This window comes from Phyllobates terribilis, unplaced genomic scaffold (genome assembly GCF_046119375.1).
Source record: "Phyllobates terribilis strain yellow unplaced genomic scaffold, ASM4611937v1 Scaffold_682__1_contigs__length_827410, whole genome shotgun sequence".
Lineage (NCBI taxonomy): Eukaryota > Metazoa > Chordata > Amphibia > Anura > Dendrobatidae > Phyllobates > Phyllobates terribilis.
The window spans coordinates 194,358-470,041 of record NW_027363442.1 but is presented as its reverse complement, the minus strand read 5'-3'; the positions used below and the strand labels follow the sequence as shown (position 1 = coordinate 470,041).

Genomic DNA, 275,684 nt, shown 5'->3' with positions numbered 1-275,684 from the left:
ACTCCTTCCCGGTACACCACAAACTTGTTCTGGTTGTATCAACTTATCAATTATCATTTTAAGCCGGCATGCAATAAATTTGGCTAATACTTTATAATCCATGTTGAGGAGGGTGATAGGCCTCCAATTTGCAAGGTCCTCACGAGCCCCTTTCTTTTTAAAGATCAAGGACACTATTCCCCTCCTCCATCCCTTGGGCAACCGTTTACACTTAAAAACCTCCTTAAAAAGTGCTAAAAGATCATCCTTTAAAATATCCCAGAAAGTCAGATAAAATTCGACGGGGAGACCGTCTGCTCCCGGAGCTTTGCCCTTTGAAAAACTTTTAAAAATGTTAAAAAGTTCCTCTAAGCTAAAATCCCGTATTAAAAACTCCTGATCTGACTGATTCAACTTAAAATCTAGGACATTAAGAGCATCTTGTAAAAAGGAATCATCCACACTTTTCTCACTAAAAAGGAGTCGGTAAAAATCAAAAGCCACGTTCTTCATGCCCTGTATAGTGGATTCTTCACCTAAACAAGTAATCGCATCTTTCCTCTCCATTGCTTTTTTAAAAAAGAAGCGTGTACATTTTTCATCTTCTTCTAACTGCTTTACCTTTGAATTAAAAATAACCTCTCTCCCCTTCTGCTCCAAAAGTGTATGTATTTCTGCTTTTAGGCTGACAATGTCTTCCTCCACCTCCAACCCAATCTCTTTAAATTTATAAAGTGTCTGCAGCCTAGTATTTAGATTTGAGAAAAATTGTTTTTTCTGTCTTGATTTCTTCCTCCCTGCCGTGATAAAAAAAAGCCTAATTTTATTTTTAATCTTTTCCCACCAAGACAACATTTTTATATAAGGAGGCCTATGTTGTCTCCATTCCTGGTAGGCTGTACAAAAATCCGACCTTATCTGAGGATCCTCCAGCAGATGTGTCCCCAAACGCCACAGTCCTTTGTTTATTCTCTGCTCTCCTTGGTATTCTAACTGTAATTTTAACATTTTGTGATCGGAAAATAAATTAGACATTAGATCAAACATCACCGGCTTAAAATCCACAGATAAAAACATAAAATCGATCCTAGAGGCCACTCCCCGACCGGACCATGTAAATCCAGGGTCCGTCGGTGAAAGAGACCTCCAGGCATCGCATAGCTTAAAATCAGTTTGAAAATTTTTTAGCAGAAAACATGACTTATCCAACTTACGGAGAGGGTCCCCTCCTACTCGTTGTTCGCCGACACTAAGGCAGTTGAAATCCCCACCTATCAGGAGGGGAGAAGACCCAACACAAAATACAGGCAAAATTTCAAACAATTGGATGCGCTCTTGCTTGTCGGGAGGAGCATACACATTAATTATGCGAAAACTAAAATTATTAATATGCAAATGTACTAACATTGCCCTGCCTGGTGTAATCTCTGTAACAGAGGAAAACACGATGTTATTACCACGACAGAGCAAACCCACTCCAGCAGACCTATTCACATTTGAGCCGGACCACACTGACGGTCCCGACTTCCAATCCTTTTTAAGCTCGTCATAATTAATTGAGTGTTGTAGTCCACATTCCTGCAATAAACACACATCAAAGTCTAAAGTCTCTAAATATTGAAAAAGAGCAGCCCTGCGAACAGGGCTCTTTAAAGATCTCACATTCAGTGAGAGGCATTTTATGGACGGCATTAAAGTCAAGGTGGGAGGGAGTCATCCAGAATCATCTTGACCTGTTCAGGACTATGATCCAACAGTGCCTCCAAGATCCCTGACTCCGGGGAAAAGGAAATGTTCATTGGATCCGAGGCAGTGACCGGGTATCCAGCTCCTGCTCCCTGCAGCCACAAATCACCGACACCCAAGGAAACATCCGGTGAATCCGGACAGACATCCGCACGCATCTTTTTCCCGCTGGGTTCAGGTAGGTCACTAGTGCAATCTTCTCCCACTACTGCCTCATGGTCTCTCTTCTCGAGGTCGTCACCTAGGGAAAAACACACTGCGTCCTGCTGGCTCGACACTTGAATAGCATCTGGGGCCTTCGCAGCAGGGCCCACCAGTGCCAACATACTGGGGGCACCCTGCTCCAGCACACCAGAAACACACACATCTTCAGGGGCCATCGACACAGAGACACCCTCCCGAACAGAAGAGCATCCCTGCTCCGGTCCCTGGACGGACCGCCCATAGTCCCCTTTTTGCGGGGGCTTCTTCTTTGCCACCTCCACTACAGAGGGGCCAGTAGAGCTTAGCTCAGTCCTGTCAAGGGGATCCTCCCCGACGGACACTGAGGGGCGAGCTAGAGATTGTCTTCGCCGGGGACCCCCAGTTGCCTCTGCATATGTCCGTACCTTGGTTCTCTGGGGGCAACTCCGGAATACATGTCCATCCTCCCCGCACAGATTACACTGTTTCTTGTGAGGACAGTCTTTCGTCAAGTGTCCATACTGGCTGCAATTATTACAACGGGCAGCCCTCCTCTCCTGGCAAGCGTCTTGGGTATGCCCCATTGTGCCACAATTCCTACAATACAAGGGCATACCTTGATAGAAGAGGTATCCTCGGCTCTTCCCGATTGTGAAGGTGGAGGGAGGGTGCTGTGTTCCTCCGACTCCCGTTGGATCCTTCTTTAATCGTGCCAGGAACCTCCGCTTCCCACACCAAAAATTAACTGCATTTTTAATTTTTCCTAAAAAGGACACGTCATCGCAATAGCGACGCAAGAAAGTCAAAATATCCAGCACTTCCACAAAAGGGTTAGGGAAGTGAACCACAATCTGGACTTCTTCATAAACAAATAATAAGGAAAAAATCAAACCTTCCATTTCGTCCATGTGGCTATTTTCGTTCACTTTCTGGACCAGTTGTTGGCAGCACCCTTGACTCCTAAAAGTGATGGTGTAGGTACCTTTCGATTCGTTGTCCTGGAAGCAGAAGATGTCCTCTCTACTAAATCCCAGAAGTCCAAGAAGGATGATGTTGCAAACATACTGGATGTTTTTCTCACAGCGAAACTTCTCCAAAACGTCAATTCGCACTGTATTTCTCATCCGGGGTTCACCCGATGCATATGACAGCACAGCCGGCATCTCTTCCAAAAAAAGTACGCCAACTACGGAAAGAAAAAAAAGGCATATGCCTTTTTAGGGGATCACTTCCCGTTGCTCCCGGACTAAGCCTCTCTCCCTATAGCAGCAGGGGGGTGAAGTCCCTCCGAAGAGGAACGATCCCCCCAGGCCGAGAGAGAGGGTACCGGAAGCACCCAGATAGACAACAACCAAACAGACAAGCTGTAAGATCGAAGCCAAAAGGCCGAGAAGCGATAATCAGAATTGGTTTCAAACTACGGAGCCACCCAAGGATCCTGAAAAGTCCATTTGTGGAGATGAGCTCCTGGACTCCCGTTAAGAAGACATGTTGTCAACCTCTAGATCCCTTACATGCCTGCACTTTTCGGCTTGCTGCTGCTGCAATCCACGCGTTTTAGATCTGCATAACTCCACCTCTTTAAACACAGCACCTTCACCCCCTGCTGTTCCCACCCGCCTCAACACCGTTGGAAGGGAGGAGAACCAATTAAGGCGGGGGGTGGGGTGGAACGAGCAGCTGTCTACCCTTAGCAGGAGGGCTCCTGATTACATACCTCTCCTGCTGCTGCTGCTGCTGGCTGTCCAGCAGCAGACTGAAGGTGGCTGCTGCTGTGCACAGGTATATAAAGGCTCAGAGCCTATTATGACACGCGCAGCCAGCGTTCCATTGCCACATTCCATCTACTGCAGGCAGGATACCTGGCTGGCTGAATGTCGCTGAGAAGCTCACAGAGACCGCCATAAGCAACAGTTTAACAGAATGCCACAGACTAATCAACCAAACTTTTTGGGTTGGGTTCTCTTTTATAGTCTGCAGGCATTAAATGAAAGAAGTCAGTGTTCCAGCAGAAGGAGACAACGTTTCAGAAAAGGCATTGTAGCAAACCAAAAAAGAAATTTTAAGCGCAGCAGAGTAACCAGCGCACATACCTGTTAGCTCAGGTGAGTTTAAAAGGCTGCTGTTGATAACAAGGGCATTTGCTAAATAGATGGTGTGTGTGCAACAATATACTGAAAGGTCAATTATATTGTGCAGCTTATCTCACCACCTGTAGTTATTTAGGTGAAAGCTCCAAAATGCTTGCCTAATATGTCTGTTTATCCAAAAGGAAGTAAAAAGGGAGAGCTAGAAAGATAGCATTGCATCACATTACATGGCAATGCAATGCACAGTTGCGGAGGTTGAACCAAAATGAGCTTGTAATCTGGCTTCTGCAACTTTGAACATGAAAAATCCAATGAGGAGAAGAAAAGCAAAGCCAAAGAGTCCATCCCCAAATCCGACAAACAAGCAAAATGAACAAAAAACATTGAATTCAATTCTTTCTGATTTTAGAAACTGCATTAAAGAAGGGGTGCACCGGTCCTGGAGATACTGCAATACCAGGTCAATGCGTGGAGTGGACAGAGCAAGCTCTTTTTCCATCTCCCTGTTCTAAAAATCCATTTAATATATGGTCCCCAGATAGGGGACGTATCAGATATTAAACTGATAAGAACAGATACTACACTTGATCTTAGCCAAAAGGCCGAGAAGCGATAACCAGAATTGGTTTCAAACTACGGAGCCACCCAAGGATCCTGAAAAGTCCATTTGTGGAGATGAGCTCCTGGACTCCCGTTAAGAAGACATGTTGTCAACCTCTAGATCCCTTACATGCCTGCACTTTTCGGCTTGCTGCTGCTGCAATCCACGCGTTTTAGATCTGCATAACTCCACCTCTTTAAACACAGCACCTTCACCCCCTGCTGTTCCCACCCGCCTCAACACCGTTGGAAGGGAGGAGAACCAATTAAGGCGGGGGGTGGGGTGGAACGAGCAGCTGTCTACCCTTAGCAGGAGGGCTCCTGATTACATACCTCTCCTGCTGCTGCTGCTGCTGGCTGTCCAGCAGCAGACTGAAGGTGGCTGCTGCTGTGCACAGGTATATAAAGGCTTAGAGCCTATTATGACACGCGCAGCCAGCGTTCCATTGCCACATTCCATCTACTGCAGGCAGGATACCTGGCTGGCTGAATGTCGCTGAGAAGCTCACAGAGACCGCCATAAGCAACAGTTTAACAGAATGCCACAGACTAATCAACCAAACTTTTTGGGTTGGGTTCTCTTTTATAGTCTGCAGGCATTAAATGAAAGAAGTCAGTGTTCCAGCAGAAGGAGACAACGTTTCAGAAAAGGCATTGTAGCAAACCAAAAAAGAAATTTTAAGCGCAGCAGAGTAACCAGCGCACATACCTGTTAGCTCAGGTGAGTTTAAAAGGCTGCTGTTGATAACAAGGGCATTTGCTAAATAGATGGTGTGTGTGCAACAATATACTGAAAGGTCAATTATATTGTGCAGCTTATCTCACCACCTGTAGTTATTTAGGTGAAAGCTCCAAAATGCTTGCCTAATATGTCTGTTTATCCAAAAGGAAGTAAAAAGGGAGAGCTAGAAAGATAGCATTGCATCACATTACATGGCAATGCAATGCACAGTTGCTGAAGTTGAACCAAAATGAGCTTGTAATCTGGCTTCTGCAACTTTGAACATGAAAAATCCAATGAGGAGAAGAAAAGCAAAGCCAAAGAGTCCATCCCCAAATCCGACAAACAAGCAAAATGAACAAAAAACATTGAATTCAATTCTTTCTGATTTTAGAAACTGCATTAAAGAAGGGGTGCACCGGTCCTGGAGATACTGCAATACCAGGTCAATGCGTGGAGTGGACAGAGCAAGCTCTTTTTCCATCTCCCTGTTCTAAAAATCCATTTAATATATGGTCCCCAGATAGGGGACGTATCAGATATTAAACTGATAAGAACAGATTTTTTTTTTTTTTTTTTTCCTCAGATTAAGACCCACATTAATTTATGCATCATAGCGCATATTCACATAACGGGTTCTCAAATCATCATTCGGAAAAACAAAAACAAAATCCCAAAAAACACAACCCTGCAATTAACTGTTACTTACTGTAAGAAGTCCAATGTGAAAAGTTCCAGAGTGCTTCTGCTGCTGTCTCACCATACTTCTTTTTATCCAATAAATAGGCATAAAACAGTCTAGCAAGAAAAATCTTTCTGCATTCCATGGGGGAAAAAACAATCTTTTTAAAAATCACCAAATTCCGAACGTCCCATAAAACCTCTTTATATATGACAAAAATAATCCAGCTTGCCCGCTTCCTTTGCGAGTACTTAAAATCTTGACCTATTAAAATCCTTTCAAAATCGAAACAATGAAAACCAACTAAAGCAACAAACATACGTGACAACAAGGTAAAAACTTTTTTAGCAAAAAAACAGTCCCAAAAAATATGCTGTATTGTTTCCACCTTATTGCAACCTTCCCTAGGACATAGTTCTTGAACCTTTATCCCCCGGTCATTCAAAAAAGCCCTTGTTGGCAAGCATCCATGCAACGCCATCCAGGTTACATCCTTCTGTCTGTTGCTGATTCCACGCATGAAAAAAAGCTTCCACACCTGTCCAGACTGTGCATTATTACAAAACGGCACATCACATAACATCTCCTTCTTCTTAATACCTGAGACAATCAGTTTTTTGTCCGGTCTAACCATGGAGCTTATCCCATTTTGATCATAGAAGGACCTAAGCACCACATAAAAAAACGGTATCACAAACGAAACTGGTTTTCTTAAATCCTTCTCACACCAGCTCCATTTCTGGAAAAGCCGTCCTGCTAAATATTTGCACATGTCCGCAGTCCTGTTATTGCACTGGGATAATTTATAAATGTTCAAAAAATAATGCATTCTTAAAAATAAGTCAATGTTAGGAAAATCACAACCCCCATTTTCCACAGAACACATAACCATTCCTCTTCTTAGTTTCTCCATTTTGGATCCCCAAAAAAACACAAACAGTTTCCTTGTCACTCTCTTTGTCCAAAGCACAGCAGGTGGGAAAATCAAAGCAGTGTACAGCAGAAGCGGGAGAATCACAGACTTGATTACCAGCACTTTCCCTCTCAGCGACAGGTTCCTTAGTTTCCAAAAGTTCAACTTCTGATCCATTTTGTCTTCTAGAATCTTCAGGCTGCTTTTCCCTTTCAGTTCCTTCTCAAAGATGACACCAAGAACCTCAATTTCCTCCCTACTCTCCACTCCTGCCACGTTAACCTCAACCTGCCTCCCAAAGTTACAAAGCTGGCACTTTCCCCAATTCACCGCCATACCAGCCACACAACAAAAAATCCTTACGTGCAAATTCACTCTATTGAGATCCGCCTGTGAACCACAAGTAAAAACAATATCATCCATATAACTTAAAGACTTGACTGGACCCCCGGATCCCCCAGGAATAAAAACACCAGCCACACACTTGTCAACTTGCACACTTTTTAAAAGGGCCTCCACCACACAGATAAAAAGAATTGGTGACAGGGGACAACCCTGCCTAACTCCCGATAAAATATTAAAACTGGAACTCACATGCCCATTAACTAAAATCTGGCTACTGACCCCACAATAAAAACTCTTAATGACCATCAATAATTTATCCGGAACACCAAGGTGACTTAAAGCAGAGAACAAAAATCTATGTGATATTTTATCAAAGGCTTTCTCCAGGTCCACCGACTGTAACAAAAGAGCATTCTTATTCAAATTAGCCTGATAAATTCAGTCTCTTAGAAGCAGCAAATTATCTGAAATTTTCCTACCAGACACTGCACATGCCTGATACTCCCCCACCATATCACCTATCACATCTGCCAGTCTACCAGCCACAATTTTAGAAATAATTTTGTAATCACTGTTTAACAATGTTATGGGCCTCCAATTTTTAATATCCCTCATGTCCCCTTTCTTATGAATCAGCGTAACAATCCCCCTACGCATAGAAACCGATAAAATCCCATGAGTAAAACCATATTGCACCACCCGTGAAAACTCCACACCTATAATATCCCAAAATCTAACATAAAATTCAGCAGGAAGACCATCACAGCCTGGCGTCTTGCCTTTCGCCAAGCCATCCACTGCCCGTCTAATTTCATCTTTCCCAACCTCCTCACTTAAAAACCCAATTTTCTCCTCAGGAATATTATTAGTTAATACTTTGCAATAATCATTAATTTCCGCATCACTGGCTCTACTATCGTTAGAGAAGAGTGTTTCATAAAAGGAAAGAATACTGCCAATCATCTCATCCCCAGATACCTCCCCTGCAGGAGAAAAAACAGACTTAAAAACCCCTTTAGGTTTAAAACATTTTTTAAAAAAGTATCTCGAACATTGCTCATTTTCCTCCATGTGCTTTATTTTTGCCTTAAACATAATAGTCTTCCCTTTTTCAATAAGTATCTTCTTCAGTTCGTCCTTCAAATCTGCAATCTCTTTATCCACCTCCATCCCCGCTCTCTTAAACTTATGGAGTACTTCCAATTTTGAAATAACAGCAGCATCATGATCCCTTTTGGCTTTCGCTCTCCTAAAACACACCCCTTTAAAATAACATGCAAATTTCTCCTTAGCCCAGTCCCACCACTCTAGCAAATCTTTAAAAAGGTGCTGTTCAGACACACAAGACAAAAACACTTTATTAAAACCAACCTTAACACTCTCCTCTTCCAGCAGGCTTACGTTCAGCTTCCAGAGTCCCTTTCCAAAAGCCAGGGACTCAGCTATACACAGATCTACCACTATCATCTTGTGGTCAGAAAAAGTCGTCATCACGTGGTTGCACTTGGCCACCTTAATCCCTTCAGACATAAAAACATAGTGAATTCGGGAAACACTACGTCCACTATCTGATATGTATGTGAACTTATCACTTGGCCCAACCATCAGACCAGCATCCGTGTAGCGTAAATCCTGCACAATCTGATTTAAAATATTAGACGTAACATCAGTCCTACCTTCCGTAGAGCTCTTACGATCTTTTGCGGATCTGACACAATTAAAATCTCCAGCCACTATAGTGAAGTCTCTGCCTGGTAAAAACAACTTTAGAGACTCCAAAAACCCAACTCTTGCTTGTTTATCAGCAGGGGCATAAACATTAAAAACCCGTACCCGCTGACCTAAAAAATCCACTAATAAAAACAAACATCTCCCAGGTATGATTACTTTAAACTCTGAAACCTTTAGACTGGAATTACACAGTAAAATGCCCACCCCTTCATTCCTGTTTTCTGAGCATGGGGACCAAAAAGATTGCCCCTTATTCCACTCACTCTCATGCGGGGCAGATTTAATTACACATTCCTGCAGACAGACAATATCTGCATTCACACTCTCAATGTACTCCAGTATCCCTGCTCTCCTACAAGCAGAACCAATCCCTCGTACATTCAGAGAAGCAACACACAACGCCATCATAACAACAGGAAAAAATCTCCACCATACCCGATCCATCATGAACCAGGAGAAAACCCACTCCTGCCACCCACTTTTCTACGTATATCAGGCGACTCAGAACTCGAGTCCCTGTTAGAATAACCTGGTCTTAGGGAGACTGGATCTTCCTGCCCCCCAGACCAACACCCCTCCACCTTACTTCTTTTAATCACGGAGGCATAACTCTCCTCCTTGCCATCATCTTCCTCCTCATTTTCACTCCAATCACTGTTAACCCTATCACGCTGCTGAGGGGTTATAGTTCCATCCGAATCAGAATCCTCCTCCTCCAAAACCTCCATTTCCTCACCCCCATCTCTTCCCAAAACAGGATTCACTGACTCCGCCATATTAGACAAATCCATCCCATCACCCGGGCCATGCACATCAGCTACTTTGTTTATTACTTCCAGCCCCTCCCTCAAACCAACTTTCTTCTGGCTCCGCCCCTTTTCCTCCATCTTGGGCACCGCATGGTCTCTTCCCCTACCACCATCTTGTTTTTGGCTTTCCCCCTCTGAGTCTGAGCCTTCGCCCTCCTCCCCACTTTCCTGCCGAGTCTTCTTCTGCCTCTCTTCAGCGTCCACCTGTGACCTAGGAATCTGAGCCCACAATCTACATTTCCTTGCAAGGTGATCTGCATGTCCACACAAATCACACACCTTATTCATTGGGCAACCACTTGCAACATGCCCAGATTTCCCACAACCTCTACAAACATCACCTTGCACTGGACAATCCTTCTGAACATGTCCAAACTCATGACACTTCCTACAATATTCCATCTGTCCATTATAAAAACAAAATCCCCTTTCTCCTCCGATAGAAAACTGTGCAGGAATGCTCTTGGCACCCCCAATAGCTCTATCATCCGGTCTCAGTTTTACAACATATCTCCTCTTGCCATTTAGATAATTGTATTTGTTCTTCATTCTTCCCAAAAATTTAACCTCACTACAATACCGAGCTAAAAAATTGGAAACAGTCTCATCCGGAACTTTAGGGTTATACATGTGCACAACCACATACTTATATGTCTGCTGGAACAGAGGTTCCAGTGCAATAAACTCTAGGCATTTCAATTCCTTTTCTTCCTTCATTCGTACCAACTCCATGTAGACTCTCTGGCAAATACTCAAAGAAACAAAAGTGATATCATAAATTCCTTGTTTCTGAAAATCCTGCAGTGCCAATACATCCGTTACCTTCAAGCCATTAATGTTCTTCAAGACATCAACGCAAACTTGGTCCAAACCGATTTCTCCTTCATGACCTGCAGCCACCTTCAGACGGACCGAGTCCTCTAATCCACGTGTTTTCTCCACCATTTTTACAGCAGATAAACACAATCGCCGCTCAATCGCACACTAGGGCCCCACAAGGGGGAACCCCAGTCACAACTGCCCTCCAAACAACACCAGCAGCAGAAAACCACCACTGATCTTGCCAAAAGGCCGAGAAGCGATAACCAGAATTGGTTTCAAACTACGGAGCCACCCAAGGATCCTGAAAAGTCCATTTGTGGAGATGAGCTCCTGGACTCCCGTTAAGAAGACATGTTGTCAACCTCTAGATCCCTTACATGCCTGCACTTTTCGGCTTGCTGCTGCTGCAATCCACGCGTTTTAGATCTGCATAACTCCACCTCTTTAAACACAGCACCTTCACCCCCTGCTGTTCCCACCCGCCTCAACACCGTTGGAAGGGAGGAGAACCAATTAAGGCGGGGGGTGGGGTGGAACGAGCAGCTGTCTACCCTTAGCAGGAGGGCTCCTGATTACATACCTCTCCTGCTGCTGCTGCTGCTGGCTGTCCAGCAGCAGACTGAAGGTGGCTGCTGCTGTGCACAGGTATATAAAGGCTCAGAGCCTATTATGACACGCGCAGCCAGCGTTCCATTGCCACATTCCATCTACTGCAGGCAGGATACCTGGCTGGCTGAATGTCGCTGAGAAGCTCACAGAGACCGCCATAAGCAACAGTTTAACAGAATGCCACAGACTAATCAACCAAACTTTTTGGGTTGGGTTCTCTTTTATAGTCTGCAGGCATTAAATGAAAGAAGTCAGTGTTCCAGCAGAAGGAGACAACGTTTCAGAAAAGGCATTGTAGCAAACCAAAAAAGAAATTTTAAGCGCAGCAGAGTAACCAGCGCACATACCTGTTAGCTCAGGTGAGTTTAAAAGGCTGCTGTTGATAACAAGGGCATTTGCTAAATAGATGGTGTGTGTGCAACAATATACTGAAAGGTCAATTATATTGTGCAGCTTATCTCACCACCTGTAGTTATTTAGGTGAAAGCTCCAAAATGCTTGCCTAATATGTCTGTTTATCCAAAAGGAAGTAAAAAGGGAGAGCTAGAAAGATAGCATTGCATCACATTACATGGCAATGCAATGCACAGTTGCTGAAGTTGAACCAAAATGAGCTTGTAATCTGGCTTCTGCAACTTTGAACATGAAAAATCCAATGAGGAGAAGAAAAGCAAAGCCAAAGAGTCCATCCCCAAATCCGACAAACAAGCAAAATGAACAAAAAACATTGAATTCAATTCTTTCTGATTTTAGAAACTGCATTAAAGAAGGGGTGCACCGGTCCTGGAGATACTGCAATACCAGGTCAATGCGTGGAGTGGACAGAGCAAGCTCTTTTTCCATCTCCCTGTTCTAAAAATCCATTTAATATATGGTCCCCAGATAGGGGACGTATCAGATATTAAACTGATAAGAACAGATACTACACTTGATCTTAGCCAAAAGGCCGAGAAGCGATAACCAGAATTGGTTTCAAACTACGGAGCCACCCAAGGATCCTGAAAAGTCCATTTGTGGAGATGAGCTCCTGGACTCCCGTTAAGAAGACATGTTGTCAACCTCTAGATCCCTTACATGCCTGCACTTTTCGGCTTGCTGCTGCTGCAATCCACGCGTTTTAGATCTGCATAACTCCACCTCTTTAAACACAGCACCTTCACCCCCTGCTGTTCCCACCCGCCTCAACACCGTTGGAAGGGAGGAGAACCAATTAAGGCGGGGGGTGGGGTGGAACGAGCAGCTGTCTACCCTTAGCAGGAGGGCTCCTGATTACATACCTCTCCTGCTGCTGCTGCTGCTGGCTGTCCAGCAGCAGACTGAAGGTGGCTGCTGCTGTGCACAGGTATATAAAGGCTCAGAGCCTATTATGACACGCGCAGCCAGCGTTCCATTGCCACATTCCATCTACTGCAGGCAGGATACCTGGCTGGCTGAATGTCGCTGAGAAGCTCACAGAGACCGCCATAAGCAACAGTTTAACAGAATGCCACAGACTAATCAACCAAACTTTTTGGGTTGGGTTCTCTTTTATAGTCTGCAGGCATTAAATGAAAGAAGTCAGTGTTCCAGCAGAAGGAGACAACGTTTCAGAAAAGGCATTGTAGCAAACCAAAAAAGAAATTTTAAGCGCAGCAGAGTAACCAGCGCACATACCTGTTAGCTCAGGTGAGTTTAAAAGGCTGCTGTTGATAACAAGGGCATTTGCTAAATAGATGGTGTGTGTGCAACAATATACTGAAAGGTCAATTATATTGTGCAGCTTATCTCACCACCTGTAGTTATTTAGGTGAAAGCTCCAAAATGCTTGCCTAATATGTCTGTTTATCCAAAAGGAAGTAAAAAGGGAGAGCTAGAAAGATAGCATTGCATCACATTACATGGCAATGCAATGCACAGTTGCTGAAGTTGAACCAAAATGAGCTTGTAATCTGGCTTCTGCAACTTTGAACATGAAAAATCCAATGAGGAGAAGAAAAGCAAAGCCAAAGAGTCCATCCCCAAATCCGACAAACAAGCAAAATGAACAAAAAACATTGAATTCAATTCTTTCTGATTTTAGAAACTGCATTAAAGAAGGGGTGCACCGGTCCTGGAGATACTGCAATACCAGGTCAATGCGTGGAGTGGACAGAGCAAGCTCTTTTTCCATCTCCCTGTTCTAAAAATCCATTTAATATATGGTCCCCAGATAGGGGACGTATCAGATATTAAACTGATAAGAACAGATACTACACTTGATCTTAGCCAAAAGGCCGAGAAGCGATAACCAGAATTAGTTTCAAACTACGGAGCCACCCAAGGATCCTGAAAAGTCCATTTGTGGAGATGAGCTCCTGGGCTCCCGTTAAGAAGACATGTTGTCAACCTCTAGATCCCTTACATGCCTGCACTTTTCGGCTTGCTGCTGCTGCAATCCACGCGTTTTAGATCTGCATAACTCCACCTCTTTAAACACAGCACCTTCACCCCCTGCTGTTCCCACCCGCCTCAACACCGTTGGAAGGGAGGAGAACCAATTAAGGCGGGGGGTGGGGTGGAACGAGCAGCTGTCTACCCTTAGCAGGAGGGCTCCTGATTACATACCTCTCCTGCTGCTGCTGCTGCTGGCTGTCCAGCAGCAGACTGAAGGTGGCTGCTGCTGTGCACAGGTATATAAAGGCTCAGAGCCTATTATGACACGCGCAGCCAGCGTTCCATTGCCACATTCCATCTACTGCAGGCAGGATACCTGGCTGGCTGAATGTCGCTGAGAAGCTCACAGAGACCGCCATAAGCAACAGTTTAACAGAATGCCACAGACTAATCAACCAAACTTTTTGGGTTGGGTTCTCTTTTATAGTCTGCAGGCATTAAATGAAAGAAGTCAGTGTTCCAGCAGAAGGAGACAACGTTTCAGAAAAAGCATTGTAGCAAACCAAAAAAGAAATTTTAAGCGCAGCAGAGTAACCAGCGCACATACCTGTTAGCTCAGGTGAGTTTAAAAGGCTGCTGTTGATAACAAGGGCATTTGCTAAATAGATGGTGTGTGTGCAACAATATACTGAAAGGTCAATTATATTGTGCAGCTTATCTCACCACCTGTAGTTATTTAGGTGAAAGCTCCAAAATGCTTGCCTAATATGTCTGTTTATCCAAAAGGAAGTAAAAAGGGAGAGCTAGAAAGATAGCATTGCATCACATTACATGGCAATGCAATGCACAGTTGCTGAAGTTGAACCAAAATGAGCTTGCAATCTGGCTTCTGCAACTTTGAACATGAAAAATCCAATGAGGAGAAGAAAAGCAAAGCCAAAGAGTCCATCCCCAAATCCGACAAACAAGCAAAATGAACAAAAAACATTGAATTCAATTCTTTCTGATTTTTGAAACTGCATTAAAGAAGGGGTGCACCGGTCCTGGAGATACTGCAATACCAGGTCAATGCGTGGAGTGGACAGAGCAAGCTCTTTTTCCATCTCCCTGTTCTAAAAATCCATTTAATATATGGTCCCCAGATAGGGGACGTATCAGATATTAAACTGATAAGAACAGATACTACACTTGATCTTAGCCAAAAGGCCGAGAAGCGATAACCAGAATTGGTTTCAAACTACGGAGCCACCCAAGGATCCTGAAAAGTCCATTTGTGGAGATGAGCTCCTGGACTCCCGTTAAGAAGACATGTTGTCAACCTCTAGATCCCTTACATGCCTGCACTTTTCGGCTTGCTGCTGCTGCAATCCACGCGTTTTAGATCTGCATAACTCCACCTCTTTAAACACAGCACCTTCACCCCCTGCTGTTCCCACCCGCCTCAACACCGTTGGAAGGGAGGAGAACCAATTAAGGCAGGGGGTGGGGTGGAACGAGCAGCTGTCTACCCTTAGCAGGAGGGCTCCTGATTACATACCTCTCCTGCTGCTGCTGCTGCTGGCTGTCCAGCAGCAGACTGAAGGTGGCTGCTGCTGTGCACAGGTATATAAAGGCTCAGAGCCTATTATGACACGCGCAGCCAGCGTTCCATTGCCACATTCCATCTACTGCAGGCAGGATACCTGGCTGGCTGAATGTCGCTGAGAAGCTCACAGAGACCGCCATAAGCAACAGTTTAACAGAATGCCACAGACTAATCAACCAAACTTTTTGGGTTGGGTTCTCTTTTATAGTCTGCAGGCATTAAATGAAAGAAGTCAGTGTTCCAGCAGAAGGAGACAACGTTTCAGAAAAGGCATTGTAGCAAACCAAAAAAGAAATTTTAAGCGCAGCAGAGTAACCAGCGCACATACCTGTTAGCTCAGGTGAGTTTAAAAGGCTGCTGTTGATAACAAGGGCATTTGCTAAATAGATGGTGTGTGTGCAACAATATACTGAAAGGTCAATTATATTGTGCAGCTTATCTCACCACCTGTAGTTATTTAGGTGAAAGCTCCAAAATGCTTGCCTAATATGTCTGTTTATCCAAAAGGAAGTAAAAAGGGAGAGCTAGAAAGATAGCATTGCATCACATTACATGGCAATGCTATGCACAGTTGCTGAAGTTGAACCAAAATGAGCTTGTAATCTGGCTTCTGCAACTTTGAACATGAAAAATCCAATGAGGAGAAGAAAAGCAAAGCCAAAGAGTCCATCCCCAAATCCGACAAACAAGCAAAATGAACAAAAAACATTGAATTCAATTCTTTCTGATTTTAGAAACTGCATTAAAGAAGGGGTGCACCGGTCCTGGAGATACTGCAATACCAGGTCAATGCGTGGAGTGGACAGAGCAAGCTCTTTTTCCATCTCCCTGTTCTAAAAATCCATTTAATATATGGTCCCCAGATAGGGGACGTATCAGATATTAAACTGATAAGAACAGATACTACACTTGATCTTAGCCAAAAGGCCGAGAAGCGATAACCAGAATTGGTTTCAAACTACGGAGCCACCCAAGGATCCTGAAAAGTCCATTTGTGGAGATGAGCTCCTGGACTCCCGTTAAGAAGACATGTTGTCAACCTCTAGATCCCTTACATGCCTGCACTTTTCGGCTTGCTGCTGCTGCAATCCACGCGTTTTAGATCTGCATAACTCCACCTCTTTAAACACAGCACCTTCACCCCCTGCTGTTCCCACCCGCCTCAACACCGTTGGAAGGGAGGAGAACCAATTAAGGCGGGGGGTGGGGTGGAACGAGCAGCTGTCTACCCTTAGCAGGAGGGCTCCTGATTACATACCTCTCCTGCTGCTGCTGCTGCTGGCTGTCCAGCAGCAGACTGAAGGTGGCTGCTGCTGTGCACAGGTATATAAAGGCTCAGAGCCTATTATGACACGCGCAGCCAGCGTTCCATTGCCACATTCCATCTACTGCAGGCAGGATACCTGGCTGGCTGAATGTCGCTGAGAAGCTCACAGAGACCGCCATAAGCAACAGTTTAACAGAATGCCACAGACTAATCAACCAAACTTTTTGGGTTGGGTTCTCTTTTATAGTCTGCAGGCATTAAATGAAAGAAGTCAGTGTTCCAGCAGAAGGAGACAACGTTTCAGAAAAGGCATTGTAGCAAACCAAAAAAGAAATTTTAAGCGCAGCAGAGTAACCAGCGCACATACCTGTTAGCTCAGGTGAGTTTAAAAGGCTGCTGTTGATAACAAGGGCATTTGCTAAATAGATGGTGTGTGTGCAACAATATACTGAAAGGTCAATTATATTGTGCAGCTTATCTCACCACCTGTAGTTATTTAGGTGAAAGCTCCAAAATGCTTGCCTAATATGTCTGTTTATCCAAAAGGAAGTAAAAAGGGAGAGCTAGAAAGATAGCATTGCATCACATTACATGGCAATGCAATGCACAGTTGCTGAAGTTGAACCAAAATGAGCTTGTAATCTGGCTTCTGCAACTTTGAACATGAAAAATCCAATGAGGAGAAGAAAAGCAAAGCCAAAGAGTCCATCCCCAAATCCGACAAACAAGCAAAATGAACAAAAAACATTGAATTCAATTCTTTCTGATTTTAGAAACTGCATTAAAGAAGGGGTGCACCGGTCCTGGAGATACTGCAATACCAGGTCAATGCGTGGAGTGGACAGAGCAAGCTCTTTTTCCATCTCCCTGTTCTAAAAATCCATTTAATATATGGTCCCCAGATAGGGGACGTATCAGATATTAAACTGATAAGAACAGATACTACACTTGATCTTAGCCAAAAGGCCGAGAAGCGATAACCAGAATTGGTTTCAAACTACGGAGCCACCCAAGGATCCTGAAAAGTCCATTTGTGGAGATGAGCTCCTGGACTCCCGTTAAGAAGACATGTTGTCAACCTCTAGATCCCTTACATGCCTGCACTTTTCGGCTTGCTGCTGCTGCAATCCACGCGTTTTAGATCTGCATAACTCCACCTCTTTAAACACAGCACCTTCACCCCCTGCTGTTCCCACCCGCCTCAACACCGTTGGAAGGGAGGAGAACCAATTAAGGCGGGGGGTGGGGTGGAACGAGCAGCTGTCTACCCTTAGCAGGAGGGCTCCTGATTACATACCTCTCCTGCTGCTGCTGCTGCTGGCTGTCCAGCAGCAGACTGAAGGTGGCTGCTGCTGTGCACAGGTATATAAAGGCTCAGAGCCTATTATGACACGCGCAGCCAGCGTTCCATTGCCACATTCCATCTACTGCAGGCAGGATACCTGGCTGGCTGAATGTCGCTGAGAAGCTCACAGAGACCGCCATAAGCAACAGTTTAACAGAATGCCACAGACTAATCAACCAAACTTTTTGGGTTGGGTTCTCTTTTATAGTCTGCAGGCATTAAATGAAAGAAGTCAGTGTTCCAGCAGAAGGAGACAACGTTTCAGAAAAGGCATTGTAGCAAACCAAAAAAGAAATTTTAAGCGCAGCAGAGTAACCAGCGCACATACCTGTTAGCTCAGGTGAGTTTAAAAGGCTGCTGTTGATAACAAGGGCATTTGCTAAATAGATGGTGTGTGTGCAACAATATACTGAAAAGTCAATTATATTGTGCAGCTTATCTCACCACCTGTAGTTATTTAGGTGAAAGCTCCAAAATGCTTGCCTAATATGTCTGTTTATCCAAAAGGAAGTAAAAAGGGAGAGCTAGAAAGATAGCATTGCATCACATTACATGGCAATGCAATGCACAGTTGCTGAAGTTGAACCAAAATGAGCTTGTAATCTGGCTTCTGCAACTTTGAACATGAAAAATCCGATGAGGAGAAGAAAAGCAAAGCCAAAGAGTCCATCCCCAAATCCGACAAACAAGCAAAATGAACAAAAAACATTGAATTCAATTCTTTCTGATTTTAGAAACTGCATTAAAGAAGGGGTGCACCGGTCCTGGAGATACTGCAATACCAGGTCAATGCGTGGAGTGGACAGAGCAAGCTCTTTTTCCATCTCCCTGTTCTAAAAATCCATTTAATATATGGTCCCCAGATAGGGGACGTATCAGATATTAAACTGATAAGAACAGATACTACACTTGATCTTAGCCAAAAGGCCGAGAAGCGATAACCAGAATTGGTTTCAAACTACGGAGCCACCCAAGGATCCTGAAAAGTCCATTTGTGGAGATGAGCTCCTGGACTCCCGTTAAGAAGACATGTTGTCAACCTCTAGATCCCTTACATGCCTGCACTTTTCGGCTTGCTGCTGCTGCAATCCACGCGTTTTAGATCTGCATAACTCCACCTCTTTAAACACAGCACCTTCACCCCCTGCTGTTCCCACCCGCCTCAACACCGTTGGAAGGGAGGAGAACCAATTAAGGCGGGGGGTGGGGTGGAACGAGCAGCTGTCTACCCTTAGCAGGAGGGCTCCTGATTACATACCTCTCCTGCTGCTGCTGCTGCTGGCTGTCCAGCAGCAGACTGAAGGTGGCTGCTGCTGTGCACAGGTATATAAAGGCTCAGAGCCTATTATGACACGCGCAGCCAGCGTTCCATTGCCACATTCCATCTACTGCAGGCAGGATACCTGGCTGGCTGAATGTCGCTGAGAAGCTCACAGAGACCGCCATAAGCAACAGTTTAACAGAATGCCACAGACTAATCAACCAAACTTTTTGGGTTGGGTTCTCTTTTATAGTCTGCAGGCATTAAATGAAAGAAGTCAGTGTTCCAGCAGAAGGAGACGACGTTTCAGAAAAGGCATTGTAGCAAACCAAAAAAGAAATTTTAAGCGCAGCAGAGTAACCAGCGCACATACCTGTTAGCTCAGGTGAGTTTAAAAGGCTGCTGTTGATAACAAGGGCATTTGCTAAATAGATGGTGTGTGTGCAACAATATACTGAAAGGTCAATTATATTGTGCAGCTTATCTCACCACCTGTAGTTATTTAGGTGAAAGCTCCAAAATGCTTGCCTAATATGTCTGTTTATCCAAAAGGAAGTAAAAAGGGAGAGCTAGAAAGATAGCATTGCATCACATTACATGGCAATGCAATGCACAGTTGCTGAAGTTGAACCAAAATGAGCTTGTAATCTGGCTTCTGCAACTTTGAACATGAAAAATCCAATGAGGAGAAGAAAAGCAAAGCCAAAGAGTCCATCCCCAAATCCGACAAACAAGCAAAATGAACAAAAAACATTGAATTCAATTCTTTCTGATTTTAGAAACTGCATTAAAGAAGGGGTGCACCGGTCCTGGAGATACTGCAATACCAGGTCAATGCGTGGAGTGGACAGAGCAAGCTCTTTTTCCATCTCCCTGTTCTAAAAATCCATTTAATATATGGTCCCCAGATAGGGGACGTATCAGATATTAAACTGATAAGATCAGATACTACACTTGATCTTAGCCAAAAGGCCGAGAAGCGATAACCAGAATTGGTTTCAAACTACGGAGCCACCCAAGGATCCTGAAAAGTCCATTTGTGGAGATGAGCTCCTGGACTCCCGTTAAGAAGACATGTTGTCAACCTCTAGATCCCTTACATGCCTGCACTTTTCGGCTTGCTGCTGCTGCAATCCACGCGTTTTAGATCTGCATAACTCCAGCTCTTTAAACACAGCACCTTCACCCCCTGCTGTTCCCACCCGCCTCAACACCGTTGGAAGGGAGGAGAACCAATTAAGGCGGGGGGTGGGGTGGAACGAGCAGCTGTCTACCCTTAGCAGGAGGGCTCCTGATTACATACCTCTCCTGCTGCTGCTGCTGCTGGCTGTCCAGCAGCAGACTGAAGGTGGCTGCTGCTGTGCACAGGTATATAAAGGCTCAGAGCCTATTATGACACGCGCAGCCAGCGTTCCATTGCCACATTCCATCTACTGCAGGCAGGATACCTGGCTGGCTGAATGTCGCTGAGAAGCTCACAGAGACCGCCATAAGCAACAGTTTAACAGAATGCCACAGACTAATCAACCAAACTTTTTGGGTTGGGTTCTCTTTTATAGTCTGCAGGCATTAAATGAAAGAAGTCAGTGTTCCAGCAGAAGGAGACAACGTTTCAGAAAAGGCATTGTAGCAAACCAAAAAAGAAATTTTAAGCGCAGCAGAGTAACCAGCGCACATACCTGTTAGCTCAGGTGAGTTTAAAAGGCTGCTGTTGATAACAAGGGCATTTGCTAAATAGATGGTGTGTGTGCAACAATATACTGAAAGGTCAATTATATTGTGCAGCTTATCTCACCACCTGTAGTTATTTAGGTGAAAGCTCCAAAATGCTTGCCTAATATGTCTGTTTATCCAAAAGGAAGTAAAAAGGGAGAGCTAGAAAGATAGCATTGCATCACATTACATGGCAATGCAATGCACAGTTGCTGAAGTTGAACCAAAATGAGCTTGTAATCTGGCTTCTGCAACTTTGAACATGAAAAATCCAATGAGGAGAAGAAAAGCAAAGCCAAAGAGTCCATCCCCAAATCCGACAAACAAGCAAAATGAACAAAAAACATTGAATTCAATTCTTTCTGATTTTAGAAACTGCATTAAAGAAGGGGTGCACCGGTCCTGGAGATACTGCAATACCAGGTCAATGCGTGGAGTGGACAGAGCAAGCTCTTTTTCCATCTCCCTGTTCTAAAAATCCATTTAATATATGGTCCCCAGATAGGGGACGTATCAGATATTAAACTGATAAGAACAGATACTACACTTGATCTTAGCCAAAAGGCCGAGAAGCGATAACCAGAATTGGTTTCAAACTACGGAGCCACCCAAGGATCCTGAAAAGTCCATTTGTGGAGATGAGCTCCTGGACTCCCGTTAAGAAGACATGTTGTCAACCTCTAGATCCCTTACATGCCTGCACTTTTCGGCTTGCTGCTGCTGCAATCCACGCGTTTTAGATCTGCATAACTCCACCTCTTTAAACACAGCACCTTCACCCCCTGCTGTTCCCACCCGCCTCAACACCGTTGGAAGGGAGGAGAACCAATTAAGGCGGGGGGTGGGGTGGAACGAGCAGCTGTCTACCCTTAGCAGGAGGGCTCCTGATTACATACCTCTCCTGCTGCTGCTGCTGCTGGCTGTCCAGCAGCAGACTGAAGGTGGCTGCTGCTGTGCACAGGTATATAAAGGCTCAGAGCCTATTATGACACGCGCAGCCAGCGTTCCATTGCCACATTCCATCTACTGCAGGCAGGATACCTGGCTGGCTGAATGTCGCTGAGAAGCTCACAGAGACCGCCATAAGCAACAGTTTAACAGAATGCCACAGACTAATCAACCAAACTTTTTGGGTTGGGTTCTCTTTTATAGTCTGCAGGCATTAAATGAAAGAAGTCAGTGTTCCAGCAGAAGGAGACAACGTTTCAGAAAAGGCATTGTAGCAAACCAAAAAAGAAATTTTAAGCGCAGCAGAGTAACCAGCGCACATACCTGTTAGCTCAGGTGAGTTTAAAAGGCTGCTGTTGATAACAAGGGCATTTGCTAAATAGATGGTGTGTGTGCAACAATATACTGAAAGGTCAATTATATTGTGCAGCTTATCTCACCACCTGTAGTTATTTAGGTGAAAGCTCCAAAATGCTTGCCTAATATGTCTGTTTATCCAAAAGGAAGTAAAAAGGGAGAGCTAGAAAGATAGCATTGCATCACATTACATGGCAATGCAATGCACAGTTGCTGAAGTTGAACCAAAATGAGCTTGTAATCTGGCTTCTGCAACTTTGAACATGAAAAATCCAATGAGGAGAAGAAAAGCAAAGCCAAAGAGTCCATCCCCAAATCCGACAAACAAGCAAAATGAACAAAAAACATTGAATTCAATTCTTTCTGATTTTAGAAACTGCATTAAAGAAGGGGTGCACCGGTCCTGGAGATACTGCAATACCAGGTCAATGCGTGGAGTGGACAGAGCAAGCTCTTTTTCCATCTCCCTGTTCTAAAAATCCATTTAATATATGGTCCCCAGATAGGGGACGTATCAGATATTAAACTGATAAGAACAGATACTACACTTGATCTTAGCCAAAAGGCCGAGAAGCGATAACCAGAATTGGTTTCAAACTACGGAGCCACCCAAGGATCCTGAAAAGTCCATTTGTGGAGATGAGCTCCTGGACTCCCGTTAAGAAGACATGTTGTCAACCTCTAGATCCCTTACATGCCTGCACTTTTTGGCTTGCTGCTGCTGCAATCCACGCGTTTTAGATCTGCATAACTCCACCTCTTTAAACACAGCACCTTCACCCCCTGCTGTTCCCACCCGCCTCAACACCGTTGGAAGGGAGGAGAACCAATTAAGGCGGGGGGTGGGGTGGAACGAGCAGCTGTCTACCCTTAGCAGGAGGGCTCCTGATTACATACCTCTCCTGCTGCTGCTGCTGCTGGCTGTCCAGCAGCAGACTGAAGGTGGCTGCTGCTGTGCACAGGTATATAAAGGCTCAGAGCCTATTATGACATGCGCAGCCAGCGTTCCATTGCCACATTCCATCTACTGCAGGCAGGATACCTGGCTGGCTGAATGTCGCTGAGAAGCTCACAGAGACCGCCATAAGCAACAGTTTAACAGAATGCCACAGACTAATCAACCAAACTTTTTGGGTTGGGTTCTCTTTTATAGTCTGCAGGCATTAAATGAAAGAAGTCAGTGTTCCAGCAGAAGGAGACAACGTTTCAGAAAAGGCATTGTAGCAAACCAAAAAAGAAATTTTAAGCGCAGCAGAGTAACCAGCGCACATACCTGTTAGCTCAGGTGAGTTTAAAAGGCTGCTGTTGATAACAAGGGCATTTGCTAAATAGATGGTGTGTGTGCAACAATATACTGAAAGGTCAATTATATTGTGCAGCTTATCTCACCACCTGTAGTTATTTAGGTGAAAGCTCCAAAATGCTTGCCTAATATGTCTGTTTATCCAAAAGGAAGTAAAAAGGGAGAGCTAGAAAGATAGCATTGCATCACATTACATGGCAATGCAATGCACAGTTGCTGAAGTTGAACCAAAATGAGCTTGTAATCTGGCTTCTGCAACTTTGAACATGAAAAATCCAATGAGGAGAAGAAAAGCAAAGCCAAAGAGTCCATCCCCAAATCCGACAAACAAGCAAAATGAACAAAAAACATTGAATTCAATTCTTTCTGATTTTAGAAACTGCATTAAAGAAGGGGTGCACCGGTCCTGGAGATACTGCAATACCAGGTCAATGCGTGGAGTGGACAGAGCAAGCTCTTTTTCCATCTCCCTGTTCTAAAAATCCATTTAATATATGGTTCCCAGATAGGGGACGTATCAGATATTAAACTGATAAGAACAGATACTACACTTGATCTTAGCCAAAAGGCCGAGAAGCGATAACCAGAATTGGTTTCAAACTACGGAGCCACCCAAGGATCCTGAAAAGTCCATTTGTGGAGATGAGCTCCTGGACTCCCGTTAAGAAGACATGTTGTCAACCTCTAGATCCCTTACATGCCTGCACTTTTCGGCTTGCTGCTGCTGCAATCCACGCGTTTTAGATCTGCATAACTCCACCTCTTTAAACACAGCACCTTCACCCCCTGCTGTTCCCACCCGCCTCAACACCGTTGGAAGGGAGGAGAACCAATTAAGGCGGGGGGTGGGGTGGAACGAGCAGCTGTCTACCCTTAGCAGGAGGGCTCCTGATTACATACCTCTCCTGCTGCTGCTGCTGCTGGCTGTCCAGCAGCAGACTGAAGGTGGCTGCTGCTGTGCACAGGTATATAAAGGCTCAGAGCCTATTATGACACGCGCAGCCAGCGTTCCATTGCCACATTCCATCTACTGCAGGCAGGATACCTGGCTGGCTGAATGTCGCTGAGAAGCTCACAGAGACCGCCATAAGCAACAGTTTAACAGAATGCCACAGACTAATCAACCAAACTTTTTGGGTTGGGTTCTCTTTTATAGTCTGCAGGCATTAAATGAAAGAAGTCAGTGTTCCAGCAGAAGGAGACAACGTTTCAGAAAAGGCATTGTAGCAAACCAAAAAAGAAATTTTAAGCGCAGCAGAGTAACCAGCGCACATACCTGTTAGCTCAGGTGAGTTTAAAAGGCTGCTGTTGATAACAAGGGCATTTGCTAAATAGATGGTGTGTGTGCAACAATATACTGAAAGGTCAATTATATTGTGCAGCTTATCTCACCACCTGTAGTTATTTAGGTGAAAGCTCCAAAATGCTTGCCTAATATGTCTGTTTATCCAAAAGGAAGTAAAAAGGGAGAGCTAGAAAGATAGCATTGCATCACATTACATGGCAATGCAATGCACAGTTGCGGAGGTTGAACCAAAATGAGCTTGTAATCTGGCTTCTGCAACTTTGAACATGAAAAATCCAATGAGGAGAAGAAAAGCAAAGCCAAAGAGTCCATCCCCAAATCCGACAAACAAGCAAAATGAACAAAAAACATTGAATTCAATTCTTTCTGATTTTAGAAACTACATTAAAGAAGGGGTGCACCGGTCCTGGAGATACTGCAATACCAGGTCAATGCGTGGAGTGGACAGAGCAAGCTCTTTTTCCATCTCCCTGTTCTAAAAATCCATTTAATATATGGTCCCCAGATAGGGGACGTATCAGATATTAAACTGATAAGAACAGATTTTTTTCTTTTTCATTTTGTTCTTATATTTCAGTTGTTATTTCTCTTCTAATATTTCTCTTGCCTTATAATCTGTTCATGCTACAAGGTTCCACAGATGAAAGTTCCATAGACTCTTGGCTCTTTTTTTCCCAATTCTCTTCAGATCTAACAGGTAATAAATATATATTTCACTTAGTGCTAATTTTATGCATTCACTTTCACTTATAAAATCTCTTTTAAAAAGCAATATGTTTCGGACTTTCCATAGCGCATTCTTTATTCCATTTATCATTATCCAAATGACTCTTTCTTTTTCTTTTGATTGACATGTAAAATTTCCATATAAAACTTCTTCGTGATTTAAAAACTTAAGACCAGTAACAAACTTTAAGAGACTTCCAACTTCTTTCCAGACATTTTGGGCATAAAAACAGTTCCAAAAGGTGTGTAAAACTGTTTCCTCTCTAACACAGCCTGTTCTAGGGCATCTTGCAGTATTGCACAATCCCCTTCTGTGTTGAAAAAATCTAACAGGAACACATTCTTGCACTATTGCCCATGCCAAGTCTTTATATTCATTTGTTAGATAAGGTGCATAAGTCATTCTCCAAATTCTTCCACTTTTAGTGTATGTAAAGTTTGCCACTGCTGTCATCGTTTCTTTTCTCTTTGTCTCTAGAGCCAGTCTTCTTGAATTTGACAGCATCTCCACATCTACTTCAGGTAAGTTATAAAGTCTAATTGTTTTTTCTAGTAAGACATATTGTTTTGGCGGTGTAATTAGGACAGGAGAATTTGGGGGCAATGTTATCCACTTTCTTTTCCTAAAGATATCTCCAGCTGCATATCTTAAGTAGAAAGACCAATGAGTTCTTAGATTGGTCATTTTGAAGCAAAAACTAAAGAACTTTAGGTACAAAATTTTTTTGATATTTGGGATATTCTTTCCACCATATTTATGCTGCTTGTACATTGTCTCTCTTCGAACCTTCTCCATTTTTGATCCCCACAGAAAAAGAAAAATTTGTCTCTGGAGAAACTTTACTGTGTTCTCATTCGGGGGGTACACCATACTTAAAAACAACATTATCGGCAACAACAAAGACTTAATGATCAAGTTTTTACCTTCCATTGATAATTTTCTGAGTTTCCATAAACTTATCTTCTTTTGCATTTTCTCCTTCACCAACTGCCAACTTTCTTCTCCATCATTCTTTTTTGTAAACACAACACCTAAAATTTTGATCTTATCACTTCTTATTTTAAGTTGAGGAATCTGCGCATCTGACCAATCACCGAATCCAAGACATTCGCTCTTCTCCAAGTTCAGTTTGAAGGCAGATGCTAAACAGAAAAAATCAGTAGTTCTTACTGCTCTTCTCAGCGATTGTTCTGAGTCGCACAGGATCGTGATGTCATCCATGTACCCCAGTGACTTAGTACTTAGTCCATTTCCACCTGGTATGGGTACACCTTTCACCATCTTATCTTTCCTCAACATTGCCAGTAGAGGCTCGATTGCGCAGATAAAGAGCAGAGGCGAAAGTGGGCATCCTTGTTTGACGCCCGACTTTAGAACAACTTCTGAAGATAAAAAACCATTAATTAAAATCCTGCTAAAACTTCCATCATATAAAAGTGCAATGTGCTTAATAAAAACATCCGGGAATTTCATTTTCTTTAACACAGAATACAGGTACTTATGAGAGACTCTGTCGTACGCTTTCTGGAAATCAAGGGACAGAAGAGCTAGCTTTTGCTTCCTCTCTTGCTGATACCAAATTGCGTCCCGTATAATATTCAAGTTTTCTGCAATTGTACGACCAGGCACACCACATACCTGATCAGGATGCACGACCTTCTCTATCACCTTCTTCATTCTGTTCACCATGATTTTTGCCATAATTTTATAATCTACGTTGAGTAACGTGATTGGTCTCCAGTTCTCTAGATTAGTCTTATCTCCTTTTTTAAAAAGCAGGGTGACCACACCACTTCTCCAAGATTCAGGCAATTTGTCACATAAAAAGACAGCTTTAAAAATCTCAAACAGGTCGTCTTTTAAAATCTCCCAAAAAGTAAGATAAAATTCAATTTGTAGTCCGTCAGTACCCGGTGTTTTTCCTCTAGAAAAGCTTTTGATTGCACTTAGCAGTTCTTCTTCACAGATATCTTCAATCAACAACTCTTGATCTTGCTTTTCAAGGTGATTCTGCAATGAATTAAGAGCATCAGGTAAAAAATCAGCGTCAATTTTCTTTTCGCTAAAAAGATTTTGATAAAAAGTTTGCGCTTTGTCCAACAGTCCATCTTTAGTTGTTTCACCATCAAGTTCTTTAATTAATTCTTTGGGTTCTAAAGATTTTTTGAAAAAGAACCTGGAACATGTTTCATTTTTTTCCATATGTTCTACCTTGGCGTTGAAAATTATTTCTTTGCCTTTCTGTTCAATTGCTTTTTTAATGTCTTCTTTGACTTGTAAAATAACATCCTCCATATCTATCCCTGCATTTCTGAGTTTGTAACCTGTTTGCAGTTTTGTATTCAGGTCTTTAAACCATTTCTGATTCTGTCTGGCCTTCCTTTTGCCAGCTAAGAGAAAAAAATGTCTAATTTGAGACTTCACATACTCCCACCATTCTAGAATTCTTTTGTAATAATGTTTTTTCCCCTGTAGTTTTTTATAAAATTTCAAAAATTCCTCTTTTATACTTTCATCTTCCAGCAGCAGAGTGTTCAACTTCCAGACACCTCGCCCTTTCTCTAGACTGGGCAATTCCAAGTGAGTAATTAACGTTTTGTGGTCAGAAAAGATGTTACCTGTTAGATCCACTTTATTCACTTTAAAACTCTGTGATGTCAGAACAAAGTCAATTCTTGATTTTAGAAGATTGTTCTCCCAAGTGTATCCTGGTTCAGAGGTATTCTTTACTCTCCAGACATCATTCAGGCAAGTATCGTCGATTAGATTTTTTAACTGCATCTCAGTTTTGTCTTTCCTTCTAGTACCTGATGTCCTATTTTCATCAGACCGGATACAATTGAAGTCACCGCCAACCACAGTTGGTGTAGGACCAGGTATAAAGAGTTTGATGATATCTAATAAACTGGATCTTTCCTCTTTAATCGGAGATGCATAAACATTAATCAGCTTGAACTCGGATCCACAGTAACTCACATTAACAACTAGTGCACGTCCAGGTTCAACTTCAGTGAACGAGGTAACCTTAAAGTCTTTGTTTTTAAACAGGACGCCAACACCAGTAGCACGCGATCCATTTTCACCGGACCAGATGGAAGGTCCGTTCGCCCAATCTTCCCTTAGTTTGTTATAGTTAGGGTCATGGTCAATGCCGCATTCTTGAAGTAAAAAAATATCAGCATCTAAAGTCATCAGGTAAGAAAATAAAGCAGCTCTCTTGACAGAGCCCTTTAAACTCCTCACATTTAGTGAGGTAATTTTGAGTGTAGCCATAAATCATTTAAACAGAGCTTGAGTCCGTATCTGACATGAATCCGACCGGGGTAGAGGGACCCGCAGAAACGTCCGTGTCTGAGAATTCCTCGATGTTCACCGGATCAGATGGGTTTACAGGTTTAGGAACTGAGATGATCGGTTTAGGTGAGTAATTAGGGAGGACTATTTTCAAACGCCCAGCAGGTCTTTTGCTGGCGCTCTCTCCCTTAAACAAACTCGACTTCTCCTTTTTCCTTTTCCTCAAAACCTCCACGTCAATGTTAATCTCCTCCTCCTCCTCACCACCAGCCTCCTTAGAAGACTCCTCTCCCATCTCCACTTCAGACTCAGCTGGATTCTCCTCCACCACATGACCATCTGGACTCTCCGACCAATCCTTGAGAACAATGCTATCCCCAGGCGGGTCCCCAGCAGTGTCCTTGGGCGGATCCCCAGAAGGGTTCCCGGGAGGGTCCTTGGATTTGTCTGTTTGTTCTTCAGGACTGGACCGCTTCGGAGGGGCTCCCCCCCGAGCTGCATCTGCATAGCTGAAGGTCTTTTTTCTCAACGGACAATCCCGAAAAGAGTGCCCAGGGATACGGCAGATATTACAGATCATCTGATTTGGGCAGTTCAGAGTGACATGTCCTTTTTGATAGCACTTCTTGCAAAGAGCGTTCTCCTCCTTGCAGCTCTCAAAGGAATGCCCAAAGTCCATACATTTTCTGCAGAAGATAGGCATCCCTGGATAGAAGAGTCTTCCTCTCTCTCTGCCAATCAGGAAGCTCTGAGGCGGATGAATGAGTCCACCAATTCCCAAACCTTCTCTCAGCTTCACGATGAACTTGTATTTTCCGGTCCACAACCTCTCAGAGTTCATGATTTTGTGAGAAAAGTGGACCTCAGAGCAATAGTTATGCAGAAACGCAGCCACATCCTTTTCAGAGACATGCGGATTGCTCATATGAACCCCCACAGACTTCTCTTCTGCCAGGCAGAGGGTCACAAAACACAGTCCTTTAAGATCTTCCTCCTGAAGTCTCAGCTTGATCTGATGGTAAAAATTCTGAGATGCCACTTCAGAGGTCAGGGTAAGCACAAAGCGTCCAGGAGCATCTTGAAGTGCCAGAATGTTCTCCCTTTTCACCTGCAGGATCTCAAGCAGGACCTTCCTCACGAAGAAAGACAGGGAGAACTTGTCACGGGCTCGCTCTTCAACTTCAATCTTGAAAGAGTTCTTGATCTTCAAGTCGCCAGCTCCAGCAGAACGGAGAGTAGCCGATGTCGCCATCGCCATATTCAGATAAGTCGATCGCCTTCTTGGTTCTCTTCAGCACGCACACCCCCTATAGCAGCAGGAGGCTTAAGACAGTAGAACTGCCGATGCCTCAAGGCCGAGGATGCGATAGGCTTTGGAGTCTTCCAGCAACAACACTTGGTCGTAGCCAAAAGGCCGAGAAGCGATAACCAGAATTGGTTTCAAACTACGGAGCCACCCAAGGATCCTAAAAAGTCCATTTGTGGAGATGAGCTCCTGGACTCCCGTTAAGAAGACATGTTGTCAACCTCTAGATCCCTTACATGCCTGCACTTTTCGGCTTGCTGCTGCTGCAATCCACGCGTTTTAGATCTGCATAACTCCACCTCTTTAAACACAGCACCTTCACCCCCTGCTGTTCCCACCCGCCTCAACACCGTTGGAAGGGAGGAGAACCAATTAAGGCGGGGGGTGGGGTGGAACGAGCAGCTGTCTACCCTTAGCAGGAGGGCTCCTGATTACATACCTCTCCTGCTGCTGCTGCTGCTGGCTGTCCAGCAGCAGACTGAAGGTGGCTGCTGCTGTGCACAGGTATATAAAGGCTCAGAGCCTATTATGACACGCGCAGCCAGCGTTCCATTGCCACATTCCATCTACTGCAGGCAGGATACCTGGCTGGCTGAATGTCGCTGAGAAGCTCACAGAGACCGCCATAAGCAACAGTTTAACAGAATGCCACAGACTAATCAACCAAACTTTTTGGGTTGGGTTCTCTTTTATAGTCTGCAGGCATTAAATGAAAGAAGTCAGTGTTCCAGCAGAAGGAGACAACGTTTCAGAAAAGGCATTGTAGCAAACCAAAAAAGAAATTTTAAGCGCAGCAGAGTAACCAGCGCACATACCTGTTAGCTCAGGTGAGTTTAAAAGGCTGCTGTTGATAACAAGGGCATTTGCTAAATAGATGGTGTGTGTGCAACAATATACTGAAAGGTCAATTATATTGTGCAGCTTATCTCACCACCTGTAGTTATTTAGGTGAAAGCTCCAAAATGCTTGCCTAATATGTCTGTTTATCCAAAAGGAAGTAAAAAGGGAGAGCTAGAAAGATAGCATTGCATCACATTACATGGCAATGCAATGCACAGTTGCTGAAGTTGAACCAAAATGAGCTTGTAATCTGGCTTCTGCAACTTTGAACATGAAAAATCCAATGAGGAGAAGAAAAGCAAAGCCAAAGAGTCCATCCCCAAATCCGACAAACAAGCAAAATGAACAAAAAACATTGAATTCAATTCTTTCTGATTTTAGAAACTGCATTAAAGAAGGGGTGCACCGGTCCTGGAGATACTGCAATACCAGGTCAATGCGTGGAGTGGACAGAGCAAGCTCTTTTTCCATCTCCCTGTTCTAAAAATCCATTTAATATATGGTCCCCAGATAGGGGACGTATCAGATATTAAACTGATAAGAACAGATACTACACTTGATCTTAGCCAAAAGGCCGAGAAGCGATAACCAGAATTGGTTTCAAACTACGGAGCCACCCAAGGATCCTGAAAAGTCCATTTGTGGATATGAGCTCCTGGACTCCCGTTAAGAAGACATGTTGTCAACCTCTAGATCCCTTACATGCCTGCACTTTTCGGCTTGCTGCTGCTGCAATCCACGCGTTTTAGATCTGCATAACTCCACCTCTTTAAACACAGCACCTTCACCCCCTGCTGTTCCCACCCGCCTCAACACCGTTGGAAGGGAGGAGAACCAATTAAGGCGGGGGGTGGGGTGGAACGAGCAGCTGTCTACCCTTAGCAGGAGGGCTCCTGATTACATACCTCTCCTGCTGCTGCTGCTGCTGGCTGTCCAGCAGCAGACTGAAGGTGGCTGCTGCTGTGCACAGGTATATAAAGGCTCAGAGCCTATTATGACACGCGCAGCCAGCGTTCCATTGCCACATTCCATCTACTGCAGGCAGGATACCTGGCTGGCTGAATGTCGCTGAGAAGCTCACAGAGACCGCCATAAGCAACAGTTTAACAGAATGCCACAGACTAATCAACCAAACTTTTTGGGTTGGGTTCTCTTTTATAGTCTGCAGGCATTAAATGAAAGAAGTCAGTGTTCCAGCAGAAGGAGACAACGTTTCAGAAAAGGCATTGTAGCAAACCAAAAAAGAAATTTTAAGCGCAGCAGAGTAACCAGCGCACATACCTGTTAGCTCAGGTGAGTTTAAAAGGCTGCTGTTGATAACAAGGGCATTTGCTAAATAGATGGTGTGTGTGCAACAATATACTGAAAGGTCAATTATATTGTGCAGCTTATCTCACCACCTGTAGTTATTTAGGTGAAAGCTCCAAAATGCTTGCCTAATATGTCTGTTTATCCAAAAGGAAGTAAAAAGGGAGAGCTAGAAAGATAGCATTGCATCACATTACATGGCAATGCAATGCACAGTTGCTGAAGTTGAACCAAAATGAGCTTGTAATCTGGCTTCTGCAACTTTGAACATGAAAAATCCAATGAGGAGAAGAAAAGCAAAGCCAAAGAGTCCATCCCCAAATCCGACAAACAAGCAAAATGAACAAAAAACATTGAATTCAATTCTTTCTGATTTTAGAAACTGCATTAAAGAAGGGGTGCACCGGTCCTGGAGATACTGCAATACCAGGTCAATGCGTGGAGTGGACAGAGCAAGCTCTTTTTCCATCTCCCTGTTCTAAAAATCCATTTAATATATGGTCCCCAGATAGGGGACGTATCAGATATTAAACTGATAAGAACAGATACTACACTTGATCTTAGCCAAAAGGCCGAGAAGCGATAACCAGAATTGGTTTCAAACTACGGAGCCACCCAAGGATCCTGAAAAGTCCATTTGTGGAGATGAGCTCCTGGACTCCCGTTAAGAAGACATGTTGTCAACCTCTAGATCCCTTACATGCCTGCACTTTTCGGCTTGCTGCTGCTGCAATCCACGCGTTTTAGATCTGCATAACTCCACCTCTTTAAACACAGCACCTTCACCCCCTGCTGTTCCCACCCGCCTCAACACCGTTGGAAGGGAGGAGAACCAATTAAGGCGGGGGGTGGGGTGGAACGAGCAGCTGTCTACCCTTAGCAGGAGGGCTCCTGATTACATACCTCTCCTGCTGCTGCTGCTGCTGGCTGTCCAGCAGCAGACTGAAGGTGGCTGCTGCTGTGCACAGGTATATAAAGGCTCAGAGCCTATTATGACACGCGCAGCCAGCGTTCCATTGCCACATTCCATCTACTGCAGGCAGGATACCTGGCTGGCTGAATGTCGCTGAGAAGCTCACAGAGACCGCCATAAGCAACAGTTTAACAGAATGCCACAGACTAATCAACCAAACTTTTTGGGTTGGGTTCTCTTTTATAGTCTGCAGGCATTAAATGAAAGAAGTCAGTGTTCCAGCAGAAGGAGACAACGTTTCAGAAAAGGCATTGTAGCAAACCAAAAAAGAAATTTTAAGCGCAGCAGAGTAACCAGCGCACATACCTGTTAGCTCAGGTGAGTTTAAAAGGCTGCTGTTGATAACAAGGGCATTTGCTAAATAGATGGTGTGTGTGCAACAGTATACTGAAAGGTCAATTATATTGTGCAGCTTATCTCACCACCTGTAGTTATTTAGGTGAAAGCTCCAAAATGCTTGCCTAATATGTCTGTTTATCCAAAAGGAAGTAAAAAGGGAGAGCTAGAAAGATAGCATTGCATCACATTACATGGCAATGCAATGCACAGTTGCTGAAGTTGAACCAAAATGAGCTTGTAATCTGGCTTCTGCAACTTTGAACATGAAAAATCCAATGAGGAGAAGAAAAGCAAAGCCAAAGAGTCCATCCCCAAATCCGACAAACAAGCAAAATGAACAAAAAACTTTGAATTCAATTCTTTCTGATTTTAGAAACTGCATTAAAGAAGGGGTGCACCGGTCCTGGAGATACTGCAATACCAGGTCAATGCGTGGAGTGGACAGAGCAAGCTCTTTTTCCATCTCCCTGTTCTAAAAATCCATTTAATATATGGTCCCCAGATAGGGGACGTATCAGATATTAAACTGATAAGAACAGATACTACACTTGATCTTAGCCAAAAGGCCGAGAAGCGATAACCAGAATTGGTTTCAAACTACGGAGCCACCCAAGGATCCTGAAAAGTCCATTTGTGGAGATGAGCTCCTGGACTCCCGTTAAGAAGACATGTTGTCAACCTCTAGATCCCTTACATGCCTGCACTTTTCGGCTTGCTGCTGCTGCAATCCACGCGTTTTAGATCTGCATAACTCCACCTCTTTAAACACAGCACCTTCACCCCCTGCTGTTCCCACCCGCCTCAACACCGTTGGAAGGGAGGAGAACCAATTAAGGCGGGGGGTGGGGTGGAACGAGCAGCTGTCTACCCTTAGCAGGAGGGCTCCTGATTACATACCTCTCCTGCTGCTGCTGCTGCTGGCTGTCCAGCAGCAGACTGAAGGTGGCTGCTGCTGTGCACAGGTATATAAAGGCTCAGAGCCTATTATGACATGCGCAGCCAGCGTTCCATTGCCACATTCCATCTACTGCAGGCAGGATACCTGGCTGGCTGAATGTCGCTGAGAAGCTCACAGAGACCGCCATAAGCAACAGTTTAACAGAATGCCACAGACTAATCAACCAAACTTTTTGGGTTGGGTTCTCTTTTATAGTCTGCAGGCATTAAATGAAAGAAGTCAGTGTTCCAGCAGAAGGAGACAACGTTTCAGAAAAGGCATTGTAGCAAACCAAAAAAGAAATTTTAAGCGCAGCAGAGTAACCAGCGCACATACTTTTTAGCTTAGGTGAGTTTAAAAGGCTGCTGTTGATAACAAGGGCATTTGCTAAATAGATGGTGTGTGTGCAACAATATACTGAAAGGTCAATTATATTGTGCAGCTTATCTCACCACCTGTAGTTATTTAGGTGAAAGCTCCAAAATGCTTGCCTAATATGTCTGTTTATCCAAAAGGAAGTAAAAAGGGAGAGCTAGAAAGATAGCATTGCATCACATTACATGGCAATGCAATGCACAGTTGCTGAAGTTGAACCAAAATGAGCTTGTAATCTGGCTTCTGCAACTTTGAACATGAAAAATCCAATGAGGAGAAGAAAAGCAAAGCCAAAGAGTCCATCCCCAAATCCGACAAACAAGCAAAATGAACAAAAAACATTGAATTCCATTCTTTCTGATTTTAGAAACTGCATTAAAGAAGGGGTGCACCGGTCCTGGAGATACTGCAATACCAGGTCAATGCGTGGAGTGGACAGAGCAAGCTCTTTTTCCATCTCCCTGTTCTAAAAATCCATTTAATATATGGTCCCCAGATAGGGGACGTATCAGATATTAAACTGATAAGAACAGATACTACACTTGATCTTAGCCAAAAGGCCGAGAAGCGATAACCAGAATTGGTTTCAAACTACGGAGCCACCCAAGGATCCTGAAAAGTCCATTTGTGGAGATGAGCTCCTGGACTCCCGTTAAGAAGACATGTTGTCAACCTCTAGATCCCTTACATGCCTGCACTTTTCGGCTTGCTGCTGCTGCAATCCACGCGTTTTAGATCTGCATAACTCTACCTCTTTAAACACAGCACCTTCACCCCCTGCTGTTCCCACCCGCCTCAACACCGTTGGAAGGGAGGAGAACCAATTAAGGCGGGGGGTGGGGTGGAACGAGCAGCTGTCTACCCTTAGCAGGAGGGCTCCTGATTACATACCTCTCCTGCTGCTGCTGCTGCTGGCTGTCCAGCAGCAGACTGAAGGTGGCTGCTGCTGTGCACAGGTATATAAAGGCTCAGAGCCTATTATGACACGCGCAGCCAGCGTTCCATTGCCACATTCCATCTACTGCAGGCAGGATACCTGGCTGGCTGAATGTCGCTGAGAAGCTCACAGAGACCGCCATAAGCAACAGTTTAACAGAATGCCACAGACTAATCAACCAAACTTTTTGGGTTGGGTTCTCTTTTATAGTCTGCAGGCATTAAATGAAAGAAGTCAGTGTTCCAGCAGAAGGAGACAACGTTTCAGAAAAGGCATTGTAGCAAACCAAAAAAGAAATTTTAAGCGCAGCAGAGTAACCAGCGCACATACCTGTTAGCTCAGGTGAGTTTAAAAGGCTGCTGTTGATAACAAGGGCATTTGCTAAATAGATGGTGTGTGTGCAACAATATACTGAAAGGTCAATTATATTGTGCAGCTTATCTCACCACCTGTAGTTATTTAGGTGAAAGCTCCAAAATGCTTGCCTAATATGTCTGTTTATCCAAAAGGAAGTAAAAAGGGAGAGCTAGAAAGATAGCATTGCATCACATTACATGGCAATGCAATGCACAGTTGCTGAAGTTGAACCAAAATGAGCTTGTAATCTGGCTTCTGCAACTTTGAACATGAAAAATCCAATGAGGAGAAGAAAAGCAAAGCCAAAGAGTCCATCCCCAAATCCGACAAACAAGCAAAATGAACAAAAAACATTGAATTCAATTCTTTCTGATTTTAGAAACTGCATTAAAGAAGGGGTGCACCGGTCCTGGAGATACTGCAATACCAGGTCAATGCGTGGAGTGGACAGAGCAAGCTCTTTTTCCATCTCCCTGTTCTAAAAATCCATTTAATATATGGTCCCCAGATAGGGGACGTATCAGATATTAAACTGATAAGAACAGATACTACACTTGATCTTAGCCAAAAGGCCGAGAAGCGATAACCAGAATTGGTTTCAAACTACGGAGCCACCCAAGGATCCTGAAAAGTCCATTTGTGGAGATGAGCTCCTGGACTCCCGTTAAGAAGACATGTTGTCAACCTCTAGATCCCTTACATGCCTGCACTTTTCGGCTTGCTGCTGCTGCAATCCACGCGTTTTAGATCTGCATAACTCCACCTCTTTAAACACAGCACCTTCACCCCCTGCTGTTCCCACCCGCCTCAACACCGTTGGAAGGGAGGAGAACCAATTAAGGCGGGGGGTGGGGTGGAACGAGCAGCTGTCTACCCTTAGCAGGAGGGCTCCTGATTACATACCTCTCCTGCTGCTGCTGCTGCTGGCTGTCCAGCAGCAGACTGAAGGTGGCTGCTGCTGTGCACAGGTATATAAAGGCTCAGAGCCTATTATGACACGCGCAGCCAGCGTTCCATTGCCACATTCCATCTACTGCAGGCAGGATACCTGGCTGGCTGAATGTCGCTGAGAAGCTCACAGAGACCGCCATAAGCAACAGTTTAACAGAATGCCACAGACTAATCAACCAAACTTTTTGGGTTGGGTTCTCTTTTATAGTCTGCAGGCATTAAATGAAAGAAGTCAGTGTTCCAGCAGAAGGAGACAACGTTTCAGAAAAGGCATTGTAGCAAACCAAAAAAGAAATTTTAAGCGCAGCAGAGTAACCAGCGCACATACCTGTTAGCTCAGGTGAGTTTAAAAGGCTGCTGTTGATAACAAGGGCATTTGCTAAATAGATGGTGTGTGTGCAACAATATACTGAAAGGTCAATTATATTGTGCAGCTTATCTCACCACCTGTAGTTATTTAGGTGAAAGCTCCAAAATGCTTGCCTAATATGTCTGTTTATCCAAAAGGAAGTAAAAAGGGAGAGCTAGAAAGATAGCATTGCATCACATTACATGGCAATGCAATGCACAGTTGCTGAAGTTGAACCAAAATGAGCTTGTAATCTGGCTTCTGCAACTTTGAACATGAAAAATCCAATGAGGAGAAGAAAAGCAAAGCCAAAGAGTCCATCCCCAAATCCGACAAACAAGCAAAATGAACAAAAAACATTGAATTCAATTCTTTCTGATTTTAGAAACTGCATTAAAGAAGGGGTGCACCGGTCCTGGAGATACTGCAATACCAGGTCAATGCGTGGAGTGGACAGAGCAAGCTCTTTTTCCATCTCCCTGTTCTAAAAATCCATTTAATATATGGTCCCCAGATAGGGGACGTATCAGATATTAAACTGATAAGAACAGATACTACACTTGATCTTAGCCAAAAGGCCGAGAAGCGATAACCAGAATTGGTTTCAAACTACGGAGCCACCCAAGGATCCTGAAAAGTCCATTTGTGGAGATGAGCTCCTGGACTCCCGTTAAGAAGACATGTTGTCAACCTCTAGATCCCTTACATGCCTGCACTTTTCGGCTTGCTGCTGCTGCAATCCACGCGTTTTAGATCTGCATAACTCCACCTCTTTAAACACAGCACCTTCACCCCCTGCTGTTCCCACCCGCCTCAACACCGTTGGAAGGGAGGAGAACCAATTAAGGCGGGGGGTGGGGTGGAACGAGCAGCTGTCTACCCTTAGCAGGAGGGCTCCTGATTACATACCTCTCCTGCTGCTGCTGCTGCTGGCTGTCCAGCAGCAGACTGAAGGTGGCTGCTGCTGTGCACAGGTATATAAAGGCTCAGAGCCTATTATGACACGCGCAGCCAGCGTTCCATTTCCACATTCCATCTACTGCAGGCAGGATACCTGGCTGGCTGAATGTCGCTGAGAAGCTCACAGAGACCGCCATAAGCAACAGTTTAACAGAATGCCACAGACTAATCAACCAAACTTTTTGGGTTGGGTTCTCTTTTATAGTCTGCAGGCATTAAATGAAAGAAGTCAGTGTTCCAGCAGAAGGAGACAACGTTTCAGAAAAGGCATTGTAGCAAACCAAAAAAGAAATTTTAAGCGCAGCAGAGTAACCAGCGCACATACCTGTTAGCTCAGGTGAGTTTAAAAGGCTGCTGTTGATAACAAGGGCATTTGCTAAATAGATGGTGTGTGTGCAACAATATACTGAAAGGTTAATTATATTGTGCAGCTTATCTCACCACCTGTAGTTATTTAGGTGAAAGCTCCAAAATGCTTGCCTAATATGTCTGTTTATCCAAAAGGAAGTAAAAAGGGAGAGCTAGAAAGATAGCATTGCATCACATTACATGGCAATGCAATGCACAGTTGCTGAAGTTGAACCAAAATGAGCTTGTAATCTGGCTTCTGCAACTTTGAACATGAAAAATCCAATGAGGAGAAGAAAAGCAAAGCCAAAGAGTCCATCCCCAAATCCGACAAACAAGCAAAATGAACAAAAAACATTGAATTCAATTCTTTCTGATTTTAGAAACTGCATTAAAGAAGGGGTGCACCGGTCCTGGAGATACTGCAATACCAGGTCAATGCGTGGAGTGGACAGAGCAAGCTCTTTTTCCATCTCCCTGTTCTAAAAATCCATTTAATATATGGTCCCCAGATAGGGGACGTATCAGATATTAAACTGATAAGAACAGATACTACACTTGATCTTAGCCAAAAGGCCGAGAAGCGATAACCAGAATTGGTTTCAAACTACGGAGCCACCCAAGGATCCTGAAAAGTCCATTTGTGGAGATGAGCTCCTGGACTCCCGTTAAGAAGACATGTTGTCAACCTCTAGATCCCTTACATGCCTGCACTTTTCGGCTTGCTGCTGCTGCAATCCACGCGTTTTAGATCTGCATAACTCCACCTCTTTAAACACAGCACCTTCACCCCCTGCTGTTCCCACCCGCCTCAACACCGTTGGAAGGGAGGAGAACCAATTAAGGCGGGGGGTGGGGTGGAACGAGCAGCTGTCTACCCTTAGCAGGAGGGCTCCTGATTACATACCTCTCCTGCTGCTGCTGCTGCTGGCTGTCCAGCAGCAGACTGAAGGTGGCTGCTGCTGTGCACAGGTATATAAAGGCTCAGAGCCTATTACGACACGCGCAGCCAGCGTTCCATTGCCACATTCCATCTACTGCAGGCAGGATACCTGGCTGGCTGAATGTCGCTGAGAAGCTCACAGAGACCGCCATAAGCAACAGTTTAACAGAATGCCACAGACTAATCAACCAAACTTTTTGGGTTGGGTTCTCTTTTATAGTCTGCAGGCATTAAATGAAAGAAGTCAGTGTTCCAGCAGAAGGAGACAACGTTTCAGAAAAGGCATTGTAGCAAACCAAAAAAGAAATTTTAAGCGCAGCAGAGTAACCAGCGCACATACCTGTTAGCTCAGGTGAGTTTAAAAGGCTGCTGTTGATAACAAGGGCATTTGCTAAATAGATGGTGTGTGTGCAACAATATACTGAAAGGTCAATTATATTGTGCAGCTTATCTCACCACCTGTAGTTATTTAGGTGAAAGCTCCAAAATGCTTGCCTAATATGTCTGTTTATCCAAAAGGAAGTAAAAAGGGAGAGCTAGAAAGATAGTGTAGCACCCTGAGGATTCGGCTGCTACAGGGGTATTGCACCTCAACCCAGAGGTGTGATATTCCACTCCCGGGCAAGGATGGAGTGTGGATCTGAGCTCGGTAGGCTGCATGCACTACACACATCCCATTTCCGAGGAGCAGACCGACGGTACTCCCACTTAGAAATGTGCAGGTACGACCGAGTCTGTTCCTGGCTGGAGTGGGAGGGGGGTGGAACATCCCATGTAGTGTAGGGGCAGATAGGGGGTGCAGTCTGGGTAGAGATAGGAGCTCATTGGGTGCTGGTCACCTGAGCTCACACATAGAGGGTGTATATAAGGTGGGCACCAACTAAGAACAGGGTCAGATGCAGAGAACAAGTCAGGAGCAGAGGAGAAGAAGGACCCAGAGTGAGAGAGGAGAAGAGAGAGAAAGACCCAGAGGGGGAAACAGCAGAGAGGACCCAAGAACCCAAATTAAAGCACCGGGTGAGGAGTCGGCATCAGGGTACCGGAACCCAAGCTGGTGGGGGTAAAAACATTCCCCAGCCAGAGACCGGAGACCGTGGGCAGCGTTTGCCACGGTCACCCACCACATCCACCCCGAAGGCACACCACATGAAGGGTCAGGGAACCCAGGGCCAAGGGTGTCCCAACAGAAGGCCCGAGGGAGCTGGACCTAGGTGGATCACTGGTGGGGACGGCCAGAGAACGGGACAGAAGGAGAGCTCAGGGCCACGCTCCGGACTTGTTTGGGGGTTGGCTGGATCCAGGACCTGGTGGACGCAGCACGGCTCGGGTGGTCACTCGAAGCTGGAGTGACCAGTACAACATCTGCAGTAAGTAAACACCCTTAACTGCACAACCCGACTCTGTCTTCATTGCCGTCTGCACTGCACCACCACAACCCCCATCCTCTGCACCTGTCCCCTCTGAGGCTATACCCCTCCCGTTGGGGGTTATCCCACCAAGCTGCGCACCCACCATCAGCCTCAGCGGACCCTGCTGCAGCGGCGGCCACAGTGACCGCATCACAACGGGTGGCGTAGTCGACACAAAAGAACTCTTAATAACATCTGTAGGACTGCCACATAACACTGAGTTTGACGCCCTGGGCACGGGCCGGGTCACAGCCGCTCGGAGACTACAACCCCCCATCTGTTCCGGTGCCGGGTATTCCCCTCAAAAAGGAATATGTCCCAGGGGGCGCGTCAATAGCATTGCATCACATTACATGGCAATGCAATGCACAGTTGCTGAAGTTGAACCAAAATGAGCTTGTAATCTGGCTTCTGCAACTTTGAACATGAAAAATCCAATGAGGAGAAGAAAAGCAAAGCCAAAGAGTCCATCCCCAAATCCGACAAACAAGCAAAATGAACAAAAAACATTGAATTCAATTCTTTCTGATTTTAGAAACTGCATTAAAGAAGGGGTGCACCGGTCCTGGAGATACTGCAATACCAGGTCAATGCGTGGAGTGGACAGAGCAAGCTCTTTTTCCATCTCCCTGTTCTAAAAATCCATTTAATATATGGTCCCCAGATAGGGGACGTATCAGATATTAAACTGATAAGAACAGATACTACACTTGATCTTAGCCAAAAGGCCGAGAAGCGATAACCAGAATTGGTTTCAAACTACGGAGCCACCCAAGGATCCTGAAAAGTCCATTTGTGGAGATGAGCTCCTGGACTCCCGTTAAGAAGACATGTTGTCAACCTCTAGATCCCTTACATGCCTGCACTTTTCGGCTTGCTGCTGCTGCAATCCACGCGTTTTAGATCTGCATAACTCCACCTCTTTAAACACAGCACCTTCACCCCCTGCTGTTCCCACCCGCCTCAACACCGTTGGAAGGGAGGAGAACCAATTAAGGCGGGGGGTGGGGTGGAACGAGCAGCTGTCTACCCTTAGCAGGAGGGCTCCTGATTACATACCTCTCCTGCTGCTGCTGCTGCTGGCTGTCCAGCAGCAGACTGAAGGTGGCTGCTGCTGTGCACAGGTATATAAAGGCTCAGAGCCTATTATGACACGCGCAGCCAGCGTTCCATTGCCACATTCCATCTACTGCAGGCAGGATACCTGGCTGGCTGAATGTCGCTGAGAAGCTCACAGAGACCGCCATAAGCAACAGTTTAACAGAATGCCACAGACTAATCAACCAAACTTTTTGGGTTGGGGTCTCTTTTATAGTCTGCAGGCATTAAATGAAAGAAGTCAGTGTTCCAGCAGAAGGAGACAACGTTTCAGAAAAGGCATTGTAGCAAACCAAAAAAGAAATTTTAAGCGCAGCAGAGTAACCAGCGCACATACCTGTTAGCTCAGGTGAGTTTAAAAGGCTGCTGTTGATAACAAGGGCATTTGCTAAATAGATGGTGTGTGTGCAACAATATACTGAAAGGTCAATTATATTGTGCAGCTTATCTCACCACCTGTAGTTATTTAGGTGAAAGCTCCAAAATGCTTGCCTAATATGTCTGTTTATCCAAAAGGAAGTAAAAAGGGAGAGCTAGAAAGATAGCATTGCATCACATTACATGGCAATGCAATGCACAGTTGCTGAAGTTGAACCAAAATGAGCTTGTAATCTGGCTTCTGCAACTTTGAACATGAAAAATCCAATGAGGAGAAGAAAAGCAAAGCCAAAGAGTCCATCCCCAAATCCGACAAACAAGCAAAATGAACAAAAAACATTGAATTCAATTCTTTCTGATTTTAGAAACTGCATTAAAGAAGGGGTGCACCGGTCCTGGAGATACTGCAATACCAGGTCAATGCGTGGAGTGGACAGAGCAAGCTCTTTTTCCATCTCCCTGTTCTAAAAATCCATTTAATATATGGTCCCCAGATAGGGGACGTATCAGATATTAAACTGATAAGAACAGATTTTTTTTTTTTTTTTTTTTTTTCTCCTCAGACGAGGAAATTCCACAGTCTATGAAAACCAGACAAAGGAAAATTCCATCAAAACAGCTGCGTCAAATCCAATACGCAATTTGCTGTCCCCATCATCATCGGAAATATTTATTTCATATTTCAAAACAACAATAACAAAAATCAAGAGGTACTAACAATATATCTCCACTTTTTAACTTTCCATATTCCCTCTGCATCCACTTCCCCTCTCCTCTTTTTGTCCCATAGGAAACACACATACATCTTCCCCAAAATCACCTTCACACTATCCTTTACAGCAATTTCCTTCCTTTTAAACACATACACATTCCTCACATCCCATAACACTTCCTTTATACATGCAAGCATCAACCACAAGACTCTTTCCTTCGTCCCATCACATATTCCCAAACCAAACATAAACAACTCAAAAGACAACAAATTCACACCACACAATTCTTTACACAAAGGCCCCATTCTCCCAATCACATCTCTAGCATACTGGCAATTCCAAAAAACATGCAACACACTTTCCCTTCCACCACAGCCATTTCTTGGACACATTTCACTCCTCACCAAACCTCTATTCCTCTGAAACTCTCTCACAGGTAATACTCCATGTAAAGACTGCCACACAACTTCACTCTGTTTGTTGGTCATACCACTCATCCGCACTTTCTTCCAAACCTTCTGCACATCACCACCCCTAACCATATTTATTCCACATTCTACCTCTCTACATTCAATCATCCTATACACAGCCTTCTTATTCTCCAGCAATCTCACATCTGCATCACACAGTTCATACCTCACCAAAAACTTATAAACCCACACATACCATACAGGCACCTCAAAAGCAATCGGACATCGCAAATCCCTTTCTTGCCACTTTAAACGAAACAAATACGCTCCAAATAAATACCTACACATAGATGAAAACTTTCCATCCGCCCTAATCACTTTCAAAACAAACACAACGATATTCACACCAAAAAACACGTCCAAATTCGGAAAACCCAAACCACCTTTTTCCACTCTTTTAACCAAAATTTCTCTCCTAGCTCTCTCCATTTTCGAGTTCCACAAAAAAACAAATAAAATTCTATTCAAGCTTCTCATACACATATATCCTGGTGGAAATACTACCGCAATATATAAAAATATTGGCAACACCACACTCTTAACAATTAAAATCTTCCCAAAAAAGGATAAACTCCTCAATTTCCAAAAATTCAACTTCTGCTCAACTTTTCCTTTCGCATCATCCCAACTTTCTTTCCCATCCAAACTCTCTGAAAACTTCACACCCAAAACTTTAATAGGTCCATTCACTACATTCACACCTACATCCCTACTTAAACTTCCGCCTCCAAAACCCTTACACTCACTCTTTTCCCAATTCACTTTAAACGCAGATGCACCACAAAAAATAGACACTAACAACTTCACCCGCCTCACCGAACATTCAGAATCACATAATACACACACGTCATCCATATAACCACTCACTTTCCATTCTTTTCCTCCACCTCCCGGCACTTGCACACCACGAATTACCTTATCTTTCCTCAGCATACACAACAATGGCTCAATTGCACAAATAAATGCTACAGGGGACAAAGGACACCCCTGTCGCACACCCGAAAACACATTCACTTTCCTACCCACATACCCATTCATTAAAACACAGCTATAAACACCCGCATACAAACTTCTCACTCGCCCAACAAAATCAGCCGGAAAACCCATTTTTAACAACACTCTGAACAAAAAACCATGCGACAACCTATCATAAGCCTTTTCAAAATCCAAACTTAACAAAAATACACTCTTCTTACGACCCATGCAATCCCATAGACAATCTCTTAACATACACACACACTCATGAATCCGCCTCCCAGGTACCGCACAACACTGCTCATCCCCAATCACACTCTCTATCACATCACGCATCCTATTAGCCATAAGTTTTGCATAGATTTTATAATCACAATTAAGTAACGTTATTGGCCTCCAATTCCTCAGACTTTTCAAATCCCCTTTCTTAGGAATTAACACAACCATACCTGCACGCATACTCTCAGCCACCTCCATGTTTCCCCACATATACTTACATACATCCACAAAGTCCTTACCAATCACACCCCACATCACACGATAAAATTCTACTGGGAGGCCATCCTCCCCCGGCGTCTTATTCAAAGCCATACTACACATAACCTTCCATACCTCATCACCAGTCACCTCACCCATCACTCTCTCTCTTTCTGCTTCACTCAACTTACTCTCTAACACACTCAAAACATCATTCTCCAAACATTCATCCCTCTGTTTCACTGCATACAGATCCTCATAAAACTTAGCCACCTCTTCACACATATCCTCTCCACTCACCTCACTTCCATCTGCTCCATACACCACGCTCATACTCTGTTTCTTTCCAAAAACTTTTTTAAAGAAAAACCGAGAACATTTCTCATCCTTCTCCATCTTATCAATCTTTGCCCTAAACACTATGCTTCTCCCTCTCTCCAACAAAAACTCACTAATCTCCTTTTTTACCTCTAAAATATCCTCCTCCACCTCAACTCCTCCTTCCCTTAACTTATACAAAACGCTCAACCGCGCGTTCAGTTTAACAAAACTCTCTCTTTTAATTGCTGCATACTTGTATCCTAAATTTTTAAAGAACATTTTTGTTTGTTTCTTCACCCAGTCCCACCACTCACAAACATTCCCAAACTCATTTTTATGCTTACACCATTCTTCATACCGCCTTTCATACTCCTTTCTCACATCTTCATTCTCTAACAGTTTAACATTTAACTTCCACAATCCTCTCCCAAACACTCCATCAACTTTTATATCCAACTCACACAACATACACACATGATCTGAAAAAAGAACGTTTTCCTGCCTATAATTAACAGAAACCATATTTTTAGAAATAAAACAATAATCCAATCTGGATTGTACCCTACCACTCTCAGAAAAGAAAGTGTTCAACAAAGGATTCATGTTACACACGCGCTGCATATCACACAACCCAAAATCATTCACTAACTCCAATAATGCTTTCCCAGACACATCCACATTCACTCTCCCCACATCACAGTTCATATCACCCACAATTACCACAGGTATTCTTCCTGGAACAAAAAGCTTAATTTTTTCAAATAAATTTTTGCGCTCATTTTTTTCAACTGGCGCATAAACATTAATAACACAAAACTTTACATTCTTGTATACAAAATTAGCAAGGATACATCTCCCCACCTCAATAACCAAATAATCACTCAAAACAACCTCCCTTCCTTTAACCAAAATACCCACACCATCATTCTTATTACATGCACTCCCCGACCACACAGACGCTCCATAAGACCATTCATCCCCTTTCACACCATCCACTACCCCACATTCTTGTAAACAAAAAATAGATGCATTTTGCATAGCTAAAAACTCAAAAATAGCAGCTCTTCTTACTTTACTTTTAAACACTCTTACGTTTTGGGACACTATGGTAAATCCCATAATACTTCTACTCCTTCACCAATTACACAAAGAAATAGCCTTTGGCCTAAACCAAAGCTCACAAGAGGACAAAAAGAAAAAACATTTACAATATTATATGGTGACACTATCCAGCACCACCACTATCCTCCTCCGCCATCAGAACAGAACAGCTGGTTTCCGACCCGCTGGCTTCACCAGCCACACTCCTCATTCTGGCAGTTCTGATCTTCCTCTGAGGCTCACTAAAAACTGCATCATCACTGCCCCCACCATCCTCCCTACGACTCTTCTTTGCACCCCTATCATCCTCCGAAGAAAAATCTTCAATGTTTTCAGGACCCGAAGGGTGTTCAGGACTGTCGGGTTCCGAGATTTGCACTTCACATCCTGTTGCGTCCATTGCCTCTCCAAAAGTCATCATCTCAGGCAGCTCTGCTTCCACCACTTTCCTAGATATTCTCGCAGACACTGCCTTTTTCTCCACCTTTGCCACTTCCCTCCAGAACTCCTTTTCTTCCCTCCGCTTCTTCCTCATTTCTTCAGCAGAAGAAGAACATGGTCTCAGGGACACCTCCTCTGGCGCCGTAGAGGGAGAGGCTCTACCAGTTTCCCGCCTCCTTCCCTCTCTCTCCTCCCTCTCCAATCTTTCCAGCACTTTCAGTGCGCTTGCCATCTGCCTCCTCTCCAGCTCCTCCTCCTTCTGTTCTTTATCAGAACGTCTAGGTGCACTCATAGGACAGTCCTTATACATGTGATCACTACTCCCACAGACATCACAGGACTTGGCCTCTGGACACTGGTTGGCCATATGCCCCTCCTTTCTGCAATTTCGGCAACACTGCCCTTTAAGGCATGTTACCATGGTATGTCCGAAAGAAAAGCATCTACGGCAAAACATGGGCTGGCCTGGGTAAAAGTGGAAACCTCTATGGCCTGCAACGGAAAAATTTGATGGAGGGTGTCTAAAGCCCCCCACACTGTCAGGATCCCTTTTCAATTTCACACGGAATTTATACTGACAGTTAAAGATTCCTAGACAATTGACTTGCTTCACTCCCTTCCGCACATATTCACAGTAGCGAGAGAGGAAGCACTCCAGCAGCTCAGGGTCTGTAAAAGGGTTATAGACAGTCACAGTCACCTCCTTTTCTTGCAGACCAAACAAAGGTTCCCATCTAACTCCTTCCAAGCAGGGGTCACTAGAGTGACCACGGAGCCATTCAAAGACATTAAGGCAAACATCCTGGTCCATAAAGGTAACGTCATAATTACCTTGACGTGAAAATTCGTTGACACTGAAGATCTCAGAACGTCTTGCTCCAGCTTTGCCTTCAACGATGTCTTGGACAATGAAAACCACGTTGTTCTTGTTCTGGTCAGATGGATCCACGGACAAACGGATGGTGTTCTTCACAAAAGACATCTTGGATTCTGTCGGTATGGAATACCACAGGAAAAAGCAGAAAATCCTCCACAAAAGGGTCCGGATTCCTCCAGGAGACTCGCACCAATCAAGGTACAGTCATACGATCTTAGCCAAAAGGCCGAGAAGCGATAACCAGAATTGGTTTCAAACTACGGAGCCACCCAAGGATCCTGAAAAGTCCATTTGTGGAGATGAGCTCCTGGACTCCCGTTAAGAAGACATGTTGTCAACCTCTAGATCCCTTACATGCCTGCACTTTTCGGCTTGCTGCTGCTGCAATCCACGCGTTTTAGATCTGCATAACTCCACCTCTTTAAACACAGCACCTTCACCCCCTGCTGTTCCCACCCGCCTCAACACCGTTGGAAGGGAGGAGAACCAATTAAGGCGGGGGGTGGGGTGGAACGAGCAGCTGTCTACCCTTAGCAGGAGGGCTCCTGATTACATACCTCTCCTGCTGCTGCTGCTGCTGGCTGTCCAGCAGCAGACTGAAGGTGGCTGCTGCTGTGCACAGGTATATAAAGGCTCAGAGCCTATTATGACACGCGCAGCCAGCGTTCCATTGCCACATTCCATCTACTGCAGGCAGGATACCTGGCTGGCTGAATGTCGCTGAGAAGCTCACAGAGACCGCCATAAGCAACAGTTTAACAGAATGCCACAGACTAATCAACCAAACTTTTTGGGTTGGGTTCTCTTTTATAGTCTGCAGGCATTAAATGAAAGAAGTCAGTGTTCCAGCAGAAGGAGACAACGTTTCAGAAAAGGCATTGTAGCAAACCAAAAAAGAAATTTTAAGCGCAGCAGAGTAACCAGTGCACATACCTGTTAGCTCAGGTGAGTTTAAAAGGCTGCTGTTGATAACAAGGGCATTTGCTAAATAGATGGTGTGTGTGCAACAATATACTGAAAGGTCAATTATATTGTGCAGCTTATCTCACCACCTGTAGTTATTTAGGTGAAAGCTCCAAAATGCTTGCCTAATATGTCTGTTTATCCAAAAGGAAGTAAAAAGGGAGAGCTAGAAAGATAGCATTGCATCACATTACATGGCAATGCAATGCACAGTTGCTGAAGTTGAACCAAAATGAGCTTGTAATCTGGCTTCTGCAACTTTGAACATGAAAAATCCAATGAGGAGAAGAAAAGCAAAGCCAAAGAGTCCATCCCCAAATCCGACAAACAAGCAAAATGAACAAAAAACATTGAATTCAATTCTTTCTGATTTTAGAAACTGCATTAAAGAAGGGGTGCACCGGTCCTGGAGATACTGCAATACCAGGTCAATGCGTGGAGTGGACAGAGCAAGCTCTTTTTCCATCTCCCTGTTCTAAAAATCCATTTAATATATGGTCCCCAGATAGGGGACGTATCAGATATTAAACTGATAAGAACAGATACTACACTTGATCTTAGCCAAAAGGCCGAGAAGCGATAACCAGAATTGGTTTCAAACTACGGAGCCACCCAAGGATCCTGAAAAGTCCATTTGTGGAGATGAGCTCCTGGACTCCCGTTAAGAAGACATGTTGTCAACCTCTAGATCCCTTACATGCCTGCACTTTTCGGCTTGCTGCTGCTGCAATCCACGCGTTTTAGATCTGCATAACTCCACCTCTTTAAACACAGCACCTTCACCCCCTGCTGTTCCCACCCGCCTCAACACCGTTGGAAGGGAGGAGAACCAATTAAGGCGGGGGGTGGGGTGGAACGAGCAGCTGTCTACCCTTAGCAGGAGGGCTCCTGATTACATACCTCTCCTGCTGCTGCTGCTGCTGGCTGTCCAGCAGCAAACTGAAGGTGGCTGCTGCTGTGCACAGGTATATAAAGGCTCAGAGCCTATTATGACACGCGCAGCCAGCGTTCCATTGCCACATTCCATCTACTGCAGGCAGGATACCTGGCTGGCTGAATGTCGCTGAGAAGCTCACAGAGACCGCCATAAGCAACAGTTTAACAGAATGCCACAGACTAATCAACCAAACTTTTTGGGTTGGGTTCTCTTTTATAGTCTGCAGGCATTAAATGAAAGAAGTCAGTGTTCCAGCAGAAGGAGACAACGTTTCAGAAAAGGCATTGTAGCAAACCAAAAAAGAAATTTTAAGCGCAGCAGAGTAACCAGCGCACATACCTGTTAGCTCAGGTGAGTTTAAAAGGCTGCTGTTGATAACAAGGGCATTTGCTAAATAGATGGTGTGTGTGCAACAATATACTGAAAGGTCAATTATATTGTGCAGCTTATCTCACCACCTGTAGTTATTTAGGTGAAAGCTCCAAAATGCTTGCCTAATATGTCTGTTTATCCAAAAGGAAGTAAAAAGGGAGAGCTAGAAAGATAGCATTGCATCACATTACATGGCAATGCAATGCACAGTTGCTGAAGTTGAACCAAAATGAGCTTGTAATCTGGCTTCTGCAACTTTGAACATGAAAAATCCAATGAGGAGAAGAAAAGCAAAGCCAAAGAGTCCATCCCCAAATCCGACAAACAAGCAAAATGAACAAAAAACATTGAATTCAATTCTTTCTGATTTTAGAAACTGCATTAAAGAAGGGGTGCACCGGTCCTGGAGATACTGCAATACCAGGTCAATGCGTGGAGTGGACAGAGCAAGCTCTTTTTCCATCTCCCTGTTCTAAAAATCCATTTAATATATGGTCCCCAGATAGGGGACGTATCAGATATTAAACTGATAAGAACAGATACTACACTTGATCTTAGCCAAAAGGCCGAGAAGCGATAACCAGAATTGGTTTCAAACTACGGAGCCACCCAAGGATCCTGAAAAGTCCATATGTGGAGATGAGCTCCTGGACTCCCGTTAAGAAGACATGTTGTCAACCTCTAGATCCCTTACATGCCTGCACTTTTCGGCTTGCTGCTGCTGCAATCCACGCGTTTTAGATCTGCATAACTCCACCTCTTTAAACACAGCACCTTCACCCCCTGCTGTTCCCACCCGCCTCAACACCGTTGGAAGGGAGGAGAACCAATTAAGGCGGGGGGTGGGGTGGAACGAGCAGCTGTCTACCCTTAGCAGGAGGGCTCCTGATTACATACCTCTCCTGCTGCTGCTGCTGCTGGCTGTCCAGCAGCAGACTGAAGGTGGCTGCTGCTGTGCACAGGTATATAAAGGCTCAGAGCCTATTATGACACGCGCAGCCAGCGTTCCATTGCCACATTCCATCTACTGCAGGCAGGATACCTGGCTGGCTGAATGTCGCTGAGAAGCTCACAGAGACCGCCATAAGCAACAGTTTAACAGAATGCCACAGACTAATCAACCAAACTTTTTGGGTTGGGTTCTCTTTTATAGTCTGCAGGCATTAAATGAAAGAAGTCAGTGTTCCAGCAGAAGGAGACAACGTTTCAGAAAAGGCATTGTAGCAAACCAAAAAAGAAATTTTAAGCGCAGCAGAGTAACCAGCGCACATACCTGTTAGCTCAGGTGAGTTTAAAAGGCTGCTGTTGATAACAAGGGCATTTGCTAAATAGATGGTGTGTGTGCAACAATATACTGAAAGGTCAATTATATTGTGCAGCTTATCTCACCACCTGTAGTTATTTAGGTGAAAGCTCCAAAATGCTTGCCTAATATGTCTGTTAATCCAAAAGGAAGTAAAAAGGGAGAGCTAGAAAGATAGCATTGCATCACATTACATGGCAATGCAATGCACAGTTGCTGAAGTTGAACCAAAATGAGCTTGTAATCTGGCTTCTGCAACTTTGAACATGAAAAATCCAATGAGGAGAAGAAAAGCAAAGCCAAAGAGTCCATCCCCAAATCCGACAAACAAGCAAAATGAACAAAAAACATTGAATTCAATTCTTTCTGATTTTAGAAACTGCATTAAAGAAGGGGTGCACCGGTCCTGGAGATACTGCAATACCAGGTCAATGCGTGGAGTGGACAGAGCAAGCTCTTTTTCCATCTCCCTGTTCTAAAAATCCATTTAATATATGGTCCCCAGATAGGGGACGTATCAGATATTAAACTGATAAGAACAGATACTACACTTGATCTTAGCCAAAAGGCCGAGAAGCGATAACCAGAATTGGTTTCAAACTACGGAGCCACCCAAGGATCCTGAAAAGTCCATTTGTGGAGATGAGCTCCTGGACTCCCGTTAAGAAGACATGTTGTCAACCTCTAGATCCCTTACATGCCTGCACTTTTCGGCTTGCTGCTGCTGCAATCCACGCGTTTTAGATCTGCATAACTCCACCTCTTTAAACACAGCACCTTCACCCCCTGCTGTTCCCACCCGCCTCAACACCGTTGGAAGGGAGGAGAACCAATTAAGGCGGGGGGTGGGGTGGAACGAGCAGCTGTCTACCCTTAGCAGGAGGGCTCCTGATTACATACCTCTCCTGCTGCTGCTGGCTGTCCAGCAGCAGACTGAAGGTGGCTGCTGCTGTGCACAGGTATATAAAGGCTCAGAGCCTATTATGACACGCGCAGCCAGCGTTCCATTGCCACATTCCATCTACTGCAGGCAGGATACCTGGCTGGCTGAATGTCGCTGAGAAGCTCACAGAGACCGCCATAAGCAACAGTTTAACAGAATGCCACAGACTAATCAACCAAACTTTTTGGGTTGGGTTCTCTTTTATAGTCTGCAGGCATTAAATGAAAGAAGTCAGTGTTCCAGCAGAAGGAGACAACGTTTCAGAAAAGGCATTGTAGCAAACCAAAAAAGAAATTTTAAGCGCAGCAGAGTAACCAGCGCACATACCTGTTAGCTCAGGTGAGTTTAAAAGGCTGCTGTTGATAACAAGGGCATTTGCTAAATAGATGGTGTGTGTGCAACAATATACTGAAAGGTCAATTATATTGTGCAGCTTATCTCACCACCTGTAGTTATTTAGGTGAAAGCTCCAAAATGCTTGCCTAATATGTCTGTTTATCCAAATGGAAGTAAAAAGGGAGAGCTAGAAAGATAGCATTGCATCACATTACATGGCAATGCAATGCACAGTTGCTGAAGTTGAACCAAAATGAGCTTGTAATCTGGCTTCTGCAACTTTGAACATGAAAAATCCAATGAGGAGAAGAAAAGCAAAGCCAAAGAGTCCATCCACAAATCCGACAAACAAGCAAAATGAACAAAAAACATTGAATTCAATTCTTTCTGATTTTAGAAACTGCATTAAAGAAGGGGTGCACCGGTCCTGGAGATACTGCAATACCAGGTCAATGCGTGGAGTGGACAGAGCAAGCTCTTTTTCCATCTCCCTGTTCTAAAAATCCATTTAATATATGGTCCCCAGATAGGGGACGTATCAGATATTAAACTGATAAGAACAGATACTACACTTGATCTTAGCCAAAAGGCCGAGAAGCGATAACCAGAATTGGTTTCAAACTACGGAGCCACCCAAGGATCCTGAAAAGTCCATTTGTGGAGATGAGCTCCTGGACTCCCGTTAAGAAGACATGTTGTCAACCTCTAGATCCCTTACATGCCTGCACTTTTCGGCTTGCTGCTGCTGCAATCCACGCGTTTTAGATCTGCATAACTCCACCTCTTTAAACACAGCACCTTCACCCCCTGCTGTTCCCACCCGCCTCAACACCGTTGGAAGGGAGGAGAACCAATTAAGGCGGGGGGTGGGGTGGAACGAGCAGCTGTCTACCCTTAGCAGGAGGGCTCCTGATTACATACCTCTCCTGCTGCTGCTGCTGCTGGCTGTCCAGCAGCAGACTGAAGGTGGCTGCTGCTGTGCACAGGTATATAAAGGCTCAGAGCCTATTATGACACGCGCAGCCAGCGTTCCATTGCCACATTCCATCTACTGCAGGCAGGATACCTGGCTGGCTGAATGTCGCTGAGAAGCTCACAGAGACCGCCATAAGCAACAGTTTAACAGAATGCCACAGACTAATCAACCAAACTTTTTGGGTTGGGTTCTCTTTTATAGTCTGCAGGCATTAAATGAAAGAAGTCAGTGTTCCAGCAGAAGGAGACAACGTTTCAGAAAAGGCATTGTAGCAAACCAAAAAAGAAATTTTAAGCGCAGCAGAGTAACCAGCGCACATACCTGTTAGCTCAGGTGAGTTTAAAAGGCTGCTGTTGATAACAAGGGCATTTGCTAAATAGATGGTGTGTGTGCAACAATATACTGAAAGGTCAATTATATTGTGCAGCTTATCTCACCACCTGTAGTTATTTAGGTGAAAGCTCCAAAATGCTTGCCTAATATGTCTGTTTATCCAAAAGGAAGTAAAAAGGGAGAGCTAGAAAGATAGCATTGCATCACATTACATGGCAATGCAATGCACAGTTGCTGAAGTTGAACCAAAATGAGCTTGTAATCTGGCTTCTGCAACTTTGAACATGAAAAATCCAATGAGGAGAAGAAAAGCAAAGCCAAAGAGTCCATCCCCAAATCCGACAAACAAGCAAAATGAACAAAAAACATTGAATTCAATTCTTTCTGATTTTAGAAACTGCATTAAAGAAGGGGTGCACCGGTCCTGGAGATACTGCAATACCAGGTCAATGCGTGGAGTGGACAGAGCAAGCTCTTTTTCCATCTCCCTGTTCTAAAAATCCATTTAATATATGGTCCCCAGATAGGGGACGTATCAGATATTAAACTGATAAGAACAGATACTACACTTGATCTTAGCCAAAAGGCCGAGAAGCGATAACCAGAATTGGTTTCAAACTACGGAGCCACCCAAGGATCCTGAAAAGTCCATTTGTGGAGATGAGCTCCTGGACTCCCGTTAAGAAGACATGTTGTCAACCTCTAGATCCCTTACATGCCTGCACTTTTCGGCTTGCTGCTGCTGCAATCCACGCGTTTTAGATCTGCATAACTCCACCTCTTTAAACACAGCACCTTCACCCCCTGCTGTTCCCACCCGCCTCAACACCGTTGGAAGGGAGGAGAACCAATTAAGGCGGGGGGTGGGGTGGAACGAGCAGCTGTCTACCCTTAGCAGGAGGGCTCCTGATTACATACCTCTCCTGCTGCTGCTGCTGCTGGCTGTCCAGCAGCAGACTGAAGGTGGCTGCTGCTGTGCACAGGTATATAAAGGCTCAGAGCCTATTATGACACGCGCAGCCAGCGTTCCATTGCCACATTCCATCTACTGCAGGCAGGATACCTGGCTGGCTGAATGTCGCTGAGAAGCTCACAGAGACCGCCATAAGCAACAGTTTAACAGAATGCCACAGACTAATCAACCAAACTTTTTGGGTTGGGTTCTCTTTTATAGTCTGCAGGCATTAAATGAAAGAAGTCAGTGTTCCAGCAGAAGGAGACAACGTTTCAGAAAAGGCATTGTAGCAAACCAAAAAAGAAATTTTAAGCGCAGCAGAGTAACCAGCGCACATACCTGTTAGCTCAGGTGAGTTTAAAAGGCTGCTGTTGATAACAAGGGCATTTGCTAAATAGATGGTGTGTGTGCAACAATATACTGAAAGGTCAATTATATTGTGCAGCTTATCTCACCACCTGTAGTTATTTAGGTGAAAGCTCCAAAATGCTTGCCTAATATGTCTGTTTATCCAAAAGGAAGTAAAAAGGGAGAGCTAGAAAGATAGCATTGCATCACATTACATGGCAATGCAATGCACAGTTGCTGAAGTTGAACCAAAATGAGCTTGTAATCTGGCTTCTGCAACTTTGAACATGAAAAATCCAATGAGGAGAAGAAAAGCAAAGCCAAAGAGTCCATCCCCAAATCCGACAAACAAGCAAAATGAACAAAAAACATTGAATTCAATTCTTTCTGATTTTAGAAACTGCATTAAAGAAGGGGTGCACCGGTCCTGGAGATACTGCAATACCAGGTCAATGCGTGGAGTGGACAGAGCAAGCTCTTTTTCCATCTCCCTGTTCTAAAAATCCATTTAATATATGGTCCCCAGATAGGGGACGTATCAGATATTAAACTGATAAGAACAGATACTACACTTGATCTTAGCCAAAAGGCCGAGAAGCGATAACCAGAATTGGTTTCAAACTACGGAGCCACCCAAGGATCCTGAAAAGTCCATTTGTGGAGATGAGCTCCTGGACTCCCGTTAAGAAGACATGTTGTCAACCTCTAGATCCCTTACATGCCTGCACTTTTCGGCTTGCTGCTGCTGCAATCCACGCGTTTTAGATCTGCATAACTCCACCTCTTTAAACACAGCACCTTCACCCCCTGCTGTTCCCACCCGCCTCAACACCGTTGGAAGGGAGGAGAACCAATTAAGGCGGGGGGTGGGGTGGAACGAGCAGCTGTCTACCCTTAGCAGGAGGGCTCCTGATTACATACCTCTCCTGCTGCTGCTGCTGCTGGCTGTCCAGCAGCAGACTGAAGGTGGCTGCTGCTGTGCACAGGTATATAAAGGCTCAGAGCCTATTATGACACGCGCAGCCAGCGTTCCATTGCCACATTCCATCTACTGCAGGCAGGATACCTGGCTGGCTGAATGTCGCTGAGAAGCTCACAGAGACCGCCATAAGCAACAGTTTAACAGAATGCCACAGACTAATCAACCAAACTTTTTGGGTTGGGTTCTCTTTTATAGTCTGCAGGCATTAAATGAAAGAAGTCAGTGTTCCAGCAGAAGGAGACGTTTCAGAAAAGGCATTGTAGCAAACCAAAAAAGAAATTTTAAGCGCAGCAGAGTAACCAGCGCACATACCTGTTAGCTCAGGTGAGTTTAAAAGGCTGCTGTTGATAACAAGGGCATTTGCTAAATAGATGGTGTGTGTGCAACAATATACTGAAAGGTCAATTATATTGTGCAGCTTATCTCACCACCTGTAGTTATTTAGGTGAAAGCTCCAAAATGCTTGCCTAATATGTCTGTTTATCCAAAAGGAAGTAAAAAGGGAGAGCTAGAAAGATAGCATTGCATCACATTACATGGCAATGCAATGCACAGTTGCTGAAGTTGAACCAAAATGAGCTTGTAATCTGGCTTCTGCAACTTTGAACATGAAAAATCCAATGAGGAGAAGAAAAGCAAAGCCAAAGAGTCCATCCCCAAATCCGACAAACAAGCAAAATGAACAAAAAACATTGAATTCAATTCTTTCTGATTTTAGAAACTGCATTAAAGAAGGGGTGCACCGGTCCTGGAGATACTGCAATACCAGGTCAATGCGTGGAGTGGACAGAGCAAGCTCTTTTTCCATCTCCCTGTTCTAAAAATCCATTTAATATATGGTCCCCAGATAGGGGACGTATCAGATATTAAACTGATAAGAACAGATACTACACTTGATCTTAGCCAAAAGGCCGAGAAGCGATAACCAGAAATGGTTTCAAACTACGGAGCCACCCAAGGATCCTGAAAAGTCCATTTGTGGAGATGAGCTCCTGGACTCCCGTTAAGAAGACATGTTGTCAACCTCTAGATCCCTTACATGCCTGCACTTTTCGGCTTGCTGCTGCTGCAATCCACGCATTTTAGATCTGCATAACTCCACCTCTTTAAACACAGCACCTTCACCCCCTGCTGTTCCCACCCGCCTCAACACCGTTGGAAGGGAGGAGAACCAATTAAGGCGGGGGGTGGGGTGGAACGAGCAGCTGTCTACCCTTAGCAGGAGGGCTCCTGATTACATACCTCTCCTGCTGCTGCTGCTGCTGGCTGTCCAGCAGCAGACTGAAGGTGGCTGCTGCTGTGCACAGGTATATAAAGGCTCAGAGCCTATTATGACACGCGCAGCCAGCGTTCCATTGCCACATTCCATCTACTGCAGGCAGGATACCTGGCTGGCTGAATGTCGCTGAGAAGCTCACAGAGACCGCCATAAGCAACAGTTTAACAGAATGCCACAGACTAATCAACCAAACTTTTTGGGTTGGGTTCTCTTTTATAGTCTGCAGGCATTAAATGAAAGAAGTCAGTGTTCCAGCAGAAGGAGACAACGTTTCAGAAAAGGCATTGTAGCAAACCAAAAAAGAAATTTTAAGCGCAGCAGAGTAACCAGCGCACATACCTGTTAGCTCAGGTGAGTTTAAAAGGCTGCTGTTGATAACAAGGGCATTTGCTAAATAGATGGTGTGTGTGCAACAATATACTGAAAGGTCAATTATATTGTGCAGCTTATCTCACCACCTGTAGTTATTTAGGTGAAAGCTCCAAAATGCTTGCCTAATATGTCTGTTTATCCAAAAGGAAGTAAAAAGGGAGAGCTAGAAAGATAGCATTGCATCACATTACATGGCAATGCAATGCACAGTTGCTGAAGTTGAACCAAAATGAGCTTGTAATCTGGCTTCTGCAACTTTGAACATGAAAAATCCAATGAGGAGAAGAAAAGCAAAGCCAAAGAGTCCATCCCCAAATCCGACAAACAAGCAAAATGAACAAAAAACATTGAATTCAATTCTTTCTGATTTTAGAAACTGCATTAAAGAAGGGGTGCACCGGTCCTGGAGATACTGCAATACCAGGTCAATGCGTGGAGTGGACAGAGCAAGCTCTTTTTCCATCTCCCTGTTCTAAAAATCCATTTAATATATGGTCCCCAGATAGGGGACGTATCAGATATTAAACTGATAAGAACAGATACTACACTTGATCTTAGCCAAAAGGCCGAGAAGCGATAACCAGAAATGGTTTCAAACTACGGAGCCACCCAAGGATCCTGAAAAGTCCATTTGTGGAGATGAGCTCCTGGACTCCCGTTAAGAAGACATGTTGTCAACCTCTAGATCCCTTACATGCCTGCACTTTTCGGCTTGCTGCTGCTGCAATCCACGCATTTTAGATCTGCATAACTCCACCTCTTTAAACACAGCACCTTCACCCCCTGCTGTTCCCACCCGCCTCAACACCGTTGGAAGGGAGGAGAACCAATTAAGGCGGGGGGTGGGGTGGAACGAGCAGCTGTCTACCCTTAGCAGGAGGGCTCCTGATTACATACCTCTCCTGCTGCTGCTGCTGCTGGCTGTCCAGCAGCAGACTGAAGGTGGCTGCTGCTGTGCACAGGTATATAAAGGCTCAGAGCCTATTATGACACGCGCAGCCAGCGTTCCATTGCCACATTCCATCTACTGCAGGCAGGATACCTGGCTGGCTGAATGTCGCTGAGAAGCTCACAGAGACCGCCATAAGCAACAGTTTAACAGAATGCCACAGACTAATCAACCAAACTTTTTGGGTTGGGTTCTCTTTTATAGTCTGCAGGCATTAAATGAAAGAAGTCAGTGTTCCAGCAGAAGGAGACAACGTTTCAGAAAAGGCATTGTAGCAAACCAAAAAAGAAATTTTAAGCGCAGCAGAGTAACCAGCGCACATACCTGTTAGCTCAGGTGAGTTTAAAAGGCTGCTGTTGATAACAAGGGCATTTGCTAAATAGATGGTGTGTGTGCAACAATATACTGAAAGGTCAATTATATTGTGCAGCTTATCTCACCACCTGTAGTTATTTAGGTGAAAGCTCCAAAATGCTTGCCTAATATGTCTGTTTATCCAAAAGGAAGTAAAAAGGGAGAGCTAGAAAGATAGCATTGCATCACATTACATGGCAATGCAATGCACAGTTGCTGAAGTTGAACCAAAATGAGCTTGTAATCTGGCTTCTGCAACTTTGAACATGAAAAATCCAATGAGGAGAAGAAAAGCAAAGCCAAAGAGTATATCCCCAAATCCGACAAACAAGCAAAATGAACAAAAAACATTGAATTCAATTCTTTCTGATTTTAGAAACTGCATTAAAGAAGGGGTGCACCGGTCCTGGAGATACTGCAATACCAGGTCAATGCGTGGAGTGGACAGAGCAAGCTCTTTTTCCATCTCCCTGTTCTAAAAATCCATTTAATATATGGTCCCCAGATAGGGGACGTATCAGATATTAAACTGATAAGAACAGATACTACACTTGATCTTAGCCAAAAGGCCGAGAAGCGATAACCAGAATTGGTTTCAAACTACGGAGCCACCCAAGGATCCTGAAAAGTCCATTTGTGGAGATGAGCTCCTGGACTCCCGTTAAGAAGACATGTTGTCAACCTCTAGATCCCTTACATGCCTGCACTTTTCGGCTTGCTGCTGCTGCAATCCACGCGTTTTAGATCTGCATAACTCCACCTCTTTAAACACAGCACCTTCACCCCCTGCTGTTCCCACCCGCCTCAACACCGTTGGAAGGGAGGAGAACCAATTAAGGCGGGGGGTGGGGTGGAACGAGCAGCTGTCTACCCTTAGCAGGAGGGCTCCTGATTACATACCTCTCCTGCTGCTGCTGCTGGCTGTCCAGCAGCAGACTGAAGGTGGCTGCTGCTGTGCACAGGTATATAAAGGCTCAGAGCCTATTATGACACGCGCAACCAGCGTTCCATTGCCACATTCCATCTACTGCAGGCAGGATACCTGGCTGGCTGAATGTCGCTGAGAAGCTCACAGAGACCGCCATAAGCAACAGTTTAACAGAATGCCACAGACTAATCAACCAAACTTTTTGGGTTAGGTTCTCTTTTATAGTCTGCAGGCATTAAATGAAAGAAGTCAGTGTTCCAGCAGAAGGAGACAACGTTTCAGAAAAGGCATTGTAGCAAACCAAAAAAGAAATTTTAAGCGCAGCAGAGTAACCAGCGCACATACCTGTTAGCTCAGGTGAGTTTAAAAGGCTGCTGTTGATAACAAGGGCATTTGCTAAATAGATGGTGTGTGTGCAACAATATACTGAAAGGTCAATTATATTGTGCAGCTTATCTCACCACCTGTAGTTATTTAGGTGAAAGCTCCAAAATGCTTGCCTAATATGTCTGTTTATCCAAAAGGAAGTAAAAAGGGAGAGCTAGAAAGATAGCATTGCATCACATTACATGGCAATGCAATGCACAGTTGCTGAAGTTGAACCAAAATGAGCTTGTAATCTGGCTTCTGCAACTTTGAACATGAAAAATCCAATGAGGAGAAGAAAAGCAAAGCCAAAGAGTCCATCCCCAAATCCGACAAACAAGCAAAATGAACAAAAAACATTGAATTCAATTCTTTCTGATTTTAGAAACTGCATTAAAGAAGGGGTGCACCGGTCCTGGAGATACTGCAATACCAGGTCAATGCGTGGAGTGGACAGAGCAAGCTCTTTTTCCATCTCCCTGTTCTAAAAATCCATTTAATATATGGTCCCCAGATAGGGGACGTATCAGATATTAAACTGATAAGAACAGATACTACACTTGATCTTAGCCAAAAGGCCGAGAAGCGATAACCAGAATTGGTTTCAAACTACGGAGCCACCCAAGGATCCTGAAAAGTCCATTTGTGGAGATGAGCTCCTGGACTCCCGTTAAGAAGACATGTTGTCAACCTCTAGATCCCTTACATGCCTGCACTTTTCGGCTTGCTGCTGCTGCAATCCACGCGTTTTAGATCTGCATAACTCCACCTCTTTAAACACAGCACCTTCACCCCCTGCTGTTCCCACCCGCCTCAACACCGTTGGAAGGGAGGAGAACCAATTAAGGCGGGGGGTGGGGTGGAACGAGCAGCTGTCTACCCTTAGCAGGAGGGCTCCTGATTACATACCTCTCCTGCTGCTGCTGCTGGCTGTCCAGCAGCAGACTGAAGGTGGCTGCTGCTGTGCACAGGTATATAAAGGCTCAGAGCCTATTATGACACGCGCAGCCAGCGTTCCATTGCCACATTCCATCTACTGCAGGCAGGATACCTGGCTGGCTGAATGTCGCTGAGAAGCTCACAGAGACCGCCATAAGCAACAGTTTAACAGAATGCCACAGACTAATCAACCAAACTTTTTGGGTTGGGTTCTCTTTTATAGTCTGCAGGCATTAAATGAAAGAAGTCAGTGTTCCAGCAGAAGGAGACAACGTTTCAGAAAAGGCATTGTAGCAAACCAAAAAAGAAATTTTAAGCGCAGCAGAGTAACCAGCGCACATACCTGTTAGCTCAGGTGAGTTTAAAAGGCTGCTGTTGATAACAAGGGCATTTGCTAAATAGATGGTGTGTGTGCAACAATATACTGAAAGGTCAATTATATTGTGCAGCTTATCTCACCACCTGTAGTTATTTAGGTGAAAGCTCCAAAATGCTTGCCTAATATGTCTGTTTATCCAAAAGGAAGTAAAAAGGGAGAGCTAGAAAGATAGCATTGCATCACATTACATGGCAATGCAATGCACAGTTGCTGAAGTTGAACCAAAATGAGCTTGTAATCTGGCTTCTGCAACTTTGAACATGAAAAATCCAATGAGGAGAAGAAAAGCAAAGCCAAAGAGTCCATCCCCAAATCCGACAAACAAGCAAAATGAACAAAAAACATTGAATTCAATTCTTTCTGATTTTAGAAACTGCATTAAAGAAGGGGTGCACCGGTCCTGGAGATACTGCAATACCAGGTCAATGCGTGGAGTGGACAGAGCAAGCTCTTTTTCCATCTCCCTGTTCTAAAAATCCATTTAATATATGGTCCCCAGATAGGGGACGTATCAGATATTAAACTGATAAGAACAGATACTACACTTGATCTTAGCCAAAAGGCCGAGAAGCGATAACCAGAATTGGTTTCAAACTACGGAGCCACCCAAGGATCCTGAAAAGTCCATTTGTGGAGATGAGCTCCTGGACTCCCGTTAAGAAGACATGTTGTCAACCTCTAGATCCCTTACATGCCTGCACTTTTCGGCTTGCTGCTGCTGCAATCCACGCGTTTTAGATCTGCATAACTCCACCTCTTTAAACACAGCACCTTCACCCCCTGCTGTTCCCACCCGCCTCAACACCGTTGGAAGGGAGGAGAACCAATTAAGGCGGGGGGTGGGGTGGAACGAGCAGCTGTCTACCCTTAGCAGGAGGGCTCCTGATTACATACCTCTCCTGCTGCTGCTGCTGCTGGCTGTCCAGCAGCAGACTGAAGGTGGCTGCTGCTGTGCACAGGTATATAAAGGCTCAGAGCCTATTATGACACGCGCAGCCAGCGTTCCATTGCCACATTCCATCTACTGCAGGCAGGATACCTGGCTGGCTGAATGTCGCTGAGAAGCTCACAGAGACCGCCATAAGCAACAGTTTAACAGAATGCCACAGACTAATCAACCAAACTTTTTGGGTTGGGTTCTCTTTTATAGTCTGCAGGCATTAAATGAAAGAAGTCAGTGTTCCAGCAGAAGGAGACAACGTTTCAGAAAAGGCATTGTAGCAAACCAAAAAAGAAATTTTAAGCGCAGCAGAGTAACCAGCGCACATACCTGTTAGCTCAGGTGAGTTTAAAAGGCTGCTGTTGATAACAAGGGCATTTGCTAAATAGATGGTGTGTGTGCAACAATATACTGAAAGGTCAATTATATTGTGCAGCTTATCTCACCACCTGTAGTTATTTAGGTGAAAGCTCCAAAATGCTTGCCTAATATGTCTGTTTATCCAAAAGGAAGTAAAAAGGGAGAGCTAGAAAGATAGCATTGCATCACATTACATGGCAATGCAATGCACAGTTGCTGAAGTTGAACCAAAATGAGCTTGTAATCTGGCTTCTGCAACTTTGAACATGAAAAATCCAATGAGGAGAAGAAAAGCAAAGCCAAAGAGTCCATCCCCAAATCCGACAAACAAGCAAAATGAACAAAAAACATTGAATTCAATTCTTTCTGATTTTAGAAACTGCATTAAAGAAGGGGTGCACCGGTCCTGGAGATACTGCAATACCAGGTCAATGCGTGGAGTGGACAGAGCAAGCTCTTTTTCCATCTCCCTGTTCTAAAAATCCATTTAATATATGGTCCCCAGATAGGGGACGTATCAGATATTAAACTGATAAGAACACATACTACACTTGATCTTAGCCAAAAGGCCGAGAAGCGATAACCAGAAATGGTTTCAAACTACGGAGCCACCCAAGGATCCTGAAAAGTCCATTTGTGGAGATGAGCTCCTGGACTCCCGTTAAGAAGACATGTTGTCAACCTCTAGATCCCTTACATGCCTGCACTTTTCGGCTTGCTGCTGCTGCAATCCACGCGTTTTAGATCTGCATAACTCCACCTCTTTAAACACAGCACCTTCACCCCCTGCTGTTCCCACCCGCCTCAACACCGTTGGAAGGGAGGAGAACCAATTAAGGCGGGGGGTGGGGTGGAACGAGCAGCTGTCTACCCTTAGCAGGAGGGCTCCTGATTACATACCTCTCCTGCTGCTGCTGCTGCTGGCTGTCCAGCAGCAGACTGAAGGTGGCTGCTGCTGTGCACAGGTATATAAAGGCTCAGAGCCTATTATGACACGCGCAGCCAGCGTTCCATTGCCACATTCCATCTACTGCAGGCAGGATACCTGGCTGGCTGAATGTCGCTGAGAAGCTCACAGAGACCGCCATAAGCAACAGTTTAACAGAATGCCACAGACTAATCAACCAAAATTTTTGGGTTGGGGTCTCTTTTATAGTCTGCAGGCATTAAATGAAAGAAGTCAGTGTTCCAGCAGAAGGAGACAACGTTTCAGAAAAGGCATTGTAGCAAACCAAAAAAGAAATTTTAAGCGCAGCAGAGTAACCAGCGCACATACCTGTTAGCTCAGGTGAGTTTAAAAGGCTGCTGTTGATAACAAGGGCATTTGCTAAATAGATGGTGTGTGTGCAACAATATACTGAAAGGTCAATTATATTGTGCAGCTTATCTCACCACCTGTAGTTATTTAGGTGAAAGCTCCAAAATGCTTGCCTAATATGTCTGTTTATCCAAAAGGAAGTAAAAAGGGAGAGCTAGAAAGATAGCATTGCATCACATTACATGGCAATGCAATGCACAGTTGCTGAAGTTGAACCAAAATGAGCTTGTAATCTGGCTTCTGCAACTTTGAACATGAAAAATCCAATGAGGAGAAGAAAAGCAAAGCCAAAGAGTCCATCCCAAAATCCGACAAACAAGCAAAATGAACAAAAAACATTGAATTCAATTCTTTCTGATTTTAGAAACTGCATTAAAGAAGGGGTGCACCGGTCCTGGAGATACTGCAATACCAGGTCAATGCGTGGAGTGGACAGAGCAAGCTCTTTTTCCATCTCCCTGTTCTAAAAATCCATTTAATATATGGTCCCCAGATAGGGGACGTATCAGATATTAAACTGATAAGAACAGATACTACACTTGATCTTAGCCAAAAGGCTGAGAAGCGATAACCAGAATTGGTTTCAAACTACGGAGCCACCCAAGGATCCTGAAAAGTCCATTTGTGGAGATGAGCTCCTGGACTCCCGTTAAGAAGACATGTTGTCAACCTCTAGATCCCTTACATGCCTGCACTTTTCGGCTTGCTGCTGCTGCAATCCACGCGTTTTAGATCTGCATAACTCCACCTCTTTAAACACAGCACCTTCACCCCCTGCTGTTCCCACCCGCCTCAACACCGTTGGAAGGGAGGAGAACCAATTAAGGCGGGGGGTGGGGTGGAACGAGCAGCTGTCTACCCTTAGCAGGAGGGCTCCTGATTACATACCTCTCCTGCTGCTGCTGCTGCTGGCTGTCCAGCAGCAGACTGAAGGTGGCTGCTGCTGTGCACAGGTATATAAAGGCTCAGAGCCTATTATGACACGCGCAGCCAGCGTTCCATTGCCACATTCCATCTACTGCAGGCAGGATACCTGGCTGGCTGAATGTCGCTGAGAAGCTCACAGAGACCGCCATAAGCAACAGTTTAACAGAATGCCACAGACTAATCAACCAAACTTTTTGGGTTGGGTTCTCTTTTATAGTCTGCAGGCATTAAATGAAAGAAGTCAGTGTTCCAGCAGAAGGAGACAACGTTTCAGAAAAGGCATTGTAGCAAACCAAAAAAGAAATTTTAAGCGCAGCAGAGTAACCAGCGCACATACCTGTTAGCTCAGGTGAGTTTAAAAGGCTGCTGTTGATAACAAGGGCATTTGCTAAATAGATGGTGTGTGTGCAACAATATACTGAAAGGTCAATTATATTGTGCAGCTTATCTCACCACCTGTAGTTATTTAGGTGAAAGCTCCAAAATGCTTGCCTAATATGTCTGTTTCTCCAAAAGGAAGTAAAAAGGGAGAGCTAGAAAGATAGCATTGCATCACATTACATGGCAATGCAATGCACAGTTGCTGAAGTTGAACCAAAATGAGCTTGTAATCTGGCTTCTGCAACTTTGAACATGAAAAATCCAATGAGGAGAAGAAAAGCAAAGCCAAAGAGTCCATCCCCAAATCCGACAAACAAGCAAAATGAACAAAAAACATTGAATTCAATTCATTCTGATTTTAGAAACTGCATTAAAGAAGGGGTGCACCGGTCCTGGAGATACTGCAATACCAGGTCAATGCGTGGAGTGGACAGAGCAAGCTCTTTTTCCATCTCCCTGTTCTAAAAATCCATTTAATATATGGTCCCCAGATAGGGGACGTATCAGATATTAAACTGATAAGAACAGATACTACACTTGATCTTAGCCAAAAGGCCGAGAAGCGATAACCAGAATTGGTTTCAAACTACGGAGCCACCCAAGGATCCTGAAAAGTCCATTTGTGGAGATGAGCTCCTGGACTCCCGTTAAGAAGACATGTTGTCAACCTCTAGATCCCTTACATGCCTGCACTTTTCGGCTTGCTGCTGCTGCAATCCACGCGTTTTAGATCTGCATAACTCCACCTCTTTAAACACAGCACCTTCACCCCCTGCTGTTCCCACCCGCCTCAACACCGTTGGAAGGGAGGAGAACCAATTAAGGCGGGGGGTGGGGTGGAACGAGCAGCTGTCTACCCTTAGCAGGAGGGCTCCTGATTACATACCTCTCCTGCTGCTGCTGCTGCTGGCTGTCCAGCAGCAGACTGAAGGTGGCTGCTGCTGTGCACAGGTATATAAAGGCTCAGAGCCTATTATGACACGCGCAGCCAGCGTTCCATTGCCACATTCCATCTACTGCAGGCAGGATACCTGGCTGGCTGAATGTCGCTGAGAAGCTCACAGAGACCGCCATAAGCAACAGTTTAACAGAATACCACAGACTAATCAACCAAACTTTTTGGGTTGGGTTCTCTTTTATAGTCTGCAGGCATTAAATGAAAGAAGTCAGTGTTCCAGCAGAAGGAGACAACGTTTCAGAAAAGGCATTGTAGCAAACCAAAAAAGAAATTTTAAGCGCAGCAGAGTAACCAGCGCACATACCTGTTAGCTCAGGTGAGTTTAAAAGGCTGCTGTTGATAACAAGGGCATTTGCTAAATAGATGGTGTGTGTGCAACAATATACTGAAAGGTCAATTATATTGTGCAGCTTATCTCACCACCTGTAGTTATTTAGGTGAAAGCTCCAAAATGCTTGCCTAATATGTCTGTTTATCCAAAAGGAAGTAAAAAGGGAGAGCTAGAAAGATAGCATTGCATCACATTACATGGCAATGCAATGCACAGTTGCTGAAGTTGAACCAAAATGAGCTTGTAATCTGGCTTCTGCAACTTTGAACATGAAAAATCCAATGAGGAGAAGAAAAGCAAAGCCAAAGAGTCCATCCCCAAATCCGACAAACAAGCAAAATGAACAAAAAACATTGAATTCAATTCTTTCTGATTTTAGAAACTGCATTAAAGAAGGGGTGCACCGGTCCTGGAGATACTGCAATACCAGGTCAATGCGTGGAGTGGACAGAGCAAGCTCTTTTTCCATCTCCCTGTTCTAAAAATCCATTTAATATATGGTCCCCAGATAGGGGACGTATCAGATATTAAACTGATAAGAACAGATACTACACTTGATCTTAGCCAAAAGGCCGAGAAGCGATAACCAGAATTGGTTTCAAACTACGGAGCCACCCAAGGATCCTGAAAAGTCCATTTGTGGAGATGAGCTCCTGGACTCCCGTTAAGAAGACATGTTGTCAACCTCTAGATCCCTTACATGCCTGCACTTTTCGGCTTGCTGCTGCTGCAATCCACGCGTTTTAGATCTGCATAACTCCACCTCTTTAAACACAGCACCTTCACCCCCTGCTGTTCCCACCCGCCTCAACACCGTTGGAAGGGAGGAGAACCAATTAAGGCGGGGGGTGGGGTGGAACGAGCAGCTGTCTACCCTTAGCAGGAGGGCTCCTGATTACATACCTCTCCTGCTGCTGCTGCTGCTGGCTGTCCAGCAGCAGACTGAAGGTGGCTGCTGCTGTGCACAGGTATATAAAGGCTCAGAGCCTATTATGACACGCGCAGCCAGCGTTCCATTGCCACATTCCATCTACTGCAGGCAGGATACCTGGCTGGCTGAATGTCGCTGAGAAGCTCACAGAGACCGCCATAAGCAACAGTTTAACAGAATGCCACAGACTAATCAACCAAACTTTTTGGGTTGGGTTCTCTTTTATAGTCTGCAGGCATTAAATGAAAGAAGTCAGTGTTCCAGCAGAAGGAGACAACGTTTCAGAAAAGGCATTGTAGCAAACCAAAAAAGAAATTTTATGCGCAGCAGAGTAACCAGCGCACATACCTGTTAGCTCAGGTGAGTTTAAAAGGCTGCTGTTGATAACAAGGGCATTTGCTAAATAGATGGTGTGTGTGCAACAATATACTGAAAGGTCAATTATATTGTGCAGCTTATCTCACCACCTGTAGTTATTTAGGTGAAAGCTCCAAAATGCTTGCCTAATATGTCTGTTTATCCAAAAGGAAGTAAAAAGGGAGAGCTAGAAAGATAGCATTGCATCACATTACATGGCAATGCAATGCACAGTTGCTGAAGTTGAACCAAAATGAGCTTGTAATCTGGCTTCTGCAACTTTGAACATGAAAAATCCAATGAGGAGAAGAAAAGCAAAGCCAAAGAGTCCATCCCCAAATCCGACAAACAAGCAAAATGAACAAAAAACATTGAATTCAATTCTTTCTGATTTTAGAAACTGCATTAAAGAAGGGGTGCACCGGTCCTGGAGATACTGCAATACCAGGTCAATGCGTGGAGTGGACAGAGCAAGCTCTTTTTCCATCTCCCTGTTCTAAAAATCCATTTAATATATGGTCCCCAGATAGGGGACGTATCAGATATTAAACTGATAAGAACAGATACTACACTTGATCTTAGCCAAAGGCCGAGAAGCGATAACCAGAATTGGTTTCAAACTACGGAGCCACCCAAGGATCCTGAAAAGTCCATTTGTGGAGATGAGCTCCTGGACTCCCGTTAAGAAGACATGTTGTCAACCTCTAGATCCCTTACATGCCTGCACTTTTCGGCTTGCTGCTGCTGCAATCCACGCGTTTTAGATCTGCATAACTCCACCTCTTTAAACACAGCACCTTCACCCCCTGCTGTTCCCACCCGCCTCAACACCGTTGGAAGGGAGGAGAACCAATTAAGGCGGGGGGTGGGGTGGAACGAGCAGCTGTCTACCCTTAGCAGGAGGGCTCCTGATTACATACCTCTCCTGCTGCTGCTGCTGCTGGCTGTCCAGCAGCAGACTGAAGGTGGCTGCTGCTGTGCACAGGTATATAAAGGCTCAGAGCCTATTATGACACGCGCAGCCAGCGTTCCATTGCCACATTCCATCTACTGCAGGCAGGATACCTGGCTGGCTGAATGTCGCTGAGAAGCTCACAGAGACCGCCATAAGCAACAGTTTAACAGAATGCCACAGACTAATCAACCAAACTTTTTGGGTTGGGTTCTCTTTTATAGTCTGCAGGCATTAAATGAAAGAAGTCAGTGTTCCAGCAGAAGGAGACAACGTTTCAGAAAAGGCATTGTAGCAAACCAAAAAAGAAATTTTAAGCGCAGCAGAGTAACCAGCGCACATACCTGTTAGCTCAGGTGAGTTTAAAAGGCTGCTGTTGATAAGAAGGGCATTTGCTAAATAGATGGTGTGTGTGCAACAATATACTGAAAGGTCAATTATATTGTGCAGCTTATCTCACCACCTGTAGTTATTTAGGTGAAAGCTCCAAAATGCTTGCCTAATATGTCTGTTTATCCAAAAGGAAGTAAAAAGGGAGAGCTAGAAAGATAGCATTGCATCACATTACATGGCAATGCAATGCACAGTTGCTGAAGTTGAACCAAAATGAGCTTGTAATCTGGCTTCTGCAACTTTGAACATGAAAAATCCAATGAGGAGAAGAAAAGCAAAGCCAAAGAGTCCATCCCCAAATCCGACAAACAAGCAAAATGAACAAAAAACATTGAATTCAATTCTTTCTGATTTTAGAAACTGCATTAAAGAAGGGGTGCACCGGTCCTGGAGATACTGCAATACCAGGTCAATGCGTGGAGTGGACAGAGCAAGCTCTTTTTCCATCTCCCTGTTCTAAAAATCCATTTAATATATGGTCCCCAGATAGGGGACGTATCAGATATTAAACTGATAAGAACAGATACTACACTTGATCTTAGCCAAAAGGCCGAGAAGCGATAACCAGAATTGGTTTCAAACTACGGAGCCACCCAAGGATCCTGAAAAGTCCATTTGTGGAGATGAGCTCCTGGACTCCCGTTAAGAAGACATGTTGTCAACCTCTAGATCCCTTACATGCCTGCACTTTTCGGCTTGCTGCTGCTGCAATCCACGCGTTTTAGATCTGCATAACTCCACCTCTTTAAACACAGCACCTTCACCCCCTGCTGTTCCCACCCGCCTCAACACCGTTGGAAGGGAGGAGAACCAATTAAGGCGGGGGGTGGGGTGGAACGAGCAGCTGTCTACCCTTAGCAGGAGGGCTCCTGATTACATACCTCTCCTGCTGCTGCTGCTGCTGGCTGTCCAGCAGCAGACTGAAGGTGGCTGCTGCTGTGCACAGGTATATAAAGGCTCAGAGCCTATTATGACACGCGCAGCCAGCGTTCCATTGCCACATTCCATCTACTGCAGGCAGGATACCTGGCTGGCTGAATGTCGCTGAGAAGCTCACAGAGACCGCCATAAGCAACAGTTTAACAGAATGCCACAGACTAATCAACCAAACTTTTTGGGTTGGGTTCTCTTTTATAGTCTGCAGGCATTAAATGAAAGAAGTCAGTGTTCCAGCAGAAGGAGACAACGTTTCAGAAAAGGCATTGTAGCAAACCAAAAAAGAAATTTTAAGCGCAGCAGAGTAACCAGCGCACATACCTGTTAGCTCAGGTGAGTTTAAAAGGCTGCTGTTGATAACAAGGGCATTTGCTAAATAGATGGTGTGTGTGCAACAATATACTGAAAGGTCAATTATATTGTGCAGCTTATCTCACCACCTGTAGTTATTTAGGTGAAAGCTCCAAAATGCTTGCCTAATATGTCTGTTTATCCAAAAGGAAGTAAAAAGGGAGAGCTAGAAAGATAGCATTGCATCACATTACATGGCAATGCAATGCACAGTTGCTGAAGTTGAACCAAAATGAGCTTGTAATCTGGCTTCTGCAACTTTGAACATGAAAAATCCAATGAGGAGAAGAAAAGCAAAGCCAAAGAGTCCATCCCCAAATCCGACAAACAAGCAAAATGAACAAAAAACATTGAATTCAATTCTTTCTGATTTTAGAAACTGCATTAAAGAAGGGGTGCACCGGTCCTGGAGATACTGCAATACCAGGTCAATGCGTGGAGTGGACAGAGCAAGCTCTTTTTCCATCTCCCTGTTCTAAAAATCCATTTAATATATGGTCCCCAGATAGGGGACGTATCAGATATTAAACTGATAAGAACAGATAAGGTTTCAACGCAATTTTATTGATTCAAAAGTATATTTACAAAGGTTTTAAAAAAGAACATTTATAACATTACAATAAAATGATAAAACATGATAATAATCAATTCAAGTTTTTTGTATAAAACACAATTTACCATCATAAAACCATTGTAACAATTAAGAAAATCATAATTACAGATGTACTTGGGTTTATTTAATTACCACTAATTGTGTTCCATAATTGTACACACCACATAGAAGCCGCTTCTTTTGCTCCATACAGTTTTTTATCTCTGAGATAGTAAATATACATTTCACTTAAAGCAATTTTTATACAGTCTGTTGAATCAATATGATCATGTTTGAAGAGTAAAATATTTCTAACTTTCCACATGGCATTTTTAAAACAATTAATAATAATCCAGGCAACTCGGAATTGTTTAAAATTTGGACACTTAAAAAGACCATAAAAGACATAAAAGTGATTAAAATCTTTCAGGCCACATGCCCATTTTAAAAGTGGGCCTACCTTTCTCCAAACCTCCTGTGCAAAATGACAATTCCAAAAGAGATGCAATACAGACTCACTTTCCCCGCATATATCTCTTGGACATTTGCCTCTCGCCACCAGCCCCCGCCTATGTTGAAACTCACGGGTAGGGAGGCACTGGTGGACGATAGCCCAGGCAAGGTCCTTGTGTACATTTGCAAGATATTTCCCGTACACATTTCGCCACACCGTTTTGGACCTTGCCTGTGAAAAATTGGAGACAGGAATTGTGTCCTCAGAGTGTCTGCAAGCAATAGATACCTTCCTTTGGTCCCCCAATATATCAGGCTCCATTTCCTGGAGACCTAAAAGTCTGACCGTTTTCTCAAGTATCACATACTGTTTAGGTGGGCACAGGAGCACAGGAGAACTTAAAGGTAGGCTAAACCACCTTTTAAAAATCATTCCTGCTGCATATTTTAAAAAATAACTAAAAATGCCATCAGATTTAAAAACCTTAAAACAGAAGCAGAAATACTTTATATGGAAAAAGGTAAAAAAATTGGGTACATCTTTACCTCCATTAGATTTACATTTGTACATCAGATCTCTTTTTAACTTTTCCATTTTTGAACCCCATAAAAACATAAAAACAATTCTTGTTACTTTCTTGATTTGTAAATTGGAAGGGGGAAACACCATTGCAACATACAACATAATGGGAATTAAAACGGCTTTAATAATTAAAATTTTACCTTCCATACTAAGGTTCCTTAAATTCCACAATGAGATCTTTTTTTCTATTTTATCCATTGCAGAGTCCCAGTTAGGGTCCCCCTCATTGGCTTGGTTAAAAATAATTCCTAAAATTTTTATGTGATTTTTCTGTATCACTATCCCAGGGGTCAAAGAGGAGTCCCATCCACCCACATTAAAACAGTCACATTTATCTATATTTAATTTAAAACCTGAGGCTTCACAGAAAAATTGTGTGTTTCTCAATACCCTCCTCAGAGATGTGGAATCTGGACATAGTATGGTAACATCATCCATGTAACTTAGGGCTTTAAGTTGCATACCCCTACTCCCAGGAATAGGTACCCCTTTAATTACTTTATCTTTTCTCAGTATGGTTAATAGTGGTTCCATAACACAGATAAAGAGCAGTGGTGAGAGAGGGCACCCTTGTTTCACCCCTGATAATAGAGGAACCCCCTTCGTTAAAAACCCATTTACAGAAATTTGACTAAAACAAGAATGATATAAAAGCATAATGCGGGTTAAAATTTTCTCTGGAAACGCCATTTTTTTAAGAACCATAAAAAGAAATTCATGCGATACCCTGTCAAAAGCTTTTTCAAAGTCTAAGGATAAAATATCAAGGTTTTGACTTCTCTCTTTTGAATACCATATGGTATCCCTAATTATGTTGAGGGACTCAGCTATGGTTCTTCTGGGAACACCACATACCTGGTTAGGGTGAATTAATTTGGCTATAAAGGGTTTTAAACGGACTGCAATAAGTTTAGCTAAAATTTTATAATCAAGGTTTAAAAGCGTAATAGGCCGCCAGTTTTTAAGTTGGCTCCTATCCCCTTTTTTATATATTAAAGATACCAGACCTCTCCTCCAAGATGGGGGTAATTTATTAGTATTAAAAGCTTCTTTAAACAATAAAAACATATCGTTCTTTAAAATTCCCCAAAAAGTCAGATAAAACTCAATCGGTAGACCGTCTTCCCCAGGGGCTTTCCCACTGGAGAAACTTTTAAAAATCTGTAAAAGTTCCTCACTGGTGAGATCCCTAGATAAAACACCCTGGTCTAAAATATCTAACTTAAAATCAAGGGAATTAATAGCATACTCTAAAAAGGATGGATCTATAACTTTAGTGTTAAAAAGAAGTTGATAAAAATTAAAAGCTTTTCCTAACATACCCTTAATATCATTTTCACCTTCAAGATTTAGGATTGCGTCCCTCCTCCCCATTACCTTTTTGAAGAAGAATCGGGAGCATTTCTCTCCTTCCTCCAGGTGCTGTACATGGGAGTTAAAAATTATTTGTTTTCCTTTTTCATTAAGAGCATTTTTTATTTCAGACTTAAGATTTGCAATATCATCATCCACATCAATACCAACTTCTTTTAGTTTAAAGAGTACTTGTAGTCTCATATTAACCCCTTAAGCCCCGCGGGTGGTTTGCACGTTAATGACCGGGCCAATTTTTACAATTCTGACCACTGTCACTTTATGAGGTAATTACTCTCGAACGCTTCAACGGATCCCCCTGATTCTGAGATTGTTTTTTCGTGACATATTGTACTTCATGATTGTGGAAAAATTTCTTCGATATCACTTGCGTTTATTTGTGAAAAAAACGGAAATTTGGCGAAAATTTTGAAAATTTTGCAATTTTCAAAATTTGAATTTTTAAGCCCTGAAATCAGAGCGATATGTCACACAAAAGAGTTAATAAATAACATTTCCCACATGTCTACTTTACATCAGCACAATTTTGGAACCAAAATTTTTTTTTTGTTAGGGAGCTATAAGGGTTAAAAGTTGACCAGCGATTTCTCATTTTTCCAACAAAATTTACAAAACCATTTTTTTAGGGACCACATCACATTTGAAGTCACTTTGAGAGGTCTTTATGACAGAAAATACCCAAAAGTGACACCATTCTAAAAACTGCACCCCTCAAGGTGCTCAAAACCACATTCAAGAACTTTATTAACCCTTCAGGTGCTTCACAGGAATTTTTTGAATGTGGAAGAAAAAAATGAACATTTAACTTTTTTCACAAAAATGTTAATTTAGACCCAATTTTTTTTATTTTCACAGGGGTAACAAGAAAAAATGGACCCCAAAATTTGTTGTGCAATTTCCCCTGGGCACGCAGATACCCAATATTTGGGGAAAAAATACTGTTTGGGCGCACGGCAGGGCTCGGAAGGGAAGGAGCGCTATTTGACTTTTTGATTGTAAAATTTGCTTGAATAATTAGCGGACGCCATGTTGTGTTTGGAGAGCCCATGTGTGCCCAAACTTTGGAGCTCCCCCACAAGTGACCCCATTTTGGAAACTAGACCCCCCAAGGCACCTTTCTAGATGCATAGTGAGCACTTGGAACCCCCAGGTGCTTCACAAATTGATTCGTAACAATGAAAAAGTGAAAAAAAAAAACACTTTTTCATTTTTATGAATCAATTTGTGAAGCACCTGAGTGTTCCAAGTGCTCACAATGCATCTAGATAGGTGCCTTGTGGGGTCTAGTTTCCAAAATGGGGTCACTTGTGGGGGAGCTCCAATGTTTGGGCACACAGCGGCTCTCCAAACGCAACATGGTGTCGCTAACAATTTGAGCCGATTTTCCGTTAAATTTGTTAGAGGACACCATGTTGCATTTAGAGAGTCCCTGTGTGCCCAAACATTGGAGCTCCCCCACAAGTGACCCCATTTTGGAAACTAGACCCCCCAAGGCACCTATCTAGATGCATAGTGAGCACTTGGAACCCCCAGGTGCTTCACAAATTGATTCGTAACAATGAAAAAGTGAAAAAAAAAACACTTTTTCATTTGTATGAATCAATTTGTGAAGCACCTGAGGGTTCCAAGTGCTCACTATGCATCTAGATAGGTGCCTTGGGTGGTCTAGTTTCCAAAATGGGGTCACTTGTGGGGGAGCTCCAATATTTGGGCACACAGCGGCTCTCTAAATGCAACATGGTGTCCGCTAACAAATTTAACGCAAAATTGGCTCAAATTGTTAGCGACACCATGTTGCGTTTGGAGAGCTGCTGTGTGCCCAAACATTGGAGCTCCCCCACAAGTGACCCCATTTTGGAAACTAGACCCCCCAAGGCACCTTTCTAGATGCATAGTGAGCACTTGGAACCCCCAGGTGCTTCACAAATTGATTCGTAATAATGAAAAAGTGAAAAAAAAAACACTTTTTCATTTTTACGAATCAATTTGTGAAGCACCTAGGGGTTCCAAGTGCTCACTATGCATCTAGATAGGTGCCTTGGGGGGTCTAGTTTCCAAAATGGGGTCACTTGTGGGGGAGCTCCAATGTTTGGGCACACAGGGACTCTCTAAATGCAACATGATATCCGCTAACAATTTGAGCCGACAATTTGTTAGCGGATATCATGTTGCATTTTGATAAAGCATTGTTTTTTGCTTGTTTTTTTTTTTTTTTTTTTACCGTGTTCACTGAAGGGGTTAACTAGTGGGACAGTTTTATAGGTCAGGTTGTTCCGGACGCGGCGATACCAAATATGTGTACTTTTATTGTTTTTTTTTTATTTTTTTTATAATAATATTTATTGATGGGTACATTATATTTTTATTTTTGGTGTATTATTTTTTTTATTTTTTTTATAATATTTTTGCACATTTTTTTTTTTTTTTTTTTCCACTTTCACACAGTTTATACACTTTATTACTTTGTCCCACTCTGGGACTTTCACTTTTTTTTTTCTGATCGCCTGCATGGCACAGGAATGGAGCACCATCCCTATGCCATGAAGGCTGTCAGAAGTGCACAGTGTGAAGATTGCTTGGAGATGCACTGCGCATGTCCAAGCAATCTTCCTGCTCTCTGGTGACCCGGATGTTGTCATGACGACATCGGGTCGTCATGGCAACACCCGGGAAGCCTTTGCAGACTGCGCTGGAAGCCGGAAGAGGAGGTGAGTATCGCCGATCACCTCCCCTTGCCCCCGCAATGCCGCGATCGACTTCGATCGCAGCATCGCGGGGGTTAATGTGCTGGGAGCGGTGCGTGACCGCTCCCTGCACATAGTACCGGGTGTCAGCTGTGACAATCAGCTGACACCCGGCGGCGATCGCACCCGCACAGCCTGTGTGCGGGCGCGATCGCGATGACGTACTAATACGGGTCTGGCTCTTAAGTCCCAGGGCACAGACGCGTATTAGTACGTCAGATGTTATTAAGGGGTTAAAAACATAAAACCACTGCTTTTTCTTTTTTGCTTTCATTTTCCCTGCCTTAATAAAAAATAATTTAATCTTAGGTTTAATGCTCTCCCACCAATCCAGCATCGAGGCGCGGGGGTCTCTCTTTGATTGCCAGCACTGGTAGGCCTGCACAAACCTCTTTTGAATATCAATATCCTCTAGGAGAGTTGTATTTAATCTCCATGGGCCTCTTGAGGTATTTTGTTCCCCTGCTAACTCTAAAAACACAGATAAAACTTTATGATCAGAGAATAAATTAGATAAAAGAAAACATTTACAAGGTTTAAAGGCAGTAGAAGCAAATATGAAATCAATTCTAGAAGAAACTCTTCCATTGGACCATGTAACACCTGGATCCGCCGGCAAGAGTTCCTTCCAGCAGTCCTGTAATCTAAAATCATCAATTAAACTTTTCAACAAATAGGAGGTACGGTCTTTACGATTCACATCCCCACCCTGCCGGGATTCCCCGTCACGTAAACAATTAAAATCTCCTCCCACTAGCAGGGGGGTTGACCCAACACAAAATAATGGCAATATTTCAAGTAAATCCGCCCTTTCCTGCTTCCCAGGAGGAGCGTACACATTTAATAAACGTAAAGAAAGTCCATTAAAAACAAGATGTATTAAAATAGCTCTGCCAGGTATAATTTCAGTCACAGATTGAATGATGGTAGAATGTCCACGGCAAAGTAGTCCAACTCCGGCAGCACGACAGTCATTAGCACCGGACCACACAGAAGCGCCCAGTTTCCAGTCTTCTTTTAAGTCCTTATAATTTAAATTACTCTGTATACCACATTCTTGTAGAAAGCAGAAATCAAAGTCCAATGTCTCTAAATAAGAAAATAAAGCAGCCCTACGTGTAGGGCTCTTTAGGGACCTCACATTTAGTGAGGAGATTTTAAGAGGAACAGACATTAAGAAGAATCAGGATCTGAAGATGGGAAGAAGTCAATACACGGCACCTCCTCCTCCGCATCTCCAGGGGTCAGGATTTGTTTAATATTACCGGGATCTGAAGCAGGCAAAAAGGCATCATCCACTTTTGGCTCCTCATCTGGACCTCGACATCCGTGTTTTCTTTGGATATCAGGTTGCTTTACGTCCTCCCGTTGCCTTTTCAGAGGCTGGGAGCTGTCCATCTTTTCCAAGTCCTGTGCATCTGCAGTCCTCATGGCGGTCTGGTCTATGGAACGGGTGTCATCCCTCTGGGTCGTCTTGTCCTCTGGTCTGGTCACGGAACTACTGCGACTTCTGGTTCGAGGACCAGGGCTCGACTGGGTCTTAGCCGGGTCCTTTTTACTTTGCGCCCTAGAGGTCTCTCTTTCCGACACACTGGTTGATCGATTAAGGAGTGTACCCTTTTTGCCCTTACCCAAGATCACCGATGATGGTGTGGCGAATCTGGGTGCTTGCTTAATCGGGGTACTAGAGGTCTCCTCAGTTCCACATAATGCCGGTGGTGCATTCATGCTGGATGAGGACCCTTCCTCTTGACTCTGAGATACGGCAACATCTAGAGCCAGAACATCGATCAATTCCACAGAGAGCGAACCCTCGGTTAATCTTATGGAACCCCTACGACCGTCCTTCTGTGGAACTACCAGCGGGCCCTCTGGCGGAGCCGTTGAAGGATTTGGTCCGGACCCGTCAGCGTGCGCCAACCCAGGTCCAGGGGCAGGTGTAGTAATACTCCCTCCGAAGTATTCTTGGATAGTCAGTTGACCTGACTTAAACATGTCATATGTTTTTGACTTTTTGCTCGGACAATTCCTGAAGGCGTGACCTGCCTTCCCACATAGGTTACATACGATCTCAGAGTCACACGTAGCGGAGGTGTGCCCACTCTTACCGCACTTGTTGCAAAAGACTACATGAGCCCTTGTACAATTTTCTCGTGTATGCCCATATTCATGACAATTCCGGCATTGAAGGGGCATTCCTGGGTAGCGTAGGAATCCCCTGACATTACCAATGGCAAAATTAGCAGGCGGGTGGTGAAGACCACCAATGCCGCTCTGATCTGGATGGAACTTCACCAGGTATTTCCTCTTCCCATTCCAGAAGCGCTGGGAGTTGAGGATATCATGTGAGAAGCGCACTGACTTGCAGTAACGCTTCAAAAAGGTTTCGATATCGCCCTCAGAGACGAATGGGCTGTACATGAAGATCACCAAGGGTACTTCCTCTTCACCGTACAGGAAGTCAAAGCTCAGCCCGTTCAGTCTCTCATCGTCCTTGTCCGCAACCATCAGTGCTGCATGGATATTATCACAGCATGATTTAGCCATAAAGGAAATGGTATATCGCCCACGGAATTCCTGATCGTAAAGACACAGGATCTTATCTCGCTCCAGGTGGAAGAACCCAAAAAGAATCTCATGCACGATGTACTGCAGATTCTTCTCATGGCGCTGGCACTCATCCACCATGATTCTAATGGACTGTCGCAGTGGAGTCTCCCCCACCGCAAATCCAAAAGAAAAAGGCATTTTCGGCCCTCAGGGACTAAGCCCTCCCCCAATAGTAACAAGGGAATGAATCCCACAAAAGCAGGAACAAACCCAAGACCGAGGGAGGGGTACCCCAAGAACTTACACAGCCCACTAAGCGATAAAGCTCAGCAAAGGAAAACGCCCTTATTTCCTCGGGTCGCCCCGAAGACAAGACGCGATCGCTTCCCGTTGTCCGGGGACTAAGCCGACCTGCCAATAGCTGCAAGGGGGTGAAGCTCCCTCCGTTAAGAGAGAGCGATCCCCCAAGGCCAACAAGTCGGGTACCCCAGGCACCTCCTAGCCGAGACCAAGGCAGCAACCGTTAGATCACTGCACCTGATCCTAGCCAAAAGGCCGAGAAGCGATAACCAGAATTGGTTTCGAACTACGGAGCCACCCAAGGATCCTGAAGAGTCCATTTGTGGAGATGAGCTCCTGGACTCCCGTTAAGAAGACATGTTGTCAACCTCTAGATCCCTTACATGCCTGCACTTTTCGGCTTGCTGCTGCTGCAATCCACGCGTTTTAGATCTGCATAACTCCACCTCTTTAAACACAGCACCCTCACCCCCTGCTGTTCCCACCCGCCTCAACACCGTTGGAAGGGAGGAGAACCAATTAAGGCGGGGGGTGGGGTGGAACGAGCAGCTGTCTACCCTTAGCAGGAGGGCTGCTGATTACTTACCTCTCCTGCTGCTGCTGGCTGTCCAGCAGCAGACTGAAGGTGGCTGCTGCTGTGCGCAGGTATATAAAGGCTCAGAGCCTATTATGACACGCGCAGCCAGCGTTCCATTGCCACATTCCATCTACTGCAGGCAGGATACCTGGCTGGCTGAATGTCGCTGAGAAGCTCACAGAGACCGCCATAAGCAACAGTTTAACAGAATGCCACAGACTAATCAACCAAACTTTTTGGGTTGGGTTCTCTTTTATAGTCTGCAGGCATTAATTGAAAGAAGTCAGTGTTCCAGCAGAGGGAGACAACGTTTCAGAAAAGGCATTGTAGCAAACCAAAAAAGAAATTTTAAGCGCAGCAGAGTAACCAGCGCACATACCTGTTAGCTCAGGTGAGTTTAAAAGGCTGCTGTTGATAACAAGGGCATTTGCTAAATAGATGGTGTGTGTGCAACAATATACTGAAAGGTCAATTATATTGTGCAGCTTATCTCACCACCTGTAGTTATTTAGGTGAAAGCTCCAAAATGCTTGCCTAATATGTCTGTTTATCCAAAAGGAAGTAAAGAGGGAGAGCTAGAAAGATAGCATTGCGTTACATTACATGGCAATGCAATGCACAGTTGCTGAAGTTGAACCAAAATGAGCTTGTCATCTGGCTTCTGCAACTTTGAACATGAAAAATCCAATGAGGAGAAGAAAAGCAAAGCCAAAGAGTCCATCCCAAAATCCGACAAACAAGCAAAATGAACAAAAAACATTGAATTCAATACTTTCTGATTTTAGAAACTGCATTAAAGAAGGGGTGCACCGGTCCTGGAGATACTGCAATACCAGGTCAATGCGTGGAGTGGACAGAGCAAGCTCTTTTTCCATCTCCCTGTTCTAAAAATCCATTTAATATATGGTCCCCAGATAGGGGACGTATCAGATATTAAACTGATAAGAACAGATACTACACTTGATCTTAGCCAAAAGGCCGAGAAGCGATAACCAGAATTGGTTTCGAACTACGGAGCCACCCAAGGATCCTGAAGAGTCCATTTGTGGAGATGAGCTCCTGGACTCCCGTTAAGAAGACATGTTGTCAACCTCTAGATCCCTTACATGCCTGCACTTTTCGGCTTGCTGCTGCTGCAATCCACGCGTTTTAGATCTGCATAACTCCACCTCTTTAAACACAGCACCCTCACCCCCTGCTGTTCCCACCCGCCTCAACACCGTTGGAAGGGAGGAGAACCAATTAAGGCGGGGGGTGGGGTGGAACGAGCAGCTGTCTACCCTTAGCAGGAGGGCTGCTGATTACTTACCTCTCCTGCTGCTGCTGGCTGTCCAGCAGCAGACTGAAGGTGGCTGCTGCTGTGCGCAGGTATATAAAGGCTCAGAGCCTATTATGACACGCGCAGCCAGCGTTCCATTGCCACATTCCATCTACTGCAGGCAGGATACCTGGCTGGCTGAATGTCGCTGAGAAGCTCACAGAGACCGCCATAAGCAACAGTTTAACAGAATGCCACAGACTAATCAACCAAACTTTTTGGGTTGGGTTCTCTTTTATAGTCTGCAGGCATTAATTGAAAGAAGTCAGTGTTCCAGCAGAGGGAGACAACGTTTCAGAAAAGGCATTGTAGCAAACCAAAAAAGAAATTTTAAGCGCAGCAGAGTAACCAGCGCACATACCTGTTAGCTCAGGTGAGTTTAAAAGGCTGCTGTTGATAACAAGGGCATTTGCTAAATAGATGGTGTGTGTGCAACAATATACTGAAAGGTCAATTATATTGTGCAGCTTATCTCACCACCTGTAGTTATTTAGGTGAAAGCTCCAAAATGCTTGCCTAATATGTCTGTTTATCCAAAAGGAAGTAAAGAGGGAGAGCTAGAAAGATAGCATTGCGTTACATTACATGGCAATGCAATGCACAGTTGCTGAAGTTGAACCAAAATGAGCTTGTCATCTGGCTTCTGCAACTTTGAACATGAAAAATCCAATGAGGAGAAGAAAAGCAAAGCCAAAGAGTCCATCCCAAAATCCGACAAACAAGCAAAATGAACAAAAAACATTGAATTCAATACTTTCTGATTTTAGAAACTGCATTAAAGAAGGGGTGCACCGGTCCTGGAGATACTGCAATACCAGGTCAATGCGTGGAGTGGACAGAGCAAGCTCTTTTTCCATCTCCCTGTTCTAAAAATCCATTTAATATATGGTCCCCAGATAGGGGACGTATCAGATATTAAACTGATAAGAACAGATACTACACTTGATCTTAGCCAAAAGGCCGAGAAGCGATAACCAGAATTGGTTTCGAACTACGGAGCCACCCAAGGATCCTGAAGAGTCCATTTGTGGAGATGAGCTCCTGGACTCCCGTTAAGAAGACATGTTGTCAACCTCTAGATCCCTTACATGCCTGCACTTTTCGGCTTGCTGCTGCTGCAATCCACGCGTTTTAGATCTGCATAACTCCACCTCTTTAAACACAGCACCCTCACCCCCTGCTGTTCCCACCCGCCTCAACACCGTTGGAAGGGAGGAGAACCAATTAAGGCGGGGGGTGGGGTGGAACGAGCAGCTGTCTACCCTTAGCAGGAGGGCTGCTGATTACTTACCTCTCCTGCTGCTGCTGGCTGTCCAGCAGCAGACTGAAGGTGGCTGCTGCTGTGCGCAGGTATATAAAGGCTCAGAGCCTATTATGACACGCGCAGCCAGCGTTCCATTGCCACATTCCATCTACTGCAGGCAGGATACCTGGCTGGCTGAATGTCGCTGAGAAGCTCACAGAGACCGCCATAAGCAACAGTTTAACAGAATGCCACAGACTAATCAACCAAACTTTTTGGGTTGGGTTCTCTTTTATAGTCTGCAGGCATTAATTGAAAGAAGTCAGTGTTCCAGCAGAGGGAGACAACGTTTCAGAAAAGGCATTGTAGCAAACCAAAAAAGAAATTTTAAGCGCAGCAGAGTAACCAGCGCACATACCTGTTAGCTCAGGTGAGTTTAAAAGGCTGCTGTTGATAACAAGGGCATTTGCTAAATAGATGGTGTGTGTGCAACAATATACTGAAAGGTCAATTATATTGTGCAGCTTATCTCACCACCTGTAGTTATTTAGGTGAAAGCTCCAAAATGCTTGCCTAATATGTCTGTTTATCCAAAAGGAAGTAAAGAGGGAGAGCTAGAAAGATAGCATTGCGTTACATTACATGGCAATGCAATGCACAGTTGCTGAAGTTGAACCAAAATGAGCTTGTCATCTGGCTTCTGCAACTTTGAACATGAAAAATCCAATGAGGAGAAGAAAAGCAAAGCCAAAGAGTCCATCCCAAAATCCGACAAACAAGCAAAATGAACAAAAAACATTGAATTCAATACTTTCTGATTTTAGAAACTACATTAAAGAAGGGGTGCACCGGTCCTGGAGATACTGCAATACCAGGTCAATGCGTGGAGTGGACAGAGCAAGCTCTTTTTCCATCTCCCTGTTCTAAAAATCCATTTAATATATGGTCCCCAGATAGGGGACGTATCAGATATTAAACTGATAAGAACAGATTTTTTTTTTTTTTGATTGAATATATCTTTTATTAGCACAAAAAATAATTTAACAGACAGTGTACAGTGCCGCAGCCCAGAACACACAGAATTCTACATCATATTTACATAGCATGAGGATACGACGCACTAACTAGACACATCACACCCCTATGCTACACAAAACACTCAATCTGAAAGAAAAAGCATGTCAATCAATACAGTACGACGAATCGTGATAAGGGATGGGGATTGGGAAAAAGGGGATGGGGAGGGGAAAAACACAGGCCCGAAGCTTTATTGAAAGACAAGACACATAAGGGGAGAGGGGGAGGAGGGGTTTAGTCCTCATCCTCGTCCTCCGGACCGTCCACGATGGAATAGTCTCTGAGCAGGCTGTGGATCAGCCTGCGGCAGTCCTGGATGGACATCCTCTCCCTCCTCAAGATGAGCCGGTTCCTGGCGACCCAAACGGCATCCTTGAAGCAGTTCATAAGGCGCCAAGCCTCCTGGATGGCTCCGACGGTATGAACCCCAGGGAAGAGTCCGTAAAGCACAGAATGGTGCGATAGGCTCGCCCTGGGGACAGAGTTCCTCAGGTCGTCCTCAAGGGCAGTCAACAGGCGCTGTGCAAATCCGCAGTCCCAAAAAGTGTGCAAAGATGTTTTCTCCACGAAGGGGCACCTTGGGCAGTACCGGGTCTTGCACAGGTTCCGGGCATGCATGAATGACCGGACGGGCAGTCCGCCCTGAATCGCCATCCACGACAAGTCCTTGTGCCCGTTGGTCAGCCTGTCAGACGACACATTTGTCCACACAGTCTCCAGCGTGTCCTGGTGAAGTCCTGTGATGTTCTCCACGTCATCCTTGGCTCTGATGAGCTTGTGGATAGTTTTGGGCTTCCACAAGTCGGGCTTGAGTCCCTCCAGTTGATGTTCCCCCACAAATCGAACGACGTCTCCGTAGAACCATGGCGTCGTCCAGTTGTAGGGGAAGGAGCTGTCCCACTTGTCCCAGCCGAGTCGCCTCCAAAGAGGAAGCAGGAAGAAGCGAGACATGGACCTGCCCGCGGAGCCATCCTTGACTTGCAAAGTCCGGCGGACACAATCACACACAAAAGAGGATCGCAGGAGGGTGGGGATATCTGGAACGCCCTTCCCACCCTTGCGAGGCTCCTTGTACATGACGGCCCGCCTGACTCTGTCCATCTTGGATCCCCAGACAAAGTGAAACACTGTCCTGGTAATGGCCCTGCACACAGTGACGTGTGGGGGCCAGGCCTGCGCCGTGTACTGCAAGACGGGCAGGACCTCATTACGCAGGACGAGTGCCTTACCCTCACAAGTGAGGTGTCTGAGGCTCCAGAGTCCGATCCGTTGCTTCACTTTGGCCAAGCGTTCTTGCCAGGACTTGAGGGCCGCTCCTTCCTTCCCGAACCAGACTCCCAGCACCTTGAGGAAATCCGGTTGAATGTTGAAGGGGAAGGGGGCGGAGGAGGCCGGCTGCCAATCCCCGAAGAGCATGGCTTCCGACTTCCTGCAGTTGACTTTGGCCCCTGAAGCCCGGCCGAACCTCTCACACGTCTGGACGAGGGCGTCGACTGAACCACGATCAGCGCAGAAGACGGTTACGTCGTCCATGTAGAGCGAGCACTTGACCTCGTGTCGTCCCGGACCCGGTGCGGTGATCCCTCTGATCTCTCCATTCTGCCGGATAGCCTCTGCGAAGAGTTCTATAACACAAACAAAAAGAAGAGGTGATAGAGGGCAGCCTTGTCTGACCCCAGAGAGGACAGGGAAGGGGTCAGTCTTCCAGCCGTTCACCAACACCGAGCTGTGGATATCAAAATACATCAGACGGACATACGAACAAAACATGTTACCCAAACCTAACCGGTGCAGAGCTCGGCCCATGAACTCGTGGGAAACCCGGTCGAAGGCCTTCTCCTGATCCAAGGAGACCAGGGCCGCGTGTGCGCGGCGGACCTTGATGTACTCGACCGTGTCCCGCACGAGAGCGAGGCTGTCTGCGATGCGACGTCCAGGGATGCCGCAGGTCTGGTCCGGGTGGATGATCCGTCCGATGACCGTCTTAAGTCGTGTCGCCATCGTCTTGGCCAGGATCTTGTAGTCCACGTTGAGCAGAGTGATGGGACGCCAATTCCTCAGGTCGCACCTCTCTCCCTTCCGCTTGTACAGGATCGTGACCATTCCTTCCCTCAAAGATGGAGGCATTCTACCCTCCACCACCATCTCCTCGTACAGGTCCAACAGGTCCGGACAGATGAGGTCTCCCAGCGCTACATAGAGCTCCGCTGGAAGACCATCACTGCCCGGGGTCCTGCCGGTCCTAAAGGATTTAGCGGCAGAGAGCAATTCGCCCACCATCAGAGGTTTGTCCAAGGCTGCCGTGCCTGCAGGATCAAGATGGTTAGTGATACCTGACAGGAACTTATCAGCAGCGTCGGGGTCGGTAGTCTTGTGGGAGTAGAGTTCGCTGTAGAAGTCGCTGACGACCCTCATCACGTCCTCCTTCCCAAGTCGCATGTTTCCGCTCTCGTCTCGCAGCTCGTTCAGGGGCGTGTGACCGGCATGAAGTTTCCTGAAAAAGAATGAGTTACATTTCTCACCCTTCTCCAGATTCTCCACTTTGGAACGGAAGACGATTCGCTTGGACTCCTCCTCAAAGTGCCTTTTCAGGCTCTTCTTGGTCTCCTCCAGCTCCTCCCTCACGTCCCAGCCGCAGTGAAGAAGGTCCTGCAGCGACCGCAGCTCGCGCTGCAGCCCTCTGAAGTCCCTCCTCTTCTCACACGCCTGTTGTCGACCCTTGGCCTGAAAGAAACAGCGAAACTCAACTTTAACATATTCCCACCAATCAGAGACTGTTTGGAAGCTACCCTTGTAGGACTGCCACATTGCGTAGGCTGCTCTCAGCTCCTCCACGACTTCATCCTGAGCCAGCAGAGCACAATTCAGCTTCCAGGAGCCGGGGCCGGACGGAAAACCGTCGCCGAGGACACCTTGTAAGTGAATGGCTCTGTGGTCGGAGAAGAAGCAGGGGACCATCGAGTGCCTACTCTGCCTGACTGCCCGAGAGGTGAACACAAAGTCAATCCTGGAGCGGAGTGAGCCATCGGGTCGGCTCCACGAATAGTTCGTGGAGCCTCTCCCCATGGAGCCCACCACGTCCTGAAGAGAGGCCTCGGTTACCATCTCGATGAGCAGCTTGGACGTGATGTCCAACTTGGCAGATGTGCCAGAACTACGACCATCCTCCTCGATGGGGCAGTTGAAATCCCCGGCCATCACTAAGGTCCTGGTGGTGGCAAGCTGAAGCCGCAGGGTCTGGAAAAGCTCCAAACGCTCATTCTTCAGTGGGGACGCATACACGTTGATGAACCTGACAGGTTCTCCTGCCCAGTTGCCATCTACAACAAGAGCCCTGCCGCAGATGAGCTCCTGGACGGACTCAAGCGTGAATGCGCCCCCCCTGATCAGAATTGCGACCCCCGCAGACTTGCAGTCACCCCCACCGGACCAGTAGGATGGACCGTGGGACCACTCCCTGGCCAGATGTTTGAAGGACCTAGAGGAGGGAAGGGAACATTCCTGCAACATATAAACATCACACAACTGGGAAGTAAGGAAGGCATAAATAGTCTGACGTCTGAACTTGTCCTTGATGCTCCTGACATTAATGGAAAATAAGTTAATATTAGCCATCATGTAGGGAAAAAAGAAAAAGTTAGCGCAGGCAATACACCTTAGTTACCACTCCGGTCGGGTGGTCCCTCGTCGGTGTTGACTGCTGGTGACGGGATCACCAGCAGGCCCTCTTCCTCCATCTGGTCAAGCAGTGCGGCCTCGATCTCGGCGACCACCAGTTCCTCCTCTTCTGGCTCGGCCACCAGGGTCTCAACCATGTGCTCCATCTCTTCTGGCTCAGGGAGGGTATCCTCCTTTTCGCCTACGAAATCCAGAATCTTCTTTTTGGAGGATTCAGTAGCAGGGCTGTCCTCCACCTTCCTCTTTCCCCGGGTTGGAACTGGGGAGACAAGAAGGGGAAAATCCTCCTCGGAATAGATAGCGGCGGGTGGAGGAAAGGTTAATTCCACCGCTACCATGGTCTGGGGAGGGAGAGTGGCTGCCGGGGCAGGGGAAAGGACACCTGCTGAGGAGTAGGGGAAGGAGGAAGAGGAAGTGGAATCCTCAGCAGGGGTGGCCGGGGTGGGGGGGGATTGGCCGGGGTGGCAGGGGGAGGGATCGAGAGAGGGGTGACAGAACTCTTACCCTCCTTTGACTTTTTCTTCTGCTTCGGAGCTGCTGGGACCGTCGCTGGGGCTTTGGCCACCGACTCCTTGACCGCTTTGGCCTTGGTCGTCTCGGCCTTGGCCGCTGGGGCCTTGGTCGTCGCGTCCTTGACCTTCACAGGCCTGGTCGTCGGGGCCTTGTCCTCCGGAGCTGGGGTCGTCGCAACCACCGATGCCCTGGATCTCTCACGCTTGGGGCAATCCTTGTATAGATGAGCCGCCAGCCCACACAGGTTGCAGGACGTCTTCTTCGGGCAGTCCTTCGAGCTGTGTCCCGTCACTCGACAAATCCTGCAGGCATCCTCCTTGCAGTCCTTCATCTCGTGGCCGTTCTTGCCGCATCTCCTGCAGTTCCGCGGCATGTCCGGGTAATAGATGAGGCCGTAGGAGTTGCCCAGGGAGAATGTCGGGGGCAGGTGCCGAAGTCCGTCTGAGTACGCCAGGTCCCTGTGAAGTCTAACGGTCACCGACCACTTACCTGTCCAGAAGCCGAGTCCATTCAGGATGTGAGAGGGTTCCTTCACAACCAAACAGAAGCGTCTCAGGAAGGTACAGATGTCTTGGCCTGGGGTGTGCGGGTTGCGCATGGAGACCGTGATCCTCCTTTCGTCCCTCTGGATAGGGCAGCTACCTGTAAAGGCAGAGAAAGAATTATCCGGTCCTTTTGCGCTTACCATTTCCCAGAACCTCCTGCAGGTGTTCACAGTGGCGAAGGTGACGAAGAAGATCCCCGTCAAGAAGGTCTGGATGCTGAGGGTGTCCGACCTGGAGAAGCCTCGATCCAGCAGCATCTTCTGGCAGAACACGTCCGAGGACATGTCCGGCACCCTCCCATCCACTTCCTTCAGCTTCAGGGCCACCGTCTGCCGCATCCATGGCTCCAGGGCTGGAGCTTCGTGGCGGGGCTTCTGGGGTCCCTTCTGCTGGCCAGTCGTGGAGGCAGAGTCCTTGGGGTCAGAATCGGCTCCTGGCTGGGCCCTCCTGGCTGTCCCCTGCTCCAGGCTCTTCTTTTCAGCCTTCCTCGCAGCGCTTGCCATGGCTTTCCTCCTGCAGTTACTTCTTGGAGCTGGATCTGGAACTCTTCCCGGAATGGGTGGAGCTATGCAGATTCTTCTCCCGTCGTGTTCTGGACAAATTCCCCGAAAGGTCTTTGTCTCGATGATTTTCTTCCTCGAAGATTCCACAGGACAGCCCGATTCTTCTCCGAGTCTTCGTCTTCTTCTGGATTCTTTAGAGCTTCTTCCTCCCACCGATATCCGCCTTCCTTCTCCGATGTCAGCTGGGCTCCGAAGCTCTTCTCCTTCCGAGTTCGATCGCTCTCGTCAAGTGTAGATCGTAGCTCTTGTGTTCTTAAAAGAACAGATACTACACTTGATCTTAGCCAAAAGGCCGAGAAGCGATAACCAGAATTGGTTTCGAACTACGGAGCCACCCAAGGATCCTGAAGAGTCCATTTGTGGAGATGAGCTCCTGGACTCCCGTTAAGAAGACATGTTGTCAACCTCTAGATCCCTTACATGCCTGCACTTTTCGGCTTGCTGCTGCTGCAATCCACGCGTTTTAGATCTGCATAACTCCACCTCTTTCAACACAGCACCCTCACCCCCTGCTGTTCCCACCCGCCTCAACACCGTTGGAAGGGAGGAGAACCAATTAAGGCGGGGGGTGGGGTGGAACGAGCAGCTGTCTACCCTTAGCAGGAGGGCTGCTGATTACTTACCTCTCCTGCTGCTGCTGGCTGTCCAGCAGCAGACTGAAGGTGGCTGCTGCTGTGCGCAGGTATATAAAGGCTCAGAGCCTATTATGACACGCGCAGCCAGCGTTCCATTGCCACATTCCATCTACTGCAGGCAGGATACCTGGCTGGCTGAATGTCGCTGAGAAGCTCACAGAGACCGCCATAAGCAACAGTTTAACAGAATGCCACAGACTAATCAACCAAACTTTTTGGGTTGGGTTCTCTTTTATAGTCTGCAGGCATTAATTGAAAGAAGTCAGTGTTCCAGCAGAGGGAGACAACGTTTCAGAAAAGGCATTGTAGCAAACCAAAAAAGAAATTTTAAGCGCAGCAGAGTAACCAGCGCACATACCTGTTAGCTCAGGTGAGTTTAAAAGGCTGCTGTTGATAACAAGGGCATTTGCTAAATAGATGGTGTGTGTGCAACAATATACTGAAAGGTCAATTATATTGTGCAGCTTATCTCACCACCTGTAGTTATTTAGGTGAAAGCTCCAAAATACTTGCCTAATATGTCTGTTTATCCAAAAGGAAGTAAAGAGGGAGAGCTAGAAAGATAGCATTGCGTTACATTACATGGCAATGCAATGCACAGTTGCTGAAGTTGAACCAAAATGAGCTTGTCATCTGGCTTCTGCAACTTTGAACATGAAAAATCCAATGAGGAGAAGAAAAGCAAAGCCAAAGAGTCCATCCCAAAATCCGACAAACAAGCAAAATGAACAAAAAACATTGAATTCAATACTTTCTGATTTTAGAAACTGCATTAAAGAAGGGGTGCACCGGTCCTGGAGATACTGCAATACCAGGTCAATGCGTGGAGTGGACAGAGCAAGCTCTTTTTCCATCTCCCTGTTCTAAAAATCCATTTAATATATGGTTCCCAGATAGGGGACGTATAAGATATTAAACTGATAAGAACAGATACTACACTTGATCTTAGCCAAAAGGCCGAGAAGCGATAACCAGAATTGGTTTCGAACTACGGAGCCACCCAAGGATCCTGAAGAGTCCATTTGTGGAGATGAGCTCCTGGACTCCCGTTAAGAAGACATGTTGTCAACCTCTAGATCCCTTACATGCCTGCACTTTTCGGCTTGCTGCTGCTGCAATCCACGCGTTTTAGATCTGCATAACTCCACCTCTTTAAACACAGCACCCTCACCCCCTGCTGTTCCCACCCGCCTCAACACCGTTGGAAGGGAGGAGAACCAATTAAGGCGGGGGGTGGGGTGGAACGAGCAGCTGTCTACCCTTAGCAGGAGGGCTGCTGATTACTTACCTCTCCTGCTGCTGCTGGCTGTCCAGCAGCAGACTGAAGGTGGCTGCTGCTGTGCGCAGGTATATAAAGGCTCAGAGCCTATTATGACACGCGCAGCCAGCGTTCCATTGCCACATTCCATCTACTGCAGGCAGGATACCTGGCTGGCTGAATGTCGCTGAGAAGCTCACAGAGACCGCCATAAGCAACAGTTTAACAGAATGCCACAGACTAATCAACCAAACTTTTTGGGTTGGGTTCTCTTTTATAGTCTGCAGGCATTAATTGAAAGAAGTCAGTGTTCCAGCAGAGGGAGACAACGTTTCAGAAAAGGCATTGTAGCAAACCAAAAAAGAAATTTTAAGCGCAGCAGAGTAACCAGCGCACATACCTGTTAGCTCAGGTGAGTTTAAAAGGCTGCTGTTGATAACAAGGGCATTTGCTAAATAGATGGTGTGTGTGCAACAATATACTGAAAGGTCAATTATATTGTGCAGCTTATCTCACCACCTGTAGTTATTTAGGTGAAAGCTCCAAAATGCTTGCCTAATATGTCTGTTTATCCAAAAGGAAGTAAAGAGGGAGAGCTAGAAAGATAGCATTGCGTTACATTACATGGCAATGCAATGCACAGTTGCTGAAGTTGAACCAAAATGAGCTTGTCATCTGGCTTCTGCAACTTTGAACATGAAAAATCCAATGAGGAGAAGAAAAGCAAAGCCAAAGAGTCCATCCCAAAATCCGACAAACAAGCAAAATGAACAAAAAACATTGAATTCAATACTTTCTGATTTTAGAAACTGCATTAAAGAAAGGGTGCACCGGTCCTGGAGATACTGCAATACCAGGTCAATGCGTGGAGTGGACAGAGCAAGCTCTTTTTCCATCTCCCTGTTCTAAAAATCCATTTAATATATGGTCCCCAGATAGGGGACGTATCAGATATTAAACTGATAAGAACAGATCAGGTTTCAACATAATTTATTAAGTGCGTAAAAGATGGTTTACAATCAAAAACAACAACACAAACAGTACATTATTAAAACACAGAATTCCACCCATAAAAACCCCATATACGATTAGCATCCCTCCTCCCAATACATTTGACATCCCTCAAGTAATAAATATACATCTGGCTAAAAGCAATTTTAAGACAATCCTTCACAGAAATAGCATCACGTTTAAAAAGTAAAATATTGCGTGCCTTCCAAAGGGCGTCTTTAAAACAGTTAATCATACACCAACATATACAATACTGTTGAGGGGTCGGACATTTAAAAAGGCCATATATAACATATTCATGGTTAAAATCTCTTAAACCGCAAGTCCATTTTAAAAGAATCCCAACTTTGTGCCAAAGTTCCTGTGCAAATGGGCAATTCCACATAAGGTGCAAGGTGGTTTCGTCATTAACACATGAGTCTCTGGGGCATTTGGCTCTGGCCACCAGGCTTCTCCTGTGTTGAAACTCTCTGGTGGGGAGGCACTGGTGGACCACCATCCATGCGATGTCCTTATGTCCATTTGCTAAGAATTTCCCGAAGACATTCTTCCAAACTTGCTTCGATCTCTCTTCTGAGAAATTTACTATGGGGGTCACATCTTCATTCCTCCTCAGAAAAGATAAAAGCTTCTTGCGGTCTTTAAAAATGTCCATATTAAAATCACCAAGGCTATAAAATCGAACAGTCTTTTCTAAGATTGCTTGGTGTTTGGGGGGGCATAGTAAAACAGGGGAATTCAACGACAACTTAAACCATCTTTTAAAAATCATCCCACAAGTATATTTTAAAAAATAACTTAGCGCACTATTACCATTAAAATGTTTGAAACAAAAGCAGAAATAATTTAAATGCAAATAAATATGTAAATCGGGGACATCCCTTCCGCCGTTCATTTTATTCTTCCTCATTATTTCTCGCCTTAATTTTTCCATTTTGGAGTTCCATAAAAACATAAAGATCATCCTAGTCATTTTTTTAATTAAAACATCAGAGGGGGGGTACACCATAGCTATATACAGTATGAGGGGTAACAACACTGATTTTATAATTAAAATTTTCCCCTCCATTGTTAGGGACCTCAAACCCCAAAATGATATTTTCTTTGACATTTTTTCTATGACATTCTCCCAGCTTTGAGTTCCCACATTCTCCTCGTTAAAAACAACTCCAAGAATTTTTACATTGTCTCGTTTTATAGTGAGCTGCGGGAGTTGGGCGGTGTCCCAGGATCCCAAAGTCAGACATTCAGATTTATTTAAATTAAGTTTAAAACCGGATGCCTGGGAAAAAAAATCAATGCGCAACACCGCCCTCCGGAGGGAAGCAGGGTCCACGCACACAACCGTCACGTCATCCATGTAGCCAAAGACTCTCACATCACTGCCACCTCCGCCTGGAACAGGAACCCCTCTAATCACTTTGTCTTTCCTTATTGCGCTCAGCAGGGGCTCCATGGCGCAGATGAACAGGATGGGCGACAAGGGGCATCCCTGCTTCACTCCGGACTCAAGGGGAACTCCATCTGTTAAAAAGCCATTAAGAGAAATTTGACTAAAACAATTTTTATATAAAATCTTAATACAATTTAAAAGCATATTAGGGATACCCATTCTTTTTAAAACTCTAAAAAGAAATCTATGAGAGACTCTATCGAAAGCTTTTTCAAAATCTAGGGCTAAAAGAGCTACATTTTGACCCCGGTCTCTGGAATACCAAATTACATCCCTTAATACGTTTAAAACCTCTGAAATACTTCTGCCTGGTACACTACAAACCTGCTCAGGCTGGATTAGTTTGGCAATGACACTCCTGAGCCGGTCTGCAACCACCTTAGCAAGTACCTTGTAATCAACATTTAGGAGAGTTATGGGTCTCCAATTCGCTAGAGTACTGCGGTCACCTTTTTTATATATCAAAGACACCACTCCTCTCCTCCACGAAAATGGCAACTGTTCACAAATAAAAACTTCTTTAAAAAGCATAAAAAGGTCCTCTTTTAAAATGTCCCAAAAAGTAAGGTAAAATTCTACAGGTAGTCCGTCACACCCAGATGCTTTACCCTTAGAGAAACTTTTAAAAACATAAAATAATTCCTCTAAAACAATATCGCGTTCTAAAAACTCCTGGTCTGTAAAATTTAACTTAAAATCGAGATCATTAAGAGCATCAGATAAAAAGGACTCATCTATACACTTTTTACTAAAAAGATGCTTATAAAAGTTAAAAGTAGCATTCAACATTCCCTGCATAGATGTTTCACCCTCTAGATTTGTGATCACTTCTCTTTTATCCATGACTTTTTTGAAGAAGAAGCGAGAGCACTTCTCCCCCTCCTCCAAGTGCTGCACTCTAGAGTTAAAAATAATCTCTTTCCCCTTTGTGTCTATGCAGTTCTGAATTTCAGTTTTTAGGCTAGCAATATCATCTCCCACCTCCACCCCTAGCTCTTTGAATTTAAAAAGTGTTTGCAGTTTGGTGTTAAGATCACTAAAACATCTTTTTTTCTCTCTAGCTTTACGTCTCCCTGCTTTTATAAAAAACATTCTGACTTTTTTTTTCAAATTTTCCCACCAGGTTACCATAGGGGCATCAGAAGGTTTTTGTCGCCGCCAGGCTTGATAGGCTTTACCAAAGTCTTGTCGAATCAGAGGGTCCTCCAGCAGGTATGTACTTAGACGCCAGAGGCCCCTGTTGACCCTCTGTTCATCCCGGTATTCTAGATGCACCTCCAAGCCCTTATGGTCAGAAAATATATTTGATGTTAAAACACATTTTACAGGGTTAAAATCATCTGATAGGAAAATAAAATCGATCCTGGAGGACACCCCTCTTCCGGACCACGTATAACCAGGGTCCGTCGGCAGGAGTGACCTCCACGCATCGCATAATTTAAAATCAGTTATAAAATCTTTCAATAGATGACATGACTTATCCAATTTGCGTAAAGGGTCACCCCCTGCTCGTTGTTCACTAGCACAAAGACAATTAAAATCACCCCCTACGATCAGGGGAGATGACCCAGTACAGTACAATGGCAATATCCCAAATAAATTAATTCTCTCTTGCTTATCAGGGGGAGCATAAATATTCATTACACGTAGGGTAAAACCATTAAATTTAAAATGCACTAAAACCACTCTGCCTGGTACTATTTCTGTGACAGCATTTATAGTAATATTTCTCCCACGACAGAGGAAGCCCACCCCCGCTGACTTGTTGTCATTGGAGCCAGACCAGATGGAGGGCCCCAGTCTCCAATCTGTCTTGATATCATTATAATTTAGTGCATGTTGTATCCCGCATTCCTGTAATAAACATATGTCAAAGTCAGTGGTTTCTAAATACTTGAATAGAGCAGCCCTACGAACTGGGCTCTTTAATGACCTCACATTCAGTGAGACAAGTCTTAATGTGGGCATTCATAGGTCAGGGTGGTGGATCTTCCATGAGGACACCTGACTCAAAGCCCTGTATGTCAAATTGCTCCAGGACATCCGGGCTAGAGGACCCAAACGACTCGATATTCTGTGAGCCGGCGGTTGCCCCCTCGTAGGTCACGGTTCCCAGCCACATTCCAGGAGACGCTGGGGCCTCGACATTCCGTCTCTTTTTCGGGGCAGACTCCACTAGGTCACTGGTGCAGTCCTCCTCTTCCTCCACCTCCTCCAGGGGGGGGAGACTGGTCCATCAGGACAAGATCAGCAACACAGATTTCCTGATGTTCGCCACCTAGAAGCAAAGCCCCCTCATCTGGCTGGCTAATCGCCCTGGAAGATCCTGAGGCCATCGCTGCGTGGTCCCCTGTAGCCAACCGCACAGGGGCACCACCCTCCAGCCCAACAGGATCGGTATCGGGAACCATCGATACGGAGGATACCCTCCCAGAAGGAGGACCCCCCCACTCCGGTCCATGCGAGGTCCGCCCATCGTTAAGGGACTTCGATGCAGGTGCCGCCCCAGAGGGGCCTCCGGCTCCCTGCTCCATCCCAGCCTTCTCGCCCTTCGAACCGCCCTCCGACGCCGGCCTGCCAGTGAAGACCGGTGGGCGCATCGGCTCAGCTTCAGAAGATGCAGCTTCTGCGTAGGTCCTGGTCCTGGTCCTGCTGGGGCATCCTCGGAACATGTGCCCCGCCTCACCGCAGAGATTACATTTCCTCCCAGCGGGACAGTCCTTCATTAAATGTCCGTAACAGCTGCAATTATTGCAGCGGTCTACTTTCCTGCCCATGCAGGACGTTTGGGTATGACCCATTTGTCCACAGTTCCTGCAACATACTGGCATTCCAGGATAAAATAAGTAGCCTCTGCTCTTACCGATTACGAAGGTTGAGGGAGGGTGTAGCATTCCTCCCACTCCACTAAGGTCCCTCTTTAGACGGGCCATATACCTTCTCTTGCCGCACCAGAAGCCTACCGCGTTCTTCACAGTACCCAGGTATCTCAGATCATCACAATAGCGGGTAAGGTAGGTCGAGATGTCTGCAGCTTCCACAAAGGGGTTCGGGAAATGCACCACGATGGGGATCTCGTCATAAGCATACAAGAGACAAAAGGTTAGTCCATCCAATTCATCTAAGTAGTTTTTCTCGTTTACCTTTTGTACGAGTTGCTGACAGCATCCCTGGCTCTTGAAGGTGATGGTGTATGTCCCCTTGTACTCGTTGTCCTGGAAGCAGAATATGTCTTCCCGCCGAAACTCCAGAACTCCAAGAAGAATCCTATGGCAGATGTAGTCCAAATTCTTCTCCATCCTCGATGCTGCTCCAACTTCAATCCTCACGGTGTTCCGCATCCGGGCATCACCCAATGAATATGTGAGCGTTGCCGGCATCCTTCACTCAGGAACGTACCGACTCTTCTCTCTGAAAGGCGCAAGCCTTCATGGGATCCCTTCCCATTGCTCCCGGACTAATCCTTCCTCCCAATAGCAGCAGGGGGGTTAAGTCCCTCCGAAGAGGAACGATCCCCCCAGGCCGAGAGAAAGGGTACCAAGAGCACCTCACAGGCAAGACCACACAGGTAAACCTGATAGATCGTGCCAAAAGGCCGAGAAGCGATAACCAGAATTGGTTTCGAACTACGGAGCCACCCAAGGATCCTGAAGAGTCCATTTGTGGAGATGAGCTCCTGGACTCCCGTTAAGAAGACATGTTGTCAACCTCTAGATCCCTTACATGCCTGCACTTTTCGGCTTGCTGCTGCTGCAATCCACGCGTTTTAGATCTGCATAACTCCACCTCTTTAAACACAGCACCCTCACCCCCTGCTGTTCCCACCCGCCTCAACACCGTTGGAAGGGAGGAGAACCAATTAAGGCGGGGGGTGGGGTGAAACGAGCAGCTGTCTACCCTTAGCAGGAGGGCTGCTGATTACTTACCTCTCCTGCTGCTGCTGGCTGTCCAGCAGCAGACTGAAGGTGGCTGCTGCTGTGCGCAGGTATATAAAGGCTCAGAGCCTATTATGACACGCGCAGCCAGCGTTCCATTGCCACATTCCATCTACTGCAGGCAGGATACCTGGCTGGCTGAATGTCGCTGAGAAGCTCACAGAGACCGCCATAAGCAACAGTTTAACAGAATGCCACAGACTAATCAACCAAACTTTTTGGGTTGGGTTCTCTTTTATAGTCTGCAGGCATTAATTGAAAGAAGTCAGTGTTCCAGCAGAGGGAGACAACGTTTCAGAAAAGGCATTGTAGCAAACCAAAAAAGAAATTTTAAGCGCAGCAGAGTAACCAGCGCACATACCTGTTAGCTCAGGTGAGTTTAAAAGGCTGCTGTTGATAACAAGGGCATTTGCTAAATAGATGGTGTGTGTGCAACAATATACTGAAAGGTCAATTATATTGTGCAGCTTATCTCACCACCTGTAGTTATTTAGGTGAAAGCTCCAAAATGCTTGCCTAATATGTCTGTTTATCCAAAAGGAAGTAAAGAGGGAGAGCTAGAAAGATAGCATTGCGTTACATTACATGGCAATGCAATGCACAGTTGCTGAAGTTGAACCAAAATGAGCTTGTCATCTGGCTTCTGCAACTTTGAACATGAAAAATCCAATGAGGAGAAGAAAAGCAAAGCCAAAGAGTCCATCCCAAAATCCGACAAACAAGCAAAATGAACAAAAAACATTGAATTCAATACTTTCTGATTTTAGAAACTGCATTAAAGAAGGGGTGCACCGGTCCTGGAGATACTGCAATACCAGGTCAATGCGTGGAGTGGACAGAGCAAGCTCTTTTTCCATCTCCCTGTTCTAAAAATCCATTTAATATATGGTCCCCAGATAGGGGACGTATCAGATATTAAACTGATAAGAACAGATACTACACTTGATCTTAGCCAAAAGGCCGAGAAGCGATAACCAGAATTGGTTTCGAACTACGGAGCCACCCAAGGATCCTGAAGAGTCCATTTGTGGAGATGAGCTCCTGGACTCCCGTTAAGAAGACATGTTGTCAACCTCTAGATCCCTTACATGCCTGCACTTTTCGGCTTGCTGCTGCTGCAATCCACGCGTTTTAGATCTGCATAACTCCACCTCTTTAAACACAGCACCCTCACCCCCTGCTGTTCCCACCCGCCTCAACACCGTTGGAAGGGAGGAGAACCAATTAAGGCGGGGGGTGGGGTGGAACGAGCAGCTGTCTACCCTTAGCAGGAGGGCTGCTGATTACTTACCTCTCCTGCTGTTGCTGGCTGTCCAGCAGCAGACTGAAGGTGGCTGCTGCTGTGCGCAGGTATATAAAGGCTCAGAGCCTATTATGACACGCGCAGCCAGCGTTCCATTGCCACATTCCATCTACTGCAGGCAGGATACCTGGCTGGCTGAATGTCGCTGAGAAGCTCACAGAGACCGCCATAAGCAACAGTTTAACAGAATGCCACAGACTAATCAACCAAACTTTTTGGGTTGGGTTCTCTTTTATAGTCTGCAGGCATTAATTGAAAGAAGTCAGTGTTCCAGCAGAGGGAGACAACGTTTCAGAAAAGGCATTGTAGCAAACCAAAAAAGAAATTTTAAGCGCAGCAGAGTAACCAGCGCACATACCTGTTAGCTCAGGTGAGTTTAAAAGGCTGCTGTTGATAACAAGGGCATTTGCTAAATAGATGGTGTGTGTGCAACAATATACTGAAAGGTCAATTATATTGTGCAGCTTATCTCACCACCTGTAGTTATTTAGGTGAAAGCTCCAAAATGCTTGCCTAATATGTCTGTTTATCCAAAAGGAAGTAAAGAGGGAGAGCTAGAAAGATAGCATTGCGTTACATTACATGGCAATGCAATGCACAGTTGCTGAAGTTGAACCAAAATGAGCTTGTCATCTGGCTTCTGCAACTTTGAACATGAAAAATCCAATGAGGAGAAGAAAAGCAAAGCCAAAGAGTCCATCCCAAAATCCGACAAACAAGCAAAATGAACAAAAAACATTGAATTCAATACTTTCTGATTTTAGAAACTGCATTAAAGAAGGGGTGCACCGGTCCTGGAGATACTGCAATACCAGGTCAATGCGTGGAGTGGACAGAGCAAGCTCTTTTTCCATCTCCCTGTTCTAAAAATCCATTTAATATATGGTCCCCAGATAGGGGACGTATCAGATATTAAACTGATAAGAACAGATACTACACTTGATCTTAGCCAAAAGGCCGAGAAGCGATAACCAGAATTGGTTTCGAACTACGGAGCCACCCAAGGATCCTGAAGAGTCCATTTGTGGAGATGAGCTCCTGGACTCCCGTTAAGAAGACATGTTGTCAACCTCTAGATCCCTTACATGCCTGCACTTTTCGGCTTGCTGCTGCTGCAATCCACGCGTTTTAGATCTGCATAACTCCACCTCTTTAAACACAGCACCCTCACCCCCTGCTGTTCCCACCCGCCTCAACACCGTTGGAAGGGAGGAGAACCAATTAAGGCGGGGGGTGGGGTGGAACGAGCAGCTGTCTACCCTTAGCAGGAGGGCTGCTGATTACTTACCTCTCCTGCTGCTGCTGGCTGTCCAGCAGCAGACTGAAGGTGGCTGCTGCTGTGCGCAGGTATATAAAGGCTCAGAGCCTATTATGACACGCGCAGCTAGCGTTCCATTGCCACATTCCATCTACTGCAGGCAGGATACCTGGCTGGCTGAATGTCGCTGAGAAGCTCACAGAGACCGCCATAAGCAACAGTTTAACAGAATGCCACAGACTAATCAACCAAACTTTTTGGGTTGGGTTCTCTTTTATAGTCTGCAGGCATTAATTGAAAGAAGTCAGTGTTCCAGCAGAGGGAGACAACGTTTCAGAAAAGGCATTGTAGCAAACCAAAAAAGAAATTTTAAGCGCAGCAGAGTAACCAGCGCACATACCTGTTAGCTCAGGTGAGTTTAAAAGGCTGCTGTTGATAACAAGGGCATTTGCTAAATAGATGGTGTGTGTGCAACAATATACTGAAAGGTCAATTATATTGTGCAGCTTATCTCACCACCTGTAGTTATTTAGGTGAAAGCTCCAAAATGCTTGCCTAATATGTCTGTTTATCCAAAAGGAAGTAAAGAGGGAGAGCTAGAAAGATAGCATTGCGTTACATTACATGGCAATGCAATACACAGTTGCTGAAGTTGAACCAAAATGAGCTTGTCATCTGGCTTCTGCAACTTTGAACATGAAAAATCCAATGAGGAGAAGAAAAGCAAAGCCAAAGAGTCCATCCCAAAATCCGACAAACAAGCAAAATGAACAAAAAACATTGAATTCAATACTTTCTGATTTTAGAAACTGCATTAAAGAAGGGGTGCACCGGTCCTGGAGATACTGCAATACCAGGTCAATGCGTGGAGTGGACAGAGCAAGCTCTTTTTCCATCTCCCTGTTCTAAAAATCCATTTAATATATGGTCCCCAGATAGGGGACGTATCAGATATTAAACTGATAAGAACAGATACTACACTTGATCTTAGCCAAAAGGCCGAGAAGCGATAACCAGAATTGGTTTCGAACTACGGAGCCACCCAAGGATCCTGAAGAGTCCATTTGTGGAGATGAGCTCCTGGACTCCCGTTAAGAAGACATGTTGTCAACCTCTAGATCCCTTACATGCCTGCACTTTTCGGCTTGCTGCTGCTGCAATCCACGCGTTTTAGATCTGCATAACTCCACCTCTTTAAACACAGCACCCTCACACCCTGCTGTTCCCACCCGCCTCAACACCGTTGGAAGGGAGGAGAACCAATTAAGGCGGGGGGTGGGGTGGAACGAGCAGCTGTCTACCCTTAGCAGGAGGGCTGCTGATTACTTACCTCTCCTGCTGCTGCTGGCTGTCCAGCAGCAGACTGAAGGTGGCTGCTGCTGTGCGCAGGTATATAAAGGCTCAGAGCCTGTTATGACACGCGCAGCCAGCGTTCCATTGCCACATTCCATCTACTGCAGGCAGGATACCTGGCTGGCTGAATGTCGCTGAGAAGCTCACAGAGACCGCCATAAGCAACAGTTTAACAGAATGCCACAGACTAATCAACCAAACTTTTTGGGTTGGGTTCTCTTTTATAGTCTGCAGGCATTAATTGAAAGAAGTCAGTGTTCCAGCAGAGGGAGACAACGTTTCAGAAAAGGCATTGTAGCAAACCAAAAAAGAAATTTTAAGCGCAGCAGAGTAACCAGCGCACATACCTGTTAGCTCAGGTGAGTTTAAAAGGCTGCTGTTGATAACAAGGGCATTTGCTAAATAGATGGTGTGTGTGCAACAATATACTGAAAGGTCAATTATATTGTGCAGCTTATCTCACCACCTGTAGTTATTTAGGTGAAAGCTCCAAAATGCTTGCCTAATATGTCTGTTTATCCAAAAGGAAGTAAAGAGGGAGAGCTAGAAAGATAGCATTGCGTTACATTACATGGCAATGCAATGCACAGTTGCTGAAGTTGAACCAAAATGAGCTTGTCATCTGGCTTCTGCAACTTTGAACATGAAAAATCCAATGAGGAGAAGAAAAGCAAAGCCAAAGAGTCCATCCCAAAATCCGACAAACAAGCAAAATGAACAAAAAACATTGAATTCAATACTTTCTGATTTTAGAAACTGCATTAAAGAAGGGGTGCACCGGTCCTGGAGATACTGCAATACCAGGTCAATGCATGGAGTGGACAGAGCAAGCTCTTTTTCCATCTCCCTGTTCTAAAAATCCATTTAATATATGGTCCCCAGATAGGGGACGTATCAGATATTAAACTGATAAGAACAGATACTACACTTGATCTTAGCCAAAAGGCCGAGAAGCGATAACCAGAATTGGTTTCGAACTACGGAGCCACCCAAGGATCCTGAAGAGTCCATTTGTGGAGATGAGCTCCTGGACTCCCGTTAAGAAGACATGTTGTCAACCTCTAGATCCCTTACATGCCTGCACTTTTCGGCTTGCTGCTGCTGCAATCCACGCGTTTTAGATCTGCATAACTCCACCTCTTTAAACACAGCACCCTCACCCCCTGCTGTTCCCACCCGCCTCAACACCGTTGGAAGGGAGGAGAACCAATTAAGGCGGGGGGTGGGGTGGAACGAGCAGCTGTCTACCCTTAGCAGGAGGGCTGCTGATTACTTACCTCTCCTGCTGCTGCTGGCTGTCCAGCAGCAGACTGAAGGTGGCTGCTGCTGTGCGCAGGTATATAAAGGCTCAGAGCCTATTATGACACGCGCAGCCAGCGTTCCATTGCCACATTCCATCTACTGCAGGCAGGATACCTGGCTGGCTGAATGTCGCTGAGAAGCTCACAGAGACCGCCATAAGCAACAGTTTAACAGAATGCCACAGACTAATCAACCAAACTTTTTGGGTTGGGTTCTCTTTTATAGTCTGCAGGCATTAATTGAAAGAAGTCAGTGTTCCAGCAGAGGGAGACAATGTTTCAGAAAAGGCATTGTAGCAAACCAAAAAAGAAATTTTAAGCGCAGCAGAGTAACCAGCGCACATACCTGTTAGCTCAGGTGAGTTTAAAAGGCTGCTGTTGATAACAAGGGCATTTGCTAAATAGATGGTGTGTGTGCAACAATATACTGAAAGGTCAATTATATTGTGCAGCTTATCTCACCACCTGTAGTTATTTAGGTGAAAGCTCCAAAATGCTTGCCTAATATGTCTGTTTATCCAAAAGGAAGTAAAGAGGGAGAGCTAGAAAGATAGCATTGCGTTACATTACATGGCAATGCAATGCACAGTTGCTGAAGTTGAACCAAAATGAGCTTGTCATCTGGCTTCTGCAACTTTGAACATGAAAAATCCAATGAGGAGAAGAAAAGCAAAGCCAAAGAGTCCATCCCAAAATCCGACAAACAAGCAAAATGAACAAAAAACATTGAATTCAATACTTTCTGATTTTAGAAACTGCATTAAAGAAGGGGTGCACCGGTCCTGGAGATACTGCAATACCAGGTCAATGCGTGGAGTGGACAGAGCAAGCTCTTTTTCCATCTCCCTGTTCTAAAAATCCATTTAATATATGGTCCCCAGATAGGGGACGTATCAGATATTAAACTGATAAGAACAGATACTACACTTGATCTTAGCCAAAAGGCCGAGAAGCGATAACCAGAATTGGTTTCGAACTACGGAGCCACCCAAGGATCCTGAAGAGTCCATTTGTGGAGATGAGCTCCTGGACTCCCGTTAAGAAGACATGTTGTCAACCTCTAGATCCCTTACATGCCTGCACTTTTCGGCTTGCTGCTGCTGCAATCCACGCGTTTTAGATCTGCATAACTCCACCTCTTTAAACACAGCACCCTCACCCCCTGCTGTTCCCACCCGCCTCAACACCGTTGGAAGGGAGGAGAACCAATTAAGGCGGGGGGTGGGGTGGAACGAGCAGCTGTCTACCCTTAGCAGGAGGGCTGCTGATTACTTACCTCTCCTGCTGCTGCTGGCTGTCCAGCAGCAGACTGAAGGTGGCTGCTGCTGTGCGCAGGTATATAAAGGCTCAGAGCCTATTATGACACGCGCAGCTAGCGTTCCATTGCCACATTCCATCTACTGCAGGCAGGATACCTGGCTGGCTGAATGTCGCTGAGAAGCTCACAGAGACCGCCATAAGCAACAGTTTAACAGAATGCCACAGACTAATCAACCAAACTTTTTGGGTTGGGTTCTCTTTTATAGTCTGCAGGCATTAATTGAAAGAAGTCAGTGTTCCAGCAGAGGGAGACAACGTTTCAGAAAAGGCATTGTAGCAAACCAAAAAAGAAATTTTAAGCGCAGCAGAGTAACCAGCGCACATACCTGTTAGCTCAGGTGAGTTTAAAAGGCTGCTGTTGATAACAAGGGCATTTGCTAAATAGATGGTGTGTGTGCAACAATATACTGAAAGGTCAATTATATTGTGCAGCTTATCTCACCACCTGTAGTTATTTAGGTGAAAGCTCCAAAATGCTTGCCTAATATGTCTGTTTATCCAAAAGGAAGTAAAGAGGGAGAGCTAGAAAGATAGCATTGCGTTACATTACATGGCAATGCAATGCACAGTTGCTGAAGTTGAACCAAAATGAGCTTGTCATCTGGCTTCTGCAACTTTGAACATGAAAAATCCAATGAGGAGAAGAAAAGCAAAGCCAAAGAGTCCATCCCAAAATCCGACAAACAAGCAAAATGAACAAAAAACATTGAATTCAATACTTTCTGATTTTAGAAACTGCATTAAAGAAGGGGTGCACCGGTCCTGGAGATACTGCAATACCAGGTCAATGCGTGGAGTGGACAGAGCAAGCTCTTTTTCCATCTCCCTGTTCTAAAAATCCATTTAATATATGGTCCCCAGATAGGGGACGTATCAGATATTAAACTGATAAGAACAGATACTACACTTGATCTTAGCCAAAAGGCCGAGAAGCGATAACCAGAATTGGTTTCGAACTACGGAGCCACCCAAGGATCCTGAAGAGTCCATTTGTGGAGATGAGCTCCTGGACTCCCGTTAAGAAGACATGTTGTCAACCTCTAGATCCCTTACATGCCTGCACTTTTCGGCTTGCTGCTGCTGCAATCCACGCGTTTTAGATCTGCATAACTCCACCTCTTTAAACACAGCACCCTCACCCCCTGCTGTTCCCACCCGCCTCAACACCGTTGGAAGGGAGGAGAACCAATTAAGGCGGGGGGTGGGGTGGAACGAGCAGCTGTCTACCCTTAGCAGGAGGGCTGCTGATTACTTACCTCTCCTGCTGCTGCTGGCTGTCCAGCAGCAGACTGAAGGTGGCTGCTGCTGTGCGCAGGTATATAAAGGCTCAGAGCCTATTATGACACGCGCAGCCAGCGTTCCATTGCCACATTCCATCTACTGCAGGCAGGATACCTGGCTGGCTGAATGTCGCTGAGAAGCTCACAGAGACCGCCATAAGCAACAGTTTAACAGAATGCCACAGACTAATCAACCAAACTTTTTGGGTTGGGTTCTCTTTTATAGTCTGCAGGCATTAATTGAAAGAAGTCAGTGTTCCAGCAGAGGGAGACAACGTTTCAGAAAAGGCATTGTAGCAAACCAAAAAAGAAATTTTAAGCGCAGCAGAGTAACCAGCGCACATACCTGTTAGCTCAGGTGAGTTTAAAAGGCTGCTGTTGATAACAAGGGCATTTGCTAAATAGATGGTGTGTGTGCAACAATATACTGAAAGGTCAATTATATTGTGCAGCTTATCTCACCACCTGTAGTTATTTAGGTGAAAGCTCCAAAATGCTTGCCTAATATGTCTGTTTATCCAAAAGGAAGTAAAGAGGGAGAGCTAGAAAGATAGCATTGCGTTACATTACATGGCAATGCAATGCACAGTTGCTGAAGTTGAACCAAAATGAGCTTGTCATCTGGCTTCTGCAACTTTGAACATGAAAAATCCAATGAGGAGAAGAAAAGCAAAGCCAAAGAGTCCATCCCAAAATCCGACAAACAAGCAAAATGAACAAAAAACATTGAATTCAATACTTTCTGATTTTAGAAACTGCATTAAAGAAGGGGTGCACCGGTCCTGGAGATACTGCAATACCAGGTCAATGCGTGGAGTGGACAGAGCAAGCTCTTTTTCCATCTCCCTGTTCTAAAAATCCATTTAATATATGGTCCCCAGATAGGGGACGTATCAGATATTAAACTGATAAGAACAGATTTTTTTTTTTAATTTGGCTATCCCCTGCAGAGGGATAAAACCGTTTATTAAAACTTTAACAAATTACAAGCATAATTAAACAAATACCAAACGTTAAAAGACAAATGAAATTTACAAAACAAAAAAATACAAAGATTTTAAATAATTAGGTTCCATTGGTCAACAAGCCATTTTTTGGAAATATGTACATTCTTCTTTTTGTCAATTAAATAATAAGTATACATTTCACATAAACATAAACTTAAAACATCATTCACTGATAAAACATCTTGTTTAAAAATAGCAATGTTGCGCGCTTTCCAGAGAGATGACTTGGCGCAGTTCACTGTCTTCCAAGCCATTGTGTACTGGTCCATTGTGGGGCATTCCATAAGTCCGTATAGCACAGTTTTATATGTAAAGTCCTTGAGGTCTGCCACCCTTTCCAGTAGGGGGAGCAGTCTTCTCCAGAAATCCTTTGCAAAATTACATGTCCACCATAATAGATGTTCCACCGTTTCCTCGTCTTGGCATCCGGCTCTTGGGCAGATGGCAGACCTCACAAATCCTCTTCTGTATTGGAATGCCCGGCAAGGAAGACAGCGGTGCATGCAACTCCAAGCCAGATCTCTCTGTTCATTAAAAAGATAAAAAACGTTAATCATTTTCCAGATAGACATAGATTTGTCATCATCATATCTGTCAACATTACATATTTCCTCACTTTTACGTATTTCTTTAATTAGTTTCTTACTATTTCTTAATTCCTCTATTTTCTTAGTCCCTAAATTAAAATCGGACACTATTTTCCTTAAAATCTCATAATGCGTCGACAAATTAAAAGCATGGGGCACAGATATATTAACTTCATACCATCCAAACTTTCTCATAAAAAATCCTGTATTAAAACGCATAAAAAAGGACCAATAGTGATTCTTAAAAAGGGCATTAAAACAGTAAACGAACAGATGGATTAAAAGAAACCTATTAAAATCTGGAAAATCTTTACCACCTTTTACTTTTGATTTCATCACGATTTCTCTTTTCAGCTTTTCCATTTTTGAGTTCCAAAAGAAGGTAAAACAGGTTTTGGTTATCTTTTTTAAAACATTAACAGGCGGGGGGAAAACCATGCTAAGATACAATAAAAGAGGTAAAATCACCATCTTTAAAACCAATACTTTACCCTCCATTGTAAGTCTCCTCATGTTCCACATACATATTTTCGTATTTATTTTCTGTGTAACTGTTTCCCAACTATTATAACCATCATTATTTTCAGTGAATGATATACCTAAAATGGAAATGGATTCGGAGACATTAATTGGTACATCACGTAAAATCATCCCCCCAATACTTAAAATGTTACACTTATTAAAATTGATTTTAAAACCAGAAGCTAGACAAAAGGATTGCACTTGATGGAGAGTGGCCGTAAGTGATGGTGCATCTGTACACAAGACCGCCACGTCATCCATGTAGCCTACAACCTTGGCCTCCAAACCACCGCTTCCAGGCAGAGGGACACCGCATATCTGTTTATTTTGGCGTATTGCACATAACATTGGTTTCAGTGCACAGATAAACAGTAGGGGGGACAGAGGGCATCCCTGTTTCACCCCTGACCGTAAAAATACCTCTTGTGTCTTAAAACCATTCACTAAAATCTTACTTGTACAATCCTTGTAAAATGCTTTAAGCGATAGTAAAAACCCTTCTGGTATGCCCATTTTCTCTAAAACTTTAAAAAGATAAAAGTGTGAGACACGGTCAAATGCTTTTTCAAAATCAATAGATAAAATCGCTATTTTCCCCTTTCTGTCTTTCACATCCTCAATACAGTCTTTCACTAAATTCAGATTGTCCCATATACTGCGCCCCGGCACCCCACACACTTGATTAGAATGAATAACTTTGCTGATGACTTCTTTTAGACGATTTGCACAAATTTTAGCCATTATTTTATAGTCACAATTTAAAAGTGTTATTGGTCTCCAGTTTTCTAATTTTGATTTATCGCCTTTTTTGTATAGGAGGGAGACTTCACCTTTCTTCCAGGAATTTAATAAAACCTTATTATTAAAAACCTCAGTAAACAAATAAAACAAATCATCTTTTAAAATATCATAAAAACATACATAAAATTCTATTGGGATGCCGTCAGGACCAGGGACCTTTCCAGTTTTAAAACTTTTAATAGTTTTTAACACTTCTTGTTCCGTTAAAACTTGGGATAAAAACTCTTGGGATGCGGGATCTAAAACAGCTGTTAGTCCTTGCAGCGAATCATCCATTAATTTATTATCTATATTTTTTCCATTAAAAAGATTAGAAAAAAAAAACTCAACTTTACCCAGCATATTTTTTATATTATTCTCACCATCTATATGGTCAATTATCACTTTTTCTTTTTTATTTTTCCTAAAAAAATATCTGGAACACTTTTCATTTTCTTCTATATGTTGTACTCTAGAACGAAAAATTATCTCTTTTCCTTTTTGTTCTAGCCATTTTGAAATCTCTTCTTTTAAGTTTGAAATATCAAGTTGTACATCTATCCCATTGTCTCTGAGCTTAAATAATGTTTGTAGGCGGGTATTTAAAATTCTATATTCTTCATATTTTTCTTTGGCTCTACATATACTCTTTTTAATAAAAAAGTCTTTTATTTTTACTTTCATTCTATCCCACCATACACTCATAGTCTCATTTGTTTTTTTCCCTTTTCTACATTTCCTATAAAACTCAATAAAATCTGATAAAATCTGCGGGTCGGTTAAAAGGGATACGTTCATTTTCCAGCTTTTCTTACCACATTTTTTGTTGTCATTTACTTTTATGGTAAAGGATAAAAGTTTATGGTCTGAAAATATATTAGTTAAAACTTCACATTTGGCAGGTATTGTTTTATCTGAACCAAAAATAAAATCAATCCTAGAGCTACAATTAGCATTGCTCCAAGTGAAACCGGCGTCCTCTGGGCTGTCACTATGACACTCTTTATATATGTCTATCAATTTAGCATCTTTGACTATATCATGTAGCATACCTGAGGTTTTATCGTAGTTCCTGCTTACAGAGCTGGAGCGCCGGTTTTCACCTTTTAAAACACAATTAAAATCCCCTGCTAAGATAAAAGGTTCAGAGTTATTAATAAATAATGGTAAAAGATCAAGCATTTCGGCTCTTTCATTTTTCTCTGGGGATCCATAAAAATTTAAAAACTGCCATCTAATACCATCAATAAAAGCTTTCACTAATAAAATACGACCTGGTAAAATTTCCTGAATAAAATCAATTAAAACGTTCCCTTTAAAAAGTATGGCTACACCCGCTGATCCTGCAGCATTCGATCCGGACCAGACAGATGGCCCACACTTCCACTCATCTTTATATTTTTGATATGACATTTCATGTGGGATATTACATTCTTGCAGAAAAAATACAGATGCAGTAAAACACGTAAAAAAATTAAAAAGAGCAGTTCTTCTCGTGTTAGATTTTATGCCTCTCACGTTGAGGGAAATACCTTTGAGTTCAGCCATCATTAGAAAATGTAGAAATTTTACTTAGGTAACTAAGAGCAACGGATTTACCTGTCCGATGAACCTGATCAGACCACTGGGCTTGCGCCTCCCTCCTCATCTGATAGTATCGTCACGAGAGTCTCCGTGGAGGAGGAAAGATTACCACATTTATATAAACCCGACGCTACACTGGCATAGCTCGGAGGGCTGGCTGGCAGAACCCGCTGGGTCTCCATTGGCTGGCCATGCAGTTCCTCATCAGGTGGGTCCCCGAGGGGTTCCGACGCCCCTGTTTGACCTGTAGAAGGTCGTCCTAAAGGAGGAGGTTGCGCACAAGGCAGAGCCTCTGACTCTTCAGAGGCAGCAAGATCCCGGTCCCCACCTGTAGCAGCGGAGACCGAAACCCCTGAGGGTCCAGCGTCCACGTCCCCTTCTGGAGAAGTGTCCATCTGTTCACCTCCTGCTGCCTCCTCCGAACCACCCGTTTTCTTTTTCTTAGGACCCACCTTTATCCACTCAGCGCCCTCAGCACTAGGAGACCCAGACTGGGCATGGGCTTCTGTGTCGGCCTTTTGCCGGTCCCTTTTGACCTTACCAGTAGTGCCCTTCTGCTCCTTCTCAGCCCTCCTTTTGGACTCCCGCAGGTCCTGCAGCCAGGTTTTGGGATTTGGTATTTTACCTGTCATAGACTCTGGAGACACTTCACTATTTGGTACGCCCTTATTGTCTCCAGAGGCTCCAGGTTGTTGTTCCTCCTCCTGAGGGGTGGTCTGATCTTTTGGTCCTTGGTCGGACGTCTTGGACTTCCCCTTTTGCTCATCTTCCCGAAATCTGTGAGGGCAAGAAAAATAAAAGTGACCTGGAGTCTGGCAAAAACTGCATTTCTTTTCCTTAGGGCATTCTTTTGTCTCATGTTCTTCACTAGCACAATTTCTACATGATACATGACAGTTTTCTTTTGAATGACCATAGCGCCCACAATTTCTGCAATATACTGGCATCCCAGAAAAGAAGAAATCCCCATTTGTTTGCCCAATTTTGAAACGGGCAGGGGGGAGCCGTATACCACCTGGTGTATTTGGATCTCTTGTACACTTCACAAGGAATTTCCACTTAGATGTCCATATGTTATATTCGTTTAATATCTTCCCAATACATTTAACACTTTTAAAATAAATTGCTAGAAATGACATTACTTCTGGAGCAGAAACAAAGGGCGAAAATATTTTTACAATAACCAGTCTTACCTCATCCAGGACGTGCTCAACAATTTGTATCCCTTTCAAAACAGGACTATTTTCAACTTTTTTTAACTTTTCTAGTACATCTCTAAAAATACCTTCTCCGGTGAATGTGATGTCATAGTCACCTCTTCTGGGATAATCCTGGATGGAGAGAATTTCATTCCTTTGTACGCCAAGAAGGTTCCTGAGCACGTCCTGGACTACATACCCTAATTTCCTCATATCCGAGCCACCCGCCGTGAAGTGAACTCGGATAGAGTTTTTTAGCCTCGCATAAAGAGGCACGAGGTTAGGGTCAACCTCCATGGAAAAAGGCAACAAGGTTGCAAATTGCAGCCGCTTGCAATCTGCGCTCCCAGTGTTCTTGCAGCGAAAAACACCTGGAAGCTGGGGGATCGCAACTCGTTACCCTGGGACTAAGCCCTCTCCCTAATAGCAGCAAGCAGGTTAAGTCCACCAAAGTGGACGATCCTGCCAGGCCAAGGAGAGGGGTACCCGAGTGCCCTTCAACCACAATCTCCTGCAATAAAGCACTTGATCGTAGCCAAAAGGCCGAGAAGCGATAACCAGAATTGGTTTCGAACTACGGAGCCACCCAAGGATCCTGAAGAGTCCATTTGTGGAGATGAGCTCCTGGACTCCCGTTAAGAAGACATGTTGTCAACCTCTAGATCCCTTACATGCCTGCACTTTTCGGCTTGCTGCTGCTGCAATCCACGCGTTTTAGATCTGCATAACTCCACCTCTTTAAACACAGCACCCTCACCCCCTGCTGTTCCCACCCGCCTCAACACCGTTGGAAGGGAGGAGAACCAATTAAGGCGGGGGGGGGGTGGAACGAGCAGCTGTCTACCCTTAGCAGGAGGGCTGCTGATTACTTACCTCTCCTGCTGCTGCTGGCTGTCCAGCAGCAGACTGAAGGTGGCTGCTGCTGTGCGCAGGTATATAAAGGCTCAGAGCCTATTATGACACGCGCAGCCAGCGTTCCATTGCCACATTCCATCTACTGCAGGCAGGATACCTGGCTGGCTGAATGTCGCTGAGAAGCTCACAGAGACCGCCATAAGCAACAGTTTAACAGAATGCCACAGACTAATCAACCAAACTTTTTGGGTTGGGTTCTCTTTTATAGTCTGCAGGCATTAATTGAAAGAAGTCAGTGTTCCAGCAGAGGGAGACAACGTTTCAGAAAAGGCATTGTAGCAAACCAAAAAAGAAGTTTTAAGCGCAGCAGAGTAACCAGCGCACATACCTGTTAGCTCAGGTGAGTTTAAAAGGCTGCTGTTGATAACAAGGGCATTTGCTAAATAGATGGTGTGTGTGCAACAATATACTGAAAGGTCAATTATATTGTGCAGCTTATCTCACCACCTGTAGTTATTTAGGTGAAAGCTCCAAAATGCTTGCCTAATATGTCTGTTTATCCAAAAGGAAGTAAAGAGGGAGAGCTAGAAAGATAGCATTGCATCACATTACATGGCAATGCAATGCACAGTTGCTGAAGTTGAACCAAAATGAGCTTGTCATCTGGCTTCTGCAACTTTGAACATGAAAAATCCAATGAGGAGAAGAAAAGCAAAGCCAAAGAGTCCATCCCAAAATCCGACAAACAAGCAAAATGAACAAAAAACATTGAATTCAATACTTTCTGATTTTAGAAACTGCATTAAAGAAGGGGTGCACCGGTCCTGGAGATACTGCAATACCAGGTCAATGCGTGGAGTGGACAGAGCAAGCTCTTTTTCCATCTCCCTGTTCTAAAAATCCATTTAATATATGGTCCCCAGATAGGGGACGTATCAGATATTAAACTGATAAGAACAGATACTACACTTGATCTTAGCCAAAAGGCCGAGAAGCGATAACCAGAATTGGTTTCGAACTACGGAGCCACCCAAGGATCCTGAAGAGTCCATTTGTGGAGATGAGCTCCTGGACTCCCGTTAAGAAGACATGTTGTCAACCTCTAGATCCCTTACATGCCTGCACTTTTCGGCTTGCTGCTGCTGCAATCCACGCGTTTTAGATCTGCATAACTCCACCTCTTTAAACACAGCACCCTCACCCCCTGCTGTTCCCACCCGCCTCAACACCGTTGGAAGGGAGGAGAACCAATTAAGGCGGGGGGTGGGGTGGAACGAGCAGCTGTCTACCCTTAGCAGGAGGGCTGCTGATTACTTACCTCTCCTACTGCTGCTGGCTGTCCAGCAGCAGACTGAAGGTGGCTGCTGCTGTGCGCAGGTATATAAAGGCTCAGAGCCTATTATGACACGCGCAGCCAGCGTTCCATTGCCACATTCCATCTACTGCAGGCAGGATACCTGGCTGGCTGAATGTCGCTGAGAAGCTCACAGAGACCGCCATAAGCAACAGTTTAACAGAATGCCACAGACTAATCAACCAAACTTTTTGGGTTGGGTTCTCTTTTATAGTCTGCAGGCATTAATTGAAAGAAGTCAGTGTTCCAGCAGAGGGAGACAACGTTTCAGAAAAGGCATTGTAGCAAACCAAAAAAGAAATTTTAAGCGCAGCAGAGTAACCAGCGCACATACCTGTTAGCTCAGGTGAGTTTAAAAGGCTGCTGTTGATAACAAGGGCATTTGCTAAATAGATGGTGTGTGTGCAACAATATACTGAAAGGTCAATTATATTGTGCAGCTTATCTCACCACCTGTAGTTATTTAGGTGAAAGCTCCAAAATGCTTGCCTAATATGTCTGTTTATCCAAAAGGAAGTAAAGAGGGAGAGCTAGAAAGATAGCATTGCGTTACATTACATGGCAATGCAATGCACAGTTGCTGAAGTTGAACCAAAATGAGCTTGTCATCTGGCTTCTGCAACTTTGAACATGAAAAATCCAATGAGGAGAAGAAAAGCAAAGCCAAAGAGTCCATCCCAAAATCCGACAAACAAGCAAAATGAACAAAAAACATTGAATTCAATACTTTCTGATTTTAGAAACTGCATTAAAGAAGGGGTGCACCGGTCCTGGAGATACTGCAATACCAGGTCAATGCGTGGAGTGGACAGAGCAAGCTCTTTTTCCATCTCCCTGTTCTAAAAATCCATTTAATATATGGTCCCCAGATAGGGGACGTATCAGATATTAAACTGATAAGAACAGATTTTTTTTTTTAATTTGGCTATCCCCTGCAGAGGGATAAAACCGTTTATTAAAACTTTAACAAATTACAAGCATAATTAAACAAATACCAAACGTTAAAAGACAAATGAAATTTACAAAACAAAAAAATACAAAGATTTTAAATAATTAGGTTCCATTGGTCAACAAGCCATTTTTTGGAAATATGTACATTCTTCTTTTTGTCAATTAAATAATAAGTATACATTTCACATAAACATAAACTTAAAACATCATTCACTGATAAAACATCTTGTTTAAAAATAGCAATGTTGCGCGCTTTCCAGAGAGATGACTTGGCGCAGTTCACTGTCTTCCAAGCCATTGTGTACTGGTCCATTGTGGGGCATTCCATAAGTCCGTATAGCACAGTTTTATATGTAAAGTCCTTGAGGTCTGCCACCCTTTCCAGTAGGGGGAGCAGTCTTCTCCAGAAATCCTTTGCAAAATTACATGTCCATAATAGATGTTCCACCGTTTCCTCGTCTTGGCATCCGGCTCTTGGGCAGATGGCAGACCTCACAAATCCTCTTCTGTATTGGAATGCCCGGCAAGGAAGACAGCGGTGCATGCAACTCCAAGCCAGATCTCTCTGTTCATTAAAAAGATAAAAAACGTTAATCATTTTCCAGATAGACATAGATTTGTCATCATCATATCTGTCAACATTACATATTTCCTCACTTTTACGTATTTCTTTAATTAGTTTCTTACTATTTCTTAATTCCTCTATTTTCTTAGTCCCTAAATTAAAATCGGACACTATTTTCCTTAAAATCTCATAATGCGTCGACAAATTAAAAGCATGGGGCACAGATATATTAACTTCATACCATCCAAACTTTCTCATAAAAAATCCTGTATTAAAACGCATAAAAAAGGACCAATAGTGATTCTTAAAAAGGGCATTAAAACAGTAAACGAACAGATGGATTAAAAGAAACCTATTAAAATCTGGAAAATCTTTACCACCTTTTACTTTTGATTTCATCACGATTTCTCTTTTCAGCTTTTCCATTTTTGAGTTCCAAAAGAAGGTAAAACAGGTTTTGGTTATCTTTTTTAAAACATTAACAGGCGGGGGGAAAACCATGCTAAGATACAATAAAAGAGGTAAAATCACCATCTTTAAAACCAATACTTTACCCTCCATTGTAAGTCTCCTCATGTTCCACATACATATTTTCGTATTTATTTTCTGTGTAACTGTTTCCCAACTATTATAACCATCATTATTTTCAGTGAATGATATACCTAAAATGGAAATGGATTCGGAGACATTAATTGGTACATCACGTAAAATCATCCCCCCAACACTTAAAATGTTACACTTATTAAAATTGATTTTAAAACCAGAAGCTAGACAAAAGGATTGCACTTGATGGAGAGTGGCCGTAAGTGATGGTGCATCTGTACACAAGACCGCCACGTCATCCATGTAGCCTACAACCTTGGCCTCCAAACCACCGCTTCCAGGCAGAGGGACACCGCATATCTGTTTATTTTGGCGTATTGCACATAACATTGGTTCCAGTGCACAGATAAACAGTAGTGGGGACAGAGGGCATCCCTGTTTCACCCCTGACCGTAAAAATACCTCTTATGTCTTAAAACCATTCACTAAAATCTTACTTGTACAATCCTTGTAAAATGCTTTAAGCGATAGTAAAAACCCTTCTGGTATGCCCATTTTCTCTAAAACTTTAAAAAGATAAAAGTGTGAGACACGGTCAAATGCTTTTTCAAAATTAATAGATAAAATCGCTATTTTCCCCTTTCTGTCTTTCACATCCTCAATACAGTCTTTCACTAAATTCAGATTGTCCCATATACTGCGCCCCGGCACCCCACACACTTGATTAGAATGAATAACTTTGCTGATGACTTCTTTTAGACGATTTGCACAAATTTTAGCCATTATTTTATAGTCACAATTTAAAAGTGTTATTGGTCTCCAGTTTTCTAATTTTGATTTATCGCCTTTTTTGTATAGGAGGGAGACTTCACCTTTCTTCCAGGAATTTAATAAAACCTTATTATTAAAAACCTCAGTAAACAAATAAAACAAATCATCTTTTAAAATATCATAAAAACATACATAAAATTCTATTGGGATGCCGTCAGGACCAGGGACCTTTCCAGTTTTAAAACTTTTAATAGTTTTTAACACTTCTTGTTCCGTTAAAACTTGGGATAAAAACTCTTGGGATGCGGGATCTAAAACAGCTGTTAGTCCTTGCAGCGAATCATCCATTAATTTATTATCTATATTTTTTCCATTAAAAAGATTAGAAAAAAAAACCTCAACTTTACCCAGCATATTTTTTATATTATTCTCACCATCTATATGGTCAATTATCACTTTTTCTTTTTTATTTTTCCTAAAAAAATATCTGGAACACTTTTCATTTTCTTCTATATGTTGTACTCTAGAACGAAAAATTATCTCTTTTCCTTTTTGTTCTAGCCATTTTGAAATCTCTTCTTTTAAGTTTGAAATATCAAGTTGTACATCTATCCCATTGTCTCTGAGCTTAAATAATGTTTGTAGGCGGGTATTTAAAATTCTATATTCTTCATATTTTTCTTTGGCTCTACATATACTCTTTTTAATAAAAAAGTCTTTTATTTTTACTTTCATTCTATCCCACCATACACTCATAGTCTCATTTGTTTTTTTCCCTTTTCTACATTTCCTATAAAACTCAATAAAATCTGATAAAATCTGCGGGTCGGTTAAAAGGGATACGTTCATTTTCCAGCTTTTCTTACCACATTTTTTGTTGTCATTTACTTTTATGGTAAAGGATAAAAGTTTATGGTCTGAAAATATATTAGTTAAAACTTCACATTTGGCAGGTATTGTTTTATCTGAACCAAAAATAAAATCAATCCTAGAGCTACAATTAGCATTGCTCCAAGTGAAACCGGCGTCCTCTGGGCTGTCACTATGACACTCTTTATATATGTCTATCAATTTAGCATCTTTGACTATATCATGTAGCATACCTGAGGTTTTATCGTAGTTCCTGCTTACAGAGCTGGAGCGCCGGTTTTCACCTTTTAAAACACAATTAAAATCCCCTGCTAAGATAAAAGGTTCAGAGTTATTAATAAATAATGGTAAAAGATCAAGCATTTCGGCTCTTTCATTTTTCTCTGGGGATCCATAAAAATTTAAAAACTGCCATCTAATACCATCAATAAAAGCTTTCACTAATAAAATACGACCTGGTAAAATTTCCTGAATAAAATCAATTAAAACGTTCCCTTTAAAAAGTATGGCTACACCCGCTGATCCTGCAGCATTCGATCCGGACCAGACAGATGGCCCACACTTCCACTCATCTTTATATTTTTGATATGACATTTCATGTGGGATATTACATTCTTGCAGAAAAAATACAGATGCAGTAAAACACGTAAAAAAATTAAAAAGAGCAGTTCTTCTCGTGTTAGATTTTATGCCTCTCACGTTGAGGGAAATACCTTTGAGTTCAGCCATCATTAGAAAATGTAGAAATTTTACTTAGGTAACTAAGAGCAACGGATTTACCTGTCCGATGAACCTGATCAGACCACTGGGCTTGCGCCTCCCTCCTCATCTGATAGTATCGTCACGAGAGTCTCCGTGGAGGAGGAAAGATTACCACATTTATATAAACCCGACGCTACACTGGCATAGCTCGGAGGGCTGGCTGGCAGAACCCGCTGGGTCTCCATTGGCTGGCCATGCAGTTCCTCATCAGGTGGGTCCCCGAGGGGTTCCGACGCCCCTGTTTGACCTGTAGAAGGTCGTCCTAAAGGAGGAGGTTGCGCACAAGGCAGAGCCTCTGACTCTTCAGAGGCAGCAAGATCCCGGTCCCCACCTGTAGCAGCGGAGACCGAAACCCCTGAGGGTCCAGCGTCCACGTCCCCTTCTGGAGAAGTGTCCATCTGTTCACCTCCTGCTGCCTCCTCCGAACCACCCGTTTTCTTTTTCTTAGGACCCACCTTTATCCACTCAGCGCCCTCAGCACTAGGAGACCCAGACTGGGCATGGGCTTCTGTGTCGGCCTTTTGCCGGTCCCTTTTGACCTTACCAGTAGTGCCCTTCTGCTCCTTCTCAGCCCTCCTTTTGGACTCCCGCAGGTCCTGCAGCCAGGTTTTGGGATTTGGTATTTTACCTGTCATAGACTCTGGAGACACTTCACTATTTGGTACGCCCTTATTGTCTCCAGAGGCTCCAGGTTGTTGTTCCTCCTCCTGAGGGGTGGTCTGATCTTTTGGTCCTTGGTCGGACGTCTTGGACTTCCCCTTTTGCTCATCTTCCCGAAATCTGTGAGGGCAAGAAAAATAAAAGTGACCTGGAGTCTGGCAAAAACTGCATTTCTTTTCCTTAGGGCATTCTTTTGTCTCATGTTCTTCACTAGCACAATTTCTACATGATACATGACAGTTTTCTTTTGAATGACCATAGCGCCCACAATTTCTGCAATATACAGGCATCCCAGAAAAGAAGAAATCCCCATTTGTTTGCCCAATTTTGAAACGGGCAGGGGGGAGCCGTATACCACCTGGTGTATTTGGATCTCTTGTACACTTCACAAGGAATTTCCACTTAGATGTCCATATGTTATATTCGTTTAATATCTTCCCAATACATTTAACACTTTTAAAATAAATTGCTAGAAATGACATTACTTCTGGAGCAGAAACAAAGGGCGAAAATATTTTTACAATAACCAGTCTTACCTCATCCAGGACGTGCTCAACAATTTGTATCCCTTTCAAAACAGGACTATTTTCAACTTTTTTTAACTTTTCTAGTACATCTCTAAAAATACCTTCTCCGGTGAATGTGATGTCATAGTCACCTCTTCTGGGATAATCCTGGATGGAGAGAATTTCATTCCTTTGTACGCCAAGAAGGTTCCTGAGCACGTCCTGGACTACATACCCTAATTTCCTCATATCCGAGCCACCCGCCGTGAAGTGAACTCGGATAGAGTTTTTTAGCCTCGCATAAAGAGGCACGAGGTTAGGGTCAACCTCCATGGAAAAAGGCAACAAGGTTGCAAATTGCAGCCGCTTGCAATCTGCGCTCCCAGTGTTCTTGCAGCGAAAAACACCTGGAAGCTGGGGGATCGCAACTCGTTACCCTGGGACTAAGCCCTCTCCCTAATAGCAGCAAGCAGGTTAAGTCCACCAAAGTGGACGATCCTGCCAGGCCAAGGAGAGGGGTACCCGAGTGCCCTTCAACCACAATCTCCTGCAATAAAGCACTTGATCGTAGCCAAAAGGCCGAGAAGCGATAACCAGAATTGGTTTCGAACTACGGAGCCACCCAAGGATCCTGAAGAGTCCATTTGTGGAGATGAGCTCCTGGACTCCCGTTAAGAAGACATGTTGTCAACCTCTAGATCCCTTACATGCCTGCACTTTTCGGCTTGCTGCTGCTGCAATCCACGCGTTTTAGATCTGCATAACTCCACCTCTTTAAACACAGCACCCTCACCCCCTGCTGTTCCCACCCGCCTCAACACCGTTGGAAGGGAGGAGAACCAATTAAGGCGGGGGGGGGGGTGGAACGAGCAGCTGTCTACCCTTAGCAGGAGGGCTGCTGATTACTTACCTCTCCTGCTGCTGCTGGCTGTCCAGCAGCAGACTGAAGGTGGCTGCTGCTGTGCGCAGGTATATAAAGGCTCAGAGCCTATTATGACACGCGCAGCCAGCGTTCCATTGCCACATTCCATCTACTGCAGGCAGGATACCTGGCTGGCTGAATGTCGCTGAGAAGCTCACAGAGACCGCCATAAGCAACAGTTTAACAGAATGCCACAGACTAATCAACCAAACTTTTTGGGTTGGGTTCTCTTTTATAGTCTGCAGGCATTAATTGAAAGAAGTCAGTGTTCCAGCAGAGGGAGACAACGTTTCAGAAAAGGCATTGTAGCAAACCAAAAAAGAAATTTTAAGCGCAGCAGAGTAACCAGCGCACATACCTGTTAGCTCAGGTGAGTTTAAAAGGCTGCTGTTGATAACAAGGGCATTTGCTAAATAGATGGTGTGTGTGCAACAATATACTGAAAGGTCAATTATATTGTGCAGCTTATCTCACCACCTGTAGTTATTTAGGTGAAAGCTCCAAAATGCTTGCCTAATATGTCTGTTTATCCAAAAGGAAGTAAAGAGGGAGAGCTAGAAAGATAGCATTGCGTTACATTACATGGCAATGCAATGCACAGTTGCTGAAGTTGAACCAAAATGAGCTTGTCATCTGGCTTCTGCAACTTTGAACATGAAAAATCCAATGAGGAGAAGAAAAGCAAAGCCAAAGAGTCCATCCCAAAATCCGACAAACAAGCAAAATGAACAAAAAACATTGAATTCAATACTTTCTGATTTTAGAAACTGCATTAAAGAAGGGGTGCACCGGTCCTGGAGATACTGCAATACCAGGTCAATGCGTGGAGTGGACAGAGCAAGCTCTTTTTCCATCTCCCTGTTCTAAAAATCCATTTAATATATGGTCCCCAGATAGGGGACGTATCAGATATTAAACTGATAAGAACATTTTTTTTTTTTATTTGGCTATCCCCTGCAGAGGGATAAAACCGTTTATTAAAACTTTAACAAATTACAAGCATAATTACACAAATACCAAACGTTAAAAGACAAATGAAATTTACAAAACAAAAAAATACAAAGATTTTAAATAATTAGGTTCCATTGGTCAACAAGCCATTTTTTGGAAATATGTACATTCTTCTTTTTGTCAATTAAATAATAAGTATACATTTCACATAAACATAAACTTAAAACATCATTCACTGATAAAACATCTTGTTTAAAAATAGCAATGTTGCGCGCTTTCCAGAGAGATGACTTGGCGCAGTTCACTGTCTTCCAAGCCATTGTGTACTGGTCCATTGTGGGGCATTCCATAAGTCCGTATAGCACAGTTTTATATGTAAAGTCCTTGAGGTCTGCCACCCTTTCCAGTAGGGGGAGCAGTCTTCTCCAGAAATCCTTTGCAAAATTACATGTCCATAATAGATGTTCCACCGTTTCCTCGTCTTGGCATCCGGCTCTTGGGCAGATGGCAGACCTCACAAATCCTCTTCTGTATTGGAATGCCCGGCAAGGAAGACAGCGGTGCATGCAACTCCAAGCCAGATCTCTCTGTTCATTAAAAAGATAAAAAACGTTAATCATTTTCCAGATAGACATAGATTTGTCATCATCATATCTGTCAACATTACATATTTCCTCACTTTTACGTATTTCTTTAATTAGTTTCTTACTATTTCTTAATTCCTCTATTTTCTTAGTCCCTAAATTAAAATCGGACACTATTTTCCTTAAAATCTCATAATGCGTCGACAAATTAAAAGCATGGGGCACAGATATATTAACTTCATACCATCCAAACTTTCTCATAAAAAATCCTGTATTAAAACGCATAAAAAAGGACCAATAGTGATTCTTAAAAAGGGCATTAAAACAGTAAACGAACAGATGGATTAAAAGAAACCTATTAAAATCTGGAAAATCTTTACCACCTTTTACTTTTGATTTCATCACGATTTCTCTTTTCAGCTTTTCCATTTTTGAGTTCCAAAAGAAGGTAAAACAGGTTTTGGTTATCTTTTTTAAAACATTAACAGGCGGGGGGAAAACCATGCTAAGATACAATAAAAGAGGTAAAATCACCATCTTTAAAACCAATACTTTACCCTCCATTGTAAGTCTCCTCATGTTCCACATACATATTTTCGTATTTACTTTCTGTGTAACTGTTTCCCAACTATTATAACCATCATTATTTTCAGTGAATGATATACCTAAAATGGAAATGGATTCGGAGACATTAATTGGTACATCACGTAAAATCATCCCCCCAATACTTAAAATGTTACACTTATTAAAATTGATTTTAAAACCAGAAGCTAGACAAAAGGATTGCACTTGATGGAGAGTGGCCGTAAGTGATGGTGCATCTGTACACAAGACCGCCACGTCATCCATGTAGCCTACAACCTTGGCCTCCAAACCACCGCTTCCAGGCAGAGGGACACCGCATATCTGTTTATTTTGGCGTATTGCACATAACATTGGTTCCAGTGCACAGATAAACAGCAGGGGGGACAGAGGGCATCCCTGTTTCACCCCTGACCGTAAAAATACCTCTTGTGTCTTAAAACCATTCACTAAAATCTTACTTGTACAATCCTTGTAAAATGCTTTAAGCGATAGTAAAAACCCTTCTGGTATGCCCATTTTCTCTAAAACTTTAAAAAGATAAAAGTGTGAGACACGGTCAAATGCTTTTTCAAAATCAATAGATAAAATCGCCATTTTCCCCTTTCTGTCTTTCACATCCTCAATACAGTCTTTCACTAAATTCAGATTGTCCCATATACTGCGCCCCGGCACCCCACACACTTGATTAGAATGAATAACTTTGCTGATGACTTCTTTTAGACGATTTGCACACATTTTAGCCATTATTTTATAGTCACAATTTAAAAGTGTTATTGGTCTCCAGTTTTCTAATTTTGATTTATCACCTTTTTTGTATAGGAGGGAGACTTCACCTTTCTTCCAGGAATTTAATAAAACCTTATTATTAAAAACCTCAGTAAACAAATAAAACAAATCATCTTTTAAAATATCATAAAAACATACATAAAATTCTATTGGGATGCCATCAGGACCAGGGACCTTTCCAGTTTTAAAACTTTTAATAGTTTTTAACACTTCTTGTTCCGTTAAAACTTGGGATAAAAACTCTTGGGATGCGGGATCTAAAACAGCTGTTAGTCCTTGCAGCGAATCATCCATTAATTTATTATCTATATTTTTTCCATTAAAAAGATTAGAAAAAAAAACCTCAACTTTACCCAGCATATTTTTTATATTATTCTCACCATCTATATGGTCAATTATCACTTTTTCTTTTTTATTTTTCCTAAAAAAATATCTGGAACACTTTTCATTTTCTTCTATATGTTGTACTCTAGAACGAAAAATTATCTCTTTTCCTTTTTGTTCTAGCCATTTTGAAATCTCTTCTTTTAAGTTTGAAATATCAAGTTGTACATCTATCCCATTGTCTCTGAGCTTAAATAATGTTTGTAGGCGGGTATTTAAAATTCTATATTCTTCATATTTTTCTTTGGCTCTACATATACTCTTTTTAATAAAAAAGTCTTTTATTTTTACTTTCATTCTATCCCACCATACACTCATAGTCTCATTTGTTTTTTTCCCTTTTCTACATTTCCTATAAAACTCAATAAAATCTGATAAAATCTGCGGGTCGGTTAAAAGGGATACGTTCATTTTCCAGCTTTTCTTACCACATTTTTTGTTGTCATTTACTTTTATGGTAAAGGATAAAAGTTTATGGTCTGAAAATATATTAGTTAAAACTTCACATTTGGCAGGTATTGTTTTATCTGAACCAAAAATAAAATCAATCCTAGAGCTACAATTAGCATTGCTCCAAGTGAAACCGGCGTCCTCTGGGCTGTCACTATGACACTCTTTATATATGTCTATCAATTTAGCATCTTTGACTATATCATGTAGCATACCTGAGGTTTTATCGTAGTTCCTGCTTACAGAGCTGGAGCGCCGGTTTTCACCTTTTAAAACACAATTAAAATCCCCTGCTAAGATAAAAGGTTCAGAGTTATTAATAAATAATGGTAAAAGATCAAGCATTTCGGCTCTTTCATTTTTCTCTGGGGATCCATAAAAATTTAAAAACTGCCATCTAATACCATCAATAAAAGCTTTCACTAATAAAATACGACCTGGTAAAATTTCCTGAATAAAATCAATTAAAACGTTCCCTTTAAAAAGTATGGCTACACCCGCTGATCCTGCAGCATTCGATCCGGACCAGACAGATGGCCCACACTTCCACTCATCTTTATATTTTTGATATGACATTTCATGTGGGATATTACATTCTTGCAGAAAAAATACAGATGCAGTAAAACACGTAAAAAAATTAAAAAGAGCAGTTCTTCTCGTGTTAGATTTTATGCCTCTCACGTTGAGGGAAATACCTTTGAGTTCAGCCATCATTAGAAAATGTAGAAATTTTACTTAGGTAACTAAGAGCAACGGATTTACCTGTCCGATGAACCTGATCAGACCACTGGGCTTGCGCCTCCCTCCTCATCTGATAGTATCGTCACGAGAGTCTCCGTGGAGGAGGAAAGATTACCACATTTATATAAACCCGACGCTACACTGGCATAGCTCGGAGGGCTGGCTGGCAGAACCCGCTGGGTCTCCATTGGCTGGCCATGCAGTTCCTCATCAGGTGGGTCCCCGAGGGGTTCCGACGCCCCTGTTTGACCTGTAGAAGGTCGTCCTAAAGGAGGAGGTTGCGCACAAGGCAGAGCCTCTGACTCTTCAGAGGCAGCAAGATCCCGGTCCCCACCTGTAGCAGCGGAGACCGAAACCCCTGAGGGTCCAGCGTCCACGTCCCCTTCTGGAGAAGTGTCCATCTGTTCACCTCCTGCTGCCTCCTCCAAACCACCCTTTTTCTTTTTCTTAGGACCCACCTTTATCCACTCAGCGCCCTCAGCACTAGGAGACCCAGACTGGGCATGGGCTTCTGTGTCGGCCTTTTGCCGGTCCCTTTTGACCTTACCAGTAGTGCCCTTCTGCTCCTTCTCAGCCCTCCTTTTGGACTCCCGCAGGTCCTGCAGCCAGGTTTTGGGATTTGGTATTTTACCTGTCATAGACTCTGGAGACACTTCACTATTTGGTACGCCCTTATTGTCTCCAGAGGCTCCAGGTTGTTGTTCCTCCTCCTGAGGGGTGGTCTGATCTTTTGGTCCTTGGTCGGACGTCTTGGACTTCCCCTTTTGCTCATCTTCCCGAAATCTGTGAGGGCAAGAAAAATAAAAGTGACCTGGAGTCTGGCAAAAACTGCATTTCTTTTCCTTAGGGCATTCTTTTGTCTCATGTTCTTCACTAGCACAATTTCTACATGATACATGACAGTTTTCTTTTGAATGACCATAGCGCCCACAATTTCTGCAATATACTGGCATCCCAGAAAAGAAGAAATCCCCATTTGTTTGCCCAATTTTGAAACGGGCAGGGGGGAGCCGTATACCACCTGGTGTATTTGGATCTCTTGTACACTTCACAAGGAATTTCCACTTAGATGTCCATATGTTATATTCGTTTAATATCTTCCCAATACATTTAACACTTTTAAAATAAATTGCTAGAAATGACATTACTTCTGGAGCAGAAACAAAGGGCGAAAATATTTTTACAATAACCAGTCTTACCTCATCCAGGACGTGCTCAACAATTTGTATCCCTTTCAAAACAGGACTATTTTCAACTTTTTTTAACTTTTCTAGTACATCTCTAAAAATACCTTCTCCGGTGAATGTGATGTCATAGTCACCTCTTCTGGGATAATCCTGGATGGAGAGAATTTCATTCCTTTGTACGCCAAGAAGGTTCCTGAGCACGTCCTGGACTACATACCCTAATTTCCTCATATCCGAGCCACCCGCCGTGAAGTGAACTCGGATAGAGTTTTTTAGCCTCGCATAAAGAGGCACGAGGTTAGGGTCAACCTCCATGGAAAAAGGCAACAAGGTTGCAAATTGCAGCCGCTTGCAATCTGCGCTCCCAGTGTTCTTGCAGCGAAAAACACCTGGAAGCTGGGGGATCGCAACTCGTTACCCTGGGACTAAGCCCTCTCCCTAATAGCAGCAAGCAGGTTAAGTCCACCAAAGTGGACGATCCTGCCAGGCCAAGGAGAGGGGTACCCGAGTGCCCTTCAACCACAATCTCCTGCAATAAAGCACTTGATCGTAGCCAAAAGGCCGAGAAGCGATAACCAGAATTGGTTTCGAACTACGGAGCCACCCAAGGATCCTGAAGAGTCCATTTGTGGAGATGAGCTCCTGGACTCCCGTTAAGAAGACATGTTGTCAACCTCTAGATCCCTTACATGCCTGCACTTTTCGGCTTGCTGCTGCTGCAATCCACGCGTTTTAGATCTGCATAACTCCACCTCTTTAAACACAGCACCCTCACCCCCTGCTGTTCCCACCCGCCTCAACACCGTTGGAAGGGAGGAGAACCAATTAAGGTGGGGGGTGGGGTGGAACGAGCAGCTGTCTACCCTTAGCAGGAGGGCTGCTGATTACTTACCTCTCCTGCTGCTGCTGGCTGTCCAGCAGCAGACTGAAGGTGGCTGCTGCTGTGCGCAGGTATATAAAGGCTCAGAGCCTATTATGACACGCGCAGCCAGCGTTCCATTGCCACATTCCATCTACTGCAGGCAGGATACCTGGCTGGCTGAATGTCGCTGAGAAGCTCACAGAGACCGCCATAAGCAACAGTTTAACAGAATGCCACAGACTAATCAACCAAACTTTTTGGGTTGGGTTCTCTTTTATAGTCTGCAGGCATTAATTGAAAGAAGTCAGTGTTCCAGCAGAGGGAGACAACGTTTCAGAAAAGGCATTGTAGCAAACCAAAAAAGAAATTTTAAGCGCAGCAGAGTAACCAGCGCACATACCTGTTAGCTCAGGTGAGTTTAAAAGGCTGCTGTTGATAACAAGGGCATTTGCTAAATAGATGGTGTGTGTGCAACAATATACTGAAAGGTCAATTATATTGTGCAGCTTATCTCACCACCTGTAGTTATTTAGGTGAAAGCTCCAAAATGCTTGCCTAATATGTCTGTTTATCCAAAAGGAAGTAAAGAGGGAGAGCTAGAAAGATAGCATTGCGTTACATTACATGGCAATGCAATGCACAGTTGCTGAAGTTGAACCAAAATGAGCTTGTCATCTGGCTTCTGCAACTTTGAACATGAAAAATCCAATGAGGAGAAGAAAAGCAAAGCCAAAGAGTCCATCCCAAAATCCGAGAAACAAGCAAAATGAACAAAAAACATTGAATTCAATACTTTCTGATTTTAGAAACTGCATTAAAGAAGGGGTGCACCGGTCCTGGAGATACTGCAATACCAGGTCAATGCGTGGAGTGGACAGAGCAAGCTCTTTTTCCATCTCCCTGTTCTAAAAATCCATTTAATATATGGTCCCCAGATAGGGGACGTATCAGATATTAAACTGATAAGAACAGATTTTTTTTTTAATTTGGCTATCCCCTGCAGAGGGATAAAACCGTTTATTAAAACTTTAACAAATTACAAGCATAATTTAACAAATACCAAACGTTAAAAGACAAATGAAATTTACAAAACAAAAAAATACAAAGATTTTAAATAATTAGGTTCCATTGGTCAACAAGCCATTTTTTGGAAATATGTACATTCTTCTTTTTGTCAATTAAATAATAAGTATACATTTCACATAAACATAAACTTAAAACATCATTCACTGATAAAACATCTTGTTTAAAAATAGCAATGTTGCGCGCTTTCCAGAGAGATGACTTGGCGCAGTTCACTGTCTTCCAAGCCATTGTGTACTGGTCCATTGTGGGGCATTCCATAAGTCCGTATAGCACAGTTTTATATGTAAAGTCCTTGAGGTCTGCCACCCTTTCCAGTAGGGGGAGCAGTCTTCTCCAGAAATCCTTTGCAAAATTACATGTCCATAATAGATGTTCCACCGTTTCCTCTTCTTGGCATCCGGCTCTTGGGCAGATGGCAGACCTCACAAATCCTCTTCTGTATTGGAATGCCCGGCAAGGAAGACAGCGGTGCATGCAACTCCAAGCCAGATCTCTCTGTTCATTAAAAAGATAGAAAACGTTAATCATTTTCCAGATAGACATAGATTTGTCATCATCATATCTGTCAACATTACATATTTCCTCACTTTTACGTATTTCTTTAATTAGTTTCTTACTATTTCTTAATTCCTCTATTTTCTTAGTCCCTAAATTAAAATCGGACACTATTTTCCTTAAAATCTCATAATGCGTCGACAAATTAAAAGCATGGGGCACAGATATATTAACTTCATACCATCCAAACTTTCTCATAAAAAATCCTGTATTAAAACGCATAAAAAAGGACCAATAGTGATTCTTAAAAAGGGCATTAAAACAGTAAACGAACAGATGGATTAAAAGAAACCTATTAAAATCTGGAAAATCTTTACCACCTTTTACTTTTGATTTCATCACGATTTCTCTTTTCAGCTTTTCCATTTTTGAGTTCCAAAAGAAGGTAAAACAGGTTTTGGTTATCTTTTTTAAAACATTAACAGGCGGGGGGAAAACCATGCTAAGATACAATAAAAGAGGTAAAATCACCATCTTTAAAACCAATACTTTACCCTCCATTGTAAGTCTCCTCATGTTCCACATACATATTTTCGTATTTACTTTCTGTGTAACTGTTTCCCAACTATTATAACCATCATTATTTTCAGTGAATGATATACCTAAAATGGAAATGGATTCGGAGACATTAATTGGTACATCACGTAAAATCATCCCCCCAACACTTAAAATGTTACACTTATTAAAATTGATTTTAAAACCAGAAGCTAGGCAAAAGGATTGCACTTGATGGAGAGTGGCCGTAAGTGATGGTGCATCTGTACACAAGACCGCCACGTCATCCATGTAGCCTACAACCTTGGCCTCCAAACCACCGCTTCCAGGCAGAGGGACACCGCATATCTGTTTATTTTGGCGTATTGCACATAACATTGGTTCCAGTGCACAGATAAACAGTAGGGGGGACAGAGGGCATCCCTGTTTCACCCCTGACCGTAAAAATACCTCTTGTGTCTTAAAACCATTCACTAAAATCTTACTTGTACAATCCTTGTAAAATGCTTTAAGCGATAGTAAAAACCCTTCTGGTATGCCCATTTTCTCTAAAACTTTAAAAAGATAAAAGTGTGAGACACGGTCAAATGCTTTTTCAAAATCAATAGATAAAATCGCCATTTTCCCCTTTCTGTCTTTCACATCCTCAATACAGTCTTTCACTAAATTCAGATTGTCCCATATACTGCGCCCCGGCACCCCACACACTTGATTAGAATGAATAACTTTGCTGATGACTTCTTTTAGACGATTTGCACAAATTTTAGCCATTATTTTATAGTCACAATTTAAAAGTGTTATTGGTCTCCAGTTTTCTAATTTTGATTTATCACCTTTTTTGTATAGGAGGGAGACTTCACCTTTCTTCCAGGAATTTAATAAAACCTTATTATTAAAAACCTCAGTAAACAAATAAAACAAATCATCTTTTAAAATATCATAAAAACATACATAAAATTCTATTGGGATGCCATCAGGACCAGGGACCTTTCCAGTTTTAAAACTTTTAATAGTTTTTAACACTTCTTGTTCCGTTAAAACTTGGGATAAAAACTCTTGGGATGCAGGATCTAAAACAGCTGTTAGTCCTTGCAGCGAATCATCCATTAATTTATTATCTATATTTTTTCCATTTAAAAGATTAGAAAAAAAAACCTCAACTTTACCCAGCATATTTTTTATATTATTCTCACCATCTATATGGTCAATTATCACTTTTTCTTTTTTATTTTTCCTAAAAAAATATCTGGAACACTTTTCATTTTCTTCTTTATGTTGTACTCTAGAACGAAAAATTATCTCTTTTCCTTTTTGTTCTAGCCATTTTGAAATCTCTTCTTTTAAGTTTGAAATATCAAGTTGTACATCTATCCCATTGTCTCTGAGCTTAAATAATGTTTGTAGGCGGGTATTTAAAATTCTATATTCTTCATATTTTTCTTTGGCTCTACATATACTCTTTTTAATAAAAAAGTCTTTTATTTTTACTTTCATTCTATCCCACCATACACTCATAGTCTCATTTGTTTTTTTCCCTTTTCTACATTTCCTATAAAACTCAATAAAATCTGATAAAATCTGCGGGTCGGTTAAAAGGGATACGTTCATTTTCCAGCTTTTCTTACCACATTTTTTGTTATCATTTACTTTTATGGTAAAGGATAAAAGTTTATGGTCTGAAAATATATTAGTTAAAACTTCACATTTGGCAGGTATTGTTTTATCTGAACCAAAAATAAAATCAATCCTAGAGCTACAATTAGCATTGCTCCAAGTGAAACCGGCGTCCTCTGGGCTGTTACTATGACACTCTTTATATATGTCTATCAATTTAGAATCTTTGACTATATCATGTAGCATACCTGAGGTTTTATCGTAGTTCCTGCTTACAGAGCTGGAGCGCCGGTTTTCACCTTTTAAAACACAATTAAAATCCCCTGCTAAGATAAAAGGTTCAGAGTTATTAATAAATAATGGTAAAAGATCAAGCATTTCGGCTCTTTCATTTTTCTCTGGGGATCCATAAAAATTTAAAAACTGCCATCTAATACCATCAATAAAAGCTTTCACTAATAAAATACGACCTGGTAAAATTTCCTGAATAAAATCAATTAAAACGTTCCCTTTAAAAAGTATGGCTACACCCGCTGATCCTGCAGCATTTGATCCGGACCAGACAGATGGCCCACACTTCCACTCATCTTTATATTTTTGATATGACATTTCATGTGGGATATTACATTCTTGCAGAAAAAATACAGATGCAGTAAAACACGTAAAAAAATTAAAAAGAGCAGTTCTTCTCATGTTAGATTTTATGCCTCTCACGTTGAGGGAAATACCTTTGAGTTCAGCCATCATTAGAAAATGTAAAAATTTTACTTAGGTAACTAAGAGCAACGGATTTACCTGTCCGATGAACCTGATCAGACCACTGGGCTTGCGCCTCCCTCCTCATCTGATAGTATCGTCACGAGAGTCTCCGTGGAGGAGGAAAGATTACCACATTTATATAAACCCGACGCTACACTGGCATAGCTCGGAGGGCTGGCTGGCAGAACCCGCTGGGTCTCCATTGGCTGGCCATGCAGTTCCTCATCAGGTGGGTCCCCGAGGGGTTCCGCCGCCCCTGTTTGACCTGTAGAAGGTCGTCCTATAGGAGGAGGTTGCGCACAAGGCAGAGCCTCTGACTCTTCAGAGGCAGCAAGATCCCGTTCCCCACCTGTAGCAGTGGAGACCGAAACCTCTGAGGGTCCAGCGTCCACGTCCCCTTCTGGAGAAGTGTCCATCTGTTCACCTCCTGCTGCCTCCTCCGAACCACCCTTTTTCTTAGGACCCACCTTTATCCACTCAGCGCCCTCAGCCCTAGGAGACCCAGACTGGGCATGGGCTTCTGTGTCGGCCTTTTGCCGGTCCCTTTTGACCTTACCAGTAGTGCCCTTCTGCTCCTTCTCAGCCCTCCTTTTGGACTCCCGCAGGTCCTGCAGCCAGGTTTTGGGATTTGGTATTTTACCTGTCATAGACTCTGGAGACACTTCACTATTTGGTACGCCCTTATTGTCTCCAGAGGCTCCAGGTTGTTGTTCCTCCTCCTGAGGGGTGGTCTGATCTTTTGGTCCTTGGTCGGACGTCTTGGACTTCCCCTTTTGCTCATCTTCCCGAAATCTGTGAGGGCAAGAAAAATAAAAGTGACCTGGAGTCTGGCAAAAACTGCATTTCTTTTCCTTAGGGCATTCTTTTGTCTCATGTTCTTCACTAGCACAATTTCTACATGATACATGACAGTTTTCTTTTGAATGACCATAGCGCCCACAATTTCTGCAATATACTGGCATCCCAGAAAAGAAGAAATCCCCATTTGTTTGCCCAATTTTGAAACGGGCAGGGGGGAGCCGTATACCACCTGGTGTATTTGGATCTCTTGTACACTTCACAAGGAATTTCCACTTAGATGTCCATATGTTATATTCGTTTAATATCTTCCCAATACATTTAACACTTTTAAAATAAATTGCTAGAAATGACATTACTTCTGGAGCAGAAACAAAGGGCGAAAATATTTTTACAATAACCAGTCTTACCTCATCCAGGACGTGCTCAACAATTTGTATCCCTTTCAAAACAGGACTATTTTCAACTTTTTTTAACTTTTCTAGTACATCTCTAAAAATACCTTCTCCGGTGAATGTGATGTCATAGTCACCTCTTCTGGGATAATCCTGGATGGAGAGAATTTCATTCCTTTGTACGCCAAGAAGGTTCCTGAGCACGTCCTGGACTACATACCCTAATTTCCTCATATCCGAGCCACCCGCCGTGAAGTGAACTCGGATAGAGTTTTTTAGCCTCGCATAAAGAGGCACGAGGTTAGGGTCAACCTCCATGGAAAAAGGCAACAAGGTTGCAAATTGCAGCCGCTTGCAATCTGCGCTCCCAGTGTTCTTGCAGCGAAAAACACCTGGAAGCTGGGGGATCGCAACTCGTTACCCTGGGACTAAGCCCTCTCCCTAATAGCAGCAAGCAGGTTAAGTCCACCAAAGTGGACGATCCTGCCAGGCCAAGGAGAGGGGTACCCGAGTGCCCTTCAACCACAATCTCCTGCAATAAAGCACTTGATCGTAGCCAAAAGGCCGAGAAGCGATAACCAGAATTGGTTTCGAACTACGGAGCCACCCAAGGATCCTGAAGAGTCCATTTGTGGAGATGAGCTCCTGGACTCCCATTAAGAAGACATGTTGTCAACCTCTAGATCCCTTACATGCCTGCACTTTTCGGCTTGCTGCTGCTGCAATCCACGCGTTTTAGATCTGCATAACTCCACCTCTTTAAACACAGCACCCTCACCCCCTGCTGTTCCCACCCGCCTCAACACCGTTGGAAGGGAGGAGAACCAATTAAGGCGGGGGGTGGGGTGGAACGAGCAGCTGTCTACCCTTAGCAGGAGGGCTGCTGATTACTTACCTCTCCTGCTGCTGCTGGCTGTCCAGCAGCAGACTGAAGGTGGCTGCTGCTGTGCGCAGGTATATAAAGGCTCAGAGCCTATTATGACACGCGCAGCCAGCGTTCCATTGCCACATTCCATCTACTGCAGGCAGGATACCTGGCTGGCTGAATGTCGCTGAGAAGCTCACAGAGACCGCCATAAGCAACAGTTTAACATAATGCCACAGACTAATCAACCAAACTTTTTGGGTTGGGTTCTCTTTTATAGTCTGCAGGCATTAATTGAAAGAAGTCAGTGTTCCAGCAGAGGGAGACAACGTTTCAGAAAAGGCATTGTAGCAAACCAAAAAAGAAATTTTAAGCGCAGCAGAGTAACCAGCGCACATACCTGTTAGCTCAGGTGAGTTTAAAAGGCTGCTGTTGATAACAAGGGCATTTGCTAAATAGATGGTGTGTGTGCAACAATATACTGAAAGGTCAATTATATTGTGCAGCTTATCTCACCACCTGTAGTTATTTAGGTGAAAGCTCCAAAATGCTTGCCTAATATGTCTGTTTATCCAAAAGGAAGTAAAGAGGGAGAGCTAGAAAGATAGCATTGCGTTACATTACATGGCAATGCAATGCACAGTTGCTGAAGTTGAACCAAAATGAGCTTGTCACCTGGCTTCTGCAACTTTGAACATGAAAAATCCAATGAGGAGAAGAAAAGCAAAGCCAAAGAGTCCATCCCAAAATCCGACAAACAAGCAAAATGAACAAAAAACATTGAATTCAATACTTTCTGATTTTAGAAACTGCATTAAAGAAGGGGTGCACCGGTCCTGGAGATACTGCAATACCAGGTCAATGCGTGGAGTGGACAGAGCAAGCTCTTTTTCCATCTCCCTGTTCTAAAAATCCATTTAATATATGGTCCCCAGATAGGGGACGTATCAGATATTAAACTGATAAGAACAGATACTACACTTGATCTTAGCCAAAAGGCCGAGAAGCGATAACCAGAATTGGTTTCGAACTACGGAGCCACCCAAGGATCCTGAAGAGTCCATTTGTGGAGATGAGCTCCTGGACTCCCGTTAAGAAGACATGTTGTCAACCTCTAGATCCCTTACATGCCTGCACTTTTCGGCTTGCTGCTGCTGCAATCCACGCGTTTTAGATCTGCATAACTCCACCTCTTTAAACACAGCACCCTCACCCCCTGCTGTTCCCACCCGCCTCAACACCGTTGGAAGGGAGGAGAACCAATTAAGGCGGGGGGTGGGGTGGAACGAGCAGCTGTCTACCCTTAGCAGGAGGGCTGCTGATTACTTACCTCTCCTGCTGCTGCTGGCTGTCCAGCAGCAGACTGAAGGTGGCTGCTGCTGTGCGCAGGTATATAAAGGCTCAGAGCCTATTATGACACGCGCAGCCAGCGTTCCATTGCCACATTCCATCTACTGCAGGCAGGATACCTGGCTGGCTGAATGTCGCTGAGAAGCTCACAGAGACCGCCATAAGCAACAGTTTAACAGAATGCCACAGACTAATCAACCAAACTTTTTGGGTTGGGTTCTCTTTTATAGTCTGCAGGCATTAATTGAAAGAAGTCAGTGTTCCAGCAGAGGGAGACAACGTTTCAGAAAAGGCATTGTAGCAAACCAAAAAAGAAATTTTAAGCGCAGCAGAGTAACCAGCGCACATACCTGTTAGCTCAGGTGAGTTTAAAAGGCTGCTGTTGATAACAAGGGCATTTGCTAAATAGATGGTGTGTGTGCAACAATATACTGAAAGGTCAATTATATTGTGCAGCTTATCTCACCACCTGTAGTTATTTAGGTGAAAGCTCCAAAATGCTTGCCTAATATGTCTGTTTATCCAAAAGGAAGTAAAGAGGGAGAGCTAGAAAGATAGCATTGCGTTACATTACATGGCAATGCAATGCACAGTTGCTGAAGTTGAACCAAAATGAGCTTGTCATCTGGCTTCTGCAACTTTGAACATGAAAAATCCAATAAGGAGAAGAAAAGCAAAGCCAAAGAGTCCATCCCAAAATCCGACAAACAAGCAAAATGAACAAAAAACATTGAATTCAATACTTTCTGATTTTAGAAACTGCATTAAAGAAGGGGTGCATCGGTCCTGGAGATACTGCAATACCAGGTCAATGCGTGGAGTGGACAGAGCAAGCTCTTTTTCCATCTCCCTGTTCTAAAAATCCATTTAATATATGGTCCCCAGATAGGGGACGTATCAGATATTAAACTGATAAGAACAGATAAGGTTTCAACGCAATTTTATTGATTCAAAAGTATATTTACAAAGGTTTTAAAAAAGAACATTTATAACATTACAATAAAATGATAAAACATGATAATAATCAATTCAAGTTTTTTGTAAAGACACAATTTACCATCATAAAACCATTGTAACAATTAAGAAAATCATAATTACAGATGTACTTGGGTTTATTTAATTACCACTAATTGTGTTCCATAATTGTACACACCACATAGAAGCCGCTTCTTTTGCTCCATACAGTTTTTTATCTCTGAGATAGTAAATATACATTTCACTTAAAGCAATTTTTATACAGTCTGTTGAATCAATATGATCATGTTTGAAGAATAAAATATTTCTAACTTTCCACATGGCATTTTTAAAACAATTAATAATAATCCAGGCAACTCGGAATTGTTTAAAATTTGGACACTTAAAAAGACCATAAAAGACATAAAAGTGATTAAAATCTTTCAGGCCACATGCCCATTTTAAAAGTGGGCCTACCTTTCTCCAAACCTCCTGTGCAAAAGGACAATTCCAAAAGAGATGCAATACAGACTCACTTTCCCCGCATATATCTCTTGGACATTTGGCTCTCGCCACCAGCCCCCGCCTATGTTGAAACTCACGGGTAGGGAGGCACTGGTGGACGATAGCCCAGGCAAGGTCCTTGTGTACATTTGCAAGATATTTCCCGTACACATTTCGCCACACCGTTTTGGACCTTGCCTGTGAAAAATTGGAGACAGGAATTGTGTCCTCAGAGTGTCTGCAAGCAATAGATACCTTCCTTTGGTCCCCCAATATATCAGGCTCCAATTCCTGGAGACCTAAAAGCCTGACCGTTTTCTCAAGTATCACATACTGTTTAGGTGGGCACAGGAGCACAGGAGAACTTAAAGGTAGGCTAAACCACCTTTTAAAAATCATTCCTGCTGCATATTTTAAAAAATAACTAAAAATGCCATCAGATTTAAAAACCTTAAAACAGAAGCAGAAATACTTTATATGGAAAAAGGTAAAAAAATTGGGTACATCTTTACCTCCATTAGATTTACATTTGTACATCAGATCTCTTTTTAACTTTTCCATTTTTGAACCCCATAAAAACATAAAAACAATTCTTGTTACTTTCTTGATTTGTAAATTGGAAGGGGGAAACACCATTGCAACATACAACATAATGGGAATTAGAACGGCTTTAATAATTAAAATTTTACCTTCCATACTAAGGTTCCTTAAATTCCACAATGAGATCTTTTGTTCAGTTTTATCCATTGCAGAGTCCCAGTTAGGGTCCCCCTCATTGGCTTGGTTAAAAATAATTCCTAAAATTTTTATGTGATTTTTCTGTATCACTATCCCAGGGGTCAAAGAGGAGTCCCATCCCCCCACATTAAAACAGTCACATTTATCTATATTTAATTTAAAACCTGAGGCTTCACAGAAAAATTGTGTGTTTCTCAATACCCTCCTCAGAGATGTGGAATCTGGACATAGTATGGTAACATCATCCATGTAACTTAGGGCTTTAAGTTGCATACCCCTACTCCCGGGAATAGGTACCCCTTTAATTACTTTATCTTTTCTCAGTATGGTTAATAGTGGTTCCATAACACAGATAAAGAGCAGTGGTGAGAGAGGGCACCCTTGTTTCACCCCTGATAATAGAGGAACCCCCTTCGTTAAAAACCCATTTACAGAAATTTGACTAAAACAAGAATGATATAAAAGCATAATGCGGGTTAAAATTTTCTCTGGAAACGCCATTTTTTTAAGAACCATAAAAAGAAATTCATGCGATACCCTGTCAAAAGCTTTTTCAAAGTCTAAGGATAAAATAGCAAGGTTTTGACTTCTCTCTTTTGAATACCATATGGTATCCCTAATTATGTTGAGGGACTCAGCTATGGTTCTTCCGGGAACACCACATACCTGGTTAGGGTGAATTAATTTGGCTATAAAGGGTTTTAAACGGACTGCAATAAGTTTAGCTAAAATTTTATAATCAAGGTTTAAAAGCGTAATAGGCCGCCAGTTTTTAAGTTGGCTCCTATCCCCTTTTTTATATATTAAAGATACCAGACCTCTCCTCCAAGATGGGGGTAATTTATTAGTATTAAAAGCTTCTTTAAACAATAAAAACATATCGTTCTTTAAAATTCCCCAAAAAGTCAGATAAAACTCAATCGGTAGACCGTCTTCCCCAGGGGCTTTCCCACTGGAGAAACTTTTAAAAATCTGTAAAAGTTCCTCACTGGTGAGATCCCTAGATAAAATACCCTGGTCTAAAATATCTAACTTAAAATCAAGGGAATTAATAGCATACTCTAAAAAGGATGGATCTATAACTTTAGTGTTAAAAAGAAGTTGATAAAAATTAAAAGCTTTTCCTAACATACCCTTAATATCATTTTCACCTTCAAGATTTAGGATTGCATCCCTCCTCCCCATTACCTTTTTGAAGAAGAATCGGGAGCATTTCTCTCCTTCCTCCAGGTGCTGTACATGGGAGTTAAAAATTATTTGTTTTCCTTTTTCATTAAGAGCATTTTTTATTTCAGACTTAAGATTTGCAATATCATCATCCACATCAATACCAACTTCTTTTAGTTTAAAGAGTACTTGTAATCTCATATTAAAAACATAAAACCACTGCTTTTTCTTTTTTGCTTTCATTTTCCCTGCCTTAATAAAAAATAATTTAATCTTAGGTTTAATGCTCTCCCACCAATCCAGCATCGAGGCGCAGGGGTCTCTCTTTGATTGCCAGCACTGGTAGGCCTGCACAAACCTCTTTTGAATATCAATATCCTCTAGGAGAGTTGTATTTAATCTCCATGGGCCTCTTGAGGTATTTTGTTCCCCTGCTAACTCTAAAAACACAGATAAAACTTTATGATCAGAGAATAAATTAGATAAAAGAAAACATTTACAAGGTTTAAAGGCAGTAGAAGCAAATATGAAATCAATTCTAGAAGAAACTCTTCCATTGGACCATGTAACACCTGGATCCGCCGGCAAGAGCTCCTTCCAGCAGTCCTGTAATCTAAAATCATCAATTAAACTTTTCAACAAATAGGAGGTACGGTCTTTACGATTCACATCCCCACCCTGCCGGGATTCCCCATCACGTAAACAATTAAAATCTCCTCCCACTAGCAGGGGGTTGACCCAACACAAAATAATGGCAATATTTCAAGTAAATCCGCCCTTTCCTGCTTCCCAGGAGGAGCGTACACATTTAATAAACGTAAAGAAAGTCCATTAAAAACAAGATGTATTAAAATAGCTCTGCCAGGTATAATTTCAGTCACAGATTGAATGATGGTAGAATGTCCACGGCAAAGTAGTCCAACTCCGGCAGCACGACAGTCATTAGCACCGGACCACACAGAAGCGCCCAGTTTCCAGTCTTCTTTTAAGTCCTTATAATTTAAATTACTCTGTATACCACATTCTTGTAGAAAGCAGAAATCAAAGTCCAATGTCTCTAAATAAGAAAATAAAGCAGCCCTACGTGTAGGGCTCTTTAGGGACCTCACATTTAGTGAGGAGATTTTAAGAGGAACAGACATTAAGAAGAATCAGGATCTGAAGATGGGAAGAAGTCAATACACGGCACCTCCTCCTCCGCATCTCCAGGGGTCAGGATTTGTTTAATATTACCGGGATCTGAAGCAGGCAAAAAGGCATCATCCACTTTTGGCTCCTCATCTGGACCTCGACATCCGTGTTTTCTTTGGATATCAGGTTGCTTTACGTCCTCCCGTTGCCTTTTCAGAGGCTGGGAGCTGTCCATCTTTTCCAAGTCCTGTGCATCTGCAGTCCTCATGGCGGTCTGGTCTATGGAACGGGTGTCATCCCTCTGGGTCGTCTTGTCCTCTGGTCTGGTCACGGAACTACTGCGACTTCTGGTTCGAGGACCAGGGCTCGACTGGGTCTTAGCTGGGTCCTTTTTACTTCGCGCCCTAGAGGTCTCTCTTTCCGACACACTGGTTGATCGATTAAGGAGCGTACCCTTTTTGCCCTTACCCAAGATCACCGATGATGGTGTGGCGAATCTGGGTGCTTGCTTAATCGGGGTACTAGAGGTCTCCTCAGTTCCACATAATGCCGGTGGTGCATTCATGCTGGATGAGGACCCTTCCTCTTGACTCTGAGATATGGCAACATCTAGAGCCAGAACATCGATCAATTCCACAGAGAGCGAACCCTCGGTTAATCTTATGGAGCCCCTACGACCGTCCTTCTGTGGAACTACCAGCGGGCCCTCTGGCGGAGCCGTTGAAGGATTTGGTCCGGACCCGTCAGCGTGCGCCAACCCAGGTCCAGGGGCAGGTGTAGTAATACTCCCTCCGAAGTATTCTTGGATAGTCAGTTGACCTGACTTAAACATGTCATATGTTTTTGACTTTTTGCTCGGACAATTCCTGAAGGCGTGACCTGCCTTCCCACATAGGTTACATACGATCTCAGAGTCACACGTAGCGGAGGTGTGCCCACTCTTACCGCACTTGTTGCAAAAGACTACATGAGCCCTTGTACAATTTTCTCGTGTATGCCCATATTCATGACAATTCCGGCATTGAAGGGGCATTCCTGGGTAGCGTAGGAATCCCCTGACATTACCAATGGCAAAATTAGCAGGCGGGTGGTGAAGACCAACAATGCCGCTCTGATCTGGATGGAACTTCACCAGGTATTTCCTCTTCCCATTCCAGAAGCGCTGGGAGTTGAGGATATCATGTGAGAAGCGCACTGACTTGCAGTAACGCTTCAAAAAGGTTTCGATATCGCCCTCAGAGACGAATGGGCTGTACATGAAGATCACCAAGGGTACTTCCTCTTCACCGTACAGGAAGTCAAAGCTCAGCCCGTTCAGTCTCTCATCGTCCTTGTCCGCAACCATCAGTGCTGCATGGATATTATCACAGCATGATTTAGCCATAAAGGAAATGGTATATCGCCCACGGAATTCCTGATCGTAAAGACACAGGATCTTATCTCGCTCCAGGTGGAAGAACCCAAAAAGAATCTCATGCACGATGTACTGCAGATTCTTCTCATGGCGCTGGCATTCATCCACCATGATTCTAATGGACTGTCGCAGTGGAGTCTCCCCCACCGCAAATCCAAAAGAAAAAGGCATTTTCGGCCCTCAGGGACTAAGCCCTCCCCCAATAGTAACAAGGGAATGAATCCCACAAAAGCAGGAACAAACCCAAGACCGAGGGAGGGGTACCCCAAGAACTTACACAGCCCACTAAGCGATAAAGCTCAGCAAAGGAAAACGCCCTTATTTCCTCGGGTCGCCCCGAAGACAAGACACGATCGCTCCCCGTTGTCCGGGGACTAAGCCGACCTGCCAATAGCTGCAAGGGGGTGAAGCCTCCTCCGTTAAGAGAGAGCGATCCCCCAAGGCCAACAAGTCGGGTACCCCAGGCACCTCCTAGCCGAGACCAAGGCAGCAACCGTTAGATCACTGTACCTGATCCTAGACAAAAGGCCGAGAAGCGATAACCAGAATTGGTTTCAAACTACGGAGCCACCCAAGGATCCTGAAAAGTCCATTTGTGGAGATGAGCTCCTGGACTCCCGTTAAGAAGACATGTTGTCAACCTCTAGATCCCTTACATGCCTGCACTTTTCGGCTTGCTGCTGCTGCAATCCACGCGTTTTAGATCTGCATAACTCCACCTCTTTAAACACAGCACCTTCACCCCCTGCTGTTCCCACCCGCCTCAACACCGTTGGAAGGGAGGAGAACCAATTAAGGCGGGGGATGGGGTGGAACGAGCAGCTGTCTACCCTTAGCAGGAGGGCTCCAGATTACATACCTCTCCTGCTGCTGCTGCTGCTGCTGGCTGTCCAGCAGCAGACTGAAGGTGGCTGCTGCTGTGCACAGGTATATAAAGGCTCAGAGCCTATTATGACACGCGCAGCCAGCGTTCCATTGCCACATTCCATCTACTGCAGGCAGGATACCTGGCTGGCTGAATGTCGCTGAGAAGCTCACAGAGACCGCCATAAGCAACAGTTTAACAGAATGCCACAGACTAATCAACCAAACTTTTTGGGTTGGGTTCTCTTTTATAGTCTGCAGGCATTAAATGAAAGAAGTCAGTGTTCCAGCAGAGGGAGACAACGTTTCAGAAAAGGCATTGTAGCAAACCAAAAAAGAAATTTTAAGCGCAGCAGAGTAACCAGCGCACATACCTGTTAGCTCAGGTGAGTTTAAAAGGCTGCTGTTGATAACAAGGGCATTTGCTAAATAGATGGTGTGTGTGCAACAATATACTGAAAGGTCAATTATATTGTGCAGCTTATCTCACCACCTGTAGTTATTTAGGTGAAAGCTCCAAAATGCTTGCCTAATATGTCTGTTTATCCAAAAGGAAGTAAAAAGGGAGAGCTAGAAAGATAGCATTGCATCACATTACATGGCAATGCAATGCACAGTTGCTGAAGTTGAACCAAAATGAGCTTGTAATCTGGCTTCTGCAACTTTGAACATGAAAAATCCAATGAGGAGAAGAAAAGCAAAGCCAAAGAGTCCATCCCAAAATCCGACAAACAAGCAAAATGAACAAAAAACATTGAATTCAATTCTTTCTGATTTTAGAAACTGCATTAAAGAAGGGGTGCACCGGTCCTGGAGATACTGCAATACCAGGTCAATGCGTGGAGTGGACAGAGCAAGCTCTTTTTCCATCTCCCTGTTCTAAAAATCCATTTAATATATGGTCCCCAGATAGGGGACGTATCAGATATTAAACTGATAAGAACAGATACTACACTTGATCTTAGCCAAAAGGCCGAGAAGCGATAACCAGAATTGGTTTCAAACTACGGAGCCACCCAAGGATCCTGAAAAGTCCATTTGTGGAGATGAGCTCCTGGACTCCCGTTAAGAAGACATGTTGTCAACCTCTAGATCCCTTACATGCCTGCACTTTTCGGCTTGCTGCTGCTGCAATCCACGCGTTTTAGATCTGCATAACTCCACCTCTTTAAACACAGCACCTTCACCCCCTGCTGTTCCCACCCGCCTCAACACCGTTGGAAGGGAGGAGAACCAATTAAGGCGGGGGGTGGGGTGGAACGAGCAGCTGTCTACCCTTAGCAGGAGGGCTCCAGATTACATACCTCTCCTGCTGCTGCTGCTGCTGCTGGCTGTCCAGCAGCAGACTGAAGGTGGCTGCTGCTGTGCACAGGTATATAAAGGCTCAGAGCCTATTATGACACGCGCAGCCAGCGTTCCATTGCCACATTCCATCTACTGCAGGCAGGATACCTGGCTGGCTGAATGTCGCTGAGAAGCTCACAGAGACCGCCATAAGCAACAGTTTAACAGAATGCCACAGACTAATCAACCAAACTTTTTGGGTTGGGTTCTCTTTTATAGTCTGCAGGCATTAAATGAAAGAAGTCAGTGTTCCAGCAGAGGGAGACAACGTTTCAGAAAAGGCATTGTAGCAAACCAAAAAAGAAATTTTAAGCGCAGCAGAGTAACCAGCGCACATACCTGTTAGCTCAGGTGAGTTTAAAAGGCTGCTGTTGATAACAAGGGCATTTGCTAAATAGATGGTGTGTGTGCAACAATATACTGAAAGGTCAATTATATTGTGCAGCTTATCTCACCACCTGTAGTTATTTTGGTGAAAGCTCCAAAATGCTTGCCTAATATGTCTGTTTATCCAAAAGGAAGTAAAAAGGGAGAGCTAGAAAGATAGCATTGCATCACATTACATGGCAATGCAATGCACAGTTGCTGAAGTTGAACCAAAATGAGCTTGTAATCTGGCTTCTGCAACTTTGAACATGAAAAATCCAATGAGGAGAAGAAAAGCAAAGCCAAAGAGTCCATCCCAAAATCCGACAAACAAGCAAAATGAACAAAAAACATTGAATTCAATTCTTTCTGATTTTAGAAACTGCATTAAAGAAGGGGTGCACCGGTCCTGGAGATACTGCAATACCAGGTCAATGCGTGGAGTGGACAGAGCAAGCTCTTTTTCCATCTCCCTGTTCTAAAAATCCATTTAATATATGGTCCCCAGATAGGGGACGTATCAGATATTAAACTGATAAGAACAGATTTTTTTTAATTTGGCTATCCCCTGCAGAGGGATAAAACCGTTTATTAAAACTTTAACAAATTACAAGCATAATTACACAAATACCAAACGTTAAAAGACAAATGAAATTTACAAAACAAAAAAATACAAAGATTTTAAATAATTAGGTTCCATTGGTCAACAAGCCATTTTTTGGAAATATGTACATTCTTCTTTTTGTCAATTAAATAATAAGTATACATTTCACATAAACATAAACTTAAAACATCATTCACTGATAAAACATCTTGTTTAAAAATAGCAATGTTGCGCGCTTTCCAGAGAGATGACTTGGCGCAGTTCACTGTCTTCCAAGCCATTGTGTACTGGTCCATTGTGGGGCATTCCATAAGTCCGTATAGCACAGTTTTATATGTAAAGTCCTTGAGGTCTGCCACCCTTTCCAGTAGGGGGAGCAGTCTTCTCCAGAAATCCTTTGCAAAATTACATGTCCATAATAGATGTTCCACCGTTTCCTCTTCTTGGCATCCGGCTCTTGGGCAGATGGCAGACCTCACAAATCCTCTTCTGTATTGGAATGCCCGGCAAGGAAGACAGCGGTGCATGCAACTCCAAGCCAGATCTCTCTGTTCATTAAAAAGATAAAAAACGTTAATCATTTTCCAGATAGACATAGATTTGTCATCATCATATCTGTCAACATTACATATTTCCTCACTTTTTCGTATTTCTTTAATTAGTTTCTTACTATTTCTTAACTCCTCTATTTTCTTAGTCCCTAAATTAAAATCGGACACTATTTTCCTTAAAATCTCATAATGCGTCGACAAATTAAAAGCATGGGGCACAGATATATTAACTTCATACCATCCAAACTTTCTCATAAAAAATCCTGTATTAAAACGCATAAAAAAGGACCAATAGTGATTCTTAAAAAGGGCATTAAAACAGTAAACGAACAGATGGATTAAAAGAAACCTATTAAAATCTGGAAAATCTTTACCACCTTTTACTTTTGATTTCATCACGATTTCTCTTTTCAGCTTTTCCATTTTTGAGTTCCAAAAGAAGGTAAAACAGGTTTTGGTTATCTTTTTTAAAACATTAACAGGCGGGGGGAAAACCATGCTAAGATACAATAAAAGAGGTAAAATCACCATCTTTAAAACCAATACTTTACCCTCCATTGTAAGTCTCCTCATGTTCCACATACATATTTTCGTATTTACTTTCTGTGTAACTGTTTCCCAACTATTATAACCATCATTATTTTCAGTGAATGATATACCTAAAATGGAAATGGATTCGGAGACATTAATTGGTACATCACGTAAAATCATCCCCCCAACACTTAAAATGTTACACTTATTAAAATTGATTTTAAAACCAGAAGCTAGACAAAAGGATTGCACTTGATGGAGAGTGGCCGTAAGTGATGGTGCATCTGTACACAAGACCGCCACGTCATCCATGTAGCCTACAACCTTGGCCTCCAAACCACCGCTTCCAGGCAGAGGGACACCGCATATCTGTTTATTTTGGCGTATTGCACATAACATTGGTTCCAGTGCACAGATAAACAGTAGGGGGGACAGAGGGCATCCCTGTTTCACCCCTGACCGTAAAAATACCTCTTGTGTCTTAAAACCATTCACTAAAATCTTACTTGTACAATCCTTGTAAAATGCTTTAAGCGATAGTGAAAACCCTTCTGGTATGCCCATTTTCTCTAAAACTTTAAAAAGATAAAAGTGTGAGACACGGTCAAATGCTTTTTCAAAATCAATAGATAAAATCGCCATTTTCCCCTTTCTGTCTTTCACATCCTCAATACAGTCTTTCACTAAATTCAGATTGTCCCATATACTGCGCCCCGGCACCCCACACACTTGATTAGAATGAATAACTTTGCTGATGACTTCTTTTAGACGATTTGCACAAATTTTAGCCATTATTTTATAGTCACAATTTAAAAGTGTTATTGGTCTCCAGTTTTCTAATTTTGATTTATCGCCTTTTTTGTATAGGAGGGAGACTTCACCTTTCTTCCAGGAATTTAATAAAACCTTATTATTAAAAACCTCAGTAAACAAATAAAACAAATCATCTTTTAAAATATCATAAAAACATACATAAAATTCTATTGGGATGCCATCAGGACCAGGGACCTTTCCAGTTTTAAAACTTTTAATAGTTTTTAACACTTCTTGTTCCGTTAAAACTTGGGATAAAAACTCTTGGGATGCGGGATCTAAAACAGCTGTTAGTCCTTGCAGCGAATCATCCATTAATTTATTATCTATATTTTTTCCATTAAAAAGATTAGAAAAAAAAACCTCAACTTTACCCAGCATATTTTTTATATTATTCTCACCATCTATATGGTCAATTATCACTTTTTCTTTTTTATTTTTCCTAAAAAAATATCTGGAACACTTTTCATTTTCTTCTATATGTTGTACTCTAGAACGAAAAATTATCTCTTTTCCTTTTTGTTCTAGCCATTTTGAAATCTCTTCTTTTAAGTTTGAAATATCAACTTGTACATCTATCCCATTGTCTCTGAGCTTAAATAATGTTTGTAGGCGGGTATTTAAAATTCTATATTCTTCATATTTTTCTTTGGCTCTACATATACTCTTTTTAATAAAAAAGTCTTTTATTTTTACTTTCATTCTATCCCACCATACACTCATAGTCTCATTTGTTTTTTTCCCTTTTCTACATTTCCTATAAAACTCAATAAAATCTGATAAAATCTGCGGGTCGGTTAAAAGGGATACGTTCATTTTCCAGCTTTTCTTACCACATTTTTTGTTGTCATTTACTTTTATGGTAAAGGATAAAAGTTTATGGTCTGAAAATATATTAGTTAAAACTTCACATTTGGCAGGTATTGTTTTATCTGAACCAAAAATAAAATCAATCCTAGAGCTACAATTAGCATTGCTCCAAGTGAAACCGGCGTCCTCTGGGCTGTCACTATGACACTCTTTATATATGTCTATCAATTTAGCATCTTTGACTATATCATGTAGCATACCTGAGGTTTTATCGTAGTTCCTGCTTACAGAGCTGGAGCGCCGGTTTTCACCTTTTAAAACACAATTAAAATCCCCTGCTAAGATAAAAGGTTCAGAGTTATTAATAAATAATGGTAAAAGATCAAGCATTTCGGCTCTTTCATTTTTCTCTGGGGATCCATAAAAATTGAAAAACTGCCATCTAATACCATCAATAAAAGCTTTCACTAATAAAATACGACCTGGTAAAATTTCCTGAATAAAATCAATTAAAACGTTCCCTTTAAAAAGTATGGCTACACCCGCTGATCCTGCAGCATTCGATCCGGACCAGACAGATGGCCCACACTTCCACTCATCTTTATATTTTTGATATGACATTTCATGTGGGATATTACATTCTTGCAGAAAAAATACAGATGCAGTAAAACACGTAAAAAAATTAAAAAGAGCAGTTCTTCTCGTGTTAGATTTTATGCCTCTCACGTTGAGGGAAATACCTTTGAGTTCAGCCATCATTAGAAAATGTAGAAATTTTACTTAGGTAACTAAGAGCAACGGATTTACCTGTCCGATGAACCTGATCAGACCACTGGGCTTGCGCCTCCCTCCTCATCTGATAGTATCGTCACGAGAGTCTCCGTGGAGGAGGAAAGATTACCACATTTATATAAACCCGACGCTACACTGGCATAGCTCGGAGGGCTGGCTGGCAGAACCCGCTGGGTCTCCATTGGCTAGCCATGCAGTTCCTCATCAGGTGGGTCCCCGAGGGGTTCCGCCGCCCCTGTTTGACCTGTAGAAGGTCGTCCTATAGGAGGAGGTTGCGCACAAGGCAGAGCCTCTGACTCTTCAGAGGCAGCAAGATCCCGGTCCCCACCTGTAGCAGCGGAGACCGAAACCCCTGAGGGTCCAGCGTCCACGTCCCCTTCTGGAGAAGTGTCCATCTGTTCACCTCCTGCTGCCTCCTCCGAACCACCCTTTTTCTTTTTCTTAGGACCCACCTTTATCCACTCAGCGCCCTCAGCACTAGGAGACCCAGACTGGGCATGGGCTTCTGTGTCGGCCTTTTGCCGGTCCCTTTTGACCTTGCCAGTAGTGCCCTTCTGCTCCTTCTCAGCCCTCCTTTTGGACTCCCGCAGGTCCTGCAGCCAGGTTTTGGGATTTGGTATTTTACCTGTCATAGACTCTGGAGACACTTCACTATTTGGTACGCCCTTATTGTCTCCAGAGGCTCCAGGTTGTTGTTCCTCCTCCTGAGGGGTGGTCTGATCTTTTGGTCCTTGGTCGGACGTCTTGGACTTCCCCTTTTGCTCATCTTCCCGAAATCTGTGAGGACAAGAAAAATAAAAGTGACCTGGAGTCTGGCAAAAACTGCATTTCTTTTCCTTAGGGCATTCTTTTGTCTCATGTTCTTCACTAGCACAATTTCTACATGATACATGACAGTTTTCTTTTGAATGACCATAGCGCCCACAATTTCTGCAATATACTGGCATCCCAGAAAAGAAGAAATCCCCATTTGTTTGCCCAATTTTGAAACGGGCAGGGGGGAGCCGTATACCACCTGGTGTATTTGGATCTCTTGTACACTTCACAAGGAATTTCCACTTAGATGTCCATATGTTATATTCGTTTAATATCTTCCCAATACATTTAACACTTTTAAAATAAATTGCTAGAAATGACATTACTTCTGGAGCAGAAACAAAGGGCGAAAATATTTTTACAATAACCAGTCTTACCTCATCCAGGACGTGCTCAACAATTTGTATCCCTTTCAAAACAGGACTATTTTCAACTTTTTTTAACTTTTCTAGTACATCTCTAAAAATACCTTCTCCGGTGAATGTGATGTCATAGTCACCTCTTCTGGGATAATCCTGGATGGAGAGAATTTCATTCCTTTGTACGCCAAGAAGGTTCCTGAGCACGTCCTGGACTACATACCCTAATTTCCTCATATCCGAGCCACCCGCCGTGAAGTGAACTCGGATAGAGTTTTTTAGCCTCGCATAAAGAGGCACGAGGTTAGGGTCAACCTCCATGGAAAAACGCAACAAGGTTGCAAATTGCAGCCGCTTGCAATCTGCGCTCCCAGTGTTCTTGCAGCGAAAAACACCTGGAAGCTGGGGGATCGCAACTCGTTACCCTGGGACTAAGCCCTCTCCCTAATAGCAGCAAGCAGGTTAAGTCCACCAAAGTGGACGATCCTGCCAGGCCAAGGAGAGGGGTACCCGAGTGCCCTTCAACCACAATCTCCTGCAATAAAGCACTTGATCGTAGCCAAAAGGCCGAGAAGCGATAACCAGAATTGGTTTCAAACTACGGAGCCACCCAAGGATCCTGAAAAGTCCATTTGTGGAGATGAGCTCCTGGACTCCCGTTAAGAAGACATGTTGTCAACCTCTAGATCCCTTACATGCCTGCACTTTTCGGCTTGCTGCTGCTGCAATCCACGCGTTTTAGATCTGCATAACTCCACCTCTTTAAACACAGCACCTTCACCCCCTGCTGTTCCCACCCGCCTCAACACCGTTGGAAGGGAGGAGAACCAATTAAGGCGGGGGGTGGGGTGGAACGAGCAGCTGTCTACCCTTAGCAGGAGGGCTCCTGATTACATACCTCTCCTGCTGCTGCTGCTGCTGGCTGTCCAGCAGCAGACTGAAGGTGGCTGCTGCTGTGCACAGGTATATAAAGGCTCAGAGCCTATTATGACACGCGCAGCCAGCGTTCCATTGCCACATTCCATCTACTGCAGGCAGGATACCTGGCTGGCTGAATGTCGCTGAGAAGCTCACAGAGACCGCCATAAGCAACAGTTTAACAGAATGCCACAGACTAATCAACCAAACTTTTTGGGTTGGGTTCTCTTTTATAGTCTGCAGGCATTAAATGAAAGAAGTCAGTGTTCCAGCAGAGGGAGACAACGTTTCAGAAAAGGCATTGTAGCAAACCAAAAAAGAAATTTTAAGCGCAGCAGAGTAACCAGCGCACATACCTCTTAGCTCAGGTGAGTTTAAAAGGCTGCTGTTGATAACAAGGGCATTTGCTAAATAGATGGTGTGTGTGCAACAATATACTGAAAGGTCAATTATATTGTGCAGCTTATCTCACCACCTGTAGTTATTTAGGTGAAAGCTCCAAAATGCTTGCCTAATATGTCTGTTTATCCAAAAGGAAGTAAAAAGGGAGAGCTAGAAAGATAGCATTGCATCACATTACATGGCAATGCAATGCACAGTTGCTGAAGTTGAACCAAAATGAGCTTGTAATCTGGCTTCTGCAACTTTGAACATGAAAAATCCAATGAGGAGAAGAAAAGCAAAGCCAAAGAGTCCATCCCAAAATCCGACAAACAAGCAAAATGAACAAAAAACATTGAATTCAATTCTTTCTGATTTTAGAAACTGCATTAAAGAAGGGGTGCACCGGTCCTGGAGATACTGCAATACCAGGTCAATGCGTGGAGTGGACAGAGCAAGCTCTTTTTCCATCTCCCTGTTCTAAAAATCCATTTAATATATGGTCCCCAGATAGGGGACGTATCAGATATTAAACTGATAAGAACAGATACTACACTTGATCTTAGCCAAAAGGCCGAGAAGCGATAACCAGAATTGGTTTCAAACTACGGAGCCACCCAAGGATCCTGAAAAGTCCATTTGTGGAGATGAGCTCCTGGACTCCCGTTAAGAAGACATGTTGTCAACCTCTAGATCCCTTACATGCCTGCACTTTTCGGCTTGCTGCTGCTGCAATCCACGCGTTTTAGATCTGCATAACTCCACCTCTTTAAACACAGCACCTTCACCCCCTGCTGTTCCCACCCGCCTCAACACCGTTGGAAGGGAGGAGAACCAATTAAGGCGGGGGGTGGGGTGGAACGAGCAGCTGTCTACCCTTAGCAGGAGGGCTCCTGATTACATACCTCTCCTGCTGCTGCTGCTGCTGGCTGTCCAGCAGCAGACTGAAGGTGGCTGCTGCTGTGCACAGGTATATAAAGGCTCAGAGCCTATTATGACACGCGCAGCCAGCGTTCCATTGCCACATTCCATCTACTGCAGGCAGGATACCTGGCTGGCTGAATGTCGCTGAGAAGCTCACAGAGACCGCCATAAGCAACAGTTTAACAGAATGCCACAGACTAATCAACCAAACTTTTTGGGTTGGGTTCTCTTTTATAGTCTGCAGGCATTAAATGAAAGAAGTCAGTGTTCCAGCAGAGGGAGACAACGTTTCAGAAAAGGCATTGTAGCAAACCAAAAAAGAAATTTTAAGCGCAGCACAGTAACCAGCGCACATACCTGTTAGCTCAGGTGAGTTTAAAAGGCTGCTGTTGATAACAAGGGCATTTGCTAAATAGATGGTGTGTGTGCAACAATATACTGAAAGGTCAATTATATTGTGCAGCTTATCTCACCACCTGTAGTTATTTAGGTGAAAGCTCCAAAATGCTTGCCTAATATGTCTGTTTATCCAAAAGGAAGTAAAAAGGGAGAGCTAGAAAGATAGCATTGCATCACATTACATGGCAATGCAATGCACAGTTGCTGAAGTTGAACCAAAATGAGCTTGTAATCTGGCTTCTGCAACTTTGAACATGAAAAATCCAATGAGGAGAAGAAAAGCAAAGCCAAAGAGTCCATCCCAAAATCCGACAAACAAGCAAAATGAACAAAAAACATTGAATTCAATTCTTTCTGATTTTAGAAACTGCATTAAAGAAGGGGTGCACCGGTCCTGGAGATACTGCAATACCAGGTCAATGCGTGGAGTGGACAGAGCAAGCTCTTTTTCCATCTCCCTGTTCTAAAAATCCATTTAATATATGGTCCCCAGATAGGGGACGTATCAGATATTAAACTGATAAGAACAGATACTACACTTGATCTTAGCCAAAAGGCCGAGAAGCGATAACCAGAATTGGTTTCAAACTACGGAGCCACCCAAGGATCCTGAAAAGTCCATTTGTGGAGATGAGCTCCTGGACTCCCGTTAAGAAGACATGTTGTCAACCTCTAGATCCCTTACATGCCTGCACTTTTCGGCTTGCTGCTGCTGCAATCCACGCGTTTTAGATCTGCATAACTCCACCTCTTTAAACACAGCACCTTCACCCCCTGCTGTTCCCACCCGCCTCAACACCGTTGGAAGGGAGGAGAACCAATTAAGGCGGGGGGTGGGGTGGAACGAGCAGCTGTCTACCCTTAGCAGGAGGGCTCCTGATTACATACCTCTCCTGCTGCTGCTGCTGCTGGCTGTCCAGCAGCAGACTGAAGGTGGCTGCTGCTGTGCACAGGTATATAAAGGCTCAGAGCCTATTATGACACGCGCAGCCAGCGTTCCATTGCCACATTCCATCTACTGCAGGCAGGATACCTGGCTGGCTGAATGTCGCTGAGAAGCTCACAGAGACCGCCATAAGCAACAGTTTAACAGAATGCCACAGACTAATCAACCAAACTTTTTGGGTTGGGTTCTCTTTTATAGTCTGCAGGCATTAAATGAAAGAAGTCAGTGTTCCAGCAGAGGGAGACAACGTTTCAGAAAAGGCATTGTAGCAAACCAAAAAAGAAATTTTAAGCGCAGCAGAGTAACCAGCGCACATACCTGTTAGCTCAGGTGAGTTTAAAAGGCTGCTGTTGATAACAAGGGCATTTGCTAAATAGATGGTGTGTGTGCAACAATATACTGAAAGGTCAATTATATTGTGCAGCTTATCTCACCACCTGTAGTTATTTAGGTGAAAGCTCCAAAATGCTTGCCTAATATGTCTGTTTATCCAAAAGGAAGTAAAAAGGGAGAGCTAGAAAGATAGCATTGCATCACATTACATGGCAATGCAATGCACAGTTGCTGAAGTTGAACCAAAATGAGCTTGTAATCTGGCTTCTGCAACTTTGAACATGAAAAATCCAATGAGGAGAAGAAAAGCAAAGCCAAAGAGTCCATCCCAAAATCCGACAAACAAGCAAAATGAACAAAAAACATTGAATTCAATTCTTTCTGATTTTAGAAACTGCATTAAAGAAGGGGTGCACCGGTCCTGGAGATACTGCAATACCAGGTCAATGCGTGGAGTGGACAGAGCAAGCTCTTTTTCCATCTCCCTGTTCTAAAAATCCATTTAATATATGGTCCCCAGATAGGGGACGTATCAGATATTAAACTGATAAGAACAGATACTACACTTGATCTTAGCCAAAAGGCCGAGAAGCGATAACCAGAATTGGTTTCAAACTACGGAGCCACCCAAGGATCCTGAAAAGTCCATTTGTGGAGATGAGCTCCTGGACTCCCGTTAAGAAGACATGTTGTCAACCTCTAGATCCCTTACATGCCTGCACTTTTCGGCTTGCTGCTGCTGCAATCCACGCGTTTTAGATCTGCATAACTCCACCTCTTTAAACACAGCACCTTCACCCCCTGCTGTTCCCACCCGCCTCAACACCGTTGGAAGGGAGGAGAACCAATTAAGGCGGGGGGTGGGGTGGAACGAGCAGCTGTCTACCCTTAGCAGGAGGGCTCCTGATCACATACCTCTCCTGCTGCTGCTGCTGCTGGCTGTCCAGCAGCAGACTGAAGGTGGCTGCTGCTGTGCACAGGTATATAAAGGCTCAGAGCCTATTATGACACGCGCAGCCAGCGTTCCATTGCCACATTCCATCTACTGCAGGCAGGATACCTGGCTGGCTGAATGTCGCTGAGAAGCTCACAGAGACCGCCATAAGCAACAGTTTAACAGAATGCCACAGACTAATCAACCAAACTTTTTGGGTTGGGTTCTCTTTTATAGTCTGCAGGCATTAAATGAAAGAAGTCAGTGTTCCAGCAGAGGGAGACAACGTTTCAGAAAAGGCATTGTAGCAAACCAAAAAAGAAATTTTAAGCGCAGCAGAGTAACCAGCGCACATACCTGTTAGCTCAGGTGAGTTTAAAAGGCTGCTGTTGATAACAAGGGCATTTGCTAAATAGATGGTGTGTGTGCAACAATATACTGAAAGGTCAATTATATTGTGCAGCTTATCTCACCACCTGTAGTTATTTAGGTGAAAGCTCCAAAATGCTTGCCTAATATGTCTGTTTATCCAAAAGGAAGTAAAAAGGGAGAGCTAGAAAGATAGCATTGCATCACATTACATGGCAATGCAATGCACAGTTGCTGAAGTTGAACCAAAATGAGCTTGTAATCTGGCTTCTGCAACTTTGAACATGAAAAATCCAATGAGGAGAAGAAAAGCAAAGCCAAAGAGTCCATCCCAAAATCCGACAAACAAGCAAAATGAACAAAAAACATTGAATTCAATTCTTTCTGATTTTAGAAACTGCATTAAAGAAGGGGTGCACCGGTCCTGGAGATACTGCAATACCAGGTCAATGCGTGGAGTGGACAGAGCAAGCTCTTTTTCCATCTCCCTGTTCTAAAAATCCATTTAATATATGGTCCCCAGATAGGGGACGTATCAGATATTAAACTGATAAGAACAGATACTACACTTGATCTTAGCCAAAAGGCCGAGAAGCGATAACCAGAATTGGTTTCAAACTACGGAGCCACCCAAGGATCCTGAAAAGTCCATTTGTGGAGATGAGCTCCTGGACTCCCGTTAAGAAGACATGTTGTCAACCTCTAGATCCCTTACATGCCTGCACTTTTCGGCTTGCTGCTGCTGCAATCCACGCGTTTTAGATCTGCATAACTCCACCTCTTTAAACACAGCACCTTCACCCCCTGCTGTTCCCACCCGCCTCAACACCGTTGGAAGGGAGGAGAACCAATTAAGGCGGGGGGTGGGGTGGAACGAGCAGCTGTCTACCCTTAGCAGGAGGGCTCCTGATTACATACCTCTCCTGCTGCTGCTGCTGCTGGCTGTCCAGCAGCAGACTGAAGGTGGCTGCTGCTGTGCACAGGTATATAAAGGCTCAGAGCCTATTATGACACGCGCAGCCAGCGTTCCATTGCCACATTCCATCTACTGCAGGCAGGATACCTGGCTGGCTGAATGTCGCTGAGAAGCTCACAGAGACCGCCATAAGCAACAGTTTAACAGAATGCCACAGACTAATCAACCAAACTTTTTGGGTTGGGTTCTCTTTTATAGTCTGCAGGCATTAAATGAAAGAAGTCAGTGTTCCAGCAGAGGGAGACAACGTTTCAGAAAAGGCATTGTAGCAAACCAAAAAAGAAATTTTAAGCGCAGCAGAGTAACCAGCGCACATACCTGTTAGCTCAGGTGAGTTTAAAAGGCTGCTGTTGATAACAAGGGCATTTGCTAAATAGATGGTGTGTGTGCAACAATATACTGAAAGGTCAATTATATTGTGCAGCTTATCTCACCACCTGTAGTTATTTAGGTGAAAGCTCCAAAATGCTTGCCTAATATGTCTGTTTATCCAAAAGGAAGTAAAAAGGGAGAGCTAGAAAGATAGCATTGCATCACATTACATGGCAATGCAATGCACAGTTGCTGAAGTTGAACCAAAATGAGCTTGTAATCTGGCTTCTGCAACTTTGAACATGAAAAATCCAATGAGGAGAAGAAAAGCAAAGCCAAAGAGTCCATCCCAAAATCCGACAAACAAGCAAAATGAACAAAAAACATTGAATTCAATTCTTTCTGATTTTAGAAACTGCATTAAAGAAGGGGTGCACCGGTCCTGGAGATACTGCAATACCAGGTCAATGCGTGGAGTGGACAGAGCAAGCTCTTTTTCCATCTCCCTGTTCTAAAAATCCATTTAATATATGGTCCCCAGATAGGGGACGTATCAGATATTAAACTGATAAGAACAGATACTACACTTGATCTTAGCCAAAAGGCCGAGAAGCGATAACCAGAATTGGTTTCAAACTACGGAGCCACCCAAGGATCCTGAAAAGTCCATTTGTGGAGATGAGCTCCTGGACTCCCGTTAAGAAGACATGTTGTCAACCTCTAGATCCCTTACATGCCTGCACTTTTCGGCTTGCTGCTGCTGCAATCCACGCGTTTTAGATCTGCATAACTCCACCTCTTTAAACACAGCACCTTCACCCCCTGCTGTTCCCACCCGCCTCAACACCGTTGGAAGGGAGGAGAACCAATTAAGGCGGGGGGTGGGGTGGAACGAGCAGCTGTCTACCCTTAGCAGGAGGGCTCCTGATTACATACCTCTCCTGCTGCTGCTGCTGCTGGCTGTCCAGCAGCAGACTGAAGGTGGCTGCTGCTGTGCACAGGTATATAAAGGCTCAGAGCCTATTATGACACGCGCAGCCAGCGTTCCATTGCCACATTCCATCTACTGCAGGCAGGATACCTGGCTGGCTGAATGTCGCTGAGAAGCTCACAGAGACCGCCATAAGCAACAGTTTAACAGAATGCCACAGACTAATCAACCAAACTTTTTGGGTTGGGTTCTCTTTTATAGTCTGCAGGCATTAAATGAAAGAAGTCAGTGTTCCAGCAGAGGGAGACAACGTTTCAGAAAAGGCATTGTAGCAAACCAAAAAAGAAATTTTAAGCGCAGCAGAGTAACCAGCGCACATACCTGTTAGCTCAGGTGAGTTTAAAAGGCTGCTGTTGATAACAAGGGCATTTGCTAAATAGATGGTGTGTGTGCAACAATATACTGAAAGGTCAATTATATTGTGCAGCTTATCTCACCACCTGTAGTTATTTAGGTGAAAGCTCCAAAATGCTTGCCTAATATGTCTGTTTATCCAAAAGGAAGTAAAAAGGGAGAGCTAGAAAGATAGCATTGCATCACATTACATGGCAATGCAATGCACAGTTGCTGAAGTTGAACCAAAATGAGCTTGTAATCTGGCTTCTGCAACTTTGAACATGAAAAATCCAATGAGGAGAAGAAAAGCAAAGCCAAAGAGTCCATCCCAAAATCCGACAAACAAGCAAAATGAACAAAAAACATTGAATTCAATTCTTTCTGATTTTAGAAACTGCATTAAAGAAGGGGTGCACCGGTCCTGGAGATACTGCAATACCAGGTCAATGCGTGGAGTGGACAGAGCAAGCTCTTTTTCCATCTCCCTGTTCTAAAAATCCATTTAATATATGGTCCCCAGATAGGGGACGTATCAGATATTAAACTGATAAGAACAGATACTACACTTGATCTTAGCCAAAAGGCCGAGAAGCGATAACCAGAATTGGTTTTAAACTACGGAGCCACCCAAGGATCCTGAAAAGTCCATTTGTGGAGATGAGCTCCTGGACTCCCGTTAAGAAGACATGTTGTCAACCTCTAGATCCCTTACATGCCTGCACTTTTCGGCTTGCTGCTGCTGCAATCCACGCGTTTTAGATCTGCATAACTCCACCTCTTTAAACACAGCACCTTCACCCCCTGCTGTTCCCACCCGCCTCAACACCGTTGGAAGGGAGGAGAACCAATTAAGGCGGGGGGTGGGGTGGAACGAGCAGCTGTCTACCCTTAGCAGGAGGGCTCCTGATTACATACCTCTCCTGCTGCTGCTGGCTGTCCAGCAGCAGACTGAAGGTGGCTGCTGCTGTGCACAGGTATATAAAGGCTCAGAGCCTATTATGACACGCGCAGCCAGCGTTCCATTGCCACATTCCATCTACTGCAGGCAGGATACCTGGCTGGCTGAATGTCGCTGAGAAGCTCACAGAGACCGCCATAAGCAACAGTTTAACAGAATGCCACAGACTAATCAACCAAACTTTTTGGGTTGGGTTCTCTTTTATAGTCTGCAGGCATTAAATGAAAGAAGTCAGTGTTCCAGCAGAGGGAGACAACGTTTCAGAAAAGGCATTGTAGCAAACCAAAAAAGAAATTTTAAGCGCAGCAGAGTAACCAGCGCACATACCTGTTAGCTCAGGTGAGTTTAAAAGGCTGCTGTTGATAACAAGGGCATTTGCTAAATAGATGGTGTGTGTGCAACAATATACTGAAAGGTCAATTATATTGTGCAGCTTATCTCACCACCTGTAGTTATTTAGGTGAAAGCTCCAAAATGCTTGCCTAATATGTCTGTTTATCCAAAAGGAAGTAAAAAGGGAGAGCTAGAAAGATAGCATTGCATCACATTACATGGCAATGCAATGCACAGTTGCTGAAGTTGAACCAAAATGAGCTTGTAATCTGGCTTCTGCAACTTTGAACATGAAAAATCCAATGAGGAGAAGAAAAGCAAAGCCAAAGAGTCCATCCCAAAATCCGACAAACAAGCAAAATGAACAAAAAACATTGAATTCAATTCTTTCTGATTTTAGAAACTGCATTAAAGAAGGGGTGCACCGGTCCTGGAGATACTGCAATACCAGGTCAATGCGTGGAGTGGACAGAGCAAGCTCTTTTTCCATCTCCCTGTTCTAAAAATCCATTTAATATATGGTCCCCAGATAGGGGACGTATCAGATATTAAACTGATAAGAACAGATACTACACTTGATCTTAGCCAAAAGGCCGAGAAGCGATAACCAGAATTGGTTTCAAACTACGGAGCCACCCAAGGATCCTGAAAAGTCCATTTGTGGAGATGAGCTCCTGGACTCCCGTTAAGAAGACATGTTGTCAACCTCTAGATCCCTTACATGCCTGCACTTTTCGGCTTGCTGCTGCTGCAATCCACGCGTTTTAGATCTGCATAACTCCACCTCTTTAAACACAGCACCTTCACCCCCTGCTGTTCCCACCCGCCTCAACACCGTTGGAAGGGAGGAGAACCAATTAAGGCGGGGGGTGGGGTGGAACGAGCAGCTGTCTACCCTTAGCAGGAGGGCTCCTGATTACATACCTCTCCTGCTGCTGCTGCTGCTGGCTGTCCAGCAGCAGACTGAAGGTGGCTGCTGCTGTGCACAGGTATATAAAGGCTCAGAGCCTATTATGACACGCGCAGCCAGCGTTCCATTGCCACATTCCATCTACTGCAGGCAGGATACCTGGCTGGCTGAATGTCGCTGAGAAGCTCACAGAGACCGCCATAAGCAACAGTTTAACAGAATGCCACAGACTAATCAACCAAACTTTTTGGGTTGGGTTCTCTTTTATAGTCTGCAGGCATTAAATGAAAGAAGTCAGTGTTCCAGCAGAGGGAGACAACGTTTCAGAAAAGGCATTGTAGCAAACCAAAAAAGAAATTTTAAGCGCAGCAGAGTAACCAGCGCACATACCTGTTAGCTCAGGTGAGTTTAAAAGGCTGCTGTTGATAACAAGGGCATTTGCTAAATAGATGGTGTGTGTGCAACAATATACTGAAAGGTCAATTATATTGTGCAGCTTATCTCACCACCTGTAGTTATTTAGGTGAAAGCTCCAAAATGCTTGCCTAATATGTCTGTTTATCCAAAAGGAAGTAAAAAGGGAGAGCTAGAAAGATAGCATTGCATCACATTACATGGCAATGCAATGCACAGTTGCTGAAGTTGAACCAAAATGAGCTTGTAATCTGGCTTCTGCAACTTTGAACATGAAAAATCCAATGAGGAGAAGAAAAGCAAAGCCAAAGAGTCCATCCCAAAATCCGACAAACAAGCAAAATGAACAAAAAACATTGAATTCAATTCTTTCTGATTTTAGAAACTGCATTAAAGAAGGGGTGCACCGGTCCTGGAGATACTGCAATACCAGGTCAATGCGTGGAGTGGACAGAGCAAGCTCTTTTTCCATCTCCCTGTTCTAAAAATCCATTTAATATATGGTCCCCAGATAGGGGACGTATCAGATATTAAACTGATAAGAACAGATTTTTTTTTTAATTTGGCTATCCCCCACATGGGGATAAAAACCGTTTATTTAAAATTTAACAAATTACAGAAATAAAACCATTACATCCACATTACACTTTCGGGACTTCAAAGAAAAATAAAAATTCCATCACAGCAAATTTTACAAGACTTCAAATATTCCATAGGTTAAAAAGCCATTTGCCTGCCAACGTTACATTCTTTTTCCTGTCCAATAAATAGTATATGTACATTTCACTTTTACAAAAGGCTAAAACATCATCTACTGGTAACATTTCATGTTTAAAAACAGCAATATTTCTAGCATTCCAGAGCGCTATCTTGGCACAATTCACTATCTTCCACGCCATTATTTTTTGGTCCATTGTTGGGCATTCCAGAAGACCATATAACACTGATGCAAAATTAAAGTCCTTGAGGTCCACCATTTTCTCCAGCAGGGGGATTAATCTTCTCCAGAACTCTTTAGCAAAAGCACAAGTCCATAAAAGATGCTTCACTGTCTCTTCTTCTTGACAACCTTCTCTTGGGCAGATGGCAGACCTCACAAAACCTCTTCTGTACTGGAATGCCCGGCAAGGAAGACAGTGGTGTGCGCAGCTCCAAGACATGTCTTTCTGTACATTAAAAGGATAAGGGGCGTTAATCATTTTCCATATGTGTACAGTTTTGTCATCATCATAACGTTCAATATCACACAACGTCACATCAGTACTAATTTGTTTGAGTAGTGTCTTGCTGTTACATAGATCCCCTGTCTGTTTCTTATTCAAATTAAAATCAAGAATAATTTTCTTTAAAATCTCATAATGTGCAGGTAGGTTAAAAGCATAAGGAAAGGATAAAACCGTTTCAAACCAACCAAACCTTCTCATGAGAAAACCAGTGTTAAAACGCATAAAATAGGAAAGGTAATTATCTTTAAAAAGGGTTTTAAAACAGAAACAGAAAAAATGTATTAAAAGAAACTTATCTAAAACAGGGAAATCTTTCCCACCTTTAACCTTTGGCTTTGTCACAATTTCTCTTTTGAGTTTCTCCATTTTTGAGCCCCAAAAAAAGGTAAAACATACTTTTGTAATTCGTTTCAACAAATTTGTAGGAGGGGGGAACACCAAACTAAGATATAACAGGATAGGTAATATCACCATTTTTACAATCAGAACTTTACCTTCCATTGACAGCTTTCTCATATTCCACATGCAGATTTTCTGATTAATTTTCTGTGCTGCCGCATCCCAGCTATTAAAACCATTATTAGATTCATTAAAAGAAACACCTAAAATAGTAATGGAATCTGTAACTGCAATTGGTACATCATGTAAACTCATCCCCCCGACATTTAAAATATTACATTTAGTAAGATTAATTTTAAAACCGGAAACTGTACAAAAAGACTGAATTTGGCTTATCGTTTTTTGTATTGAAGGTACATCACATCCAAACACTGCTACATCATCCATATAGCTTACAACTTTAACTTGTAGACCGTTCCCTTCGGGTAAGGGTACTCCACATATTTGCTTATCCCGGCGTATTGTACATAAAAGGGGTTCTATAGCACATATAAAAAGCAGGGGGGACAAAGGGCAACCCTGCTTCACCCCTGATTTTAAAACTACCTCTTTTGTTTTAAAACCATTAACTAAAATATTACTCGTACAATCATTATAAAAAGCTTTAAGAGACAATAAAAACCCACCCGGAATGCCCATTTTTTCTAAAACTTTAAAAAGATAAAAATGAGACACGCGGTCAAAAGCTTTCTCAAAATCCACCGCTAGGATTGACATCTTTGTCTTTCTGGTTTTTACATCTTCAATACAATCTTTCACCAGGTTTAAATTGTCCCAGATACTACGCCCAGGTACCCCGCATACCTGATTTGCATGAATTACTTTATGTATCACCTTTTTCAACCGATTTGCACAGATCTTAGCCATAATTTTGTAATCACTATTTAAAAGAGTTATCGGCCTCCAGTTTTTAAGATCCGTTTTGTCACCTTTTTTGTATAGTAGTGATACCTCACCTTTCTTCCATGAGTTGAGTAAAACCTTATTATTAAAATCTTCGGAAAACAAATTAAACAAATCATTTTTTAAAATATCATAAAAACTTATATAAAACTCTATGGGGATACCATCAGGGCCCGGCACTTTACCATTTTTAAAACTCTTCATGGTTTCTAAAATCTCTTCCTCACATAGAGGTTGGGATAAAAAACTTTGGGCATCAGCATCTAGGGTGGACTTGATCTCCCCCAGGAAAGTGTGTATTAAATCATGGTCTACAGTTTTTACATTAAAAAGATCATTAAAATAGACATTTACCTTATCCAATATAACGTTGATATTATTATCTCCATCTATGTTATCAATTATTGTTTTCGCCTGTTTGTTTTTCTTAAAAAAATACCTGGAACAAGTCTCATCCTCTTCTACGTGTTTTACCTTTGAACGAAAAATCAGTTCTTTTCCTTTTTGTTCCAACCACTTTGAAATTTCTCCTTTAAGACTCAATATATCATTACCTACATCCAGACCATTGTCTTTGAATTTGTACAATGTCTGTAACCTGATATTAAGAAAATTATAGATCTCAAACTTTTCTTTAGCTTTTTGTATGCTTTTCTTTATAAAGAAATCTTTAATGCTTATTTTCATTCTATCCCACCAGGAGCTAAAAGAAATATTGGGGTTTTTCCTTTTTCTACACTTTACATAAAACTCAATAAAATCCGATAAAATTTGTGGATCTTTAAAAAGGGACACATTCAATTTCCAAGATTTCTTACCACATTTCTTCTTTCCATTAATCCTCACTCTAAAAGATAAAACCTTGTGATCTGAGAGAATATTAGTTAAAACTTCACATTTCACTGGCAGTATTTTTTCTGAACCTAAAACAAAATCTATCCTGGAGCTACATGTAGAATTGCTCCAGGTGAAACCAGCGTCTATAGGGCTATCCTTGTTACATTCTTTATACACATCAGTTAATTTACAATCATTTATAATATTGCTTAACATTCCAGACGTTTTGTCATAATTTCTACTCACGGAACCGGAGCGTCGGCTTTCGCCTTTTAAAATACAATTAAAATCACCTGCCAGGATAAAAGGTTCAGAAATGTTAATAAATAAAGGTAAAATTTCCAGCATATCAGCCCTTTCATTTTTATCAGGTGACCCATAAAAATTTAAAAACTGCCATCTTGTCCCATCAATAAAAGCCTTAACTAAAAGAATACGACCCGGTAAAATATCTTGGATAAAATCAATAGACACATTTCCCTTAAAATGTATAGCTACCCCGGCTGATCCGGTTGCATTTGATCCAGACCAGACCGATGGACCATGTTTCCACTCTTCCTTATATTTTTTGTAAGAAATCTTATGAGGGATATGACATTCTTGTAAAAAGAAAACAGAAGCTGTAAAACAGGTTAAAAAATGTAAAACAGTAGCTCTTCTGGTCTTGGATCCTATGCCTCTCACATTGAGGGAAACACCACTAATGTCAGCCATCATAACAAATGGTTAGGAAGAAACAAAAACTGGACTTTACCTATCCGATGGACGGATCAGACCACTTGGACTTTCACCAACGCCCTCTTCTGAATCCACCGTTATCAAAGAGTCTTCATCATCGGAGAAGGAACATTCACTTAAATTAAGACCCGACGCTACTGGGGTGTAGCTCGGAAGGATATTGAGAGAAAGGTTACACTGGGTCTCCATAGGCTGACCATTTAGGTCCTCGTCAGGTGGGTCTCCGAGAGGCTCCGCACTCCCCTGCTGACCCGCAGAGGGTCGTAACACAGGGGCAGGCTGCGCACATGGCGGAGCCTCAGAGTCCCCGGAGGCAGCCAGGTTCGGGGCCCCACCTGGGGCAGCAGAGCCCCGGGACCTCGGGATTCCAGAGTCTACACCCCCGTGAGGGGATGTATCCATCTCCTCCCTATTAGCCACCTCCACGGAACCATTCTTTTTCTTATTATGAGACCTCACCAAATGCCACATACCGCCCTCGCTCTCGTGAGACCCAGTGGGAATTTTGGGCTCGGTGTCAGCCTTTTGGCGCTCTTTTTTGGCCTTACCGACCGCCACTTTATGATCTTTCTCAGCCTTCCTTTTAGCCTCCTTATGGTCTTTCAGCCAGCTCCTGGGCTCCTGTGAGTTACCTGTCATTGACTCGGAGGGATTGTTACTAGTCGAAGCGCCCTTATCACCTCCCGAGGCTCCAGGTTGTTGTTCCTCCTCCTGAGGGGTGGTCTGATTGGCCCGTCCATTCCCGGATGTCTTGGACTTCTCCTTTTGTTTTTGTTCATCCTCTCTGAACCTGTGAGGGCAAGAAAAATAGAAATGACCAGGTGTCCGACAAAAAGAGCATTTTTTTTCATTTGGGCACTCCTTTGTGTCATGTTCAGTACTGGCACAATTTCTACAAGTGGCACCACAACTATCCTTAGAGTGCCCATAGAGACCACAATACCTACAGAAAAGTGGCATTCCTGAGAAAAAAAAATCCCCATTAGTTTGCCCTATTTTAAATCGAGCTGGAGGAAGTCTCACACCTCCAGGGAATTTAGGGTCTCTTTCACATTTTACTAAAAACTTCCATTTTGAGGTCCAGATGTTAAACTCATTCAACACTTTCCCAATCAATTTCACACTTTTAAAATAAACTGACAAAAAGGAAATAACCTCTGGTGCTGTTATGAAGGGTGAGAAGATTTTCACAACCACCATCTTTACCTCATCCAGGACGTGCTCGATGATCTGAATCCCTTTTAGACCAGGGCTATTTTCTACCGACTTAACTCTGGACAAAACATCTTTGAAAATACCTTCGCCAGTGAAGGTTACATCATAATCTCCACGTCGAGGATAATCCTGGATAGAAAGGATTTCGTTGGTTCTGACGTGGAGCAGTTTCTCAAGCACGTCCTGGACTACATATCCCAGATTCCGCATATCGGAACCACCAGCCGTAAAGCGGACCCTTATGGTGTTCTTAAGCCTCGCATATAGAGGCACGAGGTTGGGGTCAACCTCCATGGTATGGCGCAACAAAATGCAAATTGCAACCGCCTGCAGTCTGCGCCTTCAGAGCTTTGAGATAAAGCACCTGAAGGCTGGGGGATCGCTGCCCGTTACCCTAGGACTAATCCCTCTCCCTAATAGCAGCAGGCAGGTGAAGCCCACCGAAGTGGACGATCCTGCCAGGCCAAGGAGAGGGGTACCTGAGTGCCCTTCAACTGAAACCTCCTGCTGTGAAGCACTTGGTCTCAGCCAAAAGGCCGAGAAGCGATAACCAGAATTGGTTTCAAACTACGGAGCCACCCAAGGATCCTGAAAAGTCCATTTGTGGAGATGAGCTCCTGGACTCCCGTTAAGAAGACATGTTGTCAACCTCTAGATCCCTTACATGCCTGCACTTTTCGGCTTGCTGCTGCTGCAATCCACGCGTTTTAGATCTGCATAACTCCACCTCTTTAAACACAGCACCTTCACCCCCTGCTGTTCCCACCCGCCTCAACACCGTTGGAAGGGAGGAGAACCAATTAAGGCGGGGGGTGGGGTGGAACGAGCAGCTGTCTACCCTTAGCAGGAGGGCTCCTGATTACATACCTCTCCTGCTGCTGCTGCTGCTGGCTGTCCAGCAGCAGACTGAAGGTGGCTGCTGCTGTGCACAGGTATATAAAGGCTCAGAGCCTATTATGACACGCGCAGCCAGCGTTCCATTGCCACATTCCATCTACTGCAGGCAGGATACCTGGCTGGCTGAATGTCGCTGAGAAGCTCACAGAGACCGCCATAAGCAACAGTTTAACAGAATGCCACAGACTAATCAACCAAACTTTTTGGGTTGGGTTCTCTTTTATAGTCTGCAGGCATTAAATGAAAGAAGTCAGTGTTCCAGCAGAGGGAGACAACGTTTCAGAAAAGGCATTGTAGCAAACCAAAAAAGAAATTTTAAGCGCAGCAGAGTAACCAGCGCACATACCTCTTAGCTCAGGTGAGTTTAAAAGGCTGCTGTTGATAACAAGGGCATTTGCTAAATAGATGGTGTGTGTGCAACAATATACTGAAAGGTCAATTATATTGTGCAGCTTATCTCACCACCTGTAGTTATTTAGGTGAAAGCTCCAAAATGCTTGCCTAATATGTCTGTTTATCCAAAAGGAAGTAAAAAGGGAGAGCTAGAAAGATAGCATTGCATCACATTACATGGCAATGCAATGCACAGTTGCTGAAGTTGAACCAAAATGAGCTTGTAATCTGGCTTCTGCAACTTTGAACATGAAAAATCCAATGAGGAGAAGAAAAGCAAAGCCAAAGAGTCCATCCCAAAATCCGACAAACAAGCAAAATGAACAAAAAACATTGAATTCAATTCTTTCTGATTTTAGAAACTGCATTAAAGAAGGGGTGCACCGGTCCTGGAGATACTGCAATACCAGGTCAATGCGTGGAGTGGACAGAGCAAGCTCTTTTTCCATCTCCCTGTTCTAAAAATCCATTTAATATATGGTCCCCAGATAGGGGACGTATCAGATATTAAACTGATAAGAACAGATACTACACTTGATCTTAGCCAAAAGGCCGAGAAGCGATAACCAGAATTGGTTTCAAACTACGGAGCCACCCAAGGATCCTGAAAAGTCCATTTGTGGAGATGAGCTCCTGGACTCCCGTTAAGAAGACATGTTGTCAACCTCTAGATCCCTTACATGCCTGCACTTTTCGGCTTGCTGCTGCTGCAATCCACGCATTTTAGATCTGCATAACTCCACCTCTTTAAACACAGCACCTTCACCCCCTGCTGTTCCCACCCGCCTCAACACCGTTGGAAGGGAGGAGAACCAATTAAGGCGGGGGGTGGGGTGGAACGAGCAGCTGTCTACCCTTAGCAGGAGGGCTCCTGATTACATACCTCTCCTGCTGCTGCTGCTGCTGGCTGTCCAGCAGCAGACTGAAGGTGGCTGCTGCTGTGCACAGGTATATAAAGGCTCAGAGCCTATTATGACACGCGCAGCCAGCGTTCCATTGCCACATTCCATCTACTGCAGGCAGGATACCTGGCTGGCTGAATGTCGCTGAGAAGCTCACAGAGACCGCCATAAGCAACAGTTTAACAGAATGCCACAGACTAATCAACCAAACTTTTTGGGTTGGGTTCTCTTTTATAGTCTGCAGGCATTAAATGAAAGAAGTCAGTGTTCCAGCAGAGGGAGACAACGTTTCAGAAAAGGCATTGTAGCAAACCAAAAAAGAAATTTTAAGCGCAGCAGAGTAACCAGCGCACATACCTGTTAGCTCAGGTGAGTTTAAAAGGCTGCTGTTGATAACAAGGGCATTTGCTAAATAGATGGTGTGTGTGCAACAATATACTGAAAGGTCAATTATATTGTGCAGCTTATCTCACCACCTGTAGTTATTTAGGTGAAAGCTCCAAAATGCTTGCCTAATATGTCTGTTTATCCAAAAGGAAGTAAAAAGGGAGAGCTAGAAAGATAGCATTGCATCACATTACATGGCAATGCAATGCACAGTTGCTGAAGTTGAACCAAAATGAGCTTGTAATCTGGCTTCTGCAACTTTGAACATGAAAAATCCAATGAGGAGAAGAAAAGCAAAGCCAAAGAGTCCATCCCAAAATCCGACAAACAAGCAAAATGAACAAAAAACATTGAATTCAATTCTTTCTGATTTTAGAAACTGCATTAAAGAAGGGGTGCACCGGTCCTGGAGATACTGCAATACCAGGTCAATGCGTGGAGTGGACAGAGCAAGCTCTTTTTCCATCTCCCTGTTCTAAAAATCCATTTAATATATGGTCCCCAGATAGGGGACGTATCAGATATTAAACTGATAAGAACAGATACTACACTTGATCTTAGCCAAAAGGCCGAGAAGCGATAACCAGAATTGGTTTCAAACTACGGAGCCACCCAAGGATCCTGAAAAGTCCATTTGTGGAGATGAGCTCCTGGACTCCCGTTAAGAAGACATGTTGTCAACCTCTAGATCCCTTACATGCCTGCACTTTTCGGCTTGCTGCTGCTGCAATCCACGCGTTTTAGATCTGCATAACTCCACCTCTTTAAACACAGCACCTTCACCCCCTGCTGTTCCCACCCGCCTCAACACCGTTGGAAGGGAGGAGAACCAATTAAGGCGGGGGGTGGGGTGGAACGAGCAGCTGTCTACCCTTAGCAGGAGGGCTCCTGATTACATACCTCTCCTGCTGCTGCTGCTGCTGGCTGTCCAGCAGCAGACTGAAGGTGGCTGCTGCTGTGCACAGGTATATAAAGGCTCAGAGCCTATTATGACACGCGCAGCCAGCGTTCCATTGCCACATTCCATCTACTGCAGGCAGGATACCTGGCTGGCTGAATGTCGCTGAGAAGCTCACAGAGACCGCCATAAGCAACAGTTTAACAGAATGCCACAGACTAATCAACCAAACTTTTTGGGTTGGGTTCTCTTTTATAGTCTGCAGGCATTAAATGAAAGAAGTCAGTGTTCCAGCAGAGGGAGACAACGTTTCAGAAAAGGCATTGTAGCAAACCAAAAAAGAAATTTTAAGCGCAGCAGAGTAACCAGCGCACATACCTGTTAGCTCAGGTGAGTTTAAAAGGCTGCTGTTGATAACAAGGGCATTTGCTAAATAGATGGTGTGTGTGCAACAATATACTGAAAGGTCAATTATATTGTGCAGCTTATCTCACCACCTGTAGTTATTTAGGTGAAAGCTCCAAAATGCTTGCCTAATATGTCTGTTTATCCAAAAGGAAGTAAAAAGGGAGAGCTAGAAAGATAGCATTGCATCACATTACATGGCAATGCAATGCACAGTTGCTGAAGTTGAACCAAAATGAGCTTGTAATCTGGCTTCTGCAACTTTGAACATGAAAAATCCAATGAGGAGAAGAAAAGCAAAGCCAAAGAGTCCATCCCAAAATCCGACAAACAAGCAAAATGAACAAAAAACATTGAATTCAATTCTTTCTGATTTTAGAAACTGCATTAAAGAAGGGGTGCACCGGTCCTGGAGATACTGCAATACCAGGTCAATGCGTGGAGTGGACAGAGCAAGCTCTTTTTCCATCTCCCTGTTCTAAAAATCCATTTAATATATGGTCCCCAGATAGGAGACGTATCAGATATTAAACTGATAAGAACAGATTTTTTTTTTTTTGATTGAAGCTGCATCCAAGGCACTGAAAAATGTGACCGAAGTCACACCAAAACAGCGCACGAGGCGAGGATTCATGTGGACCCTTCCCGGAGGAGAGGGTCCCCAATAAACCATCCCCATCCCTCCGAGCCAGAAGGCCACAGCGAGGGTGAGGGATCTCCGATGCTCTCCCTAGCCGAAGCCGGAGAAGAGCCGTTTTCGTGCTCCCAGCTTCCATCTAGGCTGCCACCCTAGTGGAGCTGGAGCCTGTGTTGGTTTCTCAGCCCAAAGCTGACCGGACCTCCGACCGGGTTTATAAAAATTCCCCTTCCTAGCCCGGAGGCCAGGAATAGGGGGGGTTGCTCAGAAAGTATGATTGGCAAAGGTGCGGCGTGCTACGAAGCCAAGTCTTTCTGGGGTTCCCAGTCCCAGTAAGCTTGGACTCCCACCAGGGCGCCTACTCCTGGGGCACATTGCTCCAAAGCCCTCACACTTACCCAGCCTAGTGACTTCGATCCTGGAGGGCCATGTTTTCCATCAGATAACTCTATGAGCCTCCTGGCGTACTAACAAGTGCACCAAACCAGTGTGTAATATGCATCAATTTACTAGGGCAGCCCAAGGACAAAACTGCCTTTTCAAAAGATACTACACTTGATCTTAGCCAAAAGGCCGAGAAGCGATAACCAGAATTGGTTTCAAACTACGGAGCCACCCAAGGATCCTGAAAAGTCCATTTGTGGAGATGAGCTCCTGGACTCCCGTTAAGAAGACATGTTGTCAACCTCTAGATCCCTTACATGCCTGCACTTTTCGGCTTGCTGCTGCTGCAATCCACGCGTTTTAGATCTGCATAACTCCACCTCTTTAAACACAGCACCTTCACCCCCTGCTGTTCCCACCCGCCTCAACACCGTTGGAAGGGAGGAGAACCAATTAAGGCGGGGGGTGGGGTGGAACGAGCAGCTGTCTACCCTTAGCAGGAGGGCTCCTGATTACATACCTCTCCTGCTGCTGCTGCTGGCTGTCCAGCAGCAGACTGAAGGTGGCTGCTGCTGTGCACAGGTATATAAAGGCTCAGAGCCTATTATGACACGCGCAGCCAGCGTTCCATTGCCACATTCCATCTACTGCAGGCAGGATACCTGGCTGGCTGAATGTCGCTGAGAAGCTCACAGAGACCGCCATAAGCAACAGTTTAACAGAATGCCACAGACTAATCAACCAAACTTTTTGGGTTGGGTTCTCTTTTATAGTCTGCAGGCATTAAATGAAAGAAGTCAGTGTTCCAGCAGAGGGAGACAACGTTTCAGAAAAGGCATTGTAGCAAACCAAAAAAGAAATTTTAAGCGCAGCAGAGTAACCAGCGCACATACCTGTTAGCTCAGGTGAGTTTAAAAGGCTGCTGTTGATAACAAGGGCATTTGCTAAATAGATGGTGTGTGTGCAACAATATACTGAAAGGTCAATTATATTGTGCAGCTTATCTCACCACCTGTAGTTATTTAGGTGAAAGCTCCAAAATGCTTGCCTAATATGTCTGTTTATCCAAAAGGAAGTAAAAAGGGAGAGCTAGAAAGATAGCATTGCATCACATTACATGGCAATGCAATGCACAGTTGCTGAAGTTGAACCAAAATGAGCTTGTAATCTGGCTTCTGCAACTTTGAACATGAAAAATCCAATGAGGAGAAGAAAAGCAAAGCCAAAGAGTCCATCCCAAAATCCGACAAACAAGCAAAATGAACAAAAAACATTGAATTCAATTCTTTCTGATTTTAGAAACTGCATTAAAGAAGGGGTGCACCGGTCCTGGAGATACTGCAATACCAGGTCAATGCGTGGAGTGGACAGAGCAAGCTCTTTTTCCATCTCCCTGTTCTAAAAATCCATTTAATATATGGTCCCCAGATAGGGGACGTATCAGATATTAAACTGATAAGAACAGATACTACACTTGATCTTAGCCAAAAGGCCGAGAAGCGATAACCAGAATTGGTTTCAAACTACGGAGCCACCCAAGGATCCTGAAAAGTCCATTTGTGGAGATGAGCTCCTGGACTCCCGTTAAGAAGACATGTTGTCAACCTCTAGATCCCTTACATGCCTGCACTTTTCGGCTTGCTGCTGCTGCAATCCACGCGTTTTAGATCTGCATAACTCCACCTCTTTAAACACAGCACCTTCACCCCCTGCTGTTCCCACCCGCCTCAACACCGTTGGAAGGGAGGAGAACCAATTAAGGCGGGGGGTGGGGTGGAACGAGCAGCTGTCTACCCTTAGCAGGAGGGCTCCTGATTACATACCTCTCCTGCTGCTGCTGCTGCTGGCTGTCCAGCAGCAGACTGAAGGTGGCTGCTGCTGTGCACAGGTATATAAAGGCTCAGAGCCTATTATGACACGCGCAGCCAGCGTTCCATTGCCACATTCCATCTACTGCAGGCAGGATACCTGGCTGGCTGAATGTCGCTGAGAAGCTCACAGAGACCGCCATAAGCAACAGTTTAACAGAATGCCACAGACTAATCAACCAAACTTTTTAGGTTGGGTTCTCTTTTATAGTCTGCAGGCATTAAATGAAAGAAGTCAGTGTTCCAGCAGAGGGAGTCAACGTTTCAGAAAAGGCATTGTAGCAAACCAAAAAAGAAATTTTAAGCGCAGCAGAGTAACCAGCGCACATACCTGTTAGCTCAGGTGAGTTTAAAAGGCTGCTGTTGATAACAAGGGCATTTGCTAAATAGATGGTGTGTGTGCAACAATATACTGAAAGGTCAATTATATTGTGCAGCTTATCTCACCACCTGTAGTTATTTAGGTGAAAGCTCCAAAATGCTTGCCTAATATGTCTGTTTATCCAAAAGGAAGTAAAAAGGGAGAGCTAGAAAGATAGCATTGCATCACATTACATGGCAATGCAATGCACAGTTGCTGAAGTTGAACCAAAATGAGCTTGTAATCTGGCTTCTGCAACTTTGAACATGAAAAATCCAATGAGGAGAAGAAAAGCAAAGCCAAAGAGTCCATCCCAAAATCCGACAAACAAGCAAAATGAACAAAAAACATTGAATTCAATTCTTTCTGATTTTAGAAACTGCATTAAAGAAGGGGTGCACCGGTCCTGGAGATACTGCAATACCAGGTCAATGCGTGGAGTGGACAGAGCAAGCTCTTTTTCCATCTCCCTGTTCTAAAAATCCATTTAATATATGGTCCCCAGATAGGGGACGTATCAGATATTAAACTGATAAGAACAGATACTACACTTGATCTTAGCCAAAAGGCCGAGAAGCGATAACCAGAATTAGTTTCAAACTACGGAGCCACCCAAGGATCCTGAAAAGTCCATTTGTGGAGATGAGCTCCTGGACTCCCGTTAAGAAGACATGTTGTCAACCTCTAGATCCCTTACATGCCTGCACTTTTCGGCTTGCTGCTGCTGCAATCCACGCGTTTTAGATCTGCATAACTCCACCTCTTTAAACACAGCACCTTCACCCCCTGCTGTTCCCACCCGCCTCAACACCGTTGAAAGGGAGGAGAACCAATTAAGGCGGGGGGTGGGGTGGAACGAGCAGCTGTCTACCCTTAGCAGGAGGGCTCCTGATTACATACCTCTCCTGCTGCTGCTGCTGGCTGTCCAGCAGCAGACTGAAGGTGGCTGCTGCTGTGCACAGGTATATAAAGGCTCAGAGCCTATTATGACACGCGCAGCCAGCGTTCCATTGCCACATTCCATCTACTGCAGGCAGGATACCTGGCTGGCTGAATGTCGCTGAGAAGCTCACAGAGACCGCCATAAGCAACAGTTTAACAGAATGCCACAGACTAATCAACCAAACTTTTTGGGTTGGGTTCTCTTTTATAGTCTGCAGGCATTAAATGAAAGAAGTCAGTGTTCCAGCAGAGGGAGACAACGTTTCAGAAAAGGCATTGTAGCAAACCAAAAAAGAAATTTTAAGCGCAGCAGAGTAACCAGCGCACATACCTGTTAGCTCAGGTGAGTTTAAAAGGCTGCTGTTGATAACAAGGGCATTTGCTAAATAGATGGTGTGTGTGCAACAATATACTGAAAGGTCAATTATATTGTGCAGCTTATCTCACCACCTGTAGTTATTTAGGTGAAAGCTCCAAAATGCTTGCCTAATATGTCTGTTTATCCAAAAGGAAGTAAAAAGGGAGAGCTAGAAAGATAGCATTGCATCACATTACATGGCAATGCAATGCACAGTTGCTGAAGTTGAACCAAAATGAGCTTGTAATCTGGCTTCTGCAACTTTGAACATGAAAAATCCAATGAGGAGAAGAAAAGCAAAGCCAAAGAGTCCATCCCAAAATCCGACAAACAAGCAAAATGAACAAAAAACATTGAATTCAATTCTTTCTGATTTTAGAAACTGCATTAAAGAAGGGGTGCACCGGTCCTGGAGATACTGCAATACCAGGTCAATGCGTGGAGTGGACAGAGCAAGCTCTTTTTCCATCTCCCTGTTCTAAAAATCCATTTAATATATGGTCCCCAGATAGGGGACGTATCAGATATTAAACTGATAAGAACAGATACTACACTTGATCTTAGCCAAAAGGCCGAGAAGCGATAACCAGAATTGGTTTCAAACTACGGAGCCACCCAAGGATCCTGAAAAGTCCATTTGTGGAGATGAGCTCCTGGACTCCCGTTAAGAAGACATGTTGTCAACCTCTAGATCCCTTACATGCCTGCACTTTTCGGCTTGCTGCTGCTGCAATCCACGCGTTTTAGATCTGCATAACTCCACCTCTTTAAACACAGCACCTTCACCCCCTGCTGTTCCCACCCGCCTCAACACCGTTGGAAGGGAGGAGAACCAATTAAGGCGGGGGGTGGGGTGGAACGAGCAGCTGTCTACCCTTAGCAGGAGGGCTCCTGATTACATACCTCTCCTGCTGCTGCTGCTGCTGGCTGTCCAGCAGCAGACTGAAGGTGGCTGCTGCTGTGCACAGGTATATAAAGGCTCAGAGCCTATTATGACACGCGCAGCCAGCGTTCCATTGCCACATTCCATCTACTGCAGGCAGGATACCTGGCTGGCTGAATGTCGCTGAGAAGCTCACAGAGACCGCCATAAGCAACAGTTTAACAGAATGCCACAGACTAATCAACCAAACTTTTTGGGTTGGGTTCTCTTTTATAGTCTGCAGGCATTAAATGAAAGAAGTCAGTGTTCCAGCAGAGGGAGACAACGTTTCAGAAAAGGCATTGTAGCAAACCAAAAAAGAAATTTTAAGCGCAGCAGAGTAACCAGCGCACATACCTGTTAGCTCAGGTGAGTTTAAAAGGCTGCTGTTGATAACAAGGGCATTTGCTAAATAGATGGTGTGTGTGCAACAATATACTGAAAGGTCAATTATATTGTGCAGCTTATCTCACCACCTGTAGTTATTTAGGTGAAAGCTCCAAAATGCTTGCCTAATATGTCTGTTTATCCAAAAGGAAGTAAAAAGGGAGAGCTAGAAAGATTACATTGCATCACATTACATGGCAATGCAATGCACAGTTGCTGAAGTTGAACCAAAATGAGCTTGTAATCAGGCTTCTGCAACTTTGAACATGAAAAATCCAATGAGGAGAAGAAAAGCAAAGCCAAAGAGTCCATCCCAAAATCCGACAAACAAGCAAAATGAACAAAAAACATTGAATTCAATTCTTTCTGATTTTAGAAACTGCATTAAAGAAGGGGTGCACCGGTCCTGGAGATACTGCAATACCAGGTCAATGCGTGGAGTGGACAGAGCAAGCTCTTTTTCCATCTCCCTGTTCTAAAAATCCATTTAATATATGGTCCCCAGATAGGGAACGTATCAGATATTAAACTGATAAGAACAGATACTACACTTGATCTTAGCCAAAAGGCCGAGAAGCGATAACCAGAATTGGTTTCAAACTACGGAGCCACCCAAGGATCCTGAAAAGTCCATTTGTGGAGATGAGCTCCTGGACTCCCGTTAAGAAGACATGTTGTCAACCTCTAGATCCCTTACATGCCTGCACTTTTCGGCTTGCTGCTGCTGCAATCCACGCGTTTTAGATCTGCATAACTCCACCTCTTTAAACACAGCACCTTCACCCCCTGCTGTTCCCACCCGCCTCAACACCGTTGGAAGGGAGGAGAACCAATTAAGGCGGGGGGTGGGGTGGAACGAGCAGCTGTCTACCCTTAGCAGGAGGGCTCCTGATTACATACCTCTCCTGCTGCTGCTGCTGCTGGCTGTCCAGCAGCAGACTGAAGGTGGCTGCTGCTGTGCACAGGTATATAAAGGCTCAGAGCCTATTATGACACGCGCAGCCAGCGTTCCATTGCCACATTCCATCTACTGCAGGCAGGATACCTGGCTGGCTGAATGTCGCTGAGAAGCTCACAGAGACCGCCATAAGCAACAGTTTAACAGAATGCCACAGACTAATCAACCAAACTTTTTGGGTTGGGTTCTCTTTTATAGTCTGCAGGCATTAAATGAAAGAAGTCAGTGTTCCAGCAGAGGGAGACAACGTTTCAGAAAAGGCATTGTAGCAAACCAAAAAAGAAATTTTAAGCGCAGCAGAGTAACCAGCGCACATACCTGTTAGCTCAGGTGAGTTTAAAAGGCTGCTGTTGATAACAAGGGCATTTGCTAAATAGATGGTGTGTGTGCAACAATATACTGAAAGGTCAATTATATTGTGCAGCTTATCTCACCACCTGTAGTTATTTAGGTGAAAGCTCCAAAATGCTTGCCTAATATGTCTGTTTATCCAAAAGGAAGTAAAAAGGGAGAGCTAGAAAGATAGCATTGCATCACATTACATGGCAATGCAATGCACAGTTGCTGAAGTTGAACCAAAATGAGCTTGTAATCTGGCTTCTGCAACTTTGAACATGAAAAATCCAATGAGGAGAAGAAAAGCAAAGCCAAAGAGTCCATCCCAAAATCCGACAAACAAGCAAAATGAACAAAAAACATTGAATTCAATTCTTTCTGATTTTAGAAACTGCATTAAAGAAGGGGTGCACCGGTCCTGGAGATACTGCAATACCAGGTCAATGCGTGGAGTGGACAGAGCAAGCTCTTTTTCCATCTCCCTGTTCTAAAAATCCATTTAATATATGGTCCCCAGATAGGGGACGTATCAGATATTAAACTGATAAGAACAGATACTACACTTGATCTTAGCCAAAAGGCCGAGAAGCGATAACCAGAATTGGTTTCAAACTACGGAGCCACCCAAGGATCCTGAAAAGTCCATTTGTGGCGATGAGCTCCTGGACTCCCGTTAAGAAGACATGTTGTCAACCTCTAGATCCCTTACATGCCTGCACTTTTCGGCTTGCTGCTGCTGCAATCCACGCGTTTTAGATCTGCATAACTCCACCTCTTTAAACACAGCACCTTCACCCCCTGCTGTTCCCACCCGCCTCAACACCGTTGGAAGGGAGGAGAACCAATTAAGGCGGGGGGTGGGGTGGAACGAGCAGCTGTCTACCCTTAGCAGGAGGGCTCCTGATTACATACCTCTCCTGCTGCTGCTGCTGCTGGCTGTCCAGCAGCAGACTGAAGGTGGCTGCTGCTGTGCACAGGTATATAAAGGCTCAGAGCCTATTATGACACGCGCAGCCAGCGTTCCATTGCCACATTCCATCTACTGCAGGCAGGATACCTGGCTGGCTGAATGTCGCTGAGAAGCTCACAGAGACCGCCATAAGCAACAGTTTAACAGAATGCCACAGACTAATCAACCAAACTTTTTGGGTTGGGTTCTCTTTTATAGTCTGCAGGCATTAAATGAAAGAAGTCAGTGTTCCAGCAGAGGGAGACAACGTTTCAGAAAAGGCATTGTAGCAAACCAAAAAAGAAATTTTAAGCGCAGCAGAGTAACCAGCGCACATACCTGTTAGCTCAGGTGAGTTTAAAAGGCTGCTGTTGATAACAAGGGCATTTGCTAAATAGATGGTGTGTGTGCAACAATATACTGAAAGGTCAATTATATTGTGCAGCTTATCTCACCACCTGTAGTTATTTAGGTGAAAGCTCCAAAATGCTTGCCTAATATGTCTGTTTATCCAAAAGGAAGTAAAAAGGGAGAGCTAGAAAGATTACATTGCATCACATTACATGGCAATGCAATGCACAGTTGCTGAAGTTGAACCAAAATGAGCTTGTAATCAGGCTTCTGCAACTTTGAACATGAAAAATCCAATGAGGAGAAGAAAAGCAAAGCCAAAGAGTCCATCCCAAAATCCGACAAACAAGCAAAATGAACAAAAAACATTGAATTCAATTCTTTCTGATTTTAGAAACTGCATTAAAGAAGGGGTGCACCGGTCCTGGAGATACTGCAATACCAGGTCAATGCGTGGAGTGGACAGAGCAAGCTCTTTTTCCATCTCCCTGTTCTAAAAATCCATTTAATATATGGTCCCCAGATAGGGAACGTATCAGATATTAAACTGATAAGAACAGATACTACACTTGATCTTAGCCAAAAGGCCGAGAAGCGATAACCAGAATTGGTTTCAAACTACGGAGCCACCCAAGGATCCTGAAAAGTCCATTTGTGGAGATGAGCTCCTGGACTCCCGTTAAGAAGACATGTTGTCAACCTCTAGATCCCTTACATGCCTGCACTTTTCGGCTTGCTGCTGCTGCAATCCACGCGTTTTAGATCTGCATATCTCCACCTCTTTAAACACAGCACCTTCACCCCCTGCTGTTCCCACCGCCTCAACACCGTTGGAAGGGAGGAGAACCAATTAAGGCGGGGGGTGGGGTGGAACGAGCAGCTGTCTACCCTTAGCAGGAGGGCTCCTGATTACATACCTCTCCTGCTGCTGCTGCTGCTGGCTGTCCAGCAGCAGACTGAAGGTGGCTGCTGCTGTGCACAGGTATATAAAGGCTCAGAGCCTATTATGACACGCGCAGCCAGCGTTCCATTGCCACATTCCATCTACTGCAGGCAGGATACCTGGCTGGCTGAATGTCGCTGAGAAGCTCACAGAGACCGCCATAAGCAACAGTTTAACAGAATGCCACAGACTAATCAACCAAACTTTTTGGGTTGGGTTCTCTTTTATAGTCTGCAGGCATTAAATGAAAGAAGTCAGTGTTCCAGCAGAGGGAGACAACGTTTCAGAAAAGGCATTGTAGCAAACCAAAAAAGAAATTTTAAGCGCAGCAGAGTAACCAGCGCACATACCTGTTAGCTCAGGTGAGTTTAAAAGGCTGCTGTTGATAACAAGGGCATTTGCTAAATAGATGGTGTGTGTGCAACAATATACTGAAAGGTCAATTATATTGTGCAGCTTATCTCACCACCTGTAGTTATTTAGGTGAAAGCTCCAAAATGCTTGCCTAATATGTCTGTTTATCCAAAAGGAAGTAAAAAGGGAGAGCTAGAAAGATAGCATTGCATCACATTACATGGCAATGCAATGCACAGTTGCTGAAGTTGAACCAAAATGAGCTTGTAATCTGGCTTCTGCAACTTTGAACATGAAAAATCCAATGAGGAGAAGAAAAGCAAAGCCAAAGAGTCCATCCCAAAATCCGACAAACAAGCAAAATGAACAAAAAACATTGAATTCAATTCTTTCTGATTTTAGAAACTGCATTAAAGAAGGGGTGCACCGGTCCTGGAGATACTGCAATACCAGGTCAATGCGTGGAGTGGACAGAGCAAGCTCTTTTTCCATCTCCCTGTTCTAAAAATCCATTTAATATATGGTCCCCAGATAGGGGACGTATCAGATATTAAACTGATAAGAACAGATACTACACTTGATCTTAGCCAAAAGGCCGAGAAGCGATAACCAGAATTGGTTTCAAACTACGGAGCCACCCAAGGATCCTGAAAAGTCCATTTGTGGCGATGAGCTCCTGGACTCCCGTTAAGAAGACATGTTGTCAACCTCTAGATCCCTTACATGCCTGCACTTTTCGGCTTGCTGCTGCTGCAATCCACGCGTTTTAGATCTGCATAACTCCACCTCTTTAAACACAGCACCTTCACCCCCTGCTGTTCCCACCCGCCTCAACACCGTTGGAAGGGAGGAGAACCAATTAAGGCGGGGGGTGGGGTGGAACGAGCAGCTGTCTACCCTTAGCAGGAGGGCTCCTGATTACATACCTCTCCTGCTGCTGCTGCTGCTGGCTGTCCAGCAGCAGACTGAAGGTGGCTGCTGCTGTGCACAGGTATATAAAGGCTCAGAGCCTATTATGACACGCGCAGCCAGCGTTCCATTGCCACATTCCATCTACTGCAGGCAGGATACCTGGCTGGCTGAATGTCGCTGAGAAGCTCACAGAGACCGCCATAAGCAACAGTTTAACAGAATGCCACAGACTAATCAACCAAACTTTTTGGGTTGGGTTCTCTTTTATAGTCTGCAGGCATTAAATGAAAGAAGTCAGTGTTCCAGCAGAGGGAGTCAACGTTTCAGAAAAGGCATTGTAGCAAACCAAAAAAGAAATTTTAAGCGCAGCAGAGTAACCAGCGCACATACCTGTTAGCTCAGGTGAGTTTAAAAGGCTGCTGTTGATAACAAGGGCATTTGCTAAATAGATGGTGTGTGTGCAACAATATACTGAAAGGTCAATTATATTGTGCAGCTTATCTCACCACCTGTAGTTATTTAGGTGAAAGCTCCAAAATGCTTGCCTAATATGTCTGTTTATCCAAAAGGAAGTAAAAAGGGAGAGCTAGAAAGATAGCATTGCATCACATTACATGGCAATGCAATGCACAGTTGCTGAAGTTGAACCAAAATGAGCTTGTAATCTGGCTTCTGCAACTTTGAACATGAAAAATCCAATGAGGAGAAGAAAAGCAAAGCCAAAGAGTCCATCCCAAAATCCGACAAACAAGCAAAATGAACAAAAAACATTGAATTCAATTCTTTCTGATTTTAGAAACTGCATTAAAGAAGGGGTGCACCGGTCCTGGAGATACTGCAATACCAGGTCAATGCGTGGAGTGGACAGAGCAAGCTCTTTTTCCATCTCCCTGTTCTAAAAATCCATTTAATATATGGTCCCCAGATAGGGGACGTATCAGATATTAAACTGATAAGAACAGATTTTTTTTTTTTGATTGAATATATCTTTTATTAGCACAAAAAATAAGTTAACAGACAGTGTACAGTGCCGCAGCCCAGTACACACAGAATTCTACATCATATTTACATAGCATGAGGATACGACGCACTAACTAGACACATCACACCCCTATGCTACACAAAACACTCAATCTGAAAGAAAAAGCATGTCAATCAATACAGTACGACGAACCGTGATAAGGGATGGGGATTGGGAAAAAGGGGATGGGGAGGGGAAAATCACAGGCCCGAAGCTTTATTGAAAGACAAGACACATAAGGGGAGAGGGGGAGGAGGGGTTTAGTCCTCGTCCTCGTCCTCCGGACCGTCCATGATGGAATAGTCTCTGAGCAGGCTGTGGATCAGCCTGCGGCAGTCCTGGATGGACATCCTCTCCCTCCTCAAGATGAGCCGGTTCCTGGCGACCCAAACGGCATCCTTGAAGCAGTTCATAAGGCGCCAAGCCTCCTGGATGGCTCCGACGGTATGAACCCCAGGGAAGAGTCCGTAAAGCACAGAATGGTGCGATAGGCTCGCCCTGGGGACAGAGTTCCTCAGGTCGTCCTCAAGTGCAGTCAATAGGCGCTGTGCAAATCCGCAGTCCCAAAAAGTGTGCAAAGATGTTTCCTCCACGAAGGGGCACCTTGGGCAGTACCGGGTCTTGCACAGGTTCCGGGCATGCATGAATGACCGGACGGGCAGTCCGCCCTGAATCGCCATCCACGACAAGTCCTTGTGCCCGTTGGTCAGCCTGTCAGACGACACATTTGTCCACACAGTCTCCAGCGTGTCCTGGTGAAGTCCTGTGATGTTCTCCACGTCATCCTTGGCTCTGATTAGCTTGTGGATAGTTTTGGGCTTCCACAAGTCGGGCTTGAGTCCCTCCAGTTGATGCTCTCCCACAAATCGAACGACGTCTCCGTAGAACCATGGCGTCGTCCAGTTGTAGGGGAAGGAGCTGTCCCACTTGTCCCAGCCGAGTCGCCTCCAAAGAGGAAGCAGGAAGAAGCGAGACATGGACCTGCCCGCGGAGCCATTCTTGACTTGCAAAGTCCGGCGGACACAATCACACACAAAAGAGGATCGCAGGAGGGTGGGGATATCTGGAACGCCCTTCCCACCCTTGCGAGGCTCCTTGTACATGACGGCCCGCCTGACTCTGTCCATCTTGGATCCCCAGACAAAGTGAAACACTGTCCTGGTAATGGCCCTGCACACAGTGACGTGTGGGGGCCAGGCCTGCGCCGTGTACTGCAAGACGGGCAGGACCTCATTACGCAGGATGAGTGCCTTACCCTCACAAGTGAGGTGTCTGAGGCTCCAGAGTCCGATCCGTTGCTTCACCTTGGCCAAGCGTTCTTGCCAGGACTTGAGGGCCGCTCCTTCCTTCCCGAACCAGACTCCCAGCACCTTGAGGAAATCCGGTTGAATGTTGAAGGGGAAGGGGGCGGAGGAGGCCGGCTGCCAATCCCCGAAGAGCATGGCTTCCGACTTCCTGCAGTTGACTTTGGCCCCTGAAGCCCGGCCGAACCTCTCACACGTCTGGACGAGGGCGTCGACTGAACCACGATCAGCGCAGAAGACGGTGACGTCGTCCATGTAGAGCGAGCACTTGACCTCGTGTCGTCCCGGACCCGGTGCGGTGATCCCTTTGATCTCTCCATTCTGCCGGATAGCCTCTGCGAAGAGTTCTATAACACAAACAAAAAGAAGAGGTGATAGAGGGCAGCCTTGTCTGACCCCAGAGAGGACAGGGAAGGGGTCAGTCTTCCAGCCGTTCACCAACACCGAGCTGTGGATATCAAAATACATCAGACGGACATACGAACAAAACATGTTACCCAAACCTAACCGGTGCAGAGCTCGGCCCATGAACTCGTGGGAAACCCGGTCGAAGGCCTTCTCCTGATCCAAGGAGACCAGGGCCGCGTGTGCGCGGCGGACCTTGATGTACTCGACCGTGTCCCGCACGAGAGCGAGGCTGTCTGCGATGCGACGTCCAGGGATGCCGCAGGTCTGGTCCGGGTGGATGATCCGTCCGATGACCGTCTTAAGTCGTGTCGCCATCGTCTTGGCCAGGATCTTGTAGTCCACGTTGAGCAGAGTGATGGGACGCCAATTCCTCAGGTCGCACCTCTCTCCCTTCCGCTTGTACAGGATCGTGACCATTCCTTCCCTCAAAGATGGAGGCATTCTACCCTCCACCACCATCTCCTCGTACAGGTCCAACAGGTCAGGACAGATGAGGTCTCCCAGCGCTACATAGAGCTCCGCTGGAAGACCATCACTGCCCGGGGTCCTGCCGGTCCTAAAGGATTTAGCGGCAGAGAGCAATTCGCCCACCATCAGAGGTTTGTCCAAGGCTGCCGTGCCTGCAGGATCAAGATGGTTAGTGATACCTGACAGGAACTTATCAGCAGCGTCGGGGTCGGTAGTCTTGTGGGAGTAGAGTTCGCTGTAGAAGTCGCTGACGACCCTCATCACGTCCTCCTTCCCACGTCGCATGTTTCCGCTCTCGTCTCGCAGCTCGTTCAGGGGCGTGTGACCGGCATGAAGTTTCCTGAAAAAGAATGAGTTACATTTCTCACCCTTCTCCAGATTCTCCACTTTGGAACGGAAGATGATTCGCTTGGACTCCTCCTCAAAGTGCCTTTTCAGGCTCTTCTTGGTCTCCTCCAGCTCCTCCCTCACGTCCCAGCCGCAGTGAAGAAGGTCCTGCAGCGACCGCAGCTCGCGCTGCAGCCCTCTGAAGTCCCTCCTCTTCTCACACGCCTGTTGTCGACCCTTGGCCTGAAAGAAACAGCGAAACTCAAGTTTAACATATTCCCACCAATCAGAGACTGTTTGGAAGCTACCCTTGTAGGACTGCCACATTGCGTAGGCTGCTCTCAGCTCCTCCACGACTTCATCCTGAGCCAGCAGAGCACAATTCAGCTTCCAGGAGCCGGGGCCGGACGGAAAACCGTCGCCGAGGACACCTTGTAAGTGAATGGCTCTGTGGTCGGAGAAGAAGCAGGAGACCATCGAGTGCCTACTCTGCCTGACTGCCCGAGAGGTGAACACAAAGTCAATCCTGGAGCGGAGTGAGCCATCGGGTCGGCTCCACGAATAGTTCGTGGAGCCTCTCCCCATGGAGCCCACCACGTCCTGAAGAGAGGCCTCGGTTACCATCTCGATGAGCAGCTTGGACGTGATGTCCAACTTGGCAGATGTGCCAGAACTACGACCGTCCTCCTCGATGGGGCAGTTGAAATCCCCGGCCATCACTAAGGTCCTGGTGGTGGCAAGCTGAAGCCGCAGGGTCTGGAAAAGCTCCAAACGCTCATTCTTCAGTGGGGACGCATACACGTTGATGAACCTGACAGGTTCTCCCGCCCAGTTGCCATCTACAACAAGAGCCCTGCCGCAGATGAGCTCCTGGACGGACTCAAGCGTGAATGCGCCCCCCCTGATCAGAATTGCGACCCCCGCAGACTTGCAGTCACCCCCACTGGACCAGTAGGATGGACCGTGGGACCACTCCCTGGCCAGATGTTTGAAGGACCTAGAGGAGGGAAGGGAACATTCCTGCAACATATAAACATCACACAACTGGGAAGTAAGGAAGGCATAAATAGTCTGACGTCTGAACTTGTCCTTGATGCTCCTGACATTAATGGAAAATAAGTTAATATTAGCCATCATGTAGGGAAAAAAAGAAAAAGTTAGCGCAGGCAATACACCTTAGTTACCACTCCGGTCGGGTGGTCCCTCGTCGGTGTTGACTGCTGGTGACGGGATCACCAGCAGGCCCTCTTCCTCCATCTGGTCAAGCAGCGCGGCCTCGATCTCGGCGACCACCAGTTCCTCCTCTTCTGGCTCGGCCACCAGGGTCTCAACCATGTGCTCCATCTCTTCTGGCTCAGGGAGGGTATCCTCCTTTTCGCCTACGAAATCCAGAATCTTCTTTTTGGAGGATTCAGTAGCAGGGCTGTCCTCCACCTTCCTCTTTCCCCGGGTTGGAACTGGGGAGACAAGAAGGGGAAAATCCTCCTCGGAATAGATAGCGGCGGGTGGAGGAAAGGTTAATTCCACCGCTACCATGGTCTGGGGAGGGAGAGTGGCTGCCGGGGCAGGGGAAAGGACACCTGCTGAGGAGTAGGGGAAGGAGGAAGAGGAAGTGGAATCCTCAGCAGGGGTGGCCGGGGTGGGGGGGGATTGGACGGGGGTGGCAGGGGGAGGGATCGAGAGAGGGGTGACAGAACTCTTACCCTCCTTTGACTTTTTCTTCTGCTTCGGAGCTGCTGGGACCGTCGCTGGGGCTTTGGCCACCGACTCCTTGACCGCTTTGGCCTTGGTCGTCTCGGCCTTGGCCACTGGGGCCTTGGTCGTCGCGTCCTTGACCTTCACAGGCCTGGTCGTCGGGGCCTTGTCCTCCGTAGCTGGGGTCGTCGCAACCACCGATGCCCAGGATCTCTCACGCCTGGGGCAATCCTTGTACAGATGAGCCGCCAGCCCACACAGGTTGCAGGACGTCTTCTTCGGGCAGTCCTTCGAGCTGTGTCCCGTCACTCGACAAATCCTGCAGGCATCCTCCTTGCAGTCCTTCATCTCGTGGCCGTTCTTGCCGCATCTCCTGCAGTTCCGCGGCATGTCCGGGTAATAGATGAGGCCGTAGGAGTTGCCCAGGGAGAATGTCGGGGGCAGGTGCCGAAGTCCTTCTGAGTACGCCAGGTCCCTGTGAAGTCTAACGGTCACCGACCACTTACCTGTCCAGAAGCCGAGTCCATTCAGGATGTGAGAGGGTTCCTTCACAACCAAACAGAAGCGTCTCAGGAAGGTACAGATGTCTTGGCCTGGGGTGTGCGGGCTGCGCATGGAGACCGTGATCCTCCTTTCATCCCTCTGGATAGGGCAGCTACCTGTAAAGGCAGAGAAAGAATTATCCGGTCCTTTTGCGCTTACCATTTCCCAGAACCTCCTGCAGGTGTTCACAGTGGCGAAGGTGACGAAGAAGATCCCCGTCAAGAAGGTCTGGATGCTGAGGGTGTCCGACCTCGAGAAGCCTCGATCCAGCAGCATCTTCTGGCAGAACACGTCCGAGGACATGTCCGGCACCCTCCCATCCACTTCCTTCAGCTTCAGGGCCACCGTCTGCCGCATCCATGGCTCCAGGGCTGGAGCTTCGTGGCGGGGCTTCTGGGGTCCCTTCTGCTGGCCAGTCGTGGAGGCAGAGTCCTTGGGGTCAGAATCGGCTCCTGGCTGGGCCCTCCTGGCTGTCCCCAGCTCCAGGCTCTTCTTTTCGGCCTTCCTCGCAGCGCTTGCCATGGCTTTCCTCCTGCAGTTACTTCTTGGAGCTGGATCTGGAACTCTTCCCGGAATGGGTGGAGCTATGCAGATTCTTCTCCCGTCGTGTTCTGGACAAATTCCCCGAAAGGTCTTTGTCTCGATGATTTTCTTCCTCGAAGATTCCACAGGACAGCCCGATTCTTCTCCGAGTCTTCGTCTTCTTCTGGATTCTTTAGAGCTTCTTGCTCCCACCGATATCCGCCTTCGTTCTCCGATGTCAGCTGGGCTTCGAAGCTCTTCTCCTTCCGAGTTCGATCGCTCTCGTCAAGTGTAGATCGTAGCTCTTGTGTTCTTAAAAGAACAGATACTACACTTGATCTTAGCCAAAAGGCCGAGAAGCGATAACCAGAATTGGTTTCAAACTACGGAGCCACCCAAGGATCCTGAAAAGTCCATTTGTGGAGATGAGCTCCTGGACTCCCGTTAAGAAGACATGTTGTCAACCTCTAGATCCCTTACATGCCTGCACTTTTCGGCTTGCTGCTGCTGCAATCCACGCGTTTTAGATCTGCATAACTCCACCTCTTTAAACACAGCACCTTCACCCCCTGCTGTTCCCACCCGCCTCAACACCGTTGGAAGGGAGGAGAACCAATTAAGGCGGGGGGTGGGGTGGAACGAGCAGCTGTCTACCCTTAGCAGGAGGGCTCCTGATTACATACCTCTCCTGCTGCTGCTGCTGCTGGCTGTCCAGCAGCAGACTGAAGGTGGCTGCTGCTGTGCACAGGTATATAAAGGCTCAGAGCCTATTATGACACGCGCAGCCAGCGTTCCATTGCCACATTCCATCTACTGCAGGCAGGATACCTGGCTGGCTGAATGTCGCTGAGAAGCTCACAGAGACCGCCATAAGCAACAGTTTAACAGAATGCCACAGACTAATCAACCAAACTTTTTGGGTTGGGTTCTCTTTTATAGTCTGCAGGCATTAAATGAAAGAAGTCAGTGTTCCAGCAGAGGGAGACAACGTTTCAGAAAAGGCATTGTAGCAAACCAAAAAAGAAATTTTAAGCGCAGCAGAGTAACCAGCGCACATACCTGTTAGCTCAGGTGAGTTTAAAAGGCTGCTGTTGATAACAAGGGCATTTGCTAAATAGATGGTGTGTGTGCAACAATATACTGAAAGGTCAATTATATTGTGCAGCTTATCTCACCACCTGTAGTTATTTAGGTGAAAGCTCCAAAATGCTTGCCTAATATGTCTGTTTATCCAAAAGGAAGTAAAAAGGGAGAGCTAGAAAGATAGCATTGCATCACATTACATGGCAATGCAATGCACAGTTGCTGAAGTTGAACCAAAATGAGCTTGTAATCTGGCTTCTGCAACTTTGAACATGAAAAATCCAATGAGGAGAAGAAAAGCAAAGCCAAAGAGTCCATCCCAAAATCCGACAAACAAGCAAAATGAACAAAAAACATTGAATTCAATTCTTTCTGATTTTAGAAACTGCATTAAAGAAGGGGTGCACCGGTCCTGGAGATACTGCAATACCAGGTCAATGCGTGGAGTGGACAGAGCAAGCTCTTTTTCCATCTCCCTGTTCTAAAAATCCATTTAATATATGGTCCCCAGATAGGGGACGTATCAGATATTAAACTGATAAGAACAGATACTACACTTGATCTTAGCCAAAAGGCCGAGAAGCGATAACCAGAATTGGTTTCAAACTACGGAGCCACCCAAGGATCCTGAAAAGTCCATTTGTGGAGATGAGCTCCTGGACTCCCGTTAAGAAGACATGTTGTCAACCTCTAGATCCCTTACATGCCTGCACTTTTCGGCTTGCTGCTGCTGCAATCCACGCGTTTTAGATCTGCATAACTCCACCTCTTTAAACACAGCACCTTCACCCCCTGCTGTTCCCACCCGCCTCAACACCGTTGGAAGGGAGGAGAACCAATTAAGGCGGGGGGTGGGGTGGAACGAGCAGCTGTCTACCCTTAGCAGGAGGGCTCCTGATTACATACCTCTCCTGCTGCTGCTGCTGCTGGCTGTCCAGCAGCAGACTGAAGGTGGCTGCTGCTGTGCACAGGTATATAAAGGCTCAGAGCCTATTATGACACGCGCAGCCAGCGTTCCATTGCCACATTCCATCTACTGCAGGCAGGATACCTGGCTGGCTGAATGTCGCTGAGAAGCTCACAGAGACCGCCATAAGCAACAGTTTAACAGAATGCCACAGACTAATCAACCAAACTTTTTGGGTTGGGTTCTCTTTTATAGTCTGCAGGCATTAAATGAAAGAAGTCAGTGTTCCAGCAGAGGGAGACAACGTTTCAGAAAAGGCATTGTAGCAAACCAAAAAAGAAATTTTAAGCGCAGCAGAGTAACCAGCGCACATACCTGTTAGCTCAGGTGAGTTTAAAAGGCTGCTGTTGATAACAAGGGCATTTGCTAAATAGATGGTGTGTGTGCAACAATATACTGAAAGGTCAATTATATTGTGCAGCTTATCTCACCACCTGTAGTTATTTAGGTGAAAGCTCCAAAATGCTTGCCTAATATGTCTGTTTATCCAAAAGGAAGTAAAAAGGGAGAGCTAGAAAGATTACATTGCATCACATTACATGGCAATGCAATGCACAGTTGCTGAAGTTGAACCAAAATGAGCTTGTAATCAGGCTTCTGCAACTTTGAACATGAAAAATCCAATGAGGAGAAGAAAAGCAAAGCCAAAGAGTCCATCCCAAAATCCGACAAACAAGCAAAATGAACAAAAAACATTGAATTCAATTCTTTCTGATTTTAGAAACTGCATTAAAGAAGGGGTGCACCGGTCCTGGAGATACTGCAATACCAGGTCAATGCGTGGAGTGGACAGAGCAAGCTCTTTTTCCATCTCCCTGTTCTAAAAATCCATTTAATATATGGTCCCCAGATAGGGAACGTATCAGATATTAAACTGATAAGAACAGATACTACACTTGATCTTAGCCAAAAGGCCGAGAAGCGATAACCAGAATTGGTTTCAAACTACGGAGCCACCCAAGGATCCTGAAAAGTCCATTTGTGGAGATGAGCTCCTGGACTCCCGTTAAGAAGACATGTTGTCAACCTCTAGATCCCTTACATGCCTGCACTTTTCGGCTTGCTGCTGCTGCAATCCACGCGTTTTAGATCTGCATAACTCCACCTCTTTAAACACAGCACCTTCACCCCCTGCTGTTCCCACCGCCTCAACACCGTTGGAAGGGAGGAGAACCAATTAAGGCGGGGGGTGGGGTGGAACGAGCAGCTGTCTACCCTTAGCAGGAGGGCTCCTGATTACATACCTCTCCTGCTGCTGCTGCTGCTGGCTGTCCAGCAGCAGACTGAAGGTGGCTGCTGCTGTGCACAGGTATATAAAGGCTCAGAGCCTATTATGACACGCGCAGCCAGCGTTCCATTGCCACATTCCATCTACTGCAGGCAGGATACCTGGCTGGCTGAATGTCGCTGAGAAGCTCACAGAGACCGCCATAAGCAACAGTTTAACAGAATGCCACAGACTAATCAACCAAACTTTTTGGGTTGGGTTCTCTTTTATAGTCTGCAGGCATTAAATGAAAGAAGTCAGTGTTCCAGCAGAGGGAGACAACGTTTCAGAAAAGGCATTGTAGCAAACCAAAAAAGAAATTTTAAGCGCAGCAGAGTAACCAGCGCACATACCTGTTAGCTCAGGTGAGTTTAAAAGGCTGCTGTTGATAACAAGGGCATTTGCTAAATAGATGGTGTGTGTGCAACAATATACTGAAAGGTCAATTATATTGTGCAGCTTATCTCACCACCTGTAGTTATTTAGGTGAAAGCTCCAAAATGCTTGCCTAATATGTCTGTTTATCCAAAAGGAAGTAAAAAGGGAGAGCTAGAAAGATAGCATTGCATCACATTACATGGCAATGCAATGCACAGTTGCTGAAGTTGAACCAAAATGAGCTTGTAATCTGGCTTCTGCAACTTTGAACATGAAAAATCCAATGAGGAGAAGAAAAGCAAAGCCAAAGAGTCCATCCCAAAATCCGACAAACAAGCAAAATGAACAAAAAACATTGAATTCAATTCTTTCTGATTTTAGAAACTGCATTAAAGAAGGGGTGCACCGGTCCTGGAGATACTGCAATACCAGGTCAATGCGTGGAGTGGACAGAGCAAGCTCTTTTTCCATCTCCCTGTTCTAAAAATCCATTTAATATATGGTCCCCAGATAGGGGACGTATCAGATATTAAACTGATAAGAACAGATACTACACTTGATCTTAGCCAAAAGGCCGAGAAGCGATAACCAGAATTGGTTTCAAACTACGGAGCCACCCAAGGATCCTGAAAAGTCCATTTGTGGCGATGAGCTCCTGGACTCCCGTTAAGAAGACATGTTGTCAACCTCTAGATCCCTTACATGCCTGCACTTTTCGGCTTGCTGCTGCTGCAATCCACGCGTTTTAGATCTGCATAACTCCACCTCTTTAAACACAGCACCTTCACCCCCTGCTGTTCCCACCCGCCTCAACACCGTTGGAAGGGAGGAGAACCAATTAAGGCGGGGGGTGGGGTGGAACGAGCAGCTGTCTACCCTTAGCAGGAGGGCTCCTGATTACATACCTCTCCTGCTGCTGCTGCTGCTGGCTGTCCAGCAGCAGACTGAAGGTGGCTGCTGCTGTGCACAGGTATATAAAGGCTCAGAGCCTATTATGACACGCGCAGCCAGCGTTCCATTGCCACATTCCATCTACTGCAGGCAGGATACCTGGCTGGCTGAATGTCGCTGAGAAGCTCACAGAGACCGCCATAAGCAACAGTTTAACAGAATGCCACAGACTAATCAACCAAACTTTTTGGGTTGGGTTCTCTTTTATAGTCTGCAGGCATTAAATGAAAGAAGTCAGTGTTCCAGCAGAGGGAGTCAACGTTTCAGAAAAGGCATTGTAGCAAACCAAAAAAGAAATTTTAAGCGCAGCAGAGTAACCAGCGCACATACCTGTTAGCTCAGGTGAGTTTAAAAGGCTGCTGTTGATAACAAGGGCATTTGCTAAATAGATGGTGTGTGTGCAACAATATACTGAAAGGTCAATTATATTGTGCAGCTTATCTCACCACCTGTAGTTATTTAGGTGAAAGCTCCAAAATGCTTGCCTAATATGTCTGTTTATCCAAAAGGAAGTAAAAAGGGAGAGCTAGAAAGATAGCATTGCATCACATTACATGGCAATGCAATGCACAGTTGCTGAAGTTGAACCAAAATGAGCTTGTAATCTGGCTTCTGCAACTTTGAACATGAAAAATCCAATGAGGAGAAGAAAAGCAAAGCCAAAGAGTCCATCCCAAAATCCGACAAACAAGCAAAATGAACAAAAAACATTGAATTCAATTCTTTCTGATTTTAGAAACTGCATTAAAGAAGGGGTGCACCGGTCCTGGAGATACTGCAATACCAGGTCAATGCGTGGAGTGGACAGAGCAAGCTCTTTTTCCATCTCCCTGTTCTAAAAATCCATTTAATATATGGTCCCCAGATAGGGGACGTATCAGATATTAAACTGATAAGAACAGATTTTTTTTTTTTGATTGAATATATCTTTTATTAGCACAAAAAATAAGTTAACAGACAGTGTACAGTGCCGCAGCCCAGTACACACAGAATTCTACATCATATTTACATAGCATGAGGATACGACGCACTAACTAGACACATCACACCCCTATGCTACACAAAACACTCAATCTGAAAGAAAAAGCATGTCAATCAATACAGTACGACGAACCGTGATAAGGGATGGGGATTGGGAAAAAGGGGATGGGGAGGGGAAAATCACAGGCCCGAAGCTTTATTGAAAGACAAGACACATAAGGGGAGAGGGGGAGGAGGGGTTTAGTCCTCGTCCTCGTCCTCCGGACCGTCCATGATGGAATAGTCTCTGAGCAGGCTGTGGATCAGCCTGCGGCAGTCCTGGATGGACATCCTCTCCCTCCTCAAGATGAGCCGGTTCCTGGCGACCCAAACGGCATCCTTGAAGCAGTTCATAAGGCGCCAAGCCTCCTGGATGGCTCCGACGGTATGAACCCCAGGGAAGAGTCCGTAAAGCACAGAATGGTGCGATAGGCTCGCCCTGGGGACAGAGTTCCTCAGGTCGTCCTCAAGTGCAGTCAATAGGCGCTGTGCAAATCCGCAGTCCCAAAAAGTGTGCAAAGATGTTTCCTCCACGAAGGGGCACCTTGGGCAGTACCGGGTCTTGCACAGGTTCCGGGCATGCATGAATGACCGGACGGGCAGTCCGCCCTGAATCGCCATCCACGACAAGTCCTTGTGCCCGTTGGTCAGCCTGTCAGACGACACATTTGTCCACACAGTCTCCAGCGTGTCCTGGTGAAGTCCTGTGATGTTCTCCACGTCATCCTTGGCTCTGATTAGCTTGTGGATAGTTTTGGGCTTCCACAAGTCGGGCTTGAGTCCCTCCAGTTGATGCTCTCCCACAAATCGAACGACGTCTCCGTAGAACCATGGCGTCGTGCAGTTGTAGGGGAAGGAGCTGTCCCACTTGTCCCAGCCGAGTCGCCTCCAAAGAGGAAGCAGGAAGAAGCGAGACATGGACCTGCCCGCGGAGCCATTCTTGACTTGCAAAGTCCGGCGGACACAATCACACACAAAAGAGGATCGCAGGAGGGTGGGGATATCTGGAACGCCCTTCCCACCCTTGCGAGGCTCCTTGTACATGACGGCCCGCCTGACTCTGTCCATCTTGGATCCCCAGACAAAGTGAAACACTGTCCTGGTAATGGCCCTGCACACAGTGACGTGTGGGGGCCAGGCCTGCGCCGTGTACTGCAAGACGGGCAGGACCTCATTACGCAGGATGAGTGCCTTACCCTCACAAGTGAGGTGTCTGAGGCTCCAGAGTCCGATCCGTTGCTTCACCTTGGCCAAGCGTTCTTGCCAGGACTTGAGGGCCGCTCCTTCCTTCCCGAACCAGACTCCCAGCACCTTGAGGAAATCCGGTTGAATGTTGAAGGGGAAGGGGGCGGAGGAGGCCGGCTGCCAATCCCCGAAGAGCATGGCTTCCGACTTCCTGCAGTTGACTTTGGCCCCTGAAGCCCGGCCGAACCTCTCACACGTCTGGACGAGGGCGTCGACTGAACCACGATCAGCGCAGAAGACGGTGACGTCGTCCATGTAGAGCGAGCACTTGACCTCGTGTCGTCCCGGACCCGGTGCGGTGATCCCTTTGATCTCTCCATTCTGCCGGATAGCCTCTGCGAAGAGTTCTATAACACAAACAAAAAGAAGAGGTGATAGAGGGCAGCCTTGTCTGACCCCAGAGAGGACAGGGAAGGGGTCAGTCTTCCAGCCGTTCACCAACACCGAGCTGTGGATATCAAAATACATCAGACGGACATACGAACAAAACATGTTACCCAAACCTAACCGGTGCAGAGCTCGGCCCATGAACTCGTGGGAAACCCGGTCGAAGGCCTTCTCCTGATCCAAGGAGACCAGGGCCGCGTGTGCGCGGCGGACCTTGATGTACTCGACCGTGTCCCGCACGAGAGCGAGGCTGTCTGCGATGCGACGTCCAGGGATGCCGCAGGTCTGGTCCGGGTGGATGATCCGTCCGATGACCGTCTTAAGTCGTGTCGCCATCGTCTTGGCCAGGATCTTGTAGTCCACGTTGAGCAGAGTGATGGGACGCCAATTCCTCAGGTCGCACCTCTCTCCCTTCCGCTTGTACAGGATCGTGACCATTCCTTCCCTCAAAGATGGAGGCATTCTACCCTCCACCACCATCTCCTCGTACAGGTCCAACAGGTCAGGACAGATGAGGTCTCCCAGCGCTACATAGAGCTCCGCTGGAAGACCATCACTGCCCGGGGTCCTGCCGGTCCTAAAGGATTTAGCGGCAGAGAGCAATTCGCCCACCATCAGAGGTTTGTCCAAGGCTGCCGTGCCTGCAGGATCAAGATGGTTAGTGATACCTGACAGGAACTTATCAGCAGCGTCGGGGTCGGTAGTCTTGTGGGAGTAGAGTTCGCTGTAGAAGTCGCTGACGACCCTCATCACGTCCTCCTTCCCACGTCGCATGTTTCCGCTCTCGTCTCGCAGCTCGTTCAGGGGCGTGTGACCGGCATGAAGTTTCCTGAAAAAGAATGAGTTACATTTCTCACCCTTCTCCAGATTCTCCACTTTGGAACGGAAGATGATTCGCTTGGACTCCTCCTCAAAGTGCCTTTTCAGGCTCTTCTTGGTCTCCTCCAGCTCCTCCCTCACGTCCCAGCCGCAGTGAAGAAGGTCCTGCAGCGACCGCAGCTCGCGCTGCAGCCCTCTGAAGTCCCTCCTCTTCTCACACGCCTGTTGTCGACCCTTGGCCTGAAAGAAACAGCGAAACTCAAGTTTAACATATTCCCACCAATCAGAGACTGTTTGGAAGCTACCCTTGTAGGACTGCCACATTGCGTAGGCTGCTCTCAGCTCCTCCACGACTTCATCCTGAGCCAGCAGAGCACAATTCAGCTTCCAGGAGCCGGGGCCGGACGGAAAACCGTCGCCGAGGACACCTTGTAAGTGAATGGCTCTGTGGTCGGAGAAGAAGCAGGAGACCATCGAGTGCCTACTCTGCCTGACTGCCCGAGAGGTGAACACAAAGTCAATCCTGGAGCGGAGTGAGCCATCGGGTCGGCTCCACGAATAGTTCGTGGAGCCTCTCCCCATGGAGCCCACCACGTCCTGAAGAGAGGCCTCGGTTACCATCTCGATGAGCAGCTTGGACGTGATGTCCAACTTGGCAGATGTGCCAGAACTACGACCGTCCTCCTCGATGGGGCAGTTGAAATCCCCGGCCATCACTAAGGTCCTGGTGGTGGCAAGCTGAAGCCGCAGGGTCTGGAAAAGCTCCAAACGCTCATTCTTCAGTGGGGACGCATACACGTTGATGAACCTGACAGGTTCTCCCGCCCAGTTGCCATCTACAACAAGAGCCCTGCCGCAGATGAGCTCCTGGACGGACTCAAGCGTGAATGCGCCCCCCCTGATCAGAATTGCGACCCCCGCAGACTTGCAGTCACCCCCACTGGACCAGTAGGATGGACCGTGGGACCACTCCCTGGCCAGATGTTTGAAGGACCTAGAGGAGGGAAGGGAACATTCCTGCAACATATAAACATCACACAACTGGGAAGTAAGGAAGGCATAAATAGTCTGACGTCTGAACTTGTCCTTGATGCTCCTGACATTAATGGAAAATAAGTTAATATTAGCCATCATGTAGGGAAAAAAAGAAAAAGTTAGCGCAGGCAATACACCTTAGTTACCACTCCGGTCGGGTGGTCCCTCGTCGGTGTTGACTGCTGGTGACGGGATCACCAGCAGGCCCTCTTCCTCCATCTGGTCAAGCAGCGCGGCCTCGATCTCGGCGACCACCAGTTCCTCCTCTTCTGGCTCGGCCACCAGGGTCTCAACCATGTGCTCCATCTCTTCTGGCTCAGGGAGGGTATCCTCCTTTTCGCCTACGAAATCCAGAATCTTCTTTTTGGAGGATTCAGTAGCAGGGCTGTCCTCCACCTTCCTCTTTCCCCGGGTTGGAACTGGGGAGACAAGAAGGGGAAAATCCTCCTCGGAATAGATAGCGGCGGGTGGAGGAAAGGTTAATTCCACCGCTACCATGGTCTGGGGAGGGAGAGTGGCTGCCGGGGCAGGGGAAAGGACACCTGCTGAGGAGTAGGGGAAGGAGGAAGAGGAAGTGGAATCCTCAGCAGGGGTGGCCGGGGTGGGGGGGGATTGGACGGGGGTGGCAGGGGGAGGGATCGAGAGAGGGGTGACAGAACTCTTACCCTCCTTTGACTTTTTCTTCTGCTTCGGAGCTGCTGGGACCGTCGCTGGGGCTTTGGCCACCGACTCCTTGACCGCTTTGGCCTTGGTCGTCTCGGCCTTGGCCACTGGGGCCTTGGTCGTCGCGTCCTTGACCTTCACAGGCCTGGTCGTCGGGGCCTTGTCCTCCGTAGCTGGGGTCGTCGCAACCACCGATGCCCAGGATCTCTCACGCCTGGGGCAATCCTTGTACAGATGAGCCGCCAGCCCACACAGGTTGCAGGACGTCTTCTTCGGGCAGTCCTTCGAGCTGTGTCCCGTCACTCGACAAATCCTGCAGGCATCCTCCTTGCAGTCCTTCATCTCGTGGCCGTTCTTGCCGCATCTCCTGCAGTTCCGCGGCATGTCCGGGTAATAGATGAGGCCGTAGGAGTTGCCCAGGGAGAATGTCGGGGGCAGGTGCCGAAGTCCTTCTGAGTACGCCAGGTCCCTGTGAAGTCTAACGGTCACCGACCACTTACCTGTCCAGAAGCCGAGTCCATTCAGGATGTGAGAGGGTTCCTTCACAACCAAACAGAAGCGTCTCAGGAAGGTACAGATGTCTTGGCCTGGGGTGTGCGGGCTGCGCATGGAGACCGTGATCCTCCTTTCATCCCTCTGGATAGGGCAGCTACCTGTAAAGGCAGAGAAAGAATTATCCGGTCCTTTTGCGCTTACCATTTCCTAGAACCTCCTGCAGGTGTTCACAGTGGCGAAGGTGACGAAGAAGATCCCCGTCAAGAAGGTCTGGATGCTGAGGGTGTCCGACCTCGAGAAGCCTCGATCCAGCAGCATCTTCTGGCAGAACACGTCCGAGGACATGTCCGGCACCCTCCCATCCACTTCCTTCAGCTTCAGGGCCACCGTCTGCCGCATCCATGGCTCCAGGGCTGGAGCTTCGTGGCGGGGCTTCTGGGGTCCCTTCTGCTGGCCAGTCGTGGAGGCAGAGTCCTTGGGGTCAGAATCGGCTCCTGGCTGGGCCCTCCTGGCTGTCCCCAGCTCCAGGCTCTTCTTTTCGGCCTTCCTCGCAGCGCTTGCCATGGCTTTCCTCCTGCAGTTACTTCTTGGAGCTGGATCTGGAACTCTTCCCGGAATGGGTGGAGCTATGCAGATTCTTCTCCCGTCGTGTTCTGGACAAATTCCCCGAAAGGTCTTTGTCTCGATGATTTTCTTCCTCGAAGATTCCACAGGACAGCCCGATTCTTCTCCGAGTCTTCGTCTTCTTCTGGATTCTTTAGAGCTTCTTGCTCCCACCGATATCCGCCTTCGTTCTCCGATGTCAGCTGGGCTCCGAAGCTCTTCTCCTTCCGAGTTCGATCGCTCTCGTCAAGTGTAGATCGTAGCTCTTGTGTTCTTAAAAGAACAGATACTACACTTGATCTTAGCCAAAAGGCCGAGAAGCGATAACCAGAATTGGTTTCAAACTACGGAGCCACCCAAGGATCCTGAAAAGTCCATTTGTGGAGATGAGCTCCTGGACTCCCGTTAAGAAGACATGTTGTCAACCTCTAGATCCCTTACATGCCTGCACTTTTCGGCTTGCTGCTGCTGCAATCCACGCGTTTTAGATCTGCATAACTCCACCTCTTTAAACACAGCACCTTCACCCCCTGCTGTTCCCACCCGCCTCAACACCGTTGGAAGGGAGGAGAACCAATTAAGGCGGGGGGTGGGGTGGAACGAGCAGCTGTCTACCCTTAGCAGGAGGGCTCCTGATTACATACCTCTCCTGCTGCTGCTGCTGCTGGCTGTCCAGCAGCAGACTGAAGGTGGCTGCTGCTGTGCACAGGTATATAAAGGCTCAGAGCCTATTATGACACGCGCAGCCAGCGTTCCATTGCCACATTCCATCTACTGCAGGCAGGATACCTGGCTGGCTGAATGTCGCTGAGAAGCTCACAGAGACCGCCATAAGCAACAGTTTAACAGAATGCCACAGACTAATCAACCAAACTTTTTGGGTTGGGTTCTCTTTTATAGTCTGCAGGCATTAAATGAAAGAAGTCAGTGTTCCAGCAGAGGGAGACAACGTTTCAGAAAAGGCATTGTAGCAAACCAAAAAAGAAATTTTAAGCGCAGCAGAGTAACCAGCGCACATACCTGTTAGCTCAGGTGAGTTTAAAAGGCTGCTGTTGATAACAAGGGCATTTGCTAAATAGATGGTGTGTGTGCAACAATATACTGAAAGGTCAATTATATTGTGCAGCTTATCTCACCACCTGTAGTTATTTAGGTGAAAGCTCCAAAATGCTTGCCTAATATGTCTGTTTATCCAAAAGGAAGTAAAAAGGGAGAGCTAGAAAGATAGCATTGCATCACATTACATGGCAATGCAATGCACAGTTGCTGAAGTTGAACCAAAATGAGCTTGTAATCTGGCTTCTGCAACTTTGAACATGAAAAATCCAATGAGGAGAAGAAAAGCAAAGCCAAAGAGTCCATCCCAAAATCCGACAAACAAGCAAAATGAACAAAAAACATTGAATTCAATTCTTTCTGATTTTAGAAACTGCATTAAAGAAGGGGTGCACCGGTCCTGGAGATACTGCAATACCAGGTCAATGCGTGGAGTGGACAGAGCAAGCTCTTTTTCCATCTCCCTGTTCTAAAAATCCATTTAATATATGGTCCCCAGATAGGGGACGTATCAGATATTAAACTGATAAGAACAGATACTACACTTGATCTTAGCCAAAAGGCCGAGAAGCGATAACCAGAATTGGTTTCAAACTACGGAGCCACCCAAGGATCCTGAAAAGTCCATTTGTGGAGATGAGCTCCTGGACTCCCGTTAAGAAGACATGTTGTCAACCTCTAGATCCCTTACATGCCTGCACTTTTCGGCTTGCTGCTGCTGCAATCCACGCGTTTTAGATCTGCATAACTCCACCTCTTTAAACACAGCACCTTCACCCCCTGCTGTTCCCACCCGCCTCAACACCGTTGGAAGGGAGGAGAACCAATTAAGGCGGTCGGTGGGGTGGAACGAGCAGCTGTCTACCCTTAGCAGGAGGGCTCCTGATTACATACCTCTCCTGCTGCTGCTGCTGCTGGCTGTCCAGCAGCAGACTGAAGGTGGCTGCTGCTGTGCACAGGTATATAAAGGCTCAGAGCCTATTATGACACGCGCAGCCAGCGTTCCATTGCCACATTCCATCTACTGCAGGCAGGATACCTGGCTGGCTGAATGTCGCTGAGAAGCTCACAGAGACCGCCATAAGCAACAGTTTAACAGAATGCCACAGACTAATCAACCAAACTTTTTGGGTTTGGTTCTCTTTTATAGTCTGCAGGCATTAAATGAAAGAAGTCAGTGTTCCAGCAGAGGGAGACAACGTTTCAGAAAAGGCATTGTAGCAAACCAAAAAAGAAATTTTAAGCGCAGCAGAGTAACCAGCGCACATACCTGTTAGCTCAGGTGAGTTTAAAAGGCTGCTGTTGATAACAAGGGCATTTGCTAAATAGATGGTGTGTGTGCAACAATATACTGAAAGGTCAATTATATTGTGCAGCTTATCTCACCACCTGTAGTTATTTAGGTGAAAGCTCCAAAATGCTTGCCTAATATGTCTGTTTATCCAAAAGGAAGTAAAAAGGGAGAGCTAGAAAGATAGCATTGCATCACATTACATGGCAATGCAATGCACAGTTGCTGAAGTTGAACCAAAATGAGCTTGTAATCTGGCTTCTGCAACTTTGATCATGAAAAATCCAATGAGGAGAAGAAAAGCAAAGCCAAAGAGTCCATCCCAAAATCCGACAAACAAGCAAAATGAACAAAAAACATTGAATTCAATTCTTTCTGATTTTAGAAACTGCATTAAAGAAGGGGTGCACCGGTCCTGGAGATACTGCAATACCAGGTCAATGCGTGGAGTGGACAGAGCAAGCTCTTTTTCCATCTCCCTGTTCTAAAAATCCATTTAATATATGGTCCCCAGATAGGGGACGTATCAGATATTAAACTGATAAGAACAGATACTACACTTGATCTTAGCCAAAAGGCCGAGAAGCGATAACCAGAATTGGTTTCAAACTACGGAGCCACCCAAGGATCCTGAAAAGTCCATTTGTGGAGATGAGCTCCTGGACTCCCGTTAAGAAGACATGTTGTCAACCTCTAGATCCCTTACATGCCTGCACTTTTCGGCTTGCTGCTGCTGCAATCCACGCGTTTTAGATCTGCATAACTCCACCTCTTTAAACACAGCACCTTCACCCCCTGCTGTTCCCACCCGCCTCAACACCGTTGGAAGGGAGGAGAACCAATTAAGGCGGGGGGTGGGGTGGAACGAGCAGCTGTCTACCCTTAGCAGGAGGGCTCCTGATTACATACCTCTCCTGCTGCTGCTGCTGCTGGCTGTCCAGCAGCAGACTGAAGGTGGCTGCTGCTGTGCACAGGTATATAAAGGCTCAGAGCCTATTATGACACACGCAGCCAGCGTTCCATTGCCACATTCCATCTACTGCAGGCAGGATACCTGGCTGGCTGAATGTCGCTGAGAAGCTCACAGAGACCGCCATAAGCAACAGTTTAACAGAATGCCACAGACTAATCAACCAAACTTTTTGGGTTGGGTTCTCTTTTATAGTCTGCAGGCATTAAATGAAAGAAGTCAGTGTTCCAGCAGAGGGAGACAACGTTTCAGAAAAGGCATTGTAGCAAACCAAAAAAGAAATTTTAAGCGCAGCAGAGTAACCAGCGCACATACCTGTTAGCTCAGGTGAGTTTAAAAGGCTGCTGTTGATAACAAGGGCATTTGCTAAATAGATGGTGTGTGTGCAACAATATACTGAAAGGTCAATTATATTGTGCAGCTTATCTCACCACCTGTAGTTATTTAAGTGAAAGCTCCAAAATGCTTGCCTAATATGTCTGTTTATCCAAAAGGAAGTAAAAAGGGAGAGCTAGAAAGATAGCATTGCATCACATTACATGGCAATGCAATGCACAGTTGCTGAAGTTGAACCAAAATGAGCTTGTAATCTGGCTTCTGCAACTTTGAACATGAAAAATCCAATGAGGAGAAGAAAAGCAAAGCCAAAGAGTCCATCCCAAAATCCGACAAACAAGCAAAATGAACAAAAAACATTGAATTCAATTCTTTCTGATTTTAGAAACTGCATTAAAGAAGGGGTGCACCGGTCCTGGAGATACTGCAATACCAGGTCAATGCGTGGAGTGGACAGAGCAAGCTCTTTTTCCATCTCCCTGTTCTAAAAATCCATTTAATATATGGTCCCCAGATAGGGGACGTATCAGATATTAAACTGATAAGAACAGATTTTTGCGTTTATATTTAAAATATCGTAGTCTTTATCTTTTCTTCAGAGCTTTAAAATAACATCTTCCATAGGTGATAGTTCCATATACTCAGGGCTCTTTTCTTTCCAAGCTTCTTCATATCCATTAGGTAGTACATATAAAGTTCACTTAATGCCAGTCTTATACAATCCTTGACTTCTATATAGTCTCTTTTAAACAACAATATGTTTCTGGTCTTCCATAGAGCACTTTTAACACAACTCAAAGTGCACCATAAAACTCTCTCTTTTTCTTTCGTCATGTTTGGTAAAATCCCATATAAAACCACTTCATGGCTTAAAAAATTAAGACCAGATAAAAATTTTAAAAGCTCACCACAGTCTTTCCACACTTGCTGTGCAAAATCACAATTCCAAATAAGGTGCATAGTAGTCTCATCATTATTGCACTGATGCCTCGGGCAGGTTTGTATAGTGCTAAGTCTTCTTTTATACTGGAAATCACGAGTCGGTAAACATTCCTGCACAATCATCCAAGCTAAGTCTTTATGTTGATTCATCAGGTGAGGTGCATTTGTTAAATTCCATATTTTAGTGACTCTGCTATATGAATAATGGCTTATGGGCGTCAAAGTTTCTTTCTTTTTTAATTGCTGCAGCAGCTTCCTTGCATTCTTCAATGTCTCCATCTCAAAAGAATCTAGGCCATATAATCTGATAACTTTCTCCAGGATGGCATATTGTTGTGGAGGTGATAACAACACTGGGCTTGTTAAAGAAATGGATATCCACTTTCGCCTTCTAAAAATGTGGCCAGCTGCATATCTTAAAAAATGTGCCCAAGGGCTTGAAGCAAACATATATTTAAAACAGAGGCTAAAAAACTTGGAGTATAAAAACAGTTTGACGTTGGGAACATCCTTACCACCAAGGTGGTGCATCTTGTACATTGTTTCTCTCTTCACCTTTTCGAACTTAGAGTTCCACACAAATTCAAACAGCATTCTCTGTAATCTTCTCGCTGTAAGGTCACTTGGGGGATAAACATAACTGAGATATAACATGACAGGAAGCAGAAGGGCCTTAATAATTAAAACTTTACCTTCGATTGTTAATTTTCTTAATTTCCAAAAGTCAATCTTCTTTTGTATTTTGTCCCTTACTCCATCCCAGCTCTTCATTCCATTATTCTGTCGATCAAAAATCACTCCCAGAATTTTAATCTTCTCTGACTGCATCGGGAGATCAGGGATGGACACATCCGCCCAATTGCCACGGACAAAACAATCACATTTCTCAATGTTTAACTTAAAACCTGGGGCTTCACAAAAAAAATTGGTCGTTCTTATAGCTCTCCTGAGAGCGGCAGGTGATGAACAAAAAATAGTAATATCATCCATGTAGCCCATTACCTTCACATCTCTTCCATGTCCTCCAGGGATAGGGACACCTTTAATCACTTTATCCTCTCGTAACATAGATAAAAGAGGCTCTATTGCACATATAAATAGCACTGGGGACAAAGGGCAGCCTTGCTTCACACCTGAATGAAAAAACACTTCATTAGACAAAAATCCATTGATTAAAATTTTACTAAAAGAGTTCTTATATAAAAGTGCCACTTGCTTGATAAAAATTTCAGGGAAGCCCATTTTTTTTAAAACCAACCATAAAAAACAATGAGAGACACGATCAAAAGCCTTTTGAAAATCCAACGATAAAATTGCTAAGTCTTGCTTCCTGGATTGCTGGTACCATATGACATCGCGGATGGTATTGAGATGCTCCGCAACTCCTCTTCCTGGCACCCCACATACCTGGTCTTCATAAATAACTTTGGATAAAACTTTTTTAAAACGGTTCACTAAAATTTTGGACATCAACTTGTAATCAACATTCAACAGTGTGATTGGTCTCCAGTTTGCCAGATGGGATTTGGCTCCTTTTTTAAAAATCAGGGAGACCAGACCACTTCTCCAAGATATAGGCAGGATATCACACTTAAAAGCTTCTTTGATTACTAAAAACAAGTCGAGTTTTAAAAAATTCCAAAATTCACGATAAAATTCAACAGGCAAACCGTCAGAACCAGGGGTTTTCCCATAGGAAAAACTTTTGATAGCAGCATCTACTTCCGACAAGGTGACTTCAGTGCATAACAATTCTTGGTCTTCGCGGCTCAGACTATTTTTTAATGAATTAAGGGCATCTTCAGTAAAAGACTGGTCTATAGTTTTCTCATTAAAAAGCTGCTGATAAAACTGGTGAGCTTGGTTGAGCATACCTTCAGTTGTAGTTTCACCCTCTAATTCTGTTATCATTTCCTTAGCAGCAACTACTTTTTTAAAAAAAAATCTTGAGCACTTTTCATTTTTCTCCATCACTTCAATTTTTGAGTTATAAATTATTTCCTTACCCTTCGACTCTATACTCTTTTTAATTTCTTTTTTTGTTGCTTCAATTAAATCGTCCATTTCAAGTCCCACATCTCTTAGTTGATAACAGGTCTGCAATTTAGTAATAAGCCTCTTATGCCAAGCGGACTTTTCTCTTGCATTGGCTATGCTGACCTTGATAAAAAAACTTTTTATCTTCATCTTGCTGTATTCCCACCATTCTAGCAGAGTTAAAAATTTTTGTTGTTTTGTTCTTAAATAATTAAAAAACGCTTTAAAATCTGTTCTTACCTTAAGATCTTGTAACAATGTTGTATTTAGCCTCCAAACTCCTCTTGCCTTGACAAGCCCAGGTAATTCTAACTCTGATAGCAGCATCTTATGATCTGAAAAAATGTTTGGGATTAAGACAACAGATTTGACATTCACATATTGGGACATGAAAATAAAATCAATACGAGATTTAGAAGAAGAGTTCTCCCAAGTATAACCGGGATCATTACTACGGATCTCTTTCCAGGAGTCTCTAAGAAAAAAATCAGTTAACAAATCCTTTAGTTGTTTCTCTGTTTTGTCTTTTTTAGGAACCGTGAAACTCCCGCTTCTCCCTTCACCAGGCAAGACACAATTGAAATCCCCACAGAACATCAGAGGCGATGAACCAGGTAGGTAATATTGCACATCTTCAAACAACTGATGTCTCTCTTCCTTCACCGGAGAAGCATAAATGTTCAAAAGTCTAAAGTCCACACCTTTAAAACTAATATTTAAGAAAAGAGCACGTCCAGAAGAAATGTCCACAAAAGAGTTGATTTTAAAGTCATGCGACCTAAACAGCACTCCAATGCCAGAGGAACGATTTTCATTATCTCCGGACCAGATAGAGGGCCCATGAGGCCAATCTTTTCTTAAATCTGCATAATTCATATCAAAGTCAATGTTACATTCTTGCAAACAAAAGACATCACAGTCCACTGTTGACAGGTAGGAAAACAAAGCAGCCCTTCTTGTAGGGCCCCTTATACTCCTCACATTGAGCGAGGCTACTTTAATTGACGAGGTCATGATAGGATAGTTCAGGTCACACTACTGTCAGAATCAGACATAAAGCCCACCGATGTTAACGGGCTCTGCACTTCTGAGTCCGAAAAAGAAATGTTTATAGGGTCTGAAGGCCTTGGCTCCTCAGGAGGGGCAGCGGGAGCCATTGGCTTGTATTGCAGAAGACTTGGTTTTAATGGACACTTCTTGGAAGTCTCCCTGGCCACATTCTCATCAGACCTATCATCTGTTTTCCTTTTCCTACGAGTTTCCAGCTCCATTGCTTCTTCCTCCGAGCTAAATGTCCCGATTTCAGCAGAGGGACTCCCCTCCACCACCATATCACCCGGATCAGAATCAGCAGCCCAGTCCTTAGATGAAGCTTCCCTCTTCTCAGGAGGGACAGGTTTCTCAGCTGGAGGTTTCTGCACAGACGTGGGCTTATGCGCAGCAGGAATAGGAGAACTGGCAGGTTTTCCCTGTGCAGCAGGCACTGAAGTGCTTGTGGACCCTCCTACAGGGGGTTGTGTTCGCACAGTAGATACAGGAGCACCGGTGGGAACCCCCTTAGCAGCAGGAGCAGGAGGGTTGGTTGGCTTCCTCTGTGCAGCAGGTGCAGACGTACCACCTGATGTACTAGCAGGCTTGGTCTGTGGAGCAGGTACTGGAGAGCTAGAAGACTGCCCCCGCGCTGTAGACGCACCCGCAGGAGCAGGAACAGCAGAGGGTTGCCTCTGCCCCCCGGGAGCAGATGGAGGCACACGGGCAGGTTGCTTTGCCAGCGTTTCAGCATAGGTTTCCGCCTTTTTCTTCAAAGGACACTCCCGGAAGGAGTGACCTGGGACCCGGCAGATGTTGCACACCATCTCATTGGTACAGTCCATTGTGGCATGTCCATGCTTGTAGCACTTCTTACAGATTGCCACCTCCTCCTTGCAGTTCTCATAAGTGTGACCGAAACACATGCATTTCCGGCAGAAGAGGGGCATGTCCGGGTAGAAGAGGCGCCCCCGCTCCCTACCGATCAGGAAACTTGACGGAGGATGACGCTGACCACCAATGCCATTTGGATCTTCACAAAATTTAACAAAAAATTTATGCTTTCCCGTCCAGAGGTTTTCCTCATTCATGACCTTGTGGGAATACCGCAGTTCTGGGAAATAGTTTTGAAGAAAGCAAATAATATTAACTAAGGGAACATGAGGGTTGCTCATCTGAACCACGAGCGGCTTCTCTCCACCGGAGTAAAGGATGACAAAGGTGAGTCCTTTAAGGTCCTCATCTGAAAGGTGCAGGTGAATCTGGCGGAAGAGGTTCTGGCACGCATACTCCGACTCCAGAGTCAAAGTGAAGGAACCGGGGCGATCTTGAAGGGCCAGGATGTCTTCCCTCTTTACTCCTAGGATCTCCAGCAGCACTCTCCTCACGAAAAACTTCAAGGTCATCTTCTCCTTGGATGCATCGTCCACTTCGATCTTGAAAGAGTTCTTGATGCGAAGGTCACCAGCTCTGGCATAGCGCACTGCGGCCGCTACTGCTGATGCCATCTTCAAAAGGTAGATAGGGTCGATCGCCTTCTTGGTTTCTTTGCGTATCTGCCCCCTAAAGCAGCATGAGGCTTAAGACGGCTTTTACACCGCCGATGCCTCAAGGCCAAGGGCACGATTGGCTTAGAATCCTTCTGGCAAGATGTGGTATCTTAGCCAAAAGGCCGAGAAGCGATAACCAGAATTGGTTTCAAACTACGGAGCCACCCAAGGATCCTGAAAAGTCCATTTGTGGAGATGAGCTCCTGGACTCCCGTTAAGAAGACATGTTGTCAACCTCTAGATCCCTTACATGCCTGCACTTTTCGGCTTGCTGCTGCTGCAATCCACGCGTTTTAGATCTGCATAACTCCACCTCTTTAAACACAGCACCTTCACCCCCTGCTGTTCCCACCCGCCTCAACACCGTTGGAAGGGAGGAGAACCAATTAAGGCGGGGGGTGGGGTGGAACGAGCAGCTGTCTACCCTTAGCAGGAGGGCTCCTGATTACATACCTCTCCTGCTGCTGCTGCTGCTGGCTGTCCAGCAGCAGACTGAAGGTGGCTGCTGCTGTGCACAGGTATATAAAGGCTCAGAGCCTATTATGACACGCGCAGCCAGCGTTCCATTGCCACATTCCATCTACTGCAGGCAGGATACCTGGCTGGCTGAATGTCGCTGAGAAGCTCACAGAGACCGCCATAAGCAACAGTTTAACAGAATGCCACAGACTAATCAACCAAACTTTTTGGGTTGGGTTCTCTTTTATAGTCTGCAGGCATTAAATGAAAGAAGTCAGTGTTCCAGCAGAGGGAGACAACGTTTCAGAAAAGGCATTGTAGCAAACCAAAAAAGAAATTTTAAGCGCAGCAGAGTAACCAGCGCACATACCTGTTAGCTCAGGTGAGTTTAAAAGGCTGCTGTTGATAACAAGGGCATTTGCTAAATAGATGGTGTGTGTGCAACAATATACTGAAAGGTCAATTATATTGTGCAGCTTATCTCACCACCTGTAGTTATTTAGGTGAAAGCTCCAAAATGCTTGCCTAATATGTCTGTTTATCCAAAAGGAAGTAAAAAGGGAGAGCTAGAAAGATAGCATTGCATCACATTACATGGCAATGCAATGCACAGTTGCTGAAGTTGAACCAAAATGAGCTTGTAATCTGGCTTCTGCAACTTTGAACATGAAAAATCCAATGAGGAGAAGAAAAGCAAAGCCAAAGAGTCCATCCCAAAATCCGACAAACAAGCAAAATGAACAAAAAACATTGAATTCAATTCTTTCTGATTTTAGAAACTGCATTAAAGAAGGGGTGCACCGGTCCTGGAGATACTGCAATACCAGGTCAATGCATGGAGTGGACAGAGCAAGCTCTTTTTCCATCTCCCTGTTCTAAAAATCCATTTAATATATGGTCCCCAGATAGGGGACGTATCAGATATTAAACTGATAAGAACAGATACTACACTTGATCTTAGCCAAAAGGCCGAGAAGCGATAACCAGAATTGGTTTCAAACTACGGAGGCACCCAAGGATCCTGAAAAGTCCATTTGTGGAGATGAGCTCCTGGACTCCCGTTAAGAAGACATGTTGTCAACCTCTAGATCCCTTACATGCCTGCACTTTTCGGCTTGCTGCTGCTGCAATCCACGCGTTTTAGATCTGCATAACTCCACCTCTTTAAACACAGCACCTTCACCCCCTGCTGTTCCCACCCGCCTCAACACCGTTGGAAGGGAGGAGAACCAATTAAGGCGGGGGGTGGGGTGGAACGAGCAGCTGTCTACCCTTAGCAGGAGGGCTCCTGATTACATACCTCTCCTGCTGCTGCTGCTCCTGGCTGTCCAGCAGCAGACTGAAGGTGGCTGCTGCTGTGCACAGGTATATAAAGGCTCAGAGCCTATTATGACACGCGCAGCCAGCGTTCCATTGCCACATTCCATCTACTGCAGGCAGGATACCTGGCTGGCTGAATGTCGCTGAGAAGCTCACAGAGACCGCCATAAGCAATAGTTTAACAGAATGCCACAGACTAATCAACCAAACTTTTTGGGTTGGGTTCTCTTTTATAGTCTGCAGGCATTAAATGAAAGAAGTCAGTGTTCCAGCAGAGGGAGACAACGTTTCAGAAAAGGCATTGTAGCAAACCAAAAAAGAAATTTTAAGCGCAGCAGAGTAACCAGCGCACATACCTGTTAGCTCAGGTGAGTTTAAAAGGCTGCTGTTGATAACAAGGGCATTTGCTAAATAGATGGTGTGTGTGCAACAATATACTGAAAGGTCAATTATATTGTGCAGCTTATCTCACCACCTGTAGTTATTTAGGTGAAAGCTCCAAAATGCTTGCCTAATATGTCTGTTTATCCAAAAGGAAGTAAAAAGGGAGAGCTAGAAAGATAGCATTGCATCACATTACATGGCAATGCAATGCACAGTTGCTGAAGTTGAACCAAAATGAGCTTGTAATCTGGCTTCTGCAACTTTGAACATGAAAAATCCAATGAGGAGAAGAAAAGCAAAGCCAAAGAGTCCATCCCAAAATCCGACAAACAAGCAAAATGAACAAAAAACATTGAATTCAATTCTTTCTGATTTTAGAAACTGCATTAAAGAAGGGGTGCACCGGTCCTGGAGATACTGCAATACCAGGTCAATGCGTGGAGTGGACAGAGCAAGCTCTTTTTCCATCTCCCTGTTCTAAAAATCCATTTAATATATGGTCCCCAGATAGGGGACGTATCAGATATTAAACTGATAAGAACAGATACTACACTTGATCTTAGCCAAAAGGCCGAGAAGCGATAACCAGAATTGGTTTCAAACTACGGAGCCACCCAAGGATCCTGAAAAGTCCATTTGTGGAGATGAGCTCCTGGACTCCCGTTAAGAAGACATGTTGTCAACCTCTAGATCCCTTACATGCCTGCACTTTTCGGCTTGCTGCTGCTGCAATCCACGCGTTTTAGATCTGCATAACTCCACCTCTTTAAACACAGCACCTTCACCCCCTGCTGTTCCCACCCGCCTCAACACCGTTGGAAGGGAGGAGAACCAATTAAGGCGGGGGGTGGGGTGGAACGAGCAGCTGTCTACCCTTAGCAGGAGGGCTCCTGATTACATACCTCTCCTGCTGCTGCTGCTGCTGGCTGTCCAGCAGCAGACTGAAGGTGGCTGCTGCTGTGCACAGGTATATAAAGGCTCAGAGCCTATTATGACACGCGCAGCCAGCGTTCCATTGCCACATTCCATCTACTGCAGGCAGGATACCTGGCTGGCTGAATGTCGCTGAGAAGCTCACAGAGACCGCCATAAGCAACAGTTTAACAGAATGCCACAGACTAATCAACCAAACTTTTTGGGTTGGGTTCTCTTTTATAGTCTGCAGGCATTAAATGAAAGAAGTCAGTGTTCCAGCAGAGGGAGACAACGTTTCAGAAAAGGCATTGTAGCAAACCAAAAAAGAAATTTTAAGCGCAGCAGAGTAACCAGCGCACATACCTGTTAGCTCAGGTGAGTTTAAAAGGCTGCTGTTGATAACAAGGGCATTTGCTAAATAGATGGTGTGTGTGCAACAATATACTGAAAGGTCAATTATATTGTGCAGCTTATCTCACCACCTGTAGTTATTTAAGTGAAAGCTCCAAAATGCTTGCCTAATATGTCTGTTTATCCAAAAGGAAGTAAAAAGGGAGAGCTAGAAAGATAGCATTGCATCACATTACATGGCAATGCAATGCACAGTTGCTGAAGTTGAACCAAAATGAGCTTGTAATCTGGCTTCTGCAACTTTGAACATGAAAAATCCAATGAGGAGAAGAAAAGCAAAGCCAAAGAGTCCATCCCAAAATCCGACAAACAAGCAAAATGAACAAAAAACATTGAATTCAATTCTTTCTGATTTTAGAAACTGCATTAAAGAAGGGGTGCACCGGTCCTGGAGATACTGCAATACCAGGTCAATGCGTGGAGTGGACAGAGCAAGCTCTTTTTCCATCTCCCTGTTCTAAAAATCCATTTAATATATGGTCCCCAGATAGGGGACGTATCAGATATTAAACTGATAAGAACAGATACTACACTTGATCTTAGCCAAAAGGCCGAGAAGCGATAACCAGAATTGGTTTCAAACTACGGAGCCACCCAAGGATCCTGAAAAGTCCATTTGTGGAGATGAGCTCCTGGACTCCCGTTAAGAAGACATGTTGTCAACCTCTAGATCCCTTACATGCCTGCACTTTTCGGCTTGCTGCTGCTGCAATCCACGCGTTTTAGATCTGCATAACTCCACCTCTTTAAACACAGCACCTTCACCCCCTGCTGTTCCCACCTGCCTCAACACCGTTGGAAGGGAGGAGAACCAATTAAGGCGGGGGGTGGGGTGGAACGAACAGCTGTCTACCCTTAGCAGGAGGGCTCCTGATTACATACCTCTCCTGCTGCTGCTGCTGCTGGCTGTCCAGCAGCAGACTGAAGGTGGCTGCTGCTGTGCACAGGTATATAAAGGCTCAGAGCCTATTATGACACGCGCAGCCAGCGTTCCATTGCCACATTCCATCTACTGCAGGCAGGATACCTGGCTGGCTGAATGTCGCTGAGAAGCTCACAGAGACCGCCATAAGCAACAGTTTAACAGAATGCCACAGACTAATCAACCAAACTTTTTGGGTTGGGTTCTCTTTTATAGTCTGCAGGCATTAAATGAAAGAAGTCAGTGTTCCAGCAGAGGGAGACAACGTTTCAGAAAAGGCATTGTAGCAAACCAAAAAAGAAATTTTAAGCGCAGCAGAGTAACCAGCGCACATACCTGTTAGCTCAGGTGAGTTTAAAAGGCTGCTGTTGATAACAAGGGCATTTGCTAAATAGATGGTGTGTGTGCAACAATATACTGAAAGGTCAATTATATTGTGCAGCTTATCTCACCACCTGTAGTTATTTAGGTGAAAGCTCCAAAATGCTTGCCTAATATGTCTGTTTATCCAAAAGGAAGTAAAAAGGGAGAGCTAGAAAGATAGCATTGCATCACATTACATGGCAATGCAATGCACAGTTGCTGAAGTTGAACCAAAATGAGCTTGTAATCTGGCTTCTGCAACTTTGAACATGAAAAATCCAATGAGGAGAAGAAAAGCAAAGCCAAAGAGTCCATCCCAAAATCCGACAAACAAGCAAAATGAACAAAAAACATTGAATTCAATTCTTTCTGATTTTAGAAACTGCATTAAAGAAGGGGTGCACCGGTCCTGGAGATACTGCAATACCAGGTCAATGCGTGGAGTGGACAGAGCAAGCTCTTTTTCCATCTCCCTGTTCTAAAAATCCATTTAATATATGGTCCCCAGATAGGGGACGTATCAGATATTAAACTGATAAGAACAGATACTACACTTGATCTTAGCCAAAAGGCCGAGAAGCGATAACCAGAATTGGTTTCAAACTACGGAGCCACCCAAGGATCCTGAAAAGTCCATTTGTGGAGATGAGCTCCTGGACTCCCGTTAAGAAGACATGTTGTCAACCTCTAGATCCCTTACATGCCTGCACTTTTCGGCTTGCTGCTGCTGCAATCCACGCGTTTTAGATCTGCATAACTCCACCTCTTTAAACACAGCACCTTCACCCCCTGCTGTTCCCACCCGCCTCAACACCGTTGGAAGGGAGGAGAACCAATTAAGGCGGGGGGTGGGGTGGAACGAGCAGCTGTCTACCCTTAGCAGGAGGGCTCCTGATTACATACCTCTCCTGCTGCTGCTGCTGCTGGCTGTCCAGCAGCAGACTGAAGGTGGCTGCTGCTGTGCACAGGTATATAAAGGCTCAGAGCCTATTATGACACGCGCAGCCAGCGTTCCATTGCCACATTCCATCTACTGCAGGCAGGATACCTGGCTGGCTGAAGGTCGCTGAGAAGCTCACAGAGACCGCCATAAGCAACAGTTTAACAGAATGCCACAGACTAATCAACCAAACTTTTTGGGTTGGGTTCTCTTTTATAGTCTGCAGGCATTAAATGAAAGAAGTCAGTGTTCCAGCAGAGGGAGACAACGTTTCAGAAAAGGCATTGTAGCAAACCAAAAAAGAAATTTTAAGCGCAGCAGAGTAACCAGCGCACATACCTGTTAGGTCAGGTGAGTTTAAAAGGCTGCTGTTGATAACAAGGGCATTTGCTAAATAGATGGTGTGTGTGCAACAATATACTGAAAGGTCAATTATATTGTGCAGCTTATCTCACCACCTGTAGTTATTTAGGTGAAAGCTCCAAAATGCTTGCCTAATATGTCTGTTTATCCAAAAGGAAGTAAAAAGGGAGAGCTAGAAAGATAGCATTGCATCACATTACATGGCAATGCAATGCACAGTTGCTGAAGTTGAACCAAAATGAGCTTGTAATCTGGCTTCTGCAACTTTGAACATGAAAAATCCAATGAGGAGAAGAAAAGCAAAGCCAAAGAGTCCATCCCAAAATCCGACAAACAAGCAAAATGAACAAAAAACATTGAATTCAATTCTTTCTGATTTTAGAAACTGCATTAAAGAAGGGGTGCACCGGTCCTGGAGATACTGCAATACCAGGTCAATGCGTGGAGTGGACAGAGCAAGCTCTTTTTCCATCTCCCTGTTCTAAAAATCCATTTAATATATGGTCCCCAGATAGGGGACGTATCAGATATTAAACTGATAAGAACAGATACTACACTTGATCTTAGCCAAAAGGCCGAGAAGCGATAACCAGAATTGGTTTCAAACTACGGAGCCACCCAAGGATCCTGAAAAGTCCATTTGTGGAGATGAGCTCCTGGACTCCCGTTAAGAAGACATGTTGTCAACCTCTAGATCCCTTACATGCCTGCACTTTTCGGCTTGCTGCTGCTGCAATCCACGCGTTTTAGATCTGCATAACTCCACCTCTTTAAACACAGCACCTTCACCCCCTGCTGTTCCCACCCGCCTCAACACCGTTGGAAGGGAGGAGAACCAATTAAGGCGGGGGGTGGGGTGGAACGAGCAGCTGTCTACCCTTAGCAGGAGGGCTCCTGATTACATACCTCTCCTGCTGCTGCTGCTGCTGGCTGTCCAGCATCAGACTGAAGGTGGCTGCTGCTGTGCACAGGTATATAAAGGCTCAGAGCCTATTATGACACGCGCAGCCAGCGTTCCATTGCCACATTCCATCTACTGCAGGCAGGATACCTGGCTGGCTGAATGTCGCTGAGAAGCTCACAGAGACCGCCATAAGCAACAGTTTAACAGAATGCCACAGACTAATCAACCAAACTTTTTGGGTTGGGTTCTCTTTTATAGTCTGCAGGCATTAAATGAAAGAAGTCAGTGTTCCAGCAGAGGGAGACAACGTTTCAGAAAAGGCATTGTAGCAAACCAAAAAAGAAATTTTAAGCGCAGCAGAGTAACCAGCGCACATACCTGTTAGCTCAGGTGAGTTTAAAAGGCTGCTGTTGATAACAAGGGCATTTGCTAAATAGATGGTGTGTGTGCAACAATATACTGAAAGGTCAATTATATTGTGCAGCTTATCTCACCACCTGTAGTTATTTAGGTGAAAGCTCCAAAATGCTTGCCTAATATGTCTGTTTATCCAAAAGGAAGTAAAAAGGGAGAGCTAGAAAGATAGCATTGCATCACATTACATGGCAATGCAATGCACAGTTGCTGAAGTTGAACCAAAATGAGCTTGTAATCTGGCTTCTGCAACTTTGAACATGAAAAATCCAATGAGGAGAAGAAAAGCAAAGCCAAAGAGTCCATCCCAAAATCCGACAAACAAGCAAAATGAACAAAAAACATTGAAATCAATTCTTTCTGATTTTAGAAACTGCATTAAAGAAGGGGTGCAGCGGTCCTGGAGATACTGCAATACCAGGTCAATGCGTGGAGTGGACAGAGCAAGCTCTTTTTCCATCTCCCTGTTCTAAAAATCCATTTAATATATGGTCCCCAGATAGGGGACGTATCAGATATTAAACTGATAAGAACAGATACTACACTTGATCTTAGCCAAAAGGCCGAGAAGCGATAACCAGAATTGGTTTCAAACTACGGAGCCACCCAAGGATCCTGAAAAGTCCATTTGTGGAGATGAGCTCCTGGACTCCCGTTAAGAAGACATGTTGTCAACCTCTAGATCCCTTACATGCCTGCACTTTTCGGCTTGCTGCTGCTGCAATCCACGCGTTTTAGATCTGCATAACTCCACCTCTTTAAACACAGCACCTTCACCCCCTGCTGTTCCCACCCGCCTCAACACCGTTGGAAGGGAGGAGAACCAATTAAGGCGGGGGGTGGGGTGGAACGAGCAGCTGTCTACCCTTAGCAGGAGGGCTCCTGATTACATACCTCTCCTGCTGCTGCTGCTGCTGGCTGTCCAGCAGCAGACTGAAGGTGGCTGCTGCTGTGCACAGGTATATAAAGGCTCAGAGCCTATTATGACACGCGCAGCCAGCGTTCCATTGCCACATTCCATCTACTGCAGGCAGGATACCTGGCTGGCTGAATGTCGCTGAGAAGCTCACAGAGACCGCCATAAGCAACAGTTTAACAGAATGCCACAGACTAATCAACCAAACTTTTTGGGTTGGGTTCTCTTTTATAGTCTGCAGGCATTAAATGAAAGAAGTCAGTGTTCCAGCAGAGGGAGACAACGTTTCAGAAAAGGCATTGTAGCAAACCAAAAAAGAAATTTTAAGCGCAGCAGAGTAACCAGCGCACATACCTGTTAGGTCAGGTGAGTTTAAAAGGCTGCTGTTGATAACAAGGGCATTTGCTAAATAGATGGTGTGTGTGCAACAATATACTGAAAGGTCAATTATATTGTGCAGCTTATCTCACCACCTGTAGTTATTTAGGTGAAAGCTCCAAAATGCTTGCCTAATATGTCTGTTTATCCAAAAGGAAGTAAAAAGGGAGAGCTAGAAAGATAGCATTGCATCACATTACATGGCAATGCAATGCACAGTTGCTGAAGTTGAACCAAAATGAGCTTGTAATCTGGCTTCTGCAACTTTGAACATGAAAAATCCAATGAGGAGAAGAAAAGCAAAGCCAAAGAGTCCATCCCAAAATCCGACAAACAAGCAAAATGAACAAAAAACATTGAATTCAATTCTTTCTGATTTTAGAAACTGCATTAAAGAAGGGGTGCACCGGTCCTGGAGATACTGCAATACCAGGTCAATGCGTGGAGTGGACAGAGCAAGCTCTTTTTCCATCTCCCTGTTCTAAAAATCCATTTAATATATGGTCCCCAGATAGGGGACGTATCAGATATTAAACTGATAAGAACAGATACTACACTTGATCTTAGCCAAAAGGCCGAGAAGCGATAACCAGAATTGGTTTCAAACTACGGAGCCACCCAAGGATCCTGAAAAGTCCATTTGTGGAGATGAGCTCCTGGACTCCCGTTAAGAAGACATGTTGTCAACCTCTAGATCCCTTACATGCCTGCACTTTTCGGCTTGCTGCTGCTGCAATCCACGCGTTTTAGATCTGCATAACTCCACCTCTTTAAACACAGCACCTTCACCCCCTGCTGTTCCCACCCGCCTCAACACCGTTGGAAGGGAGGAGAACCAATTAAGGCGGGGGGTGGGGTGGAACGAGCAGCTGTCTACCCTTAGCAGGAGGGCTCCTGATTACATACCTCTCCTGCTGCTGCTGCTGCTGGCTGTCCAGCAGCAGACTGAAGGTGGCTGCTGCTGTGCACAGGTATATAAAGGCTCAGAGCCTATTATGACACGCGCAGCCAGCGTTCCATTGCCACATTCCATCTACTGCAGGCAGGATACCTGGCTGGCTGAATGTCGCTGAGAAGCTCACAGAGACCGCCATAAGCAATAGTTTAACAGAATGCCACAGACTAATCAACCAAACTTTTTGGGTTGGGTTCTCTTTTATAGTCTGCAGGCATTAAATGAAAGAAGTCAGTGTTCCAGCAGAGGGAGACAACGTTTCAGAAAAGGCATTGTAGCAAACCAAAAAAGAAATTTTAAGCGCAGCAGAGTAACCAGCGCACATACCTGTTAGCTCAGGTGAGTTTAAAAGGCTGCTGTTGATAACAAGGGCATTTGCTAAATAGATGGTGTGTGTGCAACAATATACTGAAAGGTCAATTATATTGTGCAGCTTATCTCACCACCTGTAGTTATTTAAGTGAAAGCTCCAAAATGCTTGCCTAATATGTCTGTTTATCCAAAAGGAAGTAAAAAGGGAGAGCTAGAAAGATAGCATTGCATCACATTACATGGCAATGCAATGCACAGTTGCTGAAGTTGAACCAAAATGAGCTTGTAATCTGGCTTCTGCAACTTTGAACATGAAAAATCCAATGAGGAGAAGAAAAGCAAAGCCAAAGAGTCCATCCCAAAATCCGACAAACAAGCAAAATGAACAAAAAACATTGAATTCAATTCTTTCTGATTTTAGAAACTGCATTAAAGAAGGGGTGCACCGGTCCTGGAGATACTGCAATACCAGGTCAATGCGTGGAGTGGACAGAGCAAGCTCTTTTTCCATCTCCCTGTTCTAAAAATCCATTTAATATATGGTCCCCAGATAGGGGACGTATCAGATATTAAACTGATAAGAACAGATACTACACTTGATCTTAGCCAAAAGGCCGAGAAGCGATAACCAGAATTGGTTTCAAACTACGGAGCCACCCAAGGATCCTGAAAAGTCCATTTGTGGAGATGAGCTCCTGGACTCCCGTTAAGAAGACATGTTGTCAACCTCTAGATCCCTTACATGCCTGCACTTTTCGGCTTGCTGCTGCTGCAATCCACGCGTTTTAGATCTGCATAACTCCACCTCTTTAAACACAGCACCTTCACCCCCTGCTGTTCCCACCCGCCTCAACACCGTTGGAAGGGAGGAGAACCAATTAAGGCGGGGGGTGGGGTGGAACGAGCAGCTGTCTACCCTTAGCAGGAGGGCTCCTGATTACATACCTCTCCTGCTGCTGCTGCTGCTGGCTGTCCAGCAGCAGACTGAAGGTGGCTGCTGCTGTGCACAGGTATATAAAGGCTCAGAGCCTATTATGACACGCGCAGCCAGCGTTCCATTGCCACATTCCATCTACTGCAGGCAGGATACCTGGCTGGCTGAAGGTCGCTGAGAAGCTCACAGAGACCGCCATAAGCAACAGTTTAACAGAATGCCACAGACTAATCAACCAAACTTTTTGGGTTGGGTTCTCTTTTATAGTCTGCAGGCATTAAATGAAAGAAGTCAGTGTTCCAGCAGAGGGAGACAACGTTTCAGAAAAGGCATTGTAGCAAACCAAAAAAGAAATTTTAAGCGCAGCAGAGTAACCAGCGCACATACCTGTTAGCTCAGGTGAGTTTAAAAGGCTGCTGTTGATAACAAGGGCATTTGCTAAATAGATGGTGTGTGTGCAACAATATACTGAAAGGTCAATTATATTGTGCAGCTTATCTCACCACCTGTAGTTATTTAGGTGAAAGCTCCAAAATGCTTGCCTAATATGTCTGTTTATCCAAAAGGAAGTAAAAAGGGAGAGCTAGAAAGATAGCATTGCATCACATTACATGGCAATGCAATGCACAGTTGCTGAAGTTGAACCAAAATGAGCTTGTAATCTGGCTTCTGCAACTTTGAACATGAAAAATCCAATGAGGAGAAGAAAAGCAAAGCCAAAGAGTCCATCCCAAAATCCGACAAACAAGCAAAATGAACAAAAAACATTGAATTCAATTCTTTCTGATTTTAGAAACTGCATTAAAGAAGGGGTGCACCGGTCCTGGAGATACTGCAATACCAGGTCAATGCGTGGAGTGGACAGAGCAAGCTCTTTTTCCATCTCCCTGTTCTAAAAATCCATTTAATATATGGTCCCCAGATAGGGGACGTATCAGATATTAAACTGATAAGAACAGATACTACACTTGATCTTAGCCAAAAGGCCGAGAAGCGATAACCAGAATTGGTTTCAAACTACGGAGCCACCCAAGGATCCTGAAAAGTCCATTTGTGGAGATGAGCTCCTGGACTCCCGTTAAGAAGACATGTTGTCAACCTCTAGATCCCTTACATGCCTGCACTTTTCGGCTTGCTGCTGCTGCAATCCACGCGTTTTAGATCTGCATAACTCCACCTCTTTAAACACAGCACCTTCACCCCCTGCTGTTCCCACCCGCCTCAACACCGTTGGAAGGGAGGAGAACCAATTAAGGCGGGGGGTGGGGTGGAACGAGCAGCTGTCTACCCTTAGCAGGAGGGCTCCTGATTACATACCTCTCCTGCTGCTGCTGCTGCTGGCTGTCCAGCAGCAGACTGAAGGTGGCTGCTGCTGTGCACAGGTATATAAAGGCTCAGAGCCTATTATGACACGCGCAGCCAGCGTTCCATTGCCACATTCCATCTACTGCAGGCAGGATACCTGGCTGGCTGAATGTCGCTGAGAAGCTCACAGAGACCGCCATAAGCAACAGTTTAACAGAATGCCACAGACTAATCAACCAAACTTTTTGGGTTGGGTTCTCTTTTATAGTCTGCAGGCATTAAATGAAAGAAGTCAGTGTTCCAGCAGAGGGAGACAACGTTTCAGAAAAGGCATTGTAGCAAACCAAAAAAGAAATTTTAACCGCAGCAGAGTAACCAGCGCACATACCTGTTAGCTCAGGTGAGTTTAAAAGGCTGCTGTTGATAACAAGGGCATTTGCTAAATAGATGGTGTGTGTGCAACAATATACTGAAAGGTCAATTATATTGTGCAGCTTATCTCACCACCTGTAGTTATTTAGGTGAAAGCTCCAAAATGCTTGCCTAATATGTCTGTTTATCCAAAAGGAAGTAAAAAGGGAGAGCTAGAAAGATAGCATTGCATCACATTACATGGCAATGCAATGCACAGTTGCTGAAGTTGAACCAAAATGAGCTTGTAATCTGGCTTCTGCAACTTTGAACATGAAAAATCCAATGAGGAGAAGAAAAGCAAAGCCAAAGAGTCCATCCCAAAATCCGACAAACAAGCAAAATGAACAAAAAACATTGAATTCAATTCTTTCTGATTTTAGAAACTGCATTAAAGAAGGGGTGCACCGGTCCTGGAGATACTGCAATACCAAGTCAATGCGTGGAGTGGACAGAGCAAGCTCTTTTTCCATCTCCCTGTTCTAAAAATCCATTTAATATATGGTCCCCAGATAGGGGACGTATCAGATATTTAACTGATAAGAACAGATACTACACTTGATCTTAGCCAAAAGGCCGAGAAGCGATAACCAGAATTGGTTTCAAACTACGGAGCCACCCAAGGATCCTGAAAAGTCCATTTGTGGAGATGAGCTCCTGGACTCCCGTTAAGAAGACATGTTGTCAACCTCTAGATCCCTTACATGCCTGCACTTTTCGGCTTGCTGCTGCTGCAATCCACGCGTTTTAGATCTGCATAACTCCACCTCTTTAAACACAGCACCTTCACCCCCTGCTGTTCCCACCCGCCTCAACACCGTTGGAAGGGAGGAGAACCAATTAAGGCGGGGGGTGGGGTGGAACGAGCAGCTGTCTACCCTTAGCAGGAGGGCTCCTGATTACATACCTCTCCTGCTGCTGCTGCTGCTGGCTGTCCAGCAGCAGACTGAAGGTGGCTGCTGCTGTGCACAGGTATATAAAGGCTCAGAGCCTATTATGACACGCGCAGCCAGCGTTCCATTGCCACATTCCATCTACTGCAGGCAGGATACCTGGCTGGCTGAATGTCGCTGAGAAGCTCACAGAGACCGCCATAAGCAACAGTTTAACAGAATGCCACAGACTAATCAACCAAATTTTTGGGTTGGGTTCTCTTTTATAGTCTGCAGGCATTAAATGAAAGAAGTCAGTGTTCCAGCAGAGGGAGACAACGTTTCAGAAAAGGCATTGTAGCAAACCAAAAAAGAAATTTTAAGCGCAGCAGAGTAACCAGCGCACATACCTGTTAGCTCAGGTGAGTTTAAAAGGCTGCTGTTGATAACAAGGGCATTTGCTAAATAGATGGTGTGTGTGCAACAATATACTGAAAGGTCAATTATATTGTGCAGCTTATCTCACCACCTGTAGTTATTTAAGTGAAAGCTCCAAAATGCTTGCCTAATATGTCTGTTTATCCAAAAGGAAGTAAAAAGGGAGAGCTAGAAAGATAGCATTGCATCACATTACATGGCAATGCAATGCACAGTTGCTGAAGTTGAACCAAAATGAGCTTGTAATCTGGCTTCTGCAACTTTGAACATGAAAAATCCAATGAGGAGAAGAAAAGCAAAGCCAAAGAGTCCATCCCAAAATCCGACAAACAAGCAAAATGAACAAAAAACATTGAATTCAATTCTTTCTGATTTTAGAAACTGCATTAAAGAAGGGGTGCACCGGTCCTGGAGATACTGCAATACCAGGTCAATGCGTGGAGTGGACAGAGCAAGCTCTTTTTCCATCTCCCTGTTCTAAAAATCCATTTAATATATGGTCCCCAGATAGGGGACGTATCAGATATTAAACTGATAAGAACAGATTTTTATTTTTTTTTTCCAAAGCCCGAATTCGTGTCCAAACCCGAGTGCGCTTAAAAAAGTGACAAGTGCCACAAAAAAAAGTGCACTAGGATGCTGGTCTTCTTGAAACCCTCTCCAAAAGGAGAAGGGTCCCCCAAACCATTCCCCGTCCCTCCGAGCCAGAAGGCCACAGCGAGGAACAGGGACAAATAGCCACCTCCAGCCGGAGCCAGAGGCGACCCAATCTTAACCCCCAATACCTGCCCGAGTTCTCACCCGAGCAAGGCACTGGGAGCCAAAGACTGTGCTCCCCTCCCGGAAGAGGGGAGCCAACAACGCTCTCCTCCCGAAAGAGGAGAGCCAGTGGGGTTCAGGGGGGAGCGGAACCTGATGGCCACACACTCCCCCCCTAGACCTGCCAAGAGAGGAACCCGTAAGGGAACCGCATCCCGACAAAATCCTAGTAAGGACGTGGACACACGTGAAAAAGTGGACACACAGTGACAAAAAAAAAATTAAATAAATAGTGAAGGTTTCACAGTATAATACTGCCCGGACCTTCGACCGGGAATTGAAAAATTCCCCATCCTAAGGCCAGAAGGCCCGGAATAAGGGTGTGTGTGAAGAAAGAAATATTGAAGTGCTAGTGCAAATGTGCCATAAACTCAAGTGGGGTTCCCAATCCCAGTGAGTTAAGGCACCCCAGGGTCACCACTCCTGGGGCACTTCACACTTCGGGCTTTCGATCTTCCCCGGCCCAATGGCGTCGATCCTGGGGGGCCATGCTTTCCACCAGATGACTATATTAGCCACCTGGCGTACTAACAAGCGCCTAAACCCCAGTGTGCATAATGTATCAATCTACTAGGGCGGCCAACATCCAAAACCGCCTTTTCGAAAGATACTACACTTGATCTTAGCCAAAAGGCCGAGAAGCGATAACCAGAATTGGTTTCAAACTACGGAGCCACCCAAGGATCCTGAAAAGTCCATTTGTGGAGATGAGCTCCTGGACTCCCGTTAAGAAGACATGTTGTCAACCTCTAGATCCCTTACATGCCTGCACTTTTCGGCTTGCTGCTGCTGCAATCCACGCGTTTTAGATCTGCATAACTCCACCTCTTTAAACACAGCACCTTCACCCCCTGCTGTTCCCACCCGCCTCAACACCGTTGGAAGGGAGGAGAACCAATTAAGGCGGGGGGTGGGGTGGAACGAGCAGCTGTCTACCCTTAGCAGGAGGGCTCCTGATTACATACCTCTCCTGCTGCTGCTGCTGCTGGCTGTCCAGCAGCAGACTGAAGGTGGCTGCTGCTGTGCACAGGTATATAAAGGCTCAGAGCCTATTATGACACGCGCAGCCAGCGTTCCATTGCCACATTCCATCTACTGCAGGCAGGATACCTGGCTGGCTGAATGTCGCTGAGAAGCTCACAGAGACCGCCATAAGCAACAGTTTAACAGAATGCCACAGACTAATCAACCAAACTTTTTGGGTTGGGTTCTCTTTTATAGTCTGCAGGCATTAAATGAAAGAAGTCAGTGTTCCAGCAGAGGGAGACAACGTTTCAGAAAAGGCATTGTAGCAAACCAAAAAAGAAATTTTAAGCGCAGCAGAGTAACCAGCGCACATACCTGTTAGCTCAGGTGAGTTTAAAAGGCTGCTGTTGATAACAAGGGCATTTGCTAAATAGATGGTGTGTGTGCAACAATATACTGAAAGGTCAATTATATTGTGCAGCTTATCTCACCACCTGTAGTTATTTAGGTGAAAGCTCCAAAATGCTTGCCTAATATGTCTGTTTATCCAAAAGGAAGTAAAAAGGGAGAGCTAGAAAGATAGCATTGCATCACATTACATGGCAATGCAATGCACAGTTGCTGAAGTTGAACCAAAATGAGCTTGTAATCTGGCTTCTGCAACTTTGAACATGAAAAATCCAATGAGGAGAAGAAAAGCAAAGCCAAAGAGTCCATCCCAAAATCCGACAAACAAGCAAAATGAACAAAAAACATTGAATTCAATTCTTTCTGATTTTAGAAACTGCATTAAAGAAGGGGTGCACCGGTCCTGGAGATACTGCAATACCAGGTCAATGCGTGGAGTGGACAGAGCAAGCTCTTTTTCCATCTCCCTGTTCTAAAAATCCATTTAATATATGGTCCCCAGATAGGGGACGTATCAGATATTAAACTGATAAGAACAGATACTACACTTGATCTTAGCCAAAAGGCCGAGAAGCGATAACCAGAATTGGTTTCAAACTACGGAGCCACCCAAGGATCCTGAAAAGTCCATTTGTGGAGATGAGCTCCTGGACTCCCGTTAAGAAGACATGTTGTCAACCTCTAGATCCCTTACATGCCTGCACTTTTCGGCTTGCTGCTGCTGCAATCCATGCGTTTTAGATCTGCATAACTCCACCTCTTTAAACACAGCACCTTCACCCCCTGCTGTTCCCACCCGCCTCAACACCGTTGGAAGGGAGGAGAACCAATTAAGGCGGGGGGTGGGGTGGAACGAGCAGCTGTCTACCCTTAGCAGGAGGGCTCCTGATTACATACCTCTCCTGCTGCTGCTGCTGCTGGCTGTCCAGCAGCAGACTGAAGGTGGCTGCTGCTGTGCACAGGTATATAAAGGCTCAGAGCCTATTATGACACGCGCAGCCAGCGTTCCATTGCCACATTCCATCTACTGCAGGCAGGATACCTGGCTGGCTGAATGTCGCTGAGAAGCTCACAGAGACCGCCATAAGCAACAGTTTAACAGAATGCCACAGACTAATCAACCAAACTTTTTGGGTTGGGTTCTCTTTTATAGTCTGCAGGCATTAAATGAAAGAAGTCAGTGTTCCAGCAGAGGGAGACAACGTTTCAGAAAAGGCATTGTAGCAAACCAAAAAAGAAATTTTAAGCGCAGCAGAGTAACCAGCGCACATACCTGTTAGCTCAGGTGAGTTTAAAAGGCTGCTGTTGATAACAAGGGCATTTGCTAAATAGATGGTGTGTGTGCAACAATATACTGAAAGGTCAATTATATTGTGCAGCTTATCTCACCACCTGTAGTTATTTAGGTGAAAGCTCCAAAATGCTTGCCTAATATGTCTGTTTATCCAAAAGGAAGTAAAAAGGGAGAGCTAGAAAGATAGCATTGCATCACATTACATGGCAATGCAATGCACAGTTGCTGAAGTTGAACCAAAATGAGCTTGTAATCTGGCTTCTGCAACTTTGAACATGAAAAATCCAATGAGGAGAAGAAAAGCAAAGCCAAAGAGTCCATCCCAAAATCCGACAAACAAGCAAAATGAACAAAAAACATTGAATTCAATTCTTTCTGATTTTAGAAACTGCATTAAAGAAGGGGTGCACCGGTCCTGGAGATACTGCAATACCAGGTCAATGCGTGGAGTGGACAGAGCAAGCTCTTTTTCCATCTCCCTGTTCTAAAAATCCATTTAATATATGGTCCCCAGATAGGGGACGTATCAGATATTAAACTGATAAGAACAGATACTACACTTGATCTTAGCCAAAAGGCCGAGAAGCGATAACCAGAATTGGTTTCAAACTACGGAGCCACCCAAGGATCCTGAAAAGTCCATTTGTGGAGATGAGCTCCTGGACTCCCGTTAAGAAGACATGTTGTCAACCTCTAGATCCCTTACATGCCTGCACTTTTCGGCTTGCTGCTGCTGCAATCCACGCGTTTTAGATCTGCATAACTCCACCTCTTTAAACACAGCACCTTCACCCCCTGCTGTTCCCACCCGCCTCAACACCGTTGGGAGGGAGGAGAACCAATTAAGGCGGGGGGTGGGGTGGAACGAGCAGCTGTCTACCCTTAGCAGGAGGGCTCCTGATTACATACCTCTCCTGCTGCTGCTGCTGCTGGCTGTCCAGCAGCAGACTGAAGGTGGCTGCTGCTGTGCACAGGTATATAAAGGCTCAGAGCCTATTATGACACGCGCAGCCAGCGTTCCATTGCCACATTCCATCTACTGCAGGCAGGATACCTGGCTGGCTGAATGTCGCTGAGAAGCTCACAGAGACCGCCATAAGCAACAGTTTAACAGAATGCCACAGACTAATCAACCAAACTTTTTGGGTTGGGTTCTCTTTTATAGTCTGCAGGCATTAAATGAAAGAAGTCAGTGTTCCAGCAGAAGGAGACAACGTTTCAGAAAAGGCATTGTAGCAAACCAAAAAAGAAATTTTAAGCGCAGCAGAGTAACCAGCGCACATACCTGTTAGCTCAGGTGAGTTTAAAAGGCTGCTGTTGATAACAAGGGCATTTGCTAAATAGATGGTGTGTGTGCAACAATATACTGAAAGGTCAATTATATTGTGCAGCTTATCTCACCACCTGTAGTTATTTAGGTGAAAGCTCCAAAATGCTTGCCTAATATGTCTGTTTATCCAAAAGGAAGTAAAAAGGGAGAGCTAGAAAGATAGCATTGCATCACATTACATGGCAATGCAATGCACAGTTGCTGAAGTTGAACCAAAATGAGCTTGTAATCTGGCTTCTGCAACTTTGAACATGAAAAATCCAATGAGGAGAAGAAAAGCAAAGCCAAAGAGTCCATCCCAAAATCCGACAAACAAGCAAAATGAACAAAAAACATTGAATTCAATTCTTTCTGATTTTAGAAACTGCATTAAAGAAGGGGTGCACCGGTCCTGGAGATACTGCAATACCAGGTCAATGCGTGGAGTGGACAGAGCAAGCTCTTTTTCCATCTCCCTGTTCTAAAAATCCATTTAATATATGGTCCCCAGATAGGGGACGTATCAGATATTAAACTGATAAGAACAGATACTACACTTGATCTTAGCCAAAAGGCCGAGAAGCGATAACCAGAATTGGTTTCAAACTACGGAGCCACCCAAGGATCCTGAAAAGTCCATTTGTGGAGATGAGCTCCTGGACTCCCGTTAAGAAGACATGTTGTCAACCTCTAGATCCCTTACATGCCTGCACTTTTCGGCTTGCTGCTGCTGCAATCCACGCGTTTTAGATCTGCATAACTCCACCTCTTTAAACACAGCACCTTCACCCCCTGCTGTTCCCACCCGCCTCAACACCGTTGGAAGGGAGGAGAACCAATTAAGGCGGGGGGTGGGGTGGAACGAGCAGCTGTCTACCCTTAGCAGGAGGGCTCCTGATTACATACCTCTCCTGCTGCTGCTGCTGCTGGCTGTCCAGCAGCAGACTGAAGGTGGCTGCTGCTGTGCACAGGTATATAAAGGCTCAGAGCCTATTATGACACGCGCAGCCAGCGTTCCATTGCCACATTCCATCTACTGCAGGCAGGATACCTGGCTGGCTGAATGTCGCTGAGAAGCTCACAGAGACCGCCATAAGCAACAGTTTAACAGAATGCCACAGACTAATCAACCAAACTTTTTGGGTTGGGTTCTCTTTTATAGTCTGCAGGCATTAAATGAAAGAAGTCAGTGTTCCAGCAGAGGGAGACAACGTTTCAGAAAAGGCATTGTAGCAAACCAAAAAAGAAATTTTAAGCGCAGCAGAGTAACCAGCGCACATACCTGTTAGCTCAGGTGAGTTTAAAAGGCTGCTGTTGATAACAAGGGCATTTGCTAAATAGATGGTGTGTGTGCAACAATATACTGAAAGGTCAATTATATTGTGCAGCTTATCTCACCACCTGTAGTTATTTAGGTGAAAGCTCCAAAATGCTTGCCTAATATGTCTGTTTATCCAAAAGGAAGTAAAAAGGGAGAGCTAGAAAGATAGCATTGCATCACATTACATGGCAATGCAATGCACAGTTGCTGAAGTTGAACCAAAATGAGCTTGTAATCTGGCTTCTGCAACTTTGAACATGAAAAATCCAATGAGGAGAAGAAAAGCAAAGCCAAAGAGTCCATCCCAAAATCCGACAAACAAGCAAAATGAACAAAAAACATTGAATTCAATTCTTTCTGATTTTAGAAACTGCATTAAAGAAGGGGTGCACCGGTCCTGGAGATACTGCAATACCAGGTCAATGCGTGGAGTGGACAGAGCAAGCTCTTTTTCCATCTCCCTGTTCTAAAAATCCATTTAATATATGGTCCCCAGATAGGGGACGTATCAGATATTAAACTGATAAGAACAGATACTACACTTGATCTTAGCCAAAAGGCCGAGAAGCGATAACCAGAATTGGTTTCAAACTACGGAGCCACCCAAGGATCCTGAAAAGTCCATTTGTGGAGATGAGCTCCTGGACTCCCGTTAAGAAGACATGTTGTCAACCTCTAGATCCCTTACATGCCTGCACTTTTCGGCTTGCTGCTGCTGCAATCCACGCGTTTTAGATCTGCATAACTCCACCTCTTTAAACACAGCACCTTCACCCCCTGCTGTTCCCACCCGCCTCAACACCGTTGGAAGGGAGGAGAACCAATTAAGGCGGGGGGTGGGGTGGAACGAGCAGCTGTCTACCCTTAGCAGGAGGGCTCCTGATTACATACCTCTCCTGCTGCTGCTGCTGCTGGCTGTCCAGCAGCAGACTGAAGGTGGCTGCTGCTGTGCACAGGTATATAAAGGCTCAGAGCCTATTATGACACGCGCAGCCAGCGTTCCATTGCCACATTCCATCTACTGCAGGCAGGATACCTGGCTGGCTGAATGTCGCTGAGAAGCTCACAGAGACCGCCATAAGCAACAGTTTAACAGAATGCCACAAACTAATCAACCAAACTTTTTGGGTTGGGTTCTCTTTTATAGTCTGCAGGCATTAAATGAAAGAAGTCAGTGTTCCAGCAGAGGGAGACAACGTTTCAGAAAAGGCATTGTAGCAAACCAAAAAAGAAATTTTAAGCACAGCAGAGTAACCAGCGCACATACCTCTTAGCTCAGGTGAGTTTAAAAGGCTGCTGTTGATAACAAGGGCATTTGCTAAATAGATGGTGTGTGTGCAACAATATACTGAAAGGTCAATTATATTGTGCAGCTTATCTCACCACCTGTAGTTATTTAGGTGAAAGCTCCAAAATGCTTGCCTAATATGTCTGTTTATCAAAAAGGAAGTAAAAAGGGAGAGCTAGAAAGATAGCATTGCATCACATTACATGGCAATGCAATGCACAGTTGCTGAAGTTGAACCAAAATGAGCTTGTAATCTGGCTTCTGCAACTTTGAACATGAAAAATCCAATGAGGAGAAGAAAAGCAAAGCCAAAGAGTCCATCCCAAAATCCGACAAACAAGCAAAATGAACAAAAAACATTGAATTCAATTCTTTCTGATTTTAGAAACTGCATTAAAGAAGGGGTGCACCGGTCCTGGAGATACTGCAATACCAGGTCAATGCGTGGAGTGGACAGAGCAAGCTCTTTTTCCATCTCCCTGTTCTAAAAATCCATTTAATATATGGTCCCCAGATAGGGGACGTATCAGATATTAAACTGATAAGAACAGATTTTTTTTTTTTTTTTACACTCAGATTACAAAGTCTTACATCTTTAAAAGCAAAAACCAAGACTCAAATCCATCATCGTGTGTTTTTTTTTTTTTTATATATATATATATATATATATATATATATACATATATATTTCCTTCTTTCCTTTTTCTTAACTTTCTTTTTAATTTTTTTTTTTTTTTTTTTTCCTGTAATTAATATTTGTATTTTTCCAGAAAAAGATTTTCAATGACAACAAAGGCTACACAGTAAGTATATTCCATTCATTTTGCTTCCACAATACATCTGCTTTTCTTATGCCCAAAACCATTTTGTCCTTCCAAAAATACATAAATAAATAACTTAGACACAACTTAATACACTGTTCAACAGACACTTCATTATGTTTAAAAATCAAAATGTTTCTCACCTTCCAAATTGCCATCTTTACACATGTTATAATCACCCACACCACCTTAAAATCTTCTTCCTTTACACCCATCCCATAGAACACCCTGTTAAAATCTAAAAAATTAACATTACTCACAGCTTTAATCAGATTGCACATTTTCCTCCAGACTTTTTGTGCAAACTCGCAATTCCAGAATACGTGCATAGGAGTCTCACTACCTCCACATCTCTGTCTTGGACATTTTTCAAAACGAACAAGACCACGTCTATGCTGAAATTCTCGTGTCGGTAAGCAATCCTTTATTATACACCATAACAAATCTTTATGTTCATTTGATAAGAACACATAGTTTACATTCAGCCAAATCCTGTCCACTATCTTTGGCATAAAGTGCTCCACTGGACTAGTGTTTAACCTTCCTTCCAAGACTTGTAATATCTTTTTATGACACCTCAGTACCTTAAGATCAAAACCTTTTAGATCATAATCTCTCAAAATCTTTTCCAGCACAACATAGTTACTTGGGGGTAAAAATCTATAAGGTCTATTCAATCTCATGTCCACCCACTTATATTTTCTTATATAGAAACCCAAATTATAAATAGAAAAGGCTTTAAGCTTCGATTCTGACCCTAATAAAATATTTATGCAGTTTGCCATATACTTTGCATATAAAAAGGCTTTGATATCAGGATAACCTTTACCACCTTTCTTTTTTGGCTTATACAATTCTTCGCGCTTAACCCTTTCCATTTTTGATCTCCATAAAAAATTAAAACATACTTTAATAATTTTTTTCATCACATTGACAGGTGGAATAAAAATGGTTGCAACATATAAAATCATTGGGAGTAAAACCTGCTTGATAATTAAAATCTTCCCTTCCAACGTTAGCTCTCTCAGATTCCAAAAAGACACCTTTTTCCTAACCCTCTCCAACAGTGATTCCCAATTTTTTACATTTCCACACTCTTCCGAAAAATAGATGCCTAAAATCTTTGCTTCAAAGACTCTCAATAATTTACAATCGGATTCTAAGATAAAACCGCCCATCGTTAAAACACCAGATTTCTCCAAATTGATCTTAAAACCTGATGCCGCCCCAAACCATTCAACCGTTCTTAAAACCCTATTCATACTTCTTAAATCTTTTACAAAAACAGTCACATCATCCATAAAAGCCACCACTTTAACCTGCTCTCCCCAACTCCCAGGAATAAAAAAACCATTAATCACTTTGTCTTTCCTAAAAGCAGTTAAAAGAGGCTCAATCGCACAGATAAAAAGAATAGGGGATAAGGGGCATCCCTGTTTCACCCCACAATTAATCTTTACACTTCCAGATAAAAACCCATTTACAGATACTTTACTAAAACATGCTTGATACAAGGATTTAATACGTTTACTAAAATCATCCGGGCAACCCATTCTCCTTAAAACATCGAATAAAAAATCATGGGCGACTCTATCATAAGCCTTTTCAAAATCCAGAGTAATTAACGCCATCTTCTGTCTTCTATCGGAAACATCCCATATTATGTCTCTAATTAAAATCAACGAGTCACTGATCTTCCGCGTTGGAACTGCACACGTTTGGTCTATATCTATCACCGAACTCACCACTTTCTTTAATCTATTTGCCAACAGCTTCGCATAAACTTTATAATCTGTATTTAAAAGAGTAATCGGTCTCCAGTTTTTTAGCAATTCTCTATCACCTCTTTTGTATAATAAAACAATTACCCCCTCCAACCATGACTCCGGGACACGACATAAAGACTCAACTTTTAAAAACATTTCATAAAATTCATTCCCCACAATATCCCATAATATTTTATAAAACTCAATGGGTAACCCATCCGACCCTGGTGTCTTACCGTTTTGCAATGTATTAACTGTATTAAAAACTTCTTCTTTTGAAATACCCTCTGATAATAATAATTTATTTTCCTTAGTAAAACATTTATCCAACCCTCCTAAAAAATGCTCCTTCAAAGACCTATCTGTATTTTTTGCTGAAAACAGGTTATCATAAAATTCTTTCACTTTCATCTTTTTCCCCTCCAAACTCCTTTCCCCCTCTAAAACCCCCATAAAGGCCTTTTTCTCACAGATTTTTTTAAAAAAAGAATTTAGTACATTTCTCGTCTTCCTCCAACACCTTCACACGAGAATTAAAGATAATTTCTTTTCCTTTTTCTCTCAGACATTTTTGAATTTTTTCCTTCGTCACCATAATTTCCTCCTCCACATTAACTCCATTATTCCTAAACTGATACAGACACTGTAGATTTGCATTAAGGTTATTGTATGACTGTCGCTTATCCGCAGCTTTCCTCTTGCCTACTTCCATAAAGAATAATTTAACTTCCTTTTTCATGTAGTCCCACCATTTAAAAGTAGAGTCAAAACATTTCTTTTCTAATTTCAGTTTCTCAAAGAAAAATTTAAAATCCTCCCTTACCTCCTTATGCTGTAACAATGATACATTCAGTTTCCAATGAGACGGCCTTTTTCCCTCATCCGCCTCTACCATCAGTGTACATTCAATTATTCTATGATCAGAAAAAGGTGCTTTATGCGTTTTAAAATTAGAACAAGTAAAATCCTTGGATATAAACAAATAATCTATTCTCGAGGAACAACCTCTTCCTTCCCAAGTAATTTCATACTCCTTCTTCTGCCCGTCCAACCACCAAGCATCTTTTAGGTTAAAAGAAGATAAAATACCCTTGAGACAAGAAACCGAACCATCTTTTACATTATTTAGTTGACAATTAAAATCTCCCCCTAAAATTACTGGAACTACACCTGGGATAAAAAGCTGCAAAATTTCAAACAAATGTAACCTTAAAACTTTTTCTGTATTGGCATAAATATTAAAACATCTATATTTCTTCCCATTCCTTTCTACATCCACTCTTAGAATCCTACCAGGGTATATTTCTTCGTAGTTGGTAATCTCCCATTCCCTGGAACATATAAAACCAACCCCATCACTTCTGAATTCATTCCCGCCTGAAAAACATAAATTACCCTTCCATATACCCCGTAAAAAATCATAATTTAACTTCTTTGACAAATTACATTCTTGAAGAAATACAAAATCAAAATTTTCATTATTAAAATAGTCATAAATCACAGTTCTTTTATATAAGTCATTGAAACCCTGAACATTCAGGGAAGCCGCCCTGATCATCTTTTAGTGACTGGCACCGGGCTATCTCCCCCGCCCTCATCGGATTGCAAAGCACTTTCATCGATACTCAGCCCTTCCGACTCTGATGTACTGGAAATGTCAAAATCCTTTTCACAAGCAAATACTTTTACTACACATGGCCCTACACCACGCTCTTTATCATCTACACTTCTTTTCAAAATTTTTGATGAATCCATCCTTTCCTGACCACAGGGTATACTCTGAGATAAAAACTCCCTAGGGGAAGGCCCTATTACAGGCAGGCTTTGACTTTTCTCTACCACCACCTTTCCCCCTGCGCCTCCCTTTTTTACTTCACCCCCTTGTTCTTTTATATTACTCTCTTTGCTTGGTGGAGGGACTTTCTGCATTAATTGTCCCACACCCACCAGCACAGACTTCAATTCTTCAATCCTCCGTTCTTCATTCTTCTTTTCTTCTTTCTTCTTTTCTTCTTTCTTCTGCTCTTCCTTCTCCCGACCTTCTTTCTTCTGCTCTTCTCTGTTCTTATCTTCTTCTAACTCCTTCTCCTTCTTCCTTTCTTCCATCTTTCTTTTCTCATCCTCCTCCGACCTCCTCCCTCTCTCTTCTTTCTTTCTCTTCTCTTCTTCCGGTGTTTTCTTCTTCTTTACTTTTCTCACCTCCTCCATTTCCTGCTCATCAGTTCTCTTTTCACTTGCTTCCTCACCATCCTCGGCTTCATTCTGCCGATGTTCTGATGAAGTATCCATCTCCTCCTCGCCTCCTTTCTTCTTATTTGGACATGCATCCTCCTGATGAGCTGAACCGGGACACCTTGAACACTTTTTGCACACAATATCCAAATGTCCATATTTACGGCACCCATAACAATAATTAGGCATACCCGAAAAAAACAGATATCCACGGCTACGATTAACATAGACATTTGGTGGTGGTCTAAGTACCCCACCTTCTTCTTCTGGGTCCTTCTTGAAGGCTACCAGAAAAACCCTTTTTCCGTTCCACACTCCGAACCTAGTTTCCCCACGTTTTCTTGGGATAACTTTCTCACAATATGCACTTAGATAGTTTATTACTTCACTATCAGTAACAAATGGACTGAACAAATGTATTGTTAGCAGTTTCATGGAGAACTGAAAGGAGGGAATCACTCTCACTCCAACAAAAAGCTCGTTCTCCCTATTAACTTCATAGAGAGTATAGGCTCTTTCACACTGAGAGTTCCCCATTAAAGTTAAATCATATATCCCTCTCGAAAAAAAGGATTGAAAACAAAAAAGTTCCTCCTTTTCAATCTTCAGAAATTTACAAATCTCTCTGAAGATAAACTCGGAATCCTTTTCCTGCCGATAACCAGGAGCCACCAACAAACGGAGTGTATCCTTCAAAGGATAATCCTCTGAAAAATAGTCATTGGAATTGTTCTCCCGATTTTCCCTCCTACCTCCAAATGGCCTCTTCGATTCCATATTCTTTTCCTCCTTCTTTTTCCACAGATGATCAGGAAAAAAAACGACACAGCAGATCGCAGCTCCACCCGGATTTCAATCCTCTTCGTCCTACCGACCTCCACACCACGAAAAAGAACCGTCCTCCAGGAAGAAAAGGCAAATCTAGACTTTGCTCCACACCCAATAGCAGCAGCTGGACCAAGATCCAGAAGGCCGAGTGCAAAGATCCACCTAGATCACCTTGGCCAAATGACGCAACCCACTACAGATCGCAGCCAAAAGGCCGAGAAGCGATAACCAGAATTGGTTTCAAACTACGGAGCCACCCAAGGATCCTGAAAAGTCCATTTGTGGAGATGAGCTCCTGGACTCCCGTTAAGAAGACATGTTGTCAACCTCTAGATCCCTTACATGCCTGCACTTTTCGGCTTGCTGCTACTGCAATCCACGCGTTTTAGATCTGCATAACTCCACCTCTTTAAACACAGCACCTTCACCCCCTGCTGTTCCCACCCGCCTCAACACCGTTGGAAGGGAGGAGAACCAATTAAGGCGGGGGGTGGGGTGGAACGAGCAGCTGTCTACCCTTAGCAGGAGGGCTCCTGATTACATACCTCTCCTGCTGCTGCTGCTGCTGGCTGTCCAGCAGCAGACTGAAGGTGGCTGCTGCTGTGCACAGGTATATAAAGGCTCAGAGCCTATTATGACACGCGCAGCCAGCGTTCCATTGCCACATTCCATCTACTGCAGGCAGGATACCTGGCTGGCTGAATGTCGCTGAGAAGCTCACAGAGACCGCCATAAGCAACAGTTTAACAGAATGCCACAGACTAATCAACCAAACTTTTTGGGTTGGGTTCTCTTTTATAGTCTGCAGGCATTAAATGAAAGAAGTCAGTGTTCCAGCAGAGGGAGACAACGTTTCAGAAAAGGCATTGTAGCAAACCAAAAAAGAAATTTTAAGCGCAGCAGAGTAACCAGCGCACATACCTGTTAGCTCAGGTGAGTTTAAAAGGCTGCTGTTGATAACAAGGGCATTTGCTAAATAGATGGTGTGTGTGCAACAATATACTGAAAGGTCAATTATATTGTGCAGCTTATCTCACCACCTGTAGTTATTTAGGTGAAAGCTCCAAAATGCTTGCCTAATATGTCTGTTTATCCAAAAGGAAGTAAAAAGGGAGAGCTAGAAAGATAGCATTGCATCACATTACATGGCAATGCAATGCATAGTTGCTGAAGTTGAACCAAAATGAGCTTGTAATCTGGCTTCTGCAACTTTGAACATGAAAAATTCAATGAGGAGAAGAAAAGCAAAGCCAAAGAGTCCATCCCAAAATCCGACAAACAAGCAAAATGAACAAAAAACATTGAATTCAATTCTTTCTGATTTTAGAAACTGCATTAAAGAAGGGGTGCACCGGTCCTGGAGATACTGCAATACCAGGTCAATGCGTGGAGTGGACAGAGCAAGCTCTTTTTCCATCTCCCTGTTCTAAAAATCCATTTAATATATGGTCCCCAGATAGGGGACGTATCAGATATTAAACTGATAAGAACAGATACTACACTTGATCTTAGCCAAAAGGCCGAGAAGCGATAACCAGAATTGGTTTCAAACTACGGAGCCACCCAAGGATCCTGAAAAGTCCATTTGTGGAGATGAGCTCCTGGACTCCCGTTAAGAAGACATGTTGTCAACCTCTAGATCCCTTACATGCCTGCACTTTTCGGCTTGCTGCTGCTGCAATCCACGCGTTTTAGATCTGCATAACTCCACCTCTTTAAACACAGCACCTTCACCCCCTGCTGTTCCCACCCGCCTCAACACCGTTGGAAGGGAGGAGAACCAATTAAGGCGGGGGGTGGGGTGGAACGAGCAGCTGTCTACCCTTAGCAGGAGGGCTCCTGATTACATACCTCTCCTGCTGCTGCTGCTGCTGGCTGTCCAGCAGCAGACTGAAGGTGGCTGCTGCTGTGCACAGGTATATAAAGGCTCAGAGCCTATTATGACACGCGCAGCCAGCGTTCCATTGCCACATTCCATCTACTGCAGGCAGGATACCTGGCTGGCTGAATGTCGCTGAGAAGCTCACAGAGACCGCCATAAGCAACAGTTTAACAGAATGCCACAGACTAATCAACCAAACTTTTTGGGTTGGGTTCTCTTTTATAGTCTGCAGGCATTAAATGAAAGAAGTCAATGTTCCAGCAGAGGGAGACAACGTTTCAGAAAAGGCATTGTAGCAAACCAAAAAAGAAATTTTAAGCGCAGCAGAGTAACCAGCGCACATACCTGTTAGCTCAGGTGAGTTTAAAAGGCTGCTGTTGATAACAAGGGCATTTGCTAAATAGATGGTGTGTGTGCAACAATATACTGAAAGGTCAATTATATTGTGCAGCTTATCTCACCACCTGTAGTTATTTAGGTGAAAGCTCCAAAATGCTTGCCTAATATGTCTGTTTATCCAAAAGGAAGTAAAAAGGGAGAGCTAGAAAGATAGCATTGCATCACATTACATGGCAATGCAATGCACAGTTGCTGAAGTTGAACCAAAATGAGCTTGTAATCTGGCTTCTGCATCTTTGAACATGAAAAATCCAATGAGGAGAAGAAAAGCAAAGCCAAAGAGTCCATCCCAAAATCCGACAAACAAGCAAAATGAACAAAAAACATTGAATTCAATTCTTTCTGATTTTAGAAACTGCATTAAAGAAGGGGTGCACCGGTCCTGGAGATACTGCAATACCAGGTCAATGCGTGGAGTGGACAGAGCAAGCTCTTTTTCCATCTCCCTGTTCTAAAAATCCATTTAATATATGGTCCCCAGATAGGGGACGTATCAGATATTAAACTGATAAGAACAGATACTACACTTGATCTTAGCCAAAAGGCCGAGAAGCGATAACCAGAATTGGTTTCAAACTACGGAGCCACCCAAGGATCCTGAAAAGTCCATTTGTGGAGATGAGCTCCTGGACTCCCGTTAAGAAGACATGTTGTCAACCTCTAGATCCCTTACATGCCTGCACTTTTCGGCTTGCTGCTGCTGCAATCCACGCGTTTTAGATCTGCATAACTCCACCTCTTTAAACACAGCACCTTCACCCCCTGCTGTTCCCACCCGCCTCAACACCGTTGGAAGGGAGGAGAACCAATTAAGGCGGGGGGTGGGGTGGAACGAGCAGCTGTCTACCCTTAGCAGGAGGGCTCCTGATTACATACCTCTCCTGCTGCTGCTGCTGGCTGTCCAGCAGCAGACTGAAGGTGGCTGCTGTGCACAGGTATATAAAGGCTCAGAGCCTATTATGACACGCGCAGCCAGCGTTCCATTGCCACATTCCATCTACTGCAGGCAGGATACCTGGCTGGCTGAATGTCGCTGAGAAGCTCACAGAGACCGCCATAAGCAACAGTTTAACAGAATGCCACAGACTAATCAACCAAACTTTTTGGGTTGGGTTCTCTTTTATAGTCTGCAGGCATTAAATGAAAGAAGTCAGTGTTCCAGCAGAGGGAGACAACGTTTCAGAAAAGGCATTGTAGCAAACCAAAAAAGAAATTTTAAGCGCAGCAGAGTAACCAGCGCACATACCTGTTAGCTCAGGTGAGTTTAAAAGGCTGCTGTTGATAACAAGGGCATTTGCTAAATAGATGGTGTGTGTGCAACAATATACTTAAAGGTCAATTATATTGTGCAGCTTATCTCACCACCTGTAGTTATTTAGGTGAAAGCTCCAAAATGCTTGCCTAATATGTCTGTTTATCCAAAAGGAAGTAAAAAGGGAGAGCTAGAAAGATAGCATTGCATCACATTACATGGCAATGCAATGCACAGTTGCTGAAGTTGAACCAAAATGAGCTTGTAATCTGGCTTCTGCAACTTTGAACATGAAAAATCCAATGAGGAGAAGAAAAGCAAAGCCAAAGAGTCCATCCCAAAATCCGACAAACAAGCAAAATGAACAAAAAACATTGAATTCAATTCTTTCTGATTTTAGAAACTGCATTAAAGAAGGGGTGCACCGGTCCTGGAGATACTGCAATACCAGGTCAATGCGTGGAGTGGACAGAGCAAGCTCTTTTTCCATCTCCCTGTTCTAAAAATCCATTTAATATATGGTCCCCAGATAGGGAACGTATCAGATATTAAACTGATAAGAACAGATTTTTTTTGATTGAATATATCTTTTATTAGCACAAAAAATAAGTTAACAGACAGTGTACAGTGCCGCAGCCCAGTACACACAGAATTCTACATCATATTTACATAGCATGAGGATACGACGCACTAACTAGACACATCACACCCCTATGCTACACAAAACACTCAATCTGAAAGAAAAAGTATGTCAATCAATACAGTACGACGAACCGTGATAAGGGATGGAGATTGGGAAAAAGGGGATGGGGAGGGGAAAATCACAGGCCCGAAGCTTTATTGAAAGACAAGACACATAAGAGGAGAGGGGGAGGAGGGGTTTAGTCCTCATCCTCGTCCTCCGGACCGTCCATGATGGAATAGTCTCTGAGCAGGCTGTGGATCAGCCTGCGGCAGTCCTGGATGGACATCCTCTCCCTCCTCAAGATGAGCCGGTTCCTGGCGACCCAAACGGCATCCTTGAAGCAGTTCATAAGGCGCCAAGCCTCCTGGATGGCTCCGACGGTATGAACCCCAGGGAAGAGTCCGTAAAGCACAGAATGGTGCGATAGGCTCGCCCTGGGGACAGAGTTCCTCAGGTCGTCCTCAAGTGCAGTCAATAGGCGCTGTGCAAATCCGCAGTCCCAAAAAGTGTGCAAAGATGTTTCCTCCACGAAGGGGCACCTTGGGCAGTACCGGGTCTTGCACAGGTTCCGGGCATGCATGAATGACCGGACGGGCAGTCCGCCCTGAATCGCCATCCACGTCAAGTCCTTGTGCCCGTTGGTCAGCCTGTCAGACGACACATTTGTCCACACAGTCTCCAGCGTGTCCTGGTGAAGTCCTGTGATGTTCTCCACGTCATCCTTGGCTCTGATTAGCTTGTGGATAGTTTTGGGCTTCCACAAGTCGGGCTTGAGTCCCTCCAGTTGATGCTCCCCCACAAATCGAACGACGTCTCCATAGAACCATGGCGTCGTCCAGTTGTAGGGGAAGGAGCTGTCCCACTTGTCCCAGCCGAGTCGCCTCCAAAGAGGAAGCAGGAAGAAGCGAGACATGGACCTGCCCGCGGAGCCATTCTTGACTTGCAAAGTCCGGCGGACACAATCACACACAAAAGAGGATCGCAGGAGGGTGGGGATATCTGGAACGCCCTTCCCACCCTTGCGAGGCTCCTTGTACATGACGGCCCGCCTGACTCTGTCCATCTTGGATCCCCAGACAAAGTGAAACACTGTCCTGGTAATGGCCCTGCACACAGTGACGTGTGGGGGCCAGGCCTGCGCCGTGTACTGCAAGACGGGCAGGACCTCATTACGCAGGACGAGTGCCTTACCCTCACAAGTGAGGTGTCTGAGGCTCCAGAGTCCGATCCGTTGCTTCACCTTGGCCAAGCGTTCTTGCCAGGACTTGAGGGCCGCTCCTTCCTTCCCGAACCAGACTCCCAGCACCTTGAGGAAATCCGGTTGAATGTTGAAGGGGAAGGGGGCGGAGGAGGCCGACTGCCAATCCCCGAAGAGCATGGCTTCCGACTTCCTGCAGTTGACTTTGGCCCCTGAAGCCCGGCCGAACCTCTCACATGTCTGGACGAGGGCGTCGACTGAACCACGATCAGCGCAGAAGACGGTGACGTCGTCCATGTAGAGCGAGCACTTGACCTCGTGTCGTCCCGGACCCGGTGCGGTGATCCCTCTGATCTCTCCATTCTGCCGGATAGCCTCTGCGAAGAGTTCTATAACACAAACAAAAAGAAGAGGTGATAGAGGGCAGCCTTGTCTGACCCCAGAGAGGACAGGGAAGGGGTCAGTCTTCCAGCCGTTCACCAACACCGAGCTGTGGATATCAAAATACATCAGACGGACATACGAACAAAACATGTTACCCAAACCTAACCGGTGCAGAGCTCGGCCCATGAACTCGTGGGAAACCCGGTCAAAGGCCTTCTCCTGATCCAAGGAGACCAGGGCCGCGTGTGCGCGGCGGACCTTGATGTACTCGACCGTGTCCCGCACGAGAGCGAGGCTGTCTGCGATGCGACGTCCAGGGATGCCGCAGGTCTGGTCCGGGTGGATGATCCGTCCGATGACCGTCTTAAGTCGTGTCGCCATCGTCTTGGCCAGGATCTTGTAGTCCACGTTGAGCAGAGTGATGGGACGCCAATTCCTCAGGTCGCACCTCTCTCCCTTCCGCTTGTACAGGATCGTGACCATTCCTTCCCTCAAAGATGGAGGCATTCTACCCTCCACCACCATCTCCTCGTACAGGTCCAACAGGTCCGGACAGATGAGGTCTCCCAGCGCTACATAGAGCTCCGCTGGAAGACCATCACTGCCCGGGGTCCTGCCGGTCCTAAAGGATTTAGCGGCAGAGAGCAATTCGCCCACCATCAGAGGTTTGTCCAAGGCTGCCGTGCCTGCAGGATCAAGATGGTTAGTGATACCTGACAGGAACTTATCAGCAGCGTCGGGGTCGGTAGTCTTGTGGGAGTAGAGTTCGCTGTAGAAGTCGCTGACGACCCTCATCACGTCCTCCTTCCCACGTCGCATGTTTCCGCTCTCGTCTCGCAGCTCGTTCAGGGGCGTGTGACCGGCATGAAGTTTCCTGAAAAAGAATGAGTTACATTTCTCACCCTTCTCCAGATTCTCCACTTTGGAACGGAAGACGATTCGCTTGGACTCCTCCTCAAAGTGCCTTTTCAGGCTCTTCTTGGTCTACTCCAGCTCCTCCCTCACGTCCCAGCCGCAGTGAAGAAGGTCCTGCAGCGACCGCAGCTCGCGCTGCAGCCCTCTGAAGTCCCTCCTCTTCTCACACGCCTGTTGTCGACCCTTGGCCTGAAAGAAACAGCGAAACTCAAGTTTAACATATTCCCACCAATCAGAGACTGTTTGGAAGCTACCCTTGTAGGACTGCCACATTGCGTAGGCTGCTCTCAGCTCCTCCACGACTTCATCCTGAGCCAGCAGAGCACAATTCAGCTTCCAGGAGCCGGGGCCGGACGGAAAACCGTCGCCGAGGACACCTTGTAAGTGAATGGCTCTGTGGTCGGAGAAGAAGCAGGAGACCATCGAGTGCCTACTCTGCCTGACTGCCCGAGAGGTGAACACAAAGTCAATCCTGGAGTGGAGTGAGCCATCGGGTCGGCTCCACGAATAGTTCATGGAGCCTCTCCCCATGGAGCCCACCACGTCCTGAAGAGAGGCCTCGGTTACCATCTCGATGAGCAGCTTGGACGTGATGTCCAACTTGGCAGATGTGCCAGAACTACGACCATCCTCCTCGATGGGGCAGTTGAAATCCCCGGCCATCACTAAGGTCCTGGTGGTGGCAAGCTGAAGCCGCAGGGTCTGGAAAAGCTCCAAACGCTCATTCTTCAGTGGGGACGCATACACGTTGATGAACCTGACAGGTTCTCCCGCCCAGTTGCCATCTACAACAAGAGCCCTGCCGCAGATGAGCTCCTGGACGGACTCAAGCGTGAATGCGCCCCTCCTGATCAGAATTGCGACCCCCGCAGACTTGCAGTCACCCCCACCGGACCAGTAGGATGGACCGTGGGACCACTCCCTGGCCAGATGTTTGAAGGACCTAGAGGAGGGAAGGGAACATTCCTGCAACATATAAACATCACACAATTGGGAAGTAAGGAAGGCATAAATAGTCTGACGTCTGAACTTGTCCTTGATGCTCCTGACATTAATGGAAAATAAGTTAATATTAGCCATCATGTAGGGAAAAAAGAAAAAGTTAGCGCAGGCAATACACCTTAGTTACCACTCCGGTCGGGTGGTCCCTCGTCGGTGTTGACTGCTGGTGACGGGATCACCAGCAGGCCCTCTTCCTCCATCTGGTCAAGCAGCGCGGCCTCGATCTCGGCGACCACCAGTTCCTCCTCTTCTGGCTCGGCCACCAGGGTCTCAACCATGTGCTCCATCTCTTCTGGCTCAGGGAGGGTATCCTCCTTTTCGCCTACGAAATCCAGAATCTTCTTTTTGGAGGATTCAGTAGCAGGGCTGTCCTCCACCTTCCTCTTTCCCCGGGTTGGAACTGGGGAGACAAGAAGGGGAAAATCCTCCTCGGAATAGATAGCGGCGGGTGGAGGAAAGGTTAATTCCACCGCTACCATGGTCTGGGGAGGGAGAGTGGCTGCCGGGGCAGGGGAAAGGACACCTGCTGAGGAGTAGGGGAAGGAGGAAGAGGAAGTGGAATCCTCAGCAGGGGTGGCCGGGGTGGGGGGGGATTGGACGGGGGTGGCAGGGGGAGGGATCGAGAGAGGGGTGACAGAACTCTTACCCTCCTTTGACTTTTTCTTCTGCTTCGGAGCTGCTGGGACCGTCGCTGGGGCTTTGGCCACCGACTCCTTGACCGCTTTGGCCTTGGTCGTCTCGGCCTTGGCCGCTGGGGCCTTGGTCGTCGCGTCCTTGACCTTCACAGGCCTGGTCGTCGGGGCCTTGTCCTCCGTAGCTGGGGTCGTCGCAACCACCGATGCCCAGGATCTCTCACGCTTGGGTCAATCCTTGTACAGATGAGCCGCCAGCCCACACAGGTTGCAGGACGTCTTCTTCGGGCAGTCCTTCGAGCTGTGTCCCGTCACTCGACAAATCCTGCAGGCATCCTCCTTGCAGTCCTTCATCTCGTGGCCGTTCTTGCCGCATCTCCTGCAGTTCCGCGGCATGTCCGGGTAATAGATGAGGCCGTAGGAGTTGCCCAGGGAGAATGTCGGGGGCAGGTGCCGAAGTCCGTCTGAGTACGCCAGGTCCCTGTGAAGTCTAACGGTCACCGACCACTTACCTGTCCAGAAGCCGAGTCCATTCAGGATGTGAGAGGGTTCCTTCACAACCAAACAGAAGCGTCTCAGGAAGGTACAGATGTCTTGGCCTGGGGTGTGCGGGTTGCGCATGGAGACTGTGATCCTCCTTTCGTCCCTCTGGATAGGGCAGCTACCTGTAAAGGCAGAGAAAGAATTATCCGGTCCTTTTGCGCTTACCATTTCCCAGAACCTCCTGCAGGTGTTCACAGTGGCGAAGGTGATGAAGAAGATCCCCGTCAAGAAGGTCTGGATGCTGAGGGTGTCCGACCTGGAGAAGCCTCGATCCAGCAGCATCTTCTGGCAGAACACGTCCGAGGACATGTCCGGCACCCTCCCATCCACTTCCTTCAGCTTCAGGGCCACCGTCTGCCGCATCCATGGCTCCAGGGCTGGAGCTTCGTGGCGGGGCTTCTGGGGTCCCTTCTGCTGGCCAGTCGTGGAGGCAGAGTCCTTGGGGTCAGAATCGGCTCCTGGCTGGGCCCTCCTGGCTGTCTCCTGCTCCAGGCTCTTCTTTTCGGCCTTCCTCGCAGCGCTTGCCATGGCTTTCCTCCTGCAGTTACTTCTTGGAGCTGGATCTGGAACTCTTCCCGGAATGGGTGGAGCTATGCAGATTCTTCTCCCGTCGTGTTCTGGACAAATTCCCCGAAAGGTCTTTGTCTCGATGATTTTCTTCCTCGAAGATTCCACAGGACAGCCCGATTCTTCTCCGAGTCTTCGTCTTCTTCTGGATTCTTTAGAGCTTCTTCCTCCCACCGATATCCGCCTTCCTTCTCCGATGTCAGCTGGGCTCCGAAGCTCTTCTCCTTCCGAGTTCGATCGCTCTCGTCAAGTGTAGATCGTAGCTCTTGTGTTCTTAAAAGAACAGATACTACACTTGATCTTAGCCAAAAGGCCGAGAAGCGATAACCAGAATTGGTTTCAAACTACGGAGCCACCCAAGGATCCTGAAAAGTCCATTTGTGGAGATGAGCTCCTGGACTCCCGTTAAGAAGACATGTTGTCAACCTCTAGATCCCTTACATGCCTGCACTTTTCGGCTTGCTGCTGCTGCAATCCACGCGTTTTAGATCTGCATAACTCCACCTCTTTAAACACAGCACCTTCACCCCCTGCTGTTCCCACCCGCCTCAACACCGTTGGAAGGGAGGAGAACCAATTAAGGCGGGGGGTGGGGTGGAACGAGCAGCTGTCTACCCTTAGCAGGAGGGCTCCTGATTACATACCTCTCCTGCTGCTGCTGCTGCTGGCTGTCCAGCAGCAGACTGAAGGTGGCTGCTGCTGTGCACAGGTATATAAAGGCTCAGAGCCTATTATGACACGCGCAGCCAGCGTTCCATTGCCACATTCCATCTACTGCAGGCAGGATACCTGGCTGGCTGAATGTCGCTGAGAAGCTCACAGAGACCGCCATAAGCAACAGTTTAACAGAATGCCACAGACTAATCAACCAAACTTTTTGGGTTGGGTTCTCTTTTATAGTCTGCAGGCATTAAATGAAAGAAGTCAGTGTTCCAGCAGAGGGAGACAACGTTTCAGAAAAGGCATTGTAGCAAACCAAAAAAGAAATTTTAAGCGCAGCAGAGTAACCAGCGCACATACCTGTTAGCTCAGGTGAGTTTAAAAGGCTGCTGTTGATAACAAGGGCATTTGCTAAATAGATGGTGTGTGTGCAACAATATACTGAAAGGTCAATTATATTGTGCAGCTTATCTCACCACCTGTAGTTATTTAGGTGAAAGCTCCAAAATGCTTGCCTAATATGTCTGTTTATCCAAAAGGAAGTAAAAAGGGAGAGCTAGAAAGATAGCATTGCATCACATTACATGGCAATGCAATGCACAGTTGCTGAAGTTGAACCAAAATGAGCTTGTAATCTGGCTTCTGCAACTTTGAACATGAAAAATCCAATGAGGAGAAGAAAAGCAAAGCCAAAGAGTCCATCCCAAAATCCGACAAACAAGCAAAATGAACAAAAAACATTGAATTCAATTCTTTCTGATTTTAGAAACTGCATTAAAGAAGGGGTGCACCGGTCCTGGAGATACTGCAATACCAGGTCAATGCGTGGAGTGGACAGAGCAAGCTCTTTTTCCATCTCCCTGTTCTAAAAATCCATTTAATATATGGTCCCCAGATAGGGGACGTATCAGATATTAAACTGATAAGAACAGATACTACACTTGATCTTAGCCAAAAGGCCGAGAAGCGATAACCAGAATTGGTTTCAAACTACGGAGCCACCCAAGGATCCTGAAAAGTCCATTTGTGGAGATGAGCTCCTGGACTCCCGTTAAGAAGACATGTTGTCAACCTCTAGATCCCTTACATGCCTGCACTTTTCGGCTTGCTGCTGCTGCAATCCACGCGTTTTAGATCTGCATAACTCCACCTCTTTAAACACAGCACCTTCACCCCCTGCTGTTCCCACCCGCCTCAACACCGTTGGAAGGGAGGAGAACCAATTAAGGCGGGGGGAGGGGTGGAACGAGCAGCTGTCTACCCTTAGTAGGAGGGCTCCTGATTACATACCTCTCCTGCTGCTGCTGCTGCTGGCTGTCCAGCAGCAGACTGAAGGTGGCTGCTGCTGTGCACAGGTATATAAAGGCTCAGAGCCTATTATGACATGCGCAGCCAGCGTTCCATTGCCACATTCCATCTACTGCAGGCAGGATACCTGGCTGGCTGAATGTCGCTGAGAAGCTCACAGAGACCGCCATAAGCAACAGTTTAACAGAATGCCACAGACTAATCAACCAAACTTTTTGGGTTGGGTTCTCTTTTATAGTCTGCAGGCATTAAATGAAAGAAGTCAGTGTTCCAGCAGAGGGAGACAACGTTTCAGAAAAGGCATTGTAGCAAACCAAAAAAGAAATTTTAAGCGCAGCAGAGTAACCAGCGCACATACCTGTTAGCTCAGGTGAGTTTAAAAGGCTGCTGTTGATAACAAGGGCATTTGCTAAATAGATGGTGTGTGTGCAACAATATACTGAAAGGTCAATTATATTGTGCAGCTTATCTCACCACCTGTAGTTATTTAGGTGAAAGCTCCAAAATGCTTGCCTAATATGTCTGTTTATCCAAAAGGAAGTAAAAAGGGAGAGCTAGAAAGATAGCATTGCATCACATTACATGGCAATGCAATGCACAGTTGCTGAAGTTGAACCAAAATGAGCTTGTAATCTGGCTTCTGCAACTTTGAACATGAAAAATCCAATGAGGAGAAGAAAAGCAAAGCCAAAGAGTCCATCCCAAAATCCGACAAACAAGCAAAATGAACAAAAAACATTGAATTCAATTCTTTCTGATCTTAGAAACTGCATTAAAGAAGGGGTGCACCGGTCCTGGAGATACTGCAATACCAGGTCAATGCGTGGAGTGGACAGAGCAAGCTCTTTTTCCATCTCCCTGTTCTAAAAATCCATTTAATATATGGTCCCCAGATAGGGGACGTATCAGATATTAAACTGATAAGAACAGATTTTTTGGTTGAAGCTGCATCCAAGGCACTGAAAAATGTGACCGAAGTCACACCAAAACAGCGCACGAGGCGAGGATTCATGTGGACCCTTCCCGGAGGAGAGGGTCCCCAATAAACCATCCCCATCCCTCCGAGCCAGAAGGCCACAGCGAGGGTCAGGGATCTCCGATGCTCTCACTAGCCGAAGCCGGAGAAGAGCCGTTTTCGTGCTCCCAGCTTCCATCTAGGCTGCCACCCTAGTGGAGCTGGAGCCTGTGTTGGTTTCTCAGCCCAAAGCTGACCGGACCTCCGACCGGGTTTATAAAAATTCCCCTTCCTAGCCCGGAGGCCAGGAATAGGGGGGGTTGCTCAGAAAGTATGATTGGCAAAGGTGCGGCGTGCTACGAAGCCAAGTCTTTCTGGGGTTCCCAGTCCCAGTAAGCTTGGACTCCCACCAGGGCGCCTACTCCTGGGGCACATTGCTCCAAAGCCCTCACACTTACCCAGCCTAGTGACTTCGATCCTGGAAGGCCATGTTTTCCATCAGATAACTCTATGAGCCACCTGGCGTACTAACAAGTGCACCAAACCAGTGTGTAATATGCATCAATTTACTAGGGCAGACAAAGGACAAAACTGCCTTTTCAAAAGATACTACACTTGATCTTAGCCAAAAGGCCGAGAAGCGATAACCAGAATTGGTTTCAAACTACGGAGCCACCCAAGGATCCTGAAAAGTCCATTTGTGGAGATGAGCTCCTGGACTCCCGTTAAGAAGACATGTTGTCAACCTCTAGATCCCTTACATGCCTGCACTTTTCGGCTTGCTGCTGCTGCAATCCACGCGTTTTAGATCTGCATAACTCCACCTCTTTAAACACAGCACCTTCACCCCCTGCTGTTCCCACCCGCCTCAACACCGTTGGAAGGGAGGAGAACCAATTAAGGCGGGGGGTGGGGTGGAACGAGCAGCTGTCTACCCTTAGCAGGAGGGCTCCTGATTACATACCTCTCCTGCTGCTGCTGCTGCTGGCTGTCCAGCAGCAGACTGAAGGTGGCTGCTGCTGTGCACAGGTATATAAAGGCTCAGAGCCTATTATGACACGCGCAGCCAGCGTTCCATTGCCACATTCCATCTACTGCAGGCAGGATACCTGGCTGGCTGAATGTCGCTGAGAAGCTCACAGAGACCGCCATAAGCAACAGTTTAACAGAATGCCACAGACTAATCAACCAAACTTTTTGGGTTGGGTTCTCTTTTATAGTCTGCAGGCATTAAATGAAAGAAGTCAGTGTTCCAGCAGAGGGAGACAACGTTTCAGAAAAGGCATTGTAGCAAACCAAAAAAGAAATTTTAAGCGCAGCAGAGTAACCAGCGCACATACCTGTTAGCTCAGGTGAGTTTAAAAGGCTGCTGTTGATAACAAGGGCATTTGCTAAATAGATGGTGTGTGTGCAACAATATACTGAAAGGTCAATTATATTGTGCAGCTTATCTCACCACCTGTAGTTATTTAGGTGAAAGCTCCAAAATGCTTGCCTAATATGTCTGTTTATCCAAAAGGAAGTAAAAAGGGAGAGCTAGAAAGATAGCATTGCATCACATTACATGGCAATGCAATGCACAGTTGCTGAAGTTGAACCAAAATGAGCTTGTAATCTGGCTTCTGCAACTTTGAACATGAAAAATCCAATGAGGAGAAGAAAAGCAAAGCCAAAGAGTCCATCCCAAAATCCGACAAACAAGCAAAATGAACAAAAAACATTGAATTCAATTCTTTCTGATTTTAGAAACTGCATTAAAGAAGGGGTGCACCGGTCCTGGAGATACTGCAATACCAGGTCAATGCGTGGAGTGGACAGAGCAAGCTCTTTTTCCATCTCCCTGTTCTAAAAATCCATTTAATATATGGTCCCCAGATAGGGGACGTATCAGATATTAAACTGATAAGAACAGATACTACACTTGATCTTAGCCAAAAGGCCGAGAAGCGATAACCAGAATTGGTTTCAAACTACGGAGCCACCCAAGGATCCTGAAAAGTCCATTTGTGGAGATGAGCTCCTGGACTCCCGTTAAGAAGACATGTTGTCAACCTCTAGATCCCTTACATGCCTGCACTTTTCGGCTTGCTGCTGCTGCAATCCACGCGTTTTAGATCTGCATAACTCCACCTCTTTAAACACAGCACCTTCACCCCCTGCTGTTCCCACCCGCCTCAACACCGTTGGAAGGGAGGAGAACCAATTAAGGCGGGGGGAGGGGTGGAACGAGCAGCTGTCTACCCTTAGTAGGAGGGCTCCTGATTACATACCTCTCCTGCTGCTGCTGCTGCTGGCTGTCCAGCAGCAGACTGAAGGTGGCTGCTGCTGTGCACAGGTATATAAAGGCTCAGAGCCTATTATGACACGCGCAGCCAGCGTTCCATTGCCACATTCCATCTACTGCAGGCAGGATACCTGGCTGGCTGAATGTCGCTGAGAAGCTCACAGAGACCGCCATAAGCAACAGTTTAACAGAATGCCACAGACTAATCAACCAAACTTTTTGGGTTGGGTTCTCTTTTATAGTCTGCAGGCATTAAATGAAAGAAGTCAGTGTTCCAGCAGAGGGAGACAACGTTTCAGAAAAGGCATTGTAGCAAACCAAAAAAGAAATTTTAAGCGCAGCAGAGTAACCAGCGCACATACCTGTTAGCTCAGGTGAGTTTAAAAGGCTGCTGTTGATAACAAGGGCATTTGCTAAATAGATGGTGTGTGTGCAACAATATACTGAAAGGTCAATTATATTGTGCAGCTTATCTCACCACCTGTAGTTATTTAGGTGAAAGCTCCAAAATGCTTGCCTAATATGTCTGTTTATCCAAAAGGAAGTAAAAAGGGAGAGCTAGAAAGATAGCATTGCATCACATTACATGGCAATGCAATGCACAGTTGCTGAAGTTGAACCAAAATGAGCTTGTAATCTGGCTTCTGCAACTTTGAACATGAAAAATCCAATGAGGAGAAGAAAAGCAAAGCCAAAGAGTCCATCCCAAAATCCGACAAACAAGCAAAATGAACAAAAAACATTGAATTCAATTCTTTCTGATTTTAGAAACTGCATTAAAGAAGGGGTGCACCGGTCCTGGAGATACTGCAATACCAGGTCAATGCGTGGAGTGGACAGAGCAAGCTCTTTTTCCATCTCCCTGTTCTAAAAATCCATTTAATATATGGTCCCCAGATAGGGGACGTATCAGATATTAAACTGATAAGAACAGATTTTTTGGTTGAAGCTGCATCCAAGGCACTGAAAAATGTGACCGAAGTCACACCAAAACAGCGCACGAGGCGAGGATTCATGTGGACCCTTCCCGGAGGAGAGGGTCCCCAATAAACCATCCCCATCCCTCCGAGCCAGAAGGCCACAGCGAGGGTCAGGGATCTCCGATGCTCTCACTAGCCGAAGCCGGAGAAGAGCCGTTTTCGTGCTCCCAGCTTCCATCTAGGCTGCCACCCTAGTGGAGCTGGAGCCTGTGTTGGTTTCTCAGCCCAAAGCTGACCGGACCTCCGACCGGGTTTATAAAAATTCCCCTTCCTAGCCCGGAGGCCAGGAATAGGGGGGGTTGCTCAGAAAGTATGATTGGCAAAGGTGCGGCGTGCTACGAAGCCAAGTCTTTCTGGGGTTCCCAGTCCCAGTAAGCTTGGACTCCCACCAGGGCGCCTACTCCTGGGGCACATTGCTCCAAAGCCCTCACACTTACCCAGCCTAGTGACTTCGATCCTGGAAGGCCATGTTTTCCATCAGATAACTCTATGAGCCACCTGGCGTACTAACAAGTGCACCAAACCAGTGTGTAATATGCATCAATTTACTAGGGCAGACAAAGGACAAAACTGCCTTTTCAAAAGATACTACCCTTGATCTTAGCCAAAAGGCCGAGAAGCGATAACCAGAATTGGTTTCAAACTACGGAGCCACCCAAGGATCCTGAAAAGTCCATTTGTGGAGATGAGCTCCTGGACTCCCGTTAAGAAGACATGTTGTCAACCTCTAGATCCCTTACATGCCTGCACTTTTCGGCTTGCTGCTGCTGCAATCCACGCGTTTTAGATCTGCATAACTCCACCTCTTTAAACACAGCACCTTCACCCCCTGCTGTTCCCACCCGCCTCAACACCGTTGGAAGGGAGGAGAACCAATTAAGGCGGGGGGTGGGGTGGAACGAGCAGCTGTCTACCCTTAGCAGGAGGGCTCCTGATTACATACCTCTCCTGCTGCTGCTGCTGCTGGCTGTCCAGCAGCAGACTGAAGGTGGCTGCTGCTGTGCACAGGTATATAAAGGCTCAGAGCCTATTATGACACGCGCAGCCAGCGTTCCATTGCCACATTCCATCTACTGCAGGCAGGATACCTGGCTGGCTGAATGTCGCTGAGAAGCTCACAGAGACCGCCATAAGCAACAGTTTAACAGAATGCCACAGACTAATCAACCAAACTTTTTGGGTTGGGTTCTCTTTTATAGTCTGCAGGCATTAAATGAAAGAAGTCAGTGTTTCAGCAGAGGGAGACAACGTTTCAGAAAAGGCATTGTAGCAAACCAAAAAAGAAATTTTAAGCGCAGCAGAGTAACCAGCGCACATACCTGTTAGCTCAGGTGAATTTAAAAGGCTGCTGTTGATAACAAGGGCATTTGCTAAATAGATGGTGTGTGTGCAACAATATACTGAAAGGTCAATTATATTGTGCAGCTTATCTCACCACCTGTAGTTATTTAGGTGAAAGCTCCAAAATGCTTGCCTAATATGTCTGTTTATCCAAAAGGAAGTAAAAAGGGAGAGCTAGAAAGATAGCATTGCATCACATTACATGGCAATGCAATGCACAGTTGCTGAAGTTGAACCAAAATGAGCTTGTAATCTGGCTTCTGCAACTTTGAACATGAAAAATCCAATGAGGAGAAGAAAAGCAAAGCCAAAGAGTCCATCCCAAAATCCGACAAACAAGCAAAATGAACAAAAAACATTGAATTCAATTCTTTCTGATTTTAGAAACTGCATTAAAGAAGGGGTGCACCGGTCCTGGAGATACTGCAATACCAGGTCAATGCGTGGAGTGGACAGAGCAAGCTCTTTTTCCATCTCCCTGTTCTAAAAATCCATTTAATATATGGTCCCCAGATAGGGGACGTATCAGATATTAAACTGATAAGAACAGATACTACACTTGATCTTAGCCAAAAGGCCGAGAAGCGATAACCAGAATTGGTTTCAAACTACGGAGCCACCCAAGGATCCTGAAAAGTCCATTTGTGGAGATGAGCTCCTGGACTCCCGTTAAGAAGACATGTTGTCAACCTCTAGATCCCTTACATGCCTGCACTTTTCGGCTTGCTGCTGCTGCAATCCACGCGTTTTAGATCTGCATAACTCCACCTCTTTAAACACAGCACCTTCACCCCCTGCTGTTCCCACCCGCCTCAACACCGTTGGAAGGGAGGAGAACCAATTAAGGCGGGGGGTGGGGTGGAACGAGCAGCTGTCTACCCTTAGCAGGAGGGCTCCTGATTACATACCTCTCCTGCTGCTGCTGCTGCTGGCTGTCCAGCAGCAGACTGAAGGTGGCTGCTGCTGTGCACAGGTATATAAAGGCTCAGAGCCTATTATGACACGCGCAGCCAGCGTTCCATTGCCACATTCCATCTACTGCAGGCAGGATACCTGGCTGGCTGAATGTCGCTGAGAAGCTCACAGAGACCGCCATAAGCAACAGTTTAACAGAATGCCACAGACTAATCAACCAAACTTTTTGGGTTGGGTTCTCTTTTATAGTCTGCAGGCATTAAATGAAAGAAGTCAGTGTTCCAGCAGAGGGAGACAACGTTTCAGAAAAGGCATTGTAGCAAACCAAAAAAGAAATTTTAAGCGCAGCAGAGTAACCAGCGCACATACCTGTTAGCTCAGGTGAGTTTAAAAGGCTGCTGTTGATAACAAGGGCATTTGCTAAATAGATGGTGTGTGTGCAACAATATACTGAAAGGTCAATTATATTGTGCAGCTTATCTCACCACCTGTAGTTATTTAGGTGAAAGCTCCAAAATGCTTGCCTAATATGTCTGTTTATCCAAAAGGAAGTAAAAAGGGAGAGCTAGAAAGATAGCATTGCATCACATTACATGGCAATGCAATGCACAGTTGCTGAAGTTGAACCAAAATGAGCTTGTAATCTGGCTTCTGCAACTTTGAACATGAAAAATCCAATGAGGAGAAGAAAAGCAAAGCCAAAGAGTCCATCCCAAAATCCGACAAACAAGCAAAATGAACAAAAAACATTGAATTCAATTCTTTCTGATTTTAGAAACTGCATTAAAGAAGGGGTGCACCGGTCCTGGAGATACTGCAATACCAGGTCAATGCGTGGAGTGGACAGAGCAAGCTCTTTTTCCATCTCCCTGTTCTAAAAATCCATTTAATATATGGTCCCCAGATAGGGGACGTATCAGATATTAAACTGATAAGAACAGATACTACACTTGATCTTAGCCAAAAGGCCGAGAAGCGATAACCAGAATTGGTTTCAAACTACGGAGCCACCCAAGGATCCTGAAAAGTCCATTTGTGGAGATGAGCTCCTGGACTCCCGTTAAGAAGACATGTTGTCAACCTCTAGATCCCTTACATGCCTGCACTTTTCGGCTTGCTGCTGCTGCAATCCACGCGTTTTAGATCTGCATAACTCCACCTCTTTAAACACAGCACCTTCACCCCCTGCTGTTCCCACCCGCCTCAACACCGTTGGAAGGGAGGAGAACCAATTAAGGCGGGGGGTGGGGTGGAACGAGCAGCTGTCTACCCTTAGCAGGAGGGCTCCTGATTACATACCTCTCCTGCTGCTGCTGCTGCTGGCTGTCCAGCAGCAGACTGAAGGTGGCTGCTGCTGTGCACAGGTATATAAAGGCTCAGAGCCTATTATGACACGCGCAGCCAGCGTTCCATTGCCACATTCCATCTACTGCAGGCAGGATACCTGGCTGGCTGAATGTCGCTGAGAAGCTCACAGAGACCGCCATAAGCAACAGTTTAACAGAATGCCACAGACTAATCAACCAAACTTTTTGGGTTGGGTTCTCTTTTATAGTCTGCAGGCATTAAATGAAAGAAGTCAGTGTTCCAGCAGAGGGAGACAACGTTTCAGAAAAGGCATTGTAGCAAACCAAAAAAGAAATTTTAAGCGCAGCAGAGTAACCAGCGCACATACCTGTTAGCTCAGGTGAGTTTAAAAGGCTGCTGTTGATAACAAGGGCATTTGCTAAATAGATGGTGTGTGTGCAACAATATACTGAAAGGTCAATTATATTGTGCAGCTTATCTCACCACCTGTAGTTATTTAGGTGAAAGCTCCAAAATGCTTGCCTAATATGTCTGTTTATCCAAAAGGAAGTAAAAAGGGAGAGCTAGAAAGATAGCATTGCATCACATTACATGGCAATGCAATGCACAGTTGCTGAAGTTGAACCAAAATGAGCTTGTAATCTGGCTTCTGCAACTTTGAACATGAAAAATCCAATGAGGAGAAGAAAAGCAAAGCCAAAGAGTCCATCCCAAAATCCGACAAACAAGCAAAATGAACAAAAAACATTGAATTCAATTCTTTCTGATTTTAGAAACTGCATTAAAGAAGGGGTGCACCGGTCCTGGAGATACTGCAATACCAGGTCAATGCGTGGAGTGGACAGAGCAAGCTCTTTTTCCATCTCCCTGTTCTAAAAATCCATTTAATATATGGTCCCCAGATAGGGGACGTATCAGATATTAAACTGATAAGAACAGATACTACACTTGATCTTAGCCAAAAGGCCGAGAAGCGATAACCAGAATTGGTTTCAAACTACGGAGCCACCCAAGGATCCTGAAAAGTCCATTTGTGGAGATGAGCTCCTGGACTCCCGTTAAGAAGACATGTTGTCAACCTCTAGATCCCTTACATGCCTGCACTTTTCGGCTTGCTGCTGCTGCAATCCACGCGTTTTAGATCTGCATAACTCCACCTCTTTAAACACAGCACCTTCACCCCCTGCTGTTCCCACCCGCCTCAACACCGTTGGAAGGGAGGAGAACCAATTAAGGCGGGGGGTGGGGTGGAACGAGCAGCTGTCTACCCTTAGCAGGAGGGCTCCTGATTACATACCTCTCCTGCTGCTGCTGCTGCTGGCTGTCCAGCAGCAGACTGAAGGTGGCTGCTGCTGTGCACAGGTATATAAAGGCTCAGAGCCTATTATGACACGCGCAGCCAGCGTTCCATTGCCACATTCCATCTACTGCAGGCAGGATACCTGGCTGGCTGAATGTCGCTGAGAAGCTCACAGAGACCGCCATAAGCAAGAGAGAAGCACAAGAGGGGGGCTCCGAGGGGGCTCCTACCGGCCGGGCCCCATACTGGAGTCAGGGCAGTCATGCCCTGATGGCGGCCCTGCTGGAGGCTGGAGGGGCCCCCTCTCCCCGCGGACCGGCTGAAAAACCCCAACGGCCCGGTCCTGGTCCGCGGACCGGCGGTTGGGGACCTCTGAACTAATTGACAACTCTGGAGTTGTTTGCACAAAAAACAATGAATGGGAACCGAGCAGAGCTGAGTGGCCAAACTGTGGTATTAGCCCAAAAGTATTGACTGGGTTAGATGCAGAAAAAAAATATTTTGAATTTGCAACCTGGTGGAGGTTAGTATAGATGGACTAATAGAACAAGTCCCACACACTGCTACAAGCCAAAATATTTTTTTTTCAGAGCAAGATGCAGATAAAAATTATTTTGAATTTCCAACCTGGTGTAGGTAAGTATAGATGGACTAATAGAATGATGCTATGCCTAAAAGGTTTTCCTTCACTAGGTGCAGTAAAAAAATTTGCATTCTATACACAGGTGGTGTAGCTTGCAACACAGATAGGCTACTCCACTGACTAACACACACTGCAAGAGGCCAAAAAGGATTTGCTTTGCTAGATTTAGCCAAATGCTGTGAAAAAAACTTGCACAGCACTAGTACAGACCTGCCTGGCAAAAAGTGATAGGAACTGATGTAACCTAGTCCTCAAAAGGACTGCAATCACAACTATTCCCTACTCCCAAGCTATCTGTAGATTTGTGCGAAAATTGGCTTGAAATTAACACAAAGTATAGCGCACACAGCAACAGCAGTGCAGTCTAACACGCAGCTGCAGCAGTGAGAAAATGGTGGTGACGGGGAAAATGGCTGGGTCTTATAGGGCAAGGACATGTGACATACACTGCCAATGACACATGCCCTTGCTTGTGTGAAAAAAAGCAGTTCGCTCCGTGTGTGCGCTGCTGATAGGCTGACAGATTGCACCTCCCTACTGTAAATGCGGGAAAGAGAAAAAAAAATGGAGATCTTCATTATTTATGCAGAGATCCATCCCCTGCCCCTCCCCCCACCCCACTGTACTCAAACTGCGTATTAACATTAATTTTCAGCATTACTGAGAAAAAATCCAGTTATGATTTTGGTGCACGAACAGTTATCGAACATAACCTCGAACAGCCGAATTTTTCTCAAATTGTTCGTGTTCGCCGAACGGCTCGAACACCGCCCAAAACAGCTCGAAGTTGAGATTGGCGAACAGTTCGAGTCGAACACCGCTCCTCTCTACTGAAAAGGAGTCAGCCAAGTCCTTGTGGCATAGCTGTGGCCTGGCCATACACTATTTGGCTAGCAGCCATCTCTCCCAACATACAGATGAGTTCTCATGTGTTCTGTGGGGAGGAGGGTAATCGCCTGCCTCTAAGCAATTTGTGCCTAGAGAACAAGGAGCGGGTATTTGAACTGAACATTTGTTAGGGCAGCTAGATTAGCCAGATATTAGCCCACTTTAATCAAACAGAAAACAATGGGACTTGTAATTGTGGTGCCCCTGATGGTTCAGTCACCACAGAGATAGTGCACCTCACCCAGAGGTGTGGAGTCTCCTTCTCTCAGGTGAGGAGTGTTAGAACCTTGCTCTTAGGTTTTTTCCTTTGCTGGTCACATGACCTTGTTGGCCTATATTATCCTGCTCCGCCCTTCTGGCTTTGCTGGACTTCATTGTATAACTACTTTCTAGCTAGCCTGTGCTCTGTATCTAACTCTGTTAGTTTGCTTGGTCTACGGACCTCTATGTTCTATATATTTTGTTTGTTCGTCTGTCTGCTACTATTTCTGTTAGGAGGTGTCCCATTTTCCTCCCAGTCCTTAGTACTTGTAGGGATTCCTTCCCCACATCTATAGGTCTCCGTACAGACTAGCTTAGGACTTTAGCAGGTCTGATCGCAGGATCAGGTTCCCTGTTACATCGTAGGGATTCAGCTGAGTTCTATCGTAGGGACAGATCTCCTCTCTTTCCTTAGCTCTGGTAGCAGAACATAACAAGGAGGGAGTGCTGCCCAGAACCCCAACACCCGCATTCAACACTACACTGCTCCAGGCCGGCTGGAGGGGCAACATGCATGAGCGCAACTGCTGAGCCCTGTCCCAGGCTGGAGTAGGGGGAACCCAGAGGTAGGGGGAACCAGTAGTGGGTGTGGGTGGAGGAAGTAGTTTAAGGGAGCACTATAGTAGTAGGTATATAAAGGGGAGCCATTTTAGGGTGGCAGGAGAGTTCGGTAGAGGAGTCAGTGGAGAACAGTCAGGGATCAGAGTCTCTTTAGGAGCTCTGCTCCACAAGCAGGGCCCAGTGCTAGAGGCCCAGGAGGGGAGCAGAGGAGTAGGCTCCGATCTAAGGAAGGGATCCTAGGGGGTACGGCGAGTGCAGGACGGCACCCGTATGCCCCGCATCTGTCAGAAGACAGGGATCGTAAGCCGCAGGAAGGGGACGGACCCCTGGTCCAGCCGTGTAACTCCAGGTCTTAGCTGGGAGGCTTCTGGCTTATATAGTCAGTTGCTGAAGCCTCATTCTAATCCCCGTGAGGGACAAGCAGGTCCGGGAACTCCAACGTACAGGAGGGGCTTCAGAGCACCCAAATGGGATTGAGAGTGGGAAGCACAGGGCAGGAGGGAGACAGACCCAGTGTGAAGACTGTCTAGCTAGGAACACAGAAAGTGGAGTTCTGTCAGGTGCTCCTAATCTACCTGAGGAAGTGCTGAACCCCTGCCTGGTGAACGCAGCGCGACGTGGGGAGGCTGACAACTGTACAGTGCACCAATGGAACTGTCATAAGAACTGTGAGAAAAGACTCGGATGACTGCATCACACTGCCTCCGTCCATTCTTTATCTGCGCCATCTTTCCCTCCCTGCACTACAACGCCCAGTGCAACTTTCACCGCCTTACACTGCCCAGGAGCAAGCTCTACCTGTGGAGAGCCACACCATCCCTGCTGCCGTAACATCAGCTCCAGAGGACTGCTCCGCAGCGGCAGCTCCATTTGGCTGCATTCCACAGGTGGCGTCACAAACACTTTCCCCAGATCCTCCAATATCTTCCCCTTTTTACTGACCGCCCTGGGTCACGGACCGGGCCAGCCACGGTGATATCCCCTATACCGGCATCCATAGGCCCAGCTGCCAGGGGGCGCGTTAGCTCTGGAGTCATGAACAAGATAAGTGACCAACCCGTTATCGGTGGGTGAAGTGTGCCTAAAGAACTGTGTAATGATACTGAATGTGGTGCCCGCCCCAGAAGAACGGGCGCCATTATGTGCGTGATCAAAGACAACAGTATGGAACCTCCCATCGTGGGCCAGGTCCCAGAATGGCGCCAAAAGCATACCCTGCCCCTTGCAACTGTGACTGTCCGCATAGATGTGTCCGTCAAGGCAGGGAGGCCGTCACAAGGAGTGACCGACAGCAGATTGCCATGGGACCGCCCCCGAAAGAGGAGGAGGAGGAGGAAAGAAGGAATGGAGACAGGGTGTGGTCTTAACCAGTCTAGACAGACCGCACCCGGCAGACAACATGGACGGAAGTCAGGATCAAGCCTCCGCCTCTGGCCTGCTGCCGTGGCAAGCGACCCCCTCACCCTGGAGGGAGAAGCCAGTAAGTTATCCCCGGAGGACGCGGAGTTCCTCCAGAGTGAGATTCTGGAGCTGAGCCAACAAGTGGACCGGGCCCAGCAAGCAGCAGTTACCAAGTGGAGGAGCGAGCTGTTGGAGAAGTTTGCAGCACAGTGTAGAGCAGCACAGGATGCCAGCAGCGGCAACCCAGCGGAACCCGCTGAATACCAGGAGGCCGTGTGCAGCACAGGAGCAGGTGGGAAGAAATCCCCTGTCCCGGGCGCTGCAAGCGCCGACCTGCTCCTGGGCTTCCTACACCAACACTCTCCGTACCCCGCCATGCCCTCCCTGGAGCAGCTGCTCAGCCCGGAACCTCCACCCCCGGACACTGACTGAGGACCTTCCACTTGTTGCCCTCCCGGAACCTCCACTCCCGGGCACTGAAGTCAGGAACCTTCTGCTGGGTTCCCTCGCGGAGCCTCCACCTCCGGCACCTGAGTGGGTGTACGGCGCGCCAGGCTTCGATTGGTCCACCCGGTTTGAGGACCAGCAGCCGTGCACGCTAGTGTTGATCGAGCACTAAAATGCTCGGGTGCTCAAATCTCGGGCCGAGCTCGCCGTGATACTCGGGTGCTCGACCCGAGCAACGAGCCCAATGTTAGTCTATGGGAGACCTGAGCATTTTTGGCGCGGCACTGACGGCAGTCTTTTAAAACATTCAAAAATGAAACTGAAACTGCTTTACTGTGAAATATGTTAAGGAACTTCCTTTCCAGGGTAAAGACTTGTGTATAAGGTAAAATAAATAACCCCCCCCAAAAAATACTCCTCCACACCTTGGGCTATGTTAACAAGTAGCATTTTTTAGACGTTTTTGCACTTTTGTATTGCTTTCAACCGTGACAAATGCATTCACCGGGAAATGTCATTTTAACATTTTACAACCTTATCTGACCATGTGCTGTGTAACACATGCATACAGTGCTGAAAATACATGGGAACAGCATGGGGAATACCCCTGGAAGCATCTCTGACACCCAGGTCACTGCCTAAAAGTGTGCCCATCAGAAATGATCCTTGCCGCGTCAGAAGATGCAGACTAGCAACTATCCCCGTGCAAGTTCTTGTCCCAGGGTATTGTTCAATTGTACCTCCCCCATTCCTTGCAATGCAAGCGCAAGTATGCAGCCTGCCACCCACCCACCCCCAGGCTGCAATACCATACTGCTTGCTTGATTTCACTTGAAATTGGGCCTTTTAGGCATATGGAGGCGAAATCTGGCCACCACGTCATGGCTGCGTTGGCGGCCTGGAATCCATACTCAGTCCCCAGCCGCCAGGTAGCCGGGCATCCACACTGGGTCCCCAGCCGCCCCGCGGCCGGGTGTCCACACACGGTCCCCAGCCGCCTGGGGGCAGCCGGGTGTCCATAAACGTTCCCCAGCCGCCCCTATTTCTCCTGTCAACTTCCCCCCACACACTTTTCTTAGCCCAGCCTGCTTTAGGGCAGCATTGGACTAGACCACCAGAGAACCAGACTCCTCTGGTAGGCCCTGGCTTCTCCATCAGGGGAGTTGAGAGTGCCAAGGTGAGGAGCAGGATGATGATGAAAGTTAGCATCTTGGAATGCAAGCATAAGTGTGCAGCCTGCCACCCACCCACCCCCAGGCTGCAATGCCATACTGCTAGCTTGCACTTGAAATGGGGCCTTTTAGTTTGGAGGAGGCCGAAGCTGGCCACTACCTCATGGCTGCTTCGGCAGCGAGGTATTCAAACTCAGTCCCCAGCCGCCCCTATTTTTCCCTCTGTGCCTTATACATAAGATTAAGCGTGTATACCAAAACATTACCTGTGCCCTCCCCAGTGCATTTAGTGGGAAGGACAGCCTATTCCGCTGTAGTGTGTGCATGCCAAACCCCTGTTCATGGTACATGCGAAGATGCCTCCCACCCTGCACCTGTCGTTGCAGACTTGCAACTATACCCGTTCAAGTCCTTGTCCCAGGGCAGTGTTCAATTGTACCTCTCCCATTCCTTGCAATGCAAGCGCAAGTATGCAACCTGCCACCCACCCACCCCCAGGCTGCAATACCATACTGCTTGCTTGCATAAACGGTCCCCAGCCGCCCCTATTTCTCCTGTCAACTTCCCCCCACACACTTTTCTTAGCCCGGCCTGCTTTAGGGCAGCATTGGACGAGACCACCAGAGAACCAGACTCCTCTGGTGGGCCCTGGCTTCTCCATCAGGGGAGTTGAGAGTGCCAAGGTGAGGACCATGATGATGATGATACAAGTTAGCATCTGCTTTGTTTTCTTGGAATGCAAGCGCATGTATGTAGTAGCGGCTAGGCCTGAGGTGGTCAGCGTTTTGGCGCATATCCTACCTCCTCCGAGGATTTCTGGATGTTTTCCTGCTACTATCACAGTTCTATGACTCCCATTAAAACAAAGCTTCAGGTGATAAATGATGGATGAGGTAGTGGCAAAGGAGAAGGAGCAGGAGGAACAGGGACCATTCACATCAATATCAGGCCAGTCAACCACATATGTCTTGTAGGATATGTTTCTGTAACAAAAAGGAGCAGTTCGGCTACACAGTTATAGGGCATACAGTGAGTGCAATGCCTACCAAAAATTTTGAGGCACTCCAATGCCCCTTGGAAATGACATGGAGGTCAGAGGGCCTTAACTAAACAGTTTTTTCCATTTATACCAACTGGGTCTCCTGTACACTGTTAGCCTAAGCAGTGAATGGAAGGCTTTCCAAAAATTATGAGGAACTTGCAATGCCCCTTACAAGAGCCATGCAGCACAGCATATTACAAACATAAGTCCCATTACTGGGGAGTGGGTCTCCCATAGTATTTGCTTATGCCTTCCAAGCAAAAGCTTCAAAAAATTAGGAGGAAATGCAGAGCCCGTTCAAAGACTCGTGGAGGTCCCAGTAGCTTAACAAGACGGTTTTAATGCCCCTTACAAGAGACGTGGAGGTCAGAGTGGTATAACAAGACACTGTTAATGCCCCTCAGAAGAGACGTGGAGGTTAGAGTGGTATAACAAGATGCTTTTAATGCCCCTTACAAGAGCCAGACAGTACAGCATCTTAAAAATAGTATTCCCATTATTGGGGAGTGGGTCTCCCACAGTCTTTGCTTATGCCTTCCAAGCAAAAGCTGACAAAAATAAGGACGGAGGAACTTTCAATAATGGCAACACGGACCACGGTCACCCTGGTGGTATAGTGGTGGTGGAGGCTGAGGATAAGGAGAACATAAAACAGCCGAAATGAGGAAGCGTATACCCATGTGTGGGTGTGAAGTGGTGCATGGGAATACACCTCCCGAAATAACACCATGGATTTGACTTTATGTTACTCTGCTGTCATTTGGTGGTGATGAGAAGTCTGGCCCAATCTTGTTCATTTTGATAAGGGTCAGCTTGTCAGCATTGTTAGTTGACAGGAGAGTGTGCTCAGTTATAATTCCCCCAGCGGCACTAAAAACAAGCTCCAATAACATGCTAGCGGCAGGGCAGGCCAGTACCTCCAAGGCGTACAGAGCGAGTTCATTCCAAGTGTCCAGCTTGGATACCCAATAATTAAAAGGCACGAAGGACGCTGGTACGGTCGGCAAGGTACTCCCTCACCATCTTTTGAAACTTTCCACTCCTTGTGAGAGTACCCCACGCCTCAGGGTCTGAGAAAACTGTCCCAGAACGTTGACAGTGTTCCCCTGCCTCTACTAGATTGGAGTTGCCTCTCTCTCGCTTGTACGCTTTGGTTGGTCAACGAACTGTGACCTCTGCCGCTAGCGTGTTCAGATGGGAATTTTTTTTTTTTTTTAACAGTTCTGCAGCAAGGGCCTTCTGGTACAGGCCCATTTTTGTAGACCTCTCCACCTCAGAAATAAGACAGTGAAAGTTCTCCTTGTAGCGGGGGTCTACAAGTGTCACCAACCAGTAATGACTGTCACCCAACATTTTGACAACGCAAGGGTCACAGTTAAGGCAGCGCAACATAAAGTCAGCCATGCGTGCTAGACTGGTAATGGGCAAGATTTCCTTGTCCTCACCAAGATGACGACGGACCATGCTCTCCTCCTCCCCCCTGTCCTCAGGCCACCCACGCTGAACCAACGGTATAACACTTGTACAGGTACTACCATCTACAGCGCTTGATAGCAGCTCCTGTTCCTCCTCTCCCTCTGTCCCCCAATGCACGTTGGGATGAGATGAGGCTGGGCTGTGTGTAATCGCCCACTACGGCTTCTTGATCCATCTCATCATACTCTGGCTGCAATGCCTCCTCTTTAATTCTCTGCAGAGAGCGTTGCAAAAGACAGACAAGTGGGATGCTGACACTAATGATGGCGTCATCGCCACTCACCATCTTGGTGGCCTCCTCAAAGTTTGTCAGGATGGTACATATGTCAGACATCCAGGTCCACTCCTGAGGTCTTATGTGTGGAGTCTGACCTGAACATCGACGGCCTTGTTGTATCTGGTACACCACAACTGCTCTCTTCTGCTCACAAATCCTTTGCAACATGTGGAGGGTAGAGTTCCAACGTGTGGGGACATCACACACCAGTCGGTGTGCTGGAAGCTGCAAACACTGCTGCAACACAGCAAGGGCGGCGGAAGCTGTAGCAGACTTGCGAAAATGAGCTGACAGGCGGCGTACTTTCACGAGCAGATCTGGCAACTCGGGGTATGATTTAAGAAACCGCTGAACCACGAGGTTAAGCACATGAGCCAGGCATGGTACGTGTGTGATCTCACCTCAGAGCCGCCACCAGGTTACGGCCATTGTCACACACGACCATGCCGGGATGTAGGTTCAGCAGTCTCAGCCACAGATCTGCCTGCTCTTTCACAGCTGTCCACAACTCACAAGCAGTGTGAGGTTTATCACCTGAGCTTATGAGTTTCAGCACAGCCTGTTGCCACTTGGCGGAGGCAGTACTGCAGTGCTTCCAGCTTGTAACTGATGTGGTGATATCTGAGATGGAGATGGAGGCTGAACAGAAGGAGGAGATGGAGATGGAGATGGAGGCTGAACAGGAGAAGGAGATGGAGATGGAGACTGAACAGGAGGAGGAGATGGAGATGGAGGCTGAACAGGAGGAGGAGATGGAGATGGAGGCTGAACAGGAGGAGGAGATGGAGATGGAGGCTGAACAGGAGGAGGAGATGGAGGCTGAACAGGAGGAGGAGGAGGAGGAGGAGGAGAAGGAGGAGGAGGCTGAACAGGAGGAGGAGATGGAGATGGAGGAGGAGGCTGAACAGGAGGAGGAGATGGAGGAGGAGATGGAGGAGGAGGCTGAACAGGAGGAGGAGATGGAGGAGGAGGCTGAACAGGAGGAAGAGATGGAGGAGGAGGAGATGGAGGAGGAGGCTGAACAGGAGGAGGAGATGGAGATGGAGGAGATGGAGGAGGAGGCTGAACAGGAGGAGGAGATGGAGATGGAGGCGGAGATGGAGGAGGAGATGGAGGCGGAGGAGGAGCTATACACTATGGGGGCAACTATGACTGACATAGGGCCCGCAATCCTCGGTGTGGGGAGGATGTGTTCCGTCCCAAGGTCCGACTGGGTCCCAGCTTCCACTATGTTTACCCAGTGTGCCGTCAGAGAGATGTACTGTCCCTGGCCACAAGCACTTGTTCATGTGTCTGTTGTCAGGTGGACTCTCCCAGTAACTGCGTTGTTGAGGGCACGGCAGATGCTTTGGGACACGCGCTTGTGTAGTGCGGGGATGGCACACCGGGCAAAATAGTGTCGGCTGGGGACCGAGTACCGAGGGACGGCCACCGCCATAAGATTGCGGAAGGATTCCGTCTCCACCAGCCTAAAAGGCAGCATTTCCAACGCAAGCAGTCGTGAAATGTGCGAATTTAGGACTGTGGCCTGTGGGGCGTTAGCTGCGAATTTCCGCTTTCGTTCAAAGGTCTGGGATATGGACAACTGAACGGTGCGGTGGGACGTGGACGTGGATGCTGTTTCTTGAGAAACTGCCATAACAAGTGAAGACTGAGAGGAGGGGGAATCTTTACATGCAGTATGGACAAGGGATTGCCTTGCACACACAACAGTAGAAGAAGCAGTGGTGACACCCGCTGACACTGGTCGTGGACCCTGGGTTTCGCCCCACAAAGTCGGGTGCTTTGCTGCCATGTGCCTGATCATGCTGGTGGTGGTCAGGCTGGTAGTTTTGTCACCCCTGCTGATGCTGGCATGGCAGGTGGAACATATGACCTTTTTGGGGCTATCAGCAGAGTCTTTAAAAAAATTCCAGACTCTGGAAGACCTACCGCTTGTACTGGCAACGTCCCTCGTGTTGGTGTTACGGGGAACGGTTGCCTGCCTTCTGTCTGCGGCCACCACACTGCTTCTTCCTGCCTGTTGAGGTACTCTGCCTCCCTCCTCCTGTGTGCTGCTGGCCTCACTCTGCATGTCCTCCTGCCACGTTGGGTCAGTTACTAGATCATCCACCACCTCCTCCTCTTCCACTTGCGCACCACGATGCTCCTCCTCACTTCCTGGCAATTGTGTCTCGCCATCGTCCACCTCTTGTGACAAATTGGCAGCGTCGACTTCCTCTGGCCGTGGCTGTTCAAATATTTGGGCATCGCTACATGGGATCTCCTCTTCCACCACAAGCGTATCAGGTGAGGGGCACAAATATGGAAATGGACCAGTGAACAGCTCTTCAGAGTGTCCAAGTGTGGGATCAATTGCTGTCTGACGACACTCAGCATGGTGGGAGGAAGGAGCATCAGGGTGAGGAGGAGTATGCGGTCGAGACTCACGGCTACTAAGAGCTGACCGTGTGGAAGACAGAGCGGAGGTGGTGGTGCCCATGTAACTGGAAGTATTATCTGCTATCCAATTAATAACCTGTGCACACTGATCAGTTCTCAATACTGGTGTTGTTCTGTGCTTCATTAATAATTCGGTCAAGAAGTGGGAGTGAGAAGATGTGGCGTTGGTTGTGGCACGTTTTCACCTTGGCCACGGCCCCGTCCTCTGCACGAACCATCACCAGAACGTCCAGTTCCACGTCCCTTGCCACGCGCCTTGCCCATTGTAAAGGAAGTAAAATAGCTTACACTCACACTATCAATGGAAAAAGGGTAATAAAAAGTAGATTAGATCCGTGGAAGAGGAAAACCACAGTTCTATTTCTCTGGCCTACACCCAACTCTTTTAAACAATCTGAACAATCAGGGAGAAACTATTACTGTTTTTCTTTACGTAAAAACTACTAAAACCTGAATAATAGAGATTTTTTACCGTGGGATGGCAAAACCACAGTTATTGTTTACTGGGGTATACCAGACTTTTTTAAATAGATATAATTGCGGCTGAACAGTGAGCGACACACTCAAACCATGTTTTTTTTTTAGATACAAATGGGCCAAAGTGGATAATACAGAGGTTTGAACCGTGGAAGTGCAAAACACTTCTGTTTCTCTAGCCTACACCTGACTATTTTCAACAGATATATTTGTGTCTGAAAAATCAGACACGCTTTTTTTTTTTTGGGGGGGGGGGGGAACAAAAGGTTAATAAGACGGGTATTTGTACAGTGTGAAGGAGGAAAAAAAAAAAAAAAAGGATTTTTCCTGTCCCCTGAGACCTGGAGCTAAGTCCAGCAATTTCAGCAACAGGAGCACACAGGACTGTAATGCAGCGTTTGCTGGTAGAACCACTGTGTCTCCTATACAGCCTGCCTGCCTGGTATCTGGGATGGATATTAGTCCTGAGAAGGACTGTTTGTTTGCTTTTGCAGGCTTTACAGACCCTACACTAACTATTTCGCAGTTTATATCTCTCCCTAAATCAGCAGCGCTGTCTCTGCACTGTCTGATCCGGAGCGACTGTGTCCAAGATGGCGGCGCCCGGTTTTAAATACTCGAGGTGACGCTGTGCGGCCAACCAATCACTGTAATGCCCACAAACAACATGGCTGCGGCATTACAGTGACTGGCTGGCAATCCCTGCATGTTCATTGGCTCTGTAAAGAGCGCCAAACATACAGGGCGGAGACCCGAGCTCCCGCCCGAGTAACCCGGAAATGCTCGGTGCTCGCCGAACATCCCGAGTAGTGAGATGCTCGGGCGAGTACTGAGCAGTGTCGAGCATGCTCGCTCAACACTAAAAATGACCTCTTGAACAAATTGAAGTTCAATAACAATAGGACAAATTTCATCAGAATTTCTTCCTTTGTTTTTATATTATAAAATACTCATCTGAAGACTTAATAATACAGATACATCGGTACAATCAGAATAAAAGTCATCCCAATGTCTATTATGGACATATTGATACGATCAAATGAAATGAACTTTGAGGAAATAGACGTCCGCAAGCGTTTGCTGGTGCGGAAGCAGTGACATGGCCAGATGGCATTTGTCACGATGAAAGGAAGTTCTGCATCGATGTAAGTGTAGGTGGGACGAGGTAGCACATGAAACAGGCAGAGCTGTCTGTAAACCAAACAAATGACAAACTACGAACAAACACTATTAACAACTCATATCGCAACAAACTGGTAGAGACTACATTATAAGATGCAATGCAATATACCAGTCTCCTTCCCTAGATATAAAAGACATATTAATACTGTGAGATCGCAGTGCAGCCAAGACATCTCTGTGAGAAAAAGATCCTACTGGAAGAATGAGACGAGTCCCTGCATGATTATATGATCGCAACATGATACGCCTGCAACGCACCCGAGTCACTCGATTGGATGACAGAAGGGGGGCGCACAAGAGGGGGCACCAACTTTCCTATAAAGTCACGCTGGTTTAGCCGCCAGACGCTGCCGGCAACCCTGCCGATAAGTTTATTACAAAACCATCGTACTATCAAACCAAAAAAGATCATAGACTGTGAGCCCCTGATGACCATGAGAGTCTCATAAGAATGATGAAACGCGTAGGACTGAGCATTTCTATAGAAAGTCCTACAAGAGATGATTAGCCAGGCTACCTCAATATAAAGCTCCTAGATCAGGAGAAACAAGCACCGCACCGGTATATGACGGCAGCACTATAAAGCCGTTCTGAAGAGAATAGCACAGGACATGGTAAAATGAATATTATTAATGCCATTATCAGACTGCAGACTCACAATGAGGAGAAATGAGATGGCATGATTTCTAATAGCCAGAGGCTAAATTGAAAAGGGAGTTATACATATAAATAGATACCCCTAGGAATTGTGACTAATCCCTGGCCTCCCAACAAGACAATATATATAAATGGTTAGCCGGTGAGATAAATTAAAACCATTCACAATAGTCCTATGTTTAGGATAATTTTAGGAAATTTGTGACGGATTTTGGACACTTAAAATCTTTTTAAAATATTGAATAAAGGTTATTTTTTATATTTTACTCCCATTGGATTTGACTGTGAAATACTGCAGAATTATCTGGAGCATATTTATACTACACTGCTCAAAAAAATAAAGGAGACACTCAAATAACACCTCCTAGATCTGAATGAATGAAATATTCTCATTGAATACTTAGTTCTGTACAAAGTTGAATGTGCTGACAACAAAATCACACAAAATTCATCAATGGAAATCAAATTTATTAACCAATAGAGGCCTGGATATGGAGTCACCCCCAAAATTAAAGTGGAAAAACACACTACAGGCTGATCCAACTTTGATGTAATGTCCTTAAAACAAGTCAAAATGAGGCTCAGTATTGTGTGTGGCCTCCACGTGCCTGTATGACCTCCCTACAACGCCTGGACATGCTACTGATGAGGTTGCGGATGGTCTCCTGTGGGATCTCCTCCCAGACCTGGACTAAAGCATCCTCCAACTCCTGGACAGTCTGTGGTGCAACGTGACGTTGGTGGATGGAGCCAGACATGATGTCCCAGATGTGCTCAATCTGATTCCGGTCTGGGGAATGAGCGGGCCAGTCCATAGCTTCAATGCCTTCATCTTGCAGGAACTGCTGACACTCCAGCCACATGAGGTCTGGCATTGTCCTGCATTAGGTTTCACCCAGGGCACCAGCATAAGGTCTCACAAGGGGTCTGAGGATCTCATCTCGGTACCTAATGGCGGTCAGGCTACCTCTGGCGAGCACATGGAGAGCTGGTAGGTCCTTTCACAAGCATTTTGGTCGTACTATCACTTCTGGTTGGCCTGGGCTCGCGTCATTGTCGTGCACCAGCTGTGCCAAGGCCTGCATTTTGTCATGGAAGCGTAAGACATTCAATGACTGACACTCCAGGGGAGGCCAAGTCCCCTTCCCAGACCTCCTTCACCAGAGCCAGGCGCCCCGCGCACGCCAGTCGTACAGGAGCTCAAAAGGGAGAACCCCGTTGAGGCCCGTGGAACCTCCCGGTAGGCAAGGAGCAGGTGTGGGAGGTACCGCGCCCAGTCGTGCCCCTAGGAGTCAACCAACATCTTAAGCATCTGCTTCAGAGTGCCAGTTCGCACAGGCCATTGGTCTGTGGGTGGTATGGGCTGGTCACCAGATTTTGCACCTGTATTTGCTTACAGAGGGTCTCCATCAGCTGCGACATGAACTGGGTTCCCCGGTCGGTGAGCATTTCCTGGGGAAAACACACTCGGAAGAACATCTTCAGTAAGGCGATAGCCACCTTGTCTGCCCGAATGGATGACAAGGCTACCGCTTCCGGGTACCGGGTGGCATAGTCTACTACCATCAGTATGAAGCGTTTCCTTGAGCTGCTGGGAGTGGCCATTGGGCCAGCCAAATCCACAGCCACCCTCCTGAAAGGCTCTTCGATGATGGGCAGAGTTACCAGTGGGGCTTTGGGCCACCGCCCCACCTTCCCCACCCTCTGACAGGTGTAACACGAACGGCAGTAGACAGTTACCTCAGCCCCCAACCTTGGCCATTAGAAATGCTGGGCTAGCCTGGCCTTGGTCTTATGGATCCCTAGATGTCCAGCCATCGGAATTTCGTGTGCCATCTGCAACAAACTCCACCCTGAACGGATAGGGTACCACTAACTGTCGATCCCTGGGCCACGCCTCCGGTGAGCCTCGCTGGACTGCTACCTGGTATAGCCATCCTTGGTCCCAGACCACCCACTGGAGGACCGAGTTCGAGGGAGGCTGTGCCGCCCGCTCCTCACGAGGCTTCAGGCTGTCAGTCTCTAGCGCCACCTGAAACCCCTGACTGGACATGGCCAGAATAGACAAACCTGCCACGTCTCCTGGCCTCCGTCTGACCCGGCAGCCACTTGGTCGGAAGGGGAGAAGCAGTCGGACTCCCGAGGGGCCACTAGGGCCCGGGTGCCGCCACTGCAAGCAACAGTGGCTACGGCCGCTGAGACCGCGGGTAGCGCCCGTTTCTCCTCTGCTTCTGACCAAGCATCTGGTCTAAAAGGACTACCCTGGCCCTCTAACATCCTGGTTGTGGAGGAACCCTACCATGCGGCCTTACCTGGGAGCCCTATCTCTCCTGGAACTGCCCCGCCCTCCATGGCATGCTCCCCCTCTGCAGCTGTTTGCCCCTTGTCTGCCCCCTCTGCAACAACCTCACAGGACAAATTTCTCCAGCCTGCCGTATGGCCACATTCTGAGGCCTCATCACAGCTGACTTGATTGATCTCGTCCCCCATGGGGAGAGAGGTGTTAGGGGCTCAGGGTGGTAGTTGTGGTGAGGGGCTGCTGTGTTCCCACACTCTGGCTCCCTGATAAAGACACATGTCCCAATTCTCCTGTGCTCTGTATGTGGTGTGTAACACTCACGTTTTGGTTCCAGATCTCTGCTGTCTTCGGTTCTTCCACCTCAGGAACCACCGCACACACATTAGGGAACTTCCACTCCATTTTATAAAAAAGAACTTTACTTGAACGTTTGAATACAACTTCATACAGCATTGATCACATACACCTTGGCGATGGACAGCGCCGGCTTGATGCCTCCAATCCCGGAGCCGGCAAAAGTTTTATCAGGTATCAAATCCTAGGGTGACAACAGTTCGGGCGGCACAAGGGTCATCTCAGCACCAGTGTCTCACAGTCCCATTGCTCTGGCGTGGCCTATGGTAACAGTCTGAAAGTTGTCAAGGGACCTCCCACCACCCCCACTCACACACAAAACAGTGGACAGATTCTGGGACGAGGATCAACTGCTCTCATTAGGGCCCACATGTGATCGACCCAGCAGTCTGCAGGACACCACTGCATACTCTGGAGCTTCTTCCGGTATGACTCAGGAGTCAAGTTGTACTGCCAGACCAGAGCCTGCTTGAAGTCCTCATAGCTCAGGGTGGTCTCACTGTGCAAGTACCCAAAGATTTCCAGGGCCTTACCCCTAAGCTGAGGGGTTAGGAACCGGACCCACTGTTCCTCAGGCAGATGGTACTGATGGCAGTTTTTTTCAAATGCCAGCAAGAAAGTGTCCAAGCCCCCTCCTTTGTGCAGAAGGGAGAAGTCATTCGTCCATAGCTTCGGGACTCGGATCTCAGGGGACTTGCGACTGGCTGGGGCCTGCAGTTGGAGCTGGAACACATCTTTCTGGTGCTCGTGCTCCCGCTGACGTTCTGCCATGAGGGTCTCATAGGTGGCCCTGTCTCCAACCTGGAGACTCGCTAGGGAAACTTGTATGAGGGGGTCAGGTGGTGGGTAGCCCACTGCGGGACCGACCACTGGTGAATCTCTCTCTGGGGGGCCTAAGTTGGACTCCCCTTCTCTTAGAGTAACATGGTCTTCCACCTCCTCAACACCATATGGTGCATTGGCCATCTCCTTGGTTTTGGCCCTGGTGCCACTGGCCATCCTTGCACTCTATGGTCAGTGACACCGAACTGCCACCTGATGCACCCACACACACCTTACAGTATTTGCACTCGGACTGTCTAGTGCTGAGCTGATCTTAAGTGTCTGAGTAGGCGTTACACACACACACACTATTATCTTGATCCCACCGCTTGCCACCAATGCAAAGAAATTGGCAGCAGGAGGGACCCCGCAGAATCCTACCACTGCCGGAACTGATGAATCCACACCCCACCACCTGCCTGACGTCACAATTACGTGAGACGGAGCACGTGGTACGGATCTGTCATTTGCACCATCGTGACATTCCGCACCCCCTCGAGGACGTGTAAGGTCAGATTGGTACAGTTCTACACAGACAATGGGACCTCTGCTTATAAAATATATAATTCCCGGCATGACTATATTCTCAACTACAGCTGGAACTTTTATGCTGAAAGGGGCCCTGCCCACACATTCCCCTGTCATGACTTCACTGTGGGCTTGGCACCACTTCATGGTTTTATTAAGATCTCTAACTTCCACAATAACTCCTCGCTGGTTGATCGCAGAAGTTTCCATGTAATATCACATTTCTTATTACAAATTTACCTTTCTTTAGAGACTAGACATGACATATCTTCGGTTGGTCATTCCTGCCTTCTTGCATCATAGCGCACCCGTACTGTTCTCAGATAAGGAAAAATATGTATATTGTTCCTTAGCTAACCCTGCCACTAAAAATATGTATCCTATCACAATCAGTGTTATAGAAACTCTGATATTCCATATTTCATTTCAGTGCCTACCAGACTGCAGCTTGAATACATGTGCAAATGTAGATGAGCTAAGCTTCCAAGGAATTCTAGGAGCTGTATCCTTTTCACCCAGGTGTCAATTCATCACTCCTGTCTCCATTTTATATGGTGATTAGCCTGAACACTTGGTGGATCCCGCTATTTGCATATGGGCAATTGGGAAGAGTGCAAGCTCTTGCTCCTTTGACAAATGGTAGATAGGGGAGGAGGGAAGAGTGAGTGGGATTTCGGAGGGGGAGAAAGAGATTCTCAATATTTCTATGACCGTGACATTTCCCATTCTCTTGGGATCTCGAAAATCTAGATTATGAATAACTAGGACATGCTATAATTCAATACCGAGTTATGGGAATACTGTATCTGACACAAAGGGCATGCTGCATGGCTGGGGTCCAAAGGGGGTCTTGCTGTGGCAGCTTCTTGGCTGAGAGCTGCTGTGAGACATTTGTCACTCGCTGCCTCTCTGCCCCCTCCCTTCTTAGCTGCAGAAGTGTCCAGTTACAACTGTATGCTGTAGACCTCTATAATCCCGCCAAACAGGGCACAATGATTGACATGGGGTTAAATTTTCAATATTCTTCTCAAGGCAAAATCACATTAAAAAAAGATGGCATCACTTGCTAACTTCTGTGATCAACCAGTGAGAAGTTATTGCAGAAATTATAGATTTCATAAAACCATGATGGACAGAGATGAGCCCACGTGAGGTCATCACAGGGGAGTGTGTGGGCAGGGCCACCCCTTCAGCATAAAAGATCCAGCTGAATATGGGTCTATACTCATGCCGTGAGATACATATTTGTAAGCACAGGTCCTGCTCCATAACAGTCCATTGGAGCACCTCTCCTCCAGGTAAATTGAATAGTCTCTGATCTGTCTAGTAAGTTCTTCCATTAATACCTTTTATTTTGTGTAACTGTATATGTATTGTACTGTCCCTCTTTGTAAAATCCTTTGTATATTTTTTCATAAACCCTGCCTCCTTTTGGATTAAATATAAAATGTATTAGTCCTGTTTCTTCTGTTCTGTAATCGTTCCTCCCCCGAAGCCATACGCTACCAGAAAGCAGGAGTCCGATCAGGCCTGTATTTAGAACTGATCGGTGGTGGCAGTGAATACTATTAATTGGGTTATCGTGAAGCTGGCAATGATCGTATGGGGGCATATACACATTCAATGCGTTGAAATTCGGAGGCGTGTACGCCATACGCTCACGGCTTGCTTGCCAGTAACTACATAGTGAGTAATCAGGATAGTCTGTGTGTGCAAATCCCTGACAAATTGGTGGCAGCGGTGGGATATTGTAAGATCTCGCCGATGCCTTCCCCCATAGTTCACTATCCAGCTACATCTAATTTTCCTACTTGTCAACTGGGCATTCTGCATATGGGCTGCTTAGATTGCCCTCTTTTGTCCTATTGCAGAAGAGGAGGTGAGAGGGGTGAAGGAATGCTCCTTTACTAGTGGCTTCAGAAATTGCAATATTTTCTATGACACGGTGCAATACCACATTATTATGCTATATAGTGAAAATACCAGTTTCCTTCAAAGCTCTGATTCAGATCAGTTCAAATATAGTCGAGACAGGGACCTTCAGCATGCCACCAGCTTTCATTTTAACTCATCGGCCTCATCCCAGAGCGCCAATGGGAGCCAGCGGCATTTAAATGGTTAAGAGCTGCGGCCGAAACGAAGCTCTGACTGCGACTGTTAGAGATAAAATGTCAGCTATATAGAAAGGGTTGTCCACTACTCAAACAGCTCTCAATCACAATATTTCCTACATATAAAACAGCTATAATCACCTTTTGTGCTGTTGCTGTTCTACCCAAGTCTGCGCTTAGTCTCCCAGGACTCGAGTGACCTCATATCACGCAGTCAGTAGCCATTTCACTCTCACTTCCTTCAGACGAAAGGGACACCCTAAAGAAGTGTAATCTGCTGCTGCTCTCTGGCTGTCAGTTCTGTTCAAAGGATGAGAGAGTGATGCAGTTGTAGCGCCCAGAGGGTTCGGTCGCTACAGGGGTATTGCACCTTAACCAGAGGTGTGATATTCCACTCCCAGGTAAGGATGGAGTATGGACCAAGGCTCAGTTAGCTGCATACACACACTCCTCATTTCCGGGGGACAGTTCGCAGATGCTCCCATTTATTGCAGGCACAACTGACCATGTCCCTGGCTGGAGTGGGGAGGGGGGAGAGAACCCGGTGATGCAGGAGCAGAAGGGGACGGTTTCTGGAGCATAGGAAGGAGCTCATTGGTTGCAGGTCACCTGAGCTCAGACACAGTGAAGCAGATAAAAGGTGGGGGCCATCTTAGGAGAGTGTTCAGTCGGTTAGTTCAGAGAGGGAAGAAGTTCAGCCAGAGAGGGCTGACAGGGAGCTGAGGCTCAGCTTGGGCTCAGCTCCACGAGGCAGGCCTAGAGAAGAGGCCGGGGCCAGGAAGGAGAAGAGGAGAAGGAGAAGGAAGGTGGAGAGAAAGAGGAGTAGAAAGGCTCCAGAAACAAGAAGGCAGAAGGGACCCTGAGAGAGAGAACTACATAACCGGACACTGGGATCCGAGGCTGTCAGGGTTGCAAGCCCGGCAGCAGATAACCTACCTGCGAGGGATTTTAGATCCCTGGGCCTGAGAAGCCTGGAGGCTCCGCCACACAGAGGGACTGGTACAGCACAGAGAAGCAACAGGTACCTAAGGCCCGAGTTGCAAGCCATACAGGCGTAGTACACGGCCAGCTCAGGGACGTGGGCTATCACACCACTAAAGGGGGAGATAGTCAGCAAGGGCAGAGAGAACGGTAGGCCTACCCACTCACCCTGACCAGTGGGGCTCGCCTGAATGTTCTCAGACACCCAGGCCCATTCCTACCCTGTACTCCTGTTGGGTCATAAGTACCACCTACAATAAAGACCCTGGACTGTTTGAAGTAGACTCTGGACCTTTATTATTGCGGCCTGCACCATCACCCCCAGCATCCTATTACCTGCTCTGAGGCTACACTCTTCCCGTGGGGAGTTATCCTATCCCTGTGCTGCATATCTACATCAGCCTCAGCGGTCTGCCTTGCAGCGGCGGTCCTCCCTGACCGCAATCCACAGGTGGCGTAGTCTGACATTCAAAACCCTACAAATAGATTGTCACAACATTTGGTCTGACCACCCTGAGCCACGGGATCAGGTTGCCACTACTACCCCCATCATCACACTGAAGCCCGGTTCCAAGTGCCCCACGGCCCAGGGGGTGAGTCACAGTCACTGATTGGCTGCAGGGATCCTATGATTAGTCATGCATGTGACTCGCCCCCTGAGCCGTGGGGTACCCGGAACTAGGCCTTCTAGTGTATGGTGCTGATGGGGGTAGTAGTGGCAACCCGATCCCGTGGCTCAGGGTGGTCAGACCAAATGCTGTGGCAGTCTATTTATAGTTTTGTGAATGTCCAACTACGCCACCCGTGGATTGCGGTCAGAGATAACCGCCGCTGCGAGGCAGACCGCTGAGGCTGGTATTAGTGTGCAGCACAGGGATAGGATAACTCCCCATGGGAAAAGTGTAGCCTCAGGGCAGTGAAAGTGAATGCTGGGGGTGATGGTGCAGGCGCAGCATAAATCACACAGAGTCCAATGATTCAGTCCAGGGTGTTTTACTCACAGTTGATATCCAAGTCACTTCTGTCAGCAAGGACTGCCCGAGCCGTGCTGTGTCCACCAGGTGAGGAGCTCGGTCAACCCCCAGGCAATTCAGGAGTATGGCACAGGACCCCCTTCTGTCCTTTCTCTGGCCTCTCGTGCCCCACCAGTGTCCTGACTTCTGTCCGGCTACCGCGGACCGTGTCGGGTAAGCATTGGCCTTCACTTCCCGCTATCCTATATGGTGCCTCCCTAGCAGGTTTAGCGGGGGGTCACACCAATAAATGGTCACAACCTCCGGTTCTTGGCTGAGGGTAGATTCGCCTCCACCAACTTAGGGATCCGGTACCTTTCCACGGCCTGACCCTTTCACCCGGTATAATGGGGTTTGCAATGGTTGCTGGCCGTTCTGCACTCTTAGGATCCCTCCTGCCTTCTTGTTTCTGGAGCCCTTCCACTCCTCTGTCTCTTCTCCTTCCTTCCTTCTTCTCTTCTTCTCTCTGGCCCCGGCCTTCTCTCTAGGCCTGCCTCATGGAGCTGAGCTCAGGCTGAGCTGCTGCTCCCTGTCAGCTCTCTCTCTTACTACTCCTACTATTCTCCTAGACTTGAGATGGCTCCCACCTTATATCTGCTTCTCTGTGCTGAGCTCAGGTGACCTGCACCCAATGCGCTCCTTCCTATGCTTCAGAAACCGTCCCCTTCTGCTCCTACACCACTGGGTTCTCTACCCCCTCCCCACTCCAGCCAGGGACATGGTCAGTTGTGCCTGCAAAAATGGGAGCACCATCGAGCTTTCCCCCGGAAATGGGGAGTGTGTGCGTGTGCAGCTAACTGAGCCCTGGTCCACACTCCATCCTTACCTGGGAGTGGAATATCACACCTCTGGTTGAGGTGCAATACCCCTGTAGCAACCGAACCCTCGGGGTGCTACACATGCCCCAGGAGACCAGACACAGACATCACTGGAATGGCGTTGGCTGCAGGGTTCCCGTGATATGTCATGCATGCTCCAGGAGACCAGACGCCGACATCACTGGAATGGCGCCCGCACCAGAGGAGAGCATAGCTGCTATTTCACATGATTGAAACCGTAATTAAGAAGGGGTTGTCTGAGTAATGGACAACCCCTTTATTTCAGTCTGCATCAGACACGTGTGGAAGGAGTTCAGCTCCTGAGCCGCCTCCACATGCAGTCACCTCAGCGCGGACGTACAGTTACGCCCATATATGCAAAGGGGTCAAATTCATATAAAACATTAAATGTTATTCTGAATTTATCTGCCTTTCATTCATTTCTAACAGTAAATCCTCATAGTAGTTGGTGCTCAGTTTTTCAGATTCAGAGCTCCAAATTTTCATAAGCAAAATTAAAGGGGAGGCATCATAAAAAAAGTTTTGTTTAAATGCATTCAAAAAAGTTGGCAATATTTTCCCATATCAAAATTTATATTTAAAATTAGAAATCTTAGAATTTTTTACACTGACCACTGAGGCTATTCTATGTTCATATGTCCTGTTCTTTCAGGAAATCTACATTAACAGCAATAAACTCACTTAGACACTATGGGCCTCATTCAAAGCCAGAATACTAGTGTAAAAGGCTTTGAAAAGTCACAAAGTTTTAGCGCAACTCGAAGCTGGGCTGAAATTGTGACTTTTTAGCGTTCACACTCCATTTTCACCCAGCCCTGATAAAGTGGGCACCAGCAAAATTTTATAAGCTGTGGCATTCTCTGTGCGACATATCTTACTCCAGTCACTGACTGGAGTAAGATTATTGGCAAGGCACACATGGAGACACACAAGGCGCTCGCTAGTTCTCGGATAGTCCTGATTCATTGACCTCTGCATGACTCTAGCACACCGACCTCATCAAGATTAGCATGAACACCACCGGTCTGAAGTCAGGGCCTCTGTTTTGCATTGAAGCGTCCAATGAGCTTGTACAAAGATCATTGGGTGAAGGGGAGTAAGGTCAGGTGTGACATCAACTGTGATTGGTGGAACCTGCGTTATCAGCTGTATGTTACCGGTCATTGTAATCCGGCCTCTGATAAAAAGCTTTGCTGAAAATTCTTCCAGAAAGGACAGAAGTAAATGTCTAAAATAGCCCTGGTGGCCAGTGTGAGAACTGCAAGATTGTGAGAAGAAAGTATGAAAACATTAAAAAAACACACGGAAAACAAACTAATTTAAACATTTTCTGATGACTAGATCTGAGCGACTCGATTCAACGGGAATCAAATTCATGTTGAATTTTTGTGCCTAAAATGAATGTCACCTTTTGAGACATTGCAGAAGATTGCATCAGTCAGAGAAGACGGGCTTTCCCAGAATGCCTTGCTGCCATCATATTAGGTCTCATCTGCATTGCACGTACGAGTTGTAGCAGTTTTAATGGATAGAACGTGTACTCAATGTATGGTGCTATTCACACACCAGTGTTTTTACACACCCCTTGTGTCCATACAGAACACACAGAGCCATGTCCATTTTTTTTCCGGCAGCACGGATGACACAGAGGTCCAATAGTGGTCTATGGGTCTGTCAGTGTGCCATCAGTGTCCTGTACAAGTTTAACATTGTATAGGAGAAGCTTTGTAATTTCTTTATCCATC

At 45.2% G+C, this 275,684-nt stretch overlaps 108 non-coding genes and 12 pseudogenes across 108 annotated transcripts; all 120 read right to left on the bottom strand.

The window, feature by feature from the left end:
• Positions 1-4,421: 4,421 nt before the first annotated feature.
• LOC141235505 (U2 spliceosomal RNA) lies at positions 4,422-4,612 on the bottom strand. The gene has a single exon (XR_012301278.1). It is a non-coding gene; the product is annotated as a U2 spliceosomal RNA (small nuclear RNA).
• A 1,115-nt stretch (positions 4,613-5,727) lies between these two features.
• On the bottom strand, positions 5,728-5,927 carry LOC141235775 (U2 spliceosomal RNA). Its single transcript, XR_012301535.1, has one exon. It is a non-coding gene; the product is annotated as a U2 spliceosomal RNA (small nuclear RNA).
• Positions 5,928-11,997: 6,070 nt separating this feature from the next.
• On the bottom strand, positions 11,998-12,188 carry LOC141235504 (U2 spliceosomal RNA). Its single transcript, XR_012301277.1, has one exon. It is a non-coding gene; the product is annotated as a U2 spliceosomal RNA (small nuclear RNA).
• A 1,115-nt stretch (positions 12,189-13,303) lies between these two features.
• On the bottom strand, positions 13,304-13,494 carry LOC141235503 (U2 spliceosomal RNA). The gene has a single exon (XR_012301276.1). It is a non-coding gene; the product is annotated as a U2 spliceosomal RNA (small nuclear RNA).
• A 1,115-nt stretch (positions 13,495-14,609) lies between these two features.
• LOC141235502 (U2 spliceosomal RNA) lies at positions 14,610-14,800 on the bottom strand. Its single transcript, XR_012301275.1, has one exon. It is a non-coding gene; the product is annotated as a U2 spliceosomal RNA (small nuclear RNA).
• A 1,115-nt stretch (positions 14,801-15,915) lies between these two features.
• Positions 15,916-16,106, bottom strand: LOC141235501 (U2 spliceosomal RNA). Its single transcript, XR_012301274.1, has one exon. It is a non-coding gene; the product is annotated as a U2 spliceosomal RNA (small nuclear RNA).
• A 1,115-nt stretch (positions 16,107-17,221) lies between these two features.
• LOC141235500 (U2 spliceosomal RNA) lies at positions 17,222-17,412 on the bottom strand. Its single transcript, XR_012301273.1, has one exon. It is a non-coding gene; the product is annotated as a U2 spliceosomal RNA (small nuclear RNA).
• A 1,115-nt stretch (positions 17,413-18,527) lies between these two features.
• Positions 18,528-18,718, bottom strand: LOC141235499 (U2 spliceosomal RNA). Its single transcript, XR_012301272.1, has one exon. It is a non-coding gene; the product is annotated as a U2 spliceosomal RNA (small nuclear RNA).
• Positions 18,719-19,833: 1,115 nt separating this feature from the next.
• Positions 19,834-20,024, bottom strand: LOC141235703 (U2 spliceosomal RNA). The gene has a single exon (XR_012301470.1). It is a non-coding gene; the product is annotated as a U2 spliceosomal RNA (small nuclear RNA).
• Positions 20,025-21,139: 1,115 nt separating this feature from the next.
• Positions 21,140-21,330, bottom strand: LOC141235498 (U2 spliceosomal RNA). The gene has a single exon (XR_012301271.1). It is a non-coding gene; the product is annotated as a U2 spliceosomal RNA (small nuclear RNA).
• Positions 21,331-22,445: 1,115 nt separating this feature from the next.
• LOC141235497 (U2 spliceosomal RNA) lies at positions 22,446-22,636 on the bottom strand. Its single transcript, XR_012301270.1, has one exon. It is a non-coding gene; the product is annotated as a U2 spliceosomal RNA (small nuclear RNA).
• A 1,115-nt stretch (positions 22,637-23,751) lies between these two features.
• Positions 23,752-23,942, bottom strand: LOC141235700 (U2 spliceosomal RNA). Its single transcript, XR_012301467.1, has one exon. It is a non-coding gene; the product is annotated as a U2 spliceosomal RNA (small nuclear RNA).
• A 1,115-nt stretch (positions 23,943-25,057) lies between these two features.
• Positions 25,058-25,239, bottom strand: LOC141235768 (U2 spliceosomal RNA). The gene has a single exon (XR_012301529.1). It is a non-coding gene; the product is annotated as a U2 spliceosomal RNA (small nuclear RNA).
• A 5,990-nt stretch (positions 25,240-31,229) lies between these two features.
• Positions 31,230-31,420, bottom strand: LOC141235495 (U2 spliceosomal RNA). The gene has a single exon (XR_012301268.1). It is a non-coding gene; the product is annotated as a U2 spliceosomal RNA (small nuclear RNA).
• Positions 31,421-32,535: 1,115 nt separating this feature from the next.
• LOC141235494 (U2 spliceosomal RNA) lies at positions 32,536-32,726 on the bottom strand. The gene has a single exon (XR_012301267.1). It is a non-coding gene; the product is annotated as a U2 spliceosomal RNA (small nuclear RNA).
• A 1,115-nt stretch (positions 32,727-33,841) lies between these two features.
• On the bottom strand, positions 33,842-34,032 carry LOC141235493 (U2 spliceosomal RNA). Its single transcript, XR_012301266.1, has one exon. It is a non-coding gene; the product is annotated as a U2 spliceosomal RNA (small nuclear RNA).
• Positions 34,033-35,147: 1,115 nt separating this feature from the next.
• On the bottom strand, positions 35,148-35,338 carry LOC141235492 (U2 spliceosomal RNA). The gene has a single exon (XR_012301265.1). It is a non-coding gene; the product is annotated as a U2 spliceosomal RNA (small nuclear RNA).
• A 1,115-nt stretch (positions 35,339-36,453) lies between these two features.
• LOC141235491 (U2 spliceosomal RNA) lies at positions 36,454-36,644 on the bottom strand. The gene has a single exon (XR_012301264.1). It is a non-coding gene; the product is annotated as a U2 spliceosomal RNA (small nuclear RNA).
• A 1,115-nt stretch (positions 36,645-37,759) lies between these two features.
• Positions 37,760-37,950, bottom strand: LOC141235490 (U2 spliceosomal RNA). The gene has a single exon (XR_012301263.1). It is a non-coding gene; the product is annotated as a U2 spliceosomal RNA (small nuclear RNA).
• Positions 37,951-39,065: 1,115 nt separating this feature from the next.
• Positions 39,066-39,256, bottom strand: LOC141235489 (U2 spliceosomal RNA). The gene has a single exon (XR_012301262.1). It is a non-coding gene; the product is annotated as a U2 spliceosomal RNA (small nuclear RNA).
• Positions 39,257-41,569: 2,313 nt separating this feature from the next.
• On the bottom strand, positions 41,570-41,760 carry LOC141235488 (U2 spliceosomal RNA). Its single transcript, XR_012301261.1, has one exon. It is a non-coding gene; the product is annotated as a U2 spliceosomal RNA (small nuclear RNA).
• Positions 41,761-42,875: 1,115 nt separating this feature from the next.
• Positions 42,876-43,069, bottom strand: LOC141235771 (U2 spliceosomal RNA). Its single transcript, XR_012301532.1, has one exon. It is a non-coding gene; the product is annotated as a U2 spliceosomal RNA (small nuclear RNA).
• A 6,155-nt stretch (positions 43,070-49,224) lies between these two features.
• Positions 49,225-49,415, bottom strand: LOC141235487 (U2 spliceosomal RNA). Its single transcript, XR_012301260.1, has one exon. It is a non-coding gene; the product is annotated as a U2 spliceosomal RNA (small nuclear RNA).
• Positions 49,416-50,530: 1,115 nt separating this feature from the next.
• On the bottom strand, positions 50,531-50,721 carry LOC141235486 (U2 spliceosomal RNA). The gene has a single exon (XR_012301259.1). It is a non-coding gene; the product is annotated as a U2 spliceosomal RNA (small nuclear RNA).
• A 1,115-nt stretch (positions 50,722-51,836) lies between these two features.
• LOC141235484 (U2 spliceosomal RNA) lies at positions 51,837-52,027 on the bottom strand. The gene has a single exon (XR_012301257.1). It is a non-coding gene; the product is annotated as a U2 spliceosomal RNA (small nuclear RNA).
• Positions 52,028-53,136: 1,109 nt separating this feature from the next.
• On the bottom strand, positions 53,137-53,327 carry LOC141235483 (U2 spliceosomal RNA). The gene has a single exon (XR_012301256.1). It is a non-coding gene; the product is annotated as a U2 spliceosomal RNA (small nuclear RNA).
• A 1,115-nt stretch (positions 53,328-54,442) lies between these two features.
• LOC141235482 (U2 spliceosomal RNA) lies at positions 54,443-54,633 on the bottom strand. Its single transcript, XR_012301255.1, has one exon. It is a non-coding gene; the product is annotated as a U2 spliceosomal RNA (small nuclear RNA).
• A 1,115-nt stretch (positions 54,634-55,748) lies between these two features.
• On the bottom strand, positions 55,749-55,939 carry LOC141235481 (U2 spliceosomal RNA). The gene has a single exon (XR_012301254.1). It is a non-coding gene; the product is annotated as a U2 spliceosomal RNA (small nuclear RNA).
• Positions 55,940-57,051: 1,112 nt separating this feature from the next.
• LOC141235480 (U2 spliceosomal RNA) lies at positions 57,052-57,242 on the bottom strand. The gene has a single exon (XR_012301253.1). It is a non-coding gene; the product is annotated as a U2 spliceosomal RNA (small nuclear RNA).
• Positions 57,243-58,357: 1,115 nt separating this feature from the next.
• Positions 58,358-58,548, bottom strand: LOC141235479 (U2 spliceosomal RNA). The gene has a single exon (XR_012301252.1). It is a non-coding gene; the product is annotated as a U2 spliceosomal RNA (small nuclear RNA).
• Positions 58,549-59,663: 1,115 nt separating this feature from the next.
• Positions 59,664-59,854, bottom strand: LOC141235478 (U2 spliceosomal RNA). Its single transcript, XR_012301251.1, has one exon. It is a non-coding gene; the product is annotated as a U2 spliceosomal RNA (small nuclear RNA).
• Positions 59,855-60,966: 1,112 nt separating this feature from the next.
• On the bottom strand, positions 60,967-61,157 carry LOC141235477 (U2 spliceosomal RNA). Its single transcript, XR_012301250.1, has one exon. It is a non-coding gene; the product is annotated as a U2 spliceosomal RNA (small nuclear RNA).
• Positions 61,158-62,269: 1,112 nt separating this feature from the next.
• Positions 62,270-62,460, bottom strand: LOC141235476 (U2 spliceosomal RNA). The gene has a single exon (XR_012301249.1). It is a non-coding gene; the product is annotated as a U2 spliceosomal RNA (small nuclear RNA).
• Positions 62,461-63,575: 1,115 nt separating this feature from the next.
• Positions 63,576-63,766, bottom strand: LOC141235706 (U2 spliceosomal RNA). The gene has a single exon (XR_012301473.1). It is a non-coding gene; the product is annotated as a U2 spliceosomal RNA (small nuclear RNA).
• A 1,115-nt stretch (positions 63,767-64,881) lies between these two features.
• LOC141235675 (U2 spliceosomal RNA) lies at positions 64,882-65,072 on the bottom strand. Its single transcript, XR_012301443.1, has one exon. It is a non-coding gene; the product is annotated as a U2 spliceosomal RNA (small nuclear RNA).
• Positions 65,073-66,187: 1,115 nt separating this feature from the next.
• Positions 66,188-66,378, bottom strand: LOC141235475 (U2 spliceosomal RNA). The gene has a single exon (XR_012301248.1). It is a non-coding gene; the product is annotated as a U2 spliceosomal RNA (small nuclear RNA).
• Positions 66,379-67,493: 1,115 nt separating this feature from the next.
• On the bottom strand, positions 67,494-67,684 carry LOC141235473 (U2 spliceosomal RNA). The gene has a single exon (XR_012301246.1). It is a non-coding gene; the product is annotated as a U2 spliceosomal RNA (small nuclear RNA).
• Positions 67,685-68,799: 1,115 nt separating this feature from the next.
• Positions 68,800-68,989, bottom strand: LOC141235705 (U2 spliceosomal RNA). Its single transcript, XR_012301472.1, has one exon. It is a non-coding gene; the product is annotated as a U2 spliceosomal RNA (small nuclear RNA).
• Positions 68,990-70,104: 1,115 nt separating this feature from the next.
• On the bottom strand, positions 70,105-70,295 carry LOC141235472 (U2 spliceosomal RNA). Its single transcript, XR_012301245.1, has one exon. It is a non-coding gene; the product is annotated as a U2 spliceosomal RNA (small nuclear RNA).
• A 1,115-nt stretch (positions 70,296-71,410) lies between these two features.
• LOC141235760 (U2 spliceosomal RNA) lies at positions 71,411-71,599 on the bottom strand. Its single transcript, XR_012301522.1, has one exon. It is a non-coding gene; the product is annotated as a U2 spliceosomal RNA (small nuclear RNA).
• Positions 71,600-80,992: 9,393 nt separating this feature from the next.
• On the bottom strand, positions 80,993-81,183 carry LOC141235471 (U2 spliceosomal RNA). Its single transcript, XR_012301244.1, has one exon. It is a non-coding gene; the product is annotated as a U2 spliceosomal RNA (small nuclear RNA).
• A 1,109-nt stretch (positions 81,184-82,292) lies between these two features.
• Positions 82,293-82,483, bottom strand: LOC141235470 (U2 spliceosomal RNA). The gene has a single exon (XR_012301243.1). It is a non-coding gene; the product is annotated as a U2 spliceosomal RNA (small nuclear RNA).
• Positions 82,484-83,592: 1,109 nt separating this feature from the next.
• On the bottom strand, positions 83,593-83,794 carry LOC141235746 (U2 spliceosomal RNA; annotated as a pseudogene).
• Positions 83,795-89,356: 5,562 nt separating this feature from the next.
• On the bottom strand, positions 89,357-89,434 carry LOC141235792 (U2 spliceosomal RNA; annotated as a pseudogene).
• A 1,109-nt stretch (positions 89,435-90,543) lies between these two features.
• LOC141235727 (U2 spliceosomal RNA) lies at positions 90,544-90,734 on the bottom strand. The gene has a single exon (XR_012301494.1). It is a non-coding gene; the product is annotated as a U2 spliceosomal RNA (small nuclear RNA).
• A 1,109-nt stretch (positions 90,735-91,843) lies between these two features.
• On the bottom strand, positions 91,844-92,033 carry LOC141235758 (U2 spliceosomal RNA). Its single transcript, XR_012301520.1, has one exon. It is a non-coding gene; the product is annotated as a U2 spliceosomal RNA (small nuclear RNA).
• A 6,170-nt stretch (positions 92,034-98,203) lies between these two features.
• Positions 98,204-98,394, bottom strand: LOC141235469 (U2 spliceosomal RNA). Its single transcript, XR_012301242.1, has one exon. It is a non-coding gene; the product is annotated as a U2 spliceosomal RNA (small nuclear RNA).
• Positions 98,395-99,503: 1,109 nt separating this feature from the next.
• Positions 99,504-99,694, bottom strand: LOC141235828 (U2 spliceosomal RNA). Its single transcript, XR_012301560.1, has one exon. It is a non-coding gene; the product is annotated as a U2 spliceosomal RNA (small nuclear RNA).
• Positions 99,695-100,803: 1,109 nt separating this feature from the next.
• Positions 100,804-100,994, bottom strand: LOC141235827 (U2 spliceosomal RNA). The gene has a single exon (XR_012301559.1). It is a non-coding gene; the product is annotated as a U2 spliceosomal RNA (small nuclear RNA).
• A 1,109-nt stretch (positions 100,995-102,103) lies between these two features.
• On the bottom strand, positions 102,104-102,294 carry LOC141235672 (U2 spliceosomal RNA). Its single transcript, XR_012301440.1, has one exon. It is a non-coding gene; the product is annotated as a U2 spliceosomal RNA (small nuclear RNA).
• A 1,109-nt stretch (positions 102,295-103,403) lies between these two features.
• Positions 103,404-103,594, bottom strand: LOC141235826 (U2 spliceosomal RNA). Its single transcript, XR_012301558.1, has one exon. It is a non-coding gene; the product is annotated as a U2 spliceosomal RNA (small nuclear RNA).
• A 1,109-nt stretch (positions 103,595-104,703) lies between these two features.
• Positions 104,704-104,894, bottom strand: LOC141235825 (U2 spliceosomal RNA). Its single transcript, XR_012301557.1, has one exon. It is a non-coding gene; the product is annotated as a U2 spliceosomal RNA (small nuclear RNA).
• A 1,109-nt stretch (positions 104,895-106,003) lies between these two features.
• On the bottom strand, positions 106,004-106,193 carry LOC141235757 (U2 spliceosomal RNA). The gene has a single exon (XR_012301519.1). It is a non-coding gene; the product is annotated as a U2 spliceosomal RNA (small nuclear RNA).
• Positions 106,194-112,579: 6,386 nt separating this feature from the next.
• LOC141235824 (U2 spliceosomal RNA) lies at positions 112,580-112,770 on the bottom strand. The gene has a single exon (XR_012301556.1). It is a non-coding gene; the product is annotated as a U2 spliceosomal RNA (small nuclear RNA).
• A 1,109-nt stretch (positions 112,771-113,879) lies between these two features.
• LOC141235756 (U2 spliceosomal RNA) lies at positions 113,880-114,069 on the bottom strand. The gene has a single exon (XR_012301518.1). It is a non-coding gene; the product is annotated as a U2 spliceosomal RNA (small nuclear RNA).
• A 6,384-nt stretch (positions 114,070-120,453) lies between these two features.
• Positions 120,454-120,641, bottom strand: LOC141235785 (U2 spliceosomal RNA). Its single transcript, XR_012301541.1, has one exon. It is a non-coding gene; the product is annotated as a U2 spliceosomal RNA (small nuclear RNA).
• A 6,384-nt stretch (positions 120,642-127,025) lies between these two features.
• Positions 127,026-127,214, bottom strand: LOC141235745 (U2 spliceosomal RNA). The gene has a single exon (XR_012301511.1). It is a non-coding gene; the product is annotated as a U2 spliceosomal RNA (small nuclear RNA).
• Positions 127,215-133,592: 6,378 nt separating this feature from the next.
• LOC141235821 (U2 spliceosomal RNA) lies at positions 133,593-133,783 on the bottom strand. The gene has a single exon (XR_012301554.1). It is a non-coding gene; the product is annotated as a U2 spliceosomal RNA (small nuclear RNA).
• Positions 133,784-134,892: 1,109 nt separating this feature from the next.
• Positions 134,893-135,081, bottom strand: LOC141235763 (U2 spliceosomal RNA). Its single transcript, XR_012301525.1, has one exon. It is a non-coding gene; the product is annotated as a U2 spliceosomal RNA (small nuclear RNA).
• A 6,607-nt stretch (positions 135,082-141,688) lies between these two features.
• Positions 141,689-141,879, bottom strand: LOC141235820 (U2 spliceosomal RNA). Its single transcript, XR_012301553.1, has one exon. It is a non-coding gene; the product is annotated as a U2 spliceosomal RNA (small nuclear RNA).
• Positions 141,880-142,997: 1,118 nt separating this feature from the next.
• Positions 142,998-143,184, bottom strand: LOC141235755 (U2 spliceosomal RNA). The gene has a single exon (XR_012301517.1). It is a non-coding gene; the product is annotated as a U2 spliceosomal RNA (small nuclear RNA).
• A 6,390-nt stretch (positions 143,185-149,574) lies between these two features.
• On the bottom strand, positions 149,575-149,765 carry LOC141235819 (U2 spliceosomal RNA). Its single transcript, XR_012301552.1, has one exon. It is a non-coding gene; the product is annotated as a U2 spliceosomal RNA (small nuclear RNA).
• A 1,115-nt stretch (positions 149,766-150,880) lies between these two features.
• Positions 150,881-151,071, bottom strand: LOC141235818 (U2 spliceosomal RNA). The gene has a single exon (XR_012301551.1). It is a non-coding gene; the product is annotated as a U2 spliceosomal RNA (small nuclear RNA).
• Positions 151,072-152,186: 1,115 nt separating this feature from the next.
• On the bottom strand, positions 152,187-152,377 carry LOC141235817 (U2 spliceosomal RNA). Its single transcript, XR_012301550.1, has one exon. It is a non-coding gene; the product is annotated as a U2 spliceosomal RNA (small nuclear RNA).
• Positions 152,378-153,492: 1,115 nt separating this feature from the next.
• On the bottom strand, positions 153,493-153,683 carry LOC141235816 (U2 spliceosomal RNA). Its single transcript, XR_012301549.1, has one exon. It is a non-coding gene; the product is annotated as a U2 spliceosomal RNA (small nuclear RNA).
• Positions 153,684-154,798: 1,115 nt separating this feature from the next.
• On the bottom strand, positions 154,799-154,989 carry LOC141235815 (U2 spliceosomal RNA). The gene has a single exon (XR_012301548.1). It is a non-coding gene; the product is annotated as a U2 spliceosomal RNA (small nuclear RNA).
• Positions 154,990-156,104: 1,115 nt separating this feature from the next.
• LOC141235814 (U2 spliceosomal RNA) lies at positions 156,105-156,295 on the bottom strand. The gene has a single exon (XR_012301547.1). It is a non-coding gene; the product is annotated as a U2 spliceosomal RNA (small nuclear RNA).
• Positions 156,296-157,404: 1,109 nt separating this feature from the next.
• LOC141235813 (U2 spliceosomal RNA) lies at positions 157,405-157,595 on the bottom strand. The gene has a single exon (XR_012301546.1). It is a non-coding gene; the product is annotated as a U2 spliceosomal RNA (small nuclear RNA).
• Positions 157,596-158,710: 1,115 nt separating this feature from the next.
• LOC141235742 (U2 spliceosomal RNA) lies at positions 158,711-158,908 on the bottom strand. Its single transcript, XR_012301508.1, has one exon. It is a non-coding gene; the product is annotated as a U2 spliceosomal RNA (small nuclear RNA).
• A 6,387-nt stretch (positions 158,909-165,295) lies between these two features.
• On the bottom strand, positions 165,296-165,486 carry LOC141235812 (U2 spliceosomal RNA). The gene has a single exon (XR_012301545.1). It is a non-coding gene; the product is annotated as a U2 spliceosomal RNA (small nuclear RNA).
• A 1,115-nt stretch (positions 165,487-166,601) lies between these two features.
• Positions 166,602-166,792, bottom strand: LOC141235806 (U2 spliceosomal RNA). Its single transcript, XR_012301543.1, has one exon. It is a non-coding gene; the product is annotated as a U2 spliceosomal RNA (small nuclear RNA).
• Positions 166,793-167,907: 1,115 nt separating this feature from the next.
• Positions 167,908-168,096, bottom strand: LOC141235750 (U2 spliceosomal RNA). The gene has a single exon (XR_012301514.1). It is a non-coding gene; the product is annotated as a U2 spliceosomal RNA (small nuclear RNA).
• Positions 168,097-168,620: 524 nt separating this feature from the next.
• LOC141235795 (U2 spliceosomal RNA) lies at positions 168,621-168,736 on the bottom strand (annotated as a pseudogene).
• Positions 168,737-169,848: 1,112 nt separating this feature from the next.
• LOC141235793 (U2 spliceosomal RNA) lies at positions 169,849-170,039 on the bottom strand. The gene has a single exon (XR_012301542.1). It is a non-coding gene; the product is annotated as a U2 spliceosomal RNA (small nuclear RNA).
• Positions 170,040-171,154: 1,115 nt separating this feature from the next.
• LOC141235782 (U2 spliceosomal RNA) lies at positions 171,155-171,345 on the bottom strand. The gene has a single exon (XR_012301539.1). It is a non-coding gene; the product is annotated as a U2 spliceosomal RNA (small nuclear RNA).
• A 1,112-nt stretch (positions 171,346-172,457) lies between these two features.
• LOC141235770 (U2 spliceosomal RNA) lies at positions 172,458-172,648 on the bottom strand. Its single transcript, XR_012301531.1, has one exon. It is a non-coding gene; the product is annotated as a U2 spliceosomal RNA (small nuclear RNA).
• A 1,115-nt stretch (positions 172,649-173,763) lies between these two features.
• On the bottom strand, positions 173,764-173,954 carry LOC141235685 (U2 spliceosomal RNA). The gene has a single exon (XR_012301452.1). It is a non-coding gene; the product is annotated as a U2 spliceosomal RNA (small nuclear RNA).
• A 1,115-nt stretch (positions 173,955-175,069) lies between these two features.
• Positions 175,070-175,260, bottom strand: LOC141235759 (U2 spliceosomal RNA). Its single transcript, XR_012301521.1, has one exon. It is a non-coding gene; the product is annotated as a U2 spliceosomal RNA (small nuclear RNA).
• A 1,115-nt stretch (positions 175,261-176,375) lies between these two features.
• Positions 176,376-176,566, bottom strand: LOC141235684 (U2 spliceosomal RNA). The gene has a single exon (XR_012301451.1). It is a non-coding gene; the product is annotated as a U2 spliceosomal RNA (small nuclear RNA).
• A 1,114-nt stretch (positions 176,567-177,680) lies between these two features.
• Positions 177,681-177,871, bottom strand: LOC141235747 (U2 spliceosomal RNA). The gene has a single exon (XR_012301512.1). It is a non-coding gene; the product is annotated as a U2 spliceosomal RNA (small nuclear RNA).
• A 1,115-nt stretch (positions 177,872-178,986) lies between these two features.
• Positions 178,987-179,185, bottom strand: LOC141235744 (U2 spliceosomal RNA). Its single transcript, XR_012301510.1, has one exon. It is a non-coding gene; the product is annotated as a U2 spliceosomal RNA (small nuclear RNA).
• A 5,565-nt stretch (positions 179,186-184,750) lies between these two features.
• LOC141235794 (U2 spliceosomal RNA) lies at positions 184,751-184,828 on the bottom strand (annotated as a pseudogene).
• Positions 184,829-185,943: 1,115 nt separating this feature from the next.
• Positions 185,944-186,134, bottom strand: LOC141235735 (U2 spliceosomal RNA). The gene has a single exon (XR_012301502.1). It is a non-coding gene; the product is annotated as a U2 spliceosomal RNA (small nuclear RNA).
• A 1,115-nt stretch (positions 186,135-187,249) lies between these two features.
• LOC141235683 (U2 spliceosomal RNA) lies at positions 187,250-187,440 on the bottom strand. Its single transcript, XR_012301450.1, has one exon. It is a non-coding gene; the product is annotated as a U2 spliceosomal RNA (small nuclear RNA).
• Positions 187,441-188,554: 1,114 nt separating this feature from the next.
• Positions 188,555-188,745, bottom strand: LOC141235724 (U2 spliceosomal RNA). Its single transcript, XR_012301491.1, has one exon. It is a non-coding gene; the product is annotated as a U2 spliceosomal RNA (small nuclear RNA).
• Positions 188,746-189,860: 1,115 nt separating this feature from the next.
• On the bottom strand, positions 189,861-190,059 carry LOC141235743 (U2 spliceosomal RNA). The gene has a single exon (XR_012301509.1). It is a non-coding gene; the product is annotated as a U2 spliceosomal RNA (small nuclear RNA).
• A 5,565-nt stretch (positions 190,060-195,624) lies between these two features.
• Positions 195,625-195,702, bottom strand: LOC141235790 (U2 spliceosomal RNA; annotated as a pseudogene).
• A 1,115-nt stretch (positions 195,703-196,817) lies between these two features.
• LOC141235713 (U2 spliceosomal RNA) lies at positions 196,818-197,008 on the bottom strand. The gene has a single exon (XR_012301480.1). It is a non-coding gene; the product is annotated as a U2 spliceosomal RNA (small nuclear RNA).
• Positions 197,009-198,123: 1,115 nt separating this feature from the next.
• Positions 198,124-198,314, bottom strand: LOC141235702 (U2 spliceosomal RNA). The gene has a single exon (XR_012301469.1). It is a non-coding gene; the product is annotated as a U2 spliceosomal RNA (small nuclear RNA).
• A 1,115-nt stretch (positions 198,315-199,429) lies between these two features.
• On the bottom strand, positions 199,430-199,606 carry LOC141235753 (U2 spliceosomal RNA; annotated as a pseudogene).
• Positions 199,607-205,837: 6,231 nt separating this feature from the next.
• LOC141235671 (U2 spliceosomal RNA) lies at positions 205,838-206,028 on the bottom strand. The gene has a single exon (XR_012301439.1). It is a non-coding gene; the product is annotated as a U2 spliceosomal RNA (small nuclear RNA).
• A 1,115-nt stretch (positions 206,029-207,143) lies between these two features.
• LOC141235690 (U2 spliceosomal RNA) lies at positions 207,144-207,334 on the bottom strand. Its single transcript, XR_012301457.1, has one exon. It is a non-coding gene; the product is annotated as a U2 spliceosomal RNA (small nuclear RNA).
• A 1,115-nt stretch (positions 207,335-208,449) lies between these two features.
• LOC141235678 (U2 spliceosomal RNA) lies at positions 208,450-208,640 on the bottom strand. The gene has a single exon (XR_012301446.1). It is a non-coding gene; the product is annotated as a U2 spliceosomal RNA (small nuclear RNA).
• A 1,115-nt stretch (positions 208,641-209,755) lies between these two features.
• On the bottom strand, positions 209,756-209,946 carry LOC141235667 (U2 spliceosomal RNA). Its single transcript, XR_012301435.1, has one exon. It is a non-coding gene; the product is annotated as a U2 spliceosomal RNA (small nuclear RNA).
• A 1,115-nt stretch (positions 209,947-211,061) lies between these two features.
• Positions 211,062-211,252, bottom strand: LOC141235656 (U2 spliceosomal RNA). The gene has a single exon (XR_012301424.1). It is a non-coding gene; the product is annotated as a U2 spliceosomal RNA (small nuclear RNA).
• A 1,115-nt stretch (positions 211,253-212,367) lies between these two features.
• Positions 212,368-212,558, bottom strand: LOC141235704 (U2 spliceosomal RNA). The gene has a single exon (XR_012301471.1). It is a non-coding gene; the product is annotated as a U2 spliceosomal RNA (small nuclear RNA).
• Positions 212,559-213,673: 1,115 nt separating this feature from the next.
• Positions 213,674-213,864, bottom strand: LOC141235645 (U2 spliceosomal RNA). The gene has a single exon (XR_012301413.1). It is a non-coding gene; the product is annotated as a U2 spliceosomal RNA (small nuclear RNA).
• Positions 213,865-214,979: 1,115 nt separating this feature from the next.
• Positions 214,980-215,170, bottom strand: LOC141235633 (U2 spliceosomal RNA). Its single transcript, XR_012301402.1, has one exon. It is a non-coding gene; the product is annotated as a U2 spliceosomal RNA (small nuclear RNA).
• Positions 215,171-216,285: 1,115 nt separating this feature from the next.
• On the bottom strand, positions 216,286-216,476 carry LOC141235622 (U2 spliceosomal RNA). Its single transcript, XR_012301391.1, has one exon. It is a non-coding gene; the product is annotated as a U2 spliceosomal RNA (small nuclear RNA).
• Positions 216,477-217,591: 1,115 nt separating this feature from the next.
• Positions 217,592-217,782, bottom strand: LOC141235721 (U2 spliceosomal RNA). Its single transcript, XR_012301488.1, has one exon. It is a non-coding gene; the product is annotated as a U2 spliceosomal RNA (small nuclear RNA).
• A 1,114-nt stretch (positions 217,783-218,896) lies between these two features.
• LOC141235774 (U2 spliceosomal RNA) lies at positions 218,897-219,075 on the bottom strand (annotated as a pseudogene).
• Positions 219,076-219,877: 802 nt separating this feature from the next.
• On the bottom strand, positions 219,878-219,969 carry LOC141235805 (U2 spliceosomal RNA; annotated as a pseudogene).
• A 1,115-nt stretch (positions 219,970-221,084) lies between these two features.
• On the bottom strand, positions 221,085-221,275 carry LOC141235610 (U2 spliceosomal RNA). Its single transcript, XR_012301380.1, has one exon. It is a non-coding gene; the product is annotated as a U2 spliceosomal RNA (small nuclear RNA).
• Positions 221,276-222,390: 1,115 nt separating this feature from the next.
• Positions 222,391-222,581, bottom strand: LOC141235599 (U2 spliceosomal RNA). Its single transcript, XR_012301369.1, has one exon. It is a non-coding gene; the product is annotated as a U2 spliceosomal RNA (small nuclear RNA).
• Positions 222,582-223,696: 1,115 nt separating this feature from the next.
• Positions 223,697-223,887, bottom strand: LOC141235587 (U2 spliceosomal RNA). Its single transcript, XR_012301358.1, has one exon. It is a non-coding gene; the product is annotated as a U2 spliceosomal RNA (small nuclear RNA).
• Positions 223,888-225,002: 1,115 nt separating this feature from the next.
• LOC141235575 (U2 spliceosomal RNA) lies at positions 225,003-225,193 on the bottom strand. The gene has a single exon (XR_012301346.1). It is a non-coding gene; the product is annotated as a U2 spliceosomal RNA (small nuclear RNA).
• Positions 225,194-226,308: 1,115 nt separating this feature from the next.
• On the bottom strand, positions 226,309-226,515 carry LOC141235749 (U2 spliceosomal RNA; annotated as a pseudogene).
• A 6,382-nt stretch (positions 226,516-232,897) lies between these two features.
• Positions 232,898-233,088, bottom strand: LOC141235563 (U2 spliceosomal RNA). The gene has a single exon (XR_012301335.1). It is a non-coding gene; the product is annotated as a U2 spliceosomal RNA (small nuclear RNA).
• A 1,115-nt stretch (positions 233,089-234,203) lies between these two features.
• On the bottom strand, positions 234,204-234,394 carry LOC141235552 (U2 spliceosomal RNA). Its single transcript, XR_012301324.1, has one exon. It is a non-coding gene; the product is annotated as a U2 spliceosomal RNA (small nuclear RNA).
• A 1,109-nt stretch (positions 234,395-235,503) lies between these two features.
• On the bottom strand, positions 235,504-235,698 carry LOC141235741 (U2 spliceosomal RNA). The gene has a single exon (XR_012301507.1). It is a non-coding gene; the product is annotated as a U2 spliceosomal RNA (small nuclear RNA).
• Positions 235,699-241,262: 5,564 nt separating this feature from the next.
• LOC141235791 (U2 spliceosomal RNA) lies at positions 241,263-241,340 on the bottom strand (annotated as a pseudogene).
• Positions 241,341-242,455: 1,115 nt separating this feature from the next.
• Positions 242,456-242,646, bottom strand: LOC141235541 (U2 spliceosomal RNA). The gene has a single exon (XR_012301313.1). It is a non-coding gene; the product is annotated as a U2 spliceosomal RNA (small nuclear RNA).
• A 1,115-nt stretch (positions 242,647-243,761) lies between these two features.
• Positions 243,762-243,943, bottom strand: LOC141235739 (U2 spliceosomal RNA). The gene has a single exon (XR_012301505.1). It is a non-coding gene; the product is annotated as a U2 spliceosomal RNA (small nuclear RNA).
• A 506-nt stretch (positions 243,944-244,449) lies between these two features.
• LOC141235801 (U2 spliceosomal RNA) lies at positions 244,450-244,583 on the bottom strand (annotated as a pseudogene).
• Positions 244,584-245,698: 1,115 nt separating this feature from the next.
• Positions 245,699-245,889, bottom strand: LOC141235530 (U2 spliceosomal RNA). The gene has a single exon (XR_012301302.1). It is a non-coding gene; the product is annotated as a U2 spliceosomal RNA (small nuclear RNA).
• Positions 245,890-247,004: 1,115 nt separating this feature from the next.
• LOC141235737 (U2 spliceosomal RNA) lies at positions 247,005-247,186 on the bottom strand. The gene has a single exon (XR_012301504.1). It is a non-coding gene; the product is annotated as a U2 spliceosomal RNA (small nuclear RNA).
• Positions 247,187-247,692: 506 nt separating this feature from the next.
• Positions 247,693-247,826, bottom strand: LOC141235810 (U2 spliceosomal RNA; annotated as a pseudogene).
• Positions 247,827-248,941: 1,115 nt separating this feature from the next.
• Positions 248,942-249,132, bottom strand: LOC141235519 (U2 spliceosomal RNA). Its single transcript, XR_012301291.1, has one exon. It is a non-coding gene; the product is annotated as a U2 spliceosomal RNA (small nuclear RNA).
• Positions 249,133-250,247: 1,115 nt separating this feature from the next.
• On the bottom strand, positions 250,248-250,438 carry LOC141235507 (U2 spliceosomal RNA). The gene has a single exon (XR_012301280.1). It is a non-coding gene; the product is annotated as a U2 spliceosomal RNA (small nuclear RNA).
• Positions 250,439-251,553: 1,115 nt separating this feature from the next.
• LOC141235496 (U2 spliceosomal RNA) lies at positions 251,554-251,744 on the bottom strand. The gene has a single exon (XR_012301269.1). It is a non-coding gene; the product is annotated as a U2 spliceosomal RNA (small nuclear RNA).
• Between the last annotated feature and the right edge of the window lie 23,940 nt (positions 251,745-275,684).